At 43.9% G+C, this 288,358-nt stretch overlaps 1 protein-coding gene across 3 annotated transcripts; it reads left to right on the top strand.

Annotated features, from left to right (window-relative positions):
• The first annotated feature begins 71,000 nt into the window (after positions 1–71,000).
• SAMD11 (sterile alpha motif domain containing 11) lies at positions 71,001–256,779 on the top strand. Of its 3 annotated transcripts, none has more exons than XM_073585349.1 (14): positions 71,012–71,995; positions 73,702–73,793; positions 136,445–136,614; positions 172,416–172,466; positions 194,218–194,330; positions 211,828–211,920; positions 223,630–223,791; positions 232,541–232,691; positions 245,799–245,914; positions 246,079–246,157; positions 247,091–247,794; positions 251,743–251,867; positions 253,548–253,658; positions 255,339–256,779. In XM_073585349.1, exons 1-14 carry the CDS (start codon positions 71,419–71,421, stop codon positions 255,576–255,578), a joined length of 2,784 nt encoding a protein of 927 aa, XP_073441450.1. In that variant the 5' UTR covers positions 71,012–71,418; the 3' UTR covers positions 255,579–256,779. The 3 variants fall into 3 exon arrangements, with proteins under 3 accessions (XP_073441453.1, XP_073441450.1, XP_073441452.1); XM_073585351.1 differs by having other exon boundaries at positions 71,014–71,995; positions 73,702–73,742; XM_073585352.1 differs by lacking the exon at positions 251,743–251,867 and having other exon boundaries at positions 71,001–71,995; positions 255,339–255,476.
• The last annotated feature ends 31,579 nt before the right edge of the window (positions 256,780–288,358 follow it).

Raw genomic sequence — 288,358 nt, 5'->3', positions numbered from 1 at the left:
CTGTTCTCCCATTTCCCAGTCTTTTATAGTAGTGCACTTTTACAGTTCTCACCTGTTTGTTGATTTCTTTAGGACAAAGTATTACATAAAAAAAATTGAAAGTGAATATGTTATGGCTGCCATAATGTGGGCACTAAAATTAGTTATATGTGACTAGTATTGCTGTGACTCTACCTTCATCGGGTCATTTAGGAATAGACTCCATTGACAACTGTCTAATGTTTAACCCCTTAGTGACGGAGCCAAACTTTTTAAATCTGACCAGTGTCACTTTATATGGTAATAACTCTGGAACGCTTCAACAAATCCCAGTGATTTTGAGATTGTTTTTTCGTGACACATTGTACTTTATGATAACGATAAATTTAGGTCGATATGGTTTGTTTTTATTTATAAAAAATATCAGAAATTTGAGAAAAATGTTAACAAATTAGCAATTTTCAAACTTTGAGTGATTATCCCTTTAATCCAGATAGTCATACCACACTAAAACATTCATAAATAACATTTTCCACATGCCTGCTTTACATCAGCACCATTTGTAAAATGTTCTTTTATTTTGTTAGCATTTTAGGAGCTTTAAAAATGTAGCAGTAATTTTTCATTTTATCAAGGAAATTTACAAAAAATTTTTTTTTAGGGACCTATCCAGGTTTGAAGCGACTTTGGGGGTCCTATATTTTGGAAAACCCACAAAAGTTATGCCATTTTAAAAGCAGCACCACCTGACATATTGAAAACTGCTGTCAGGTAGTTTATTAACCCTTCAGGTCATTTTCAGGAATTAATGCAAAGTGGCATGACAAATGAAAAAGTGTATTTTTACCACCTAAATGCCGCTAACTTCTGAACAGGTTACAACAGCCGTCAGGCTCTAAGGCCGCTATTTGGTCATGAATTGCCATGGCAAACATCAGGACCACACAATCATGAGCTCAGGGTGCCGATGGGAATAAAGAGGAAGTCCCCACAGTCTGTTAACCATTTATATGATGTTGACACTATTAACAGCAGCATCTAAGGGGTTAAAATGGTTTGGACAGTGCAAACCCTGATCGTGGCTGATGCAGCAATTTGTCAGCTATAGTGTACAGCCGACAGCTGCTGGATTGTCACCTGTATGGGGATGCTGTTCTCTTATATCTCACGTCAGTTAAAAGACGTATTGGCGGCCATTAAGGGGTTAATGTGGAAGGTAAGGTGTTTGTCTGACAAAGGTAAAAGTAAAACAAAACCATGAAGAGTTGTGTGGAGGTTTAAGGTTCAAATTAAATCTCCGGATTCGGGGCTTTAGTGTAAAACAATTTCACATTGTAGTGAATTTCGTCCCATTTGGTCCTTTTATACAGTTGAAAGGAAAGGAGATTGGAGATACCAGAAAGATCATTAATCTCCACGGAGAATTGCTGTGCGGCGCGGTGCATCTTTATAAGCCAGATGATTGAACAGAAAAGAAACGTGCTACATTATTCCTGTCCCTGATCTGTCATTCTCGCTGAAGCTCGTGTGTACTGCACAGGGAGTTTTCCATAGAGATCAGTGATCTCTGTGTGAGCTTTCTTCTTTCCACCTTTTTCCTGTCAGCCACATAGAAAAAGAAAGTGATTGCATTAAATAATTATTCCATTCACTTTCCTGTGACCACAGTAAAAGTAGGTTTATTGAAAATACATGGAAAAGCGAAACATCGAATACCACTGTTATAGGTAAAAATCTGCTAACTCCCTGATGATCAGTGTTGTGGCTCACGGCTATAACTTTGTTATATACTCAGTTATAAGTTAATATTTAATTGACATTATTGTTTAAAATTAATAGGGCATAATTCAGCAGTGTTTATCAGACCAAATTAACCTTCATTTCAATTGCACCATTTTTTTATTAGTAAATCATGCTATCATATTATTTTCATACCTTTTCCTGGACAGTCTCCTCTTTCCATCAGCCACTCCTACTACAGCATCAAGTGCTCAGACAGAATGATATGACAATGACACACTGATATTTAGGTGGTGAGTATAAAATGAAACAGTCTTGTAGGCCGAGACACAGAAAACATAAATCTCCCCTATGCAACAGATTTACATTACAATGTGTAACGATGTAATGTGTCCTCCAGGGCTAAGAAAGCAGCTGCAGGCCTATTGTAAATGGGATACTAGCAACCTTCAAAAAACTTCTGAAAAACTAAAAAAAAAGTGTGACAAGTTTTCTGACGACATGCCAAACTAAGTCAATTGAGAATGCAGAGCAGGATGCTTTGATAAAAGTAGCTGGAATTCTTTATTACGCAGGTCACACAATAGTAACTTTTTGTATTAGATGAATTATTGTCCATCTGATAGCAGTCATTCTGATTTCTGGGGACATGAAGTGGAGGTTAGGAGGGACACATTTTGAAACTCTTCCTTTGGGTACTGAGAGGTTCTCCTGCCCCGCTACTGCTGGGCTACAACTATCTTCTCCTTTTGTTCTCATCTAGATCCAAGTCTGTTTATACATATTATATTTTTAAATGTTTTCAAATGAAAAAAAATCTAACAAATACAAATTTCCAATAAAACAGGATCTCTAGTAGCATGCCCAAAAGATCTCTTCAGTCAGGTCATTTTAAGCTTCACGTAGAGAACCAAGCTTTGACTTGTACATCAATAAAATAATTAAAATAAAAGTTTAAATGTTAGAAATATATTAATTGATATTATGTCAATCATTTGTGCTAAAACTGCTCATTGGTCCCTGTAACCATTATGATTCTCCAAGTCATTACGAGTTTGCAGATACCAAACATGTATAGTTCCTTTTTTATTTAAGTGGTGAAAAAAAAATCCAAAGTATGTTAGAAAAAAAATTGCGTCATTTTCCGAGACAGACGCACTCTCTGGTAAAAAAAAAGTTTGTATATGTATGGGGGTGTAAGGAGGCAAAGCTATTGATAGAATGGACGTTTGGCCAACCTTAATCTCAGGTATATGTGCACCTTAACTTGGTTGTACAGACTCATCATAAGTACTTCAATTAAAAAATTTGTTAATAAAAACAATTTTGTGTTTATAACATATTCATGTTCATAAAAGGTTGTAAGAAGACTCTGTAATATCAAGAGGTTCTTCTGTTTGTACAAGGTCCCTTTAAAATTGAATCTGGTTGAGTTGGATTTTAGAGATGTTTAAAATGACATTTTAGTAGCGCCAATGCAATGATCCGGAACTGATAAACGGGACAGGTATAAGTTATTGGCAGGATGCACAAGGGTCAAAGCACTTGTTATCTGAATGACACAGGGAAGCATTATTTGCCAAAGGTCAGTACAAATTTTCACGGATGGTCAGTAGTATTTGCTACACCTTTTAAATTTAGCTCCTGCCAGTAATTCTTTATTCTTCATAATTGCACAAGCCCTAAGCCTGCAAACTGGAAAAACGTTATATACAGTAAAGCTAAACGCAGCAAGACATTTTCACTACGTATATAGCTTGCTCACTTTTATCACATATCCTAAATCTGAGAATGCTATACTTTATTTTAGAATTTTTCCATTATAACCCTGTAGACAACTAAAAATCCAGAAATAATAGTGAAGGTTTACTAAATTATCGCTCAAATTGAGGCCAAAAAAATGGAACACATGCTGAGCACCATATTTATTGTTTTGGAATCTTTGTGCACCTCACAAGACATAAAAGTTGCAGATTTTATTAATGGTATGTTTTATAGGTTTATTGTAAAATAATAGCATAAAAAGACCCAACCAAGAAGTGGCACAAAACATAGAAATGTTCCTGATCTCTAGACTGTTCTGTCTACTTTTAAGTTGCCTACATTTATAACACTATTAATAAATCTCCCCCCATATGTAAAAGCTCACATCAATGAGAAACAATGGCACCTAATATTGTGTATACATCCTCATGCCATCAAAACAGTCTTAGTCCATCGAGGCATGGACTCCACAAGACCTTTCAATGTGCTCTGTGATATTTGGCACTGAGATGTAAGCAACGGATCCTTTACAATTCCGTAAACCCGTTCAATTTTCTCGATATCTGTGGAGTTTGGTGGCCAGATAAACACATCAACCCATTCTTAAACAATTTTTGCAATGTAGCAGGATGCATTATTCTGCTGAAACTGGCCACAACCATTTGGAAAAACTATTACCATAAAGGACGAGTTAATTCTCATATTTACCAGGACTTACATTTCTCCTGACATTAATAATGATTCTTCTGATTGCAACTGTTTTTGTGATTATTACATAACGGTGCAGAATCTAAAGGATCTTGTGGTTTTCACCCCTCACACAATCATGAATCCATGTACAAAACAGAAAACAAAAAGTGATTCATCAGACCAGTCCATGTTTTTACACCTTTTTATATTACTCCATGGACTATTTCTACTATTCATGTTCACATGGTAGACTTTCTGTGTGGACAGGGGTCAGCATAGACACTTTGACTGGTTTGTGACTACTCAACCTTATATACAGCAAGCTGTGTTTCTGAGTGTTCTGATACATTTGTATCCTAGCCAACATAAACTTTTTCAGCTGCCTGGATTGCCAGACAACTCTATTGTGGGATTAGATTACACACATCAATGAGCATTGGGTACCCATGACCTTGTTGCTGGTTCACCAGTTGAACCTCTGTAAGGTTATGTGCACACGTTGCGGATTAGCCTGCAGATTTTTCTGCAGAGAATCCGCATCTCTTGGCAGAAAACGCAGGCTAAAACACATGCTTTTTTCCTGTGGATTCCTTGCGTTTTTCCAGCAGATTTGATGCGGAATATAGTGCGGTCTGGCTGTGCGGATTTGTTCAAAATTTTGTCCCTTGTCCTGAGAGAGAGAGATTGAAGCGTCCTTAGCTCAAGGCCGGAGTTCAGGCTGCGAAGAGCATTGTGTCCTCTGGCATATAGGGGAAAATGAATGCGGGAAGGGAAGGTAACGGATTCCGGGTGTACTGCGAAACTGGACAAGAGATCCATGGAGCTAGCAGAGCCAGTAAACGTAGGGAGATTCCAGGAGGAACCTACTGCAATGCTGCAAATGTGTTATGTTGAATGAACAAAAAATTAGAAGTGCTGTACCTGCTACTGCATGTTACCATCTAATGAGCTGAATTGTCCAGTAAACTGTTGTGTGCTGAAACTAACTGTGTGTCCCCTGAGATATGTTCGGCGTTTCCTGAAGATGGAGGCAATGAAACAGCAGAGGCCTGTAGCCTACAAGGGAATGTCAGGTATCCCACACACATCCATACATGAGGTCTGTAACATGATTTTCTTGTAAAGTGCCAGGGTTTTATTGAGCAGTTACTCGTCCACGCCGACTGCCCTCAGTCACTTTACACCTGTTTAGACCATTTTTGTAGGCAATGCTGGAAACACCCTTAGGCCAGTTTCACACGTCCAGATAATTCTGGTACCGGTAAACACGGTACCGGAGCTATCCATGTCCGTGTGGACACGTGTTACCTCCGTGTGGCACATGTGAGCCTCATCAGCACCACACGGACGGCCGCCAGGAAGTAGCGCTACAGTAAGCGCTGTTGCCGGTGGCTGGTGCTGACCGCAGCTGACATTCTGCTCTCCTGCTCTGCCGGCAACAGCAAGTAGGAGAGCAGAATGAATGAAAACCCGACGTGGGGTTCCCCTCAGTTTATGAACCAACCAGACAAAACTTACAGCTGGGGGTTGCAGCCCTCAGCTGTCAGCTTCATCAAGGTTGGTTCTCAAGAATAGAGTGGTCCCCATGCTGTTGTTTTAATTACTTAAATAAATAATTTTTAAAAACGGCCTGGGGTCCCCCCTATTTTTGACAATCAACCTGACTAAAGCTGACTGCTGAGGGCTGATATTCTCAGGCTGGTAAGGGACCATTGATCTTGGCCCCCCACAGCCTAAAAACAGCAGCCCCCAGCTGCCCAGAAAAGGCGCATCTATTAGATGCACCTATTCTGGAGCTTTGCCCGGTTCTTCCCACTTGCCCTGTAGCGGTGGCAAGTGGGGTAATGAGTTAATGCCACCTTTCTATTGTAAGGTGATATTAAGCCCGGGTTAGTAATGGAGAAGTGTCAATAAGACACCTATTAATTACTAATCCTATAGTAATTAAAGGGTTAAATAAACACACACAATTAGAATAAAGTATTAGAATAAACACACATTGTTTAAATCTTTACTACACTGCTAATTCCTTTGCGACTCCCTTGATCTCCTGTAAAATGTTTAAAATAATAAAGCAACTATACACATTACCTGTCTGGCGCTCAGTCACGTCCTAAGGCATAAATCCATCTCGGGGGATTAATATGTTTACAGCCAGAGCGCTGCTAACACAGCCGATCCCAACTATAAATGACTGGGGAATAAATGGAAGCAGAGCGCAGACTCAGTAACTAGCGGTGACGTCACCGCTCATCGCTGAGTCTGCGCTCTGCTTCCATTCATTCTACTGTAGTTTACAGTCGGGAGCAGTTGTGTTAGTAGCGCTCCGGCTGTAAACGTATTAACCCCCCGAGATGGATATACGCTGTGGGACGTGACTGAGCGCTGGACAGGTAATGTATATTGTTGGTTTATTATTTTCACCTTTTTTACAGGAGAAGGAGGGAGTCGCAAAGGAATTAGCAGTGTAATAAAGATTTAAACAACGTGTGTGTTGTCTTCTTTCATTAAAATACTTTATTCTAATTGTGTGTGTTTATTTAACCCTTTAATTACTATAGGATTAGTAATGGATAGGTTTCTTATTGACACCTCTACATTACTAACCCGGGCTTATTGTCACCTTACAATAGAAAGGTGGCATTAACCCCTTATTACCCGACTTGCCACCACTACAGGGCAAGTGGGAAGAATCAGGCAAAGCTCCAGAATAGGCGCATCTAGTAGATGCGCCTTTTCTGGGCAGCTGGGGGCTGCTGTTTTTAGGCTGTGGGGGGGCCAAGATCAATGGTCCCTTACCAGCCTGAGAATATCAGCCCTCAGCTGTCGGCTTTAGTCAGGTTGGTTGTCAAAAATAGGGGGGACCCCACTCCGTTTTTTAAAATTATTTAAATAATTAAAAAAACAGCGTGGGGACCCCTCTATTCTTGAGAACCAACCTTGATAAAGCTGACAGCTGAGGGCTGCAGCCCCCAGCTGTAAGTTTCTTCTGGTTGGTTCACAAATAGAGGGGGACCCCACATCGGGTTTTCATTCATTCTCTCCCGCTTGTTGTTGCCGGCAGAGCAGGAGAGCAGAATGACAGTGGCGTTCAGCACCAGCCGCAGGGGAACAGCGCTTACAGTAGCCGCTTCTTCCCCGGCAGCCGTCCGTGAACACGGAGGACAGTGTGAACTCTTCTCCGTGTGCACGTGTGCAGTACGTGTTGCGGGCCGTGTGTCCGTGTTAAAACGGACATGTCAGCATATTTTGCACACGGATACACGGTCCGTGAAAACACACTGACATGTGCATAGATCTATTCATTTGAATGGGTCTACATGTGTCAGTGTCTCTGGTACGTGAGAAAACTGTCACTACACGTACCGGAGCCACTGACGTGTGAAAGAGGCATTAAAGGGACTCTGTCACAGTTTTCTCTGCTGCAGGTTGAGCAGAGCCCAGTTGTTGATCTATGTATAACCTTTCCCTCACCACACCTTTCTGTGTACATTGAATAGTGACACCTGCTGTGCTGGGGGTGGGATTAGACTACCCTGCACCTGCCAAGTTGTCCTGTAATGATAATCTTAGGCTGATAAAATGCTGATTGTATTGAAACTACAAAGACAGACCAGTAAGTAACATATCCCTGCAATCAAGGACTCTGCTCCTACAATATGGTGCTCTGAGATTGTTCAGTGGAATCTGGTGACAGATTCCCTTGAACCTGCCACTTTTGAGATTCTCTGACTTTGTTGAGTCTCGTTAACTTTGGTGTCTGGAGACAGAATTAATTTAGGAGTCAGTTCTTTGGTTGAAAATTACAATATTATATACTGTAGTTATATTGTCTGATTGCTATATTGGGCTAAATCATTACTTTTTTGGCCTATATGTGGTCTCCGGGTTTCGGCATATTCTAACTATGCCCCTTCTTTCACCTGTACGAGGCAATATTATTTTAGAATTGTTATATTTGAGCCTTTATGCAGCACTGTTAATAAGGTTCTGGGACACCTGGAACAGCATATCTCATTTATCATGGTATTGGTAGTAACAGCAGGGTATCAATATTAAAAGACTAGTAGTTGTGTTGTTTTAGAGTTGGGGATGTCTGCAGAATTAAGGGGACAAAAATGTAATTGGCTAAAAATACAGAGAACATTTCAGTTCTCAAAAATAGTTGTCATGGCGGTTGGGGCAGATGGCATAGCAAAGAATATGTGTGGAATAAGAGATTAAGGCTCTAGATTGAATAATTCTGCTTGTGATGGTATCTCACTAGTATTTTATTTTCTTGCATAGAGTGATCTCAATATAGTGGTGGTATTATTGGTTTTTACAATTTAGGGTAATTGGGTTGGGGCTAAAGCAATAGCAATAACTGAATCTTTAGAAAAAAAAATAGTTTGCTAGTCTAACAAGGAACATGCAACGTTTCTATGTAACTATAGATTGTGCTTAGAGAATCAACTCCATTGGTGGGTCCTAGGCAGACATTGCCTCCAGCAACATCACTTTTAAAAGTAATCTATTGCTAAATTTAATAAGCTTTAAGGAGATCTGTCACCAGGATATTACTATGTAGTCTGAGAGCAGCATGATGTAGGAGCAGAGTTCCTAATTCCAGCGATGTGTCACTTATGGTCTGCATGTCATCATTTTTATATAATCCATGTTTTCTTTGCTACAGATCTAGCAGTTCTCTGAATGCTGAACTGTGTATAACCCCGCCCACACCACTGATTGGCAGCTTTTCTTTTTGTATACACTGTCCATAGGCAGAAAAGAAAGCTGCCAATTAGTGGTGGGGGCGTGGTTGGACAGAGCAGGAGAACTATTAGGCATGAGGCCGCTAGTCTTCTAGTGATAACCTCCTGCTGATAAAACACTAATGTAACTATTCATTTTTGGATTCGTGACAGCTCTGGCTCTGCTTTAATTTAAACATTCTTTTTTGCTTTCGTGCCAGCAAGGGTTAATGTCAGTTTTCTTGCTGGAAGCTGCTTTGTTGCTAGGTCAGCTGATGTGTGTGGTGACCACTCCCACCATCCTTTAAATAGTCACATGGCGCATCAGCTGACTTTTGGTAATTGTTTTCGATGTAGACCAGCCAAGGAGTTTTGAACTCTCTGGTGCCAGCGGTTTATCTGCTACTTCTGTGGAGTTCGGTTTCCTGATTCCATGACCTCTGTTGTGTGGAGCTTGGCGGCGGTGGCAGGAGCTAAGATTCTTTTTCTCTTTCCTTGTCTGTCTCGTGCTTGTCACTACCCCCTATGTTTATACCATCTGCAGTGGTGATGCTAGCGTCCTTGCCGGCCAGTGCACTAGCCAGGGTATAGTGAGGTTACAGCTAGGGACTAGGCACATGATGACGGCGGGGGAAAGAACCCACATAGGGCATTAGGGGAGCTTAGGGATAGGCACAGGCTGTTTTAGGAGGTGCCCCATCCCTACTGTTAGGGCCTTCCTCTACCCTTTTCCATCCCAATGTTGGTGTTTGTTGTGCTGTCCGCTGGACCGACCCTTGTTGGCCGTGACAACTAATTTTAATGAAATTGGAGAAAGCAGCCCAGTAAGTAACACATTACTGAATTTAAGATATCTGCCTCTACATTATGATTCCAAGCATAAAAGAAAAAGCGGAGTAACTATAAACCACGAAATACAGTAAAAGCAAACAAGTTTTATTAATACATAATTAAAATTTCAAATACAGCTCTGGCAAAAATTAAGAGACCACTTTCAAATTTTCAGTTTCTCTGATTTTCCTCTTTAATAGGTATTTTTTTAGTAAAATGTAAATTGTTCTTTTAGTCTACAAATTTCTGACAAAATGTCTCCGAATTTCCAAACAATAAATTTTGTTTTGTTATTTTTTGGAAAAGGAAAAATGTTCAAAATTAAAAAAAAGAATAGAGCTTTCAGATCTCAAATAATGCAAAGAATACAAGTTCATAATCATTTAGAAACAACAATGCTAATATTTTAACTCAGGAAAAGTTCTGAAATCAATATTTTGTGGAATAACCATGATTTTTAAAAACAGCTTTCATGCGTCTTGGCATGCTTTCCACCAGTCTTTCTCACTGCTTTTGGCACAAAAATGTAAGCAGTTCTTCTTGGTTTGATAGCTTGTGACTATCCATCTTCCTCTTAATTACATTCCAGAGGTTTTCAATGGGGTTCAGGTCTGGAGAATGGGCTGCTCATGAAAGGATTTTGATGTGGTGGTCTCTTAATTTTTTCCTGAGCTGTATATCAATTGTAGAGGTCATACAGGTAGCAAAGAGGAAACAACCAAAGACAAGAGGGGCAAACCGTGATTTAGACAAGGTAAAGCAAGCAAAAAATGTCCAGTGTGGATCAATGATCCAGGACTCACTTTACAATCAAACTGGATGGGTATAAAGAAATTGCTTTGTGCACGAATAGTTAGGTGCCAAAGAGGATCACTATCTAATAAAGTCCCAAATGGCGTTACTTATCTCTCACTGGAGATCAAACAAAACATGTCACAAGGATGCCTACTGCCACTTACCCATGTCTGTTGTAAATTAGAGTGCCCCACGCAACCCCGACGCGCATTTTGCCACGGCTTTCTCAAGGGGAAATGTTTGTCATGTGCATACCGGATGGCGTTTATATCTGCAGAGTCCCAGGTGGAGCCACTCAGGCGGTGCATGTCGGGTGAATACCGTGCCGCTATCGCATAGTTGACCGTCGCCATCACAGTGTCACTCGCATGCGGGGTATTGAAATGACCCACTGATATCACTACCATGCACGCGACACGTCAATTGATGGGCGAACTGAGCGCCCGGGCATACGGCACACCGGACATACGCACAGCATGTCATCCATCTTGCTGAAGCTCAAATGGAGGCGGCCATGTTTAGTGTGTCATAATACAACGGAATGGTATGATCTAGTAGAGGAAAACAGGGAGAAAAGGAAAAAAGAAAAAGTTTAAAGACGGTATCAGGACCCCTGAGTATTTTTACTAATGTGAAAGGAGAAATAGGAAAATAAATGACAAAAAGTCCATAGTGGAACCAGTATAAAATCAAAATAGAAAATTAAGAGTGAGCAAAATGTATCGTAAATGATACATCAAATAGTCTAAAATAGACAGCTGAATCAGGAGATTACAATAATCTCAAAATCCAGACAAACTAATAATATTATGTGAATAAACTATTTCTATTTTAAATACAACATTATGATTGTCACAGATTAGAAAGCAAAAACCTGCTGACAAATTTGCTTTTAGTATGTTTTAACACTGATTCATACAACAGAATATTCTGGAGGAACGTAAGTCATGTGCCTCCCGAATTTCCAGCTTTGACCTGGTCGCAAGAAATTGTGTGGATGTATGAATACTCCATCATTTCTCCGGATCCGGGATACGTGCGAGTTAGATTCTACTGTGGAGCTGCCACAACTAGAGCTGCTAATTATCTATATTTCGATAATAGTCTTGACAGAACATAATTTGCTGCCCATCAGATTGGTTTGGTGAGTATTAGGTATATTTCCGTCTTATGTCCTCTTCTTTGCTGGTTTTATGTATTTTATTTCATGTTTTCCTTAGGAAGAAATTGAGATAAACCGGAGCTCGTAACCTGACATCGCTCTGCTCTATTATGGGAATGGCACTTCCACGAAAAGAGGGAAATTTCCATAATGACATTATATAAGGGATTTGCTCATAATGCAATTCCATAAAATTATAGTTAAAGCATCTTCAAAATAGAGATTCATTTTAAAAATGATGCAATTATTAGTATGATTGGATGCTGCCTACTTGTGGACAAATCAGTCTGTATTAAGTCCAGTCAGTTTTGTAGGCAGCTCAATATGAAAATTTCTCTGCCCTCATGGCTCATCTGTGTGCATAGGCTGTATTGCGATCTTTGCGGCACAGTAATAAGCAGTTGTGTAATTTGTTATGGTAAAGTATGTACACACCAGAAATACAGTATCCCCCTGGCTCAGACCAAGAATAGAAAAAGGTGAAAATGCACCAATTAAACTCTTTAAAAGTTGACCTTTTTTTTTTTCCAAGAAGTACTAGTGACGTTGGAAGGAAGCATGGATCACAAACCACTAGCATGCACGGCACTTAATATAATCTACCTTGTTTTGCCTAAAGTAATTTTCTGTTTCTCAGTGAATGAACATTAATCAAGATCAAGCATCCAATGTTTTAATTGACAGAACCAAATACATCATTTTTCCCTGATCCCACCCAACCACCCTAGCAAAACAATCCATCACATTACACATCCTCACACTTTTCCAAGTCGGTCTCCCTTCTGTATACCATCAATGAAAACAAACACTTGTAATGTACTTTTCTCACCGAGTCAATATTTATAGGAAACCAGGTAACCTTCCAGTTTGTTTTTGGAGGGTGGAAGTGAATGAGAGTGCTGGAGGAAACTCATAGACAAGATACAAACTGCAATCAGATTTTGTCTTTGGTCAGATTCAAACCCAGGACCCCAAAGCTGCAAAGAAACAATGATAGCCGAAGTGCTACCAAATATTCTAGTACTTACCACCTCCTGCTCAAAAACATTTCCCAGTTCTACTCATCCCTTAACCTTGAGTCTATCAAAATGCTGGTAAATGCTGAGATTACAACCAAATCCTCCTATGTGGCCTCCTCTGTAACACCCTTGTACCCCTCACACCATTCTCAGTTCTGCTGCCTGGTCCCTTGTCTGGCTACGCAATTCATTTCAACACACTGATAACCACATACAAGGCTGTCGATAACTCTCTCTCTGTATATCTCTTACCTTAAAGGGGCTGTCAGACCTCCATCTATCTGATAATGATGATTTAAAGGGAAACTGTCATCCCATTTGATCTATCCAACCTATTAATATGGGCAAGCATGTTATAGACTGCTGAACAAGTCATCCCTGTATGTGTGGTGCCCCCAGGAGTATGGTCGCCACATTGGCATTGCCTTCCTCCAGGGAGGGTGATGTCAGGCTTGGAAGCAATGAAGGGTCTCTCTGACAGTTAATCAATACACTCAACACAGTTCCCATTCCAGGCCAGCAGAGGGAGCTCTGAACCAAAACTGGGGGAAGAGCTGCTCTCTGGGGGCCAGGAAGGGGAAATTGGGTCAGTTAGTGTGAGGAGGCCGAAGTGTGTGAACGTGGAGAGGAGCTGGGGGATTGAGCAGAGAGTTGAGGCTCATTCCCAGCTGGGGAGCATGATCTGGAGACTGGTCTCCAAGGTTGTATGGATACTGACAGTCCTGCAACAGAAACCAGAGGAATAGGAAGCTGTAAATGCTCTATTCCCATCTAAGACTCGGAGGCACAACAGCGACATGTGAGCCAAAGGAGATAGAAGGCTACAGCTATCTGCCATACGAGGTAGATCCAAAAGGGAAGAAGAAGGAGGAAGGTCAGTGTAACACAGTACTGCATGTACCTCAATTAAGCGCTAGAGAGGAGACTACACAACCCATCTGATAGAGAGATTCCTAAGTTGCTTCCAGGCTAATCAGCTCCTGTGCCATCTGTAATCTGGACCCTGGACTGCACTTACAAAGTAAAGGTAAAGAAACTGCACCCTGTTGTGTCCTTGCCTACTTCCTGCAACCCCATCAGCACTGCTTCATTCCTGTGCCAGACACTGCACCCTCTTCCTCAACATCTATCCTCACTGCCCTGGGATTACTACCCTACCTGTGGAGGGCCACAACATCATAGCTGCACCACACCATCTGTCCCAGGGGATCTGTCTGCAGTGTTGGCTTAACATCTTCATTGCCGAACACCACAGGTGGCGTCACGAATCATTCACTCATAAACTTTATTCCATCACTTAATCCCTTTTACATGGGCGCACAGGGCCACGGACTGGGTCACCGCTGCTATGACATTCCCCTCTGAAGGACCGGCCCGGTACCGAGTACCCCACAGCTCTGGGAGGGCGACCCATATGCCTCATATCAGATGCCATTTGAGACAGAAAGAGACAGTGAGATCAGAGACTACTTGTGGACAAGTAGTAAGAGATGGTTGTCGACCACTTTGAAACTAATGGTCTAACCTTTCCTTAAAGTGAATCTGTCACCACATTTGTGCTATCTAACCTAATAATATGGGCATACAGATTATAGACTGCTAAAAAAAAAGTCATAAGTGTGTGCCTCATGATGATGCCTTGTTGTCGAAAAATTTGCTGTTATCACTATTTGTAAATGAGTACTTCCAGGCAATGGAGTGGATGTCGCCTGGAAGATAACGCTGCCTCCTCTCTTTATTATCCTAGCTTTCTTCTCCCACATCATCACTCTGTCCCTGTGACATCGGATGCGTGGCCAGAAATCCCCCGACTGCAATCACTATTCTTCAGGGTGGAGAAAAAAGTGCACTACCGACTTCCTTCCTCCTTTCCTATAGAGTAAAATGTAATTTTCTATGGCCCAGTTTAATAAACTCACTGGGATATCACTGGGAGCAGAAGTACCAGTAACTGCGCAGAAGCTATGTGAAGCCAATACCCACAGAAAAGCAGAACATCTCTTTCTGTATTTCCGCTTGTAAAACCTTCACAGGCACGGACCTCTCTCCTTCTATACTAGTCTGTCAATCAATAAGGTTATGTTTAATAGGATTGGTTTAATGTACAGTATGCTATATATTTAATCTCCTCCACATCTCTTTTGTAGGTTGCCATGCTTAACTCAATGATTGCTTGTAGAAAATACATAGTAATAACGGAACCCTGGCACATTCGTCCAGGATAAACAAAATTTGGGCATGTTGGATTTTAACATTCTCAATGCTTTTTTCCTAATCAATTGTCAACAACAGTTTCGGAACCACTTATCCCCACTTTCTATTGCAATAAATGTCCATGCATGCATGTTTACCAGGAAATTTATGCAAGCTTCCAATTGTTCATGGCCAGCCCTAGGAAGCAACGTGGCTCACCAGACAGAGACATGGAAGCAATATGGTAATGTCATGTGCACAACCCCATATCACAGGCCACGGACGGCTATAGGTCTACAATATAAACCAGAGTGGACTGTATTATCCTTTACTAGCAACACTAGAATAACTGTAGGGTCACATCAAGTGGTTGGAGCTCCGCCAGCACATATAAGGAAATGCATGTAAATTGATTACTTCTTGTTAATGGCCTCATGGTTGTGCAAAGAACGCACACGCATTAACAAGAAGTAATCATCTTACACGCATTTAGCTATAATCTATTTGATAGTCGATGTCACTGTCAGGAAGCAGTCACATTATGGCTGGACCTCGCTATCGTACTAGCCATGCATCAACCAGTTGATCTGACCCGGTCTATAATGACACATGTAATGGAGAACATTACCATAGAAAAATTAAAACAATCATGGACTATTCAGCAATAGAAGGCACAGGGTAGTACTGCGTATGACATGGGGTTCTGTAAAATGGATCATATTTTCATGGTCATGTGCTTAGTCCCTCCCTAAAAAATGCATAAAGACAGTAAACGGCACTTAAAAAGCAACAAAAACACAATAAACAGTGTGGATTGCTATTGAATTTTTTAATGTGATTACCTGTTAGATGGGAACATGGCTTAAAGTACCCTACGCCCCACATAATAGATTTTCATAACTTCAATCCTCACCAAATTCCACTTCTGAGACCCCCCTCCAATCCTGAGAACCAAGGCTCTGACGAGCCCAGTATAAACGGAGTGGTGGTCGATCATGGGTACTGCTGCTCCATTCATTTTTATTGGGACCGCTGGAGATAGCGGAGTGCTTCGGGCGGCTGGTCATTGGCACTTCCATAAGAATTAATGGCGCAGCAGGGCCCATGATCGACCTCCACTCCATTCACACAGGGCTCCTCATGGACTGGGTTTACTGTGGACTTTCTGCAACAAAATCCAAAATGGAAAAATCCTTAATAAATTTTGCATATTCCATTTTAAAAATGAGTAAAATTTGTTGTGAAAGTCAGCGACATAAATTGCCAGCCCATAAATCTCAAATCCACAGTGCCACTCAGTTTATGCTGTGGATTTTCTCCTCAAACTAGGAATGAAATTTTATAACGTTTCAACCACAACTGTGGTGTTGAAGACATGCACAGAAAATTAACAGTATTTCTGACTGTGGAAATGTACCTTTATGTTGGAGAAAATTGGCTTCTTTGCCTTCCCCAGGATCAACAATGCAGAACAGCTTCACTAAAAATAAGCTGAACTAGATGGACATAAGGTCTTCCTTCAGCCTCCAAAACTATGTTACTATGTTACTATGTTGTAATGTTTTCTTTTTTTTCTAAACAGGAGGCTCAAGTATAAGCCTAAGTTCAGAGTCGACATTCCGTATTTCCCGAATGCAAGGGCGGACCCCTGTGCAAGAAATGTGTTTGGGCCCGCCTCCTTTTATGGCTACCAATGTACAGATATATAGATATATTACATAATCTCCACTCATTGTGGATATTGCCGCCTCTTATTGTGACGCTAGTCACTTCTCACAGCCAAGCTGTGAGTCGGAGTGGTCAAGTAGTCCAAGGTCAGAAGCCAAGGGGGATAGGTCATAAACAAGGAAGAGACAAAAGCGTAGTCAGGTAACGTTCCAAGGTCCGAGTACCGGGAGGTTAGCGGGTCAGAACTGAAGGGGTTAAACAGGCGGATTGTCAGAACGAAGTCCAAAGTCAGGCAACAGATCAAGCAAACAGAACACAAAGCACAGGAGAACACAGAACACAAACCTCACAAGATGAATGTCCGTCTGGCTGTGGTCTGGGAGAAGCTGCTCAGTTAAGTAGGCATTGCAATTGCCCGGGATATTGAACACATGACAAAGTCGACACCTCCCAGCCACAGACTGGCTAGTTGAGTTGTCAATCAACACACTGACAGCTCAGCATGCCCCTGTACCAGATTGGATGGCCATGCTGTCCATCAAAGTACTGACAGCTTCAGCACGCCCCTGTACCAGATTGGACGGCCAAGCTGTCAGTAACTCCATCTCAGGCACCCTGAGGGGTGGAACCATGACAGTACCCCCTCTTGTAGGGGGGCTACCGGACCCCCAGGCTTCCCAGGAAATTTTAGATGGAAGGCCCTGACTAACCGATCAGCCTTCACATCTCGAGCAGGGACCCAGGATCTCTCCTTTGGTCTGTATCCCTTCCAGTGGATGAGGTACTGGAGGGAATTATGGACCCTCCGAGAATCCACCACCCTCTGAACCTCATACTCCAGGCCCCCGTCTACTGAAAGCGGAGGAGGTGGGGATGAAGGAGATAATGCAGAAGGGACATTCTCCTTTAATAGGGATTTATGGAATACATTAGGGATGCGAAGGGATGGAGGAAGCTTTAATCTAAGTGCCACAGGATTGACCACTTCTAGGATCTCATATGGACCAATAAACTTTGGAGCCAACTTCGTTTCACTTTAACGTTCCTAGACGACAACCAAACCTTATCCCCAATCTTAAAAACAGAACCCACCGAACGTCTTCTATCGGCCTTTCGCTTTTGGCGAATCTGAGCAGTCCCAATATTCTTCTGAACCTCCCTCCAGACATCCCCAAGTCTCTATACAGTGACCTCCACCTCAGGGCATTCAGAACTAATCCTAGAAAATTCACCAAATGGGTATGAAAACTATAAGAATGGCGAGGTTCCGGTAGATTGATTTACTCGACTGTTAAAAGCAAACTCAGCTACAGGTATAAACAAAGACCAGTCCTCCTGTTGTGCTGCCACAAAGCACCTTAAAATTTGTTCCAAAGATTGATTTGTCCTCTTAGTCTGACCATTGGTTTCAGGATGATAAGCAGATGAAAGTGATAAGTCTATCCCTAGTTTACTGCAAAAAGCTCTCCAAATTTTAGAGACAAGTTGTACTCCCCTAACAGATACAATGTTCAGAGAGATCCCATGTAGCCTTACAATATGAGAAATAAACAACCTGGAGAGTGTCTCTACATTAGGTAATCCTGACAAAGGAACAAAAATGAGCTTGTTTGTTGAATCGATCAACTTCTCCCATCAGACAGAGGGAAATCTGTAATGAAATCCATGGAAAAATGAGTCCAGGGTCTTTCAAGAATAGGCAATGGAGCCAATTCCCCAGCCGGCCAGTTTGACTGACTTTGGCGCGTGCACAGACTTCACAAGCAGATACAAAATCTTTAATATCATTATGCATGAACGGCCACCAAAAAAGTCTAGCAACAGCTTTCCTTGTGGCAGTAACCCCAGGATGACCACTTATAAAGAAATCATGAAATTCCTGTAATACCCGCAATCTTAGGTACACAGGCACAAATAATTTGTACTCCGGGGAAGTGGAAGGAGCCAATAACTGGACTTTATGAATCTCCTCTTCCAATTCCGAGGTTACGATAGACACCAAAATACCCTGAAGAGTAATGGAGGCTGGGAGTTCTGGAGGAGAAATGGAATCTAGACTACAAGATAAAGCATCAGCTTTCGCATTCTTAGACCTAGGCCTGAATGTAATAGAAAAATTAAATAGAGAGAAAAACAAGGACCATCTGGCCTGTCTAGGAGTTAAGCTTTTAGCCGATGTAAGCTAAATTCTTGTGATCCATGACCACCATAACAGGATGAACCGCCCCCTCCAAAAAATGCCTCCATTCCCCAAAGGCCAATTTGAAATCAAGTAACTCCCAATTACCCACATCATAATTTCTCTCTGCCAGTGAAATTTTTTAGAAAGAAAAGCACATGGACGCAGGTTAGTCAGAGTTTTGGGCCCCTGCGATAAGACTGCCCCCACTCTGCTCTCCGAAGCATCCGCCTCTATAATGAAGGGTTCTTGAAGATCAGAAGTTGGCCTGGGTCAACTCATAAAGTCCCATGGATTCCAGTACCACCTTTATGCTGACGACACTCAGATCTACCTCTCTGGCCCAGACGTCACCTCTCTGCTGCCCAGAATCCCAGAGTGTCTATCAGCCATATCTTCCTTCTCCTCTTGCTTCCTCATGCTCAATGTGGACAAATCTGAACTCATCATCTTTCCTCCATCTCACAGATCTTCCTTACCTGACCTATCTATCACAATGACATCACGCTTTCCCCAGTACCGGAAAACCGCTGCCTCAGAGTAACCCTTGACTCTGCCCTGTCCTTCAAACCGCACATCCAAGCTCTTTCTACCTCCTGTCGCCTCCAGCTCAAAAATATTTCCAGAATCCGTCCTTTTCTCAACCCTCAATCTACTAAAATGCTTGTGCATGCCCTCATCATCTCCCGCCTCGACTACTACAACATCCTTTTCTGTGGTCTCCCTGCTAACACCCTCACACCTCTTCAGTCCATCCTTAACTCTACTGCTTGACTAATTCATCTCTCTTCTCGCTAATCCTCCGCTTCTCCCCTCTGCAAATCTCTTCACTGGCTTCCATTCCCTCATCATATCCAGTTCAAATTACTAATACTGACCTACAAGGCCATCTATAACCTGTCTCGTCCATATGTCTCTGAACTAATCTCCCGATACCTTCCCTCACATAATCTCCGGTCATCCCAAGACCTCCTTCTCTCCTCCACACTTATTCGTTCCTCACCCAACCGCCTCCAAGACTTCTCCCGAATAGCCCCCATGCTCTGGAATTCCTTGCCCCAACATGTCCAACTGTCAACCACATTCGGATCCTTCAGACGGAACCTGAAAACCCACCTCTTCAAGAAAGCCTACAGCCTGCAATGACCCCGCTCCCTCCTCACCACTACCGGAGATTTCACCTCAACCAACACTGGAACTGCTGTAACCCATCAACCTACCGTCTCCTTCCCCACCGTCCTGTAGCATGTAAGCCCGAAAGGGCAGGGTCCGCTCCCCTCTGTATCAGTCTGTCATTGTAAGTTTGTTTACTGTAAGTGATATCTGTAATTTGTATGTAACTTCTTCTTATGTACAGCACCATGGAATCAATAGTGCTATATAAATAAATAATAATAATAATATTAATAATCAGACTGGATCAGAATGGGTGCTGACATAAAACATTCTTTTAATCTTTCAAAAATCTTGATAGCACCCGATGACCAAACTTTGAGATTCGCCCCCTTGCGTGTAAGGTCAATAAGTGGTTTAGCAATCTGTGAAAACCCTTTGATAAATTTTCTGTATTAGTTGGCGAATCCCAAAAAACACTGGAAAGCCTTTAGATCACGAGGTTGAACCAAATCAATTATGGCCTGCACCTTCCCAGGGTCAATATTAAACCTTTCTGCTGACAAGATAAACCCCAAGAGAGAGATTTCTGGCACAGAAAAAATACACATTTCTCTAATTTAGCAAACAGAGAGTTATCTCTTAGCCTCTGTAACACCACACGGACATGTTCCTGGTGAGTGTCCAAGTCTGGCGAGAAAATTAAAGTGTCATCGAGGTATATTACAATAAATCTTCCAATGAAAACAGACAAAATATCATTCATAAAATTTTGAAACACAGCAGGTGCATTAGATAATCCAATAGGCATGACAAGATTTTCAAAAAGACGCTCAGACGTTAAAAAGGCCGTTTTCCACTCATCACCCTTCTGGATGCGTATCAAATTGTAAGCCCCTCTAAAATCAAGCTTAGAAACCACCCTGGCCCCCAGAAGCTGATTGTATAGGTCGGGGATGAGTGGAAGTGGGTAAGTATTTTTAACCGTGATCTTGTTTAGTTCTCGGAAATCAAGGCAAGGATGGAGACCCCCATCTTTCTTTTTAACAAAGAAAAATCCAGCAGCTATAGGGGAGGAGGAAGAATGGATATGACCCTTCCGTAAACTTTTGTTAACATATTCTTTCATGGCGACTCGTTCAGGACCCGACAGATTGTATAAGCGAGCTTTTGGCAACTTGCCACTAGGAATAAGATCAATAGCACAATCATAGAGACGATGGGGAGGTAGTTTCTCCGCCTCTTTTTCCAAGAACACATCTAATAAGTCCTTCAGGTACCCTGGAAGACCCTCCAGACTAGTGGAGCATATTTGTACATTTTTTAGACACTTTTTGTAACACTTGGGGCTCCATTTCACAATCTCCTTCTGACACCAATCAATAACTGGATTGTGAAACTGTAGCCATGGAAACCCCGTCAACAATCCAGCAGGTAAATTATCTAACACAAAACAGGAGATGGATTCAGAGTGGAGAGTTCCCACTTGGTGAGTGAAATCTGTTGTGAGTTCATTTTCCCCTTCACCATTGAGGTCTGATGAACTCCCTCTTCTGGTGAAGGAAGGTAGTGAGGCTGATTACCAAGCATCTGAGCAGGATGATGATGACTGGGTGACTGGAATTGCTGACTGGATATAAGGCAGCCGACGCCCTTCTGCCTTGCTGGTGATTTCTCAGAGGGATTCTAGGAGACCAGTCTGATTCCTGCTCCTCAAAAGCTAAGTTTTCTGCTCTGCTTTTTGCATTTGTTTTTTGGTTTTGTTTTGCCTTGTTTCTCTGGATTTCTGCCATCTTCTGCTGGGGTGAGCTGAATTCCTTTTTGCTCTGTCTTCAGAAAATACCTGAGTACTGATATAGTCTTTTTGAAGCCTAGCGTCTTCAGGGCTTTTTCCCTATCAGTCTGTTGGCTCTTGTTTTGATAGGGTTTTGGCGGATTGCAGACAGCAGCTTTTCTATACTGTCCTATTTAGTTAGCTTGGGCCCCATCATTTGCTCAGCCTATCTTTCTATCTGTGTGAGTGTTTTTTCATCTTGCTTCACCGTCATTATATGTTGGGGGCTGCCTATTGCTTTGGGGTCTGCTGTGGGGCAGTTTAGATTTCCCTTTCTGTCTTTAGGCTACTTAGTTCGCCGGCTGTGATCGAGGGGTCTAGGGCACCGTAGGAACCCCCCACGGCTACTGCTAGTTGTTGTTGATAGGTTCAGGGGTCTGCAATCCGATAGCTGCCAACTTCTCTGGTTTTCTGGACTTAGCTAGTATTTCTGGTTTTGCCTCCTACGGTGACTCATTCATAACAGAAATCCACCGTTGCTCTCTCAACCAGATTGTGAGCTAACAGTGTCTTGTCAAAAGCAATGACTTGAATGGGTCTTTCCAACCTAACTGTCCCTAAGCCTAACTTCAGAACCAGTCCCAAATCAGTAAAGTTAGCAGCAGGCCCACAGTCAATGAACGCCAATGTTGATAACACCTGGTTCTCAAAGGAAATCATCGAATTTATCAGTACTTTATCAGAGGAAGAAAAAGGTACCTGGGAGTCTGGGTGACCTCCTCGGCCGTCACCCAGACTCAGATGTTCTCCTGATGGTTTGATAGCTTGAGGACGACTTGGGCAATTCTTAAGAAAATGTCCAGAGAGACCACAGTATAGACAAAGCCCAAGATATTGTCTCCGTCTTCTCTCTGCAACTTGAAGACAGGCAACTCTAATCTCGGGTAAATGGACCTGCTTCGGGAGAGTAGTACATGCGGCCTGCTGCTCACCATGTCTCTCCTGGATTCTGCAGTCCATTCGTATGGCCTGAGTCATGGCCTCCTTCAAAGAACAAGGGGTGTCATGGAGGACCAGAGCATCCTTGAGTTTCTCGGAAAGGCCTCTTTGGAACTGGCACCTGAAAGCAGCATCGTTCCATAGAACTTCTGTGGACCACTGCCGGAACTCAATACAGTAGTCCTCAGCTGTGCGACACCCCTGTGCCAGTTTCATGATCTTAGCCTCCGCGATCTGGATTCTGTTGGGTTTGTCATATATTAAACCTAAACTGTCAAAAAAGGCATCAACGGAAAACCGTTCTGGGGCTTGTGGCGATAAAGAAAATGCCCAGGTCTGAGGACCCCCTCGGAGTTGTCATGATCCAGGTTGGATATGACAGGTTTTGAATAAGTAACCTTTTTTTCCTTTGAGCTGGTTGTTTGGAGTTGGTTTTGCCTCCGGTGGCCATTAGGCTTATTACACAGTGGTGTCTTTTGTTCTAGTTTGCCCCCGGTGGTGGTGAGCGTAATTGCACAGGAATCTCTAACAGGTGTGAGACTCTGGCTCCTAACTATAAAGGTGTGTCAGGTGTTCTCACTCACTGTTGGTGATATTGGTGTTTTACAGCCGTCCTTGGTGAAGAAAGGAGCTAGAGAGAGTTCCTGGCAGCTCAGTCAGAATCCTGGAATGGCAGCTATGGTGTCAGTGAGGAGTTCTGGCAAAGCCTGGAGGAGTGGAAGCTATGGTGTCAGCGAGGAGTTCTTGTAAAGTATGGTGGAGTGGCAGCTATGGTGTCAGCGAGGAGTTCTTGCAAAGCTTGGTGGAGTGGCAGCTATGGTGTCAGCGAGGAGTTCTTGTAAAGCATGGTGGAGTGCCAGCTATGGTGTCAGCGAGGAGTTCTTGCAAAGTTTGGTGGAGTGGCAGCTATGGTGTCAGCGAGGAGTTCTTGCAAAGCTTGGTGGAGTGGCAGCTATGGTGTCGGCGAGGAGTTCTTGCAAAGCTTGGTGGAGTGGCAGCTATGGTGAAAGTTACACTCAGATGCTGGACTCTGTTGCTGGAAGAGAGCTGCACTCAGATGCGGATTCTGTTGCTGGAAAGCTGCACTCAGATGCGGGACTCTGTTGCTGGAAAGCTGCACTCAGGTGTTGGAGCCGGTTGGAGGAAAAGATGCACTCAGGTGTCAGACTCTGTTGCTTGGAGCATTAGCAACAGAGCAAAGCTAAGTGGTGTTTCCCTGTTTGTCACTTTCTTCAATGTGTGTTTTAGTGCTGTGGTGGGATTAGTTTCTGCACCGTCCACTTCACTAGTAAGGGATTGGTTCAGGGCGACCTAGGGATTTCAGGTATCCTGATCGGTGCCCGGTGCGGAACCGGCCTAGGGATCGTTAGGAGTGTAGAGACTCTGACTCAGGGGAGTGCAGAAGGTCTCCACGTCCTCGCAGGGCCACCATTGTAATTGTTTTCCTGGTTTTCCCCTTTATTCTGAAATTCGCCCTGCTGGAGGCAGTGTATCCAGACATACATGTACTACTGAGATTCGCCTGCTGGAGGCGGTTTATCCGGCTGCACGTTCTATTGTTTAAATTCGCCCTGCTGGAGGCAGTGTGTCTAGTCACACGTGACCATGACATTATCACCAACCTTACTTTTTTTTTTTCTGGTAGGCCTTTGGCCAAGTTCAGGCCAGTGAGTAATTGCTGCTGGACCTCACTGAGGTGAGTGAGGAGCTGCATGGTGTGTTGAAGCAGTTCCAGCAGCAGTTATCGGGGTCTGGGGCCTTCCCTCTGGCTCAACCAGAAAATCAAATTGCGGCTCTGGCAAAGAAGCCCCCAGAGTCGCTGGTGAGCGGGACTTGCTCATGCACACGGACACACCTAGGCAGGTGGGAGGAGTAGGTGTCCCCATGGTGCTCCCTGGTATTGCCCGAGGTGAAGGGGTACGTCCCTGTGATGGGCGGATTTGTGTTATAGTCCGCAGGGCTCACGCCAAACCTTCCATACCACCGAAGAAGCCGCCCCCTCCTGGTTGTGTGGAGGAAGGCGACCAGGGAGTGTATATATCCTCCATATCCCCATCCCCGTCTCCTCCAGTTGTGGCTGTAGGGGTGCTGCCAGGGAGTAGGGGCAAGTCTCAACCCTCGCCATTAGCCAACCCAGAGAGGCACAGGCCTCATAGTATGAGGGGTTGGAGGGTGGTGCTTCCCTTGGTGAATAGCGGGGGTGTGAGTGTGGTGACACAGGGGGACACCTCTGTTGTCAGTTCCAGTAAAAGTTCACAGTATTTGACAAAGTAATGAGTGGCAATAAACGTTCTGGTCCGGACCAGTGTGTGAACGAGCGTGTATGTGTGTCCACCAAATAACATCCAGTGGAAGTGTGTGCAGAGTCTTGTCAGCTTGTTTTACCTCCAAACATGCTCATACACAACGCGCTCCCCAGGACGGTGCTCTGGGGATGTACAACGCCGCCAGTACATACATTGCCAATACCAGCGGTGCCCATTTGTCCTTAACCTGAAGTACAGATAGTTGCAGAGGTGAACTCTGAATCTGGACTTCCCCTCTGTAGGTGGTTCCCTGATGAGGAGCAGTCTTGATGGTCCAGATTTCCCTCATTGAGGGAGAGTACTGTCATGATACAGGTTGGATATGATAGGTTTTGAATATGTAACCTTTTTTTCCTTTGAGCTGGTTGCTTTGAGTTGGTTTTGCCCCCGGTGGCCATTAGGCTTATTACACAGTGGTGTCTTTTGTTCTAGTTTGCCCCGGTGGTGGTGAGCATTATTGCACGGGAATCTCTATCAGGTGTGAGACTCTGGCTCCTAACTACAAAGGAGTGTCAGGTGTTCTCACTCACTGTTGGTGATATTGGTATTTTCCAGCCATCCTTGGTGAAGGAGCTAGAGAGAGTTCCTGGCAGCTCAGTCAGAATCCTAGAGTGGCAGCTATGGTGTCAGTGAGGAGTTCTTGCAAAGCTTGGTGGAGTGGCAGCTATGGTGTCAGCGAGGAGTTCTTGCAAAGCTTGGTGGAGTGGCAGCTATGGTAAAAGCTGCACTCAGATGCTGGACTCTGTTGCTGGAAGAGAGCTGCACTCAGATGCTGGACTCTGTTGCTGGAAAGCTGCACTCGGATGCTGGACTCTGTTGCTGGAAGAGAGCTGCACTCAGATGTTGGACTCTGTTGCTGGAAAGCTGCACTCGGATGCTGGACTCTGTTGCTGTAAAGCTGCACTCAGGTGTTGGAGCCGGTTGGAGGAAAAGATGCACTCAGGTGTCGGACTCTGTTGCTTGGAGCATTAGCAACAGAGCAAAGCTAAGTGGTGTTTCCCTGTGTGTCACTTTCCTCAATGTGTGTTTTAGTGCTGTGGTGGGATTAATTTCTGCACCGTCCACTTCACTAGTAAGGGACTGGTTCAGGGCGAGCTAGAGATTTCAGGTATCCTGATCGGCGCCCGGTTCGGAACCGGCCTAGCGATCGTTAGGAGTGTAGAGACTCTGACTCAGGGGAGAGCAGGAGGTCTCCACGTCCCCATTCCCTAACGCAGGGCCACCATTGTAATTGTTTTCCTGGTTTTCCACTTTATTCTGAAATTCGCCCTGATGGAGGCAGTGTATCCAGACATACGTGTACTACTGAAATTCGCCTGCTGGAGGCGGTGTATCCGGCTGCCCGTTCTATTATTTAAATTCGCCCTGCTGGAGGCGGTGTATCCAGGGTCATGCGTGTCATATAAATTCGCCCTGCTGGAGACAGTGTGTCCAGTCACACGTGACCATGACAGCAGTAAGGACATGATTATTCCCACCCGCTGGAACTCCTCCCCTGACGACCGGGGAAGCAGGGTGAAAAATAACTTACAGCTCTCCCTGAATACCCTAAACTGGTCTTTCTCTCCCAAAAATTTATCAGAGAAGGATATAACAGGGTTGGGAGAGACCAACTGTACATCAAAAGGTATTGATGTCACAGCCACTGCCGGCAGTGGGGGGCTATAGGAGGTTTTCATCAAGTTATTTATCTGACCCTGCAACTCAAATTGCAAAAACTCCAGACTTTGGCAATCCTTCACTAGATCCGGAGTCATCTGCATCAAATTCGTCACCTGGTCACAAAGCGTGTGAACAGGATCCATGCTGGCGAAAAAGAAAACGTAGCAGCCAGACGTAATGTGACACTAATCACTTCTCAAGGCCAAATCGTGAGTTGGAGTGGTCAAAAAGTCCAAGGTCAGAAGCCAGGACAGTACGTCATAAACAGAAGGAAGAGACAAAAGCATAGTCAGGTAACATTCTGAAGTCAGAGTACCAGGAGGTTAACAGATCAAAACTGAAGGGGTTAAACAGGTGGATGGTCAGAGCGAAGTCCAAAGTCAGGCAACAGATCAAGCAAACAGAACACAAGGCACAGGAGAGCACAGAGCACAAACCCCACAAAATGAACGTACGTCTGGCAGTGGTCTGAGACAAGCTGCTCAGTTAAGTAGGCATTGCAATTACCCGGGAACACCTGAGATAGCCGACCCCTCCCAGTCACAGATTGGCTAGTCGAGCTGTCAATTAATACACTGGCAAGCGCCTGTACCAGATTGGATAGCCATGCTATCTATCAAAGTACTGACAGCTTCAGCACACCCCTGTACCGGATTGGACGGCCGAGCTGTTAGTGACTGCATCCCACACACCCTGAGGGGTGGAACCGTGACACTTATTGCAGAGTGCCCTTTCTTGTTATATAAAGCATCATCCCTTATTACAGTGCCCTCTCTTGTTATGTGTAACGCCGTCTCTTATTACGCAGTGCCCTCTCTTGCTATGTGTAACGCCATCTCTTATTACACAGTGCCCTCTTGTTTGTGCATCATTGTTATTTATGGTGCCCTGGTCTTTATTTCATACTGTCCTCTTTGTTAGATATACACTGAAATGATTGCTGATGGAGCATGATAAAGCTTTTTTTCTGTTGGAGAAGGCTAACAACAGAGGACGCTACATAATAAAGGACGGCAACATGCATAACTAGAAAGGATGCTACGTAATAAGGGATGGTGTTATACATAATAAAAGAGGAAATTATGCAATTAAGGACATAGGAATGTATAAAAAGAGTGTACCATATACTAAGAGATGACAAAGTATTTAACAAGATTGTACACTATGAAATAAGGGACTATACTATACATAATAAGGCTACATTCCTGTATCCATGTGAAGTGTCAGTTGCTGCTCGATTACAGCACATACACCCCTTGAGAATGTCTTATTCTGATCCTCAAAATGGGACCAGAAATAAACGTGCTCTGAGTCTCACAGATCTCATTCTCGGATACGTGATTTTTATAGATATAAGAATGCATCCATGAAACTCTGAGTCCATATACTGTCCAATAAAAAATTTGTCAGCACACGGACACAAATGTAAGAATGTCGCCTAAGGGAGGATGTTTTACTAATAACAGAATTACTCCAAGTTACACAGTATAAAGAATAAATAATTACATCCAGTGACAGCTGACATCTCGTCTGATCAGAGCCGATTTCTGATGTTTCTTCTCCATCTGGTCAGACCTTCATGACATCTCCCAGCCACAACCCATTTTGGAAAACTGATCACTGCAACCCTGAAAATAACAAGGTATCATATATTGTATACATACATTTGTTTCCCCCATACTATGCCCCTGACTACAAATTTGTACCACAACTATTAATATATACTGCTCAAAAAAAAAAGGAAACGCTACAATAACATCCTAGATATTGCTGAATGATATGAGAGCAATGACAAAATGCAAAAGTGACCAAAACTACAGCCAAAAAGAATGAGAACAGGGGAAACCTGAAGAGGCTGTTTGGGATGTTGCCCAGAGATGATGAAGAACGGGGACTTGGTAGAGGACTCACCCGAATGATTATTATTGGCAAACTCGGCCCAAGGGAGGAGGTCAACCCAATCGTCCTGGTGGGCATTAGAAAAATGTCGGAGATATGTGGACAAGACTGTCACGTGGACCCGTCCTGTGTGACGCGACCAGCAGGCCGGTAACTAAAACAACAAGACGCGGCACGTGATACTGTCCTGTGTGACACGGCTCGCAGGCCGGTAACTAAAACAACAAGACAAGGGAAGGGAAACAGTTACAATGGTGGGCCCTGCGATAGGGAAAGGGGACGTGGAGACCTCCTGCACTCCCCTGAGTCAGTGTCCCTAAAGCTCCTAACGTTCCCTATGCTGGTTCCGCATCGGGCGCAGATCAGGAACCTGTTGCCCTAGCACACCCTACACCTATCCCTTGCTAGGAAGCTGGGTGGCGCAGGCACTGGCCCCACCGCTGTACTAATACACACTAAGGAAAAACACAAACGGGGAAACACAACTTAGCTTTACTCTGTTGCACTTGCTCCTGGCAACAGAGTCCACCACCAGAATGCAGCTCTCCTCCTGAATCGCTGCCACCAAGCTCTGTCAGAGCTACAAGGAAATCCCCTATGGCTCCTTCCACACCAGTGCTAAGACAGTGCTGCAAGGAATGCTCTCCAGCTCCTTCCTCCACCAAGGATGGTTGAAATGAACACTATCACCAACACTGATTGCAACACCTGTGACTTTTTTATAGCAGAGCCAGCAATCACACCTGCATTATAATCATGTGCACTTAACTAAAGAGACTAGAGTGCAATGACGCTCACCACCACCGGGGGGCAAACTTAGAACAAACGACACCACAGTCCAATAATCCTAATGGCCACCGGGGGCAAAAACCAAACTTAAGCACAGCTTAAGAAAAAAAAAGGCTACCTGTGCTTTTTATCAGTCCTGATCCAGCATGGATCATGACAAAGACCTGGTTAATCTGCTCCACCTGAAGTCCAGAGTCACATTTATAAGTTTGCAGAAAGCTCTCCAAAACTGGGAGGTTAATTGGACCCGATGTGTTGCGGGAAACCATGGAACTTGAAGACGTGATGGATAAAAATTCTTGCCAACTCGGGAGCTGAGGGCAAGCCAGGCAGTGGGACAAAGTGGGCCATTTTAGAGAAGCGATCCACAACCACCAGAATAGCTGTGCAACCCGTGGAGCGAGGAAGGGCAGTGACAAAGTCCATGGCAATATGCCAAGGAACTGAAGACACGGGAAGAGGATGCAGGGCCCCGGAGGGTAGTTGTCTCTGTGGCTTAATTGCGTTCCGAAGTAGAGAATGCCTTGGAGAAGAATCTGCAAGTGATCAGTCAACTGGACGATGACCTCTGGGAGAGCACAGCCTCGGCCCCCGTGCAGGAGGCATCCACCTCGAGAATGAATGGTCTGTTAGCGTCTGGGCGATGAAGTACCGGCGCTTGTGCGAAGGCTTGCTTCAGAATCAGGAAGGCGTCCTTGGCCTTCGCAGACCAGACAATGGGATTAGTTCCCCTGCGGACGCGAGACAGGAGGTGCATGGTCAACGAGGAGAAGTGGGGCACGAATTGCCTGTAATAGTTTGAGAAACCAAGGAATCTTTGGATGGCCTTCACCCCGATGAGTCACAGCCAGTTGAGGGTGGCAGACACGTTCTCGGGATGCGTCTTTAAACTGGAGTCAGAGATGATGTACCCCAAAAAAGGCAAGGATGTCTGCACGTCTATGGGAAGGCAGCTCCGGAGAAAAAATGAGAATGTCGTCGAGGTACACCACAACGCAGGAATACAAGAGATCCCGGAAGACGTCATTTATGAACTCCTGAAATACTGTGGGAGCATTGCAGTGGCCGAAGGGCATGACCAAATATTCGTAGTGCCCATCCTGTGTGTTGAATGCGGTCTTCCACTCATCTCCGGCATGGATACGGACCAAGTTATAGGCCCCACAGAGGTCAAGCTTACTAAAGATTTTCGCTCCTTGCAGACGATCAAAGAGCCCAGGGATGAGCAGAAGTGGGTACTTGTTCTTGATGGTAATCTCATTGAGCCCTCTGTAGTCAGTGCAAGGACGAAGTGAGCTGTCTTTCTTTTTGACAAAGAAGAATCCAGTGCCGGCGGGGCAAGAGGACTTTCAGATAAAGCCTTTGGCCAGATTCTCCTTAATATACTCTGACATGGCTTGCGACTCAGCTGGAGAGAGTGGATAGATTCTCCCCCTGGGGGGCATAGAGCAAAGAATGAATTAAATCGGGCAGTCATATTGCCGATGCATGGGAAGACTCTTCACCTCCATTTTGCAAAACACATCCGCGAAGGACCAACTGGACTGACTGGTAATCCGGCCGGAGCGAAGATGGGTCGAGAAAGTTTGACAGGGCGACAGACATCAATCATGGAAGTACTAACCTCAACAAAGAACGTTCCCCGAGCACCAGTCAAGGATAGACTTATGCGCCCTCAGCCAAGGTAGTCCAAGAAGAATTGCTTGGGATAATTTGGGCAGGACATAGAACGTGATTCTCTCGCCATACAGAGCCTCCACCTGCAACTCCACCTCCTCCATAACCCCCGTGACGGTCTCTTGTAAAGGCCTTCCATCCACAGAGGAAATCAGGTGAGGTTCCTTCAGAATCCTGACCGGAATCTGATGCTTCTTGGCCACCTCAAGACTAATGAAGTTACCTGCCGTGCCCGAATTCAAATACGCCAACTCCGAGTAGCGCCTATTCACAGAAATTATCTGGACAGACATGGTTAAATGTAGAGAGGAGTCACACACACCCAGGGAGGCCTCTCCTACCTGACCTAGGTGGGAGTTTCCCGGCCACACAGGGCAGGAACGGAGTAAGCACGAGGCACTACAACAATAAAAACAAAGCCCTTGTGAAACCCACTCTTTCCGACGCTGATCCACCATTTTGACCTGATCCACCTGCATGGGTTCAGTTGCGGGAACGGAAGAGGACACCGAAGACAGTGGGCTGAGAGATCTATTGGTGGACGAAACCTCCTCTCCCGATCGGACTCCCGGGAGCGCTCTTGGATGCGTAGGTCAATACATGTGGCCAGAGAGATTAAATACTCTAGGGAGGTTGGAGTATCCCAACTTGCCAGTTCGTCCTTAACTTGACCCGACAACCCACGCCAAAATGCTCCGACCAGTGCATCATTATTCCACCTCAGCTTCGAGGACAGAGTACGAAAACGAATAGCATATTGCCCGACCGTAAGGGAACCTTAGTGGAGATTACAGAGAGCCTCAGTGGCCGAGGTTACACGGCCTGGCTCGTCAAACCCTTTGCGGAAGGTCTCCAAAAAAAGATGACAATTGAGAGGTTATGGGATCATCACGCTCCCACAAAGGATTAACCCAGGCCAGAGCCTCGCCCTCCAAATGTGACACCACGAACGCCACTTTAGCTCGATCGTTGGGATATTGGTGCGGCAATAATTCAAAGTGTAGGCGGCATTGATTCAAAAAACCCGGACACAGCTTGGGGTCACCATTATACCAGGGTGGTTTACCAAGGTGGGGTGGAGGGTGTGGAATGGGATCAGGCTGCGCTTATACTGCCCACTGTTAAGATTTTTCTGCGTTACAGCAGCATTCTGATTATCTGATTACCGGTTTTACCAAAGAGAATCATAAAAAGCGCCCTCCTCTAAACTGCATTCAAACATATTAGCACGTAACTGAAGGTCTATACTGATCGAAACGTTTTCTGGTACTACAATAAATTGTCTCACTAAGCATTAAGTTGAGTGCCAGGTTTTCATTTATTACAAATGGTTTGGGAACCTAACTTGGCACCATTACAGTAGTGCACACGGTGTTTTCTCCTGTAAGTTAAGCTGACAGTCACTCTGCAGTAACGATGCTACACACACTGGGCAGTCTACTTGCCACACTCAGGGGTTTCAGCTTGCCACTGCGGTCACTGAGGCTGCGCACTCAGGTCACTGTCTCTGCACTGTCAGGGGGAAAGTCTCCTCTGGTCCTGAAGGCTCCTGATTCCACGCACTCAACTACAGCTCTCACTATGGCTCGTATCTCAGTCTCAGTGCTCTAAAAGGGAGTCCTTTCTCTCTGGGAGCGTGGTGCTGCAGCCTGCTTTCTCTCTGGCGCGCTCCCTCCAGTCTCTGGTATGCTCTGCCCTGTGCCCGACACGCTCTGCTTTCGCACCCTCTGCCTGCACACCTTCCGATCCACTCCTCCTTCCTCTTCCTCCCTGCCCCTAGCAGTCACATGGTCCAGTACGTCCAGGGCAGAATGTCTTCCTCCCAGCAACCCTGCTGTCTGGCTAAGTGGTTCCGAATAAGGAGAAGGGAAGGTAACCTCCTTTGGGCTCTTCCTCCTCTCCACCCCCTTACATTCTCCTATCTTAAAGCTCGCCATTCCACTGGCGAGGGGTCATCATACTCCACTATGTCCTCCTGAGGACCAACAGCTGCCCACATCCTTTCACACTCCCTTTGTCTTTCTGGCTCCAAGACCTTGAAGTAAGGCTGGTCGTAAAGACTCCAGTTTTTATTCTCATCTTCATCAGCTGCAGAAGGAATACCTCGGATGAACTCAGCTTTGTCTTCTTCTTTCTTTTTGCTTTGTCGCTAGCAGACGTTTGAGTAGATGATTCACCCTTCTCTTTGTCGCTATCGGCAACTTCAGGGGTTCCTCGGTTGGGCTTCTCGGTCTGGGAGCTTAGTACAGGTGACTCTTCTCCATAGCTCCCCCTCTCTTCGACAGGAGCACTCTCGTCAAAACTAGAACCAGTTGGATTTAGACCATGCAAGCCAGGACCTTCAGCATCCGCGCCGGGCTCTGCGGGCGTCACTTCCCAGGGCTTCTCGGCCACACTCCATGTCTCACACAGCTGTTCCATCTCCTCGGTCTGGTCAGGATCTTGTGAGCTGACAGCTGGCACACACTCCACCTCAGGGGAAGACACTAGCGGCTCTTCCTTCTCATTGACGAGAACCGTAGGAGCGTGCGTCTTGGACATTCTTGTCACCTCTTCTCCTTTGCTAGTAGCTTGTGGCGGCCCTGAAGGTGACTTACTTCGATGGGCCACTTGGGCAATCATCCCTTCCTCCTCTTCAGGTCAAACCTCACCGTCTAGACCTCTAGACCCAGGTTGGAGTTCTACTAATCCTGCCTCCATGCGTCGGGACAGTACAGACATTTGATCGTGAACAGTCGACATCCTCTCTAACTCTTCTCGGCGTCCCACACCGTGACAATGTCTTGCTCTGAGTGGAGCTCTCCTTCTCCTGTTGTACCATTCACTCCAGGGGTGACGCTCCCTCCAATTAGCAGGACCCTCAGAGGGGTGAGCGAATCTTTTCCACCGCTTTTCTCAGGTAGGGCAATTTCTGGACAGATGTCCCACTCTTCTGCACGCGCAGTACTCACATCTGCATCTATCTGGTGGGCGCTTTGGTCTGCATCGTCGACCTTGGCGAGAAGCATCTCTCATCTGCGGTTGCTCTTCACTCCAGGATACAGGGCTACGCTCTGGAGCTGCCACTGAAACCTTCTGCATTCTCCACACCTCTCCTCTATCTCCCTCCATCTGCTTCCACACGTTACCTCGGGGTATGCTGCTGGTCCCCAAAACAATAGTAAGGGCCTCCCCCAGACTCTCAATCTTCTCCCCAATTCTTCTTATCTTCTGCCGGGAATCCCGGGTCCATGTCGTCTCGTCTTCATTCGGGCTGGGTACTCCGCAGTTGTAGCATGTAGGCGGTCTTCTTTACCGAGCGGCACTAGTCTCACGTTGGGGGGCAGGCTCTACAGCAGGGGTCCTCTTATATTCAGCCACTTCCTCACTGACCTGCTTAATCTCCTTATTCAAGTCTTCTACCCATGGAGGGGCAGCTACCTCCCCGCTCCATACCTTCCCCACCAGCACTATCACTCTCTGCTCCTGCTCGCGCATGCGCGCCTCACTCTCAACCTGAGAGAAAGTCATGTCTGGCTTTACCCGCATGTGCTCTCGCAGGGCCTGCTTCATCAACACATCTCCCAAGCCCGTCACCAGTTGGTCTTTTAGCACAACGTCAATTGGCCCTACACCTATGCCGTCCTTCCGTACGATGGCAGTATGGAGATCCTGCAGGGCATTCATAAACTGTGTCATGGTCTCCCCCTCTCTTTGTACCCAGCGAAACAGTCGCATGCGCAGCTCCCCTATGTCAGTCGGGTCCCCATGCATCTTCTCAAGTATCCGTAATACTTTGTCCAGGGTATCTCTCGCCTGAGGGGGTCTGAGCATAACAGAGTCCCGTGCGTCCCCCTCTAGGGCCATCACAGCTGTTTCCGCCTCCAGGGCCGGTGTCATAGGATGCATCTTCATCATCCCTCTGATGCGCTCCGTCCAACTCCACAACATAACATTGCTCCCAGAGAACTTTGGCAAATTATCTAACATAGCTCCCAGGGTGATGCTAGACCTGGGGCCTCCCCCAACTGCTTAGTCTGTCTCCTACACGCCGTTATGCGACATCCTGCTGACTACACCAAGTGTAATAATGTGCAGGTACTAGTGATGTCGCCACGGATAAGAAACAGACCAAGGGTTAAAGGGTTTCTTTACAGGGGATAAATTCTCCATGCAGGGAGGAGCAGTGGGGGTTGAAAGTGATAGGGTATATGGTAAAACAGTACACAACAAAGCTAAGTGAAGCTATGAAACAGTTAAGCAGAATATAAATGGTTAATGGGAATTCTGGTAACTTATCAGTCCAATGAAGTTTTGATTGAAGGGTCCTTAACTCCAGCGTGGGCACCATCAAAAGCGGCACTTGAAGACTCTATAGTCTCTCCTCTGTCTCTTGGAAACAGGGAACTCCGGGGTTAAATCTCTGCAGTCTCTTCTCAGGGTAAACAGGAAGCAGGGAGACAGTGCTGAATGGAGTCTCTCCTGCTCTAAGTCTCTGTAAGTTAAGCTGACAGTTACTCTGCAGTAACGATGCTACACACACTGGGCAGTCTACTTGCCACACTCAGGGGTCTCGGCTTGCCACTGCGGTTACCGGGGCTGTGCGCTCGGGTCACTGTCTGCACTGTCAGGGGGAAAGTCTCCTCTGGTTCTGGAGGCGCCCGATTCCACGCACTCAACTACAGCTCTCACTATGGCTCGTATCTCAGCCTCAGTGCTCTGACAGGGAGTCCTCTCTCTCTGGGAGCGTGGTGCTGCAGACTGCTTTCTCTCTGGCGCGCTCCCCCCAGTCTCTGGCGCGCTCTGCCCTGTGCCCTGCACGCTCTGCTTTCGCACCCTCTGCCTGCACACCTTCCGGTCCACTCCCCCTTCCTCTTCCTCCCTGCCCTTAGCAGTCACATGGTCCAGTACATCCAAGGCAGAAAGTCTTCCTCCCGGCAACTCTGCTGCCTGGCTAAGTGGTTCCGGATAAGGAACAGGGAAGGTAACCTCCTTTGGGCTCTTCTTTCTCTTCACCCCCTTACACAGTTTTGATGGCAGTATATATTTGGTGTCTGACTTCTCAACCTTCTCCCTTGTATTTTTTTGTCTTTAGCAAACAAGAAAAAAAAATATATATGTATGGACATATAAAAGGACACTGGACAAGTCCCCCTAATAATTTCAAAACATAGATCAGACTCAAAAATTATTTCAGACCCCAAAGCAGACTCTAAAATAAATTTGGACCATAAACCCCTTAATTAATATTAGGTCCTGATAAAATGACTATGGTAAATTATTTTAAAGCACCAAACCAGACCAAATCCATACCCCAGACATGACCTCTACATTACTTTATACCCCCAACATTCATTTCAGACCTCAAATGAATTACTACACACACCAGACTCATAATAAATTCATACCCCAAATCTCCTAGAATACTTTAAACCCTGAAATAGTCAGAACCCTACCGACCTGATCCAAAATTAAATCGGATGACCACTTTCTCTTGTGAGTGCATTTTCTCACTGACTGCGCAGCTCTCCTGTTCATACAATTACTGTTGATGGAGGAGCATGTGACCAGACCAGTCCCATCAGCCTCCTCCAATAGAAAAGTAAATTTCCCACATGAGATAGTTTACAATTGGAGGAGGCTGGGTGGCTGGTCTGGTCACATGCGCCTCCATCAGCAGTAATTGTATAGACAGAAGAGCTGGTCAATATGTAAGGAATTCCACACTTACGAAAAGAAGTAGCTGACGCATTTAATTCCGGGTCAGGTTTGGAGTAATGTTCGGGTATTACTATTTAAGGAGTTTAAAGCAATCTAGGAAAAACAGTGAAATTAACTGAATTTCAGATCCCTGACCAGATATCTAAATTACTTCATACCCCGTTCATTGAAGCTGCGTTCCTACACTTTACTGTAAGCGGCCCGATAAACTGCGGTGACCTCACTGAGATCACCATGAGAAAAATGATTGTGCTTCCAAAGTGCTGTGATGCAAATATGATGTAAATATGATGTGCAGTGATGTCAACATGTTTATGCATATGAAAGTAGTGGTATAGGTTTATAGGTGTTTGCCCCCAATAAAAATTATACTTTTTTTTGTAGAGACTCAATGAGAAATCTAGTGTAGAAATCATATGCTAATTCGGCAGAAAGTACACTGGAGGTGGGTAGAAGCTATTCAGGTGCTTGAGACTACCCAGTGCACTTCCAGCATGATTTGCAAATACCCTCTATGCTAGATTTCTCATGACTGGTACAATATACACTGCTCAAAAAAATAAAGGGAACACTAAAATACCACATCCTAGATATCTCTGAATGAAATATTCCAGTTGCAAATTTTTATTCATTGCTTAGTGGAATGTGTTCAGAACAATAAAACATAACAATTATCAATGTAAATCAAAATGATTATCCCATGGATGTCTGGATTTGGATTGATACTCGAAATCAAAGTGGAAAATCAAATTACAGGCTTATCCAACTTCAGTGAAAATGCCTCATGACAAGGAAAAGATGCTCAGTATTTTGTGTGGCCTCCACGTGCCTGTATGACCTCGCTACTGTACAACGATGGTCTCCTAAGGGATCTCCTCCCAGACCTGGACTAAAGCATCCGCCAACTCCTGGACAGTCTGTTGTGACACGTGACGTTGGTGGATGGAGCGAAACATGATGTCCCAGATGTGCTCATTCGGATTCAGGTCTGGGGAACAGGTGGGCCAGTCCATAGCTTCAATGCCTTCATCTTGCAGGAACTGCTGACACACTCCAGCCACATGAGGTCTGGCATTGTTCTGCATCAGGAGGAACCCAGCGCCAACCGCACCAGCATATGGTCTCACAAGGGGTCTGAGGATCTCATCTTGGTACCTAATGGCAGTCAGGCTACCTCTGACAAGCACATGGAGAGCAGTGCGGGTCTCCAAAGAAATTCCACCCCACGCCATTACTGACCCACTGCCAAACCGGTCATGCTGCAGGATGTTGCAGGCAGCAGATCGCTCTCCATGGCGTCTCCAGACTCTGTCAAGTTTGTCACATGTGCTCAGTGTGAACCTGCTTTCATCTGTGAAGAGCACAGGGCGCCAGTGGCTAATTTGCCAATCCTGGTGTTCTGTGGCAAATGCCAAGCTTCCTGCATGGTGTTGGGCTGTGAACACAACCCCCATCTGTGGACGTCGGGCACTCAGACCATCCTCATGGAGTCAGTTTCTAACTGTTTGTGCACACACATGCACGTTTGTGGTCTGCTGGAGGTCATTTTGCAGGGCTCTGGCAGTGCTCCTCCTGTTCCTCCTTGCACAAAGGAGGAGGTAGCAGTCCTGCTTCTGGGTTGTTGCCCTCCTACAGCCCCCTCCACGTCTCCTGGTGTACTGGCCTGTCTCCTGGTAGCGCCTCCAGCCTCTGGACACTACACTGACAGACACAGCAAACTTTGCCACAGCTCGCATTGATGTGCCATCCTGGATGAGCTGCACTACCTGAGCCATTTGTGTGGGTTGTAGAGTCCGTCTCATGCTATCACAAGTGTGAAAGCACAACCAACATTCAAAAGTGACCAAAACATCAACCAGAAAGCATTGATACTGAGATGTGGTCTGTGGTCCCCACCTGCAGTACCACTCCTTTATTGAGGGTGTCTTGATAATTGCCAATAATTTCCATCTGTTGTCTATTCCATTTGCACAACAGCATGTGAAATTGATTGTCAGTCAGTGTTGCTTCCTAACTGGACACTTTGATTTCACAGAAGTTTGATTTACTTGGAGTTAGATTCTGATGTTTAAGGCTAAGTGCACACGTTGCAGAAAATTTCTGCACAAAAACCTGAATCCCTTCCCAGAAACCGCACCTATTTTTCTGTGGCGTTTTTTGCGCGTTTTTTGCGCGGTTTTGATGCGTTTTGATGCATTTTTTACCGCAGCGGTTTCTAAACGCATGGGAGAAGCCAAAACCGCGGAAAAATCCGCAAAATTAATGAGCATGCTGCGTTTTTTACCGCGATGCGTTTTTTTCGCGGTAAAAAACGCATCAATGTGCACAAAAAGTGCAAAATGCATAGAAATGACTGTGCAGCTTATTTTTAGCGGTTTTATAGTGGTTTTATAGTGAAAACCGCGGTAAAAACCGCTAAAAAAGCGCTGTGTGTGAACACAGCCTAAGTGTTCCCTTTATTTTTTTGAGCAGTGTATATATATATATATATATATATATATACATATATATATATTGTGGCATGGCTAAGGGTCGTATTGTCGATGGGAGATATGTGCCACAGAGATGGCTTATTTCTGTGATGTAGCCCGGAGTGTTTTCTTTAGTGCACGCAAGCACTAAGAGACGTCACCGTGCTTCTATAGGTGTTTATGGACCTGTGGTGATGTCACAGTCACGTGACTAGTCAGCTGGTGGGTTCGTGGGTTTGGCTATACCTTTATGATGTGGACTACTGCTTAACACAGGGCTGTATGTAGGAGGAGAGGCCTCCGCCGAGTACCAGGGCCAGAACCGAGGGGACCGTCTTCCAGGTTCCTGGGGTATCTGTTTCCAGGGAGCAGAGCAAGGGGATGGACTGCTGAGACTGACAGGGCAGTTGGGGGAGGAGTCCAGAGAAGAGGAACAGAGAGGGTCAGACTGTGTGAATCAGCAGAACGAGGGAGAAGGAGGTGGAGATTTGGGGAGGGCCAGAGAGCAAGAGCCACCAGCAGCTTTCCAGAGAGGAGGACAGTGACAGGAGGGAGACTCTCGGTGGACCGCAGGGAGACGGCACCGAGCTTACCGAGAAAAGAAGACTGCTGCCTCACTCCAGCTCTCGGCTGCAGCCTACTCGCAGCAGTCTGCGGCCGACGCCGCCTCACTCCAGCTCGCGGCTGCGGCCTCCTCGCTGCTGCCCGCAGCCACCGCCGCTTCACTCCTGACCACGGCGGTGACTCCTCCTTTGCCGCCCGCAGCTGCCACCGCCCCGCTCCAGTCCACAGTAGAGACTGGGCCTGTGCCCACTGCGGATCCTCCAGTGCGGCCTCAGACTCTGCCTGTGGCCTATCAACCGCCACTTATCACCGCCGCCGCCAGTCTCTGTGAGGGAGATGCGGCCTCCAACCTCCCACTCCCAGGCGGTATCCCGCTGCCTCCGCTGGGGGACATCCCGCCAAAGAACTCTCCGCGGGCCTGTTGTGCCTCTACTCCTCCTGGGTGTAGGAACGCCGGAAGACTATGCCAGATCTTCAGCGGCTGGGCCAGTGACTGCGACGCAGACACACCGTGGAACAGAACGCCGAGGGACGTCAGGACGGATAAGTGATACATAGTGACTAAGGACCCGTAGTCGGCCATTCCGCGGCCATATAGTGACTGGTCTTTGCCGGATTAGTCGTGTTCTCCCAATCCTTGTTTATGTGTATTGGCTCCCTGCGAGGACAACTACTGTTATTCTGTTGGTTGCGTAACAATAGCCCTAACGGCATTTATCTATAAAAGTTAACGTTTAAAGTCATTTCTGTCTCGCGTCTCGTCACTGCACCCTGCGTACCTGCTATTACCACATTTTGCGTAGTCGGCAGGATGCAGTCTCCGAGCGCGGACAGTGGCACTCCAGGCCAGAGCGGAGCCGTAGACACAGCAAGCAACCAGGGACCCCAGTCCAGCATTTCTCTGGGGGCTATGCTAAACAACCTGCCCAGGTTCTCAGGCTCCAACACCATGCTGTGGAACTAGGCAGAGCGAATGCGAGGCCTCTTCCGAATGCATCTGATGACCCCTGACCTGGAAGCCGAGGTAGCTCTCATGGCATTAGAAGGGGAGGCCCAAGATTCAGTAATGTTGAGGCCCCTGGGACACCGTAACACCTTTGCTAGGTTCATGCGGATACTGAAAGAGACCCATGGGGATCCGACAGATGTGGGAGAGTTTAGGACCCGTTTGTTCAGTCGAATGCAGGGAGAGGGGGAGACTATCACCCAGTATATGAATGTCCTCCAAGAGTTATACACGGTCATCGAGCGGAAGGATGGCGTAGGGGTAGGACACATCGACATTACCCTACGTGACTTGTTTGTGACTGGACTCCGAGACCCGTTGATAAAGCAGGCACTACGAGAGCAGGTCCGAGTGAACCCACATTTAGCTTTCACTGAGGTGAGGAGTTAGGCGCGTGTACGAGAGCAGGAGCATGGAATGACAGTCCCCGTGGGGAAGGTCCGGAGTGTGGAGGTCGCTGTGACTGCTGTCGGAGAGCCCCAATGGATAGAAGAGAAGAAACAAGAGCTGAAGAACATCAGGGGCGAGTTGGCCGAAGTGAAGAGAAGAACCGAGATCACGTCTGGGCGGCCTACTTTCAATCCCGGGCCCTGGGGGCCTCGCAATGCTCGGAGCGGCTGTCCCTCACACCCCCAGTGATATGAGTACTGGGAGCTGGGCCACTTCGCACGAGAGTGTCCATGGCGTGGGAGGCGCCCACCCTGGCCGCCGTTAAACTAGAGGGCTGCAGGCTGGTGGGACGCCGCTCAGAGACAGAAGCCACGACATGGGGTGGTGGAAGCCCGAAGATCTGGCCGCAAAGTGTCCGGTAGTATGGGCAGAAGTCGAGGGCCGTGCCGTGCGGTGCCTAGTGGACACGGGTTCACAAGTAACAACCATGCTTGCAACTTACTTTTGGCAGCTTTTGCCTGAGGCAGTGAGACCCCAGTGGGGACCCATGATAAAACTGGTAGCCGCCAATCAATTACCGGTCCCTGTCGCCGGGGTGGTTTGGGTGCAGATGACGCTGTGTGGCAAATCCCTCGGACGCCGGGGAGTGGTCCTGACTCATGGAGAAACCAATGACAAACATCCAGTTATCCTGGGCATGAACATCCTGCGGGAGTTTGGCAATTTACTCCTCAATGACCCATGCAAGAGACTCTGAACCAGTGGGGTTCCCGCACGGCCCAAGGGCAGGTCTTCCAGCAGTTGGTGCGTGAGGCACGAGTTCTCCAGGACTGCCAGGAGAGTGAGGCACTGGGCAAAATCATTGCGCCAGCGGGTCCCCCGTTCATACTGCCCCGGGCAGACAGTGGTGGCCCTGCCCATCGGGCCCCGGTGCCTTTGGAGGGCATGGAGATGCAGCATCCTGGCATACTGGTGACCCGCTCCCTGGCCACTGTGCAGAGAGGAACTGTCCTCGTGCGCTGTGTCAACCTAGAAGACCAAGACATCGTCTTAAGGCCCCGGGTCGAGATGGCCAAGCTGGTGAGGCCATTGCAAGAGGTGCTGCCAGCCCCTACAGTCCAATTGAAGGTGCAACCCGAGGACCCTTGGGCAGTGACCACTCGAACTCTGCAGGCTACCGAGTCCTCGACTCAGGAAAAGGGCCGAAACATCCTGGAAAGAATGTGGGCTGAACTCTCTGGCCTGGCTCCCGCCCAACTTCTCCAGGTAGAAACACTACTAGGACAGTATCACGGGGTATTCGCTAGCCGCGAGGATGATTTTGGATGCACCACAGCCATCACGCACGGAATTCCAATGGCAGGAACGGTCCCCATACAGGAACGATACAGACAAATTCCCCCACAACTATACCAGGAGGTAAAAACTTTACTGGCCCAAATGCTGCGGAAGGGGGTCATACGAGAGAGCCAGAGCCCCTGGGCGGCTCCCATCGTGTTGGTCCGCGAAAAGGATGGCACCCTGCGGTTCTGTGTGGACTATAGAAAGCTGAATGCCTGTACCATCAAGACTCGTACCCGTTGCCTCGTATAGAAGAATCCCTGTCCGCCTTGGGGAAGGCGAAGTACTTTTCAACGTTAGATCTGGCCAGCGGATATTGGCAGGTGCCGATGTCAGAAGAAGACAGGGCTAAGATGGCGTTCATTCTTCCTATGGGACTGCTCGAGTTCAATCGAATGCCGTTCGGGCTGGCCAATGCCCTGGGGACCTTTCAGCGGCTGATGGAGTGGTGTCTGGGGGATCTCAACTTCGAGGCCATGCCGATATACCTGGAAGAAATAATCATCTATGCCACCATGTTTGAGGACCACCTGCGGCGGTTGGGGCAGGTGCTCGGCTGGCTGCAGAAGTACGAGTTGAAGGTGAAGCCTCAGAAATGCCACCTGTTTCGCACCCAGATTGAGTATCTGGGGCAAATCGTCTCTGCCAAGGGTGTTAGACCATCCCTGGAAAAGGTTGCTGCCATTCAGGGATGGTCTACCCTTGAGACGATAAAAGACGTGCGGGCCTTCCTGGGGCTGTCTGGATACTATCGTCGTTTCGTAAAGAATTTTGCACGCCGGGCCCGAGCCCTGCAGGACCTGCTAAAGGGGGCTCCTGCCAGGGCGAATGGATGGAAAATCCAGTGGCAACAACTGCAAGAAGAGGCCTTCCAAGTCCTTAAGGCTGCGCTCTCGGGTGCCCCAGTGTTAGCTTATGCGGATTTCTCGCAACCGTTCATACTACACACCGACGGGAGCCTCCATGGGCTAGGGGCTGTATTGTCACAAGTTCAGGACGGCCGGGAGAGAGTGATCGCGTATGGTAGCAGATCACTTCATGACTCTGAACGAAACTCTGACAATTACAGCTCCTTTAAGATCGAGCTCCTCGCAGTAGTGTGGGCCATGACGGGGCGGTTCGCAGAGTACCTGGCGTGCTCCGAAGTGGTGGTGCGGACCGACAACAACCCGCTGGCCCCCCTGGAAAATGCCAAATTGGAGGCTCTGGAGCAGCGATGGGTGGCCCGGATGGCCAAGTTCAAGCTACAAGATCAACTACAAAAGAGGAGCAGAAAATGTGCACGTGAATGCCCTCTACAGGATCCGGCACACAATGCCAGGGAAAAGTCGAGATGACGAATTGGAAGGAGAAGAGACACCGTATGCCCTGACCGTCGCCGTGCTCACGGCTGCCACGCAAGAAGTACCCCCAAGGGGTGTGCTGGAGCAATCACGTGACAGATAGATCCAACAGCAGCAAGAAGATGAAGAAATTGGGCTCCTACGCCGATGGGTGACCACCGGCAGACTACCCATTGACGCCCAGAGACAGACTTCGTCTCATGATATGTTGCTGATGCTACGCCAATGGGAGAAACTAGTCATCAAGAAAGGACTGTTGTATCGTAAGACAGTATCACGGGCGACGTCTGCAACAACTTGGCAGGTAGTCATGCCCAGAGTCCAACTCAGTGAACTGGCACAGGAAGCCCACAAAAAGGGGGCTCACTTCAGAGTCCAGAAAACCATGCAATGGTTGCAGTAGATAGTTTACCATCCGCGCTTGTACGCTGCTGTGGAAGAAACTTGCCGGGCCTGCCACCTATGCGAACTAGCTAAACCACCCGCACAACGGGCCCCGGTGCAAACGATAGTGACATCAGCACCCCTCGAGCTCTTGATGGTGGACTATGTGACCATTGGCCCTGCATACCAGGGGTATGAGCATTGTCTCGTCATGGTGGATCACTTCACCAAATTTGCCGTGGTAACCCCCACCCGAGATCAAACTGCGGAGTCAGCCGCCTATGCAATCTGCAAGAACTTTATCCAAGTGTAATAATAATAATAATACATTTTATTTTTACAGCGCCGACATATTCCGCAGCACTTTACATTTCAGAGGGGATTTGTACAGACAATAGACATTACAACATAACAATAATCACATACAGTAGATTATTACAAATACCAAGAGGAAAGAGGGCCCTGCTCGCAAGCTTACAGTCTATGAGGAAAGAGGTAGACACGAAAGGTGGGTGGTAACAGTTGCCCTGATTGCATGGACCAGCCATAATGTTAAGTGTGTAACAGTACAGACACAGAGGGCTAATGGATGCATAAAGCATGTGGGAACATGATGCGGGAAATCTGGTTATGGTAAAACTTTTGGCTGTGCCACACAGGGATAGATTAGGTTAATGTGTTGAGGCGATAGGCCAGTCTGAATAAATGCGTTTTCAGGGCACACTTAAAATTGTGGGGATTGGGGACTAATCGTATTGACCTGGGAAGTGCATTCCAAAGAATTGGCGCGGCACGTGTAAAGTCTTGGAGACAGGAGTGGGAGGTTCTGACTATTGAGGATGCTAACCTCAGGTCATCAGCAGAACGGAGGGCGCGGGTAGGGTGGTATACTGAAACAAGGGAGGAAATGTAGGGTGGTGCTGAGCCATGGAGGGCTTTGTGGGTGAGGGTAATAAGTTTATACTGAATTCTGGAGTGGATGGGTAGCCAGTGTAATGACTGGCACAAGGTAGAGGCATCGGTGTAACGATTGGTGAGGAATATGATCCTGGCTGCAGCATTCAAGACAGATTGGAGAGGGGAGAGTTTGGTAAGAGGGAGACCGATTAGAAGAGAGTTACAATAGTCGAGACGAGAATGAATAAGAGAAACAGTAAGAGTTTTTGCAGAGTCAAAAGTAAGAAAAGGTCAGATTCTAGAAATGTTTTTGAGGTGCAGATGACAAGAGCGAGCCAGTGATCGAATGTGGGGGGGCAAAGGAAAGCTCGGAATCAAGTATGACCCCAAGACAGCGGGCCTGTTGCTGGGGAGTAATAGTGGAACCACCCACAGAAATAGCAATGTCGGGTATAGGTACATTAGTAGAGGGAGGAAACACCAGGAGTTCAGTCTTTGACAGGTTCAGTTTCAGATATAGTGAGGACATGATATTAGACACAGCGTTTAGACAATCGCCGGTGTTTTCTAGAAAGGCTGGCGTGATGTCAGGAGAAGAAGCGTATAATTGGGTGTCATCAGCATAGAGATGGTACTGGAAACCAAATCTACTGATTGTTTGACCAATAGGGGCAGTGTACAAGGAGAAGAGGAGGGGGGCCTAGAACCGATCCTTGGGAGACCCCAACAGTAAGGGGAAGGTGAGAGGAGGAGGAACCGGCAAAAGATACAGTAAAGGAGCGGTCGGAGAGATAGGAGGAGAACCATGAGAGAACGGTGTCCTTGAGGCCAATGGAACGGAGCATAGTGAGGAGGAGCTGATGATCCACAGTGTCGAATGCTGCAGAGAGATCCAAGAGAATTAGCATGGAGTAATGACCATTTGATTTAGCTGTTAGCAGATCATTAGAGACTTTAGTGAGGGCAGTTTCAGTGGAGTGTAAAGAGCGGAAACCGGATTGGAGAGGGTCGAGAACAGTTTTCTGAGAGATAGCGGATAAGACGGGAGTGGACCAGGCGTTCCTGGAGTTTAGAGATGAAGGGAAGATTAGAGACAGGTCTATAGTTAGCGGCACAGTTTTGGTCGAGGGATGGTTTTTTAAGTAGTGGATGTATGATGGCATGCTTAAATGAGGGAAAAATACCAGAAGAGAGAGAGAGGTTAAATATTTTAGTTAGGTGAGGGGTGACAGCAGGGGAAAGGGACTGGAGGAGATGTGACGTAAATGGGTCACTGGTGCAAGTAGTTGGGCGAGAAGATGCAAGGAACCTGCTTACTTCTTCTTTTGTGACTGGTTCAAAATCAGAGAGTGAGCTAGATGCAGTGGGGGAGGGAGGACAGTGCATGGTATGAGGTGATTGGGAGATAATTTCCTGTCGAATCTGGTCAATTTTTTCTTTGAAGTAATTGGCCAGATCGTCAGCTTGGAGCTCCGTGGTTGGGGCCTGAACTCTTGGATTGAGTAGAAAATTAAAAGTGTCAAAGAGACGTTTCGGGTTATTGGACAGTGAGGTGATGAGGGTGTTGAAATAGGCTGGTTTGGAGAGGTGAAGGGCAGTGTTGTATGTTCTAAGCATAAACTTAAAATAGATGAAATCTTCGTGTAGATTGGATTTTCTCCACAGACGTTCGGCGCACCTGGAGCACCGCTGCAGGAAACGTGTTTGCACCGTGTGCCAGGATTGTCGCCGTCTCCGTTGTGGTGTTCTATTTATAGGGGGTGCAAATTCATCCAGGGCACTTTGAAGTGTTTCATTGTAATGCTTCAATGCAGAATCAGGACATGAGAGGGAGGAGATAGGGGCCAATGAAGACTGTAAGTTCTTCATAAGTTTCTGGGTGTTAATGGCCTGTATGTTTCTATAAGTCTGGACAGTGGGGGTGACCTGAGCAGCCTGGCAGTTCTTGATAGAGAATGAAAGAAGATTGTGGTCAGAGAGTGGGAGAGGAGAGTTTGCAAAATCATCCACTGCACAAAGCCAAGAGAACACCAAGTCGAGGGAATTACCGTCTTCATGCGTTGGAGAATTAGTAAGCTGCGAAAGGCCAAATGAGGAGGTTAGAGATAAAAGGTGAGTAGCAGATGATGAGAGGGGAAGAGCAATGGGGATGTTGAAATCTCCCATGATGAGGGTAGGGATGTCACAGGAGAGAAAATGTGGAAGCCAAGTGGCAAAATGATCCAGGAACTGATGGGAGGGGCCGGGAGGACGATACACCACCGCCACTCGCATGGAGAAGGGGGTGTAGAGTCTGACGGCATGGACCTCAAAAGAAGGGAAGACAAGTGAGGGTACTTGAGGGATAACCTGAAAGGTACATTTTGGTGATAGGAGCAGACCAACGCCTACACCTGCTCTATTGTCTGATCTTGGGGTATGAGAGAAGTGTAGCCCCCCCGTATGAAAGAGCAGCAGCAGCGGTAGTGTCTGACTGCTGGATCCAGGTTTCAGTAAGAGCCAGGAGGTTAAGTGAATTAGAAAGGAAGAAGTCATGGATGAAGGAGAGTTTGTTACACACTGAGCGAGAATTCCAAAGTGCACAATTAAGAGAGACAGATGGCATGTAGGGAATATTAATAAGATTAGAGGGGTTTCTAAGTGTAGCAGTCGGGGGGTTTGACTTTCTATAACATGGGGGACCAGGGTTGGGAGCAATGTCTCCTGCGACTAGGAGAAGGAGGGTAGAAAGAGTGAGCAGATGGTTAAGTGATTTGTGAGAGCGTCTCTGATGTTGAATGGTGGGACTGACTGGATCTGTGCAATTTAACAATGTGAAAAGAGCGTGAGTGCTATATATAGGAGAGGAAAGGAACGAGGGGCCGATATGGATGGAGTGTAGAGAGTTAATGCCAGGGCGGTGGATGTGTGTGAATGCAGCGGCCAGAATAAAAATTATACAAATGCATATGGTATATATTTGTTGTACTCCTAATGTACAGGGAGTAGATGTATATAAATGTCTTACCTGTCTCCTGCCCTGCCCAACTGCCATGTTATAACTGCCCGTAGTACTTTGATACATGTACTTCGATTACATGTGCATAAATGCCACCCCTGCGTAAATGCTCCCCCTAGCTAGGTCTGAATATATAGCAGGTTAAGGCTAAGTTTTTTGTTTTTTTTTTGCTCTCTCTCTTCTCGTTAATCAATCACACTAAATTGAGACACCAGGACCCAATAAAGTGTTGTGGTCAAATAAACACATGTCCAGCACTACATGGATCATAAAGCACTTTGAAAATTTTCTTGACCTCACAACATAAGGGGACAAGCAGAGTAAGTTGAAAAAAAACTATGTACCAGATATAAGCTTGCATAGTTGAAAACACATAGATAGCATTCAGGATTAGCTGCTTGCTGACATTGAATGGAGACACAGGAGTGGATTCAGAGCAGAGATTGGAAAAGCTGGTTACCAGATATAAAGCTTGCATAGTTGAAAACACATAGATAGCATTCAGGATTAACTGCTTGCTGACATTGAATGGAGACACAGGAGTGGATTCAGAGCAGAGATTGGAAAAGCTGGTTACCAGATATAAGCTTGCATAGTTGAAAACACATAGATAGCATTCAAGATTAACTGCTTGCTGACATTGAATGGAGACACAGGAGTGGATTCAGAGCAGAGATTGGAAAAGCTGGTTACCAGATATAAGCTTGCTACGGCTGCCCTCAACGGATACATTCAGATCAGGGAGCATGCTTCCTGGGGAAAGTCATGGAGGAGCTACATCGTCTCTATGGTATCAATAAATCTCGGACCACACCATACCACCCACAGGGAAACGGGGCCTGCGAGGGCTTTAATTGGACACTAATTCAAATGTTGCGTACCCTGGAGAGTGACCGGAAGGCCCGCTGGCCTGCGTATGTCCCTGAACTAGTGTGGGTCTATAACAGCCGGGTGCACCGAGTTACCGGCTATACCCCCTACTCACTGCTATTCGGGCGAGAAGGCAAAGGGATCACGGAGGTAGAACTAAACCCGGAGGAACCCCAACCCTGGTCTGGAGTGTCATCATGGGTCCGAAACCACCGACACCGGCTACAGACCCTTCACCGCATCGTCTAGACAAAACTCCAAGACCTAGAGCACCCAAGGGGCACTCTACCTCCACCCACCGACTTTCAGACTGGGGATCAAGTACTCATACTAGACCAGCGCCGCCAGAACAAGCTAGAACCCCGGTGGGAAGAGAGTCCTTACCATACCGAGTATTGCGCCGAATAAGCCCCGATGGGCCTGTGTACGAGATACGACCTGAAAGGGACGGGGCACTTCCCACTCGTACTGTGCACCGTAATATGTTGCGGCCCTGTACATCCAACAATCCCGTGCAACCCGAACCCACTCCTCAGGCCCCCGAACCAATGCCCACGGTCTGGGACCTAGATGACAAAGAAGATAGCCTAGCGGTACAGGTGGGCCATCCAAGGCACAATATCTCAGCAAGTCACGCCAGCCCATCGGAATCGGCTAGTCCACCACGGGCCACCGCCCCAGAAAGCTCCACCACAGTCGAACTAAGACGCTCCGAGCGGTCAACAGCCGGCAAACCCCTCGAACGCTACAAACAGGATCAGTTCGTATGGCAACAGGAACTTTTGTCTCAAAAGGCCAACCCGAGTCTACCAAGACCCTCGCCAGAGGACTGACGAGCATACAGGATGGGGGAGTGTAGGAGGAGAAGCCTCCGCCGAGGACCCGGGCCGGAACCGAGGGGACCGTCTTCCAGGTTCCTGGGGTATCTGTTTCCAGGAAGCAGAGCTAGGGGATGGACTGCTGAGACTGACAGGGCCAGAGAGCAAGAGCCACGAGCAGCTTCCAGAGAGGAGGACAGCGACAGGAGGGTGACTCTCGGTGGACCGCAGAGAGACGGCGCCGAGCTTACCGACAAAAGAAGACTGCTGCGTCACTCCAGCTCGCGGCTGCGGCCTCCTCGCTGGTGCCCGCATCCACCGCCGCTTCACTCCTGACCACAGAGGTGACTCCTCCTTTGCCGCCCGCAGCTGCCACCGCCCCGCTCCAGTCCGCGGCAGAGACTGGGCCTGTGCCCACTGTGGATCCTCCAGTGCGGCCTCAGACTGTGCCTGTGGCCTATCAACCACCACTTATCACCGCCGCCGCCAGTCCCTGTGAGGGAGTTGCGGCTTCCACCCTCCCACTCCCAGGCGGTATCCCGCTGCCTCCGCTGGGGGACATTCCACCAAAGAACTCTCCACGGGCCTGTTGTGCCCCTACTCCTCCTGGGCATCGGAACGCCCGAAGACTATGCCAGATTTTCAGAGGCTGGGCCCAGTGGGTGCGACGCAGACACACAGTGGAAAAGAACGCCGAGGGACGTCAGGACGGATAAGTGATACATAGTGACTAAGGACCCGTAGTCGGCCATTCCGCGGCCATATAGTGACCAGTCTTTGCTGGATTAGTCTTATTATCCCAATCCTTGTTTATGTGTATTGGCTCCCTGCGAGGACAACTACTGTTATTCTGTTAGTTGCATAACAATAGCTCTAACGGCATTTATCTATAAAAGTTAACGTTTAAAGTCATTTCTGTCTCGCATCTCGTCACTGCTTCCTGCGTACCTGCTATTACCACATGTATGTGGGGAGGGATAAGCCTCCTGTGTGTGCTGAGGCTCCAGGACAGAGCCTGAAGTACTGGACATTTGGACTTTGTTTTGCCTTAGCTAAAGGCTATTTCTTTTGTTCTCTTTTGTTTGTGGCTGTGTGAAGCAATAAACCCCATGAACTTTAAAAGGAACGTGCCTCCTGTTTGCCACCCATTGCACCTGAGCAAGTACAATCCCTACAATTGGTGGAGAATGCGAGCAGTGTTCCCAGCAGAGACGTGAGAATGTTACTGCATGTCCTGGGTCAAGTTTGCAGCAAGCCAGCAAGCATTGACGGGAAAAATGGAGTATCTGCTAAAACACCTGGTCTAGTCACAGTCACAGCAACAAGAGACCAACAGGCTGTAGTTGCAACAGATACAACATAGCCAGCAGGAGCAACGGCAGCAGATGCAGCTTCTGGCAACCGCCATCCAGGGCAGGACAAGTGCCCCAACCCCAGGTCTAGCTGATGATGCCCACATCAGGAAGGCGGTAAGACGCGCATTGCAGAAAATGACCCCTGAGGATGATGTTGAGAGGGTGGCTGAGAGGGAAAAACTTCAGCCAGAGCAGTGTGCAGAGGTACTGGCACCATACCTGACGGGGGAGCTCCAGAAGGCGTACTATGACTTGACTTTGCAAGACGCCAAGGAGTATCCCAAACTAAAAGCTGAGATTCTCGCACTTTTGGGGGTGACAATGACTGTCAGGGCACAGCAAGTTCACCGCTGGGCCTATCACCGGGACAAACCGCCTCACTCCCAAATGTTCCACCTGTTGCACCTGGTCCAAAAATGGCTGCAGCCAGAGTCTTCTACGCCTGCGCAGATGATTGAACGTGTGGTGATGGATCGGCTTGTGCATTCCCTGCCGAGACCCCTACAGACTTGGGTTGCCCAGGGTGATCCCCAGAATGCCGATGAACTGGTCAAGAGATATCAGGGGATGGAAGGCTTCTTGGGGAAGCAGCCCATTCCGTATTGGAGGTTCCAGCAGGGGGCGGAGTCCCAAAAAGGGGTGGGGCCTCCAAGGTCTATAGGGGCGGGAGAGGTGGTGCCCAAGGTCCCCACGGGTGATATTTGCTGGAGGTGCCACGGCCAGGCCATATAGCTGCTCTTTGTCCCCAGACCACCGAGCAAATGGACTGCAGCATGGGATGCCGTAGTTCATACTATGCATATCCAGCCTGCAGTGTGAACTCTCCACCTAACGAGGGGCCTCCAGCATGTCCCGTGAAGGTGAATGATCGAGCTGTAATGGCCCTGCTGTACTCCAGGAGCTTGGTGACCCTTGTGAGGGCCACTTTTCCTCTCAACTTTCTCCCGGGGAAAAAGGTTGACGTTCGGTGCATACATGGTGATGCAAAGGACTACCCAATGGCCAGAGTGGACATTGAAATGGCGCATGGCACGGAGTCCCATGAAGTCGGCATCGTTCGGGACTTGTTGCATCCTATAATTATAGGCTGGGATTTCTGTTTGTTTTGGGATCTGTTGGGAAAGGGTTCTGAGGTCGCTAGGAAGAGTAGGGAAACAATGAGCCCTAATAAGGTATCACCACAACCAGAGGCACATGGATTTCCTTTTTGTGTCCTTGTAGAGGATTATGAGGAAGTGTCCCCTGTATCTGACATTCCGTAGTTAGGGGTGGCCGGTGAGAATTTTAGGACTGCCCAACATATCGACCCAACTCTGAGGGAAGCCTTCAACAATGTCACCGTCATTAATGGGGTTGCACAGGAGCAGAGGGCTGACACAAGATTTCCCTATTTTATGATGAGTGGGGAGTTGTTATATTGGGTCATGAAAGTAAGGGAGGAGTTGGTGGAGCAGTTGATAGTACCAGGCCCCTATAGACGAAAAGTGTTGGACATGGCCTATTCACATATCTTGGGGACACACCTGGGGGTGAAAAAACCGCAGAAATGGGTTGTGCAGAGGTTCTATTGGCCTGGGTGTCACCGGGAAATAGTGAACTATTGCAAGTCCTGCCCTACATGTCAGTTAACTGCCCCCACCTCTCACTTCCGGAGCCCCCTTGTACCATTGCCCATTATTGAGGTACCATTTGAGAGAATTGCCATGGACTTGGTCGGTCCCCTCGTTAAATCAGCCCGGGCCATCAGTATATATTAGTCATCCTGGACTATGCCACATGCTATCCTGAGGCAATTCCCCTGAGAAACTCCTCCACAAAGAGTATAGCCCGCGAGTTGGTCCATGTGTTTTCCCAGACAGGTTTGCCGAAGGAGATCCTGACCGACCAGGGGACACCTTTTATGAGCAAGGTGATGAGGGAGTTGTGCAAGGTCCAGCAAATCTTCCAGTTGAGTACTTCAGTGTACCATCCTCAGTCAGATGGCCTGGTTGAGAGATTTAACAAGACACTGAAGAGTATGCTAATAAAAGCCATCAAGAAAGACGGTAGATATTGGGACTGTCTCTTACCATATCTGCTGTTCTCCATTCGTGAAGTTCCACAGGCCTCCACAGGGTTCTCGCTCTTCGAGCTTCTGTATGGCCGACATCCATGAGGTCTCCTGGATATAGCCAAGGAAACCTGGGAAGTTGAAGTCACGCCCCACAGAAGCATCATTGAGCATGTGGCACTGATGCAGATGAGGGTTGCGAAGGTGATACCCATCGTGAAAGAACACCTCCGCCAGGCACAAGAGGCTCAGGCCAGGGTCTATAACCGGTCAGCAAGAGTGAGGCAGTTCAGTCCGGGAGACCGAGTTCTCGTGCTAATTCCGATGGTGGAAAGCAAGTTCTTCGCCAAATTGAAAGGGCCGTATGCGGTGGTGGAGAAGCTTGGTGAAGTAAATTATAAGATTTACCAACCAGGAAGATGGAAACCAAACAAGGTTTACCATGTCAACCTCATCAAGCCATGGCAAGACAGAGCCAGCGGTAACTCTGTGCTTGCTGGGCAACCCAGAAGGTGAGGTTTGTGCGGTTACTATAGCGGAGGCGCTATCAAAGGCCCAGAAACAGTAGTGCCGGGAGTTGCTCCAAAAGAACAGGGACCTGTTTTCAGAGTTGCCGGGGTGCACGAAGGTCATTGAACACGAGGTTCTGACAGAGCCACATGTGTGGATGAACGTGAAGCCTTATCGAATTCCTGAGGTCCATAGAGAAGTAGTCTCCAAGGTGGTGCAGCGTATGTTGAAGCTCGGCGTCATTGATGAATCCAAGAGTGATTGGTTCAGCCCGATTGTCCTGGTCCCCAAACCTGATGGTGAATGGAGATTCTGCAATGACTATCGGAAGCTGAATGAGGTCTCCAAGTTCGACACATATCCCATGCCACGCGTTGATGAGTTCATCGATAGACTTGGGCCCGCCAGGTACATCACCACCTTGGATTTGACAAAGGGATATTGGCAGATCCCCATGGCCCAGGAAGCCAAGGAGAAGATGGCATTTTCTACACCAGACGGATGCTTCCAATATGTCCGAATGCTGTTTGGTCTGCAGGGAGCTCCAGCGACCTTCCAGAGAGCTATGGTTAGAATCCTTGCACCTCATAAGTTATACACCACTGCGTACCTGGATGATATCGTCATCTTTAGCCCAGACTGGGAGAGTCACCTGGAAATGTCCAAGCAGTGTTTGATGCTCTAAGGGAGGCGGGGTTTACAATAAACCCGAAGAAGTGTGCCTTGGGTAAAGAAGAAGCCAAGTCCCTGGATATGTTGTGGGTCGAGGCAAAATAAAACCTCAAGTCAGTAAACTGGAGGCAATTCAAACATGGCCGAGAACTTTGTCCAAAAAGCAAGTTAGAACCTTCCTGGGGATCGTGGGATACTACAGGAGCTTCATCCCAAGCCATGGTGGCTGAGCCTCTAACCGATCTTCTTAAGGGGACAAAATCAGTAATGGTCAGATGGTCCAAAGAGGCAGAATCAGCCTTCCAAGAATTGAAAGGGGCTCTATGTAAGCAACCCGTTCTCATGGCCCCATGTTATGAATGGGTCACCGAGGAGGAAAACTAAACAAGCTAAGTCACAGAAAACCAGAGAGGTTGGTAACTATGCAGATTGCAGACCCCTGATCCTAACCACACAACTAGCAGCAGCCGTGGAGCGTTCCTACGATGAATCTAGACGCCTCTTCACAGCCGGAGGACTAAATAAGCCTAAAGCAAGAAAAGGGGAAAACTAACTGCCCCAGAGCAGACCCCAAAGGAATAGACAGCCCCCACACATGTATTGACGGTGAAACAAGATGAAAACACAAACACAGGCAGGAAAATAGGCTGAGCAAACGATGGGGCCCAAACTAACTAGAAAGGACAGGAAAGGAAAGACACTGTCTGCAATCTGCCCAAAAAACCCTACAAAAATAATGTCCAACACTTCTGATAACAAAATTAACCCTGAAGTCACTAGACTTCTCCCACTATATCAGCACTCTGAAATATTCTGAGACAGAGCAAAAAGAAGCCAATCTAATAAGGGACAAAAAGCAAATTGGCAAATACAGATAAATAAGAGTGGAAATTCAGCACTGACCACACAAAAAACTGAATAGACCAACAAAATCAAGTGTGAACATTAGCAGAAACACATCTTGAGATAACTGGAACAGAGCTGAAAACCAAGACCTGAAAAGCCAGAAGGAATCACCAGCACCAAAATAGGGCGTCGGCTGTCTTAAATCCAGTCCCAGAGATCCAATGGTTATCCTCATCATCGGGTGGCAGATCTCTACTAATTAAATCAATCTCACTACCTCCTGTTACCACCAGAGGGAGCCCGGAAGAACTCACAACTGGTAGACCAGAAAATGAGTTCACAACAGCCCCAGACTTTAAGAGTTTATTCTTCAGACAGACGCCTCAGATGTCAGGGTAGGAGCAGTCCTTTCCCCGGAGATACATGGGGAGGAGCATCCTGTTCTCTACCTGAGTAGGAAGCTATCTTCATGTGAAAGGAATTACTCAGTCGTAGAGAAGGAGTGCTTGGCCATAAAGTGGGCAGTGGATACCTTACGGTACTATCTGCTGGGATGTAGTTTAGGTTGATATCCGACTACGCCCCACTCAAATGGATGAGGGAAACAAAGGGTAAAAATGCAAGGGTCACCCGCTGGTTCTTAGCCTTGCAAGACTTCAGCTTCCATGTAGAACATAGGGCAGGGAAGCTACATAGTAGTACCGATGCCCTCTCAAGAATCCCTTGTCTAGTGGGGGAAAGTGCCAAGCCCCACAGCTTTAGGCAGAGGGGGGAGGTATGTGGCATGGCTAAGGGTCATATTGTCGATGGGAGATATGTGCCACAGAGATGGTTGGTCACTGTGATGTAGCCCGAAGTGTTTTCTTTAGTGCACGCAAGCACTAAGAGTCGTCACCGTACTTCTATAGGTGTTTAAGGACCTGTGGTGATGTCACAGTCACCTGACTGGTCAGCTGGTGGGTTCATGGGTGTGGCTACACCTTTATAATGTAGACTACTCCTTAACACGGGGCTGTATGTGGGGAGGGATAAGCCTCCTGTGTGTGCTGAGGCTCCAGGACTGAGCCTGAAGTACTGGACATTTGGACTTTGTTTTGCCTTAGCTAAAGGCTATTTCTTTTGTTCTCTTTTGTTTGTGGTTGTGTGAAATAATAAACCCCATGAACTTTAAAAGGAACGTGCCTCCTGATTGCCACCCGTTGCACCTGAGCGAATACAATCCCTACTATATATATATATATACACTCACTGGCCACTTTATTAGGTACACCATGCTAGTAAGGGGTTGGACCCCCTTTTGCCTTCAGAACTGCCTCAATTCTTCGTGGCAGAGATTCAACAAGGTGCTGGAAGCATTCCTCAGAGATTTTGGACCATATTGACATGATGGCATCACACAGTTGGCGCAGATTTGTCGGCTGCACATCCCTGATGCGAATCTCCCGTTCCACCACATCCCAAAGATGCTCTATTGGATTGAGATCTGGTGACTGAGGAGGCCATTTGAGTACAGTAAACTCATTGTCATGTTCAAGAAACCAATCTGAGATGATTCGAGCTTTATGACATGGCGCATTATCCTGCTGAAAGTAGCCATCAGATGTTGGGTACATTGTGGTCATAAAGGGATGGACATGGTCAGCAACAATACTCAGGTAGGCTGTGGCGTTGCAACGATGCTCAATTGGTACCAAGGGGCCCAAAGAGTGCCCAGAAAAAATTCCCCACACCATGACACCACCACCACCAGCCTGAACCGTTGATACAAGGCAGGATGGATCCATGCTTTCATGTTGTTTACGCCAAATTCTGACCCTACCATCCGAATGTCGCAGCAGAAATCGAGACTCATCAGACCAGGCAACGTTTTTCCAATCTTCTACTGTCCAATTTCGATGAGCTTGTGCAAATTTTAGCCTCAGTTTCCTGTTCTTAGCTGAGAGGAGTGGTACCCAGTGTGGTCTTCTGCTGCTGTAGCCCATCTGCCTCAAAGTTCGACGCACTGTGCGTTCAGAGATGCTCTTCTGCCTACCTTGGTTGTAACGGGTGGCAATTTGAGTCACTGTTGCCTTTCTATCAGCTCGAACCAGTCTGCCCATTCTCCTCTGACCTCTGGCATCAACATGGCATTTCCGGCCACAGAACTGCCGCTCACTGGATTTTTTTTCTTTTTCGGACCATTCTCTGTAAACCCTAGAGATGGTTGTGCGTGAAAATCCCAGTAGATCAGCAGTTTCTGAAATTCTCAGACCAGCCCTTCTGGCACCAACAATCATGTCACGTTCAAAGGCACTCAAATCACCTTTCTTCCCCATACTGATGCTCGGTTTGAACTGCAGGAGATTGTCTTGACCATGTCTACATGCCTAAATGCACTGAGTTGCCGCCATGTGATTGGCTGATTAGAAATTAAGTCTTAACACACAGTTGGACAGGTGTACCTAATAAAGTGGCCAGTGAGTGTATATATACAGTGGGGCAAAAAAGTATTTAGTCAGTCAGCAATAGTGCAAGTTCCACCACTTAAAAAGATGAGAGGCGTCTGTAATTTACATCATAGGTAGACCTCAACTATGGGAGACAAACTGAGAAAAAAAAATCCAGAAAATCACATTGTCTGTTTTTTTTTCATTTTATTTGCATATTATGGTGGAAAATAAGTATTTGGTCAGAAACAAGCAATCAAGATTTCTGGCTCTCACAGACCTGTAACTTCTTCTTTAAGAGTCTCCTCTTTCCTCCACTCATTACCTGTAGTAATGGCACCTGTTTAAACTTGTTATCAGTATAAAAAGACACCTGTGCACACCCTCAAACAGTCTGACTCCAAACTCCACTATGGTGAAGACCAAAGAGCTGTCAAAGGACACCAGAAACAAAATTGTAGCCCTGCACCAGGCTGGGAAGACTGAATCTGCAATAGCCAACCAGCTTGGAGTGAAGAAATCAACTGTGGGAGCAATAATTAGAAAATGGAAGACATACAAGACCACTGATAATCTCCCTCGATCTGGTGCTCCACGCAAAATCCCTCCCCGTGGGGTCAGAATGATCACAAGAACGGTGAGCAAAAATTACAGAACCACGCGGGGGACCTAGTGAATGAACTGCAGAGAGCTGGGACCAATGTAACAAGGCCTACCATAAGTAACACACTACGCTACCATGGACTCAGATCCTGCAGTGCCAGACGTGTCCCACTGCTTAAGCCTGTACATGTCCGGGCCCGTCTGAAGTTTGCTAGAGAGCATTTGGATGATCCAGAGGAGTTTTGGGAGAATGTCCTATGGTCTGATGAAACCAAACTGGAACTGTTTGGTAGAAACACAACTTGTCGTGTTTGGAGGAAAAAGAATACTGAGTTGCATCCATCAAACACCATACCTACTGTAAAGCATGGTGGTGGAAACATCTTGCTTTGGGGCTGTTTCTCTGCAAAGGGGCCAGGACGACTGATCCGGGTACATGAAAGAATGAATGGGGCCATGTATCGTGAGATTTTGAGTGCAAACCTCCTTCCATCAGCAAGGGCATTGAAGATGAAACGTGGCTGGGTCTTTCAACATGACAATGATCCAAAGCACACCGCCAGGGCAACGAAGGAGTGGCTTCGTAAGAAGCATTTCAAGGTCCTGGAGTGGCCTAGCCAGTCTCCAGATCTCAACCCTATAGAAAACCTTTGGAGGGAGTTGAAAGTCCGTGTTGCCAAGCGAAAAGCCAAAAACATCACTGCTCTAGAGGAGATCTGCATGGAGGAATGGGCCAACATACCAACAACAGTGTGTGGTAACCTTGTGAAGACTTACAGAAAACGTTTGACCTCTGTCATTGCCAACAAAGGATATATCACAAAGTATTGAGATGAAATTTTATTTCTGACCAAATACTTATTTTCCACCATAATATGCAAATAAAATGAAAAAAAAACAGACAATGTGATTTTTTGGATTTTTTTTTCTCAGTTTGTCTCCCATAGTTGAGGTCTACCTATGATGTAAATTACAGACGCCTCTCATCTTTTTAAGTGGTGGAACTTGCACTATTGCTGACTGACTAAATACTTTTTTGCCCCACTGTATATATATGATCCAGAAAAAATGAAAGCAGCACTCCAGTAGAATATGAAATGTGGTTTATTGGCCCATGTGGCCCATGTGTGAGGTTTCGGTCTCAAGTGTGGACCTTTCTGAAGCTTGAGAAAGGTCCACACTTGGGACCGAAACATCGCACATGGGCCAATAAACCACATTTGATATCTTCTACTGGAGTGCTGCCTTCATTTTTTCTGGATTCTAGTACGCGATTTGGTACATGCCTGGAAGGATTTTTTGCACCCCACCTATTTTTTTGGTGCTGTTTTTTGTTTTTGCTTATCTTTCTATAAAAAACCACAAAAAACTTCCTTCTCACCCCTCAATGGGGGTGGTCTGTGTTGTCCTTACTCATTCTCGAGTCCTCTACCAGAGGCCTGGGCGTTTGAGGGTTCTGCGCAGGATCTTAGTTGTTCCCAGTATTGCGCTTTTCTGGACAGAGAGCTCAGATGTTGCTCCTGGGATCTGTTGTAGCCATTCTTCCAACTTAGGGGTCACTGCTCCAAGTGCTCCTATCACCACTGGAATCACAGTTGCCTTCACCTTCCACATCATTTGCAGTTCTCCTTTGAGGCCCTGGTATTTCTCCAGCTTCTCATATTCCTTCTTTCTGATGTTGCTGTTACTTGGCACTACCACTTCTATTATCATTGCTGTCTTCTGATCTTTGTCTGCTATGACAATGTCTGGTTGGTTAGCCAACACCTGCTTATCTGTCTGGATCTTGAAGTCCCACAGGATTTTAGCCCTTTCATTTTCCACCACTTTTTCTGGGGTCTCCCACCTCTACTTAGGGGGCCTTAGCCCATATGCTGCACAGATGTTCCTGTATACAATTCCCGCTACTTGGTTGTGGCGTTCAGTATACGCTGTTCCTGCTTGCATTTTGCATCCTGCCACTATGTGCTGGACTGTTTCTGAGGTTTCTTTGCATAGTCTGCATCTTGGGTCTTGTCTCGTGTGGTAGATTCCTGCTTCTATGGATCTTGTACTTAGTGCTTGCTCTTGTGCCGCTATGATTAGTGCCTCTGTGCTGTCTCTGAGTCCAGCTTTCTACAGCCATTGGTAGGATTTCTCCATGTCAGCCACCTCCATTATCTGTCGATGGTACATCTCATGCAGCGGCTTGTCTTGCCATGGCGCTTCATGTTCCTGTTCTTCCTTCCAGATCTGTTGTTGATGCTGCCTTAAGCTTTCTCTCAGCATCTCATCTTCTGGCGCCATTCTTCTGATGTATTCCTGTATACTCCTTGTTTCATCCATGATGGTGGTTTGGATGCTTATCAAGCCTCGGCCACCCTCCTTTCTGTTGGTATACAATCTGTGGGTGCTAGACGTAGGGTGGAGACCTCCCTCTTTGTGAGGAGCTTTCGTGTCTTCACATCTGCAGCTTCCATCTCTTCTTTTGGCAAGCACACTATGCCAACAGGGTATCTGATAACTGGCAGGGCATATGTATTGATGACATGGATTTTATTTTTCCCATTGAGCTGGCTCTTCAGGACCTGTCTTACCCTTTGATGGTATTGGATGTTCCTGCTTTCCTTGCCTCCACATCATGGTTACCGTATCTCTGTGGGATGCCGAGGTACATCGGTCTTGACTACCTTGCCTCTCTTTATTACCAACCGGCCACACTTCTACAGTCCGAAGGACATCCCAATGTCTTCATTGTAGATCCTTGTCAGGTGGATCAGTGAATCGATGTCTCGTTCGTTTTTCGCATAAAGCTTGATATCATCCATGTAGAGGAGTTGGATGGTGGTGCTTCCACCCTTGAACTTGTATCCATAGCCAGACTCTGTAATTATCTGACTGAGGGGGTTCAAGCCTATGCAGAACAGCAATGGGGACTGTGCATCTCCTTGGTATATGCCTCATTTGATGGTCATTTGTGCTAGTTGTCTTGAGCTGACTTCCAATGTTGTTCTCCATAGCCCCATTGAGTTTCTGAGGAAGGTTCTTAATTTCCTGTTGACATTGTAGAGAGACAAGCATTCACAGATCCATGTGTGTGTGGCATTGAGTCATAGGTTTTTCTCTAGTCAATCCAGGCTGTGCTGAGATTGGTCTGTCTGGATCTTGAGTCTTGAGCAACTGCTCTATCTACTAGGAGCTGGTGCTTAGAGCCTCTGGTGTCGGTCCCAATGCCTTTCTGAGCTGGATTCATGTACTGGTTCATATGGTTCTGTAGCTTGGTGGCTATGATGCCTGACAGGAGTTTCCATGTTGTTGTAAGGCAGGTTATTGGGCGATAGTTGGATGGAACTGTTTCTTTATGAGGATCCTTCAAGATCAGCACTGTTCTACCTTTTGTTAGCCAAGCTGGATGGTGGCCTTCTTCTAGCAGTACATCTGCTTTGCCATGCGTTCATGTACCGCTGTCAACTTCTTTAGCCAGTAGGTGTGGATCATGTCTGGGCCAGGTGCTGTCCAGCTCTCCAAGAGGACATACAGTATATATATATATATATATATATATATATATATATATATATAAAAAAAAATAGGCAGCACTCAAATTAAATGTGAAAAAAAAATGGATACTTTACTGATCCTCAAGTGGCAACGTTTCAACGGTGACCCGTCTTTATCAAGCGGAAACGTTGCCACTTGAGGATCAGTAAAGTATCCACTTTTTTTTCACATTTAATTTGAGTGCTGCCTATTTTTTTACTTTTGTTAATTTGGCTGTTGGGACACTGCTGAATAGGTTTTGCACCAACTATTTAATTTTGGTAGTGCTGCCCTTTTTTTGATTTATATATATATATATATATATATATACATATATATATATATATATAAAACTACCCCCATTGGGGGGGGTGAGAAGGAAGGTTGTGTACAGTTCAGCTCAAAGTTTACATACCCCTGCAGAATTTTTGCTTTCTTGGCTTTTTTTCAGAGAATATGATTGATAACACCAAAACTTTTTCTCCACTCATGGTTAGTGGTTGGGTTAAGCCATTTATTGTCAAACTACTGTGTTATCTCTTTTTAAATCATAATGACAACCCAAAACATCCCAATGGCCCTGATCAAAAGTTTACATACCCTGGTGATTTTGGCCTGATAACATGCAGCGAAGTTGACACAAATGGGTTTGACTGGCTACTAAAGGTAACATCCTCACCTGTGACCTGTTTGCTTGTAATCAGTGTGTGCATAAAAGCTGAGTGAGTTTCTGGGATCCAGACAGATTTTTGCATGTTTCATCTAGCCACTGACGTTTCTGGATTGTGAATCATGGGGAAAGCAAAAGAATTGTCAATGGATCTACGGGAAAAGGTAGTTGAACTGTATAAAACAGGACAGGAAAACAAAAAGATATCCAAGGAACTGATGCCAGTCAACAGCGTTCAATCTGTGATTAACAAATGGGAAATCAGGGGCTCTGTAAAAACAAAACCACAGCTAGGTAGACCAAGAAAAATTTTGTCCACAACTGCCAGGAAAATTGTTCAGAATGCAAAGAAAAACCAACAAATAACATCAGCTAAAATAAGGGACTCTCTGAAAACTAGTGGTGTGGCTGTTTCAAGATGCACAATAAGAAGGCACTTGAATAAAAAATGGGCTGCATGGTCGAGTCACCAGAAGAAAGCCATTACTGCGCAAATGCCACAAAGAATCTCGCTTACAATATGCAAAACAACACAGAGACAAGCCTCAAAACTTCTGGGACAACAAAATTTGGAGTGATGAGACCAAGATTTAATTTTTTGGACACAGCCATAAACGTTACATTTGGAGAGATGTCAACAAGGCCTATGATGAAAGGACCACCATTCCTACTGTAAAGCATAGAGGTAGATCGCTGATGTTTTGGGGATGTGTGAGCTACAAAGGCAAAGCAAAAATTCTGCCGGGGTATGCAAAAGTTTGGGCACCCTTGGAGATTTGTGTGCTAAGATAACTTTTACCGAGGTTTCAAACTTTAATTAGCCTGTTAGGGTTATGGCTTGTTCGTTATCATAGTTAGGAAAGACCAGGTGATGCAAATTTCCCAGCTTTATAAAAACCCAGCCTCCTCTAAGCTTGTGCCAGAAACAGCCAGCCACGGGTTCTTCTAAGCAGCTGCCTATCATTCTGAAAACAAAAATGGTGGAGGCCCACAGAGCAGGAGAAGACTATAAGGAGATACCAAAGCATTTTCAAGTTGCCCTTTCCTCAGTTCGAAATGTAATTAAGAAATGGAAGTTACCAGGAACAGTGAAGATCAAGATAAGGTCTTGAAGACCAAGTAAAATTTCAGAGAGAGCTGCTCGTAGGATTGCTAGAGAGGCAAATCAGAACCCCCGCTTGACTGCAAAAGATCTTCAGAACCACTTAACAGAATTTGGAGTTGTGATATATTGTTCTACTGTTTAGAGAAAACTGCAAAAATATGGTCTTCATGGAAGAGTCATCAGAAGAAAACATCTCCTGCCTCCTTACCATAAAATTGAGCATCAGAAGTATGCAAAAGAACATCTAAACAAGCCTGATGCATCTTGGAAACAAGTCCTGTGGACCGATGAGGTTAAAATATAACTCTTCAGCCCCAATGATCAAAGGCGAAAAAAGTGCATAGAATTTCAGGAAAAGAACACCTCTCCAACCATTAAGCATGGGGGTGAATCAATCATGCTTTGGGTTTGTGTTGCAGCCAATAGCGAGGGTAACATTTCATGGGTAGAGGGAACAATGGATTCAATTAAATTTCAACCAATTCTTGATGGAAACATAACACCATCTGTAAAAAAGCTAAAGTTGAAAAGAGGATGGCTTCTACAAATGGATAATGATCCTAGACACGCGTCAAAATCCACAATAGATGACATCAAAAGGCGCAAGCTGAAGGTTTAACAATGGCCCTCACAGTCCCCTGATCTGAACATCATTGAAAATCTGTGGCTAGACCTCAAAACAGCAGAAGAAGCAAGATGACCCAGGAATCTCACAGAACTTGAAGAATTTTGCTAGGAAGAATAGCTGAAAATCCCTCAAAGAAAAATTGAAAGACTCTTGGCTGGCTACAAAAGCATTTATAAGCTGTGATACTTGCAAAAGGGGTGCTAATAGGTACTAACCATGCAGGGTGACAAAGTTTTGCAGCGGCCCATTTCTTTTTTGTAATTTTTAAAATAGAAGATAACTTTTTTGCCTAAAATACAAAGGAAATGTGTCATCTTTAACTTTAGGCCTTTTAGAGATCATTTCATCTTGAACTTACTTAAGTGTTCACAATACTAGTAATCTTGACCAGAGGTGCCATCATTTTTACATGCCACTGTAATAGATAGATCGCTAGCTAGCTAGCTAGAGAGATAGATTTGTAGATATAAGATAAGTAGCAAAAAACAGGGAAACAGCAGATGAAGTAAAGAAAAGTGAACTTTAATGCCCAATGGCGTGTCAACATTTCGGATGTGAAATCCTTTTTTCAAGCTTGTAAAAGGATTTCACATCCGAAACGTTGCCACGCCATTGGGCATTAGTGTTCACTTTTTTTTACTTCACGTGCTGTTTCCCTGTTTTTTGCTACTTATCCTGCTATGCCAAATGAACACTGGTTGGGAAAGCGTGCACTTCAATAAGGTATTGCTTTGGTGCTGTTCCTGCTTTTTCTTGTTAGATATAAGATAGATAGATGGATAAAAAAAACAGTTGAAGGCAGCACTCCAAGCAAGGCAAAAATAAACTGAAAACAAAAATAGACTTTATTGAGCCCAATTGGCAACGTTACGGTTCATAGAAGCTTCCTCAAGCCTTCAGAAAGGTTAACTTGAACCGAAACGTCGCCACGCCACATGAGCTAAATAAAGTCCACTTTCTTTTGGTAAATATTGGAGTGCTGCCTGCTTTTTCTACGATAGATAGATAGATAGATAGATAGATAGATAGATAGATAGATAGATAGATAGATAGATAGATAGATAGATAGATAGATGATAGAATAACCAGTCCAGACTTTCAAAGAAAAAAGACTTTTATTTATAATGCAATCCCCAAGTTGTGATGTTTTATCCTACAATATTGGTCTTTTTCAAACTTTGTGTAAAAAATAAACAGATACAGCATAAGAAAAAAAAGAAAGCATACATCAGAATACCTTATCCTATAACCATATAGTTCAATAGAATGCAGACCTAAGAAACTCCTAGGGTTCATATACATAGCACATTTTTACTTCAGAAATCTTATTGAATTTGTTGTCTGTGGACAATCTATTATATGTTCAAATCTAGGCACACAGAAGGATATAATGCTCATTGTAAATATATTAACATGGCCATACTTTCAATGAAAAAATGTTATATAAAAACACGACAAGCAAGCAAGAAAGATAATAGATTGATAGATAATAGACAGCCTGCAATGACGTCGCTAGGCTGTTTTCTCTAATGTGCGCACAGGACCTGTGATGAGGTCACAGGAGGGGAGGAGACAGGGGTCACATGATCAGGGGCCTCTGTGTCTGCAGGACTCTGCTGTGCTGGTTGTCATGGTGCTGGATGAGGTAAAGTTTATGTGGGGTCAGGATGGGTTCATAGTGTGGATGTAGCAGAGATGTGTGTGTACAATTTTGGATGGAGCAGAGCCATGTGTGTACGAGGTGTACGGAGTGGAGCCGTGTGTGTACGAGGTGTACGAAGAGGAGCCGTGTGTGTATGAGGTGTACGGAGCGAAGCCGTGTGTGTTTGAGGTGTACGGAGCGGAGCCGTGTGTGTGCGAAGTGTACAGAGCGTAGCCGTGTGTGTGCGAGGTGTACGGAGCGGAGCCGCGTGCGTACTTGGTGTACAGAGCGTAGCCATGTGTGTACGAAGTGTATGGAGCGTAGCCGTGTGTGTACGAGGTGTACGGAGCGGAGCCGTGTGTGTACGAGGTGTACAGAGCGGAGCCCTGTGTGTACGAGGTGTACGGAGTGGAGCAGTGTGTGTACGAAGAGGAGCCGTGTGTGTACGAGGTGTACGGAGCGGAGCCGTGTGTGTACGAGGTGTACGGAGTGGAGCAGTGTGTGTACGAAGAGGAGCCGTGTGTGTACGAGGTGTACGGAGCGGAGCCGTGTGTGTACGAGGTGTACGGAGTGGAGCAGTGTGTGTACGAAGAGGAGCCGTGTGTGTACGAGGTGTACGGAGCGGAGCCGTGTGTGTACGAGGTGTACGGAGCGGAGCTGCGCGTGTACGAGGTGTACGGAGCAGAGATGTGTGTGTATTTTGGCATGGGGGGGCATTTCAAAGTTTGCACTGGGTCCCATAACTTTGTAGTTATGCCACTGTACAGATAGATAATAGATATATAGATGATAGATAATAGATAATAGATAGATACATAGTAGACAGACAGATGATAGATAATAGATATATAATAGACAAATGATAGATAATAGATCTATAGATAGATAATAGATAGATAGATAGATAGATAGATAGATAGATAGATAGATAGATACAGTGCCTACAAGTAGTATTCAACCCCCTGCAGATTTAGCAGGTTTACACATTCGGAATTAACTTGGCATTGTGACATTTGGACTGTAGATCAGCCTGGAAGTGTGAAATGCACTGCAGCAAAAAAGAATGTTATTTCTTTGTTTAATTTTTTTTTAAATTGTGAAAAGTTTATTCAGAGGGTCATTTATTATTCAACCCCTCAAACCACCAGAATTCTGTTTGGTTCCCCTAAAGTATTAAGAAGTATTTCAGGCACAAAGAACAATGAGCTTCACATGTTTGGATTAACTATCTCTTTTTCCAGCCTTTTCTGACTATTTAAGACCCTCCCCAAACTTGTGAACAGCACTCATACATGGTCAACATGGGAAAGACAAAGGAGCATTCCAAGGCCATCAGAGACAAGATCGTGGAGGGTCACAAGGCTGGCAAGGGGTACAAAACCCTTTCCAAGGAGTTGGGCCTACCTGTCTCCACTGTTGGGAGCATCATCCGGAAGTGGAAGGCTTATGGAACTACTGTTAGCCTTCCACGACCTGGACAGCCTTTGAAAGTTTCCTCCCGTGCCGAGGCCAGGCTTGTCCGAAGAGTCAAGGCTAACCCAAGGACAACAAGGAAGGAGCTCCGGGAAGATCTCATGGCAGTGGGGACATTGGTTTCAGTCAATACCATAAGTAACGTACTCCACCGCAATGGTCTCCATTCCAGATGAGCCCGTAAGGTACCTTTAATAATAATAATAATAATATAATAATAAATTTTATTTCTATAGCGCCGACATATTCCGCAGCACTTTACATTTCAGAGGGGATTTGTACAGACAATAGACATTACAGCATAACAATAATCACATACAGTAGATTATAACAAAATACCAAGAGGAATGAGGGCCCTGCTCGCAAGCTTACAGTCTATGAGGGAAAAAGGGAGACACGAAAGGTGGGTGGTAACAGTTGCCCTGATTGTATGGACCAGCCATAATGTTAAGTGTGTAACAGTACAGACACAGAGGGCTGATGCATGCATAAAGCATGTGGGAACATGATGCGGGGAACCTGGTTATGGTAAAACTTTTGGCTGTGCCACACAGGGATAGATTAGGTTAATGTGTTGAGGCGATAGGCCTGTCTGAATAAATGCGTTTTCAGGGCACGCTTAAAATTGTGGGGACTGGGGACTAATCGTATTGACCTGGGAAATGCATTCCAAAGAATTGGCGCAGCACGTGTAAAGTCTTGGAGACGGGAGTGGGAGGTTCTGACTATTGAGGATGCTAACCTGAGGTCATCAGCAGAACGGAGGGTGCGGGTAGGGTGGTATACTGAAACAAGGGAGGAGATGTAAGGTGGTGCTGAGCTACGGAGGGCTTTGTGGGTGAGGGCAATAAGTTTGTACTGGATTCTGGAGTGGATGCGTAGCCAGTGTAATGACTGGCACAAGGTAGAGGCATCGGTGTAACGATTGGTGAGGAATATGATCCTGGCTGCAGCATTCAAGACAGATTGGAGAGGGGAGAGTTTGGTAAGAGGGAGACCGATTAGAAGAGAGTTACAATAGTCGAGACGAGAGTGAATAAGAGAAACAGTAAGAGTTTTTGCAGAGTCAAAAGTAAGAAAAGGTCAGATTCTAGAAATGTTTTTGAGGTGCAGATGACAAGAGCGAGCCAGTGATCGAATGTGGGGGGGCAAAGGAAAGCTCGGAATCAAGTATGACCCCAAGACAGCGGGCCTGTTGCTGGGGAGTAATAGTGGAACCACACACAGAAATGGCAATGTCGGGTATAGATACATTAGTAGAGGGAGGAAACACAAGGAGTTCAGTCTTTGACAGGTTCAGTTTCAGATATAGTGAGGACATGATGTTAGACACAGCGTTTAGACAATCGCCGGTGTTTTCTAGAAAGGCTGGCGTGATGTCAGGAGAAGAAGCGTATAATTGGGTGTCATCAGCATAGAGATGGTACTGGAAACCAAATCTACTGATTGTTTGATCAATAGGGGCAGTGTACAAGGAGAAGAGGAGGGGGCCTAGAACCGATCCTTGAGGAACCCCAACAGTAAGGGGAAGGTGAGAGGAGGAGGAACCGGCAAAAGATACAGTAAAGGAGCGGTCGGAGAGATAGGAGGAGAACCATGAGAGAACGGTTTCCTCGAGGCCAATGGAACGGAGCATAGTGAGGAGGAGTTGGTGATCCACAGTGTCGAATGCTGCAGAGAGATCCAAGAGAATTAGCATGGAGTAATGACCATTTGATTTAGCTGTTAGCAGATCATTAGAGACTTTAGTGAGGGCAGTTTCAGTAGAGTGTAAAGAGCGGAAACCAGATTGGAGAGGGTCGAGAAGAGAGTTATCAGAGAGATAGCGGATCAGACGGGAGTGGACCAGGCGTTCCAGGAGTTTAGAGATGAAGGGAAGATTAGAGACAGGTCTATAGTTAGCAGCACAGTTTTGGTCGAGGGATGTTTTTTAAGTAGTGGATGTATGATAGCATGCTTAAATGAGGAGGGAAAAATACCAGAAGAGACAGAGAGGTTAAATATTTTAGTTAGGTGAGGAGTGACAGCAGGGGAAAGGGACTGGAGCAGACGTGACGGAAATGGGTCACTGGTGCAAGTGGTTGGGCGAGAAGATGCAAGGAGCCTGCTTACTTCTTCTTCTGTGACTGGTTCAAAATCAGAGAGTGAGCTAGATGCAGTGGGGGAGGGAGGACAGTGCATGGTATGAGAGGATTTGGAGATAATTTCCTGTCGAATCTGGTCAATTTTTTCTTTGAAGTAATTGGCCAGATCGTCAGCTCGGAGCTCCGTGGTTGGGGCCTGTACTCTTGGGTTGAGTAGAGAATGAAAAGTGTCAAAGAGACGTTTCGGGTTATTGGACAGTGACGTGATGAGGGTGTTGAAATAGGCTTGTTTGGAGAGGTGAAGGGCAGTGTTGTATGTTCTAAGCATAAACTTAAAATGAACTTTACTTTCAAAGCGTCATGTCAAGGCTCGTCTACAGTTTGCTCATGATCACTTGGAGGACTCTGAGACAGACTGGTTCAAGGTTCTCTGGTCTGATGAGACCAAGATCGAGATCTTTGGTGCCAACCACACACGTGACGTTTGGAGACTGGATGGCACTGCATACGACCCCAAGAATACCATCCCTACAGTCAAGCATGGTGGTGGCAGCATCACGCTGTGGGGCTGTCTCTCAGCCAAGGGGCCTGGCCATCTGGTCCGCATCCATGGGAAGATGGATAGCACGGCCTACCTGGAGATTTTGGCCAAGAACCTCCGCTCCTCCATCAAGGATCTTAAGATGGGTCGTCATTTCATCTTCCAACAAGACAACGACCCAAAGCACACAGCCAACAAAACCAAGGCCTGGTTCAAGAGGCAAAAAATCAAGGTGTTGGAGTGGCCTCGTCAGTCTCCTGACCTTAACCCAATTGAAAACTTATGGAAGGAGCTCAAGATTAAAGTCCACATGAGACACCCAAAGAACCTAGATAACTTGGAGAAGATCTGCATGGAGGAGTGGGCCAAGATAACTCCAGAGACCTGTGCCGGCCTGATCAGGTCTTATAAAAGACGATTATTAGCTGTAATTGCAAACAAGGGTTATTCCACAAAATATTAAACCTAGGGGTTGAATAATAATTGACCCACACTTTTATGTTTAAAATTTATTAAAATTTAACTGAGCAACATAACTTTTTGGTTTGTAAGATTTATGCATCTGTTAATAAATCCTGCTCTTGTGTGAAGTTTGAAGGCTCTAACTTATTTACATCTTATCAAACCTGCTAAATCTGCAGGGGGTTGAATACTACTTGTAGGCACTGTATATAGATAATAGACAGACAGATGATAGATAGATAGATAATAAATTGGAGGGAAGGCACTGATGCGGCCATACCTCTACGTCTATAAGAGGCTGCTAACATGTTTCCTTTAAACTTTGTGTAAAAGTTGTAAAAGTTCATCGTGAGTGTGGCCCCGTCATGGTGACGTGTGCGATGTCTGTCTTTATACAGCCTTATTAATGTGGAGCCGCTTGTGCCCCGATGTGTCACGGTTCTTTTGCTCCAGGACTCGTCGCACACGTGGGTCTCTGCACAGCGCAGACTGGGAGCCGCCGAGCGTCGTCCGTCGCACACCCCCCTGACGCGCCGGCTTCCCCCCTCCGCTGCCGCCTGTGCCGCTGTTTAAATGGGCCAAGTTGGAGAAGCGGCGGAGAAGCGGAGTCTTGTTTGGTCAGGACAGTGTGTGAACTCCGCTGTGTGTGACACCTAGAACGTAGCGGGATCCCCCAGCAGAGCAGGCGCTAGCACAGTGCGCGCAGCCGGCCAGAGCGGCGCTGCCGAGGACGGAAGCAGGGGACAGACGGGCGCCAGCCACACTCACACTGTACTAAGTGATCAGTACTATATCACCCTGCTCATTTCTCCCCGGAGCAGGCAGGTGGAGGGACACAGAGCTGAGCGCACGCAAAACTTTCCTCCACTGCTGCCCACTGCGCTCCTAGGGTCAGACAGAGGGTGGAGGAGCCAGGAGGGGGCAAAGGTGCAAGCACTGGGCACATAGGGGCAGCCCGGAGAGGACGAGGCGCTGCGGGGAGCGCAGTTAGCACCACGGGGGAGGTCAATAAGGGATCAATAAGCGGCGTTTGGTGAGGCAGCATGATGTCTCCGGCGGCTCAGCCCTCCTCTCCAGCATGTCATGTCTCAGTCGGGCTGCCTGGCAGATCAGCAGAGGAGGCGCAGTGCGAGCAGCTGTGAGCCCGACACAAGGCAGGAGCCGCCGCAGCCCGGAGAGCGCAATCACGGGGCAAGCTGGGGACACCATGCCGGCCATCAAGAAGGAGAGACCGGATCGCGAGGAGCTGGCCCTGGCAGCCTTCAACCAACCCATGGACACTATCCCCGGCTATCTGACCGCTGCCATCCCAGTGGTGACCCCGCACCCTCCAGCCTACGAGCACCTCTTTGCCACCCATGCCCACCGCGCCTACCTGGGCTTCCATGAGCCCCACCACCCGCCTCTGCCTGATGACCTCATGCTGGAGAGGTTCTCCTCCATCCCGGACTTCCAGCCCCTCTTTGATCAGGGGGAGCCGTGCATAGAGGTGGAGTGCGGCGAGAACAAGGCGCTGCTCTACATCCAGAAGTTGTGCCAGGGCAGCAAGGGGCCCTCCATCCGCTACCGGGGAGAGTGGCTCACGCCCAACGAGTTCCAGTTTGTAAGCGGACGGGAGACGGCCAAAGACTGGAAGCGGAGCATCAGGCACAAAGGTACCGGGGGGAACTCGGCCCAAAGTTCGGGGAAAGTCTCTGCTTATCACATACCATGGGGGATGCCCTGTGTGGGTGGCTGCAGGGCAGGAAGGGGTTAACCTTTTTTTTGGGGGGGATCTCACCTGTACTGCTCTATATTCCTGTCCTGCATTGTTGATTGATGATAATGCTAAGCAGCCCTGATCTCATGGGATGGCTGGCAGAGTATGGATGAAGGCACAATCGCTTGGTACATTTTCTGCACCATACACGTCGTTATTATCGGTCGATCGTTGTCGGGGGTCGAGCTGTAAAAGCACAGAAGTGGATCGGACAGACCCCCAAGAGCTTACTCTCAATTTATGTCTGTGGTCCCTCTGGAGCTCTTCTGTTTAGTGAGACCCAGAGGAGACGGTGATTGCACCCCAAGAGCTTACTATCCACTTATATATGGGGCTATGGGACGGTGTGTTTCTATAAGAAGTGACCCATGTGTTGGGGGGATAATCTGCAAAGCATGTGATCATGACAGTCGGATAATATGGGGGTTAACCCTTTACACATTACTTGTCATTGCTAGTGTGGGATCATTCATTGATATCCCCCTAGCCCCCAATGTTCCTTCCTGGCAGTTTAATTAGATGGATGGGGAGGAAAGGAGGTGGTGGTGGGGGGGATAACATCCAAACGTGGTTATAGGAAGCATGCTCAGTGACACTCCCTGCCCTCCCATTCTCCCTCCCTCTTCCTTCCCTCTCCGGTGACCCCAGCTCTCCGGATGGGGAGTTGGCACTGAGGCGCAGGCTGCTGGGCTTGTGGAGGTAAATGGGGAGGGCAGACACATCCGCACACCCACCCTTCTTCCGCCCAGGGGCACAAAGTCATGATAAGGGGAGAAGCCATAAATTCCATAAGTGGGTCTTTACAGTCTGAACCCTGGAGAGATTAACATTTACATAAAGGGCATTTTTATTCCCACTCATTACCCTGATTCTCTCTATGAGGCCCCAGATCTGAGCGGGATCCACAAAACTGCCCATAGATTTAGAGTGGGACCTCGCAGAAAGGTCTATGGAGAGGGGCTGGAGAGTGAGTCCCCTAGTCAGTGCTAAGAAGAGGTCATTAACCCTTCCAGACTGGGAGGTGTGCCTGGTGGGCACTGCCAGCCCCTGTGGCAAATGTCTTCTACTATTCCACTTAGATTTTTTTCCTTATTGCTGTCTTTTTGTGCTGGTTACATTCGGAGTGTTACTGTTATTTTATGCCAGGATTGAGGTTATATTACTGTTACTTTGTGTAATGTTTACATGTTTATGTTACTTTCTGCAACTATGAGTCAATCTATAAACTAGTACATATGTGTGCCCTGGTAAAGTTTGGATTTCCATCAGTTTTTATCTCTTGATCATAGCTGTAATGTTTGTGTTGAAATTTGCACAATTATTGCGCCCTTTTGGTGGGGGTAGTGCGCCACTGCTGACAAAGTTTCTATCATGGCTACATGGTGATCACCCCATAGAACAATAGTAATGAAGTAATATTTTGTAACAATGCTCATTCTAGCGATCATTTAATTTTCAGTTTTCAGTCTGTTTGGGGGGTCAAAGTCTTTATGTGTAAACCGCGCCTATGATGGGACTGTCACCTTATCTGCTGCTGACCCTCTGCGCACCGCCCACAGCTCATCACCTTGTCTCTTCTCTCTTTTCATGTGCTGCTTCCAGGGAAAAGTCTGAAGACTCTTATGTCAAAAGGAATCTTACAGGTACATCCTCCAATCTGTGATTGCCCTGGGTGTCGAATTTCGTCTCCAGTGGTAAGATCATTGCTCAGACTCTGTTTAAGCTCCTTTTTCTCTGCTGCATCCTAGGCTGTTTTGATCAGAGTTGCTGATTGACACTGCTGTATTCACTGGCTGTGCCGTTGACAGATCAGGCATTTTGAGGTCTTCCTGATAATAAGTTTTGATGTTGCATGGAAGTTTTCACTTTTACTTTTTTTTATAGAAATGTTCAATCGGAAGGGGTTTTCTGGTTTTGCCTAAGTAAGGCTGAACTAATTGAACATTCATAATACCCACACTTCCTAACCTGAACTGGTTGATAAAGGGGGAAAACTGTTGCTGGAAAGTGTTGTTTTTTTTAGGCCAAAGTGGGAACGGGACCATGTTTTATTTCTCATGCTATTTGTCTGTGTAGGCAGTTCTTTTTTACAAAATATGCCAAAAACCATGCATACATGTACAGTATCTAGCATCCTTGGGCATATACAAATGTACAATGCCCTCATCCCCCACGTTGTTGCACACTACATGTGCTTTGCTATCTGAACCTTAAATATAATATAGAAAGTGGAATAACTATTTAATGGCAAGTAGTTTGGCATTTTTTACAGTGAGAATGTGGACCACTGTCCATGTGTGTTTTATGTCTGTGCCCCTTCATATGACTGAGGAGGTACGTCAACTATACACTCATATAAAGAGTGTCAGTGGTCCGGAGTTTCAGGTCTTATGTTATTCTTGCACTCCAGCCAAAAACATACATATTGGTTGTTTTGAGACATATATAGAAAGAAAACGCTTTGCAACATTATGAAGTACTGTACATAGAAGTGTTTGCAATTTATCAAAGGAAGTAGTTGTGGCATGTGTGACCTGTTCCACATATACCAAGATACTTTTTTATGTTTATGACTTTCAATTTGGCATTCTGCATTAGTGTGTATAGTTGATGGAGCAAAGTGATTACTGAAGACAATATTTCTGTGTTGGAATGAGACAAATAGGTTCTCTAAATTAAGTTCCATCGTTTTCTATGCAGAGCTTACTACTCTGTACAATGATGTTGGGTATTACATACAGAAGCGGAGGATATTGTTTACATTACAACCCAGATATTGTAAAACTAAAGCTTCCACAATGCCCCAACAGCATTGTCACACTATGGTTAGAGTTGTAGTTTCGCAACAATAGGGGAGATGCAAATCTGAGACTATGACTCTTGTCCATTGAGATTGAATATGTGGTTATATCCTTATGTTACTATCTGATAATTTTGGATAATAGGTAAATAATAAAAAAAAATCCTCATTGCTGGATTTTTTAGCCGTTCAGCAATAGAGTAGTATATTTGTAACTCATGTAACTTCATTAGCAGATTACAGACTACTCTTTTATGATGGTCATTCAAACTGGCAGACAAAGACAGAAAAGGGCCCCTGTGCAAGAACAATATATGGGTCCTTTGCAGTCTAGAAGCTCATCATAATGCACAATTCCACCTGCTGTGGAGGTGGAAATGGGTCCTGTTACCTCTAGGGCCCCTCTGAGGCTGCACAAGTTGCACCAATGATATGTCCGCCCCTGTTCATTCATCTACATTGGCAGAGTATAAGCTGCCCTAAATAGCTACTTGAAAATGGAAAGTTCTAAGTTGTTATATGCTAATTTGCTTGTGGATTGTTTAAAGGGTTATTTTCAATTTTTTTTTCTGCATAAAATTGCAACGTTGTTGTAAATACAAGCAACTTTGCAAATTACTTGTTATTAAAAATCTTCCTTGTTTACAAAAAATGTATGGATTTTTAATTCTATAGTTTACTGCTTGTTGCCCAGGTTATTGACTGCTGCTACAGGCTATCAGAATTTGCCGGGCTCCCAGGAAAGGAGTGTAGCACTTACATGCTCTCTGCGGCGGAGCTTGTAAGCTTTGCTTAGAAGTTGGCTGGATCCATTCCAGCTTCAGTGTCCCCAAGCTCCAGTGATGCTGCAGAGGGAAGCATAGGAGAGCGCGTAGTTCTGGCCAATGGTGCCACTATGCTAACTGAACAAAGTGTCAATCAGGAGCCTCCCCCTCCAGCAACAAGAAATAGGGAGATGGAAGGGTGTGATCCTACCTAAGGGTATGTGCAGACGTTCAGTATTAGGCCGGGGTCACACTTGTGAGTGTGATGCAAGAAACTCGCATCAATACCCAGCAGCTGCTGCCGGCACTCAGGATCGGAGTGTGCGGCTGCATGAATTTCTATGCAGCTGAACGCTCCGGACCCGAGTGCTGGTGGCGGTGCCAGGTATTGATGCCGGAGACTCTCGTGAATTCCTCACATCACACTCACAAGTGTGACCCCGACCTTAGGGTATGTGCAGAGTTTCAGTATTAGTCAGTGCTTTCTACGCAGCACATGTCCGCTCCATCCAAAGCGCTGCCAGCTTTTGAACGCAGGTGATTCCGCATGTGATCACTGAACAATGCGGAAATACCGCGTCCAATACATGGGTGAAATTTATCTCATGGAGACTCGCGTCTCCGCAAGATAGATAGACATGCTGCGGTCTAGAAAGACATGACGCATGTCTATCTTCCCAGGGAAGCGTGGGTGTCAGAGCACGCATAATGGACATGGGATTTCATGAAATCCCATCCACTATGCTGTAACATCTGGACGCTACGGGTTGGATGCAGCATTTACTGACCGTGGGAACATACCCTTAAAGGCTCCAAGGAAGCAATCCTTAGCATATGAACATGGTTTTATATGTGCTCCATAATAGGGTATAATGATATCATAGTGGCTTATACTGGATGATAAAAATGCACCAAATTTATCTGTCAGCTCCTGGTTGAATCAATTTTTGGCTAAAGTTTGACTCACTTTGTCACATTTTTTAGCCATACTCCTTCAAGCCACATCATAGCATTTACTTCTACAACTGAGCAACAAAAGGTATCTAAAACTAGATGCACCAATTTAGTTATGTAACCTGGTGCATCGAGTGCTGCACACTGACAGTAGCACATATGATCCCAGTTTTCCGCTTGGGCACCAAATAGTGCAAAGTTAGCCAAGTCCTAGGCTTGTGGCCCAGTCATGGTAAAATCACACTCGCACCATAACTTGAGCTTTTTCAATATCAAAAATTCAAGTAAAATGCCTTTTACCACAGACATTTCAATGTAGCCAGTACCACGTCTTTCCATAGATCTTTGGCATTTCGTGTACAGCTGTGTTTCTTTCTTAAAATAATGAAAAAGAAGCCTCTCTATACTTGTTCATGCCGGTCCTGTACCTAATAATGTGGAGCCAGTTGGTCCTGTGGATTTATCTGTGGCTTTTATCTTGAGGTATGAACTAACCGTAGCTGCCGACAGCCAGAGCTGGAGGTGATAAAAAACGTAACGAAAGGGAATTAATGGCGAGGAACAGTAAAATCAATGAAATCCTATAGGCAGACGGAAGAAATTAGTCAAAAAGACAATTTTGTGGGATGAAATGGCAGTTTCATTGATATCATTATTTTATTGCCTAACCTGAATGCATTTTATACTGTCGTATAATTTGAGATTTTAAAGGGCTCCTTTATGTGAGCTGAGGTGGACTTTTTTGTGATGTTTTATCAATGCTTTGGGCAAGATTAATCTTTTTTTTTCCAGGAGTCAATGTTGTTTAGCATGCTGAGATCTCTGCATGTTTTTCTTTTATAAGAAAGAATTGCAACAGTGTAGCTTGGAAAGACTCTCTGTAACATTGGATCCTTTTCATTGATGTGTGGATAGTATACACAGGTATCTAGTCCACCAATGCACCTGGAAACAATGAGATAAATGAGGCATAAGATGCCTTGTTCCTCAGTCAAACGCGTGGATCTGTAGTTGAGGAAAAGCATGTCCAGCTTAAGGGGTGAAAGCACCTTCAGCTTTTTTCTGTAGACGGTTGCGGAAAAAGGGTGCAAATGCCTTTGCATTTCAAGCGCCATTCACCCCTTAGTCATTGCTTAGCTTTAGTCTGGGTGTATGGCGCCTGTAACCACACATGAAGTTTTACTGACTTTTTACACCCTTCTCCCCTATGGATATTTGAATGGATTCTGAACTTCTTTTCATCCCATGTGCTGAACTTGTGAATACACATAGTAGACCGCAGGTGAGTCACAAGCACAAGATTTCATAGGCATATGGATTGGGGTAAAGCTGGCCTTTTTCTTCATACTTAATGGATGTGTAGTACAGTGCCTTGAGAAAGTATTCGTCCCCCCTGGAACTTTTCAAACTTTTTCCCACATATCAGTCTTCAAACATCAAGATACTAAATGTAAATTTTTGGTGACGAAAAGTGGGGTGTGCAATATTATTCGGCCCCTTTACTTTCAGTGCAGCAAACTCACTCCAGAAGTTCATTGTGGATCTCTGAATGATCCAATGTTGTCCTAAATGACTAATGATGATAAATATAATCCACCTGTGTGTAATCAAGTCTCCGTATAAATGCACCTGCTCTGTGATAGTTTCAGGGTTCTGTTTGATGCACAGAGAGCATCATGAAGACCAAGGAACACATCCGTGATACTGTTGTGGAGACGTTTAAAGCCGGATTTGGATACAAAGTGATTTCCAAAACATCCCCAGGAGCACTGTGCAAGAGATCATATTGAAATTGAAGGAGTATCATACCACTGCAAATCTACCAAGACCCGGCTGTCCCTCTAAACTTTCATGTCAAACAAGGAGGAGACTGATCAGAGATGCAGCCAAGAGGCCCATGATCACTCTGGATGAACTGCAGAGATCTACAGCTGAAGTGAGACAGTCTGTCCATAGGACAACAATCAGTCATACACTGCACAAATCTGGCCTTTATGGAAGAGTGGCAAGAAGAAAGCCATTTCTCAAAGATATCCATAAAAAGTGTTGTTTAAAGTTTGCAACAAGCCACCTGGGAGACACACCAAACATGTGGAAGAAGGTGCTCTGGTCAGATGAAACTAAAATCGAACTTTTTGTCAACAATGCCAAGCGATATGTATGGCGTAAAGGCAACACAGCTCATCACCCTGAACACATCATCCCCACTGTCAAACATGGTGGTGGCAGCATCATGGTTTGGGCCTGCTTTTCTTCAGCAGGGACAGGGAAGATGGTTACAATTGATGGGAAGATGGATGGAGCCAAATACAGGACCATTCTTGAAGAAAACCTGTTGGAGTCTGCAAAAGACCTGAGACTGGGACGGAGATTTGTCTTCCAACAAGACAATGATCCCAAACATAAAGCAAAATCTACAATGGAATGGTTCACAAATAAACGTATCCAGGTCTTAGAATGGCCAAGTCAAAGTCCAGACCTGAATCCAATCGAGAATCTATGGAAAGAGCTGAAAACTGCTGTTCACAAACGATCTCCATCCAACCTCACTGAGCTCGAGCTGTTTGCCAAGGAAGAATGGGCAAGAATTTCAGTCTCTCGATGTACAAAACTGATGAGACATACCCCAAGTGACTTGCAGCTGTAATCGCAGCAAGAGGTGGTGCAACAAAGTATTAAGTTAAAGGGGCTGAATAATATTGCATGCCTCACTTTTCAGTTTTTGAATTTCCACAAAAATTTAAAATAACCAATAAATTTCGTTCAACTTCACAATTGTGTTCCACTTGTTGTTGATTCTTCACCAAAACTTTACATTTGGTATCTTTATGTTTGAAGCATGATATGTGGGAAAAGGTTGAAAAGTTCCAGGGGGCCGAATACTTTCTCAAGGCACTGTATTCTCATTGAAAGTCTTTAGCAAGCAGCCAGATGTTACAACTTAATAAAGCAGATTTTTATGAATCCTGTTCACATACGCTTTTATTTTTTTCCTTGGGTTTTAGCCAAACTTATAGTGCCTACATGCAGTAATTAACGGGGTTTCTTAAGCCCCACTAAAGAACATTGAAAGTCCTTCCTCTGTCTATACAGAAGATGTGCAAGTCCACTTTTAATTGGATTATATGTCCACCCACTGGTGGATATAGACAGAGTAGAACCCCTGTGCAAGGACTGTATACAGCAACTTTCTAGGCCAGTAGTTCTTTGTAATGCACAATTTCACCTGCTTCGGAGGTGGTAGCGACCCCCCTACCTCTTGGGCCCCCTGGGCAGTCGCACCAATGATATGTCAGCACCTGTATCAACTATGAGGTCTAATAGTTAATTTATGACCATTAGAAGTAGAGCTTGAGGTTGCATTCACGTTTTGCTTTTTTTTCAGAACCACAATGTTTTTGCCCCAATATTTGAAAATTGCAGCAAAGTGGTGCATTTTTGCCATGACTGGCAAAACAACATAACACGGCCACAGCGTATGAATGCAGCCTTAGTGGCTCTCAAAATCTATACAGAAGGATTTATCCAGTAGAATAACAATTTTTTTAAAGGAGCCGCCAATATTTTTACAACCCCCCCCCCCCCCCCCTCAAAAAAAAAACAAAACGGAACTCTCCAAGTCCCAGCAGCAATTCTTCAGTGGTGCTACTGGTCCTTGTTTCCATGCGGCCCACACATGATCGCTACAGGCAATCGTTGGCTGCAGCAGTCCTGTGCCATACAACTGGCATCATGGTTCCCAATACTGAACGGTAATGTCAGCAGTACGGCACATATCCGTTGCAGAAGATGCATGTTGGACACATATAAGTTAAAAAAAAGTGCTAGTTCACGAGGGAAAAAGACTTGGTGACGATTGTAGGGTCAGATCATTAAGCAGTTTTCTCCAGAATTCTAATATAGCACCGACTGAAAAATCACAGCATTTTAGGAGAACTTGAAGTTGTGCAAGAAGTTTGCAACTTTTGTCTTTTTTTACTCCAGTTCCAAGCAGCTTTGCCAACTTTTTTAAAAGTGGTCGGAGTTCAGACAGGGTGTGGCCAAGTGCGCCCGACATAATCATTTACACCACAAAAGTGGCGTACGTACCATCATAAATACACACTAGTCCCTGCTTGGCGGACATTTCTGGCAATGGCACACAACAGTTGAAAGATGCGCCAAATTCATTAGAGATGCATGCCGCTTGATGAATTCAGCATATTTTACTCCGGTGCTGCTTTCATGTAGATCAGCGTACAAAATGTCATTCTTAATGAATCAAGGTCTTTGTCTTTCATTTTTGTTTTTTCATATTGGCAGCAGTAGGTTTTTTTTTACGTTTTAACATTGGATGAATGTTAGGCGAACCCATGATTTTCAGCGGTGTCAGCCAACTATCTAATGTTTAACTGGGCCTCTCGACTCTATAAACTAGTAGTAATGTCCCCTGAAGATCATTTTTAGCTTTGCTTCAGACGTTAGTTTTTCAGCTTTTTGACATTGATGATCATTCCTCAGGATGAGTCCTCAATATCAGATCATTGAGGGTCTGGCTTTCCCAGCGATCGGCTGTTTTCAGGTTCGATGCCAGTCCGGAGTGAACGTAGCCGGAACAGCAAAGGGCTGTTCCCTTTAAAGGGTTTGTCTTAAATTCATGTATTTGGGACTTAAAACCAGGACCGAACCTTTCCTATTTCATTCCTTTGTTTCAGTAACTAATAATCTGTGTTGGACAAAAGTTGAAATAAAATTGAAAATGAACTCTGTGTCCTTTTAGCTTTTAATAACAGGATTTTAAAATATTGAGTAACTTTCTTCTATAGCAGTGCCAGAAACCACTTTGATGCTTGTTAAGGTGAAGATGTCTGGTCTTTTCCTAGAGTAATAGAACCTGGAACTTGTGTGGATAGGTTGTCAGGATGTGGCCGGCCTAGTGATCGTATTGGGGCTCAGTATACCTTCATCACTATTTGTATATTAAAGGAATTTGTGTAGGATTTGGATGAGCGGCTCTCCTCTCCATAGGTTTTGTCTGGTATTGCAGTTCAAATCTATTGAAGTAAATTTGTCAGAGCTGGAATACCCAGCACAACCTGTGGACAGGCATGGCACTGTTTTTTATATAAAGGAGCCAGCTTGCAATGCCACAAATCCTGTACATAATCCCGGCCCCATCCCTGCACTTTTTTTGGGTGAAAATTTAGTCATTGTTGTACTGAAGTGCCAAAGGACCACTAGTAACCAACTCCAGTGCCCCACTTTTCACCTGCATGCAAATGTGAGGGTGGTGGCCCCACTCTTGCACAGGGGCCAACCGGAGGATTCTCCTGTTCTTTTGTGGGCCAGTCCAGTCCTGAATGTTCATGTGCATCTCTCTCTATTCACTTCTATGGGAGTTCCATACAAAGTCGAGCCTGCTTGTTCCCATAGAAGTGAGTTAAGACACTTCACATGTGCTGCCAACACTCAATAAAACCGGGCTCCATTCTCAAAATAGATAGGCGTCCTCAGATTTAAAACCCACATGTATCAGACATTATTTCTTCTCCTGTGGATTTGCCATAAATGATTAAGATGGGAATACCATTTTAAATTATTGTTTCCCACCAATGAAGATCTGCTCAATTGGCTAAAACTTAAAAATGTAAAATTACTTAAAGGGGTTGTGCCAAGTTTGAAAGCTGTGCCCTATCCATGGGATTTTAATGTGGCACAGGGCAGTAGCCATGGGCGAGGTACTTGTCTGCCATACCCTGACAAGCTACATGAAAATGGGGAGTCCTGGCTGGGTGTATCGACTTTAGGTGTGGTGGTGATACATCCTTGTAGACCACATGGTGCCGTTGCAATCAGCCGGCCAGGACCACTGACAGATGTTACAGAGTTCAATGAGAGAGAACATAGATGATAAATAAACTTATTTTTACTGAACAATAACTTTTGAGGAACTATGTACAGTAGGTAGTAGGTGTTATCTTCAGGAACGTTTCCGTTATGACATGGAACATCATCACACACTTTGGCATCCCTTTCCTGGAGTCACTGTAGATTTCTACTTAGCTCTTCTGCCTCAACAAAGCCCATCACACACTATTCCGGGATAGACCTCGTCTCCACTAACTGCACTAAAGTCCAGCAGCCAAGAGTCTTATACTTCCATCAGCGGTTCCGAATCCTCCACTTAGGGGAATTATCTATCCCGATATGGCCACTGTTTAGCTTTCCGCTTTATTGACCACTTCCCTAGGCATTCCCTCTTAGTCTTGCTTATCCTTCCTTTTCCGGCCCATTTCGCTAGGCTTCCAGCCCCAGGCCCGATACGTCTTCTTTCTGTCTCTTCTCACTCTCAACCGACTCCGGACACTAATAACTTCCTTCTTGTTGTCTCTTCTCCCATAGGAGCTTAATAACTGCTTTGTTCGTCTCCTTTTTGCCACACAAGCACCCAGTGTGTAGAGTTCTTCTACTCAGCCAAACTTGTGGTCTACTACTACTGCAAGTTGGTCCCTATCTCATATTCTTCCCGGAAACTATGTGTTGTGCCTTCACTTAGCTATTCCCCCCCCTGACTAGTCCCAGCTATTAACTCGGCAACGATCTCTGTCAACTAACCTAGTGCTCGGTAGAACACAACTCTATCTCTATCAACGTAGAACAGTAAACATTCCAAACACTATAATACATTACATCATTTCACATATCAAGAAGGGTAAGTGTTGGCACCACCTCCACTTCCTTACAGTTTCCCCTTCTTTAACAATGGCCACCTTTTGCCATCTGGAATCTGCAAAACACCAAAGCAAATTCAACCCAACACCACATGTAATGCATTTTAACTTTAAACAATTCTAGATCATCTTTTCCTTGTTTTGTCCACGCCCCGGCCTGCTATATGAAAATGAGGGTTCTGCCTGGGTATGTGGACTTTAGTTGTGATAGAGATACGCCCTTGCAGACCGCCTGATGGCGTTGTATTCGGCCGGCCAGGACCAGATGTTACAGATTTCAAGTGAGGGAGAGCATAGGTCTTAAATAAACATATTTTTACTGCACAATATATTTTGAGAAACTATGTACAGCAGGTAGTAAGAATTCATCTTCAGGAACGTTTCTGTTATGAAATGGAGCATCATCACACACTTTCTCCTCCCTTTCCTGGAGTCACTCTCTCTTTCTACTTCACTTAGCTCTTCTGCCTCTACATAGCCCAGAACACTCTATTCCAGGAATCTCCTCGTCCCCACTAACAGCACTGCAGTCCAACAAGCAAGAGTCTTATACTTCCACCTGTGGTTTTGCGTCCTTCTCCTTAGGGAGTTTTCTATGCCAATATGGCCACTACTTAGAATCTGCAAAAACTCTAGTGCATGCCCTCATCATCTCCTGCCTTGACTACTGCAACCTCCTGCTCTGTGGCCTCCCATCTAACACTCTTGCGCCCCTCCAATCTATCCTAAACTCTGCTGCCCGACTAAACACCTATCCCACACTATTCCCTGTCCTCTCCTCTCTGTCAATCCCTTCACTGGCTCCCCATTATCCAGAGACTCCAGTTCAAAACCCTAACCATGGTATACAAAGCCATCCACAACCTGTCTCCTCCATACCTCTGTGGCCTCATCTCCCAGTACCTACCAGCACGCATCCTCTGATCCTCACAAGATCTTTTTCTCTACTCTCCTCTTATCCCCTCTTCCCACAATCTCATACAAGCTTTCTCCCGCGCACCCCCCTCCTCTGGAACTCTCTACCCCAACATATCAGACTCGTCTACCATAGAAACCTTCAAAAGGAACCTGAAGACCTACCTCTTTCTTCCTACAAGCCTACCACCTGCATTAACCACCGATCCACCAAACCAATGCATGACCAGCTCTGCCCTCACCTATTGTATCCTCACCCAGCCCTTGTAGATTGTGAGCCCTCACGGGTAGGGTCCTCCACCTCCTGTACTAGTTGTGACTTGTATTTATTAAGATTATTGTACTTGTTTTTTATTATGTATACCCCGTTTCACATGTAAAGCGCCATGGAGTAAATGGCGCTATAATAATAATAGTTATACTTGAATTACCACCTCACTAGGCAATCCCATTGCGTCTTGCTTATCCTTCCTTTTTTGTCACATTACTCTCCTGACAGGCAACTCTGTACCGTCCAGCTAGGCATCCTGTCCCAAGCCCGATACTTCTTCCTTCTTTCTCTTCTTACTCTGGACCGACTCCGGACATTAAACACTTCTTTCTCGCTGTCGCTTCTCCTGTAGGAGCTTACTACCTGCCTTGGTCGTCTCCCTCTTGTCACATAAGCAACCACTGCATGCTTTTCTGTTACTCAGCCAAACCTGTGCTCTGCTACTACTGTAGGCTTGTCGCAATCTGCCATTCTTCCCGGAAACTCACTGATGTTCCCTCTTAGAACTTAGCTCCTACCCCTTGGACTAGTCCCAGCTTTTATCTCCAACTATCCCTGTCAACTACTGGGCAGAACACAACTCTATCACTATCAATGCAGAACAGTAAACATTCCAACGACATTACCGTATATCATTTCACATATAATGAAGGGGAAGTGTGGGCACCACCTTCGCTTCCTTACAGGATAGTGGATGACTTCCTGATCGCTTTGGGCCCCTCCACCGATCCCAAAAACAGGGCTTTAAAGAACCCTGTGTGAATGGATTGCAGGTCGAACACGTGAACCACCGATCCATTCATTCTTAATAGGAGTGCTGAACACCTTACAAAGCACTGCGCTAGGCTATCTTTGGCTGTCCCTTTGAGAATGAATGGAGAATGATTGCTTTACTCGACCTCCAGTCCATTCAGACCATGGTCTTTAGAACTTGGTGATCTATGGGGGTCCCAGCGATCAGGAAATTATCCCTTATCCTATGGATAAGTGGTAGCTTCTCATTTTGCATACATTTTAAAGAGGTTGTCCACTACTTTATCATTAATGGCCTATCTTTACCATAGTTCATTAATGTCTGATTGGTCGGGGACCAACACTCAGTACCCTAAGCCAATAAACTGTTCTATGTGTCGACGGGGGAGGCCGCCGGTCTGAACTGCTCAATTGCGGAGCTGACCCATCTTCTGATAGTGGCCACGGCAGGGTACTGCATATCTGCCTCTTATTCAGATCAATAGCCTGCCATGGCCAGTCTCAGAAGACGGAGCAGCTCTGCAATTAAGTAGTTCCGGTTGGCTGTCCGCGATGACACCCGATTATAGCTGATTGGCGGGGGTGCCGATTGTCGGACCCTGACCGATCAGACATTGATTACCTATCCTAAGGATAGGTCATCAATGATAAAATAGTTAAAAGTCTCTTTAAAGGGGATGAATACTTACTTTATTCCAGTAACAGCACCCCTCATGTCCATAGGCTGAATCTGGTATTACAACTCAAGATTATTATTTTTTTTGGAAGAAAGGAGCCATATTTTCTAATGAAGCAAGGTGCCTTTGGGTCTGTATAAATGAACAGTGTTTTCAAGGCTGCAGATAATTTTGCATGAAGGAATTCATTCATACTCCAGCAGTTCTTTGTCCACGTGCACTCCCTTCCTAGTGAGTATCCTATACATATCACACCACCATAGAATGGGTCAGCCGAAAGCTTCATCGGCTGACAAGTCATTCTGCAAGACTTCTGTCTATCTTCATACCATCACACTGGGGACCTTCGCTCTGTCTCATAGAAACTTTGTAACATAAAAGATCACTTTATTGTATCAAAATTCATCCCATATCAGCTGCTCCTCCATTAGTGATTCCTGGGGCTACTCCAAACTTGAATATAGCTATACTCCAAAAGGCTCATGCAGACGACCGTATTTTCGATAAGAGTGCGTTTCGACAAAACATCAGATCGCATTCGGACCAATGTTATTTTATGAGGCCGTGCACATGTCCGTCGCATAACATACATTATTTCTATAGCACCAACTTATTTTGCAGAATGTTAACAATTAATAAAAATACAAATTTATATATTTTTTATTTTAAAACATTTTCTGTCCATCAAAGCAAAAAGTATAATTTAATTAATTAATGCTCTTATTAAAACGTTTCTTGTGAAGAGTCGGGCGTCGCCTGTTTACTTACTAATTCTAGAAAATCTATTGGGTTGTCATTGATTATCCAGAGACGGATCCTTTTTATCAATGTATTGGATAATTTACTCTAAAATCCCCCATTTTCAGTTGCAGGTTCATGTCAGTCGTTTACGCATCTTCACGCTGTGCTATTGATCCATATGAAAATCAATCAAAAATCTATTCAAAGTGGACCCTAGAGGCCTTTTTGCCCTCCAGCATCATCCTTATTTTTTTAGGTATCGGTAGTAAGTGCCATGCTGTGAAAGTAGAGGCCATTGTACAAAATGTAGAAACAGGGCAAAATTCATCTTAAAAATTATGATACAAGAAAGATGTATATCTGTGTACTGTGTTAGCCAGTAGATAGAAAAATAGAGAGTCCTCAGTGGTTGATACCTTTTAATGGCTAACTGAAAAGATGGCAACAAATTGCAAGCTTTCGAGACCTGAGTAGTCCCGAAAGCTTGCAATGTGTTGCCATCTTTTCAGTTAGCCATTAAAAGGTATCAACCACTGAGGACTCTCTATTTTTCTTAAAAATTAAGCACAAACTTGCAACAAGGTACCTATATTGAGGTCTCCAGTCGGAGTCTCTGCAACAGTCTCCAATTTGGACATTACATTTTTCTGGACTGCTATGAAAAATTCAAAGTTTCAAAAATTGTTTTTTTTTTTCTTTCGTCTGAGGAAACCACATCGACACAGTCTTCCTCTTGAGTATTTATCTCCTAACCCCTCCTCCCTTCCCTTTCTCCTCAGTTGGCCACTGTGTGGTTGCTCAGTGCCGTTCTTATCTAGGCGACCCCCTGCCTATAACTGAAGGCTTGATTCTCCAGCTGCGCCCATAACACGTCCTTCCCCCCCCCTCGCCATGCGGTCAGACCTCACAGCTGTCAGATAAACCGTCTCTCTGTGCTGTCGAGGGAGGGGGATCTCCAGAGGGGCTGTCAAGAGTTGCACACAGATATTCAACTAACAATTCCCCTTTGAAAGGTCTCAGGAAATGGGCAGGACTCGTCTCCTTGTGTCTGTTGACTGCGGTTTCAGTGTCAGGGGCACACTGGGCCCACTTCGCTATTGGCGGCTGACATGGTGCCCAGCGGGTGAGGGGACACAGGAGGGAAGCCCAAGCTCCTTTCATAAGCACCTTGTTCCCCTGCCAGGGACCTCCCACCATCTCCCTCTAAGCACGACCAAGAAACTGTCAGCTTTATGTGCTGGAGTGTGGAAATTGCTTCCCTGCCAAATCCCTGAGATGAATAGGGAGCTTTCTTATTAATAATTGCTATTAGAGGAACGTGTAAGTCCTAGGCTCCGGATGGCATGGGTCCAATCACGACGCTTGTACTCGTCCCTGTTTTTATTCTCGTATACTGACATTCACCTTCCGTGGGAAGGGTTAACGTTTGCGAGGAGGTAGCCCACCCCTGTCGCATCCAATTTGTAGTGTCAGGGAGGCTAGAGGGGGTTTAATTAATGTCTGCGCTCTGGTTTGAGGCTGCGTTCATGTGGGCCTTTTGGGTTTTCTGTGATTAGGAGAATTGATTTGAAGAGGAAATTACTTGGCGAGGGCGAAGGTGGGGAGGAAGGAGGGTGGATGATAGTGTCGGAGGAGCTGAGAGATAATTGAAGGGGAAAAGAAGGGGAAGAGGGAGGAGGAGAACGGCTTTTGGCAATGGAAATAAGGATCTATGTGCGAAAATGATAAATGGGGGTTATAGCAAGGGTGAGAATGGATTTACCTTTTGGGTTGGCAGTTGTGTTGGGCGCCTGACCATGTGTGGCATAGAATCAGGCTTATATCCCACTAGTAGTCTCTATAAGGAGGCATGAGCAACCCGCAGCACTCCACCTGTTGTGGCACTTACCGAAGAAAGTTTGAGGAGGTTGTCGTGTCAAGGTGTGTTTATATCCCTGCATGTTGACGTCTAGGCGAGGGGGATGCCCTGTGGCTACTAATGGGACAGGTGTTTCTCTAAGATTCCCAAATTCTTTCTAAGCACGTAAAAGTAATATTTTGAATAATATTCATCCACAAAAACATCTGCTCAGAGCAAGAATGTCTTATTTGTCACAGCACTTAGACAGCACTTTAGTTTATGTCTACACCCTAAAACTCTAGAATCACCATAGGGTTATTCTCAGTGGCGTAACTTGAAGCTAGTGGGCCCCAATATAAAAGCTCCAATGGGGCCACCAACTACTGCAAGCCTTTAATAACAATGGTCTTTTCATATGGCCAAAGCCACCTTTTTGGCTACCTGTGCTCCAGGGCAAGTGCAATTGCAACCCTTGCACCTATTATAGTTACGCCCATGGTTATTTGAAATACTTTGGTTATTTTCTGCCATGGTAAGAAGTTAAATTGGTATTGTTGTAATTAAAAAAAAAAAACAGCGATCCCCAAAAAAGGGACTTTCTCCAGAAATCCTAAAGGCAGTGAATGGAGCATTTGGCCTCCGATCCACTCAAAACCCCTTTTCTTGAGATTGCTTGAGTCCTTCTTGGGATCACTGGGTGTACAAGTGGTCAGATCCCCAGCCATCAGAACATTATCCCATATCTTACAGATAGGACATACCGTACATTACAGCTTAGATTTTTAGGCCCAGTCGGGACAGTGATGATGATGTCTTTACAGAATTAATAGCGCTATATAAGCAAGTGAAATAACTTGTGGAAATACCTTGCAAAATACTACTTGGAAGACGGGTCCCTTGAAATTATGTAGATCGCAGTGATCAGCTGTAATCTGTAGGGAAACTCTTCAGTAAGTCTTCAAGATTTCTGCAGCAGTGCCTCCGTAGGAGAAATGTAGCATTACACAGTGCCCAGTCTAATCTATGGGTTGCTGGGTGAGAGACGCTTTTTCTTTTTCCATCTTGAGGCAAGAGTTGAGGATCCCAAACTTGTGACCCCTCACTGTTAACTCTTAATTTCCCAATAGTTTTTCAGCATTTCCTTAACAGTTTTATAAATTAACAATAATTTTATACAATCTTTATTTAAAGCCGTTTCTATGTGAGATTTCTTTTCCGAAAAATGATTCTTATTCATTATGACTATCATCCCTTCCAGTGGAGATGTCACCCTGCTCTCCTGGCCTACTGAAAAACAAATTAGCCTAGTGCTAATTTGCCCCTGGACCCAGCCATATTTTAGGTTTTGTAGTGGTGTTGTTTGCTTGTTTTGTTCTTGTTGGTTTTTTTTATCATGAATCTTTACATGACTTTATACTTGTTAGCACTGTATACATGAACCTCATCTCCGGTTCCAAATGAGATTGGTTAATTACGCTGCTATCGGCGCTCGCTCACCCCCGTCTGTCTACAGTTATTATGTTCTCACTTGAAGACACAAGTTAGGGCTTCAGTGCAGCTTTCAATAGACCAGGATCTCTCAGATTGAAAATGAACCCAATAGGTGGTACCCAGGACGCTGCCATCGCTCTGTTTCCAGGGTAACGATAGTCAGTATTTGGAGACGGGAAAGGGCAGGCGTCCCTTCTCCCCTCTGTCTAGAGCTCCATTGATGGAACGATAGTCGATGGACATAGATAATTGAGGGTCACTGAGCTCTGCCTGACAGGCTGTCTTTAAGGCTGTTAAAGCATAAGCTCCCATTACATTTTGTGCAGAGAAAAGTAGAATACACATGGAATAAAATGTGTTCAGGCCAGGGCATCTCAAGATACTCATCGGATAATCAGTTAGTTCAGTATCCGAAGTCGGTTGTGGCAATATATCAAAAGTCATTGACCTTAAAGGGGACCTATCACCAGGTAAAAACTGTCCTCTTTCTGCTCTTGTATTATTCTGGCCGCTCTGCTCAGTATTCTGTTGTTGTTTTCTTTGTTAATTTGCCATACAGTTCCGGAGATATGGGTCTTTTTTTCTTTTTATGGCCTTTATGAAGGGGGCGTGGCTCACTGGGTAATTATGCAGAGCAACCTAAATCCACGCCCCCAGAGCACTAAATAAAAAGGCTCATATCTTTGGAACCATATGGCGGATTTTCAAAAAAACAGAAAGTTGAATACTCAGGAAAGCAGTGGGAATAAAGTAAGAGCAACACCTGTCCACTTTTCACCTAGGGACAGATTCTCTTTAATGTATTAAAACTGCTTTGCCTCTGGCAACTAAGTGAAATTCAGATTGTGTTTCCTAAACTACAGTCAGAAAATGTCATGCAGACCCTTAGTGCCTGAATGGACAAAGGGACACTTTTATGCTATACGGGCTCTTTCAGAAATCCATGTTCTATCCATATTTTTCATGTATAAAACGTGTGCCCTTTTTAGTCTGGACCTTCTCACATGTCCATGTATTTTTGCCAACTAAGTATCCACAAAAAACTGATGCCTGTGTGTTTTTGAGCCAAATCATGGATTAAATGCGCCCATTCAAATCAATGGATCAATGTAAAACCAAAACGAACAACACATGGATACAGTTCGTGAGTCATCCAAGTGCGGTCTGTCTTTTTTTTTTATTCTACTGTGCTTTTATTTTTTTTTCCATTCAAGAAAAACTGATGAAATAATGGTAAAGGCAGACCCTAAATGGATGATGACGCTGATAAAAAGCAGTCCATTTTTTGTTCATGTGCGAAAATATAAAAAAAAATCTTAGCAAAGAAAAAAAAGCACGGTCACTTTACTTTGAATCATTTGCTTACTAGTTTTACACCATTCACAATACAGACTCCAGCTCGCAGGTGAGGACTGTACCAGAACAGAGAACACTTTTTCAGCCATAGGGGTCAATTTATCTGTAAAGTTTGCATGAGATGTAGATGCCTCCATGTGCTGTACAGATGCTTTAGCCCTGGAGTAGTTACGGGCGTTCCTTCTGTTCTCCACCTGCAGTCTGTCACTACTCATATGTTTAATGCCTCTGGGGAATTGATTTAGAGGCGTTGGGTCCCAGAATCCTTGTTGACTTCCGTGGTGGGGAAAGAAGCCAAGATTCTGTGCACCTGGATGTGCTATTCCTCCACTCCCTGCGTGTGTATGAGTGTATGTGTATATATATATATATATATATATATATATATATATGTGTGTGTGTGTATATATATATATATATATATATTTATTGGGACCCAATATATTTACACTGCTCAAAAAAATAAAAAAATAAAGGGGACAGGGGACACTAAAATACCACATCCTAGCTGTCACTGAATGAAATATTCCAGTTATAAATCTTTATTTATTACATAGTGGAATGCATTGAGAATGATAAAACATAAAAATGATCAATGTAAATCAAAATGAATAATCCATGGAGGTCTGGATTTGGAATGATACTCAAAATCAAAGTGGAAAATCAAATTACTGGCTGTTCCAACTTCAGTGGAAATGCCTCAAGACAAGGAAATGATGCTCAGTAGTGTGTGTGGCCTCCACATGCCTGTACGACCTCCTTTCAATGCCTGTGCATGGTCCTGATGAGGCAGCAGATGTTCTCCTGAGGGATCTCCTCCCAGACTTGGATTAAAGCAACAGACAACTCCTGGACAGTCTGTGGTGCACAGTGGCATTGGTGGATGGAACGAGTCATGATGTCCCAGATGTGCTCGATTGGATTCAGGTCTGGGGAAAGGGCAGGCCAGTCCATAGCATCAATGCCTTCATCCTGCAGGAACTGCTGACACACTTCAGCCACATGAGCTTTAGCATTGTCATGCATCAGAAGGAACCCAGAGCCCAATGCACCTGCATGTGGTTTCAAAATGGGTCTGAGGATCTCATCCTGGTACCTAATGCAGCCAGGGTACCTCTGGCTAGCACATGGAGGGCTGTCGTGCCCTTCAAAGAAATGCCTCCTCACACCATTACTGACCCACTGCCAAACCAGTCATGCTGGAGGATGTTGCAGGCAGCAGAACATTCTCCGCAGTGTCTTCAGACTCTGTCATGTCTATCACAAGTGCTCAGTGTGAACCTGCTCTCATCTGTGAAGAGTACAGGGCCTCAATGTCAAACCTGCCAAACACTGTGTTCTCTGGCAAATGCCAATCGTCCTGCACAGTGTTGGGCTGTGAGCATAACCCCCATCTGTGGATGTCGGGCACTCAGACCATCCTCATGGAGTCGGTTTCTAATGATTTGTGCAGACACATGCACATTTGTGGCCTGCTGGAGGTCATGTTGCGGGCTCTGGCAGTGCTCCTCCTGTTCCTCCTTGCACAAAGGCTGAGGTAGCAGTCCTGCTGCTGGTTGGTTGCCCTCCTATGACCCCCTCCACGTCTCTTAGTGTACTAACCTTTCTCCTGGTAGCGCCTCCAGCCTCTGGACATTACGCTGACAGACACAGCAAACCTGCTTGCCACAGCTCGCATTGATGTGCCATCCTGGATGAGCTGCACTACCTGAGCCACTTGTGTGGGTTGTAGAGTCCGTCTCATGCTACCACGAGTGTGAAAGCACAACCAACATTCAAATGTGACCAAAACATCAGCCAGAAAGCTTTGGTACTGAGATGTGGTCTGTGGTTCCCACCTGCTGAACCAATCCTTTATTGAGGGTGGGTGTCTTGATAATTGCCAATAATTTCCATCTGTTGTCTATTCCATTTGCACAACAGCATGTGAAATTGATTGTCAATCAGTGTTGCTTCCTAAGTGGACAGTTTGATTTCACAGAAGTTTGATTTACTTGGAGTTATATTCTGTTGTTTAAGTGTTCCCTTTATTTTTTTGAGCAGTGCATATTCAGGCTGTCCGTTGAGGAAACAACATGGAGTAGGTCCCCTCCTGTATGGCCAAATAAAAGCTTTTTTGTCAGGGCTTTATCTCTGGACATACACCTCCCTAATGGCAGAGTAGTGGAGACTTCTTATGAATAAGCCGTTACTCTACTGTAGGGGTCCCCAACCTGTAGCTCGAGAGCGACATGTGCCTCGTGAGCCTGTGATGTGTGGCTCACGACTGTCTGCCGGCTTGGTGCATTAGCATCAGGTTTAACAAGCAGATATTAAGAGCAGATATCTAGGTGGTAACTTGTGTGTAGCCCTGCTCAGAAGAGCAGATCTGAATGGGGGTAAGATAGGAAATCCTGGAGCTTGGCATACTGCCTTGGCGTGATTTCAGTGGAAAAGCTCTGGCTGTCATTACACTGGTAATGGGGGACTCTAAGGCCATGTGCACACGATGCGGATTCTGCTGCGGATCCGCAGCGTTTCAGGCCCTGCGGGTCCATAGCAGATTTAGGTGCATTGTACAGTACCATTGTTTTCAATGGTCAAGTGAATAACGCTGTGCACATGCTGCGGATTTTTCCGCGCGGATTTGCTGCGGGTTCAAATCCGCAGCGTGTTAATTCTTTGTGCGGATTCCGCTGCGGTTTCACACCTTTTCCATTGTAGAGGTGTGAAACCGCAGGGCTAAACCGCAGGCTAATCCGCAGGTAAACCGCAGGTCTTTTGACCTGAGAATTTACCTGCGGATTTTTCCAAATCCGCAGGACCAAAAACTACGTGTACACATAGCTTATGTGTTACTGCTGTGAGTGGTGAGTGGGGCAGGAGCTGGATGCGGCTGGTGACTTTCTTTCATAGCTGAATGTGGCTCTCCAGGTCACAAAGGTTGGGGACCTCTGGTCCACTGGATGCAGTGCATAGTTACTTTGTGAATTTTTTCTCCAGTTTCCCTAAAAAGAGCATTTGAGGATCTGATCTTTAGGATATACCCCACCAGGCTTTCCAAAAATGTTGGCGCTAGCCTTTTAAAGGAGTTGCCCAAGACTTCAATATAGATAATCTATAAGTTACTGGAAGCTGAGCTGCATTATTCAAAAACAGCCATTATACGGAGTCCAGAACTTTGATGTATCAGCTCTGGACACTAATCTTCCCACCTCAGGACTTGAAAACAGCTGATTTAGGGGGTCCCCAACACTTACACCCCACCCAATCAGATACTGATAACCTACCCTTATGATAGGCCCTCAATGTGAAAGTCCTAATCAACACCTTTAAGTGTTGTTTTTGATAGCTGGATACTTGTGACTGTCTTAACATTTAGTCCAGTAGGCCTTATATGAAACATTGTCCATCTGTAGCCTTAAAAGAGGATGCCTCAGATCTCCGGACATGTCTGCTTCGGGACATAGGAGCAAAATATAAAACTTCTGGAATATCGATTCTTATAACTCAGTTCAGTACAATTTCTTCATTATTCCTACTACAAATGTACAAATAAATTGACATCTGGGTGTGGCCTTTTGGAGTGTGTCCCTACAGATTGTCATGGTCATACTTTGTTGGGACACAACCCTAATTGTCCACACATAAATTTGCAGTGAGAATAATGGAGGAACTGTGAAACGCAGAGTTCTATTGTTTGTATATGTAATTGTAAAGTGCTGCAGTATATGTCGGTGCCATATAAATAAATACAATTATTATTCAATATTAATGGTGTTCCAGAATTTTTTTTTTCATGAACTAATTCTTTGTCAAGTGTTAAAATATGTGACTATATTGTTAAATGATAGATGATAAGGGCTCATGCACTGTGCCGTAGTTTCGGTCCTTGTTGGATTCGACAAAACATTGAATCGCACTTGGACTTATGCAAAAATCTTTGCATACCCGAGTTTAGTCTGACATTTGGATCGCACTGGGCCATGCAAATCAATGAGTCCGTTGAAAACATAAGACTGCACTTGTATGACACATGAGTGCAGCCTGATTTTCACGGACTAATAGAATGGAGAAAATTGAGAATTTTTTCTCCTTCTCCTATTCCAATAGAATTGAATCACACTATGTTGCACTCTCGGATCAGAGTTTGATCAGAGTGTCATTAGCATAATCGACCTGCGAGAATCTACGGTCGTGTGACCCTGCCCTAAACAGATCTGTGTAGTTTTGAAAGCTGTTTGTTGCTTTGTTTTCAGATAGCCATTAAAAGGTATCAATCCCTGAGGACTGTCCATTTTGATTTTTGTTTTAATGTAGAATGTCAGCAGGGGCAATCAGTCCTCATTAAATGCCAAACAGGGTTATGATGGGCAACATGATCCTAAACTTTTAATCAACGTGTTGAGCTTATGGAAAGAAAATGGCTGTATTGAAGGTGGACATTACAGAGGCATGTAAAAGTGTGAGCACCTCTGGTCAAAATTAATGTTATTCTGAACGGTGACAGGACAATTGTGTACAAGATAATTGTGTACGGACTATTGTGTACAGACAATTGTGTACAGGCCAATTGTGTACAATGACAATTGTGTACAAGGCAATTGTGTACAAGGCGATTGCCCTGTACACAATTGTCCTTGTACACAATTGTCCTTGGACACAATTGGCCTGTACACAATTTTCTGTACACAATTGTCCGTACACAATTGTCTTGTACACAATTGTCATGGAACCGTTTAGGATTATTATCTATTTGTAGAAGCCATCCTCTATTCAACTTCAGCTTTTTTACTGATGGTGTTATGTTTGCATCAAGAATTAGTTGAAATGTAATTGAATCCATTCTTCCTTCTACCCATGAAATGTTCCCCATGCAATGGCATGTAACACAACCCCAAAGCAAAATTGATCCATCCCCATGCTTAATGATTGGCGATAGGTTCTTTTCCTGAAAATCTGTACCCTTTTTTCTCCACACATAGCTTGGGCTAAAGAGTAATTTTAACCTCATCAGCCTACCGGACTTGTTTCCAAAAGGCATCAGGCTTGTTTAGATGTTATTTTGCATACTTCTGACTCTAAATATTATGGTGAGAAAGCAGGAGAGGTTTTCTTCTGATGATTCTGCCATGAAGACTATATTAGTGTCTCTGAACAAATAATAATAATAATTTTATTTCTATAGTGCCAACGTATTCTGCAGCACTTTACATTTTAGAGGGCACCTGTACAGACAATAGACGTTACAGCATAACAATAAACACATAGAGCAACAGCTATCAAGAGGAGTGAGGGCCCTGCTTGCAAGCTTACAATCTATGAGGAAATAGGGAAGACATGAAAGGTGGATGGTAAAAATTGCTTTCATTGTTTGGACCAACCATAATGAAGAACAGTAGAACAATGTAAAACAAATAGCTCCAGAGTCTGCTAAATCTTTCTGAAGGTCTTTTGCAGTCAAGCGGGGGTTCTGATTTGCCTTTTCTAGCAAGCCTATGAGCAGCTCTCATTCAAGTTTTGCTTTGGCTTCCATACCTTATCTTGACCTCCACTGTTCCTGTTAACTGCAATTTCTTAATTACCATATTTTCCGCTTTGTAAGACGCACTTTTTTCCCCCCAAACTTGGGGGGAAAATGGTGGTGTGTCTTACAAAGAGGATATACCTTATCGGGTGTAGGCCGCAGGGGTGTCCGGGCGTCTACCTGTGTCCGTCGGCGCTGTGGGTGTCGCCGGGTGCCCAGCCGTGTCTCCACGTGCCCAGCGGTGTCTCCGGTTCCCATCCCGGGGCTCTGCCGACATTTTGCGACTGGCCAGAGCCCCGGGCTCCCTCTCGGTTCCCTCTGTATTGGCTGGCTCCGGCAATATGGCGGCCACCGCCAGGGACACCCACAGCGCCGACGGACACCCGGAGACACCCGGACACCCCTGCGGCCTACACCCGGTAAGTGTCGGCAGAGCCCTAGGCTGCTGCACAGACCCCCCTGGCAGCAGCACAAGCCCCCCTGATAGCAGCACAGACCCCTGGCGGCAAGACAAGCCCCCCTGGATAGCAGCACGAGCCCCCATGGTAGCAGTACAAACCCCTGGCAGCAGCACAAGCCCCCCTGATAGCAGCACAGACCCCTGGCAGTAGGACAAGCCCCCCTGATAGCAGCACAGACCCCTGGCAGCAGGACAAGCCCCCCTGATGGCAGCACGGGACCCCATGGTAGCAGCACAGACCCCTGGCAGCAGCACAAGCCCCCCTGATAGCAGCACGAGCCCCCCCTGATAGCATCACGAGCACCCCTGGCAGCGCGCTGCACATCGGAGCACCCTCTCATCCCTTCCTGCGGCATGCAGTATCACCCCACTCCTGCCTCCTCCAGCAGCGACCCTGGGACCCCGCTTCACCGCAGCCACCACCCCCGGTAAGCAATAAGACACTTGGATTATAAGAGGCACCACCATTTTATTAAAAAAAGTTTTTTCCTATTTTTCTCCTCAAAATTTGTGGTGCGTCTTATAATCCGGAGCGTCTTATAAAGCGAAAAATACGGTACATTTCAAACTGAGGAAAGAGAAACTTGAAAAAGTTTTGCTATCTTCTTATAGCCTTCTCCTGCTTTATGAGCCTCCATCATTTTCAGAGTGCTAGGAAGCTGCTTAGAAGAACCCATGGCTTCAATTTTTTGGCAAAAGCTTAGAGGAGGATGGGTTTTTATAAAGATGGGACATTTACATCACCTTGCCTTTCCTAACGATGACAGTGAACAAGTCATAACCCTAACAGGCTAATTAAGGTCTGAAACCTTGGTCAAAGTTATTTGAGCACACAAATCTCCAAGGGTGATCAAACTTTTGCAGTTGGCCCATTTTCCTTTTTGTAATTTTTAAAATGTTGAAGGCTGGGTTCCAACTGCGTTATGGCCATGCGTTTAACGCATCCGTTACTTAGCGGCACTAAAGCTATGTAACGGATGCGTTAACTCATTCATTCGCTGCCATTATAGTAACGCATCCTAATGCGTGCCAAATTCGGCATGCGTTAGCGATAATACGTTACTTCGTGACGCACCCGAGAACGTGGTATACCGCGTTTTCTGGTGCGTTAGGTCTAATGCACAGCGAACGGACGCGTTCGCTGTGCATAGACCTGTATGGCTAGCGCATGGTAACACATGGTAATGAAATGCTACCATGCGTTACCACATACATTAGCGCTAGGGGCAAAAAAGATGTAAAAAATGACATCAATGTTAGCAGATCCATTTAACGGATCCCCCTAACGTAATGTGAACCTAGCCTAAGATCAAAATATATATATTTTTGCCTAAAATACAAAGGAAATGTGTCATCTTTAACTTTAGGCTTTTTAGAGATCATTTAATCTTCAGCTTGCTTAACTGTTCGCAATGACAGTGATTTTGACCAGTGGTGCCCAAACTTTTACATGCCACTGTATAGCCTTTTCGCTTCTAGGTTTCTTGCACCTTTTTACAATGTTCTTCATTCTGTAAACTTAGCCCCGTATGTTTACCCTTTGCTGCTTCCTACATCCAAGCTTAGATATGGTGCCAGGTGGATTCCCGATGAGCAGCGCTGCTCGTATTTCACTGGCGGTGTTATTATGTAGGTCATGCCTCTCCTGTTATAGCTCTGTAAATCTAGTTCATTCAGTATACGTGCAACGTATATGAAAGGAGAAACCTGGAGAGCAAGGACCCTGGACAATGAGCAAAAGGGAAAAGAGTTCAGAAACAACAGTTTGCCTCGTGACATTTTAACCCATTTCCACAAATTCTTCTCACTGGCCGCTAAACAATGTCGTACTGTGGTCCTGCTGCTGACCCGTGCCATGTAATGTCAGCCACAACCCAGCATTGTCACATTCCAACTTTAATATTATCAGTGGGCGGCTTCTCGGTCACATCTATCTGACAATTAAAGTTAGGGCGATACAAAATGCACTTTATAGCCTTGGGGGATTCAAATTTTTACAATCAGTCTAATAATCCTGATTAGAATATGGAACGTTTTACAATTTGAATATTTTGACACACAATGGACCTGTTCTAGAGAAGTAACTGATTGCATTACTTTGGCCTGTGATGCATTGCCTAGTCTCTAGGGAGTCCTTCTCCGCCAGGAGAAACTTTACCCCTGAGAGCAACACTAATGCTAACCAAGAATTCATTCATTCTATAGCCCACCCATGCACAATATATATCTGCCGAATGATCGTTAGCTCCATGGTTATTTCCCCCTATTCCGGAAGAACAAAACGATAGTCTTTCATAAGTGGGATATGTCAGATCGTATCTCCCCTGTCATCATCTGTCGGTGGACAATTGGGAGGCTGCTGCACACTTGTTGGCCGATCCAATGGGTATCTGCAGGTTCAGCGGACATTACTCTCATGTACATGAGTGCCTTTAAAGGGGTCGTCTATCTTTTGGAGACATTTTTTTTTACTTAAATGCATGGAATTTGCTCTAAAAATGTTTTTTTTTTTGCATTTTGGTTTAATTAAAAATTTTGCGCCATTTGCCTTCTCTAGTCTCGGTGTTGCGGTGGCCATTGCTGGCTGCAGAGTGTTGACTGAAAATCCATCAGTCAAGCCCACCGTGATGGTCTGACAGCGAGTTTGCAACTCTTTTGTCTGTCTTTTCCTGAGCTCCTCAGGAAATTTGGAAACAAGGAGACTGTACAAGCTGAATAGTGCACAATTTTTAAGGAAAGGCGATTGCAAAAATTGTCCTTATATCCCAAATACATGCATTTAAGGAAAGCAAATTGTCCACCGAACAAGGGGGAAACTGAACTGGAGCCTGGGGGACCCAAACCTTATCTTTAGCCCATATTAGTACAGGTCCATAATATTTAGGGGCCCTGTTAACTATTTTGCTTCTGGGTTCACCAGTTCCAAGTTGTGCCACAAACTGTAAACTTGCTGCAGACAGAAGTCGGATTATGAAGCTTGACAGGTCACCTCTTGGCCTCTCCAAGCCATAATCTTAGTTACTCACGTAGCTATTTGCAAAAATATTGACAAATTGAAGCATTAGTTTTTCTTTGTTTGCTCAGTTTTCTGTTTGTTCTTCAGATTTAATGCTTTGATGACACTTTTCTAAGCAAATTTGTTTGTGTGTGTCTTGTGCACACCTCTAGTTCCTCTTCTGTCTTTGATAATTACTGCATGATTATATGTGGATATTCGTATACTATTACCTTTCATAAAGACCAGTGCTTTTATTGTCTCGGAGTGACATTAGCAACGTACTGTAGTAGAGCTGCACTAATCCCTAATAATCCAGTCGCAACATGATTTGACAATATATTCTAATTACATCTAATTATGGTCACAATATTCCGGTCTCTATACCTGCAGCAAAGTAAATATGAAAAAAAAGACAAAATAGATTTTTCTGTGTGGACTTTGGCTTAAATCTCAGCACTTTTATTGGCGTCATTGCCCTCGCCCTCGCCTGATGGCAGACCCTATACTGTAAGGATATAGAGCAATTGTAATAACTTGGTTGCGTTCATGCTCATGCCCAATTACCGTATCATTTTAATTATTTTTGTGATTTTTGTGTATATTTCAATGCAATAAATTAATAACATCTTTTTTACAGTTCTAACAGTTTATGAGCTTACCTGACTTTATGCTTGGCAGTCCAGTTCTCCTTTGAACTATTTATATATTGACTTTTGGGCCATTTTTATATGGACATGTGTATTTCAGTTTTAGATCTTAATTTATTTCATTAGTTTTCAGACTCCCTAATTTGCTGCCTGACCCAAAATTTGCTGCCTGACCCAAGTTTCAGATTTTTCTGTGGCGAGAGTGTTTCTTCAGTAATATAGGTTGGATGTAAGCCCTGATCCTGACTTCATTAGCTCATATATAAACACAGCTTTTATCCTTCACTTATTTCTTCTCCATGTGCAGCCTTATCTGTAGGATGTTTTTTATACCATCTCTGAGATTAGATGCTTTCTTCCCTCCCTATATTGTGGCGATCTGAGAACGACATCTTCCATTCTTCCATCTCTAAAGTCTCATTCAGTCGTCAGTGTTTTTCACTTACACAAAAAAAGTACGTGTGTTATCATTGTTTTGGATCAGTGTTTCATCAGTGTTTTTTGCATAAAAATTACAAAAGTTCTCCTATCCTTTGCCATGTTAAACATGGACAGCACACAGGTAGCACACAGAGGCCATCCGGGAGCTGTACGCGTTTTTCATGAACTTAAAGACTTGTAATGATACTTTTTATCTGTGCTGCTTGAAAAAAATAGTTTTTTATTATTGTTATTATTATTATAGCGCCATTTATTCCATGGCGCTTTACATGTGAGGAGCGGTATACATAATACATACAAGTACAGTAATCTTAAACAATACAAGTCACGACTGGTACAGTCCGCCCGCGAAGGCTCACAATCTACAAGGGATGGGTGAGGACACAGTAGGTGAGGGTAGAGCTGGTCGTGCAGCGGTTTGGTGGATCGGTGGTTACTGCAGGTTGTAGGCTTGTCGGAAGAGGTAGGTCTTCATGTTCTTTTTGAAGGTTTCGATGGTAGGCGAGAGTCTGATATGTTGTGGTAGAGTGTTCCAGAGTAAGAGGGATGCGCAGGTGAAATCTTGTATGTGATTGTGGGAAGAGGAGATAAGAGGGGATTAGAGAAGGAGATCTTGTGAGGATCGGAGGTTGCGTGCAGGTAAGTCCTGGGAGAAAAGGTCACAGATGTATGGAGGACTCAGGTTGTGGATGGCTTTGTATGTCATGGTTAGGGTTTTGAACTGGAGTCTTTAGGAAATGGGGAGCCAGTGCAGGGATTGACAGAGGGGAGAGGCCGGGGAATAGCAGGGGGACAGGTGGATTAGTCGGGCAGCAGAGTTTAGAATAGATTGGAGGGGTGCGAGAGTGTTAGAGGGGAGGCCACAGAGCAGGAGGTTGCAGTAGTTGAGGCGGAATATGATGATGGCATGGACTAGGGTTTTTGAAGATTCTTGGTTAAGGAATGTACGTATCCGTGAAATGTTTTTGAGTTGAAGTCGGCAGTAAATGGAAAGAGTTTGGATATGTGGTTTGAAAGAGATATCAGTGTCAAGGATAACCCACAAGGCAGCAAGATTGTGGGACTGGAGAGAGTGGGCAGCCGTTTACTTTAATGGATAGGTCCGTTGGGGGGGTCGCGTGAGATGGGGGAAAGATGATGAATGTTTCCGTGAGTTCTGTACGGACCATGAAAAAACACGGACATGTGAATAGCACCATAGACTATAATTGATACATGTATTAGTATTATTATTTATTTATATAGCACTATTGATTCCATGGTGCTGTACATGAGAAGGGGTTACATACAAATTACAGATATCAATTACAGTAAACAAACTTACAATGACAGACTGATACAGAGGGGAGAGGACCTTATCCTTTTGAGCTTACATTCTACAGGATGGTGGAGAAGGAGACAGTAGGTTGGTGGGTTGCAGCAGTTCCGGTGTTGGTTGAGGTGATATCTCCGGTAGTGGTGAGGAGGTAGGGGGGGTCATTGCAGGCTGTAAGCTTTCTTGAAGAGTTGGGTTTTCTGGTTCCGTCTGAAGGATCCGAATGTGGTTGATAGTCGGACATGTTGGGTCAAAAATTCCAGAGGATGGGGGCTATTCGGGAGAAGTCTTGGAGGCGGTTGGGAGAGGAGCAAATAAGTGTGGAGGAGAGAAGGAGGTCTTGGGATGACCGGAGATTATGTGAGGGAAGATATCGGGAGATTAGTTCAGAGACATATGGGGGAGACAGGTTATAGATGGCCTTGTAGGTCAATATTAGTAATTTGAACTGGATACGCTGAGGGAATGGGAGCCAGTGAAGAGATTTGCAGAGGGGAGAAGCGGAGGAGTAGCGAGGAGAAAGATGAATTATTCGGGCAGCAGAGTTAAGGATGGAGTGGAGAGGTGCGAGGATGTTAGCAGGGAGACTACAGAAAAGGATGTTGCAGTAGTCGAGGCGGGAGATGATGAGGGCGTGCCCAAGCATTTTAGTAGATTGAGGGTTAAGGAAAGGACGGATTCTGGAAATATTTTTGAGACAGAGGCGACAGGAGGTAGAAAGAGCTTGGATGTGCGGTTTGAAGGACAGGGCAGAGTCAAGGGTTAGTCCAAGGCAGCGGACTTCCGTTACTGGAAGCGTGATGTCATTAATTGTGATAGATAGGTCAGGTAAGGAAGATCTGTGAGATGGAGGAAAGATGATGAGTTCAGATTTGTCCACTTTGCAACACGGATGAGGAAAAACAGTCAGAACTGAGCAGGAACTCTCTAAATTGGAAACTTTTTTTTGCAAAGCACCCAGCTAGATGAAAAAGCTGCTTATGTTTAAATTTAGGAATCAAGTAAACAATAAAAAAGATTCTGTTCAAAGGACATACATAGCCATTAACTTTTAATTAATGGTCAGCAAAGGATCCAAAAAAATCTTTCTTGCTAAAATCCAAAATCAGTAGCTCTCCACTGTACCATTCAGTATGTTCCAAAGATCAGCTAGGGAGAAACATTTAACTAATGTGTTTCAACCCTGGGGGTCTTCAGTCCTACTAGTACCCCTTAATTATTTGGTATGAATGGACTACGGTAGATATAAAGGACTTCTAAAGAATGTATTAAACACAAATATATATTAAGCACAAGCTGATGATTGGCCGATCGTTCGTTCCTGATCAAACATTTCACTGATCAAACATATGATCACATCTTGTCTGATTCTGCACATCATCCCCCTTGTGAAAATAGGGGATGTTCTGAGGACTGTAATGAAACTGTATGGGGACTGATGATAACTCTTTACATATTGGTTAAGATTGCTACATGTAAATGTAAGTAAAGGGGTGCCGATTGGCTTGCCAGATTGTAAATGGACTCTTTGAGTGTCGTCTTACTGTACTATGATACTCTCGCATGAGAGAATTGTATCACAGGTGTGGAGAAGATGGAGAACTTAATTTCTCCATCTTCTCCATTGTCTGTGGATTTTGGTCTGCACTCTGATGACATCCGAGTGCGATCCAATGTTACTCAAGCACCCATAGGTTTTTATGGGTGCGCTTGATCCGATTATCAGCATGCTGCCATTGTTTTGTCATGCCGGATCAGCATAAACAAATTGCAGATCTGTACTGCCCCATAGTATAATATTGGGCCGAGTGCTACTTGATAAAATATCACAAGGCTCTCGACCGTGTTGTACGCTCATGTGAGTGAACCCTAAAAGCCAAAGTATCCTTTCATGACTATATAAAACAGTATTAAAAACTATATATAAAATTTGCTTGCATGAATGCAAAACTGAGAACATGACATGAGTTTTTTTCTTCTGGTATTGAATAACTGTAGCCCGTTTTCTGTATGGTGAGGTCACCTATACTGGTATTTGGGATATTCTACTCTCCATGGAATGTAACACAGGCATGGGAAAACAATGAGCAAAAAAAACCCCTCCATCCTAGCAAACCTTCAACATATCACCTTGTTCCTGGTACGTCCAAGTGGAGAAAAAAATGAGGAATTCGGTAATGAACCCTAGTAGAGAGATGAATGCCAGACCTAGATTCAGCAGAGCTGCTAAGTTATCAGGACCTTAGGAAAAATAAACCAGACTGAAAAGAGATATTAATTAAAGCAATATGCAAAAGTTGTATACACAATCATATAGATACACTATTGATAAATGTCAGTTCTGCTGATGGATAATTATCAAGAGTGAATTCCTTGTGTTTGTAAAATGGCAATGGCATCACCTGGCAGACAACTGAGCTTTGATACTAATAGTGGTTCAAGATTATTAAAAATGTATTTTGAAGATGAGGTTGGAGCTCCATCTTCATCAGCAGCTGCGCAGGCAGTGCCTCAACAGGGGTGTTTTTTATGTTAGGCCAGTAAAATGTGCAAATGTATTAAGAGGTGTTTTTCATTTATATGGCACATCTTTCGGCTGCCGTACGCCAGAGGTAGAAATGTACTCCAGTTGCAGAGTTGCAGACCGGAATATATTTCTGTGCTACTTTTCTACACTTTTGTCCACCTTACGTCCCCCTACTGAGTCATGGCCACTTTTTAACAAGTTGTTGTAGTTGGTTTAAAGGTGCTAAAAGTAGCAAAAGTTTTGCACAAATACATGCTATGTAAAAATATGCACCGCAATATTGGCTCATTCTTGGCGATAGGGTTACACAATATGCCAAGCCTCTTTTTACCGAGATAGCACCCCATTGTTGGACAAGGCACAGAATTCCACTACTAGGACAACCCCTTTCTTGGATCAAAATGTTTGGTCCCATAAAATATTAAAGCCTATTCTCGCCTCTTGTGCCAGCGTCATTCCCGCGGCACTCGCTCTCCCGGGGCTAACGTGTGGTTGTTGTGACACGTGATGCCGGTGACCAATCAGCGCTGGCGTCACTGTCTCCGCCTTCGGACAAATCGAACATGAGGAGGAAGTCCATGCTGCAACTGATCTTGGATTTTCTCTTCATGTTCAATTAGACAGGAGTCAGGGGACAGGGATGCCAGTGCTGATTGGGCGCCAGGGTCACATGGCTCAACCACATCACGGGAGCCTCGGTTAGGGCGGGTGTCGACACCGCAGGAACGGCGCCGGCATGGGAGGCGAGTATAATTTTTATTATTTTATCAGGGCCAAGCAAGGGGTATGACAAAAAGTTGTCCACTTCTTTAATGTCTTTCCTCCCTCTCTCCCTAGAAAGTTATTTTGTCCCAGGACCATCAATATGCAACTTTTCTGTTACTATGTGAATGGTAAAAAGTTCTGTAATATTTTTAAGTTGCAGAAAAATCACATCTAGCGCCCATCAAAAATCAGTTGTCACAATGTCATCTCCTTCTACCTGAAACATATTTATTATATACCTCAGTACTCAGCCTTCCAAGAATTCAGAGTGTAATTTGCTAAACTATAATATAGCCATATCTGGCCACTGTTCATTTCTGAGATCAATGTGTAAAACGTTTTCATCTAAGAAACTTTTTACAAATACGATACCAAATACCAGAAACCACAGTTTAGTCACCAACAAGTTAATGTTACAGAGTGAAATGAATATTACAGAAAACTCTGTATAAAAATTTGTAAAGAAACAAGTTATATGAGGTGTGGATCTCATTTATACCAGCGTCCATACGTATTCCACTACTAGACGCTTTCCTAATCTCCTAACGTTGGGGCTTCTGCTGTGGCAACAGCGTTTCCAACAGTGAAGTGGTGAATACCTAATTCAGGAGGACATCTGGGATATTTCCTCTGTCTTTCGAGAATTTGATCATTTCCTGAACTTTCATGGCTACAGCTTGGAAATCCATCAGAGTATTTTCAATCCTCTCCCTCCCCATGGGCCAGGAAAACCTTTCAACACGAGTAATGTGCCATTATCATCCCGAGGCATCGTGCTCCTCTCTGCTCATGTCTAAATGTCACATTGTCTCACTTGTGTATTCTGTGAAAATAATACATTCTTAGGTCCTAAATCTGAATCAGATTCTTGTCTGTGTCTCGGAGTTTAACCCTTTGAACCACACAGAAAGGGGTATCTCAGAACATGGGTGCATTTCCTCAAAATTTTGATAGTCTACTTGGCAGAGACTGCTACAAGATGTTGTGCTAAATGTAAGGCAAGGCGCACCAACTGATTGTTGTTTTCTCTTTCCCCACATATACAGTTGAGTGACAAAGTATTTGCCCCCTTCCTGATTTCCTATTCTTTTGCATGTTTGTCACATTTAAATGTTTCAGATCACCAAACAAATTTAAATATTAGACAAAGATAACACAAGTAAATACAAAATGCAGTTTTTAAATGAAGGCCTTTATTATTAAGGGGAAAAGAAGTCCAAGGGAAAGTGATTGTCCTCCTAAACCTAATATCTGGTTGGGCCACCGTTAGCAGCAGCAACTGCAATCAAGCGTTTTGCAATAACTCTGAAGGCATTTTGGCCCACTCATCTTTGCAGAATTGTTGTAATTCAGCCACATTGGAGGGTTTCTGAGCATGAACTGCATATTTAAGGTGATGCCACAGCATCTCAATCAGATTTAATCCAGGACTTTGACTAGACCCCTCCAAAGTCTAAATTTTGTTTTTCTTAAGCCATTCAGAAGTGTACTTGCTGGTGTGTTTTGAATCATTGTCCTGCTGCCTAACCAAAGTGCACTTCAGCTTGCGGTCACGAACCGATGACCTGACATTCTCCTACAGGATTTTTTGGTAGACAGCAGAATTGATGTTTCCATTTACCACAGCAAGTTGTCCAGGTGCTGAAACAGAAAAACAGCTAAGACTATTAGACTACCAACACCATATTTTACCGTTGGTGTGATTTTCCTTTTCTGAAATGTTGTTTTACTTCTACGCCAGATATAATGGGACATACACCTTCCAAAAAGTTCAACTTTTGTTTCGTCAGTCCACAGAGTATTCTCCCAAAAGTCTTAGGGATTATCAGGATGTTTTCTGGCAAAACTGAGATGAGTTTTTATATTCTTATTTCTCAGCAGTGGTTTTTGTCTTTTAATTCTGCCATGCAGGCCATTTTTACCCAGTCTCTTTCTTATGGTGGAGGTCAGACCTGCAGTTCTTTGGATGTAGTTGGGTCTTTTGTGACCTCTGATGAATGGTCGCTGCGCTCTTGGGGTAATTTTAGTCGGCCGGCCACTCCTGGGAAGGTTCACCATTGTTCCATGTTTTTGCCATTTGTGGATAATGGCTCTCACTGTGGTTTGCTAGAGTCCCAAAGTTTTAGAAGCAACTTTATAACATTTTCCAGACTGATAGATCTCAATTACTTTGTTTCTCATTTGTTCCAGAATTTCTTCGGATCGCCGCTTAATGTCTAGCTTTTGAGGATCTTTTGGTCTACATCACTTTGTCAGGCAGGTCCTGTTTATGTGATTTCTTGATTAAGAACAGGTCTTGCAGTAATCAGGCCTGGGTGTGGCTAGGGAATTTGAACTTCACTTCTCAAAGATGTGATAAACTACAGTTAACTTATTTTTTAAGGGGGAGTGAGGGGCAATCACTTTTTTACACAGAGTCCTGTAGGTTTGGATTTCTTTTTTCCCTTAATAATAAAGGCCTTCATTCAAAAACTTCATTTTTTGTTAAATTGTGTTATCTTTGTCTAATATTTTACATTTGTTTGGTGATCTGAAACATTTAAGTGTGACAAACATGCAAAGGAATAGAAAATCAGGAAGAGGGCAAACACTTTTTCACACAACTGTAAATGATACCATTGGACATGAAGCCATTCCGTGTTTTCAGATTTAGTGCAAAGCTTTGGTTATTACAGTGTCAGATTTTGTTTTTGTGATTACATCCTAAAGCCTTATTCATCAGTGGTTTTCCAATACGAGAAAATCAGTCCAAGTATCCACAGTGATTTTGATAAGATTTTCATCAGTGTCATTACGGGTTTCATCAGTTTTTCACTAATGAGGAAAGAAAAAGTTTCTCAACCTACTCTTTTCTATCAGTCCATGAAAAACGGGCACCACACGAATGGCATCCAGGTGTTTATCATTGATTTTTTTTCACTGACCTATAGATTTTAATTGAAAATTTTGATCAGGCACTTGGATCAATATCAGACATGTCCCCACAATTTTACATGGACCACTTGGTCCGCAAAAAAATCACGGACATGTGACCAGCACCATAGACTTTCATAGGTACAAGTTCTATCCAAGAAAAACATGGATAGCATTCATACGTGAAAATCTGACTTAAGCCCTAAGTCGTGATCTACTTTTAGAACCTCTGAAGATTTGACGATATATTTTACCTCCGTCGGGGAAATACAGTATTACGTAGCAGCCGATCAAATGAATGGCCAAGAACATAATAAATGAATTGGGCAAGTCCGCCACAGCCATGATCAAAGAGGGTGTTCACAAGCAACAGGACTCCCTCAATGGCATCCATGTGCCAAGTAGGGCATATAGATAGTGGTTTGTGCTTCCTTTATATTTCTCACTACTTTTGAATTAATTTTTTTTGCTTTGTCTGAAGAAAAAAATGGATTGAAAAATGGTTATTAATAAATAAAAAATAAATGCAGACTCACTTACCGTACTCGATTGGACATTGAGCATGGAAAAACACCTCTGCCTGGCAGGTAGTGGCTTTGCATCTAAGGCCGGGGTCCACACTTGCAACTGCAATGCAAGAATCGCACAAGTCTCTCACATCAATACCCGGCACTGCCACCGGCACTCGGGACCGAAGTGTGCGGCTGCATGTATTTCTATGCAGCTGAGCTCTCTTGTCCCGAGTACTGGCGGCAGTGCCGGGTATTGATGTGAGAGACTCGCGCAAGTTTCCCCCATTGCAGTTGCAAGTGTGATCCCGGCCTAACTCTTATTGTGCAGGGGTCCTATTCTAATTTCTAAAATCCTTGGGCATCTTACAGTTGTCTTGAACAATCCCTTTAAAGAGGTTCTCGCCCTCTTTAAAGCAGGGTTCCCCAACTCCAGTCCTCAAGGCCCACCAACAGATCATGTTTTCAGGATTTCCTTTGTATTGCACAGATGATGCAATTATCACCTGAGCAATTCTAAGGAAATCCTGAAAACATGATCTATTGGTGGGCCTAGAGGACTGGAGTTCGGGAACCCTGCTTTAAAAGACTACCTCCTCCATTTGGTGCTGAGCCACTGATTCTGGAACCATAACCATTTTTATTTTTCTTCTGTGCCCCTCCATTCCAAAGTTTCCCCCCCCCCCCCCCCCTCCCGGTAATAATGATGCAAAGTTTCCTCTCAACTATCTGGGCATATACCACAGAATTTCTCTGTAGGCTTTTGCGTTGTCTCCTCTGATGCTGGCCAATCAAATCATGGTCACGCCCTCTGAGAAGTTCTTCAGTATACACCAAGTAGTTTAAAGGGAAAATTTGCCTCATTTTTACTGGGGGCAAAAATTTGGAATGGAGGGGCTCAGAAGAAAAAGCAAAACTGTTCCAAAATCAGTGGACCAGCACCAATTGCAGGAGGTACTGAGTTTAAATGAAAAAAAAAAAAATCAGTGAACGATCCCCTTTCACTCAAAATGTCCTAATGTCGAAAATTTCTTAACTAGATGACCCCTTTAAATAATTTTTTTTTTTCTGATTGCGGAAAATATTTATGCCTTATATTTGAAGCGCTCATAAGTGTGATCACCCCCAGCTGTGGGCCTGACGTAGATGTACTCGCAGCCTCTCTTTCCGATCTGCCAGTAACCTCAATATTTTTTCTGCAGGCTCTAGCTCTTTGTGGTTATAATACTGTCGCCAGGAAGAGAATCTCCGGAGCCTGACTATCTGCCGCCTTTTTTTTCTTTTTCACTTGTGTAAACCTATTTGACTTGAGAATGTGGACAGCAAACGCCCGTCACTTTACTCTTTGTCATATGCCCTTATAGAGAAGACCACATGAGTAGGCTCCTGCGAACAGGGAAATACCACAGGCATCGAGGAGGTACTAACCACTTTCTTTTCTCATAAACATCTGCTTTTTCCATACTGAAGGTGTTTTGGTTTTTTTTTTGTAACCCGTTCAGCAAAAGAGATTTGATTGATCGTTTTGCAGCCCATGCGTTATCCTAGGAGTAAAAATGTGGGCCATCACATAAATACACAGGTGAGAGGAGAAAGAGAGAAAAAAAGCTGAGTTATGAAGTGAGCTCAAGTTGGCCCAATTTATTACTGTCCCTGCAGTGGTGACCTTCACAAGTTGCTCCAGGTCCTTCTTTCACGTCATTTATCATTAGCCGAAAACAAACTGCTCGGTCTCCTATCGCAGCGTGTTTTCCTGTGCTGATACCTGTCGTCTCCCAGCAATTCATGGACGTTATGCGAAAACATGCAAAGTTTATTCTCCAGTGCATAAATGAGTGCACCTCCTCTGCAACGTAAATTTTTAATCATAGTCCCACTAAATACAAGAACAATTTTAAAATTTGGACATGATGGTGAGTTTCATGGAACATTTTTTTAACCCATAGCATGAAAGTAAGGTTAATAATATAACATTACAAAATCTTCAGTTGTACTCCAATTAGTTGTTGCAGAAATGAACGCACCCCACATAAAAAATTATTACATCTAGAATTTTGTGTGACCTCCATGATTTTTAAGGACAGCACCAAGTCTTCTAGGCATGGAATTAACAAGTTGTTGATATATTGCAACATCTTTTTCCATTTTTCAAGAGCAACGTCTTTTGGAGCCTTGATGCTGGCTGGAGAGTGATGACAACTTTTTCTCTTCAGAATTTCCCATAGATGTTCAGTTGGGTTCAGATCAGGAAATGTTTGGTCACTAAATCACTTTCACCCTGCTCTTCTTCAGAAATGCAACAGATGTGTGTTTTGAGTAATTGTTATGTTGGAAAAATGCATGTCTACCAATCGCATAGAGTGGTGGTTGCATCTTCTTTCAATATAGAGCAGTACGTCTGTGAATACATGATACCATCAACATCATGAATGAAATATAGGTTTCTGATACCAGGGGCACTCATGCAGCCACACAGAAGAACACCGCCACCACCATATTTACTATAGGCACCATACATTTAGAAAAAGTGCATGTCTACCAAGAGCATGGAGTGATGGTAGTAGCTTCATTAAATATGGAGCAGTACATCTGTAAATTCATCATACCATCAATGAAATGTGCCTCCCCGACACCAGCAACGCTCAAATAACCCCACAATAGGACATTGCCACCACCATGCTTTTTTAATTCATATTTATCACCAATGGTTTTTTAAGGTTAGGTCACTTACTCATTTTTGGGTCCTGGCAGTTGTCATCATCTTATTTTTCTCTACAGCTTAACGTTTTTTTGTTTAAGATTGTGTAGCGGAGCCAGGTAAAACAGGGTTAAATCCTACCACTGCAAGATTTGATGAGATGCACCTACCAAGCTTTTTACTAGAACCAGTGCTTGTGCTCACTAGGTGCGTCAGTCTGCTGCTGGTGAGCGACCTGCCAAAATATGAGAGAGAGACGTGCTAGGGTCTCTCTCTGAATGGAGATTGCATGGGTCACCTAGGAAAGCTGAGCAGTCTGTGTGTTGGAGTTGCAGAGAACTGTGTGGAAGCTGCAGCCTGTTCAGAGTGAACTGTGTCCAGAGTTGAACACTTCTGTTTGTTGCTGGAAGCTGCTGGAGCTCTTAGTCTGAAGGGGATACCGAGACTATTGGGATCGTGTCTATTCTGTATATAATTTTTGTTTCTAGAGAAAGGACTGTAATCTGTTCGGGTGAGCCCGCACTAACATACAGTGGAAAAATAAGTATTTGATCCCTTGCTGATTTTTTAAAGTTTGCCCACTGACAAAGACATGAACAGTCTAGAATTTTAAGGGTAGGTTAATTTATCATTGACAGAATATCAAAAATAAAATCCAGAAGATCAGTGTATAAATTATATAAATTTATTTGCATTTTGCAGTGAGAAATAAGTATTTGATCCCCCTGGCAAACAAGACTTAATACTTGGTGGAAAAACCCTTGTTAGGCCACTCCATGTCCTTAATGTGTTTCTTTTTGAGCCACTCCTTTGTTGCCTTGGCTGTATATTTTGGGTCATTGACTTGCTGGAAGACCAAGCCACAACCCATTTTTAATGTCCTGACGGAGGAAAGGAGGTTGTCACTTAGGATTTTAAAGTACAGTCTCCATCCATTCTCCCATTGATGCGGTGAAGTAGTCCTTTACCCTTAGCAGAGAAACACCCCCTAAACATAATTTTTCGACCTCCTTGCTTGACAGTTGGCGTGGGGTTCTTTGGGTCATGGGCAGCATTTCTCTTCCTCCAAATATGGTGATTTGAGTTAATGTGAAAGACCTCAATTTTTGTCTCATCTGAACGCAGCACCTTCTCCCAATCACTCACAGAATCATCCAGGTGTTCATTGGCAAACTTCAGACGGGCCTGCAAATGTGCCTTCTTCAGCAGGGGGACCTTGCGGGCACTGCAGGATTTTAAACCTTTACGGCGTAATGGATTACCAATGGTTTTCTTGGTGACTGTGGTCTCAGCTGCCTTGAGATCATTAACAAGTTCCCCCCATGTAGTTTTAGGCTGACCTCTCACTTTCCTCATGATCAAAGATACCCCACAAGGTGAGATTTTGCATGGTGCCCCAGATCGATGTCGATTGATAGTCATTTTGTATTTCTTTCATTTTCTTACTATTGCACCAACAGTTATCTCCTTCTCACCCCGCGTCTTACTTATGGTTTTGTAGCCCATTACAGCTTTGTGTAGGTCTGTGATCTTTTCCTTGACATCCTTATAGAGCTGTTTGGTCTTGCCCATGTTGTAGAGGTTAGAGTCTGACTGATTAACTGAGTCTGTGGACAGGAATCTTTTATAAAAGTGACTATGTAAGACAGCTGTCTTTAATGCAGGTAACGAGTTGATTAGGAGCATCTACCTGGTCTTTAGGAGCCCGAACTCTTAATGGTTGGTAGGGGATCAAATACTTATTTCTTACTGCAAAATGGAAATAAATGTATATAATTTATACAATGTGATTTTCTGGATTTTATGTTTGATATTCTATCTCTCAATGTTAAAATTAACTTACCCTTAAAATTCTAGACTTTTCATGTCTTTGTCAGTGGGTAAACTTACAAAATCAGCAAGGAATCAAATAATTATTTCCCCCACTATATATGTCTACTGAATTAACTGTTTATTTGCTGTGTTGCCATGTTGCTCAGAAGAGACTGTTTTGGGTTTTGAATCCCTTAGCTTAGAGTTTAATGAAAGCAATAAAACTTCACCTGTTAGGGCCAGACTGCATTGCCTGTGTGAGCTCTACCTAATACCTACCTGAGAAAGTGAATCCATACAATTGTTTACCTACAGTCTGGTCTAGGACATGGCTTCCTGGATTTTTCTTCTGCTCTTCACATTAGCTTTCCTAGTTGTAGACCTTTTTTTAGGTGTTTTTGTGTGACATATAGTGTACGGTCATGTGGCAGACTTTGTGGCAGAAATTTTTTCAAAATTATTTCTCATGGGATTGTTAAGAAACACCTTTAAAACTTTGTATATCACCAGCCCACAGTCTACAGTTTTAGGCATCTCCAAAATTTGTTTTCTTCGTTTGTAATACACATGAGAAGGAAGTAGATTGATGGTTGGACGATGAACAACGATCGTTTTGCAGATGTAGCTTTCATATCTTTGTCCTTATTGGCCATTACAGTCGTTTATACTGGCCAACCCTTTTAAATGCATATTTGACAAGTCGTCCAAAGCCGCTGATTTTACTGGGATCAGCCTACCCTGTCATGTGTATAGGGACCCCTCGACTGACTCCTTGGGGGCAAATCAGGATTAAGTGGTTGTAATTCAATTGTCCCTTCCTTTTGATTGGCGGAGAACAAACCTGTAACAGATGATTCGAGAGAGACTTTCTCATGGAGAACACAAGATACTCTTGGCTGAGCCGAGCATTCCTGTGTAGTTGGGAGAGAAAGCTATTTGTACTGGGGGGCCTTAAAGGATTATTGCCATCTTCATAACTGGATAATTTTGCACAGTGCTTGTAAAAAACAATGACTTTTGCAATTTACATCTTAATAATATTTGCAGCCGTTCTTGAGATATCAACACTTTTGTTTACAGCTTGTTGTCTCGAGACCGACCACCACTGCTTTCTGGTTTATAAGAACTGCACTGACGCTGGCTTGGATTGGGAAGTAACAACGCGCTTCAGCGATCCGGGATGGCTTACAAGCTCAATACAAAAGAGCATATACGGTAAGTAATGCACATGTTATGCTGCTTAGCAGTGGTGGTCGGTCTCCAAGGCAACGAGCTGTAAATAAACACAAAAAAAAAGAAAAACGCAAATAACTCAAGAATGGCTAAAATTTTTAGTAAGCGGTAAATTGCAAAATTGCTTGTTTTTCAAGCACTGTCTGATAATACCCATTTATGATGATGGCAATAATAATAAGTCTGGCCAAAAATAGCTGTGTATTTTAATTTGGAGAGGGTGATGAAGCTTATTTCCTGAGGAACAATTATTTTTTCCCGTTGAAATCCAGACAGTCGAACTACCCCAATAAATATTTGTATCTCAGTGAATAATGCCAAATTCGGCCGGTTTGGCCAACATTTATCTGATGTGTATGACCAACTTTACCTAACGCACCACATAAGAGTAGAATTACAGGTCCGTGGATTCAGCTAAAGCTTAGTTGTATTGATAACCTGTTGTGATTAGAAAGTGCCATATAAACATCATATAAATGGTCATAAGATTATGGTAGGACCTTTTCGAATGGTGGAAAAACACGGGTAATATGATAGTTTTTTTCTTTTTCTTTTTTTTTAAGCAATGAAGTCTGATGAAAGTGGCCCTTGCACATAATGTAGGCAGTGTGCTCCTAAGATCCCCCATCAACGGTCCAGAAGTGAATTTGTCATCACTGCAGTGCTATTGTCATTACTGTTTACAGCAGGTTAAAGGTGGAAGGGGCGAGCCAACGGGGGTCAGTGTGTGGCATCTGTACGTAATTAAAGACTGTAGACCCTTTCTGAGAAATGGTGGAAAAACTAATGGGCGAGTGATTTATTTTTTTTTTTAGAACCACAGCCAAAAGCTTCTTTTTGTTCTAAAGTTTGTAGGAGATGACCCACCCTTCATGTGCTTCGAGATTTGACATGGGACCAGCATTGTTCAGAAATATTTCAGCTTTCTTCTTTCTATGTAGCTGAAATTTACTTCAAAACAGTCACAGGCAGAAGGAAAATCCAGTCATCAGGTCAAATAGCAAAATAAGATCAATTTTATTAATATATATTAAAAAATTGTACAGACAAACAGACATACAGTAGGGTTGGAAGATGAAACATAGCTATTACAACCACATGCAGGAGGCAGGTATGCATAAACATTATATTGATAAAATTATAACACATCACTCCTCAAAACATGCACAATGGCAGACATTTGCAGGGCACCCGAACAGGTATACATGCCAAAGAAAAGCCTAACCATAGTCACACAACGGGCTCATAGCGCGGATAGCGCACCATAGTAATGGAACTGTATACAAGTACCTGATAGGGAGTGAAGCAACCTTGCCGGACAGTGCCACCCGCGGGCGTGTATACCTGTCTGTACAATTTTTTAATATATATTAATAAAATTGATCTTATTTTGCTATTTGACCTGATGACTGGATTTTCCTTCTGCCTGTGCTTGTAGTCTTACAGTTGGTCGTTTATTGTCCGTACTCATGGAGGTTGTGTGGGACTTTGTTTCTACTCTGTATAAATCTGCTTAATCTTCTCTCCAGTTATGTACACCATGACTCAGATCAGATCCCTCCAAGGCGGATTGGCCTAGCTGTGGATCTGTCACCATATTGCAATATTATACAGCTCTTGATGAGGCTGGTGTACTCACTGTGAAAATCCACGTTGGAATGATTGTTTAATACTTTGAGTCTCTTCCCATCTAGCCTATTAACAGATTCTCAGTGTCCCCCCTCCCTTCTGCTGCGGAGATCTCACACTGCTCAGAACAAGCTGCAGCGGTCAGTCAGGTTGGGTGGGCAGAGTCTGGATACACTTTGACTAGCTGTCAACCTCTTTAACCGGACGAACGAAAGGAGCCTGCTGGGAAAATAACCATAAATGATCATTATTTGCCCAAGAAAATCAATTTGTCTTCCAACTGACCAAATAAAATAATGTAATTTGCAGGAAAATCCCAAAGGTGTGTTAGGCAAGGCTTCGATCCCTTTACAGGATAGAGGGGAGAGGGCAAAGATGTGTGAGGGTAGCAGCGACAAGCAGAAACCAAATTATGACATTTCTGTAAATTTACATGACAGTTATAAATGGCATCGTCAATATTACTCAGGCTGTCATGTTCTATGCTTTAATCTTGGGTAGGTGGAAATATGGGTCATTGATTCACTTATATTTTAGTTTTTTTTTTTAGGGATCCATGGCTTTACTGGTAAGGAATGTGTCATTAAAAACTAGGTAGAATTGTTCTTCAGGAATCTGGGATAGATATGAATGGAATGGAGCTGAAATAGCGGCCACATTGGTTGTACAACTTCATAGTAAACTCCTGACTATAATTTTTTTGGGGGGGTTACGCTTTAAGAATCAATAAAACCAGCAAGATGCAAAAAAAAAAAAGTAGAAATCATATAATCTGGCGCAAGGCATGTCTGATTTTTGTGTTTTTTTGGCACAAATTGAGCTTGGTGTTGATGCATTTTGCATAATAAATCTCCTCTAATATGTCCGTTTTGCTGATACTGTTTCTTTAATTATATGGCGGTCTCTTTCGAAGAGGAAGCCCCTTCTACAGATAGGAGAAGGGCATCCTGATTTTACAGGTTGCCGGGTCAATTTTTCCAACAGCCCTGCGAGCATGCACATTGGCAGGGGAACCATTACGGATGCTTGCTACTTGCCCTGTAAATAAAAAAGTGTTAAATCGGCATGTTCCGAAGTCATTACCGTCACTCTTGTGATGTACTGTGATTCGGATAAGCTATTTAGTGCTTCTAAATTTATAGTGGAGAAGCCGGAGATATTCCTGCCACAAAGATTTATTACTTTAACTGCATAGGTGCCGCTCTGGGCGTTTGTGTATCACTTTTGCTTTGGTTCTGAAGATGGTTATTTTCAGCCATTGTGTCTCTATCTTCCCTTCAACAGCGACTTGCACTTTTGTTGATGGCACTTTGTCCTCGGTTGATAATGCTTTATTTAAACGACATGACTGTAATGTATCAGGATTATTATTATTTTTATTTATAAAGCTCCATTGATTCCATGGTGCTGCACATGAGAAGGGGTTACATACAAATTACAGATATCACTTACAGGAAACAGACTAACAATCACAGACTGATACAGAGGGGAGAGAGGACCCTGCCCTTATGGGCTTACATTCTATAGGATGGTGGGGAAGGAGACAGTAGGTTGGGGGTTGCGGTGAGGCAGTAGCTCCGGTAGTAGTGAGGAGACAGCGAGGTCATTCCAAGCTGTAAGCTTTCCTTAAGAGGTGGGTTTTCAGGTTCCATCTGAAGGATACGAATGTGGTTGCTAATCAGATGTGTTGGGGCACAGAATTCCAGAGGATGGGGGATATTCGGGAGAAGTCTTGGAGGCAGTTGGGTGAGGAGCGAATAAGTGTAGAGGAGAGAAGGAGGTCTTGGGAGGACCAGAGATTACGTGAGGGAAGATATCGGGAGATTAGTTCGTACATAGATATATGGAGGAGACAGGTTATGGATAGCTTTGTAGGTCAGTATTAGTACCGTAATTTGAACTGGATACGCTGAGGGAATGGGAGCCAGTGAAGAGATGTGCAGAGGGGAGAAGCGGAGGAGTAGCGAGGAGAGAGATGAATTAGCCGGGCAGCAGAGTTAAGGATGGACTGGAGAGGTACGAGGGTATTAGCAGGGAGGCCACAGAAAAGGATTTTGCAGTAGTCGAGGCGGGAGATGATGAGGGCATGCACAAGCAATTTAGTAGATTATTGAACTTACAAGTGTATTTGCCATCACAAGACACTTTGCAGATGGGTACTTTGGAATATGCCCCATGCCCTGTGATACATTGTTAGAATTTTTGGTTTCTAAATTGAAATTTTAAAAATTAGTTGGAGAGAAAGAGAATTATATTTTGCATATTGTTTGATCCTAGAAGCTACCAAAGATGCCAATGCAATTTCCTGCAATAAAGGGTCTTAAGGGTGGGTTCACACTCGACAAACTGGCCTTTAGCGTCCAAGGTAAATACATCCTAACCCCTACGTTTACCGGTATTGTCGGCATGTAGCAGGCTCTGAGAGTGATCACAAAACCAGAAATTATCTGGCTGTGACATGGTTGTTGTGCCTTTAGGCTTCGCTCCTTAAAGAAGTTGTCATAAGATAGTTCATAACTTGCGGCTTGCTCAGGGTCCCACTTCCGCAGTCGCCATCAATCCTAGCAACTAAGCACTGCAGGACCCAGTCTTAATGATGGGGTCTGTGGATTGCCAAGTAACTTTAGTCTTCAATACGTTATCACCTATCCTATGGTTAGTTGTTAATAACTCACCAGCTTGCATTGGGAAAAGTTGATCAGCAGGGGTGCCGGATGTCGCATTCCTACTGATCAGATAATGACACCTTTCCCTAAAGCCCTCCGTCACACATAGCGATCTCGCTAGCAAGATCGCTGCTGAGTCACAAGTTTTGTGACGCAACAGCGATCTCACCAGCGAGATCGCTGTGTGTGACACTTACCAGCGACCGGCCCCCCTGCCGGGTATCGCTGATCGTCCTGGAATGGCCAGGACTTTTTTTTGATCGCCGGTCTCCCGCTGGCCAGCACGCATCGCTGCATGTGACAGGCGGGAGACCAGCGATCAGCGAGCTGCCGCTGGTAACTAAGGTAAACATCGGGTTTCTAAGCGGCGCGCAGCCCTTAGAAACCCGATGTGTACCTTAGTTACCAGCGCGCTGGTGCAGGGAGCTGGTAACCAAGGTACACATCGGGTTTCTAAGTGCCGCGCGCCCTTTTGCAGTGGATTGTGCGGGTTTTACGAATTGCTTTGCAGGTGATTTATGGTCATTTTTAAGAGAGGTTAGTCACTTTACGGATGGTCTTCTCCTAAACTTTGGTCCATCACTCGGCATTATAAGTGCCATCCATGTTTTATAAGGAACTGGAGTGTTTAATGTGAACTAATAATTTTTTCTTTTTATTAACGTATTATTTGTAGACTGTAGGTAGTTGTCGTCTACTAAATTTCTTTAAGATGCAATATGCAAGAAAAAAAAATCACCGGTCTGGTTTGGAGTCGAAAATTCTTCATTTTCTTACCAGGGGCCACAGATCCTCTCCGATATTGCTTTCCCTCCCGTATCGGAATACCACACAGTGAAAACGAATATCTCCTTGTTTTTAATGTCCTATGAAAATTCTTAGCAGCGGCTTTTACAAGGAGGAAACCATTATTTATTATCTGTGAGACTTAAGCGCAGGGTGGTTTATGGTGCAGGGGGTGGCGCAGGGATCACAGTCTGGATGGCAGGATTTCCGTCACATATGGAAAAGGTTATGGGCTTTGGTCTCCCAGTAATGGGTCGCACAGGGTTTTTCTTTTAATCTAACCCCGGGGCAGCATTTCCTAAGTAAATGCAGGGTACCTCTCATGATTTTCACAGCTCCACACCGGTCATCGCAGACCTAGGGAAAAAAGGTTACAACTTCTATCGAAATACTAACTCATAGGCTCCATGACACTGGGGTCTTAATATATGCAGGATGGGAAAAGTTGATCTGTTCGATCTGGTGGTGACTGCACTGATTATGAAGGTTAAATTAAAAATATATACTGTATATGCAGGATGGGGAAAGTTGATCTGTTAGATCTGGTGGTGACTATACTAATACCGAAGGTTAAAATAAAAAAATATACAGCTCTGGCAAAAATTAAGAGACAACTGCAAAGTTTTATAAAAATCAGCTTCTCTACATGTCTGACAGCCATTCCTTTCCAGTGTCAGTTGAATTGCAACCAGAGTACACCTCATTCTACTTAATGTGCTTCTGATTAGGTGATCACCTGAACCAAATCTTATTTAATGAAGGAAACTATAAAAAACACTGCTGTGTTGTTCACAAACCTCTTGCAATAGGACAAGCTGGATGGCAAAACAAGTGCTAGTAATATTCCAAGAGTAAAAGGAATGAAAATATAACTTTTAACCATGCCAAAGGAGTTGAAAAGAAAAGTCTAGAGTTGAGGAAAAGAAGGGCTCAATTCTGACTTTACTAGCAAAGGGAGTGTCATGTGCCTCCATCCTTAAAATTTCTAAGACGGCAGTCCATTACAACAAAGCTACAGACCGGCATAGGGCGAAAATGACTCTCCACTGACCGGGAATGAATGTCGCTCAGCAAACGCAGGATGACATCAAGTGACCTACAAAAGAAATGGCAAATGGCAGCTGGGGTGAAGTGCACGGCAAGAACAGTTCGTAACAGGCTCCTAGAGGCAGGGCTCAAGTCATGTAAAGGTAGAAAAAAGCCTTTCATCAATGAGAAGCAAAGGAGAGCCATGTTGAAGTTTGCCAAAGACCATAAGCATTGGACCATAGAGGACTGGAGTAAGGTAATCTTTTCTGATGAGTCTAATTTTCAGCTTTGCCCAACACCTGGTTGTGTAATGGTTAGACGGAGACTTGGAGAGGCATACAAGCCACAGTGTCTTGCACCCACTGTGAAATTTGGTGGAGGATCGGTGATGATCTGGGGATGCTTCAGCAAGGCTTGAATTGGGCAGGTTAATATTTGCGAAGGACGTATGAATCAAGCCACACACAAGGTTATCCTGGAAAAACATTTTTCTGCTCAGACAAAGTTCCCCAACTCTGAGAACTGTTTTTTTTCCAGCAGGACAATGCACCATACCACACAGCTAGAACAATCAATGTGTGGATGAAGTACCACCACATCAAAGCCCTGTTATGGCCAGCCCAATCTCCAGACTTGAACCCCATTGAAAACCTCTGGGTTGTAATCAAGAGGAAGATTAAATTTGTGTACCAGGAGTGGCATAAGGTCACCCAAAAGCAGTGTGAAAGACTGGTGAAAAGCATGCCAAGACGCATGAAAGCTGTGATTAAAAATCATGGTTATTCCACAAAATATTGATTTCTGAACTCTTCCTGAGTTAAAACATTAGTATTGTTGTTTCTAAATAATTATTAACTTGTTTTCTTAGCATTATTTGAGGTATGCAAGCACTACTTTTTCTTCTTATTTTGAGCATTTCTCATTATTTTGAAAATAAGACATGTTGTCAGGAGTTTATAGAATAAAAGAGCAATTTACATTTGACTCAAAAATATACCTATAAAGAGAAAACTCAGACAAACTGAAAATTTTGCAGTGGTCTCTTAATTTTTGCCAGAGCTGTATATGCAGGATGGGGAAAGTTGATCTTTTAGATCTGGTGGTGACTGCACTGATATTGGAGGTTAAAATAAAAATATATATACACACGTGGTCAAAATTGTTGGTACCCCTCGTTTAGTGACAGAAAAACCCACAATGGTGACAGAAATAACTTGAATCTGACAAAAGTAATAATAAATAAAAAATTTATGAAAATGAACAAATGAAAGTCAGACATTGCTTTTCAACCATGCTTCCACAGAATTTAAAAAAAAAATAAAACTCATGAAATAGGCCTGGAGAAAAATGATGGTACCCTTAACTTAATATTTTGTTGCACAACCTTTTGAGGCAATCGCTGCAATCAAACGATTCCTGCAACTGTCAATGAGACTTCTGCACCTCTCGACAGGTATTTTGGCCCACTCAAGAGCAAACTGCTCCAGTTGTCTTGTGTTTGAAGGTTGCCTTTTCCAGACGGCATGTTTCAGCTCTCTCCAAAGATGCTCAATAGGATTTAGGTCAGGGCTCATAGAAGGCCACTTCAAAATAGTCCAATATTTTCCTCTTAGCCAGTCATCTGGTGGTGACTGCTCTGATAACGAAGGTTGAAAAAAAAATAAAAAAATAATTAATAATAATAATAATAATAATAATATATATATATATATATATATATATATATATATATATATATATGCAGGATGGGGAAAGTTGATCTTTTAGATCTGGTGGTGACTGCACTGATGATAAAGGTTAATATAAAAAAAATCTAAGTATATACAAGCAGGATGGGGAAAGTTGATCAGTTAGATCTGATGCTGACTGCACTGATAACGAAGGTTAAAATAAATATATATATATATGCAGAATGGGGAAGTTGATCTGTTAGATCTGGTGGTGACTGCACTGATAACGAAGGTAAAGTAAAATATATATATATATATATATATATGTGTGTACAGTTAGGTCCATATATATTTGGACAGAGACAACAATTTTCTAATTTTGGTTCTAGACATTACCACAGTGAATTTTAAACAAAACAATTCAGATGCAGGTGAAGTTCAGACTTTTAGCTTTTATTTGAGGGTATCCACATTAAAATTGGATGAAGGGTTTAGGAGTTTCAGCTCCTTAACATGTGCCACCCTGTTTTTAAAGGGACTAAAAGTAATTGGACAATTGACTCCAAGGCTATTTCATGGACAGGTGTGGGCAATCCCTTTTTTTTATCTCATTCTCAATTAAGCAGATAAAAGGCCTGGAGTTGATCTGAGGTGTGGTGCTTGCATTTGGAAGGTTTTGCTGTGAAGGAAACATGCGGTCAAAGGAGCTCTCCATGCAGGTGAAACAAGCCATCCTTAAGCTGCAAGAACAGTAAAAAAAAATCCGAGAAATTGCTACAACATTAGGAGTAGCAAAATCTACAGTTTGGTTCATCCCGAGAAAGAAAGAAAGCACTGGTGAACTCATCAATGCAAAAAGACCTGGGCGCCCACGGAAGACAACAGTGGTGGATGATCGCAGAATAGTCTCCATGGTGAAGACAAACCCCTTCACAACAGCCAACCAAGTGAACAACACTCTCCAGGAGGTAGGCGTATCAATATCCAAATCTACCATAAAGAGAAGACTGCATGAAAGTACAGTGGGGCAAAAAAGTATTTAGTCAGTCGGCAATAGTGCAAGTTCCACCACTTAAAAAGATGAGAGGCGTCTGTAATTTACATCATAGGTAGACCTCAACTATGGGAGACAAACTGAGAAAAAAAAATCCAGAAAATCACATTGTCTGGTTTTTTTTCATTTTATTTGCATATTATGGTGGAAAATAGGTATTTGGTCAGAAACAAGCAATCAAGATTTCTGGCTCTCACAGACCTGTAACTTCTTCTTTAAGAGTCTCCTCTTTCCTCCACTCATTACCTGTAGTAATGGCACCTGTTTAAACTTGTTATCAGTATAAAAAGACACCTGTGCACACCCTCAAACAGTCTGACTCCAAACTCCACTATGTTGAAGACCAAAGAGCTGTCAAAGGACACCAGAAACAAAATTGTAGCCCTGCACCAGGCTGGGAAGACTGAATCTGCAATAGCCAACCAGCTTGGAGTGAAGAAATCAACTGTGGGAGCAATAATTAGAAAATGGAAGACATACAAGACCACTGATAATCTCCCTCGATCTGGTGCTCCACGCAAAATCCCACCCCGTGGGGTCAGAATGATCACAAGAACGGTGAGCAAAAATTCCAGAACCACGCGGGGGGACCTAGTGAATGAACTGCAGAGAGCTGGGACCAATGTAACAAGGCCTACCATAAGTAACACACTACGCCACCATGGACTCAGATCCTGCAGTGCCAGACGTGTCCCACTGCTTAAGCCTGTACATGTCCGGGCCCGTCTGAAGTTTGCTAGAGAGCATTTGGATGATCCAGAGGAGTTTTGGGAGAATTCCTATGGTCTGATGAAACCAAACTGGAACTGTTTGGTAGAAACACAACTTGTCGTGTTTGGAGGAAAAAGAATACTGAGTTGCATCCATCAAACACCATACCTACTGTAAAGCATGGTGGTGGAAACATCATGCTTTGGGGCTGTTTCTCTGCAAAGGGGCCAGGACGACTGATCCGGGTACATGAAAGAATGAATGGGGCCATGTATCGTGAGATTTTGAGTGCAAACTTCCTTCCATCAGCAAGGGCAATGCAGATGAAACGTGGCTGGGTCTTTCAACATGACAATGATCCAAAGCACACCGCCAGGGCAACGAAGGAGTGGCTTCGTAAGAAGCATTTCAAGGTCCTGGAGTGGCCTAGCCAGTCTCCAGAACTCAACCCTATAGAAAACCTTTGGAGGGAGTTGAAAGTCTGTGTTGCCAAGCGAAGAGCCAAAAACATCACTGCTCTAGAGGAGATCTGCATGGAGGAATGGTCCAACATACCAACAACAGTGTGTGGCAACCTTGTGAAGACTTACAGAAAACGTTTGACCTCTGTCATTGCCAACAAAGGATATATCACAAAGTATTGAGATGAAATTTTGTTTCTGACCAAATACTTATTTTCCACCATAATATGCAAATAAAATGAAAAAAAACAGACAATGTGATTTTCTGGATTTTTTTTTCTCAGTTTGTCTCCCATAGTTGAGGTCTACCTATGATGTAAATTACAGACGCCTCTCATCTTTTTAAGTGGTGGAACTTGCACTATTGCTGACTGACTAAATACTTTTTTGCCCCACTGTAAATACAGAGGGTTCACTGCACGATGCCAACCACTCATAAGCATCAAGAATAAAAAGGCTAGACTGGACTTTGCTAAAAAACATATAAAATAGCCAGCACTGTTCTGGAAGAACATTCTTTGGACAGATGAAACCAAGATCAACCTCTACCAGAATGATGGAAAAAGAAAAGTATGGCGAAGCCGTGGTACAGCTCATGATCCAAAGCATACCACATCATCTGTAAAACATGGCAGAGGCAGTGTGATTGCTTGGGCATGCATGGCTGCCCGTGACACTGGGTCACTAGTGTTTATTGATGATGTGACACAGGACAGAAGCAGCCGAATTTATTCTGAGGTATTCAGAGCCATACTGTGTGCTCAGATCCAGCCAAATGCAGCCAAACTGATTGGTCGTCGTTTCATACCACAGATGGACAATGACCCAAAACATAAAGCCAAAGCAACCCAGGAGTTTATTAAAGCAAAGAAGTGGAATATTCTTGAATGGCCAAGTCAGTCACCTGAGCTCAACCCAATTGAGCATGCATTTCACTTGTTAAAGACTAAACTTCAGACAGAAAGGCCCACAAACAAACAACAACTGAAAACCACCGCAGTGAAGGCCTGGCAGAGCATCAAAAAGGAGGAAACACAGCGTCTGGTGATGTTCATGAGTTCAAGACTTCAGGCAGTCATTGCCAACAAAGGGTTTTCAACCCAGTACTAGAAATGAACATTTTATTTACAATTATTTAATCTGTCCAATTACTTTTGGTCCCTTTAAAAACAGGGTGGCACATGTTAAGGAGCTGAAACTCCTAAACTCTTCATCCAATTTTAATGTGGATACCCTCAAATGAAAGCTGAAAGTCTGAACTTCAACTGCATCTGAATTGTTTTGTTTAAAATTCATTGTGGTAATGTCTAGAACCAAAATTAGAAAAATGTTGTCTCTGTCCAAATATATATGGACCTAACTGTATATAAGCAGGATGTGGAAAGTTGTTCTTTTAGATCTGGTGGTGACTGCCCTGACAATGAAGTTTAAAATAAAAAAAATAAATATCACGCTTACTATCTTGATTCCTTTCATCTGTTCTGCTGAGGATTATGGTTAGGATTAGACCTCTCGTTAGAGCTCGAGATGCATCTTGAATAGAGTTGCCCTTTAATTTTGCATATATTGTCTTAGGTCAGCATATTACTATTAAATGATGCCGGTAAACGACGTAACGCTGTAATGACTCTCTTAATCTTATAAACATGAAAAAAAAAGAGTAGATGCCGGGGCTTAATGAGACGCTGCAATTAGAGAGTGTAATCATGATGGATCTCATGAATGACTGATCAAAATATAAAGCGGCAGCAGCAGCAGCACGGGTAGGCTGAGGATAGACGGAGCGCTTTCATTACAGCACAATGGTGGCTCCGTTGTGATTACTGCTTCCACAAACTAATGACCTTTAATGACCATCCACAGAGACATCTCTCCCAGACACCTAAAGTGGTGTGACGCCTTTCTGTTCCCAGACCTTCATGACCTTGGCACTAGATGGGTCACCATGGGCGGATGCACACTGAAGAAGGCCCACCCCACACCTCATTCAAGAACAGTATATGGACCCCTTTACAGTCCAATAGTTCATCATAATCCACCCCTTCCACCCCTTTATGAGTCTTTGACAGAGGCTGCTTTTTCTTTTGGAGGTAGACCCCTTATCTCTTGGGCCCTTGTGAGGTTGACAAGGTTGCACCAATGGTGCTTGTCTCTGCTATGAACATGGTTTTTTATATCTCTCCATAGACTTCATGGACCAATTGTTTGATCGGTAGGCAAATAAATAGGCCACATTTGTCCATCCTTTTTTTTTTCCGAAATCATCCAAAAAATTACCCGCTATACCATTCTCTCATCAAACCATGAGCTGTGGTGGAAAAACTCTCATCAGTCTCACCGCAGGCATCTCCAGCATGGAAGGAGTTAACATGGAAGCAGTGCTTTGCTTGTTATTTTTCCTTTCTCTGCTTCCGCACGCTCTTCACAGCTTGCTGCCGATGAGGGACGCGCAGCACTGGGATCAATTAAAGCCTGACGAGCCCTGACTGGGGAACCTTTCCATTTCAGCCCATCTCCAGATGTCACAGCTGGGGATGCAGCTGTTCTGACCTCCTCCTGCAACCCAGGGAGGTAGAAGCTGAGGGCCTTCATAATAAATGTGTGTGTGTGCCTTGTGCGTATGTTATATACATCATACAAAGAGCTATCGCACGGCGTATAATAACTGTACAGAAAAGAATATGCATAAAACACGTCAAAAATTGTGCCAAATCTGGATGGAAAATCCACAGCGTATCCACCCCGTGTGAACATACCCTAGATGATTACATCAGTCATAAAGACATAGACTGAGCTCAGTGATTAGTTGCAGCGGTGACGTGCACTGATGACGTGACGTTACTGCTGCAGCCAAAATGTCTATACTGGAACAGTGACAGATATGCGTCGCTTGACTCAGGGAGGGCGAGCACCTGCTGTGTTTGGTTTCCTAAGTATTTTACAGAGTTTAAGGTCCACTTTCCTGAAAACACCTTGAGGGCTTGCTCACATCTACATATAAAAAATTGTGTCACATGTTTGTTATTCCATATGTCATATGAGTGCTATGTGAGATTCCGATTTTTTTTTTTGCATAACATCTGTATGCAGTTCGTTTTTAACATCATCTTTTACATACGATAATGCTCTATGTAACTTAAAGCTAGTTTGCAAAACTAATAAAGCAATCTTATATATAGATATAAATAGATAATAGAAATATATTAGATAGCTAGATAGATATCCTGCAGATACTGTATATGATTTCACAAGCCCCCTACGTATTATAAACTTGCCCTCTTTAGTGCCTTTCATGTGTAGTTTATTCTACAGCTTTTTAGGCTTGCTTAACCAAATAAAATAAATAAATAAATAAATGAAACCAGCAAAGGTAAAGCAGACAGCTGTGATCTGATATTATCAGGCTGGAAAGGTCCCTCATTATTGTGCCCTTCCTGCCTAAAAATACCAGACCGCAGAAGTGGCGCATCACATTAGATGAACCGATTCTGGTGCTTTGCCTCACACATCTCGATTGCTCTGGTGCGGTGGGTAGTTAGGTGCATTAGATGCAGGGACATGGAGCTTGGGGTTGATGCCAGCTGTGATTTGACAAAAATCACAGCTGGCATCAAGCCCTGGTGTTAGTAATGGAGAGGTGTCTATCAGCCATCTCCACTACTAACCCAGTAATAAAAAAAACCCACATATACACACAGAAAAATAATTTATTTGAATGAACAGTCCCCGAAATTTCGCTGGTTCGCCAATTTATTTAAAAAAAAACAACTCATCAAAGTCTGGTGTAGTCCAGGGAATCCGACATAGTCCAGGGAATCCGACGTAGTCCAGGGAATCCAAAGTAGTCCAGGGAATCCAAAGTAGTCCAGGGAATCTGAAGTAGTCCAGGGAATCCGAAGTAGTCCACAAATGGAAAAAAAACATAAAAAGAGAGAAGCAAAATCACACTGTCCCTCATTCACCAATTAGAAAATAAGGGTCCCACGTAGGTCTGACATAGTTCAGCGCTTCCCAAATTCCATCAATAAAAGTTTATGGAGACTTGTTCTGAGTTTCCATAGACTATTAGCAACAGCCACTCTCTGTTCATGCTGCGCTTCATGAGACCTGGCGGCTCCGAAGAGCGGTGATGTCATTAACTATACTGCTCATCAGAGTTGCAGGGTCTCCCAGAGGGCAGTGTGCAATGCGATTTTTTTCTCGCATCGCACTTGTCCGATTTATGCTTAATTTCATTTTCCTGCCTTGTCTTTCTGTTTTCGCTGGTTCTCCAAATGGAGCACAATTTTTGGTTCAAGTTTAAATGTGGCCTTTTTTTCTGGCCCTTTTAAGGTAAAATGTTGCACAATTCTTTTAATAAACTTTAAACTGTTGCTCAAGATTTCAACTGCGCAAAAAAAAAATGATTTTGTATTGCAACAAATTAACATTTCGAAAAGTTCCTAGTTACAAAATTGGCCAACTAACAGCTGAATAATGAAAACCACTGTTGCACAAACCGAAAACGATTTTTAAAACTGGCGGAAAAATGGTGCAAAAGCCATGAAGAATTTGAGACAAGAATGATGTGCTCTACTCAGATTTTGGTCCAAATCCATCAAAGTCGTTTTGCTGGCTATGTCTGTATAGTTTTCCTTCCTGGATTTCATTAATTCTAGATTATCTGTGTTAGAAAATATATGGAATTTCCTGGCAATTGCTGGGACTTCATGATAGAAATGTTTCATAGAAAATGGGCCAATTGCTTTACTACCTATCTGCCATTTATAAAAATCAAAATGCTTCACCAACCTCTTGTTCCCTCTTTCCTAATTGATGCAGACATTTCACAAATCAATTCGCCCATTGTATTCTATCGACTGCTAAATCTGCAAATCAGGAGGATCGATTCACCATCACTAAAAACGAGTGCTGATCAGACGTGATAATGATACGTGTGCGCCAGATGATTGAAAGATGCATTACAATGACATCTGCCCGCTGATTATATGAGCGAGCGTGCGGCCTTCAGATCGGAAGGCATTTGTAAAGTGTGTCGGATCCCTCTGTTTTCAGCATTTTTATCCAGAGGTTATCTGTGAAGGCTGACACTGAGAGGAAGAGATAAAGCGGCCACACGCAGAAGATAGCAGCTGCAGAAAGATAGTTTTGGGCAGAAAGCTATCTTCTCCAACTCCCTGAACTGGAATGGTATTTCAATAGGGGATAAGCGGTTGCCAGCAGCGCCATTTATCTTTCGGAGAAACAAAATCCAAACTTGATTTCTCTGATCGGAGACCAAAATTGTCCCCCAACATACATGAGAGCTTGTGTGGGCGGATCCGCTCCTACAAACAACGGGTTGGGGAGTTGGAATATTTTTTTCCTTGAATGAAATGGTCCATGGGTCTCATCAGATTATGTATTCGCAAATGCCAACATAACCAGCGCAATTAATGGCTGCTCACTGGTCCATCATTTTCATGACCGGTGCAGCCAATCGCTGGCCTCATTGGACATGTTCCGGTCATGCAAATGTCACCACTGAGGTTGATAATGATCTTGTACATTTTGAGAAGTGATGTCATGGCTGCAGTACCAGGGAATTGAATAGGTAATTAATGGTTATAGATTCCCGGGATCTTGTTCTTGCATCCACATTGGTGCCAAGTGTCCTGCAAACTTTCTTGGCTGCCACTGGAATGACAACAACCTGGGTGCCTTTTGTGATTAATAACCCTCACCCCATGATGTCTTATGTTGGGTGATGTTGCAGAGGGGTCCTGAAATGAGAAGGATGATGGCATTTGAGGAAGTTTGCACTAATCCAGTCTCGCTTCTGATCCTCTGAAACTTTTTGCTCAACTTTATTATGTGAACTAATTTCCAACCAAGTTTGTTCTTTTTTTTTTACATCAAGGAGAATGCCTTTAAGGTGGCCATACACATCAGATGTATATTGGCTGAGCACTCTGATTGGGCAAAATTGATCTCTACCATTTTGTTGGCAGACGCTGGGGAAAAAAGAAGGATCAGACTTATTGGATTCACAGCATGTCCAATCCTTTGTTTGTAATGGAAGAGTATGGCAACATCATATATTATTAGGACCCCCATGCTTGCTCGACCAAGTCCGTGTATCCATGAATGTGATGAGCGGTCATTAGTAATAACGGTCAGTCGGACGAAATGACAGGCACCAGAGGTGTATGGACATCTTTATCTACTGCCTGGAGGACAGCCTGAAGGAGGGTTAGTGCATGGCGCATTGGACACCGTAGCGGGAATCTCCGTGTCATGCAGCGCCCCCTCAAGATAGCCAATAGAAATACATTTTTCAAAGTACTCTTTAAAGTAACTGAGTTGCAGAAATATTTTTGGCTCTAAATAATAATCCGGTGATACATAATTTTGGTTATGTGGTATGGGGAAACTTCGCAGTGTTTTTTTTCGCTCTTTCTGTCTGTGTAGATTTTTCTTTTATGTAAATGCTCATTAAAAGACATTGAGGAAGACTATGACATCCTCTGAAGTCTTAGGGGGAGGGCGAAAGGTCAGACAGGAGCTGTGACAGCTGGGAAATGGTGCCTGCTCTCCTCCTGCAGATAGTCACCTTCTCTCCCAGTGTCGCAGTTAAATGCCTGCATATCCTTTCTTGTTATTAATCACGAGTCCCTGGATGTTCCCTGACGACTGCTAACTGCCCCTCCGCACCTTAATGGCTATAAAGAGTTTTTATGATGCAGTCGCTATCTTTTCTCTCTGACGCACATTCAATCACAATGAATCCTTTCCTGTGTCCTCTCCAAGTAGACTTTATCTTTTCTTTTTTTTTTTTTCCCTCTGTCTGGCAGGATGTACAGGTTTTTCTAAAATTATTTTCTGGCTACCATAACTTATAACATGCCAATTTACATTATGCATTGAAGGTCAGTGTCAATAGAAAAGAAAGTGCATATCTTTAGATGGTCGTGTCCACTGCTCGCAAAGTGATGTTAAAAAAAGAGCTATATATATATATGTGTATATGAACAACGACAAAGCAAAGTCCAGCAATAACGTGAGCAATCCAGGATGCTGTTAAAAAATGTTTTCTTTTTATTCATAAATCCATTAAAATGCAATGGTCCAAGCAGTTCAAAACAGCAATAACGCAGGAAAGTCGTGCAGATAGGACTACGCGTTTCAGCGGTAGAACCCGCCTTCTTCACGGTCCAGAATCTGGCATCCTGGATTGCTCACGTTATTGCTGGACTTTGCTTTGTCCTTGTTCACATTTGTATGGATGGACTCCTACATCCAGATCCGGGCACAACGGAGTTAACCAGGTCAGCTGAGGTTCCAGGTGGTTCACAGGAGTGAGCTGGTCTACATTGTTGGATATATATTTGTATCCATTAGGCTACATTCCCACAATGAGTTTTTGGTGACTTTTTTCTTAGGCTGCATATTTAAAATAAAAAAAATGCAAGTGACCTATTGTACTTAATAGGTTCAGAAAATCTGCAACATCAAAGTCTCACCAAAATCTCATTGTGGGAACGTAGCCTTATTCATTCAGACTTGCTGATTGCTTGTTCCTTGATCAGCTGAGGTGATGATCCATCTTGAGAACACTATGAGATTTTGGTGAGTTTTTGATGTTGCAGATTTTCTGCGCCAAATAGGTTACATGCATTTTTTCCAAAGTATGCAGCATCAAAAATTCACCAAAAACTCATCATGATCACACAGCCTTAGCCTATGTTCACATGTTGCATTCCCCCCCTCCCCACTGGCAAAACCTTCACTCTTGCCATAAAGAAAGACCTTCAGAAAAGCAGATTTTTATCTGTGTTTTTAATTGTCTCTTGTGCATGCTGATAAAGTTTAGTGCCCCTCAAAAAAAAGGATATGCAACTCCCTTAGGCTGGATTCACATCGCGTTATGGCCCTGCGTTTAGCGCATCCGTTACACAGCGGCACTAACGCAATGTAGCGGATGCGTTAACGCACCCATTGGCCGCCATTATAGTAACGCATCCTAACGCATGCCAAAATCGGCATGCGTTAGCGATGATGCGTTACTTTGTGACGCACCCTCGAACGCGGTCTACCGCGTTTTAGGGTGCGTTAGGTCTAACGCACAGCGAACAGACGCGTTCGCTGTGCATAGACCTGTATGGCTAACGCATGGTAACACATGGTAACAAAACGCTACCATGCGTTAGCGCATACGTTAGCGCTAGGAGTTAAAAAGATGTAAAAAATGTCTTCAGTGTTAGTGCATCCATTTAACGGATCCGTTAAACAGATGCCCCTAACGCAATGTGAGCCTAGCATTAAGGTTTTGGCACCAAAAATGCAGCAAAACCTGACACCTGCATTTTTTGCTGTGTTTTTGCTTTTTATAGGTGAAAAAACGCTGAAAGAAGTGACATGTTGCAGTCTGCAAAAACACAGCAGTTTTCAAAATCAGTCAGGAGAAAAAAAAAGACAATGTGTGTGCATGAGATTTCTGAAATCTCATAGACTTTTCGGGTAATGTATGGCCAGTTTCACACGTCCAGATGTTTCCGGTACCTGAAAAACCAGTACTGGAGATATCTATGTCCATGTGTCTGTGTGGCAACCGTGCGCCGCCCGTGTGCCGAATCAGTACCACACGTACCAGGCATCTGGGAAACAACGGTACAGTTAGCACTGTTCCCCCGCGCCGGGTGCTGAAGATGGCTCTCATCATTCTATCCTGATCTGCCGGCGATCAGTGCAATCATGGGAGAATGTTGAGAGTTGTATTCAACTGAAAACAGCGACTATCAGCCTACACCTGCAGCCGCTAATAACAGTGAGAGCAGGCGGTGGCTGATGGGAGTATTCATCAGCTGCCGCCTGCGCTATAAGTAAATAAATTTAAAAAAACGCGTGGGTTCCCCTGTATTTTTGATATCCAGCCAGGCAAAACTGACGGCTGAGGGCTACAACTCTCAGCTGTCAGGTCAGCAAGGCTGGTTACCATGAATATAGGGTCCCCGTGCTGTTTTTTTTAATTATTTGAATAAATTAAAAAAAAAAGGTGTGAGGTCTCCCCCATTTTTGACAACCTGCCTTGCTAAAACAAACAGCTGGGGGCTGGTTTTATCAGGCTGGTAAGGAGCCTTGGATATTGCCCCCTCCCCACAGCTTAAAAATAGCAGCCAGCAGCTGCCCAGAGAAGGCACATCTATTGCCGTGTAGCAGTGGCAAGTGTGGTTCATATTTGTGGGGTTGATGTCACCTTTGTATTGTCAGGTGACATCAGGCCCACGGATTAGTAATAGAGAGACATCTATAAGACACCTATCTATTACTAATCCTATAGTTATATTGTAAATAAAGACGCAGTCAGAATAAAGTCCTTTTTCTGAAATCAAAACAATACACACTTTTCCATTTTCATTTAAAAATAACAAACACAGTTATATTCACCTAACACCCATTCCATTGAGGCCAATGCCTCCTGTACAATATCCCTCACCTGTCTGACGTTCTGTCCCATGCTGTAATCCATGTCTGGGGATAAATTGTTTTCACCCTGGACGGTGCTAAGATGCGACAGTCCATTCTGAGAACTACCGATGAATGATTTGCAGCAGCTGCAATGTCAGTGAGCAGTGGTAACCTCATCAAAGTTACTGCCGGTCGCTGATGTGCATTTCCAGCTGCACTGCGGTGATCTCAGCACCGTGAGAAAAAGTCACTAAGTTCACAGCAGTTCAACTCAGTGAGTTCACCGCAGATCACCAAGTGTGCACCGAGCGCCTTTGCTTGGTTTGAACACTCATTTTATGCTGACCGACCCCCTCTAAGACACCCACTCTTTAATGTATGCATTATTTATATTGGTGCAGGCACTCCATATCTTTAAAGATGTGGAATCCTATGTCCTAATTAATACACACAGCATACAGATACAGGAATGCCTGCAGCAGTCGTGCCTGATGCCTGCTTGCAATACTTCTATATATTCAGTCTAAGCAGACAATTACTGGCTGCAACCAGTCCCTGGGGAGTGTATCACTGCATAGTGTGTGCCAATATTATACTAATTTTTTCTCAACTTGAAGAGTACATGTGCTTTTATACAAAACCTGTAGAAAAGAATGTTTTGATGTTGCCCTCATACCCAACAATAAATATAAACTGGTTTTAGTGCACATGTCCTAGAACAGTCCCGATTATTCTTCTCTGTAATCTACCATTCACTTTATGGTTATAGTTATCATTCTTACAGCACTATAGTTATCAGAACGGAAAGCCTGTTGCTCTGCTCTGCATTTATGCAATTTCACAGACAGGAGAGCAGAAAGTAAAAGACCAATCCTGTAATCTTTCATGGCTTCTCTGCTGCCAGAGACAGATTGCACTCGACAACAGGCAGGGGACAAAGATTTAAGCCCCTGTCACACACAGCGATCTCGCTAGCGAGATCGCTGCTGCGTCACAAGTTTTGTGACGCAACAGCGATCTCACCAGCGAGATCGCTGTGTGTGACACCTATCAGCGACCGCCCCCCCTGCCGGGTATCACTGATCATGCTCGAATGGCCTGGACTTTTTTTGATCGTTGGTCTCCCGCTGGCCAGCACGCATCGCTGCGTGTGGCAGGCGGGAGAGCAGCGATCAGCGAGCTTCCAGCTCTTATCCAAGGTAAACAGCGAGTTTCTAAGCGCCGCGTGGTGCTTAAAAACCCTCTGTGTACCTTAGATACCAGCACGCTGGTGCAGGGAGCTGGTAACCGTGCGGCACTTAGAAACCCGATGTTTACCTTGGTTATCAGCTCCCTGCATCAGTGCGCTGGTATCTAAGGTACACAGCGAAGCGTGCGCTCGTCGTCGCTGGTGCTGATCGCTGGTGAAGCTGCCTGTGTGACAGCTCACCAGCGATCATGTAGCGACTCACCAGCGATCCTGACAAGTTCATATCTTTGTCGGGATCGCTGGTGAGTCGCTATGTGTGACGGGGCCCTAAGACAGAAGGGAGGCACTTAGTGATTGTCACTATGTAGTGATTTTTCAAGGGTCAAAACAACATAACTTGGCATACAGTAATTTACAGATCGTCTGAAACCGTATAAATGAACAAGACACGCTTGTTTTATTTTTCAATAGTTTTTGTAAAACATTCTTCGTATTCTAATATGTTTTGCTTGAGTTTAAGATCATGTATTAAACATGTAAAAGATCAGATGATGAAAACCTGCTCGTCAGAATACTTCAGCGTTTGTCTTTTCTCCTCCTTGCACAGAATCGGGGACGACTAGCTGAGAAAAGAACTATCCCACTTCCACCTAGCAGAATTCCGAAAAAGGAACCCTGTTCTGTGTTCTCCCCAGGGGAGGAGAGTCCCAAAGGCAATGGAGAAATCCAGACTGTAAAGCTGGAAGAGGATCTGCACATTAGTATCATGAAAAGAAGGTACATGTCCTAACGAGATGCGGCGTTTAACAAGCTTCCAGTGCCCCTGGGGTAGAGGCTTTGAACAGCCGTCATGTGTGGGCTCATTTTGGCTGATTCCTCTCTCATGCTGGCAACATTTTCACAGAAACAGGATCAGTTTGTGCCTTTCGGACAGCACCTGCTGCATTCACTGATCCCGTCCCAGCAGGAGACAGGGCAGCCCTGCTCTCCTAATCTTGTGAAGTCTGAGGGTGGGAGAATGTGTCTGCTCCGGAGATACAAGTCTCGCCCCTATTCCCATATTATCACCCGGCCACAGCCGATTAGGCTATTTGCTATTAATCTTTCTCCGGTTGCAGGGTTTGCCATGATTTAGTGAAACCTTGATAAATTGCTTTTCTCCGTGTCTGAAATAAAGTTCATTTGTCGGTGCTCGTATAGAACCATTTTCTTCCTCAGTGATATGCAGTAATCATTCATACCAGTCTTAGTGCCCGTTGGGGCTCACGGCATAATGTCCCAATCTTGAAGTCCATATGATAAAGTTATTTGACTTAAACCCTGTACCAATCATATATTTTGGGCATGTGAGAAAAAGCTGATGAGCCCAGATATCGCCATTTCAAATCAGGGACCTAGTTTTGCAAGTCACCAATGCTGACCATTTAGCCTCCATGCTGCCCAAAGTTTGCCCTTAAGGCCCCTATATAAATTGGTTCAGTTGGGCCACAGCTGTCAATCCCGACCTTCCCACACATGAACATTCATGCCAAAAAAGGGCCCCTGTGCAACAAGATTTGTGCCCTTTGCAGCCCAAGAACTGTGACACTTTTTTAACTCGCACTTTCTCCACTGCACCAATGTTCCTAAATTGGGTGGTCGGATGGAAGAAGGCCTTTTGTGTGTATGGTAAATCACAGGGGACCATATTCGACCAGTCAGCAATTTTAGAACTGTTAGGTAATCAGGAATTACCTGCCACCCACTTTTTCATTAACATTTGCTTTGTTTGGATCAGTCTTTTAAAAGAAGTGATTGAACTGGGTTAAATGAAACATGAGTGATGACTTAAAAATGCGCCGTTCATGTCTACAGCTTGTTATAGGTATTGCAGAAGCAGAGCACCATTTATTTTGATGGAGCTGTGCTGCAATACCTGACATAAGCTGAGAACAGGTGGTGGCGCTGTTGTCGGAAGAAATCGTTCACTCTAATTCCACATGCACTAGATATAAATCTAAGACTCTGAAACAACATTGAGACTATGACAAAACTGTGTCACATGATTATGTCTACCTGCCCGTATTCGACTTGCTTTTCATTTACTTGAGGATTTAATGGCATTATTGAGACGGGCCTGCTCTCGTCCGTCCACGGATCTGGTGACGTCATCCGGGACTGTCTGCTCGCCTTCAGTGCGGTAGCAGTGACCCTTGAGATTTATTGAATAATGATAGTGGAACGATCCTTCCTGGCGCCAGCCGGATGATTCACACTTAACACAGGGAGATGTCAATGGACACTGACACACCTGAGAGTCACAGGATGTATGACTGTGTGACGCGGGGGTCGGCGTCGTAAAACATCGTAAAAGGGAAAAGCTGAATCTGAATCTATAATTGAACGGGAGACCTTAATACGTATCAGGCTTCTAGATTGTGCCCATCCACTGCACCAATGTTCCTAAAGTGAGTGGTCGGATGGAAGAACACGTTAGGGATACGGTAAATCACGGGGGTCTTATTAGTGGAGTCACCACTTCATACTAATAGGTTAGTGTGTATTAACTGCATCTCACATTTTAAAGGGGTTGTCCACTTTTGGGGACAATTTTTTGTTTATTTAACTTTAATAACAGGGGCCAAACTAATTTTTGAAATCATGTCTCAAAGTTTTTTGCATCATTTGACTTCTATAGGCTCTGTAATAAACTGCTGCTGGTCGCAGAGAAAGTCAACTGAGAACCCATCAGTGAGCTCGCTGTGATGATTTAGGAGAGTTTGTAACTCTAAGGCCGGGGTCACACTAACCGACGCAAAATACGGTCAGTATTTTACATGCGTAATACGGATGAATGGCCCCTAAACAGTGCTCCGTATGTCATCCGTAATCAAGGTGTGGTCGCGTATTTTGCACATGTAAGCATCCGTATGTAATCCGTATGTAATCCGTATGGCGAGATTTTCTCGCAGGCTTGCAAAATGGACATATAATGGAGCCCTATGACAGGGTTTCTTACAGAAACCAAAGAATAGATATATACACATAGAATATATATATATATATATATATATATATATATATATGCATTCTATGTGTCTATATCTATTCTTTGGTTTCTTTATTAAACCTGTCAGTGTGAGTTTACTGTATAGCGCACTGAATTGCCGGCTTTTCTAAAAGACACCGGGTGCGTATTTCTCGCAAGTCACATGTGTATTCCGTGTGTAATCCGTATTTTTTGCGCACCCATAGACTTGCATTGGCGTACTACGCCCATAGTACGCTGACAGTCCCAGCATGCTGCGATTGGCACGGACCGTAGAATACGGATGAGAAATATACGGCTGGTGCGAGAGACCCCATAGAGAATCATTGGTCCATGTCTAATGCGTGCTTTTAGCGCCTCGCACTCGGCCGTATTCCTCGCCAGTGTGACCCCGGCCTTAACCATTTTTTTCTCATTTCCCCTCAGATTAGCTATGACCACAGACCACATTAAAGTAGAGTCTGTGAAAGTCAAGCAATTCAAATATTTAATTAAACTGAATTTTTACCCCAAATACATGTATTTAAGTAACAACAAATAAATGCTCCCAGAGGAGGACTACACCTTCAGATCGTTTAAACCAGTGGTCCCCAACCTTTTTTGCACCAGGGACCGGCTTGAACCAAGACCATTCTTCCATGGTCCGGCAGGGCGGGGCTGGAGGTGTGACAGGGGCGGGGCTTTGGTCATAAGGGGGCGGGGCTATGGACGCGGTTGTAGTTTAGCAGTGCATACTTATCATTTAATTATAACATTTTTAATGTGACTCAACTCACCATAGGTTTTGAATGAGTGGGAGCACCTTGCTTGTTTCTCTGTTTCAGTGGGAGCACCGGCTACTTCTACTGATGACCGTCACTGCTAATGATGATTGGAACCTACAAGGAAATGGAGCATTGAGCACTTAAGAAAAATTGTACTGGAGTACTGTATACATGCTGATTAATTTCTAATCATCAGAAAATGTATGTGTGGTCCCCCCCCCCCTCATCCTGTCCAGCTCTGTGTGGCTCCCCCTGTTGTATGCATGGCTCCCCTGTCCCATCCTGTATACATGGCTCTGCTCCCACTCTCCCATCCTGTATACATGGCTCCCCTGTCCCATCCTGTATACATGGCTCCGCTCACATCCTCCCATCCTGTATGCATGGCTCTGCTCCCACTCTTCTATCCTGTATACATGGCTCCCCTGTCCCATCCTGTATACATGGCTCCGCTCCCACTCTCCCTCCCTTGTATACATGGCTCCTCTCCCACTCTCCCGGCCTCCCTTGTATATATGGCTCTGCTCCCACTCTCCCTCCCTTGTATGTATGGCTCCGCTCCCACTCTCCCGGCCTCCCTTGTATATATGGCTCTGCTTCCACTCTCCCTCACTTGTATATATGGCTCCGCTCCCACTCTCCCGGCCTCCCTTTTATATATGGCTCCGCTCCCAGTCTCCCGGCCTCCCTTGTATATGGCTCCGCTCCCACTCTCCCTCCCTTGTATATATGGCTCTGTTTCCACTCTCCCGGCCTCCCTTGTATATATGGCTCTGCTTCCACTCTCCCTCCCTTGTATATATGGCTCCGCTCCCAGTCTCCCGGCCTCCCTTGTATATATGGCTCCGCTCCCAGTCTCCCGGCCTCCCTTGTATATATGGCTCCGCTCCCAGTCTCCCGGCCTCCCCTGTATATATGGCTCCGCTCCCAGTCTCCCGGCCTCCCTTGTATATATGGCTCTGCTCCCAGTCTCCCGGCCTCCCTTGTATATATGGCTCCGCTCCCAGTCTCCCGGCCTCCCTTGTATATATGGCTCCGCTCCCAGTCTCCCGGCCTCCCTTGTATATATGGCTCCGCTCCCAGTCTCCCGGCCTCCCTTGTATATACGGCTCCGCTCCCAGTCTCCCGGGCTCCCTTGTATATACGGCTCCGCTCCCAGTCTCCCGGCCTCCCTTATATATATGGCCCCACTCGGCTCCCCCATCCTCCCCCATCATACTTACCCTCACATCGCTGACCTTCCTTCCCGTCGCTGAACTTCCCTCCCTGCATCTCGCGGCGCTTCAGCTCCTGTGCGGAGCGGTCACGTGCTACCGCTCATTAAGGTCCATGAATATGGACACCACGCCTATGGGAGAGGAGTGGCGTCCATATTCATGACCTTAAATGAGCGGTACACTTGACCGCTCAGCGCTGGATGAAGCCGCCACGGGATGCAGGGTGAGTATCAGCTGCTGTACCGCCGCCGGCTCCCCTTCTGTCCGCGGACCGGCAAGGGCACTGCAACGGCCCGGTGCTGGGCCGCGGACCGGTGGATGGGGACCCCTGGTTTAAACATTAAAGGGAATCTGCCAGCAAGTTTTTGCTATGTAATCTGACAGCAGCATGATGTAGGGGCAGAGACCCTGATTCCAGTGCTGTATCACTTAGTTTACTGGGTGCAGCAGTTGTGATAGAATCACTGTATTGTCTGCTGCAGATCTAGTAGAGCTCGGATTGCTGAGCTGAGTGTAACCCCGCCCACATCACTGATTGGAAGCTTTCTCAGAAAGCAGCCAATCAATAGTGGGGGTGTGGCTGGACTAGGAGGCACATGACATATAATAATAATCTCCTGCTGATAAAACACTGATTTTATTTAAACAGCAAAACACAGCCTTGTAAGTGACACAACACTGGAATCAGGGTCTATGTGCCTACATCATGCTGCTTTCAAATTACATGGCAAAAACTATCTTACATATTCCCTTTAGCTTCGATTGGATCAAGTCTCATGAAAGGGTTTGAACTGGGTTACAAAAAATATGACTTTTTGATGTCTTAGAAAACAAAACAGCGCCATTCTTGTCTACTGGTAGTTTTTGGTATTGCAGTTCAGTCCCATTTAGTTCAGTAGACCAAGGCTGCAATACCAGACATAACAGCTGGTGGCACTCAACTGAAAGGCAGCAGCCATGTTTTTCTAATCTCCTTTAATCTCCCGTCTTATCTCTGTTTACATTAATTCATCATCATTAAAATATTATAGGAATCTTTTTTTACTTACCACTTTTTTTTTTACCAACTTGTGTCATCAGTCCGTGCTCGGTCTCAAGTTGGAGCTGCTAAACGATGACTTGGCCCAGTTGTGAAAACCTTGTAATTAAATCACATCAAAGTCACTTGAAACTAAATAGAAAAGAATTTAATTGAGTTGAATGTTATGATTTGAAATTTGCATGAGATTTCACCTCGAGAGAGACTGGAATGTAATTTAATTGCATCGCAGCCAAATCTCCTTTTATTAAATCTTGCTATTAGTATAGGCGCTGGTTATCTCAGACTGCCCTGCCCCTGCAATGTGGGAGGCAGAAAAGTCTAGGCCGACTGGATTTTATGTGAAAAAATCCCCTGAAATCGGGCTTTGTATCAGAGCTATCCACGTAGAATTTGTATTAACTGTTTTGTGCATCTCTCCTGTTTCCCCCATGTCCTGCCCCAGTGTTGTAGTTTCCTGTACAATGGGTGGCTGGGAGGTTTTTGGGATTTTTTTTGCAGGGAAATTCTGTGAAATCAGTCCTCCTTATTCCATGAACAGCTCCATAGACTATAATAGATGCTTGTTCTATCCGCGAAAAATCCGGTTAGACGACATACGTGAAAAACTGACGTCTATTGTTTATCAATATGATGCATCCTATTTGCATCCTTCTTTAGTCTGTGTCCAGTTTTACCATCCGTGTTATCTGTTTAGCTCATTAAAAATTGTAAAAAAAAAAAAAAAAAATTAATTTTTTTTTTTACAAACTCCTCCTTCAGTTAATGGCAAAGTAAATGGGTCCGCCCAAAAACGAAAAAATACAGCACAAGGATGCCATCCGTACTGTGTCTGTGTGCTGTCCGTTTTTGGAGGACGCCATTGAAGAAGTGAAAAGAACTATAAGACTATAATGTGTCTGTGTGCTAGCCATAACCAAAAAAATGGAGATCACACGTACGTGAAAAACAGCCATGTGATGGGGCCTATAGGTCGGGTCACTGATTGTACAATGGAAAGGTAAAGCCTCATTCAGACATCCGATTTTCGTGTACGAATGCTATCTATGGTTTTCACAGATAGCACTTGTGTCTGTAATAGTCTATGGGGTCATTCACATGTCCATCATTTTTCCCGGAATGTTTTAGGGGTCCGCTGAAAATATTGGAGATATGTCTAATTTTGATCCAAGGGATGAATTAAAATTGGAAATGCAAGTCTATGGGTCTGTGAAAAAAATCGGATCACACTCGGATCACATCTGAGTGCGGACCGATTTTCTCTGACTGTGAGAAAATAGAAAGTGGAGAAACTTTTTTTTCTCCATGTATGAGAAAAACGGATGACACTCAGACCAAACTCTGATCAAAATAATCGGTCTGTTTTTCTCGTACGTGAGAAAAACTGACTTCTGAATGATGCATAGTTCATTGCTCAGCGTCAAAAGAACTGGAGGTGGTTATCCTTCAACCTAACGTTCCACTAATACACTTTAGGCCCCCTTTACACGTCTGTATAAAACTGGTACCAGAAAAAAACAGTAACGGTGTCATCAGTGTTTTGGATCAGTGTGTCATCAGTGTGTCATCTGTGTGCCATCTGTGTGTCATCTGTGTGCCATCAGTGTGCCATCTGTGTGCCATCAGTATGTCATCTGTGTTCCATCAGTGTGTCATCTGTGTGCCATCAGTATGTCATCTGTGTGCCATCAGTGTGTCATCTGTGTGTCGTCTGTGTGTCACCAGTGTGCCATCAGTATGCCATCAGTATGTCATCTGTGTGTCATCTGTGTGCAATCAGTGTGTCATCTGTGTGCCATCAGTATGTCATCTGTGTGCCATCAGTATGTCATCTGTGTGCCATCAGTGTGTCATCTGTGTGCCATCTGTTTGTCGTCTGTGTGTCACCAGTGTGCCATCAGTATGCCATCAGTATGTCATCTGTGTGCCATCAGTATGTCATCTGTGTGCCATCAGTGTGTCATCTGTGTGCCATCAGTATGTCATCTGTGTGCCATCAGTGTGTCATCTGTGTGCCATCAGTATGTCAACTGTGTGCCATCAGTGTGTCATCTGTGTGTCATCTGTGTGCCGTCTGTGTGTCACCAGTGTGCCATCAGTATGCCATCAGTGTGCCATCAGTGTGCCATCAGTGTGTCATCTGTGTGCCATCTGTGTGCCATCAGTGTGTCATCTGTGTGCCATCAGTATGTCATCTGTGTGCCATCAGTATGTCATCTGTGTGTCATCTGTGTGCCATCAGTGTGTCATCTGTGTGCCATCAGTGTGTCGTCTGTGTGCCATCAGTGTGTCATCTGTGTGCCATCAGTATGCCATCAGTGTGTCATCTGTGTGCCATCAGTATGTCATCTGTGTGCCATCAGTATGTCATCTGTGTGTCATCTGTGTGCCATCAGTGTGTCATCTGTGTGCCATCAGTGTGTCGTCTGTGTGCCATCAGTGTGCCATCAGTGTGTCATCTGTGTGCCATCTGTGTGTCATCTGTGTGTCACCAGTGTGCCATCAGTGTGTCATCAGTATGCCATCAGTGTGCCATAAGTGTTTTTCCGGTATGTATAAAGAAAGAATGAAATTAAAAAGCTTCTCCTATACTTTTCAATGTTAAACACGTACGGCACATGGACGGCAGATGGATGTGCTGTACTTGTTTTTCACGGACCCATTGACTTGTATTGGCCTTTGCCATCCGTGTTGCCGGAAAACACATGGACATGTGAAGACCACCATAAGTTACAATGTGTACATGAGTTATCCGTGAGAAAAACAGATGCCACACGTACTGCCGTCACAGATGTGAAGGGCGCCTTAGATTGCTGTTGGAGAAACAGACCCCCATACTCGTACAGTTGGCTTTGTCAAATATACATGTGTTGTCAATGACAAGAGGGGAAATCTCCTGTGAGAATAACAGATTGGGCATGTTGAAATCCAACATGCCTGATACTTCTTTCCCTGGAGATCCGCTATTTGGGAAGAGCCATGACGCTGTCATTCAGATTAGATCAAGACTTAGCAACCTGCGGTACCCTAACTACAACTCCCCAGATGCCCTGACAGATTGTGTTTCTCAGGGGGGTGCTGAGAGTTGTAGTTCCTGAACAGCTGGAGTGACGATGATTACGAGTTTGGGTGACTTGATCTTCTGATTTGGTTTCCTGTCTTATTAGTATGCTGGTTTATCATTATTGGGGGCGCAATTGAAATATAAGATATATTTGTATGTGTAATATTTAGTCAGTTGCCTAAATAATAAAAAACTAAACTAAAAGCTTCACGTCCTCATTAAATCAATTAACGCCAACGGAATTGAAGAGTTCCTTTCCACAAAGCCACAGTTTGGGGACGGCAGGTGCGCTTTAAGAGCAACGCTTTCCCATTAAACATCAAAGTAGGATGGGCGATATATTACATTTGGACATTTTAACTGCTTGTGAAGCAATGTAGTAGCTGCCTTTGGGGCTGAAGCTTGGCAGCAGCAATGCGGAGGGGAAGACCACACATAGAGATGATTACCAAGTAAATTGTGCTCGATGGGTGGATGCTGTAAATTAATTGATGATATGCTAACAAGCCAGGTATTAAAGGTTCCTTCCCTTGTGCTCCAGGTCCCTGTACTCACTCAGCACCGTAACCTCCAGCACAATATACCGGAATATACTGGAACATGTTCTCCCCAAACCTCCGGTTTATTTTAGAAACCATACATTTTGGAATCACCAACGTAACTTGACGTGTTTTCGGGAAATTCTTTGCTTTCGCAACAAGAGTCAAGCGGAGAGAACCACACACAAAACACTCGATGTTTCCTGACAGACTCGAGGTGGAAAGCCTATATGTGCTTGTCTATTAAATATAAGGTACTTTATCCTGGCGTGGTTCGTGGCGTGAGAACTATACAAATCTCCGCGGAGAAAGTTCTGATGTCATCACCGTAAGAGTAATGAGGTCGCCAGATTCCTGATAGCGCCTAGTGCATAATACACATCTTGGGACACAACTTGACACATGACGGATGTGTCCCCGGCAGCGTTCGCGGCTCTCCAGGCTGTTGTTTCATTATACGAGTTGTTGTGTGGGTCACATCTATAAGGGACTCGGCCACTGAAACATCAGAAAATGAAGTGTGCAATATCATACATGTTTTAGGGGATCATTTAGAAAAATCGGTGTGGTCCTTTTTTTTTGACGAAAGTCATGTGTGAGAATAGCATTTAAAGAGAAGCTTTGATCAGAAAATTGTTTAACTAAGACTAGTGTTACATATTGTATATCACAAAAGTGAGTACACCCCTCATATTTTTGTAAATATTTTATTATATCTTTTCATGGGACAATACTGAAGCTATGACCCTTTGATACAATGTAGTCAGTGTATAGCTTGTATAACAGTGTAAATTTGGTGCCCTCTAAATAACTTAACACACAGCCATTAATGTCTAAACTACACTGGCGGCAAAAGTGAGTACACCCCTAAGTGAAAATGGCCAAATTGTGCCCAATTAGCCATTTTCCCTCTCCAGTGTCATGTGTTTCATTAGTATTACAAGGTCTCAGGTGTGAATATGGAGCAGATGTGTAGAATTTGGTGTTATTGCTCTTAGACTATCATACTGCTCACTTGGAAGTTCAAAATGGCAGCTCATGGCAAAGAACTCTCTGAGGATCCGAAAAAAAGAATTGTTGCTCTACATAAGGCCGGGATCACACATACGAGGAATATGGCCGAGTCTCGCATGTTAATACCCGGCACTGCCGCCGGCATTGAGAAGCGGAGCGTGCACCTGCATAGCAATACATGGAGTCACACGCTCCACTCCTCAGTGCTGGCGGCAGTAGCGGGTATTAACATGGAAGACTCGGCCGTATTCCTCGCATGTGTGATCCTGGCCTAAAAATAGCCGAGGCTATAAGAAGATTGCCAACACCCTGGCACTAAGCTGCAGAACGGTGGTCAAGAGCATACAGTGGTTTAACAAGACAGGTTCCACTCAGAATTGGCCTCACCATGGACGTCCAAAGAAGTTGAGTGGACGTGCTCAGCATCGTATCCAGAAGTTGCTTTGTCACAATAGACGGATGAGGCTGCCAGCATTGCTGCAGAGGATAAAGTGGAGAGGGGTCCGTCTGTCAATGCTCAGATCATACGCCTCATACTGCAACACATTGGTCTGCATGGCTGTCGTCCCAGAAGGAAGCCTCTTCTAAAGAGCCACATCTAAAGAAATACCACAAACAGTTTGCTGAAGATGAGCAGACTAAGTACGTGGATTACTGGAACCTCGTCCTGTGGTTTGATGAGACCAAGATAAACTTATTTGATTCAGATGGTGTCAAGCGTGTGTGAAGACATCCAGGTAAGGAGTGCAAGGACAAGTGTGTCCTGCCTACAGTCAAGCATGGTGGTGGGAGTGTCATTGTTTGGGGCTGCATGAGTGCTGCCGGCTATAGGGAGCTACAGTTCATTGAGGGAACCATGAATGCCAACATGTACTGTGACATACAGAAGCAGAGCATGGTCCCCTCCCTTCAGACACTGGGCCGCAGGGCAGTATTCCAACATGATAACGACTCAAAACACGCATTTAAGACCACCCTTGCCTTGCTAAAGAAACTGAAAGTAAAGGGGCTGGACTTGCCAAGCATGTCTCCAGACCAAAACCCTATTGAGCATCGGTGGGGCATCCTCAAACGGAAAAGGAGGAGCACAAGGTCTCCAACATTCACCAGCTCCGTGATGTCGTCATGGAGGAGTGGAAGAGGATTACAGTGGCATCCGGAGAAGCTGTAGTGAACTCCATGTACAAGAGGGTTAAAGCAATGCTGGAAAATAATGGTGGCCACACAAAATATTAACAGTTGGGACACAATTTAGCCATTTTCACTTAGGGGTGTACTCACTTTTGCCGGCAGCAGTTTAGACATTAATGGTGTATTGAGTCATTTAGCAGGCACACCAAATTTACACTGTTATACAAGCAGTATAATGACTACTTTACATTGTATGAAAGTGTCATATCTTCAGTGTTGTTCAATGGAAAGATACAATAAAATATTTACAAAAATGTGAGGGGTGTAATCACTTTTTTGATTGATATACTGTATGTATATATTTTTTTCAATATTTTTTCCCATATCACAATCTGTATTAGAAGTTAAGAAGAAAAAAGGAAATCTTGCAATTTTCACATCAACCACTGGGGCTTTTTAGACTCTAGCTTCTTGCTGTTTCAGGAAACAACACATGTACTTTACAAAACCTAAGACAGAAACAAATTGAACATATATCCTGCTGTAAGTAAATAAGTAAAAGCAATAGTGCATATAAATATAATAGGGTACTTAGTAAACATTGTTTTTGATTAAAAAGAAAGCATAAAAGCTGCCCCACCAGCGTCCAGGTGTACCCAAATCAGGATGCTCCTAACCACTAGTGGTTAGGACTGTCCTGATTTGGGTAGACACTGACACTGGTGGAATGAATTTTACGTTTTTTTCATGACATTATATGTTTTTCTGTCTTAGGTTTTGTCTGTTTAATGGCCAGTGTGAACACGCACCTATTTTGCATGCATACCAACTTATACTACAGTTCATTTTTTTCGGTTAAATACATGTACATTAGCCACAGTGAACAGACTCTGACACTATCTTTTGAAATTAAGCAGCTAATGTGCGGGTGCAAAAGTGATTGTGAGGAGAAGGGAAGCAGGGACAGCTGTGACATTGTCTATTTTTACTGGTGGATCCTGTTATCAGCTGTGTATAGAGATGTTACCCGTCATTGTGGTCCTGCCTCTGATGATAAGGACCCTGCTGAAAACGCTTTCTGAAAGGACAAGTAGATGGGTCTTAGACCTCTGTAGGCGATTGTCAAAGTTCTAAAATTACATTTATTGAAATATAAAAATCATTATTTTTTACAAAAAATATTGTCCAAATTTTTTTTTTAGAAATAGATGTAACATTAAAAAAACAAATTTCAGCAATAGGTCTTTTTCTGATGACAGATTCCCGTTAAAATGTAAACCATGTATACTTGTCTAGTTGAAAGGTGTTTTTTTTATACTATGTTGAGGATTTAATTATATTCCATGTGTTTTGTTCCAATGAGAGTTGTAGTCACAGGAGTACTGGCATGTCTGCTGCTGACTATCATAGAGTATCAGGGTAACATGGACACCGTCTGGCTAGCCTTTTGGTCTGGGCTAATGCCAGCATGTCATCTGATCTCCCTCCTCATTGCCAGACAGAACAGATGGCCTTTACTGGAGCTACAGTCACATCTGCCCCTTCTCTTTAACCTTTTGCTAGCCTTCATTCCTGTCCCCACCCTGCATTAATATGATCCCCCCCTTGGACTGGAGCTTTGAGTGTCTGAGATGCCACTTTGCTGCCTCTTGAAACATAAAGGAGACGGAGGAATATCGAAACCAATTAAAGGACGTGGGGGGTCACATCTTGGCGGGGTAGCACATGTTCATAAGAAACGTCTGTGTTTGGGGCAAATTCTTAATAGCTTCTCTTTAATATAGTGAAAAGGCATCTACAAGATTTGGCATTTTGGTGTAAAGTTATGTTCTGTGGATTTACCCTACAGTTCTAGCGCAGAAGACAATCTTCCATATCGAGAGGTGAGCAACGCCAGTGACGTCTTTCAATATCTGTTTGCTTTCATTCGCAAGTGGTAGGCATAGCATACCTGCCCTATTCGCAGACCCAATGAGACTCATATTCTTCCCTGGAGTAGGACAGGTGTGTGATATCTGCAGCTTGCGCATATTCATTAAATTAGGAGATTTGCACGATACCTGGCAAATACTGGAAGACGTGACGTCAGCAGCCCAGCTCATTTCCTGATGTGGAAATGAGTAGATGATCCATATTACCCTACTCAGTGACTATCTAAGGGTAGCCCATGTGCTTAAAATAAAAAGGCATTACTCACCTATTTAAAACACGCCACCACTCCAGCGCCACTAATTAGTGGTCCAATCAGTGGTGACACGTATCACTGTACAGGCAACATTTTAAATAGCTAATTTTTATTTTATATTTCTATAATCTGTATTTATTTTCCATTTAATAAGTTCTGTGTAGTTTTTCTCAACTAAGTACCCCAAATACCCAGTGCTTCTTGACTAAGTACCGTAAGTACCCAGTGCTTCTTGACTAAGTACCCTGAGTACCCTGTGCTTCTTGACTAAGTACCCTAAGTAACCTGTGTTGCTAAGATTATGATTGTTCCCTGTGTAGAAAGTTAGGAACAAGATGTAAAGACATTGCATGTACCCTCTTGGGATGTGACTTGTACTCCCTCGGCTAGGCTCTTGAAGGCCCCCATAGATTGGACACATGGATACAATATGGTTTTAACCACGTTCTGGAAAAAAAATGTAATTACTTTTTCATGGAAATGATAATGTTATCTGTATTCCCCAAATTCTAGGTACTGTGTAAGTAGTCGTTCTCCCATCTGGTCCTATATCTGCTGTTCTGCAGTTCTTGTCTATACTAGTAAGATCATCTGACGACATCTTACTTGTCATCTGTTAACAACCTCACTCAAGGGTGTGGAGTATAAAAAATGTGCGTCCATGCCTAAGTGCAGAAAGCCTTAATTTTCTTTGGCCGTTGAGGAAGTGAATAGAATAATGCTGATTAATGACTTGGGGTTGTCAGGAGCAGCCGATAATGAAGGGATTTATTTACCTATTATCAGACTGTCAGTCCCATGTCAGGCTGCAGGCTGTGCACATGGTACTGTGCCGTCACCTATTTTATCCTTGTTATTTTTTTATTTTAATGATACTTTTTTTTTTATCTGCTTTTAGATCTATAGATTGAATTCTGGTTTTGTTAGAATGGGGGATGGGTTGGATATTCTATCTGATCACTATACATATCTTTGTGATAGTCATGGGTAAGTGGGGCACATCTGAAAGGCTTCAGATGCAATGAGAAGGAGACATTGGCTCATTTCTTGTAGAAAAAAGGATAGTTTTCAAGCATGCGTTAAAATCTCCCTGTCTAATATATTGATAGTTTATGTGTATTTTATCATTGAGTGAAGAACATTTTCTGTTCTATAGGTGATGCCATTTTTTTCTTAATTGTTGCAGCTTTTTACACCCCCGCCGACCTTTGTGAGCAACTCTAAAACAATAGCAGTAGGAGGCCACTGTGCGGAATAGATAGGTGTTCTATGAAGGGAGAATCTTCATGTAGGCAGCACAAGCTTGCCACCTGCTGCCCCTGCTTGATTAGGTTAGAGCGATTTTAGGAGCTGCAATGTGGGCTTCAGCATCTTAAAGGAGAACTATCATATAAAAAAGACCTATTGTTTAAGGAAGCACTCCACCTCCCATCAAACTTTTTATCATCTTCATATATTGCAGCCATCACATTATATAGCAACTAGATGGAGGTCTGATGCTATCGCATCAGGAGGGCGGTAATGTAACGATGGGGGCAGGCTTTGCAGCGTTGAGAATCTCTTCCCCCATGTGCTCACCCACCTATCCACTCTCTCTTTCTCCATGTGCTGACTTCTCCCATCTGTGCTCTCTTCTTTTACCTGTCTACCCCATGTGATATCCGCCTTGTCTGCTGTCTCTCTCGTTCCTGTGCTGTGTTCTCCCCTCATGTGCTGTCCTGTTTGATCTGTCTCCCCCATGTGCTCTGTCTCTCACCCCTGTGCCTGACCATATACAGAACATACAGCTCCTGGGCAGGGGAGGAAGCAAAAGTCAATGCTGACATTACAGCAGGAGATCGCAGAGGATACATTTTGTGAGGTAAAATATTGTTTAAAAACTGTCAGTGAAATATTTTACCTTACAAAATTTTACCTTACAAAATGAATCCTCTGTGATCCCCTGCTGTAATGTCAGTTTTGTCTTTTGCTTCCTCCCCTGCCCAGGAGATGTGGTATGCTCTGTACATGGTCTGACACAGACAATTTTTAAAATGAACTTTCGTTCGTGGGAAAACCCCTTTAATGTGACCGGCTTCCTCTGCCTGTATACACGTTGCGCATCAGCCGAATGATTCACTGCGCCTGCACGAAATTCGCGCAGGTGCAGTGCGCCAGTGTTCCGCTGGTGGTATCGCGCAAGAGGCTGCATGAGTGTGAGAGTGGGTGATCATGTGAGTGTGTTTGTGTGTGTGTGGTGTGTACGGCGTATAGAGTGTGTGTATGTGGTGCAACGGAGTTCCGCTGGTGGTACCGCTCAATAGGTTGGTACCAGCAGCAGTTTCCATATTGAGACACCCATCACATGGGTGTTTCAATGTGGCGGTCGGTGAACTTCCTCAGCTTGGAATCCTGTGATACGGTGACATCTGGACAGAATAGGAAATTAAAACATTACAAGGCAAATAGATGTGTACTTACAATTGCTCATTTTGTCTTTCTACCCAGTTTATTCTCTTTTCTCTGCTCTATGTAGAAACAGGAAGTCTCTTGTTATACCCCTCTTCAACTTTTGACCCAGCTGCTCTGCTCCTCCACCTGACATAGACTTTTTTTTATACTCATACTTTTTGCCCTTTCAGGAATCATTTTTAGTACGCTCATTATCATGAGAGGCAGGATGATATTGGCAGATAATTCTTCTACACATAACTGGAAAACAAACAATCAACCAATCACAATAGGCAATGCCACAGCTTAAGCCCCCGTCACACATAGCGATCTCGCTAGCGAGGTCACTGCTGAGTCACAAGTTTTGTGACGCAACAGCGATCTCACCAGTGAGATCGCTGTGTATGACACTGACCAGCGACCGACCCCCCTGCCGGTTACCGCTGATCGTCCTGGAATGGCCAGGACATTTTTTTGATCGCTGGTCTCCCGCTGTCCAGCACGCATCGCTGCGTGTGTCAGGCGGGAGACCAGCGATCAGCGCGCTGGTTACTAAGGTAAACGCAGGGTTTCTAAGCATCGGGCGGTGCTTAGAAACCCGATGTGTACCTTAGTTACCAGTGTGCTGATGCAGGGAGCTGGTTACCAAGGTACACATCGGGTTTCTAAGTGACGCACGCCCCTTAGAAACCCGATGTGTACCTTAGTTACCAGCTCCCTTCATCAGCACGCTTGTAACTAAGGCTACTTTCACACATCAGTTTTTTGCCATCAGGCAGGATCCGGCTATTTTTAGAAAAAACGGATCCGGCATAAATTTTGGAGAACTGTAGAAACGGATCCGTTTTTCTGCCGGATCCGTCTAGCAGGTTATATCTGTTTCCTGGGGGCTGGCCAATTGGATCTGAGCATGCGCAGACTTAAGAAAACCGATCCAGTGGCTGGATCCGTCTTTTTCTGGATCCGGCGCCCATAGATTTTCATTGTGGCAAAAAGCTGGAAGCGTCGGATCCAGCGCTTCCGGCTTTTTCGCCGGAGACAAAAAACGTTACAGTAGCCGTTTTTTCCAGACGCCGGAATGAGACAAGTAGCCGGATCCGGCAAAAAACGGATGAAACGCAATGCCATCCAGCGCTAATGTAAGTCAATGGGGAAAAACTGGATCCGGCATTGCATTTCGCCGGATCCGGTTTTACAAAAAAAAGCCGGATCGCGCCTGACGGCGAAAAACTGATGTGTGAAAGAGGCCTAAAGTACACAGCGACGCCGCGTGCTCGGCGTCGCTGGTGCTGATCGCTGGTGAAGCTGTCTGTCTGTTTGACAGCTCACCAGCGATCATGTAGCGACTCACCAGCGATCCTGACAAGTTGATATCGTTGTCGGGATCGCTGGTGAGTCGCTATGTTTGACGGGGCCCTTACCCTCCTTTCACAATTACCTTTCCACACACTGATTAGACACTTCAATAAAAAAGATAGTATCTGTGTCTGACAATTGAAGCTAATGTACATGTGTTGTTTCTTGAAACAACAAGACTTTAGAGTCTAATAAAGCCCCAGTGGCCGGTGTGAATAATGTAAGATTTCTATTTTTTATATAGATTGTGATATATAATTATAAAAAACAAACATATTGCCAAAAATAAAAGAAAAACTTGAGCTTTTCTTTTTATTGAAATCCAGTCTAATATGCATGGGTAGCCGTAATTTAGCCACTGTAAATGATCCTGTTTCCAACCTAGTGAACATTGACCAAATGATCGGACCCAAAGAGTGGTCGTAAATGGCTGCACATCCAGTTAGAAGAATGTCTCAAGTGGGGTACCACCTGGGCCCTGTATTGTTCAACATCTTAATCAACGATTTAGATGAAGGAATTGAGGGTAAACTGATTAAATTTGCTGATGACACAAAGCTAGGAGGGATAGCTAATACTAGTGAAGAGAGAGAGGATTCAAAAAGATATAAATAAACTGGAGCAGTGGGCAGCAACTAACAGAATGGTTTTTAACAGGGAAAAATGCAAAGTACTACATCTGGGCAATAAAAATGAAAAAAGCATATACAGAATGGGAGGAATAGGGCTAAGCAACAGCTCATGTAAAAAAGACTTGGGTATACTAATAGATCACACACTGAATATAAGTCAACAGTGTGATGCAGCAGCAAAAAAGGCAAATGCAATTCTAGGATGTATTAACAGAAGCATACAGTCAAGATCACGTGAAGTAATTATTGCCCTCTACTTCTCTTTGGTCAGACCTCAACTGGAATACTGTGTCCAGTTTTGGGCGCCACATTTTAAAAAAGACATCAACAAACTGGAGTGTTGTGAGTTCATTTTCCCCTTCACCATTGAGGTCTGATGAACTCCCTCTTCTGGTGAAGGAAGGTAGTGAGGCTGATTACCAAGCACCTGAGCAGGATGATGATGACTGGGTGACTGGAATTGCTGACTGGATATAAGGCAGCCAACGCCCTTCTGCCTTGCTGGTGATTTCTCTGAGGGATTCTAGGAGACCAGTCTAATTCCTGCTACTCAAAAGCTAAGTTTTCTGCTCTGCTTTTTGCATTTGTGTTTTGGTTTGTTTTGCCTTGTTTTTCTGGATTTCTGCCATTCCCTGCTGGGGTGAGCTGAATTCCTTTTTGCTCTGTCTTCAGAAAATACCTGAGTACTGATATAGTCTTTTTGAAGCCTAGCGTCTTCAGGGCTTTTTTCCCTATCAGTCTGTTGGCTCTTGTTTTGATAGGGTTTTGGCGGATTGCAGACAGCAGCTTTTCTATCCTGTTCTATTTAGTTAGCTTGGGCGCCATCATTTGCTCAGCCTATCTTTCTATCTGTGTTAGTGGTTTTTCATCTTGCTTCACCGTCATTATATGTTGGGGGCTGCCTATTGCTTTGGGCTCTGCTCTGGGGCAGTTTAGATTTCCCTTTCTGTCTTTAGGCTATTTAGTTCTCCGGTTGTGATCGAGGGGTCTAGGGCACCGTAGGAACCCCCCACGGCTACTGCTAGTTGTTGTTGATAGGTTCAGGGGTCTGCAATCCGATAGCTGCCAACTTCTCTGGTTTTCTGGACTTAGCTAGTATTTCTGTTTTTGCCTCCTACGGTGACTCATTCATAACAGAATCACCAGCCATACCGCAGATCCTAGGGTACTCAATAGCAGGAAAGAATTGTAAAGAAAAAAAAAAAAAAGAGTGTGTATATTTTTTCCTCTATATCTCTGAGGCCGTAGGGGGAATTTTTTTTTTCTCTCAATGGAGATAAAGCAATTGTCTGATCGTGTGGAGCAGCTCGCTGCGGAAGTGCGGGGAATTTCCGCCTACCTTGCTCATTCACATGCTGCTGAACCAAAGATCCCTACTCCTGATGTGTTTTTTTGGGGATCGGTCTAAATTTTTGAATTTCAAAAATAATTGTAAATTATTTTTTGCCTTGAAGCCTAACTCGTCAGGGAGCTCCGCGCAGCAGGTTAAAATTGTCATCTCTTTGCTGCGTGGCGATCCCCAAGATTGGGTGTTTTCTTTGAAACCAGATGATCCTATTCTGACTAATGTGAATGCATTTTTTCAAGCCTTGGGGTTGTTGTATGACGAACTTAATGCTATTGATCAAGCTGAAAAGACCCTGTTGGCATTGAGCCAGGGTCAAGATTCTGCAGAATTGTACTGTCAAAAATTCCGAAAGTGGGCGGTCCTTACTACCTGGAATGATAATACCTTGGCAGCTCTCTTTCGGAAGGGTTTGTCAGAAGCCATAAAAGATACTATGGTGGGATTTCCTGTTGCCTCTGGTCTTGACGATTCTATGTCATTAGCCATTCAGGTTGATCGGCGTTTGCGTGAACGCAGGACTGCACGAGAGGTGTTGCCACCTGTTGAACAAGTGTCTGAACCTATGCAATGTGATAGAGTTTTGTCCAGGGAGCAACGTCAGGAGTTCAGAAGGCGTAATAAGCTGTGTTTTTTTTGTAGAGATGCCTCGCATATTGTTTCTGTCTGTCCTAAACGAGAGAAACGTTTTGCACACACGTTTTCTGTGGGTGGTGTTCAACCTAAGTTTCTTCTGGCAATTACTCTGATCTGCTCCCTGTCCACATTTTCCGCCAAGGCTTTTGTGGATTCGGGAGCAGCACTGAACCTAATGGACTTGGATTTTGCTAAACGTTGTGGATTTCCGATGACACCTCTGCGGACGCCTATCCCTTTGAGGGGGATTGATGCTACTCCTTTGGCGAAAAATAAACCTCAGTTTTGGACCCAGGTGATAATGCGGGTCGCCCCAGACCATCAAGAAAATTGCAGATTTTTGGTGTTGCATAATTTGCATGATACCATTGTTCTGGGGTTTCCCTGGTTGCAAATTCATAATCCAGTTTTGGATTGGAAATCTGTGTCTGGGGTGAGTTGGGGTTGTCGGTGTGCCCTTAGTGAGGCTCCGGTTTTTTCCACCTCTCCTCAGTCGCATGATGTTCCTGACTATTTGGCGGACTTTTATGATGTATTTAGTGAGAATGAGTCTGGGTCTTTGCCTCCTCATAGGAGTTATGACTGTGCAATTGAACTGAGCCCGGGGTGTAAATTTCCCAAGGGTCGGCTCTTCAATTTATCTGTACCCGAGCACGAGACTATGCGATCCTATACTAAGGAGGCGTTGGAGAAGGGTCATATTAGACCATCCTCTTCACCCTTAGGTGCCGTTTTTTTTTTCGTGGCCAAAAAGGATGGTTCATTAAGGCCTTGTATTGATTATCGTGCCCTCAACAAAATTACTGTTAAATATCAGTATCCGTTACCCCTGATTTCGGATCTATTCTCCAGAGCTAAAGGTGCTTGCTGGTTTACCAAGCTTGACCTCAGGGGGGCGTATAATCTTATCCGCATTAAGCATGGGGATGAATGGAAGACAGCATTTAATACTCCGGAGGGACATTTTGAGTGCCTGGTGATGCCTTTTGGGCTCACTAATGCCCCTTCTGTCTTCCAGTGCTTCATGAATGACATTTTCCGAGACTTTGTGGATAAATTTTTGATTATCTATCTGGATGATATTTTATTCTTCTCCAAGGATTGGGATTCTCATGTGGAACATGTTCGGACTGTGTTCCTGATCTCGAGGGAGAATTCCCTGTATGTCAAAGGATCGAAATGCCTTTTTGGGGTACAGAGGATTTCATTTTTGGGATTTATTTTGTCTCCGTCAACTATTGAAATGGACCCGGCCAATGTACAGGCCATTTATGATTGGGTTCAGCCCACTTCTTTGAAGGCCCTACAGAAGTTTTTGGGTTTTGCTAATTTTTATCGGAAATTTATAGCAAAATTTTCTAGTATTGCCAAGCCATTGACTGATCTGACTAAGAAGGGTGCTGATGTGTTGAATTGGTCTCCGGAGGCTGTTTCTTCCTTTCAGGAGCTGAAGTGAAGATTCACTTCTGCCCCGGTTTTGCGGCAACGTGATGTCTCACTCCCGTTCCAGGTAGAGGTGGACGCTTCTGAGATTGGTGCAGGAGCTGTTTTGTCCCAAAAGGATCCTGTAACATCTAAAATGAATCCCTGTGCTTTCTTTTCCCGAATGTTCTCTCCATCTGAACGTAACTATGATGTGGGGAATCGGGAACTGTTAGCCATGAAATGGACATTTGAGGAGTGGAGACATTGGTTGGAGGGAGCTAAACATCAAGTCGTGGTCCTCACTGACCACAAGATTTTGATTTACCTGGAGTCAGCCAAACGCTTGAACCCTAGACAGGCTAGGTGGGCCTTGTTTTTACACGTTTTGATTTTGTGGTCTCTTTTCTTCCTGGCACTACGAATGTCAAGGCTGACGCTCTCTCTAGGAGCTTCTTTGCTGATTCTCCTGTGGTGACCAAGCCTGCTACCATCTTAGGCGAAGGGGTAGTTCTTTCTGCCATCTCGCCCGATTTGAGATGTGCTCTGGAAGAGTTCCAGGAGGACAAACCTGAGCGTTGTCCCAGTGGAAAGTTGTATGTTCCTGACCAGTGGAAGAAGAGAGTGATGTCTGAAGTTCATTGCTCTGCATTGGCTGGTCATCCAGGTATTTTTGGTACTAGAGATCTGGTGAGTCGGTCTTTTTGGTGGCCCGCCTTGTCTCGTGATGTCAGGAATTTTGTGCAGTCCTGTGGGACTTGCTCCCGGTCTAAACCTTGTTCTCGCTCTAGTGGGTTGTTGATGCCTTTGCCGGTCCCCAGGAGGACATGGACCCATATTTCAATGGATTTCATCTCTGATATGCCTGTCTCTCAGAGAATGACTGTTATTTGGGTGATTTGTGATAGGTTCTCTAAGATGGTTCATCTTGTTCCACTCCCTAAGTTGCCATCTTCCTCTGAGTTGGTACCCCTGTTTTTGCAACAGGTGGTTCGCTTGCACGGGATTCCTGAGAACATTGTATCTGACAGAGGAGTTCAGTTTGTGTTTAGATTTTGGAGGACTTTCTGTTCCAAGCTGGGAATTCAGTTGTCCTTCTCCTCTGCTTTTCACCCTCAGACCAATGGGCAGACGGAGAGAACAAACCAGACCTTGGAGTCGTATTTGAGATGTTTTATTTCCGCTGATCAGGATGATTGGGTTTTATTTTTGCCCTTGGCCAATTTGCTTTAAATAATAGAGCTAGTTCTGCCACTTTGATGTCGTCTTTTTTTTTGTAACTTTGGGTTTCATCCTCGATTTTCTTCAGGGCAGGAGGAGCCTTCTGCCTGCCGAGGTGTTGACACTGTGGTGTAGAGAATGCACCAGATCTGGGACCAAGTGGTGGATAAGTTATCTCTCTCCCAGGAAAATGCCCAGCGGTTTTCCAACCGACATGGGACCATTGGTCCCCAGTTTAAGGTTGGTGATATGGTTTGGTTATCATCAAAAAATATTGCTATGAAGGTGGCTTCTCCTAAGTTTAAGCCTAGATTTATTGGACCTTACAAGATTTTGGAGATTATTAATCCGGTCTTTTTTCGTTTGGCTCTTCCTGTCACATTTAAAATCCATAATGTGTTTCATAAGTCCTTGTTGAAGAGGTTTGTTGAACCAGTTGTTCCTGGGGTGGCACCTCCGGACCCTTTATTGGTTGAAGGTAACATGGAATATGAGGTAGAGAAGATACTGGATTCCCGTCTGGCTAGACGGAGACTCCAGTATTTGGTTAAGTGGAAGGGTTATGGTCAGGAGGATAATTCCTGGGTCTCTGCCTCTGATATTCATGCCAAAAGATTGGTGCATGCCTTTCATCGGGCTCACCCTGATCGCCCTGGTGGCGTGGATGAGGGTTCGGTGACCCCTCCTCAAGGGGAGGTACTGTTGTGAGTTCATTTTCCCCTTCACCATTGAGGTTTGATGAACTCCCTCTTCTGGTGAAGGAAGGTAGTGAGGATGATTACCAAGCACCTGAGCAGGATGATGATGACTGGGTGACTGGAATTGCTGACTGGATATAAGGCAGCCGACGCCCTCCTGCCTTGCTGGTGATTTCTCTGAGGGATTCTAGGAGACCAGTCTGATTCCTGCTCCTCAAAAGCTAAGTTTTCTGCTCTGCTTTTTGCATTTGTGTTTTGGTTTGTTTTGCCTTGTTTTTCTGGATTTCTGCCATTCCCTGCTGGGGTGAGCTGAATTCCTTTTTGCTCTGTCTTCAGAAAATACCTGAGTACTGATATAGTCTTTTTGAAGCCTAGCGTCTTCAGGGCTTTTTTCCCTATCAGTCTGTTGGCTCTTGTTTTGATAGGGTTTTGGCGGATTGCAGACAGCAGCTTTTCTATCCGGTCCTATTTAGTTAGCTTGGGCCCCATCATTTGCTCAGCCTATCTTTCTATCTGTGTGAGTGTTTTTTCATCTTGCTTCACCGTCATTATATGTTGGGGGCTGCCTATTGCTTTGGGGTCTGCTCTTGGGCAGTTTAGATTTCCCTTTCTGTCTTTAGGCTATTTAGTTCTCTGGCTGTGATCGAGGGGTCTAGGGCACCGTAGGAACCCCCCACGTCTACTGCTAGTTGTTGTTGATAGGTTCAGGGGTCTGCAATCCGATAGCTGCCAACTTCTCTGGTTTTCTGGACTTAGCTAGTATTTCTGTTTTTGCCTCCTACGGTGACTCATTCATAACACTGGAGCAAGTTCAGAAAACAGCGACCAGAATGGTGACCGGTCTGCAAACCCTGTCTTATGAGGAAAGGTTGCAGGATTTGGGAATGTTTAGCTTGCAGAAGAGAAGACTGAGAGGAGACTTAATAGCTGTCTACAAATATCTCAAGGGCTGTCACATTGTAGAAGGATCATCTTTATTCTCATTTGCACAAGGAAAGACTAGAAGCAATGGGATGAAACAGAATGGGAGGAGACACAGATTAGATATTAGAAAAAACTTTTAGACAGTTAGTGATCAATGAGTGGAACAGGCTGCCACGAGAGGTGGTGAGTTCTCCTTCAATAGAAGTCTTCAAACAGAGGTTGGACAGACATCTGACTGTGATGATTTAGCGAATCCTGCTTTGAGCAGGGGGTTTGACTAGATCGCCCAGGAGGTCCCTTCCAACTCTACGATTCTATGATTCTATGATTGACCATGTGAGATGATCAACAATTTAATTTTGAAGTTCCTGTGACACAGTTCCCGTTTGGTTTCTCTTTTCTTTGTGCTTGGTAACCATGTAAGTGGATTGCCGCTCAAAAAATAAAAATATATTGGACATGGCCTAGGATTAATTTCTGTAAAAGTGGTTTTGGTATTGGACCCCAATGTGTTGTCAAGTAATTTCTATACTGGTGATGATTCCCATATCACTCTTGGTTACAGTTTAGTAAAAAGATTCCAAAGACCCTTGTCCAGTGGCAATGTTGGTGGTTTGTTGCCGCCAGGTCAGATCCTTGTGAACTAAATCCTACCTGCCAGTATGCATGGTGATTCTTCTGATCTTGAGCGGCGTCATGTGTCACTCTGCAACATTGATGTTGGACTAGGCCTACTGATCAAAAGAGGCGCTGGGGATGCCGCAGACATGAGGACGTTAACATAGATCTAAATAAGGAAAAGGAACAGCATCCGGTCTGGGTAAAAAACTGTATCAAAAATTTATTCTGCCAGTACAAAATACAGGTATTTTGTACTGGCAGAATACATTTTTGATACAATTTTTCATCCAGACCGGATGCTGTTCCTTTTCCTTGTTTGGACTATTGATCATTTGGGTCCATGAACCTTTGAACTGGCATCCACCCCTCCGTTGTGCTGTCAGCTGCTTTTTGCTGGTTAACATAGATCTAGTCTGGCGGCCAGAGACTGTCGATGTGGCTGCTACTATGACTCTTTTTACTCATCCCTATCATTGGTTCTTGAGTACCATATTTTTCAAAATGTAAGACGCACCCCAGTTTTTGACAATAGAAAATAGAAACATATTTCCTATTAAGTAAAACTTCCCTGGTGGGGAAACGAAGAAGAAGGGTCAATATCACAAATGCTATTACCCCACGGTAGAATAGGGATGTAATAGATCTCCTGCTAGTGTTTCTGTACAGCATGTGTATTTTTATACACATAAATCTTTGCAGCGTACATTATGTACACTCTCTGCAGCGCACACATATACACAACACTGCTTCCCGTACAGTTCATGTACACCCAACTCAGCTACATACACCCATCTCTGTTACACACACCCATCTCTGCTACACACTGGTCTGATACACACACAGCTCTGTTACATGCACACACACAACTCTGTTAGATTAGCACTCACAGCTCAGCTACATTAGCATGCACAGCTCTGCTACCTACACCCACCTCTGCTGCACACACAGCTCTGCTACATACACACCTCTGATACACACACAACTATGCTAGATCAACATCCACATCTCAGCTACATTAACACACACAGCTCTGCTACATACATACAGCATTCATACATCCACCTCTGCTACACACCCACAGCTCTGCTACATGCACACACTTCTGATACACACAGCTCTGCTACATGCGCGCACACAACTCTGCTAGATCAACATCCACAGCTCAACTGCATTAACACACAAGGCTCAGCTACACACACAGAGCTTTGCTACATACACAGAGCTTTGCTACATAAGCACAGCTCTCCTGCACACACAATTCTGCTGCATGTGCACACAAACACACAACTCTGCTAGATCAATTCACACAGCTCAGCTGCATTAACACACACAGCTCTGCTACATACACAGAGCTTGGCTGTACATATAGCTCTGCTACATGCACACACACAACTTTGTTATATCAACACACAGCTCTGCTATATCAGCACTCACACAGCTCAGCTACAATAACACACACAGCTCTGCTACAACAAACTCAGTTCAGTTATACCATCAAAACACACAGCTCAACTACAATACACACACTGTATACAGTGTAGCATTTTGAAGTTCATTCCAGGCATGTGAATGATCATCTTTCCAGGATCTCCAGCATTTGTGCAGTTTTAGTGATGTGCTGGCCTTAGTAGCTTTCTCTCCTGCCCTGCATCGATCAGCTAAATCGGTGTGGGGCTTCAGGAGACAAAACTACACCTCTTCATAGTTCTCTCAGTGATCGGGAAGGACGTTATGTTATCGTTCTCTTTGATCATAGGAAGGTGCCTGCATTTTATAGCTAAAAAAGTACATCTTAAAGTACAAAAAAATCTGAGAAGTTCAAAATTGTCAAGTATCCTAGACTGGGGCATTATACTGACTCTGTAATAACCGAGTGACTGGAGCACTCATGCCCATCTTAGCGCTATAGTAGTAACTCCCTCTGTGCGGCCTTCCCCCCCCCCCCCCGCTCCTTTCTATCTTTTATTACTCTGATCTTTCTGGCACCGTTCGGTCTTTGTTTCATAAAAAGCGACATCCCCCCACAGAGCACCCCATGACCCCTCTCTGGAGTGAAGCCTGTCACCTCACTAAAATAGAAATGACTGAACGTCTACATTATTGACATTCTGCGGCGCAGGACAACATGAATGCCAGGTACGGATGAGGTGAAAAGGTTATTACACATCAAGGCTTTGACACAAATCCCCGTTAACGCCTTGTGGATCGAAACAGCAAGATCTTAACCCCTATTTTAGAATGCTGTATTGTCACCCCCCCCCCCCCACCCCGCAAGGATCAGCTGCTATTTATTTTTAACACTTTAAAGCCAGGATCCTATTTCTAAAAGTATACCGCCACCCTAGTAAATACTGCTAGATGCAACGGCTATACGGTTGTAGACGTGCAACGCGCAGTGAAGTTTTACAATGTGTCACGGTGACGTTTAGTTTTTTTGGAGCAGAAATAGCTGCTGGACAGCTGCCATCGCTCCGGAAGCTCTGCCCGATCTGGAGGGGTTTTTTTTGGGGTAGGAAATGGTTGCTATCTGCCGAGTGAGAGCAGATGCCCTCTTTCCTGAGTTTGAAAAGAAGAAGGAAGCAAGACTCCTATACAACCGCTTGTGGAGGAAGCAGGTGAGAGGTGCCAGCTATGGGAGCGGGCTAGCCACATCATATTCTAAAGGCAGCTGGTTTCATCTATATCCTCAATGTGAAACCGAACGTTTTTGGACAAGGTATTTGGGATACTTGACTAGTTATTGGTATTTGGTAAGTATATATTTGGCCATCCTCTACAGTAACATGATTTATTATGCTGTGCATATATAGCACCATCATATTTCACAGCGCTTTACAGGCATTATCACTCCTGTCCCCATTGGGGCTCACAATCTACATTGCTAATTTACAGTACTTATTGTATTAATCGGGGCCTTAAGTTCATATATTTAAATAATTAAAATTTTGGGACTTTCCTAAATTGCGATGAAACTAAATATGCAGCAAAGTATCAATTTGTATTTTGAAGCTGTATTTGGATTTGATACATTTCCACCCGCTCCAACTTCACCCGCAACTGTTTCGAACTCCACAGCCCTGTTTATGTTATGGCTTTTTCAGGCATTACTCCAAGTCACAGTTAGAGAGACGACCATCATACATGCCTACAGACTGAGCAAAGGTGACATTTTGCATCTGTTTTGTATTTTTCTCGAAAACTAATTGCTTTACCATAGCCATTTCCAGCGGTCACCTGACGTTAATATTTCGGAGCTTGCAAAGCCTAAAGCTCAAAAACAGATGCACCCTGAGATAAACAGAGCCCGGCTGCAAAACTGTGGACATCCCATTCCTGGGAGCTAAATAGAATCATAATTATCAGGACAGACTTTGAGATGCAGTGTTTATTGAGTGGGGAAAAGAAATCACAGTCTCCATCACCACCAGATGCCATAGATCAGTTTATGATGATCGAGAATCTGCTGATGACCAGGTTATTGCAGACCCATCTATATTAGTGGAGCCTGGGGAGACCTGCTGGAAGGTGAGTAATTGCATAAAGGGTCATTTTTTTGGTAAATTAGAATACGTTACTTTACATGATAGGAAATGACTATTACTATGCATCTGCCAAGGTACCGTAGCTCTGTAAGGGGAGCTCTGATTTAAAGTAAACCTCCATCTTTAAGTGACATTATACAGTCGGCAAATGTAAACGTTAATCATTTGTAATGTACTTTATTTGTTTTTCATTTATTCTTCCTTTTTTTATTTTTGTGCTTTTCTGTTCTCTAGAAACCATCAACATGCAGGTTATTGTTATGTCTCAGTTCAGTACTTAAGGGCTTTAGTGGCTTTTCCTAGATATTCATGGACTTTAAAGTTGTATTTAGAGTTTATTACATTTATCTGGTCTGATTTAATTTACACCGTCACAGCTTTATGTACTGGATGGAGGCACACAGGAATATTAAGATCAGACAACAGCAGTTCTCCTACTTGGTGATGGTTTACTGGTAGCAACGAGAGGATTTGGGCTTTAAAGTTGACTTTTTTTTTAATGTTTATTTTCTTACTCTGACTAATGAAATAATGGCTGTGCATGGTCAATAGGCCAATATGTCACCCGCCGTGATGTAACACGGGAATTGAACGGGAAGTTGGAGAAGCACCTAAAGCCGATCCCGTATAAAAACAGCAGCCGAGATCACGGCTTGGAATGGAAGGCTCATAGTCATGTCTGAATTCAGTAGCTGTCCACCGGAATAATTGGGTAGATATTTGGTTAACGTGTAGGACTCCCATTTTTAGTATGTTGCACGCTGTTAATATGACGACCGGATGAAAGCCGCCGACGTAAGAAAAAGCCCATTAGCTCAATCAGGACGCTGTTTACAAGGTTGTATCTCATTGTGCAGAAAAGCAAACACTCGCCTGTCTCCTACCGAACGGGACAAGTACAGAATGTACCAGCGAACATCTCTATATATAGCGCGCAGACCCGCTGCTCCACACAGCGTCCCAATGTGAGGAAATTGATAGATGGAAAGTGACGGTGCCTGCTGCAATGCAATTTTATTCTCATCACATCCACCTCAGCAATCCCAGGAGGTGGATTTTTCCTTATGCCCACCTGGAGTTGAATCGCCATAAATCACACACATATATATATATATATATATATATATATATATATATATCCTTTTGCTGGATCCCAATTTCCTCATATTTCTATTTGTTGGGGCCTACTCCCTGCCTGGATCCGTGCAAAGCATAGGGTGAACACCGATTATTGCATCAAGAGGAACTCCCTTATGGTGTGCTGGCTATATGTTTTTCACATTGTTTGAATATATATATATATATATATATATATATATACACTCACTGGCCACTTTATTAGGTACACCATGCTAGTAAGGGGTTGGACCCCCTTTTGCCTTCAGAACTGCCTCAATTCTTCGTGGCAGAGATTCAACAAGGTGCTGGAAGCATTCCTCAGAGATTTTGGACCATATTGACATGATGGCATCACACAGTTGGCGCAGATTTGTCGGCTGCACATCCCTGATGCGAATCTCCCGTTCCACCACATCCCAAAGATGCTCTATTGGATTGAGATCTGGTGACTGAGGAGGCCATTTGAGTACAGTAAACTCATTGTCATGTTCAAGGAACCAATCTGAGATGATTCGAGCTTTATGACATGGCGCATTATCCTGCTGAAAGTAGCCATCAGATGTTGGGTACATTGTGGTCATAAAGGGATGGACATGGTCAGCAACAAAACTCAGGTAGGCTGTGGCGTTGCAACGATGCTCAATTGGTACCAAGGGGCCCAAAGAGTGCCCAGAAAAAATTCCCCACACCATGACACCACCACCACCAGCCTGAACCGTTGATACAAGGCAGGATGGATCCATGCTTTCATGTTGTTTACGCCAAATTCTGACCCTACCATCCGAATGTCGCAGCAGAAATCGAGACTCATCAGACCAGGCAACGTTTTTCCAATCTTCTACTGTCCAATTTCGATGAGCTTGTGCAAATTGTAGCCTCAGTTTCCTGTTCTTAGCTGAGAGGAGTGGTACCCAGTGTGGTCTTCTGCTGCTGTAGCCCATCTGCCTCAAAGTTCAACGCACTGTGCGTTCAGAGATGCTCTTCTGCCTACCTTGGTTGTAACGGGTGGCAATTTGAGTCACTGTTGCCTTTCTATCAGCTCGAACCAGTCTGCCCATTCTCCTCTGACCTCTGGCATCAACATGGCATTTCCGGCCACAGAACTGCCGCTCACTGGATTTTTTTTCTTTTTCGGACCATTCTCTGTAAACCCTAGAGATGGTTGTGCGTGAAAATCCCAGTAGATCAGCAGTTTCTGAAATTCTCAGACCAGCCCTTCTGGCACCAACAATCATGCCACGTTCAAAGGCACTCAAATCACCTTTCTTCCCCATACTGATGCTCGGTTTGAACTGCAGGAGATTGTCTTGACCATGTCTACATGCCTAAATGCACTGAGTTGCCGCCATGTGATTGGCTGATTAGAAATTAAGTCTTAACACACAGTTGGACAGGTGTACCTAATAAAGTGGCCAGTGAGTGTATATATATACATACATATACAGTACAGACCAAAAGTTTTCATTCAAAGAGTTGTCTTTATTTTCATGACTATGAAAATTGTAGATTCACTCTAAAGGCATCAAAATTTACACATGTGGAATTATATAATTAACAAAAAAGTGTGAAAAAACTGAAAATATGTCTTATATTCTAGGTTCTTCAAAATAGCCACCTTTTGCTTTGATTACTGCTTTGCACACTCTTGGCATTCTCTTGATGAGCTTCAAGAGGTAGTAACCGGAAATGGTCTTCCAATAGTCTTGAAGGAGTTCCCAGAGATGCTTAGCACTTGTTGGCCCTTTTGCCTTTACTCTGCGGTCCAGCTCACCCCAAACCATCTCGATTGGGTTCAGGTCTGGTGACTGTGGAGGCCAGGTCATCTGGCGTAGCACCCCATCACTCTCCTTCTTGGTCAAATAGCCCTTACACAGCCTGGAGGTGTGTTTGGGGTCATTGTCCTGTTGAAAAATAAATGATGGTCCAACTAAACGCAAACCGGATGGAATAGCATGCCGCTGCAAGATGCTGTGGTAGCCATGCTGGTTCAGTATGCCTTCAATTTTGAATAAATCCCCAACAGTGTCACCAGCAAAGCACCCCCACACCATCAAACCTCCTCCTCCATGCTTCACGGTGGGAACCAGGCATGTAGAGTCCATCCGTTCACCTTTTCTGCATCGCACAAAGACACGGTGGTTGGAACCAAAGATCTCCAAATTTGGACTCATCAGACTAAAGCACAGATTTCCACTGGTCTAATGTCCATTCCTTGTGTTCTTTAGCCCAAACAAGTCTCTTCTGCTTGTTGCCTGTCCTTAGCAGTGGTTTCCTAGCAGCTATTTTACCATGAAGGCCTGCTGCACAAAGTCTCCTCTTAACAGTTGTTGTAGAGACGTGTCTGCTGCTAGAACTCTGTGTGGCATTGACCTGGTCTCTAATCTGAGCTGCTGTTAACCTGCGATTTCTGAGGCTGGTGACTCGAATGAACTTATCCTCTGCAGCAGAGGTTACTTTTGGTCTTCCTTTCCTGGGGCGGTCCTCATGTGAGCCAGTTTCTTTGTTGCGCTTGATGGTTTTTGCCACTCCCAACCCCATTTAGAAGGCAAGAAATCCCACTTATTAAACCTGACAGGGCACACCTGTGAAGTGAAAACCATTTCCGGATACTACCTCTTGAAGCTCATCAAGAGAATGCCAAGAGTGTGCAAAGCAGTAATCAAAGCAAAAGGTGGCTACTTTGAAGAATCTAGAATATAAGACATATTTTCAGTTGTTTCACACTTTTTTGTTAATTATATAATTCCACATGTGTTAATTCATAGTTTTGATGCCTTCAGAGTGAATCTACAATTTTCATAGTCATGAAAATAAAGAAAACTCTTTGAATGAGAAGGTGTGTCCAAACTTTTGGTCTGTACTGTATATATATGTACTTCCATAGCATGCGGTTGTCCGGCTCAGAGAAGCGGCTTCTCATATGTACTCAGCCTATTTTCACACGTGGCAGATTTTTTTTTTTTTTTTTGCAGAAAGTTTTCCAACTGAAAATTAGCTTTAGGCAGCTTGCAGATTAGAAATAGTAATAGTAAGCTATGTTTTGGGGGTTTTTTTTCGGTTTGAAGATTCATCTCCTCCCTGCACCTGAAACCCTTTTTCCTAATCCTACTTGCCTTCCGCTTGCTACTTATTCCGTCTGACCGTCTCTCATTAAGGTATGACAGAGGTCTGGATTTTCCTTCTCTGCTCTGGTTCACGCTTGGCTGCTTTCTGGAAGAAAGGTCTGTAAGCCGGGCATGGTGACACAAAAAACAAGAGGGCATTAAAGTGAGCCGCAGTGCCTTTAATGTCGCTTTGTAGTTTTGCCGCTGGCAGACGCCTCACTTCTGTGATGAAATATTGAGACAGGTGCCACTTACCTGATGAAAAGTATTTTTAACTATGTGTTGTGAGAGATTGTGTAACTTCGTCTGACAACAAAAAATACCTCCATCTTCATTCTGTATTATATAAATGAATAAATATATATTTTTAATATTTCTTTTTTATTAGGTATTCTGTTGTACGGTACCCTGTTAACATAGTTGTTTCTCTATTTTTCCTCTATGTTTGTTGTCTGCCATCAATTTTTAAAGATGTTTTCTAATTTCAGAAAGCCCCGGTTTCCCATCTGCAGATTTCCAACTACTCTGTACTCACCCTCCCCAGGTCAAGCGTTGAGTCTCTGCCGCTGCTCCCTGAGCCTCTTATTGTCGGCAACACTGACATCACGCCAATAGCGCTGCAGCCAATATGGTAGGTCAGATTCTCTCCCGTCAACTCAGGCAGAGCTCAGTGATTGGCTGCAGCTCTCTGGACATAACGTCAGCTTTGCCGACAATAACAGACACTTGGAGCAGCGGCGGAGACTCAGTGTCAGACCCGGAGAGGATAAATAAAGTGAGGGTTATTTATTTATTTTTTGTAAACTCAAAATGCAGTTGGAGTGGGGTTTTCTGAAACCAGAAAATCCCTTTAAGGCCGGGTTACACTTGCGAGTGCAATGCGAGTTTCTCGCATTACACTCGCAAGTGTGACCCCGGTCTAAAGGGGATAATCCGATGTGGAAGTGAGCAGGGCTGATGATGTCACATCTATAGATATCTTCCAGCTCGGAAGAATGAGGATTTCTGCACATAGCCCATTGATTAATATCTGTAGAAGTGATGTCAGCAGCCCTGCTTAGCTCCCATGTGGAAGTGAGTGAGCTGGATTACCCCTTTTGAGTAATTTACTCCCCAAAAATAAGGAATCCTCTAAAACGCTTTACTTTTAAGTGGGGTTGTCTAAGATGATTTAAAAAAATATACATATATTTTTTTGTTTTCACAAAACAATGCCGCTCTATTATCTCGCAATAGCAATCTATCCACATCTTCCTCCTATACATCCCTTTTCCCCCAGAAATCGCACGTTTTACATCTGGCCTGTAGGTGGGGAAACGGGGTAAGGCCCAAACAGTTAAACACTTATCAACTTGGTGATAACTTTTGATTTAGGGTCCCGTTATACTAAACGACGCACCAGCGATCCCGACAACGATACGACATGGTCAGGATCGCTGGTGCGTCGCTACATGATCGCTGGTGAGCTGTCAAAACAGGCAGACTCACCAGCGATCAGGACCAGCGTGCGTGTCGCTTAGCGATGCGTGCTGGCCAGCGGGAGACCAGCGATAAAAAATGGCCCAGGACATTCCTGCACGATCAGCAATACCCGGCGGGGGGGGTCAGTCGCTGATGCGTGCTACACATAGCAAGATCGCTGGCGAGATCGCTGTTGCGTCACAAAACCAGTGACGCATCAGCGATCTCGCTTAGTGTGAAGTACCCCTTAGAGGTAACCCCTTCAAGCTGTTTTTCCGTTGCGGGACTGTCAACTACTAGACAACCCTTTATTCATGTAGCTGAAAAGGGAGGTCCTGGTCTTGGTTACTTGGGGGCCCTTGGCTGCCCAGTCCAACACTGCCTCCCGGACCCCTTTAAGGGACTTCATAGGGGAATGTCTCCAGCTCAGGATCTAACTAGATTTACTGAAGGGTTCGTGTAACTTTCCTCACCACTATACAATAGTCTGCCTCTCTGTGCTGTATAGACCATTTCAAGCCTATTTCTTGATGACATCAATAACCCAAAGAAAAATAAATATGTAATAATACGGTGGAAAAGGTGAGGGAATGAGAACAATTGCACAACATATGCTAGTCCTGGATACTTTTGATGTGGCTTTGCATTTATTTTATCTTTTGACCTTTAAAGTTTGGTACTTATTTGGGATAATTTGGTTCTATGGATTTTGGATTTATTTAGTCGTATGTGATCTTTTTCTATATTTCCGGTAGTCTTGGCACTTTTAAGAGATTCCCAAAGTGTTCGAATCGTACCCAAGCAGCAAGTTCACTTCTAGTTTAATCAATCGCCTAAACCCTAGCATAAGGATCAGGACTAAGATCTTCAGATCAATATACAATCCTTTGGAGGAAGTCGTTCTGAGATCTATCAATCAATTTGTGAAAAAACCCTTATGTTTTAGCTTTTTGATGGTAGCACAGGTATTGGCTATTTTATAAGGCTCTTGTGCACAGGACTGGCACGCGGTGTGGATGTAAAAGGGAGATCTACAAAAATAGCAAATTCATCTCTAGTAGAGGTTCTGGTGCCCTACAAATTCTAACTCTTCTTCAGATCTTGTCTCTTTTATTGTCCTGGCAAAAATGTGTATGGAACAAAGACATAACACCTTTTTCTATCAAAGCACGTTCATCTAGTATCTGCTGTACTAATGGATATTTTTTTAGAGGGCAATCTATAAGTTAACATGTATATGTGACAGGAAAAAAATAAATTAATACAAAATCTATCATCACTGGTGAAGGCATATACAATATTAGATTCATGTCTGCACTGATGACATCATTGATGAATGCCTGCAGTGATTACATCACTAATTACATCCCTGAAGAAGCCCTGCACTCATGGTATCACTGATGAATGGCAATCCTTGTGACATCATTAATGAATGCCTGCAGTGATGACATCCCTGAAGAAGTCCAGCATTCATGATATCACTGATGAATGGCCAACCTTGTGACATCATTGATGAATGCCTGCAGTGATGACATCACTAATGACATCACTGAAGAAGTCATTCACTCATGATATCACTGATAAATGGCAATCCTTGTGACATCATTGATGAATGCCTGCACTCATGACATCACTGAAGAAAAATTGGGCTTATCCAAATAAAAGTATTTTTACCTCTTTGTTACTATAGACGGAATAGTTAAAATAAAAAAATGATGGACACTGACAAATCTAATAATTGGAGTTGCTTTTTTCCCCTATAGACCCCCTACCTCCACCTTTGCTCTCCAATGAAAAGCCACATTGGTGATTCTCCAGCTTCGAAATACACTTTCAAATCAATAGGGCACCGATGTGCAGTACCCCGCCGTGACCATTAGGAAGTTGACAGAGCTCCATAGTTGAGCACTGGGAGCAGCTGATCGTCGGGGAAGCCATGTGTCACCCCCACTGATCAGATATTGATGACCTATTTTATGAATAAAAGTCCAGGACAACCCCCTTTAAGTTTGTTTTATTCTTGACTTGACTGTATGTGATTTGTCTTCTTGTCTAGATATTAATTACTATATTCATTTATCAACAGGATACGGGCGCATTGGGATTTAAACATCTCCTTTCAAGACTCCTCTTGCAGGTACCACATTTACTTTCCTGTTTTACATTATGTAGGATGTTGTTGGTCCCAGGAGTGCACTATTGTATAGATACCATTCATGTTGCATGTATCAATACTGGTTGTATAGGATGTACCATAGCTTAAAAGTATATAGATTTTTTTTTTCTACTGTTTGACAGTATTGAGGGATGGTTATGATGTGACATCTGCACATACACATCCATTTAAACCTTTGACATGGAAAATATGATTTTTACATATGTCAATGTTAATAACATTGCACCGAGCTTCACCCTGCAATCTTCCTTCATTTTCAGACTTCCTGATATGCAGTTTGCAGCCTGATCCAAGTTTTGGATTTTTCTTCTGTGCAAGTGTCGCTCCCTGTAATATAGACTGGATGTGAGGTCTGTTTGTATTCAGAGTGGCGCTGTCTTCATTAACGTGGCAAAACCTGAGATGGTGCCTATAAATAACATAAGGTACTTAGTTAACACTGCTTTTTGATTAAAAAAAAGCGTAAAAGCCACTATCCCATCACCAACAAGGTGGACCCAATCAGGTTTTGTCTATTTAATGGCCAGCGTGAACATGCTCCTACAAGTTGTACATATACCAACTTATATTCCAGTTCATTTCTTTCGGTTTTGTCTTCATTACCTTGTATAACAGCACAGCTTCTATCCTGCACTGATTTCTATAATCAGGTGCTTTCCTCCTATTTTATCTGTTTTATCTCCCCTCCCTGAGACAGTAGATACTTTTTCTCTTTTCCACAGAGTGATCATCTGTGTACATCCATTTACATCTATTACTCAGAGAAAGATGAGGGAAAGCAGGAAGAGCCTACAGAACTTTTAATGGATTTTTTTAGCACTGATCTTGCAGCAGCAAAATAATAGACATTTTTTAATGAGGACTATTTAGAGAGTTGCTTAACTTTGCATTTCGGAAGCAAATCAACAATTGAAAAAAAAAATCTGTGCAAAGAAGTTTATAGACTTTAAAGAGTCTCTTCCTTCCAGATGAATAAAAATAAAAAGTTCTGTCCATCATTTCTTGTTGTCCTGTTCAGTAATTTTTTCAATTATCTTAATTTCCAGCATGAAGGGTCATCACCCAACTTTTTAAATGGCACATTTGGTAAAAACTTCCTTCCTCTGTGTCAGTCTTTGCTGTAGTTCTTGCATTCTGTTCATGGAGCAGGAGCTCACGGTGAACTGTGCTCTATAGGTGAAGGCTGGAGAAAAGTCATATACATATAAAAAAATGCCAAGATTGAGTTAGGAAGCATTTCTTGTTGTTACAGGCCCAGCAGTCTTTGCTGTGCTATGCAGAACTGATGGATTCACAGGGTTACTTATCACCGCTGCTCCAGAAGTCTGCATTATACGAGAGGCGCCTGACGCCGAGGCCAATTTCACACCATTCTAATCTGTCCACCTCTTGTGTGAATCAGCGGGGGCACAGCGGCCTTTTTATGTTTAAGAGGGCGTCTCGTGAATTACTTTCTGAGAACTGAGCGCCTCAGTATCTCGGCTACATTGGCTTCTAATATTTCAGTCGGGTCCTTCAAGAAGCTCATTAATCAAAAATTAGCTCTTTTTTTTTTCAATGAAAGAGAACAGTCTCCCAAAAGAGGAGGGACCTAGTGTGGTATTATAGTCAACCATGAGAAAAATAAAAGCCAAATCTACCCCGGAATAAATGTGACTTTGGCTTTGCTGTAAAATTTTAGGGTTAACTGCAATTGCACCTGAGTTAGATGTTAGGCTATGTTCACACTTTGCATTTTTGCTGAGTTTTTTTCCTGACTGGTTTGGAAAACTGCTGCGTTTTTTAAAGAAGCAGCATGTCGCTTCTTTCAATGTTTTTACAGCGTTTTTTCACCCATAGAAAGCAATGAGAAAGTGCAAAATTGCAGCAAAAAATGTAGGTATCAGGTTTTGCTGAGTTTTTGGTGCAAAAACCTAAGGAAGTTGCATCATGTTTTTTGGGGGGGCACTAAACTTTATCAGCATGCACAAAAGACAACAAAAATGCAGCAAAAACTCATCAAAACCTGATTTTTGTAAGCAGCTTCTTTACTTTTTTTTTTTTTTTTACCAAGAGCTCAATTGTGCTGTAAAAAATTACAAAGCACATACTCACTCACTGATTTCACACCGCATCTGGGTGCCTACTGATCTTTTTTCTTTCTCCTCATGGTTGGCACATGACCAGTGCTGATGCAGGAACCCTAGCATTGTAATGGAGGAGCATCAGAGGACATTGTTTTTTTATTAGGGTGGACAACTTTAAGTTCTCCCTGTTGCTCCTGGTATCATTAAGTAGTATTGACTTAAAGGGGGTGTCTCATCATGTTAAATTGGGTTAAAGGGGGTGTCTCATCATGTTAAATTGCTTGTAAAAAAAGGCATTTTTCAACTTCTTTTTAAAAACATTTTCCTTTTCCAAGACTAGAGAAATTTTTAATATTTTTGTTTATTGTCTAGGTAACTGGCCACTGCTGCAGCTTATAGGCAAGGAGCGCAGTGCTTAGGAGCTCTTTCCAATGCAGTTTGTAAGCGCTGCTCTGCAGCTTGCTGTATCACTGGATCTGGCCAGAGTCAGTGCCCCTTTTGCAGAGTCAAAACTTCCTCTATTTGCAGAGGAAATTTGGAGAGCGCACAGTGTGGGCCAGCGGTAAAACAATGTAGTTGATTGAATGGTCCATTATTTAGGAGTGCAGCGGCAATCAAGAAGCATGGAAGAGCGGTGTGCTCCTGAGGCTAGAAGATGCGACAACCCCTTTAATTACGTTTAACTTTTGAAGAACAGCAGAGGACCGTACAGTCTTATAGAAGATGAGTAGTGACTCGGTGGTTAGCACCGTTGCTTTGCATTGCTGGGGTCCTGGGTTCAAATCCCACCAAGGATGATATGTGCAAGGAGTTAGTATGTTCTCTCCATGTCTGTGTGGATTTCCTCCCACACTTCAAAGATTGTAGCAGAGATTATAATGTATGTAAAGCGCTGTGGAATATGTTGGCGCTATATAAGCATAATAATAACTATTTGGTAAGACCCCTTTTTAATGCAATTTTAGTTGGTTGTCTCCAGAATATTTTGCTGTATATTGCTCCTGTAAAGCGTTAAACAGATTCTTATTCCTTTAGGTGCTTTACAGTAAATCCTGACCCTAATCCTCCCCTTTTATCCCCACGGGGGTCATCCTGCCCTAACAAGCTGTGCACTGACGAAAGGGGCTTACACAGCTTTCCCTTACTGTATGGGACTAGTGTCAGCTATGCGTGTCCCTCCCACAGCTGTCATATCCATAAAACCGATCCCTTCAGCCTGTGCTGACTCAGATTGCTGTGTCTTACCAGGTCTTTTACGGGGGTGTCACCTTCTCTTATCGCCCAGCACAGGGTTATGGATAGAAGGAAAGTAGTAGAGCGCTGGTAATGCTGTGCTTGTGCCCTCTACCTGCCAGTAGTAGATGGCTGCTCCGCTCTCCCACCGGTGGATTCATTAACTACTGCCCCAGTACTAGGACCTGAAATGCGGTCCTCATGGATGAGCCTTGATGTATGGGCTGTGGACACAAATACTTAGTCTGGATTGCTGCAGTTTTCCAAAGTTTTGTTAACTTTGCTAATTTGTTTCAAATTTTCAAATCCACCTAAAAGTGTCCAAAGAGGCAGAAAATCATATTTGGTGCAAGTCCATGTGCCCATTTTTCAGAACTATAGAGCACCCAAATCTCATCAGCTCCGTTTAAAGATTTCCATTACTGTAAATCTCTTACACGACAGTTTAAACAAAGAGCCACTCAGATCCGTGGAGATTTTCCTCAGAAAGAAGTGTCAAAGATTTCCCGGAACAGAGGTTTGGGTGGTCTACAAGAGAGCCGCATCTGCTTCATTCTGGAAATTGGTAATGCTTCTTTCTCTGGGATTTCCCTACTGACTTGTATCTGTTGCAATACTGGGGCTATGTTTGGTGACGTCCTTGTATATAAATTTTATAATTGCCAATTTTTTTTTTTCACAAATAATGATTGTAATTGGGTTCCTCATTCAAAAATTTGATGTGGATTTACTGCACCAATATCTCTCGTAGCGCTGCACTAATTTTTATTAATGCTTATTGACTAAAGCATCTTCTATTTAGGCTCTTTTTGACATTTTCAGATGTTTTAATCCCTCTTTACAAGCATCTTATCTCAGCATCACAACCCCAGATAAAGAAAATGCACCCATCCTTTAATTTTCCAGCAGATCCTAATATCCTATAAATATAAACGCGCGCGCGTGCAAAATGCTCCCGGAGATAACGATCACGCAACACATGCTGGCGGGGATCATCAGCTTCTTGCGGACGCTCTTGGGGATAATCAGACTCTCTGACTTCCTCCCAGAGCTGTCGGATCTCCCGCCCCTTGGTAGCATTTATCGGATTTTATTTTCGGAGGTGGGAGGCGGCAGGGTCAGGGTGATTGGTTTCCTTATTGATCTGCGCGGCTCAGTATAATCCCTGCAGCTGCTGGGAGCTCGTTAAAGGATGGAGAGCGGCTGAGAGGGCTTTTACTCTTTATTTATATGTCTCCTCTGCTCATATTTTATGTAGGGGGAAGCGTCTTTTTAAACTTGGTACTTTTATAGAAGCCACAGTAACTCTTTCCCTACCTGATTACTTATATGAACGGTTGCTGGGGTCAGATGAGTGCAGAAGAAACGCTGGGGTCATCATAACCCAAAATGACCCATATTGATTGAGCTCGATCTATATATTAATCTATTTATAAATCCATAATGCCCCAACATAAATTATCATTGATATTTATGTGCACCAGGTTATCACCCTTTGGATGGGTTCAGAAAAACAAATGTAAAATCGTCTGTTTTTCATCCTTATGTCAACCCTACGTCTGTTTTCTTTTACATCCATATGCATCCTTTTCCACATCAACAATTTATAAAATGCCAAATACAGTTTGCAATGTTAAAGGGGTCGTCCGCTGCTTTTATATTGATGACCTTTCTACAGGATATCGGTTTGGTGGGGTGTGGCACCTCCACCGATCAGCTGTTCCTAGTGCTGGCCGGATGTTATCAGTTGCCAACTCTGTCAACAGTATAGTGGTACAGATCCACCCCCCATTCATTATAGTAGGGGCGGCTGTACAGTACCCGGCCAGTTGATGATGCTTTGCTATGCAGCTTCACAACTGATTACTAGCCGGCATCAGAAACAGCAATCGATGTGACGGCCAGGTGTCGCACCCCCACTGATCTGATATTGACGACCTATCCAAAGGACAAGATAAAGATACTGGATCCGCCATGTCATACAGATGCTGACAATATGACATATGCTTTTTTTTATATACCCATTGAGTTTAATGGGCAAGTCAGATCCAACCAAAAAAACAGATCATACTAGTGGTAGTGCACACTGCAATGTTTTTTTTTGTTTGTTTTTATCCTTTGGTCAATGTGCACAAACTCATATGAACTACAGCATTGTCTTGCATTGCTTCTTGTGCTGTCCACATGCCATCCATTTTGCATATGGACAACACAAGGACATATAATACGCTCAACTGAACAAGCCCATTTTCTGGTAAATGGTGGAAAGTAGTAATGCAAACTGGTAATCTTACAGGCATCAAGTCAGCAACAGATGAAGATAAAAATCAGTAGAGTTAACCCCTTAACGACCGCCGATACGCCTTTTAAAAGCGGCAGTTAAGGGTACTTATTCCTCAGTGCCGCTTTTTAACGGCAATGAGAAATAAGGATATAGCGCCCCCTCAGCTTCGGAAAATCTCCGGGGTCTCGGCTACCGGAGTAACTGAGAGCCCAGAGAAGATTATTTTGATCGGTTTTTACCGCCCCCGACCAGTGTTGCAATTGCCGTTATTCACGGAATAATGGTGACCATAAAAAAAGTCCGATTTCTCATTTATTTCTCTCTCCTCTGATATAATGTAGCATACCAGAGGAGAAAGAAATGGGGTCCCCCAAGACCTCCCGATACCTCTGGTGTCCCCTGGTCCCTCCGGCTCTGTCCCCTGGCCCTCTATGTCTTCTTCCAGGAAGAAAATGGTGGGTGCATGCGCCGTGCACCCGCCGATATCTGCCATCCGGCACCTGGCAACAATAGGAGATTTTTCCTATTGGTTCATTTTGATCACTATGATAGAACCTATCACAGTGATCATAATAAAAAAAATAGTAAATAAAGCCCCCCTTTATTACCCTCTTAGTTAGGTAAAAATAATAAAATAAAAAAAAAATTCTTAACATTTTTCCATTAGGGTTAGAGTTGGGGCTAGAGTTAGGGTTGGGGTTAGAGCTAGGGTTAGGGTTGAGATAAGGTTAGGGTGGAGGCTAGGGAAAGAGCTGGGATTAGGGTTGGGGCTAGGGTTGTGGAGTTGGGGTTAGGGTAGTGTTGGAGTTAGGGTTGTGGCTAGGGTTGGGATTAGGGTTAGGGCTGTGTTAGGATTGGAGTTAGAATTGGTGGGTTTCCACTGTTTACGTACATCAGGGGGTCTCCAAATGCGACATGGCGCTCGCCATTGATTCCAGCTAATTTGGGGTTCAAAAAGTCAAATGGTGCTCCCTTCCTTCTGAGCCCTGCTATGCGTCCAAACACTGGCTTTCCCCCACATACTGGGTATCGGTGTACTCAGGAGAAATTGCACAACAAATTTTGTGGTCCATTTTCTCTTGTTACCCTTGTGAAAATAAAAATGTTTGGGTCTAAAGTAAGTTTTTTGTTGGTCAACTTTTAACCCTTATAATGTCCTAACAAAAAAAAATTGTTTCCAAAATTGTGCTGATGTAAAGTAGACCAACACCACTCTCTGATTTAAGGACAAAAAAAAATAAAATTGAAAAATGTTCAAAATTTTTGCCAAATTTCAGTTTTTTTTTTCATAAATAAACGCAAGTCATATCGAAGAAATTTTACCACTAACATGAAGTACAATATGTCACAAAAAACATTCTCAAAATAAGTGTGATCCGTTGCAGCGTTCCAGAGTTATAACCTCATAAAGTGACAGTGGTCCGAATTGTAAAATTTGGCCTGGTCATTAAGTACAATATTGGTTCTGTCACTAAGGGGTTAAGGTGTTCGACTCAGATGACTGATGTACTGCTGCCAAAATTTGGGGTTTAACCTGTATTTGGTGTCTTTTTTTTCATCTTATGTCTTGCCCTCTGTAAATCTATTACTTTCCGGAGTGTGCAGGTTTTTCTCAGCATGACAGTGGTTGTTTTTGGCTGCTCACCCATCTGGGATAGTTCTGTTTCCATCACCTTGACAAAATTGATGTCTCCTTACTTCTGCTCCCCTTTTCAAAGCATGCAGAAACACAGTAAGAAAGACAAGCTGCAGCTGCATCCCCCTCCTCCCTGTTACAGTAAGAAAGACAAGCTGCAGCTGCATCCCCCTCCTCCCTGTTACTATATTACTGCTATTATAGATCCACACACAGCAGATGTTGCCTCAAATCTGTACTGAACTGGAAGCAAACTCTGCATGTAATTCATAAAGATGTTGATGTGGATTTATGGTAGATTTCACCTCTGCTACTTTGAAAAGCAGGTGAACTCTGCTGCGAAAAATCACAACAAATATTTGCATGCTGCAGGCAGCACATTGGCTCAGTGGTTAGCACTGTCGCCTTGCAGCTCTGGGGTCCTGGGTTCAAATCCCACCAAGGACAACATCCATAAGGAGTTTGTATGTTCTCCCCGTGTTTGCGTGGGCTTCCTCCAGGTTCTCCATTTTTTTTCCACACTCCAAAGACATACAACTGATGGGGAATGTAGATTGTGAGCCCCAATGGGGACCGTGATGATATCTGTAAAGCGCTGTGGAATATGATGGCGCTAAATAAGTGAGTAAAATAAATGCGGCAGATTTTAAAGTCGACAACGTGTGGATGAGATGTGTACTGTAATGCATTATCTGTGCAAATCTGCTTTAGTTCTGTACTGTGTGAACTTACCTCTAGAGAGAGACTGTCGGCAGAGGGAGGGTTGCTGGACAGAGAGGTAAATGCTTCTTACCCATTTAATATCATATAGTCATATGTATTATTAATATAAAGAATAAAATAGGCATTTTATTTGATGCCTTTACCAATGGATGCCTTGATTAGGAGCTGGCCCCGCTTTGTCTTATAGCGGCAATGTACAGTAGTCCCTTTATTTGACACCTTAGGGCTTTTTTTTCTTATAAGGAGATGATAATGTCACAGGATGTCGTTATGTCAGATGCTGTTATGTTCTGCATTTTAGCTCTTCTGATGGAGAAGGAATGCACGAGCGTTAGAGGAGCACTGACACATCTTTATCATACTGGAGTGGATCATACAAGGATTCTCTCAACGTTCCTTTAATTAATTCATCTGAGGATAGCAATTACCCTTTAAGAAGCCAATGCTGCTTCCAGCTGAATCTTGGTGACTGCTGTGATCTAGAAATGAAATATTGAGAGGAAATAACATTTTTTTGGCGCTACGGTTACTGGCAATGACGTCTGTAGCTTTGGCCCGGTGTTGCTTCTATATCCCATAAAGTGGCTATAATGGTTTTTGCCACAGTAAACACGATGTCAGGAATCGGAAGAAACACCTTATTAATAACGTACTTAAAATGAGGCCTAAAATTTTATTTTTTTTTATTTTGCTCCACTGCAATAGTTAACTGGATTTGAGACAGACCATTGCTCTAATAACATAGAGAAAAATATCAGATATCTTAAAAATAATATATAAAATAAACAAACAGAAAGTTTATATTGTTTCCTATGATTTGTCTGTAACAGGCGTGTATTGAAAAATCGCAACTCGCTCTGTAATGAAACGCTGTAACAAAATGTTCAGATGGGAAATTAGATGCAGAAAATTGATGGATCTAAATTGTCTTTTCCAGTGGGATTTTGAACAGCGGCTCTCTTCTGTTTGTGCCTAGATTATCCTTATACACTGTGTCCATCCTAATAAAGAACTGTAAAAGCTAAGACATCAAATCCTCTGCCGGGTCTGCCACACAGAAAACAAAAAAAGCATATACTTGTTGAATTAGGAGGAGCCGCCATGATCTTGCTCCTTCTCTGACGCGAAATGCGTCAGTGTTGGCATGCTTGGATGTGGATGACATGTTCCAGATGGCCACACGTACGTGGAGATTTCATTTTCTTAGCTGAGTATAGTGATCTGTGTTGTATTATTGAAGACATGTTAGCCCTCTACTTGCATTACCTATAAAATGTAATTCCCTCAAAATTCCTCCTGTGCAAAGGTGGAACTGAATATAGATCTGGGTACTACTGCTCCCCTCTTCAGTTGGCTGTGTCCCATTATTGGGCAGTGGCAGGACATGTCTGATTGACAGAACTATGGTGTTACCCAGTTATGAATGGATTCAGACATATCCAGGAGGAGTAACTGAAGAACACATTAATGCAAACTTTTGACAACTGGAATTCGAGCAAAATAATTTCCTAAAACAGATATGTCAGGAGAGCCGATTGGTCCTCTTTATAATGTGACCACTTGTCTCTTTCATATTGTGAATATAGTCATTTTATTTCAATCTGCATATATTATCAAATAGATATCTCATAACTAATAAGTCTGGTGTACTTACTATGAAAATCCTTGTCAGAATGAATATATAATGCTTAATCAAGTTTTACAATCAATCTCCAACCACCTAGCCTGATTGACCGCTCCTCAGTGTCCATCCTCCCTGCTGCTGGCTAGATCTCATACTGCTCAGTACAAACTGCAGCTGTCAGGCTGGGTGGGTGGAAACTGAATATTATTGAACTCGTGAGCTCACTCCTTAGCAGGAATCATAAATACTCAGTTTAATATCAGAAACATATAGTCACTCCGAAAAGGATTTTCAAAGTAAGTACATCGGCCTTATCAGGTCTATGAAATAATGTAGGTAGTTTGTATTGTGAAATCCCGTGACCAATCCACTCTAATGTGGATATCTATCCTACTTGTTGGGATTGTAGGACTGTGGAAGGAAATTTGAAAGATCTCAATTGGAAAATGATAATGTATTGAAAAGTTATAGAACTCTTCAGTGATTACTCATAAGTTACCGAAATTTGGGGAAAAGCTTTAAGCCATAGAAAAGGCGCCCATTTTCCTGCTCTATAAGCTCTGGTCCCCCCTGTATTACTATTGATGGTGCACCAGTACATTACTATTGATGGTGCACCGTTGTTACATATGTCTCCCATGCAGATTCAGGATTGCACCTTTTCTCCTGCAGCCATGCACAGTTTGGCCATGGTCATTGGTTGTCCCCCACCCCAGAGATGCTGTTAATCACCCTGAGGATTGCAGCGCTGGCATCTTTCCGCAGGCTCCAGCTCCTCTAATAGGATTGGCAGGGTCAGTGTTTCTTGAACAGCTTAAGGCATTTGGTTAATTGATTCCAAATCACCTTGATTACAAATATGCTAATTGCGTTTTGTGCCCCCCTGCTGTGACCTCCTTCCCACCTCTGTCGCTTCCCCTAACCCCCTCCCTCTCCGGGTCAGCGAGAGGGTACCCTCCTGTCCGGTTTCCTTTTAAAAGTTTATTCCTTCCACGTCTTGCTCTCAGAAATATCCATGAATAATTCAGAGCAGAATATGCTGAGGGTGACAGAAAGTAATGCCAGTTGACCATTTCACTGCTAGGAGACTCTACTGGTTTCGCTGGCCGCCTTGGCCGCCTTCTATCCAAGAGTGACGTGCTTAGAAAATGTCAAAGACGGATGATGAGAGTGGGACCGATGGAGGAGTGGAGTGTTTATGTACTGCACAGAATATTCTGACCACGGTACAAGTTTAGCATGACCTTGCGTCCTGGGGTGATGGTTTAGCATCTAAAATTAAGCACCATTTTTGCTAAGAATTTGGTCTCCTATAACAGAAATGGGGGTTTTCGAAATTAGAAAAAATATGGTCTCCTTCTGTCATGAAATAACTTTGGGCCATCTCTAAACATTGCAATGAGGCCCCATTTAGTTACATAGGACCAGTGTCGGACTGGAGTGCCAAGGACCCACCAGTAACACTGACTTTGGGGGGGAGCACTTTTCACCTGCATACAAATCTTACATTACCCTCGTTCACAAATGTACCTACAGTTGTGGCCAAAAGTATTGACACCCCTGCAATTCTGTCAGATAATACTCATTTTCTTCCTGAAAATGATTGCAAACACAAATTCTTTGGTATTATTATCTTCATTTAATTTGTCTTAAATGAAAAAAACACAAAAAGAATTGTCCTAAAGCCGAATTGGATATAATTCCACACCAAACATAAAAAAGAGGGTGGACAAATGTATTGGCACTGTTCGAAAAATCATGTGATGCTTCTCTAATTTGTGTAATTAACAGCACCTGTAACTTACCTGTGGCACCTAACAGGTGTTGGCAATAACTAAATCACACTTGCAGCCAGTTGTCATGGATTAAAGGTGACTCAACCTCTGTCCTGTGTCCTTGTGTGTACCACATTGAGCATGGAGAAAAGAAAGAAGACCAAAGAACTGTCTGAGGACTTGAGAAACCAAATTGTGAGGACGCATGAGCAATCTCAAGGCTACAAGTCCATCTCCAAAGACCTGAATGTTCCTGTGTCTACCGTGCGCAGTGTCATCAAGAAGTTTAAAGCCCATGGCACTGTGGCTAACCTCCCTAGATGTGGACGGAAAAGAAAAATTGACAAGAGATTTCAACGCAAGATTGTGTGGATGTTGGATAAAGAACCTCGACTAACATCCAAACAAGTTCAAGCTGCCCTGCAGTCCGAGGGTACAACAGTGTCAACCCGTACTATCCGTCGGCGTCTGAATGAAAAGGGACTGTATGGTAGGAGACCCTGGAAGACCCCACTTCTTACCCCAAGACATAAAAAAGCCAGGCTGGAGTTTGCCAAAACTTACCTGAAAAAGCCTAAAACGTTTTGGAAGAATGTTCTCTGGTCAGATGAGACAAAAGTAGAGCTTTTTGGGCAGAGGCATCAACATAGAGTTTACAGGAGAAAAAAAGAGGCATTCAAAGAAAAGAACACTGTCCCTAGAGTCAAACATGGCGGAGGTTCCCTGATGTTTTGGGGTTGCTTTGCTGCCTCTGGCACTGGACTGCTTGACCGTGTGCATGGCATTATGAAGTCTGAAGACTACCAACAAATTTTGCAGCATAATGTAGGGCCCAGTGTGAGAAAGCTGGGTCTCCCTCAGAGGTCATGGGTCTTCCAGCAGGACAATGACCCAAAACACACTTCAAAAAGCACTAGAAAATGGTTTGCGAGAAAGCACTGGAGACTTGTAAGGTGGCCAGCAATGAGTCCAGACCTGAATCCCATAGAACACCTGTGGAGAGATCTAAAAATGGCAGTTTGGAGAAGGCACCCTTCAAATATCAGGGACCTGGAGCAGTTTGCCAAAGAAGAATGGTCTAAAATTCCAGCAGAGCATTGTAAGAAACTCATTGATGGTTACCGGAAGCGGTTGGTCACAGTTATTTTGGCTAAAGGTTGTGCAACCAAGTATTAGGCTGAGGGTGCCAATACTTTTGTCTGGCCCATTTTTGGAGTTTTGTGTGAAATGATCAATGTTTTGCTTTTTGCTTCATTCTCTTTTGTGTTTTTTCATTTAAGACAAATTAAAAGAAGATAATAATACCAAAGAATTTGTGTTTGCAATCATTTTCAGGAAGAAACTGAGTATTATCTGACAGAATTGCAGGGGTGTCAATACTTTTGGCCACAACTGTATATCTCTCTATAATACATAGTAACATAGTTATTAAAGACTTTAAGTCCATCTAGTTCATCCCATATCCTATCCTAACCTGCCCTACCATGTTGATCCAGAGGAAGGCAAAAAAAAAACATGTGGCAATCTGTAAGCTTCACATTGGGGAAAAAAATTCCTTCTCGACTCCACATACGGCAATCAGACTAGCTCCTTGGATCAACACAACACTAAGGAAACTAGTGTATATACCCTGTAATATTATGCTTTTCAAGAAAGGCATCCAGTCCGTTCTTAAATTTTAGTAGGGAATCACTCATTACAACATCATATGGCAGAGAGTTCCATAGTCTCACTGCTCTTACAGTAAAGAACCTGCGTCTGTGATTAAGCTTAAACCTGATAAACTGCGTAGTTTGGTTAATGAATGATGAGATGCTGCTTTTTTTCTGTACAGAGTGAATCAAGTGAATTATGCCAAGTACTGCCCATACAGAGGGGTTGGGAGCCCAGATCTTGCACTGTGGCCCACCAGGGGATTCCGCTGTTATCCTATGGGCTAGTCCAAGCCTGCATAGGATTGATCTGCAATGTCAGACCCAGCCCATTAATAGGTGTTGTGTTTCAGGGAAAAGAGGGACCTTAACTCAGACAACCCCTCCAACCATTATACACAACTGTAACTTGCCGCTTTCTTATTCTTTAAGCCGCTTCTCCTAGATGCTTTCTTTAGGTCGTAGAAAAGAAGAACAGTGCAATATTTGACCCCCATAATTAAATTACATGCAGAACTTTTGGATCTCGGTGCATACTGATCTGAACAAGAGCTTTATTTATGCCGGGGTAAGAGCTGGCACGCCAAAGTTTTTCCTGAAAACTATCCAGCCCTGTCCAGGTCAACATGACGCAACACTAGTCTGGCCTAAAGAAACCATCCCAGCTATATCTGGTAGGCACTGGTTTACATTTACTTTCAGGAAGCCATTGATGTTAAGTCCCCCCATACACTAAATAGTTGTCGGCTGATCATTTCGTCCGCAGCCATCTCTCTCGGCCAAGTGGTCCTGTGTTCTTCATGAGAGAGATGCTACCGGACATCTCTTGGTGCAATCCGTAATCAGTCATTCTGGAACTGTATCACCCCAGCAATCATCTGTCGGTGAACCCCCCCCATTCATATAAGTGTCAGTCGATCCCATTAATTTTGGTAGGTGTGCCCTACTTCTGTCTGATTTGTATGGGGGTCTTCAGAGTGGCTATGTGATCTGCCATGGCACAGACACACATGGTACCCCCCCCAAAAAGTGAAAATTTAGCATGCATCCATTGATCAGTGTTCACATTGTGTCCCTTGTATGTCTATAAACTCTTTTATGTTTCAGCTGTTCACATACAACGGCGTTACAAAAGGCGTTCAGTTTTCAGTCGTTCGTTAGTTGGTAAATAAAAAGCATGGTCAAAAATAAATACAAAACAACAAAAACAAGCATAGAATCCCCTACTATTCTTCTGCTGCTCCTCCCTGACGCAGCACGAGTCTCCTCTTCACCTCTTTTGCTGGAGTCTCAGTGAATTACTGCGGAACTATATTCCAAAAATGTGATTCCAATGTAAACATTGTGCCATCGAAAAACACGTTGCCAAAGTGCATTAGTTTACATAAAAATCCTGTGTACGTTTTAACAACTCGTTTACCCTGCATATAACAAGTGCATCTAGCCCAGTAAGGCTAGTTTCACACTTGCTTTTTTTTGCAGCGCGTTTTTCCCGCAAAAAAACGCATTGAAAAAACGCATACAAAAGCATACAACTGCTGCGTTTTTTTCAAGCATTTTTATGAGCATGCATGAAAAAAACGCAGCGTTTTTATGCGTTTGTATGCGTTTTTAGTGCGTTTTTACCGCGTTTGCGTTTTTTTCCAACATTAGGTGGCCCCTCACACTAACCCAAACCATGACTTTACTAACCCTGACCCTAACCCTAACCCTTAACCAAACCATACTTAACCCTAACCCAAACCCTAAACCCTAACTAACCCTGACCCTAACCCTGACCCTAACCCTTAACCAAACCATACTTAACCCTAACTAACCCTAACCCTGACCCTAACCCTTAACCAAACCATACTTAACCCTAACTAACCTTAACCCTAACCCTTAACCAAACCATACTTAACCCTAACTAACCTTAACCCTAACCCTGACCCTAACCCTTAACCAAACCATACTTAACCCTAACTAACCTTAACCCTAACCCTGACCCTAACCCTTAACCAAACCATACTTAACCCTAACTAACCTTAACCCTAACCCTGACCCTAACCCTTAACCAAACCATACTTAACCCTAACTAACCCTGACCCTAACCCTTAACCAAACCATACTTAACCCTAACTAACCTTAACCCTAACCCTAACCCTGACCCTAACCCTTAACCAAACCATACTTAACCCTAACCCTGACCCTAACCCTTAACCAAACCATACTTAACCCTAACCCAAACCCTAACTAACCTTAACCCTAACCCTAACCCTGACCCTAACCCTTAACCAAACCATACTTAACCCTAACCCTGACCCTTAACCAAACCATACTTAACCCTAACCCTGACCCTGACCCTTAACCAAACCATACTTAACCCTAACCCCAACCCTGACCCTAACCCTAACCCCCCTTAACTAACCCTAACTCTAACCCAAACCCCTAAATTCCATGGTTAACAAAAAAAAACGCATGTGCAAAAAAACGCATACATGAGCATGCCAGTGCGCATGTATGCGCATCCATAGGCTATAATGGCCATTTTTAGCGCAAAACGTGCGCATATGTGCGCATGCGCTTTTTTGCAGGGCCAAAAAATGCAACATGCTGCGTCTGGAAAATACAAACGCACACCCCAAAAAAACGCAGCGCATGAAAATCGCATACATGCGCTTACCAGCGCGCAGGTATGCGCACCCATGTTAAATATAGGGGAAAAAACGCATGCGCACATATGCGTTTTTTTCCAGCGCAAAAAAACGCAAATGTGAAACCAGCCTAATCATGATAAAAACGGAAAAAGTTTCACCAGCGCTATCCAGGTGAGGCATTTCCACTCATCCAAGAACCGATCTAACCTTCATACAACCCCGCCTGTTTCCCAGCTGCATCTGCGCTAATGCTCTTCCGAGCATTATTAAAGCCTCGTTCCCGCCACCTTGTCGTCCCCTCCAGCCGCTAGTGATTTCTCTAAGCGTATTTCCATTGTTTTTATTAGCCTAAGGTGTAAGAACTTGAGATTTGTAGAAATGTGGAATTAGGTGTCAGTAAAACTTCTCTGCTCCTTTCCATATAACTTTTAACTTTAAAGGGGATCTGTTGCCAGGATTTTGCTACCCCATCTGAGAGCTGCATTGTATAGAGTCAGAGACCCTGATTCCAGCAATGTGTCACTTACTGGGCTGCTTGCTGTAGTTTTGATAAAAATAACTGTGTTATCTGCTACAGATCTACAACTTCCTTCAATATCCACACCCCACTACCTGTTTGCACTGTGCATAGGCATAAATCTCCCAATCAGTGATGTGGGCACTCAAAACAGCACTCTGTATAGTGGTAATCCAAGACCATGGACCTCAACAGTGTACTTGTGATTATATAAAACTCGTATTCTCTGTAACAAATATTTCACTGGGTACGTTCTTATGTCATGGGGTGAGTTTTAGAGGGATGGTCCGCCTTCACAACTATTTTCTTTCATTATTTCTGTGCATCAAATGAAAATGAAAACATCTTAATTTTTGCAAACCTATATGTTCCAAAACAAGTTATGCCATGGTCCTACTATCCTATTCCTTTAGTCTTACTATCCCCCCCTATTTAATACTAGCATACATTGGCAGAAAGTAGAGACCGATGCATGGAAATTTCACAGCAGAATCCGACTACACTGAGCTTGTTTGTAGTCTGTTACCAAGGAAACGCATCACTGTACAGAGGAGCTGTGGGTCCACAGCATTTGTACATAGAAACATTAGTAAAAGTGGCTAATTTCTTCATTTTAGATCTATTTAAAAAATAAAATACTTTAGGCCAGGGACCTTTTCAGTGGCACTTTGTAGTTTTCACTTAGAAAAAAATAAAATCCCTGTCGACAGGTGCTTTTAAGAGGGTCACTAGTTATTTTTTTTTTTCAAGGTTTTGATTACTATCTGAATGACACACTTTTTTTTATATATATCCATGTAATTAAATTGTATGAGGGCAGGTTTATTTGAACCCCTCAAACGCAGGCCTATAATAGTGTATTTACAGTCTCGGAGAGAACTGGCATCTCCACCATTTAGGATTGGGGAGGCTAATTAGTTTGACCTTGTGTTGCCAAGACTTCTTTTTATTATTATTTTTTTTTTTAATAATTCCAAGGCTCGCCTGTGCATTAGAGGTTAAAATTAAACAGCCCTCTGAAGACCTTTCAATCCTAAGTGGAAAATATAAGGTGGACTATGGGAAGGAAGAGGAGATCCGGAGATTTTATCGTTAAGTGAAGAGCATTAAAGATAGGATTTACAGCTGTGCCTCCTCTTATTTATTTATTACATCCCCCCCTCGCTCGCTGAATTCTAATGAGCTAATTAGCAGATTCCCGTGGGACGTGAGTTTGTGAGCGGGAAACGGGAGGGAGCGGGGGGATAAGAAGGAAAGGAGAGGGGGGCGTTAGAGGGGGACAGCGGAAAGGTGACGGGAGCTCATTAGGAGGTATCAGCCTCTTCTAGCCGCCTACGGCAGGGTCTAGGAAGGGGTTCATCAGGCGGGAAGCGGGATTATGGCGCTAACAAGGCTGTGGAAGGCGCCGGTAGCTCGGAAAGCCATGCTCAACCATCCCTTCTTAACCCACCTGCTGCCAAGACAAGAAACGCTCAACTGTGCTTATCTTCAGTACTGGGGAACTTGTTTTTTGTCATTTTTCCAAGCTTTTTTTTCCAAAAAGTGTTACATAGATAATGAACAAATATCGCTCTGTTAATATGGTGGGTACAATATGCCTCAGGCCCAGATATGATAGAATTGCTGTCCATTTTGGACAACATTTGCAAAATTATTTCTTCTCATGTCTATGGCAGGAGTGGCTTCATAAACCTGCCGGACTAGTCTGGGGGAAGCAATGATTGTCCAGGTTGAAGGGTTTTTTTTAAGATGGAGCTCCCTTTTTTTCTATAACTTGGATGTTAATGTATGGCTATTTTGGGGGTTGAGCCTTGTATTATTATCTCACATCTGTGGCAAAAATTACATTAATTGCCGTGTGTATGAGATAGAGACTGGATGTCCATCTCTTTAAAATAATGGAATCTGTCAGCAAGTTTCTGCTATGTAGTATTAACAGCCATATGATGTAGGGACAGAGAGCCTGATTCCAGTTTTGAAGGAATCAGTTTTCTATGCTGCAGATCTATCAGAGCTCAGAATGCTGAGCTGTGTATGACCCCCGCCCACACCACTGATTGGCTGCTTTCTGTATATTGACAGAGAGCTGCCAATCAGTGGTGGGAGTGTGATTGGACCAGGAGGCACAAGCTACCTAGTCCTGTAGTGATAATCTCCTGCTGATAAAACACTGATTATATTGAAACAACAAAACCTAGTAAGTGACATCGCTGGAATAAGGGTATCTGCCCCTATATCATGGTGCTCTCAGATTACACAGCAAAAGCCTGCTGACAGATTGTCTTTAAGTGGTATTGCCATACATAGCACTCCCAAAAAAGGCAGAACTTCTGTTCCAATGTTTCACAGACCAGTGATACCCAAAGCTTTTGGCCACTTCATACCTCATGGGCGAGCATACAGCATTTGCAAGAAAAGCACTGACTTACAAGTCTATTCTCTTGAAGATCCTGCTTGATCCAAATAAAGAAACGCGTTGGTGACGAGACTATTGGAGCACTCTTCATGGCGATTACTCATCCCCTAAGTACATAGTAGTATACGGAAAATGCTGTAAAACAGCTGTTACGAGCTCACCAGCCATATTCCCCAATGCCTCATGGTGAGAGGAAGATGCAATGCTACGAGTTAGAACAGTTTCATCTGTTTGAAACGCGTCAGCATCTTCCTGGACCTTCTGCATGTTGTGAAAAGAGTTGTTTTTTTTCTTCATCAAACTTTTTGGATGAGTGCTGTAGACTACTATTGATTTGATTTTAGAAAATGCCGCATGAGATGCTCCATCCTCTAGTCCTTGTTGATCGTGTGTCTCTTTCAGCTATTCTATTGCTAGCAGCTGAATGTCTCGTATCGATCTATTCATAAAAGTTACATTTTGGGGTCTTTTTCCTAAGTAAACAATGAAGCTTAAGAGTTATTTTTTTCCCAGTAACGGGGATGGTTCTATTGGCAAAAATGTCCTATTGTAAACCATAATGAAAATTTCCTTGTGGTTTATATGTTAGGATTGGCATTTTTTGTTGCAGCTAAGATACTTTATAAATTTTAGGAATCGCAAATATATATAATATTGACCTGGTAAACATATCGTATATGATGATAAAGTAGACTTTTCACTTGCCATTAATATGTATTTTTTTTAACCTGGTGTAAATGCCACTGTTTTCCTGAATCCGGCAATATTTTTCTTGTGCTCTTGCGCCTCTCCATTCCTGAGATATGATAGCCTCCTCTTCCCTGTATATAAATCAAGCCTTTTTTTAGCCAACTGGGCGTATTCCTCCAGAAAACGCCCACAGAGGAGATGAAGATCATGCCCATTTGACTACTTGGACAAGATTTATGTACAGGGAAGAAAAGGTCATATCTCAGGAACGGAGAGGCGCAGAAACAAAAGAAAAACAACACCGGATTCAGGAGAAAAGTGGCGTTTACATCAGGTTACAAAAAATACATATTTATGGCAAGTGATAGGACCTCTTTAAATATGTAGGGAGCCAATGAAGGAAGTATAAATAATATACAAAATGTGTATCTGTAAGACTTCCAAAAACAACTGCATGCATTCAACAAAGGGGATCTATATTTTATGTTTCCAAACAGGTAAGCTGGTACGCATGATGGGCTTATCAGTGTACGTAGGAGAGACAGGCCCACAGGCACCATTGAAAAATGAATGAGGCGATCATCTCTGGTCATGACAGCCAGCTGTGAGGTGCAGACCAATGTGTCTGGCAGCGATACAAGGCTAGGGATAACTCTATTTGTGCCGAGGCTTCATTACCCTACCCATAAGGATACATTGCAGCCCCCCTCCCTCCCATCTTCGTGCTGATGGTAACATTAATCTCCATTTGTCCTCTGGACCAGTCTTCCCCTCTGCGATCTGTGAGATTAGGCACACAGAGAACTGGTAATCGCCTCCTAAACTGCTTACAAACCAGCAATATTTACATAATGCGCTGCATCGGGAGAGGATCACACCCAAGGGGGATTACCGTATGCATGAACACCGTTTGCAGACATTACCTCCCACCCCACTTATTAATTACCTCGATGCAAGTACACTTGGCTATTTAAAAAAAAACTCTGTATCGTGGGTGTTGATCTAAGTTTTGGGAAGGGTTCTAGAAAAAAAGTTTTTTTTTTCATTTTTTATCCAGTCTAGCCAAAATGCTGTTAATATGGAGACAGCCTGATCCAATTAGGGGGTCTTATAAACAGATTAGCTCTGCTTCAGTCACAGGGGGCTGCTGGCCATGGTGCTGGAAGGCTTTTATGTGCCAATAGGTGGGAGCTTAGTGGGTATATATATGGTTTAAAGTGCACTGTCAAGCCAATAGCTCATGCTGAAGAGGAGCTTGAGTGCAACTTGACGTCGTCCTTTCCTGCCTTCCACCATCCCGTGCAGACAATGTGCTGTGTGTTGCAGGGACAAAGATGGGGGTCTCAGATCATGTGAGTAGATATGTAATCTTAGATTTGGCGCAGTGTACAGATTATTAGGAATTATTGGCTTAGCTGAATTATGAACCTGAGAAGTTGTGCTCAGCACCAGGCAGAAGACGTACCGGGTGTCTCTGCCCGCTCAGTCCTCGCAGAAGAAGAATGTAGCGTCTTTTACCATAAACACTTGGCAGCTACAAAGTCATTTCAGGACTTTAAACTACGGAGGGGATAAGATGGCACTCCCAGCATCCCTTATCATGAAATATTAGATCTGTAATTACAGGAAGGGGAATGATTCTCCTTGTCATGCTTGATAACCCACGGAAATAATAATGATTTAGCGGCCTCCATCCAGTGATCTCAGAGCAATCGGTAGGAGTAGTTCTTTGCCGGTTTTAATTGGTGCTCATTAGATATACGATACTTCACGACTTCACCCAAGCTGGAAAATGGGAGATAGTGGGTCATCTAGGGGTGTCAGTATGGATGGTAAGAGTTTAGCTAGTATTTAGGTGGACTGGTACCTTACATATACAGTATGTCTGAGATGTATTATATACTGTGTGCAGCATTATTTTTTTGCACTTTATGTTGTATTTTTGTCTGTCCCTGTTTGGGCTCACATGCTATTCTTCGTACATCTATAGGTTTATCTTTGGGTTATGTGCATAGAAACTGGAAGGCCTGTAGGAAACCCACATGAATATATGGAGGGAAACTAATTATACTGAATAACGCAAGTCCTAAATGTTGGTGAGAAGGCCTTTTGGTTGATAAATCAAGCTTCATTCCCAATGTGTAGCAGTAGCTCCTACAGTAGTATACACAGGGGCCGACATACTGTACCATTAGTGCAACCTGTGCAGCCGCACAGGGGCCCAAGAAGTAAGGGGGCCCAACTCTAGCTTCAAAGTAGGTGCAATTCTCCATTGTGGTGAGCTATTGGACTGCAAAGGGCCCACATATTCTTCTTGCACAGGGGTTTCTCCTGTATGTGTCTTCACCTGCATGTACAGGGTTCGATTATCTTACTAGTGACAGTCAAGAATGGTGTTCTTCTCTATAAGTACAGTACTTCAGTCTTTTATTTTACATTGTCCATTATCTTTACTTACAGCCGTGACAACGACCTTTCCAGCATCATCACCAACCTTCACCAGAGCCATCAACTCGTTATGCCCGAGAATCAGAGTAAAAGAAACAGTCATCAGCTCACGTTTTCATCTACAGGTCAGTATCAGCAGTTGTATTAATGATTCTGGCTAATAGTACCAAAAGGGGTATCTACCCATCCATGGGGGAAGGGACAGACAATGAAATCAAATGACATTGATATGACAAGGCAATAGTGTCCTGTCTTCTGTTCCTCCTCCACTTTTGGACCTCTTTAAAGCTTTAAGTTTGTAATTTTACGAGTAAAAACCTCCTGGTTTTGGCTTTATTGGTTCCTCTGCACGGTGATGGTGGTAGGAGGTGTGAGCACAATATAGATTTAATAGGATCCAAAATACCGATGGACCCTCTCCTTGATGGGTGTCTTGCATTTTTATGAACCATGTGAGATTACTAGCACTACATACAAACTTAGGCCAAAATATTGTCCAATACTGGTGTTAACGCATGGCCTAGATGTGACGGGCTTTAAGTTATGAGTCCATACCTTTCCCGAAAGCTATTCAAGTCCCCCATATACATGAACGAAATTCTCAGCTGAGTGTTCTCTGTGAGAGAGCCACTGCTGGACATTTCGGGAAGTGGCTTATCTCCCTGCTGAAGAAAACGATCGGGCAATTAAATTCCATCCTCTCAATCCTTGAGTTAGCCAACATAATCTGTTGGGGACATAAGGATCACATTAGACATTCAGCAGATCCATTGAATTTGGCAGGTTTGGTAGACCATCATCAGGTCTTAGTACATGGACGTGGAGCTCAAGATAATTACTTGCTTTAATATTGCATGCTAACAATTGAATAGGAAATGTGCTTTGCCAGAAACCATTTTGATATTGATGGGACATAAAGTAAATTCTAATATGGGGAAGACTTTTATTTTGAGAAGCCAATGGCACAGGCAGGAAAAGGAGAGATTGCAAAACATTATTAGCACTGACCTTTACATCCGTGGGACAATGATGTCTTGTAATGAATGGAAGCTCTAGGTCTGTAGGTATTAATTGTCTAAGTTTTAAAAAAAACATGCATCCCTGGATTCTTTCCCTCCTGAATGGAAGGTCATATTTCCTCCGTGAGGTTCGGTGTTGTACATGATGATCCTCGATGCGTAAGATCACGTCCTCAGCCAGTGTCAAGACCGCTCGACCTCATTTAAGTTGCTGAGGCTGCAGCTATGGTGTGATAGATTGATATAATTAACATGCAGACTGACTCAATATTATCCAGAGAGCTGAGAAATGTATGGGGAAAATCTATTCTGTGTGCTCTTGTACCCTGAAATATATTCATCTGTCAATATCGCTCAATGCTCCGCTAGATGGAAATGATATAGCTTGAAATTATAGAACGGAATTTTCTTTTTTTTATTAATTAGCTAATATTGCTCTATTCTATGTAATGACATCTCGTGGAGAAGGTTATAGCAAAGTGCCCCCTTCCCAAGCTCGTTCTGGTTCAGTTTCATGCCCACCTATCCATCATGATGAGTCTTTGGAGGAAGGATCGTTGACATGCCTCTGTCCTGCCCTTCTCTCCATTGTTTGCGAATATTAAAGGGGCTTGTTCCTTCTGGGACAATTGTTGCATATCTTATTGATATTCCATAAATGTTGCAGATTGGAACACCCTTTTAATCTGCAGCCTTCCCTTTCTTGTATCATACCATTCTCATTTTGCTAGTGCTTCCCAGTTGTGACCTTGTTGATTTTTGCAACTATTTATCTATCTTAGCAAGTCATCCAGTTTTATGGGCTTGATGTTTGAGAATGTCTTTGGTGTATGTTCTTTTATATAGTTTCCTTATTTTGGGAAAATGCTAAAAGTACAATAAAAAAGCTAATGGAGGTCTAAACTAGGTGGACCCACCATACACAGCTATGGTATGACGCCAATGACCATGGTGTAAGCTGATTTCACACATCCGAAATTTACGGTCCATGTATGTACTGTGAAATATGGACTTGGTACAGGTCTCCTGACCAGAACTCAACAGCCTCACAGGGTTCAGAGTGGGGGTCAGGAGGCCTGTAGCCAGTCCATACATACTTGGACAGTGATGCCAATCTTAGTATATACATTAGCAAAAAAATAATCTATCATGTAGCCGTTCTTCGGTATTCTTGGGATCCATAAGTTGGACCTTCAGCCAAATATCAGAACTTCCAAGTGATATTGATTTCTTGAATGTAGCATCTGTGCGAAGTCGTTCTGTTCAATAATGGTTTGTCTGATAAAGAAGGGATTGTTGGTCATATTCAAAATTTTTGTGGTGCCCCTACTCGGCACCACAGTCCTCTCTGATGTGCCCAGCTACCCCCTTCTCCCCTTTTTCTCCCTACACATTATCATGTGTTCACCCAAGAGCTATTCCTCCAGACTATACCATACACATACACACTCGAATTGGCCAAGTTCCATGTATTCTCAATTGGGAGAGGGGATTAGGTCGTTGTTGGACACTTTTTGGCAGTGGCTTGCCTGCCGTGGGAACAAATAGGGTATGGTGAATTCCAACATGCCTAATCCTACTTTTCCACATCTGCCTTAAGATGAAACACATTTTTACACATTAGGTGGATGAATGGTCCTGTTTCAGCCAACGGTTACTGTATTTGTGGCCAGACTGAAGGGTTATATATATATATATATATATATATATATATATATATACTTATAAAATGACAAAAAGGAGTAATACTCCCCATATCACACTTCCCACTGTTCTCTATGAACCATTTTGGCATGTCGACACCATTGAGGTTACATATCAAAACAACACATCATCATTGCGGCCTGCTTAGCAGATCGCCGAGGTACGGCAGAACCCTTGGCAAGGGGGATTGGCAATACTTTTTTTTTCCTTTTTATGTCCTTGTTATTTTTGTGCAAAACAAATTCACGTGACTTGAACCTCCCTTTAATTCTGCAGGCATCAACAATGCCACTCCACATTTTCTCATCGAGCCTTGTTGGATACGGTAGTAGACGGGTTAACAAGTGCTCATTTTTGCAGTGCTGACAGTAACATTGTACGTGTGTTCTTGCATGCAGCTACATTTTATTATTATTTTTTTTCCTCTATTTATCGGTTCTCTCCGGACGGCTGCACAAAGTCGCACAGAGGTCTTAAACCCAGATATCCATGTGACATCAGGGCTATGAGATGAGGGCATGAAAGCTGCGAGTTTTAGTGGGGGGGAGGGTGGAAGGCCAGAGGGAGGCAGGGGAAGCGGCGCACGCTGATAACATCTAATTGCTATATTGATCTGTCTTGGAGCCAGTGTGAGCGCCGGAGGGTGATTGAGATGTGTATCCCCTTCCTATTCAGATGCCATGGACTGGCTGATATTATTCATTTACCTCTGACACTGCCGTAACAATATGAGAACAAAGGACGAAACCGCCAGTCATCTGTTCTGCGGAGCTTACGCTTCAACATGGTTGCAAAGTGATTTTGTGAATGTATAAAGATTTCTTTAAAGATGCCCATTGTGCAACTCATCCATCTGCGCATCGTGGAAACTGAGTAACAGAACATAATAGGGATATTTTTCTGTAATTTGATGAACACTGATACATATTAATCTAAACATTTCTGACGATTGACATATAGCTTATCTGCAATCAGCTCTTTTTCTAAATGTTCTGTAAAAGGCTACGACACCAGGTCCTTGGGAATTATAGGTATTATCTGGGCGGCTGTAATTCTGGATTTGTCTGATGTGTCCTCTGGTGTCGGCTCCGGTATTGGAGTATAATAAGCGGTGAAGGTCTTGTTGCTTCATGAAACTACCATTTGCAAATTATAATGTCCACTCTGTGATTGAGCTTTTGGGTTTATCCTGACCAAAGAAGCAGATTTTCGTGTGTCGGAAAAAATTGTATCAGGATCACATTATAGATTGTGGGCACGAGTGGTAATATCCAAATATCTGCAGGTCTGTAGGCAGAATATGTGACTGCAAACCAATAGGGGAAGTCACGATAAGATAGATGTTGGCCAAGTGAGGGTTCGGCTGGCCGCCATCTTCCCAGGCTTCCCCATACACAGCGCTCGCTCAGCTCCTATGGTCTCTGTGAGAAAACCGCTGCCAAACTTTTTTGGCAGCAGCTTATCTCCCGCTGAACACAGGGATCGTACAGTGAAATTCAGCAGGACGTTTCCCTCTCTCCCTAGATGTCATCTGTCAGGGCAGAATTGGGATGCCCCCATTCATATTGGGCTGACAGTTGATGTCAGCAGGTCTGGTCGGCTTTAGTTTAAGGCCGGATTCACACATCCTTGTTTCATGGTCCAAGTACCAACCACAATGCATAGTCCGGCCGCAGGTCTCCTGACCTGAACTCCGTAGTCTCATATACTGTAAGAGGGGACTCTCGGCCGGTCTGTGTTAGGGCCAGGAGACTCATGACCCATCAGTGCATCACAGTCCATACAAAAAACTGCGTGACGTGTATGGTGACCTTTAGAGCCTGTGTACATGTTGCAGATTTGTCACGTTTTTCTCTGTACAGATTTGTCACAAAATCTAAAGGATGCCAGTATGAGATTCCTGAACTCTTGTGCACATGTTGCTTGTTTGTGACTTGCAGATTTCAGTCTGCAGCATGCCAGTTCTTTCACCGCTTTTGCTGCAGATTTCACCCATACTAATGAATGAGGAAAAATTAGCACCAAAAACACATGTAAAAAATAAATGCCTTAAAATGCCCCTATTTTATCCTGCCACAAAATGGAGCAGAAATTTTGGATGCAAATACTTAACCCTAAAGAAGGAAAACTGAGCTCTCTGAAACCAGTTGGAATATCAGTCCAGGTTAGGAGAGGCACCAGTGCTGGGCTTTGCAGTAAGGCATCATGATCCTGAATAGACCCCTTCCACAGCAGTATCGGGACATTGCAGGGGTTGTTAAAGATTAGAATACACATGGCTGCTTTAGTCTATAAACAGCCCCTCATCTGCCCATGGATGTGTCTGGTATTGCAGCTTAGCTCCTTTGAGGATGAGATGCAATACTACACACAGCCTGTAGATAGATGTGGCGCTATTTGCAGAGAAGAATTGCCTTTTTTTTTTTCTTAAAGGAACTTGTGCAGATAACCAGGCGGTGCATAAAGCTGCTAACAAGTGATGAAGTCGGAGGATGCTACAGTGGAAGCGCATTGTTTCTACATGAGCCATTTTGACTATATTCTGTGCCTCCCTCTGGAGCACCAGGGAAATGTTGTGTGAGCAGAAAGTAGCTGTTATCTGTAGGAAGGATGAGATTAGCAGGTGATAAGGCTGGAGGTGCAGTGCTGGCTGCAGCTCAGAGGTTTTATCTGGAGAGAGGGATGAGCTGAGCACAAGGCTCACTTTAATGTTAATTGGAGAAGACATACAAAGGGATGAGGCAGCCCAGGCTCCTGACAAAGGCAGCCCGAAAGCTGCAGGTTTGCACATTAAACACAGATTTAGAAGCCTCTTTAAGCAGCTCGAGGTGTCTCTGTAAACAAGCACAATCCTGGCCATCCACTTTAGGTAATTCGCCCTGCCCAGAGGGGGAGACAGCCCGCACCTGCCCTCCTCCCTGCCACACATGCCCTTTCTCTTATGGCCCTCTGTATGCAGACACCTGTCTCTTTAACCCCGGCTCCTCTGCTACCAACACGGCAGTTATTTGGCAATTCTGGTAATATGTTGTCTTGAAATGTGTGCGATTCTCTTTATTCACTTGTCTTTTTTTTTGTGCATGTATATAATACCATTAGAGATATTTGGGGATTTATCAAATTATTTTTTTTCTCATTGTTCAATTTTTTATTTATTTGCCAATTGTTTATTATTATTTTTTTAGAATGTTTTATAAATGCATTCTTGTACAAAATAGCTATAAAGTCAATGTGCCTAAAGTTTTGGAATACTTTGTCATACTGTTACTTTTGTATCTAGTGTGTGGTTTTGATCAATATTTCAAGCGTCTTTATATTATGGGCTTGTTGTTGCTTTGTTTTATCTTTTCTTTTTTTTTTTTTTTTCACTGAAAGAGTTAATAGGCAGGCAGGATATCCTGGTCTCACCTGTTATTAGACATAGTGGCACAGAGTGTTTGTTTGCTTAGTGTTGCATTAGGCTGCTCATGATAACCTGAAGCCCAAGGACAAGGCACAGAGGGAGGGCGAGGAGACCCTGTTACCACCATGTGCTGCACGTACATCGCAAAGACACAGTTTTTATTGAACAGCTTAGTAGGATTTTATATTTTTTTTTACAAATCTCATATAGGTAGTTTTATATTACCCTAAAAATAAAAAAAGGGCAGAATTTTACCCCAAATGACGCCTTGTTTCCTTTTAACAATGGCCTTTTTTTTTTTTTTTTAATTTTCCATCACTGGGTCAACAAAACTAAACTCTCCTTGGTGATATCGATATCTGTTTAAAGTTCATAGTAATGTATCTAGTACAGCCGCAGGGAGATAACAGGAAAGAAACATTTCTACTAATGCAAAGTACATTCTTCTTTATTTTCTTCTGGACTTGTTGTTGGCTTGCCTTATGTTGTATTCTATAAAACGTGTTGGACTCTGTTCACACGTCCAGAAATTCTTTCCTTTTTAACATTTTTTTTTTTTATCCGATTTGGGATGTCAAATCCAGTACATGATCCAATGATCCATCCATTTGAATGGGGACGTAAATGTCCTAAAATGTCTTCCGTTTGACCGCAGTCTTTCTAGCTGGATCACAAGACAAAATAATGGATAGCAACTGGATCCCTCCTTTTATTTCTTAACATTGTAGTCTATGGGATACTGACCATAACAATTTTTATTCCTTTAGCACCAACATATTACATTTTAGAGGAGATTTGTACAGACAGTAAAGATATTACAGAAAAACAACTCAAATCAACAGATCTCAAAAGGAGTGAGAATCCTGCTTGCAAACTATGATCTAGCAGATCGTCATCCGTAAATGGATCCATTTTTGAGCATGAGAGGTGGCAAAACTGGATCCATTATACATGGAACTAAAAATCGGAAACCATATATTTTTTGCCCCATTTGTGATACATCTAGTTCTTTTTTAATACTGGATCTATTGCACACAGATGACAAGTGGAAATGTGAACAGCGCCCAATACAGTACTGTGACCCACATGTATTGTTGGTAGTTGGGTATCCGGCCATTGGTCTACAGATGTGGCAGCTGGCAGGCTTGCAGTTTCATGTTCCGGTTTGATTGCCAGCTCTTCAGCTTGATGAGGACGTGTATGGATGGGCAGCTCATATCTGTGTGCAATCAGCGTGACAGGAATCCAGGATTCACCTGGCTCCTACGTGTGCAGCTGCGCGGCAATGCCGTGAAAACCTCAGCTCTCCGCCGCACACAAGAAAGTGAAGCCGAGTCTCGCTGACAGGGGGAAGTTGGCTGTGAAAAATTAAGACACGGTGATGGTAAAAGGAGACGGTCGCTGCAGGAAGAGTGAAAAGCCGAAAATAGGATGTCTATGGTGCGTGCACCTAAAGTTTCTTTAGGACAAAGTCATTGAACAACTTAAGAGACAAGGTGGTGTGTGGCGAGCCAGCCAGTCATAATAAGATGAATGTTTCCCAGATTTTGCAAGATTAGACGGTTGCAGCCGATAATCTAATCCCTCCATGATGGGTTGATGGCAGATATGTGCGTGGGAACCCGTTTTGTGGTTTGCACAACTTTCAAGGTGTTGCTTCTGTAGACTGTACATTCTTGCCTCTTTGAAGCCGTCTTCAGGTTGGTAACCGAATGATACCTTGCCTGTGGAGCTCTATGGCCACATTGCTGCTTCGTTCTTGACCTTTTCTCTTGCCTCCTTGCCATGCTTCATCTTGCAATCCACAAGGCTTCACCTCGGATGAGCTTTGCGGTCAGCACTGCAGCTGTCTAGAAATGAGAATAGTATATTCTGACCTTCCACGATACAAAGCCTGTCTTTCCTCATGCATGACGGCCATGATTTCCTTGTTCCCCACAAACATCACCTGTTTTTCAAATTTCTCACTAACGGTTTAATACTAGGACAAGGCTTAAAAAGTGAAGTGGAATAGGTTTCAAACTAGTTATGGACCCTAATTTATAAAAAAAAAAAAAAACCTAGTGCTTTTATATCGACTGATTCCCCATTGTACAGCTCACTAGCGATCATTTAGCGATGCGCCAGCGATCCTGACTGGGTCGGATCGCTGGTCGGATCACTGGTGCATCGCTAAATGTAAAGGGGCCTTAAGTCTATAGCCCCCGTTACACATGACGATGTCCCAACGGTCCCACCAGCGATCCGACATGGATGGGATCGCTGGGGCATCGTTGGGCAGATCGCTGGTGAGCTGTCACATAGACAGCCCCTCCAGCGATCAGGACCAGCGAGCAAGCTGGTTTCTAATGTGGACATCGGGTGTCCAGGGGCCGCGGCTCTTGGATGCCCGATGTTTACCTTGGAAACCGGCGTACACGCTGGTTTCCAGGGTGAACATCGGGTATCTAGGAGCCACGTGGCCCCTGGATGCCCGCTGTTTGCCTTGGAAACCAGCGTGTATGACGGTTTCCAAGGTAAACAGCGGGTATCCAAGAGCCGCAGCTCCTGGATACCCGATGTTTACATTAGAAACCAGCGTCGCTGATCGCTGGTCTCTCGCTGTGATGCGTGCTGGCCAGCGGGAGACCAGCGATCAAAAAATGGCCCAGGCCGATCGAGCACGATCGGCGATACCCGGCAGGGGGGCCGGTCGCTGATCCCCGTCACACACAGCGATCTCGCTGGCGAGATCGCTGTGGTGTCACAAAATCAGCGATCTCGCTAGTGAGATCGCTGTGTGTGACGGGCCTTAAGTCACATCTGTCAGCGACATCCCTGGGGGTGATAAAAGGATCAGGCATGGTATCCAGACTGGTTGCAGGTCTCCTGATCTGAACTCAACAGCCACACAGGAATATAGGAGTCTTTTGAATTTGGGGACAACTAGTCTGGGAGTTGCTATCCATACCAGAACTGTGAATTTCTAATGTTTAAAACCAGACTTAGAAGGAGGGTCATGAATCCCCCCGACAATACAAGAGATGGTGCAAATCGTTTTTTTGATCCTGTAATACTGTTCGGGAATTTAGATTGTGAGCCCCATCGTGGACAGCGATGATAATGTGTGCAAACTGTAAAGCGCTGCGGAATATGTTAGCGCTATATAAAAATAAAGATTATTATTATTATAGTGTTCTCCATCACTATAATGTCATTACTTTCTAAGCGCTTATTCACATGGCCATATAGTGGCTGCATTTTATATCCGTATTATGGCTGCAAGACCCGACCTGCCAGCTCGTCCCATATATGAATGAACAGCCCCATATATACATATATATCTGATGGTTCAGATCATGAAACCCACAGTCGGGATGAAATTGTTCCTTGAAGTACAGCCAAGAAATATGTAATGTGACTGAGCCCTAAGTGTAATGTCGCCCTTTCCACCCCAGTAATATAATGTATGAGGCTGAGACCAGCATTTGCCACAAGTTTAATGTAGGTGACATTAATTACACATTAGTTTGGAAGTTCTCAGAACCGGAGATGTGTGGGATTTTTTTTTCATATTTGGCAAACACTTTAGTTGCCTGCGAATTGGTTGGGGTCAAGGTAGGTCCTGAGACCCCCGCCGATTGCTCAGTAGACCTCCGAACAGTGCATAGCTGAGAATACAGGAGCGTGCACACAGCGGAGTGCAGATTCAATAGAAAGTGTGGGCTCTTTAGTCTAACGAATCTCATATCTGCTGAGTGTGCGCTCCTGTATACTGCGCTGTGCACTGTTTGGGGGTCTCAGAACCAGAACCACCACTGAATTGCAGGCATTGTTAGTACCTGACAAATATGGAAAAACTTCCTGAAACTTTTAATTACTTTTTGAAACTATTTTCCACCACTTTGATGTTGATGACGTATCCTGGGGATGGGTCATCAATGTCGGATCAGTGAGTGTCCAACACCCGGCACCCCACCATCATTTTGCAGCGCCACTGTAAATAGCGTATGGAGTAGTACACCGGCGCTGTCACACTGCTTAGTGGCCACTACTGGGTACTGACTAATCTGATCTGAAATCCACAATAACCAAAGGGCTCCAACTATGACAATATTTTATGGCCCAGCACTGTTTATTCATTCTGATGCCCGGATGTAAATAGTGAATGGCGCTGAGCTGCAGTTCTCCGAGCGGCCACAACTCAGTGAGTGGCGCTGTTCTGTTCCAGTTCTGATCAACTGTGGCAGAGAATAGACGCGCAATCATGAAACAAAATCATGTGGCCAGTGACCACTGCTGGTGGGCAGCATTTCAGTCATGTGTGGTTAGCCCAGCCATGTGTTCTCTCCCTAATGTAAGAAAAGCAAAACTAGATACTAGGCAATATTATCTAAGTATCTTCCCTCCCAGGAAAGGTCCAACTCTTGTCTTGCCTGTATGTGATTTTAATGGAACTGCAATACCAAACACAGCCCGCAGGCAAGAGTGGTGCTGTTTCTTAGGGAAAAAAAAGTACACATTTTTCTAATCTTGAACATCTCCCAAGACAATCAGCAGCAAAACTGGGCACAGAAATTAATATTAGTCGTTTTCTGGTAGAAAACATGACATTGAACATGGTATCCATCCACAAAATGGAAACTTTACGTTTTTGTTTTTCTTATCAAGATACCCAATGGTAGTACAGCCATGGTGCATTACTGCTGAGAGGCCATTGTGGAGACTAGTGTGGATTTACTGTGCCTAACTGGAACGAGAGCAAAAATATTTCATGCTTTGATCAGATGATCCTGATGGTAATGAATTATGGCGACTGTCGGCAGATTGGCAGCAGCATCATTACATGACATTAGACAATTCGGAATTTTGTACGGATGTAATAATTATCCCGTCAATAATGACTCCGCTCTACAAGATCCCCCTATTAGCCACATTCATTATTCCTTCCACATACAATTTCTGTTTGGCTTTTTATTTTTCCCCGTCTCCTTCAATTCCCATATCCTTTTTTTTTTTTTTTCCCTTGATCTAAACTCCGCCGCCTCTCCTCTTCCTCTCACTGCCTGCTTCTTTTTACAACCGTGTTTCCTTTCCTTGTGCTCTCTATGGAGCTTTCTGTGCTATTAAGGAGCAACCTGCAGGGCAAACACAGCTGCGGCAGCAAGCATTAGAAGGCGGCAGCGGCACATCGTGCCTGTGCCCAGCTAATGAGGCAGCACTTAACCACACTGACTTTAGAGAGCTATGCCACTGAGCCCATCACTGTGTTAAGCGCCCCAAAGTGCAAACTCCGGAGCTTGGCATGAGCCACAAATCAGTGGGGCCAACGCGTCTCCTGTCCGCGACACATCTGACGGCACAGACTTCTTAATTCCTTTCTCTTATTCCCTTAATCTGTCATCTTCATCAGGCTCTGGAAGTGGCAGCCAGCAAACCAGGGCTCCCGCACAATCAATCTCCACATTACAGCTGACAGAATGGTGCTAATAACTTATTGATCTAATGTTTGCCGAGCCCCACTGGGGTTGAAGAGCCGCCACTGATTGGCTCCAAGAGCCGAGACTCTGCCCAGAGCGAAGCAGAAAGCTTTCAAACTGTCTTCTTCGTGAGGACCAGGGAAGCGGAGAGGAGGGGTGGAAAAGTAACGCGTGGAGGATAGGAAAAAATAATGATAATTGTAGAAATGGGGAGCAGGGGACTTACCCTGGGCAAGGTGCAAAAAGACTTAAAAGTGGCAGAAACCATAGGAGAAAAATTAATTTAAATGGCCTGTCTAAGCTTATGCTAGTGATGAACTATCAGCAGGACAGGTCATCAATATGAGATTGGTGGGAATGCAACGTCCGGCACCCAATTGTCTCCGCTGGCAGCCGGATGTGAATGGAATTGGAACTGCACAGCTCCATTTACTGTGTTGTGGCCATTGCAAAAACTGCAGCTCAGCTCCGTTCATGGTACACAGCTGATCACCAGGATGGGACGGTATGCATCACCAGGATGACATGGTATGCATCACCAGGATGGGGTTCATGGTACACAGCTGATCACCAGGATGCGATGGTACGCATCACCAGGATGCGATGGTACGCATCACCAGGATGCGATGGTATGCATCACCAGGATGGGGTTCATGGTACACAGCTGATCACCAGGATGACATGGTACGCATCACCAGGATGCGATGGTACGCATCACCAGGATGCGATAGTATAGATCGCCAGGATGGGGGATTGTATTCATGACCAGGATGGGTATGGTATTTATGACCAGGATGGGATTGTATAGATCACCAGGATGTGATGGTATACACGAGCAGGATGGGATGGTATACATCACCAGGATGATTATAGACAGCGAGCTAGGTAATAAAATGTTGCTCATGGTTGGAGCCCCATTGTTTGTATCTACAGTATGGATTTAAAATCTTGTGGGAGAAGGGAATGGGTGGTGTGCAAATAAAGAGCTATGGATTTAGAGTTTTGGGGAGCAGTCACACCAAACTATTGCAGTTCACAGGCAAAGTCAGATTTGGGGCATAACCTACATATTTCAAGCAAATGCATAGAGATGAGTAACCTATAAAGGCTGTATACGAGACTAGAACAGATTGACCAGTGCTGACCTCCACTATGCTACTCAAATAACTGGATGCAGACAATTTTTTTTCAAGGGAGTTAATACCTTAAATTGGTAATATCAATAGCCCCAATAGAAATGACTCTATAGATGACCAGATTGGTAACTTATTCCATTGCATTTCTACATTTTCTTTTTCTGGCAGCTTAGAGTAGGCATAGTACTAATTTAATTTTTTTACGGTTTACACATATAATGATGATAATAACACATAAGAAAATCTTGTCTGCCACATAAATTGCAATAACCAATTTTCGCCATTTTATATCCCAACTCTGGAGTAGGCAGATCTCTTCGAGAGGTTTATCCCTAATTGAACGCTTTCCCATATCTGCAATCTGTGCACCAACCTTTGGCTTCTCTCGCAGGCAGCCATAAGGCTTACGCAGTAACAAACACCAAGCAGATCTGCACGACAGCTTCTCGTAGGGTTCATTGTAAGCATTATTCATCTGTGGATGGCACAGGCAAGAGAAATGCAGAGGGAACCATAGATCTAATAGAGCAGAATTTAGTTTTTTAAGATCGAAAAAAAATTATAGATATATTTGGTAAATACAATTTCTTTAAATTCTGAAACTGCAGATTTTTCTTGTGTGTGTTTTTGGGTAATATTGGCAGTGATGAGCAATGTAACCACAGTTCCAATTCCTTTCCAAAATGGACATGGGATCATGGTATAATTAGACAAATCTACCATTAATATATGAAAGCTGCATGGTAGCCCCTATGGTTAGCACTAAGAAATAACGGAATAGAGCTTTCACACTAGACTATTCTGCCTTTTGACCCAAGGTTCAAGGTGAAGCATTGTGGTCGTCTTATCTATGTGTCATGAAATGAGATGAATTGACCTCATGGATGACATTCTTCAGTGTCCATATCCATTTACTCCATCTCCCCATCAGCGACATTTCTATTCTGCTATAATGTGAGTAAATGTGATCTATCAGCTGCCCTCTAATCCTATATTGCCAGCCAGCCTCTCGAACATGCTCATGTGGCAATGCAAGGGCCAAATTAGTAAATCAGTGTAGAGATCTGGGACAGTGCTTGTGCCGGCTGAGCCAGAGCCTACCCCTATCCCACACACATCTGCTCTTCTACAAGCCAAAAAACACAAGCTGTTAGGAGACTATATCCTGAGCACAAAATGGGAATGTGCGCACATCAAGGTGTGCCGAGCTCGTGTGCAGCAAGACCGTGAATGCAAAATTATATCTTTAATCATGTCTTCTGTTTTGGCGTACATACTTGGATGAATCGTGTCACTAGTTCCTATTAAGTTATAGGGTGCTTTCTGTAATATTTTTAGTCCTGCCGCCATTTTTGAATCTTTTAAGATCTAATTTGATCACCTGGTACTCCTGCATAGGCGTAGTAAGAAAAAATTCCTGCTCCTCCTCTGCCTCTGTCCGGATTGTACATTGCTCCCTAACATCACACTCCAGTTTAGTAGTATTACACTAAGGTAGGAACCCCCACATAAGAGCCCTCATTTACCATGAGAGCAAGGTATGCAAACTCAACCAACGGCTCTGTAAATGGACTTTTCAAGGTTTCAGGTGTCCATGCACCTGAGATGGCTGTCTCTCCAGGACTTCCCTCATACAAATGCACACTCTACACAGCTGAGCGTGTATATGTTTTCAACTTGGCAGTAGCATAAGCCACTTCCAGGTACTTCTACTAGAAGCACCACATCTGCAGTGGGAACAATCCCAATCTTTTCTCCCCCAAGATCAACTGTCATGGGAGAGGTGGTCCCACTGACAACAGTCTAATGAGCATGACCAGGTTTTAAGATGGACGTTGGCCAAACCTGCCAATTTTGGCAGGATCAAAGAGTCCTACCTCAAAAGTATCAGGGAAGACAACCGTTTGGTTGTTGGAATCTCAATGCCTAATTGTTTTGTTTTCTGGGGAGAAAAGACACCTGGTAGTGGTTTTCTCTTCTCTCCACCTGAATGTTGGCTAACCTAAAGCTCCCCCACACACACTAGTCTAATGTCAGCTGAACCTGCTGATATTGATAGGTCAGGCTGACAGTCTAATGTGCATGGGGGCCCCGGACAATTGATTGTCGTGTACATAAGGATTCAGCTTGTCCGATTGGACTGCCATTCATATTGTTATCTCTGAGATTGCTTCTGCTAAACATGTCTGTTGGTGGCCTATCTCATAGACAACACAGGACAGAATCGTTCCTGTAAATGGAAGAGATTGCTAAGATGACAGTCTGTTGAGCCATCAGTCAAAGCATTCTTTAGCTGTCTGCTATCTCATGTGTGTGGCTGACTTAAATTGTTCATGTGTTTGGGGAATTCGGGAGAAATGGCATTCAGCTATATCGTGTGTGGCCATCTTTGGTTGGCCATAGACATTGTTTCTCTGTAGATCCACCACATTAACCACCAAAAACATCTGATTCTCTTATAATTCCACCAAATTTGACTAGATCTGCCAATGGTCCCCAGATAAATATCTTGTGCTTATGGTTTACTTTATTACAGTAGAGTTAGTGATCGCTAGTGAGCTGCCAAACAGGCAGATCTCACCAGCGACATAGCAGCGGTTGGCGGTCGTTACTTACCTGTCAGACGAGGCGATCCTGATGTCCTCCCGCCCGCGTCCACTTGTCGCCACAGCAGGAAGCCCAGCAGGAAGTGGCCGATGAGAAAAGGCCCAGGACGTTCTCGCGCGATCAGCGATAATCAGCGGGGGAACCGGTCGGAGGTAAGTATCACACATAGCGATATCGCTAGCAATATCGCTGCAGCGTCACAAAACTAGTGACGTTATAGCGATATTGCTAGCGATATCGCTTAGTGTAACGGGCCCTTTACACTAGAAGGAGCCATTTATTATTTAAAAGCCTTCAGCTCGTTCTTGAGCCATGTTGACTTAATGGATGAATGATCTGTAGGAAGATTGATCTTGTGTAAGCCTAGATAAGGTCCACCAGGGTCTTCTCCACTGTTATTTTGAATTGTAACAAGCCATCGGGTTGCTGGTCTTCCTCTTTGCCTTTTTAATTCAGCTACATATATGAAACCTCCATTGGACAATGGATCTGGCTTTTGGACTTTTGTACTGGGGTTTCCAGTTTATTTCTTTGTGTGTTTGCCCACAGTGAGCTCTGGTTGACACGTCTATTTTATGATACTAATTGTTCCCATTGACACCATCTTTGCCTGGAAATTATTACTGTTCTCCGCAATTGTACTGTGTCTCTGACAGGTCAATCCCGGTGAAGAGTTGGCGCCATTTTTTGTTTTTTAGAACAATCTTTAGTGTTTTATTGGTATTTATTGTGAGGCTCGTGACATTATACGAATATCTCGCAGACATTGCTCAGATTAATGGCATCTTTTACAGCGGCAGAACCTGCGACCGTATTGCGAAGGTGGCGAGCAGTCTCTGTTTATGTTTGTCAGGAGCGGGTGACTGTGCCTGTGTGTGGGTAGCTTCTGGATCGCTTTACCAAGCCTGTAGGTTCCTGCCCTTCCTTGTCTGTAGTGTTCCTGGCAGGAGCACATGCTGAAGGTTGAATGGCGATTTGCCAGTGTTTGTGTTTGCAGAATTCGTGACCGAGCACACTGTCTGTGACTTTGTACAAACTTTGCCTGTGCTTGTTTGTTTGCCCTTTATGCCGCAGCAGAACTTTTATGAGACGCATGCTGTAGACATGGCCAAATATAGCTCGCCATCTGCTTTTTTTGCTTTTAACGTTTAACTCAAGAGTCCGGTAATGATACAAGTTATGGGTTTGCGAATGGGAAATGTCAATATGGCTGTAATCTGAAAAGGCCGAAAAGGTGCTGGGTGGTAAAAAATGACCCAAAGGATTATTGTGCATATATATGGTTAATTTTTCAAATGACCCCTAAACAATAAGCACAATTGCGGTAAATTTTTCCATTTTGGAAAAAGGAAAAAAAAACCCCACTTCATTTCTGCAGACACAAGAACACGTTCTAATTGGCGAGCGCCATGCAACGCTCATACACAGCAGTCCATTTCTCCGAAGGTAGCGTGTTCCTGTAAGATGCTGCATCTCTTCTGTAACAAGCTCTTGATAGATGAGAATTTGAAGCTTCCAATGACAGCCTGCCTCTTCCTTCCTGCCGTGTGCAGCAGTATCAGGCTCCCAGCCTCCCCCCAGCCACATAATAGGAGGGTATTGATCGGAAATCTGTGCAGGGGGACGCTGTAATTGTATATTAGATATTTGCGTTGGCTCGCAGAGCTTCACTAATGCAAAAGAGTCTGACGTTTCCGTAACATCCGCGAGCAGAAGGGCAGAGAAGTGGAAGAGACAGGCAGGCAGAGGAGACGAGACAGTTGCAAAGCCAACGAGACAGCCGAGGAAAGAGGCAGGGAATACTTAGTCCATGCAGCTGAGGGCTGTTGTAGAAGCATTTGGATAAGAGGCTGAGAAGAATCTCACGCTTCTTTTGTAGGGTTTGGAAACACACAGGGGACAGATGATGAATCTCAGTAAGAATAACTTGCATTTAATATTTTTATGGCTCCAAATCATTTCATTGATTCCCTCCTGGTGCGTGCACAGGCTGTCGCACCACCCGGGGGGTTACTGAAATCACTGTTGTCCACTGCCATCTTAGTGGGCTTCCCGGTAATGGGTTGACCTCCTCTTTCCTTATTTAGACTTTTTTTGTTTTTTTTTTTCTTGATTTTTTTCCTTTTTTTTTTTTTTTATTATATACCCTCGATTTTCTTAACCTCTTGACGTCCAACCTACCTTTGTCCCATCCATGTAAAATCTAATCCCTTTGTACATATTTATTGGACTTTTATTGGACTCATAATTTTACGTTGCTGATCTTTTTTTTTTTTTTCTTTTTATTCTTCTAGATGACTTTTTAGGCAAGAAGCGAGAATGCTCTCCCAACAGTAACAGCGAGTGCCCACTGGAAAGCAAGAAAGCCAGAAGCGAATCTCCGAAGGGTAAGTGGCACCCGTGCTCTTCCTTAAAGCTTGATTGCAGATGGGGTGGGGGGGTGAGAAGGCAGAGTGGGGGGGTCCGTATAGCTTGCAGAGGGCGGGGATGGAGGGAGGGAGAGTTGTCAAGGTGATGTGTTTGTGGAGTGTCAAAGTGTAACCGGGAAGGAGGAGGAAAAGGGCTACGGAGTGGATAAAATGCCTCATTAGCCCACCCTTTCATTGCTATCAGGGACATCACTCCTGTGTGCCCTAATGATTTGCTCTGCATGCAGATGGGTGTTAATGAGGCGGCTAAAACTTTACATGATGTCAGCCTAGACATTAAGCCGTGATCCAATCCAAGGGTAGTGTCAGAGTGAAAAGGCTCTTGGCAGCTGCTGAATGTCTATGGGGCGAATTCTCAATAGCTTTTGCAACCCTTCCATCTTATTTTACATTTTTATTATAATTCCCATTTATATCGAGGACTTGTAACTTTCTTTAGGCTTGGACTAGATTTAAGTTTGAGAATTGGGTATAATTTTTATTTTGTTATTAAAAACGGAGAAGAGGGACCATATATATCATTACTCTATTTGTTTTCATTAGAGTTTATTTGGAAAAAAGTGAGCCATGAACTTTTTTGAGGCTTGTGGCCAATTCATAACTCCAGATTATCACTTTTGTATTGATTATTGGATGTTCTTTTAATTTCCACTTTTTTTCTGCTAAATCCACAAATACTTTTTCAAATGAAAAGGGATGTTGGGGGCGCTGTAAGTGCATTTTGTACCCTTTTATGCAAGGGTCTTTTTTAAGAAAGACGTCAGTGTCATCATCTCCTTGGGGTATATGCTGTGTAGAAGAGAACTTTTTGGATTGGATGTTTGTGCTAGTTTACAATTGTATACAGTGGGTACGGAAATTATTCAGACCCCTTTACATTTTTCACTCTATGTTTAAATGCAGCCATTTGGTAAATTCAAAAAAAGTTCATTTTTTTTCCTCATTAATGTACACTCTGCATCCCAAAACAGAAATGTAGATTTTTTTTTGCAAATTTAATAAAGAAAAACTGAACTATCACATGGTCTTAAGTATTCAGACCCTTTGCTCAGACACTCATATTTAAGTCACATGCTGTCCATTTCCTTGTGATTCTCCTTGAGATGGTTCTACTTCAGGTATGTGCACACGCTGCGGATTTGCTGCGGTTCTGCTGCGGTTTTGGCCCTGCAGAACTGCAGCAGTTCCGCAGACATGGTACTTTACCATGTTAGCCTGTGGGTTTTCAAAACCGCAGTGCTCACGCTGCGGTTTTTTACCTGCGGAAAAGCTGCGTTTTTTTTTCCGCAGCATGTCAATTGTTTCTGCGGATTCTGCTGCGGTTTCACACCTTTAACATAGTAGAGGTGTGAAACCGCAGGGCAAAACCACGGGCCAAACCGCAGCAAAACCGCAGGTCACTTTACCTGCGGTTTTACCTGCGTTTCCGCGGGGAAAAAACCGCAGCAGAATCCGCAGCGTGTGCACTCACCCTAAGACCTCACAGCTCACAGTGCATGTCAGACCAAATGAGAATCATGAGGTCAAAAGAACTGGCCAAGGAGCTCAGAGGCAGAATTGTGGCAAGGCACAGATCTGGCCAAGCTAACAAAAGAATTTCTGCTGTACTCAAGGTTCCTAAGAGCACAGTGGCCTCCATAATCCTTAAATGGAAGAAGTTTGAGACCACCAGAAGTCTTCCTAGACCTGGCTGTTCAGCCAAACTGAGCAATCGTGGGAGAAGAGCCTTGGTGAGAGAGGTAAAGAACCACCCCAAGATCACTGTGGCTGAGCTCAACAAATGTAGTAGGGAGATGGGAGTAAGTTCCACAAAGTCAACTATCACTGTAGCCCTCCACCACTCAGGCCTTTATGGCTGAGTCGCCCAACTGAAGCCTCTCCTCAGTGCCAGACATATGAAAGCCCGCATACAGTTTGCTAAAAAAACACATGAAGGACTCCCAGACTATGAGAAATAAGAGGATTACGAGGATAGAACTTTCTGGTGATAATTCTAAGCGGTATGTGTGGAGAAAACCAGGCACTGTTCATCACCTGCCCAATACAATCCCAACAGTGAAACATGGTGGTGGCAGCATCATTCTATGGAGCATTTTTCAGCTGCACGGACAGGACAGCTGGTTGCAATTGAAGGAAACATGAATGCGGCCAAGTACACAGATATCCTGGATGAAAACCTCTTCCAGAGTGCTCTGGACCTCAGACTTGGTCAAAGGTTCACCTTCCAACAAGACAATGACACTATGCACACAGCTAAAATAACAAAGGAGTGGCTTCAGAACAACTTGGTGACCATTCTTGACTGGCCTAGCCATAGCCCTGACCTAAACCCAATTGAGCCTCTCTGAGGACACCTGAAAATGGCTGTCCACCCGCATTCACCATCCAGCCTGACGGAACTGGAGAGGATCTGCAAGGAAGAATGGCAGAGGATCCCCAAATCAAGGTGTGAAAAACTTGTTGCATCATTCCCAAGAAGACTCATCGCAGTACTAGCTCAAAAGGATGCTTCTACTCAATACTGAGCAAAGGGTCTGAATACTTGTGACCATGTGATATTTCAGTTTTTCTTTTTTTATTAAATTTGCAAAAAGTTCTACATTTCTGGTTTTTTTCAGTCAAGATGGGGTGCAAAGTGTACATTAATGTGAAAAAAATGAACTTTTTCAATTTAGCAAATGGCTGCAATGATGCAAAGAGTGAAAAATTTAAAGGGGTCTGAATACTTTCCATACCCACAGTATCTATAGCAATAGGATAATGCCTGATGATTGTATATGGTTCTAAAAGTAGTATCTGCTCGCTTCCTAAAATAATGGGAGTTATATTGGAAATGCTGAAGATAATTATACCTGAAGCCCCCTCTACATGTTCATACAAAATGGTATGAACTTCTTACAGAAAAAAAAAAAATTTTATTAATCCAGAGTTTGATTCAGTTCTATCTGGTGTTTGAGTGTTTGTGACAAAATTGGCATCTTCTGCAACTTCAAGAACAGCCGAAAACTGATAACCCCAGTCTTGGGGTCCTGAGAGACCCTACTGACATGTCATGACTCCTTTATGGGCTTGTATCCCCCCCTGCTTCCCTCCCAAAAAAAGTTATTACGTATTCATAGGTTGGTGGATAAATAGCTGATCACTAGGGGTCCGACCACCAGGTCCCTCAGCGATCCTTATTGGAGCGGAGATGCACATGCTCAGCCTACATTGCATTGACTATTGGACATCGCTCAGCTATATCTGACAGTCCCATTGACAAAGAATGGAGAAGCGGAGACCGAGCATGCACACTTGCACTCTGTTCTGGATGGGAGCTGTTCTTCTGGTTCCAGAGGATCCCTGGTGGTCCTAGCTGTCAAGCCCTCAGCAACCAGCAAATTATCCCTTATTCTATGCTTTGAGTGTAACTTGTTTTTTATGGAAGCCATGAGAATAATATCAAAAGAGCCTTATAGAGATAGGATTTTAGAGGACTTGAGTCATTATGGAACGGAAGCCATAATAATAATGTCAAAAGAGCCTTATAGAGATAGGATTTTAGAGGACTTGAGTCATTATGGAACTACAAGTATCATGATATCTTTATTAAAGGGTTTGTATCAAAAACAATTATCACATAGGATAGGGAATAAATGTATGAACCGTATGGTGTTAGACCAATGGGAACTCCAGAAAATCACAAGAGTAGTGATTCCAAAGTCCCTGTGTGAATGAAGCGGTAGTGAGCATGTGCGACCACCACACTATTCTACAAGTTTCTAGATCAGCAGTGAGCATGTGTGACCACCACACTATTCTACAGGTTTCCAGATCAGTAGTGAGCATGTGCGTCCACCACACTATTCTACAGGTCTCCAGATCAGTAGTGAGCATGTGCGTCCACCACACTATTCTACAAGTCTCTAGATCAATAGTGAGCATGTGCGTCCACCACACTATTCTACAGGTCTGTAGATCAGTAGTGAGCATGTGCGACCACCACACTATTCTACAGGTGTGTAGATCAGTAGTGAGCATGTGCGACCACCACACTATTCTACAGGTGTGTAGATCAGTAGTGAGCATGTGCGACCACCACACTATTCTACAGGTCTCTAAATAGGTAGTAAGCATGTGCGTACACCACACTATTCTACAGGTGTGTAGATCAGTAGTGAGCATGTGCGACCACCACACTATTCTACAGGTGTGTAGATCAGTAGTGAGCATGTGCGACCGCCACATTATTCTACAGGTGTGTAGATCAGTAGTGAGCATGTGTGACCACCACACTATCCTACAGGTGTGTAGATCAGTAGTGAGCATGTGCGTACACCACACTATTCTACAGGTGTGTAGATCAGTAGTGAGCATGTGCGTGCACCACACTATTCTACAGGTGTGTAGATCAGTAGTGAGCATGTGCGACCACCACACTATTCTACAGGTGTGTAGATCAGTAGTGAGCATGTGCGACCGCCACATTATTCTACAGGTGTGTAGATCAGTAGTGAGCATGTGTGACCACCACACTATCCTACAGGTGTGTAGATCAGTAGTGAGCATGTGCGACCACCACACTATTCTACAGGTGTGTAGATCAGTAGTGAGCATGTGCGTACACCACACTATTCTACAGGTGTGTAGATCAGTAGTGAGCATGTGCGACCACCACACTATTCTTCAGGTCTCTAGGTAGTGAGCATGTGCGTCCACCACACTATTGTACAGGTCTTCATATCATTAACACAGTCTCATAAAATTATAGTAGTAAAAAGCGTCTAATCTTTAACATAACTATGCACATCCTCAGGTGGTGTAATGAGGACAGACGATATATTGCAATTTTGGAGATTAAAAATCAAATCTTTATTATGGTTAGGACATTTATGAAAAGAACAAAAAAATGTTTACAAATTCAAACTATGGAACATGAAGACGCACTCTGGCACGGAAATAAATTATATGCACAGTTGTAACTATAATAACTCTAGTAGAAAAAAAACAATGAAAAGGCTTGTAAATTGCACTAAGTGTATAGCAGGATATGTGATGTATTTGTGCTATATTAGTATACAAAGATATGACCTATAATGAGATCCACAATATAAATCTAAAGTGCAAATGTAATAAAGTGGATCACTGGATTGCCATTGTAAACATCACAAAAAATGTGCAGAGTTGGATAGGTGACTAATGGAAATCCATGAGTAAAACATGGTGCAATATAAGAATTAAGTGGAGTTTGACCAGAGTTCAAGAGTGGTACTTACAAAGTGGCATGTGCATGATTCCTGACTGCTGTGTGCGCCTACCCCCACAGCGCTGTTTCGCTAAAGCACCCGTCACACACAGCGAGATCGCTATCGAGATTGCTGCTGAGTCACAAGTTTTGTGGCGCAACAGAGATCTCACCAGCGATATCGCTGTGTGTGACACCTATCAGCGACCGACCCCCCCCTGCTGGGTATCGCTGATCGTGCTCAAAAGCCTTGGACTTTTTTTTGATCGTTGGTCTTCCGCTGGCCAGCATGCATCGCTGCGTGTGGCAGGCAAGAGAGCAACGGTCAGCGAGCTCCCAGCTCGTATCCAAGGTAAACAGCGGGTTTCTAAGCCCTGCACGGAGCTTAGAAACCCTCTGTGCACCTTAGATACCAGCGCGCTGGTGCAGGGAGCTGGTAACCAAGGTAAACAGTGGGTTTCTAAGCGCCGCGTGGTGCCTGTTTGGCAGCTCACCAGCGATCATGTAGCGACACACCAGCGATCCTGACAAGTTCATATCGTTGTCGGGATCGCTGGTGAGTCACTATGTGTGACAGGGCCTTAATGAGCTTCTTCCAAAGGGGGCCAGGTCTGTAGATTAGTTGTAAGCATTTACGACCACCACACTATTCTACAGGTCTTTAGATCAGTAGTGAGCATGTGCGTCCACCACACTATTCTACAGGTCTCCAGATCAGCAGTGAGCATGTGTGACCACCACACTATTCTACAGGTCTTTAGATCAGTAGTGAGCATGTGCATCCACCACACTATTCTACAGGTCTCTAGTTCAGTAGTGAGCATGTGCGACCACCACACTATTCTACAGGTCTCTAGATAGGTAGTGAGCATGTGTGACCACCACACTATTCTACAGGTCTTTAGATCAGTAGTGAGCATGTGCAACCACCACACTATTCTACAGGTCTCCAGATCAGTAGTGAGCATGTACGACCACCACACTATTCTACAGGTCTCTAGATAGGTAGTGGGCATGTGTGACCACCACACTATTCTACAGGTCTGTAGATCAGTAGTGAGCATGTGCATCCACCACAATATTCTACAGGTCTGTAGATCAGTAGTGAGCATGTGCGACCACCACACTATTCTACAGGTCTCCAGATCAGTAGTGAGCATGTGCGACCACCACACTATTCTACAGGTCTCTAGATAGGTAGTGAGCATGTGTGACCACCACACTATTCTACTGGTCTGTAGATCAGTAGTGAGCATGTGCATCCACCACACTATTCTACAGGTCTCTAGATCAATAGTAAGCATGTGTGACCACCACACTATTCTACAGGTCTCCAGATCAGTAGTGAGCATGTGCGACCACCACACTATTCTACAGGTCTCTAGATGGGTAGTGAGCATGTGTGACCACCACACTATTATACAGGTCTGTAGATCAGTAATGAGCATGTGCATCCACCACAATATTCTACAGGTCTGTAGATCAGTAGTGAGCATGTGCGACCACCACACTATTCTACAGATCTTCAGATCAGTAGTGAGCATGGGCGTCCACCACACTGTTCTACAGGTCTCTAGATCAATAGTGAGCATGTGTGACCACCACACTATTCTACAGGTCTGTAGATCAGTAGTGAGCATGTGCATCCACCACAATATTCTACAGGTCTGTAGATCAGTAGTGAGCATGTGCGACCACCACACCATTCTACAGGTCTTTAGATCAATAGTGAGCATGTGTGACCACCACACTATTCTACAGGTGTGTAGATCAGTAGTGAGCCTGTGTGACCACCACACTATTTTACAGGTTTGTACGTGACCATAGACAATGATTGCAACAGTGGTCACGCATGTGCACTCCATAAACAGGGTACTCTGGCACTTCTATTGTGACTGCCCATTTAGGTCCAACCCCCACCAATTCCTGTCTACCATGGTTAATCATTTACTGGTACTTGATTTTTTTTTCTTATGGAACCTCGGCGTTGGGATTTGAGGAAACGCATGCTCGCCTAACCGCTCACAGTGGATAATTACACTCCGCTCTGAGCAGTAGAAAAAATGTGGTTGAAAAAAAAAAACATAGCAATTAATTCTCTGAGCTTCTCTTCACGCTACCAAACAAAATTAATCAGAAATAATTAGTGTTTTTATTTTTGGAGTCTCTGTAGATTCCTTCTTTTGTATTGAGGTCTCCTTGAATCATTCTCATTATAAGACAGTCCTGACACAATGAACCCAGTTGGAGACCTTAAGGGAAAATACCCTCTTTGGCGTTAACCCCTTTAGTGCTGGGCTATTACTGGGTGACTTTGGTCTCCAGATAATTTTAGAGCGTTCTCTCAATGTGGAAATAAATGACAGAAGCACTGGCCGGAATATCAACATTCAGAAGCCAATTCCACCTATTTCTACTGGCCAGACAGTAAGAACAAAGATGCAAAAAGTTTGGCTCCATTGGAAAATTTCTAGGTGCGCTGGTGACCTGGGACTTGTCCAGCATTGCTTTAAGTTCAGATTAGGCCATTGCTTTGGGGAATAAGATTTCCCGGATAATGATAGGGGAAGCATTACAATAATTCTGATGAGCATCACTCTTTAAATTGAAAAAAAAAAAAAAAAAAAACCTTGTGTCCTCCGCCATTGATTTGAAAAGAATGATAACTGCAGTAAAGACTGACACAACCGACAAAGGCAACGTAAATGTGCATAAATTACTAGACGTGACATAAAGATGGCTCAGGAACTTGTATTTGCAGGGGGTTTTTTTAAGTTTAATTTAGGGGGAGATTCTTTTTTTCCTACTAACCTTTAAAGGATCCTCTTGGAGAGGTCTCCAGCACTCAATAACCTATTGTAAGATAAGTAGTTTGGCCGCCGTCCACTCTATGACCCATTCAACCTTTCCTGCTGCCGGGAAGACCGTGGTGCACTTGCTAATTGGCTGAAGCTTCTCCTTCAGTCACCAGATAATTATTGTTCTCGCGAGTCAGTGGGGAAGGAAGACAGACAGACAGATGCTGCTGTCTGGGCCATCCACCGCCTTTCTGGTGCCTTTCGGAGATTTGGCTGGATCAATGTCCAGTCTTTGGCCATATTAGCCGGTAATGACCAGAACAGACACCGGAAAGCTGCAGTGAGCGCGGTATTAGAGGGGGCTGAGGGCATTTAAAGCTCCAGATCAGGTTTTGTCTGGACTACTTGATAATTACAGATCAATGTCTTGGCGTTTTCTCTTTTTTTTTTTTTTTTCCCCCTTTAATCCAAAGAGTAGATTATGGTGTCAACCTGTGTACTACAAGGCACATCTCGGATCCTGGATCAGCAACTGTGTAATCTCCCCAAATAACGTTTAATGACTAATCACACGTGGCTGGAGAATTTTTGTGTATAGTATGTGATGCCACCTACTGATCGCTTCTCTCATCTCCAGTGTATAATAATATTAATAATAATATTAATTCTTTTCCTTGATAGGGTCTTTAGAACTTGGTTCTCCATCTTTCTCTGCCAATCAGAAGTAAAGAGCAGCTTGCAAAGAATCACCTTAAGTATTTAGGATGAGTTTTTGGTGATTTTGTTTTTTACGCTGTGTATTTTTGAAAAAATGCAAGTGACCTATTTTACTTAAAGGGTACAAAAAATCTGCAACATCAAAAACTCACAAAAAAGCTCATTGTGGGAACGTAGTCTGAAAGGTTTTTAGTAAACTTTTTTTCTCTCCTTATGCGTCAGAACTTTTTGCAGCAGTCATCTGGAGGATTCCAGGACCATATTGATTAAGTCTGATACCTTTGGCAAGAGAATAGCAATAGTCTCTACTTTCTGTCACTTTACAATCCCTTCGATTTACCACCTCTTTGAGATACTAAGTGATGCCATCTCTTGGCATCACAGACTTGGCCCTATCTTGGATCTCATCATACCTAACAGACCGGGCATTCAGCGTCTCCCACTCACAAACCACCACCTCACCGCGCCCCCTATCTGTTGGAGTCCCGCAAGGTTCAGTTCTAGGACCACTGCTCTTCTCCATTTACATCTTCGGCCTGGGACGGCTCATAGAGTCCCATAGCTTTCAGTATCATCTCTATGCCGACGACACACAGATCTACATCTCTGGACCAGATATCACCTCCCTACTAACCAGAGTCCCACAATGTCTGTCCGCTATTTCATCCTTCTTCTCCGCTAGATTTCTAAAACTTAATATGGACAAAGCAGAATTCATCATCATTCCCCCATCTCACTCGACCAACCCAATAGACCTATCCGTTAAAGTAAATGGCTGCTCACTCTCCACAGACCCACAAGCTCGCTGCCTCGGGGTAATCCTTAACACTGATCTCTCCTTCAAACCACATTTCCAAGCCCTTTCCACTTCCTGATGACTTCAACTCAAAAATATTTCACAGATCTGTATATTCCTCAACCAAGAATCTGCAAAAACCCTAGTCTATACATCCTCATCATCTCCCGCCTTGACTACTGCAACCTCCTTCTCTGTGGCCTCCCCTCTAACACTCTCACATCCCTCCAATCTATTCTAAACTCTGCTGCCCGACTATCCGCCTGTATTTTTTGAGCACGTCGAAGTCACTCAGTTAGCACCCGAGCATGCTCAGATAACACCTTATCACAGCACATTCACTCATCCCTACTCTCCACTAATGTTGTCAAAGGGAATAAAATCAGAAAATGACCTATTGTTTTCATCCATTTTTTTATGCTTTTTTTAACGAAAATGTTTGTTTATACAAAAACCCCAAAAACAACAGAAATCCTGCAATTTTCACACTGGCCCCTAGGTCTAATGCTGGACTCGTACTTTCTAGGTTTTTTTTCTTTAGCAATCACATGGGCTATGCCTCTGACTCGCTGTCTTGTATAGAAGAATCTTCTAGGCATGCTCTGATCTGGGCAAAGGTCATTATAGGAAGTAGGAGTCTAGTATTTGACTTAGTTACCAGTGTAAAAATTTCAAGATTTCATTTTTTTTTTTTTTTAGACTAAATATAGTAACACCAAACAAATGTATTTTTTCAAATATACATTTACCATAAAATCTAAACAATAGTTAATTTTCTGATGACACATTCCCTTTAAAATATGTCACTGGCCTCCAGTATCTGTCTCTTCTGTGTACTGGGAAGAGTTCATCTTTGAAGGAAAGTTGTCGAAAAATTGTCGCTTTTTTTTTTCTGGTCGATTTCTGCATCTGCAGATCACTTTATAAAGGCAATGAACACGGTGTCCTTCAGACTCGCTTGCTTCTATTCATTGCACAGTCCTCGCAGAAGGTCTCGCACACCCACTAAAGCATTTTATGCTTTTTAGAGGATCGTCGCCTCATCTGTTCGTGTGTTTCGTGCCCTGGAAGCGTCACACTCCCATCTTTATGAATGTAATTGCGTTTTCCTTCCCCCAAGGCTGGCTCTGCCTATTTCCAGAAAGGTCACTTGAGTCGTGCGTGTGCAGGTGACGGCATACTATAAATATACGCACAGGGGCGTCGGGAGATAAATTTTTGATTAGTCTATGTACCCAGGTGTGCATCTACATTGCGAGGTGCAGGTGTGAGGCTGGGGAATATTGTGTTATGTCCCATATCGGGGATGGACTTATTATTATTAATTACATTTTAGGAGCCAGTTAGACCAAACCGGGAGCTTGTTTTATTCTCTTTTAGCAGCCTGACAATAAAAGCTTCCTTAGAAGTTTTTTTTTTTTTTTTTTTTTAAAGTTTAAAAGAAGCAGAGGTTTAAATGTAAAAAAAAAAAAAAAAAAAATTTGGCATCCCCAACACATTTTTAGACTTGAGATTAATGCTTAAGCTCTTGGACATTCTCAGTTTTTTAAGGAATAACTTTTCAATCACTGGGACCCCCACAGATCTGAAGTACCCTGTGTGAATGGAGAACTGGTCGATCATGTGCACATTCTTAATCGGACCGCTGGAAATAGTGACATTTCGGTCAGCCGGTCTTCAGCACTCCCATAAGAATGATCAAACACTGCTACGTTCACACAAGGTTCTTCAGAGACCTTGTGATCGGTGGGGGTCCCAAAAGGTCAGTCATGTTACTCCTCTTCCACATCCTTGCTGTCCTCTGCCTGGCTGTCAGACAACTGACTGCAGCAGGATCCTCTCCCCATGGCCTCTCTGCACTAGTGCAAAAAAGTTTTAAGCCCTAGCTCATGAATTTCTAAGCCCAAAAAAATCTGGAAAAGATCAGCAGTAGGTTAACAGCTGTTTTCGCTAAATGATTTCTTACCGGACTGTTTGTTTCAGGAACATGCAGAAAATCCTACAAGAAAATTTCTAAATTTAATCTCCCTTTAGGACACACACGTTTTACCTTGTGTTGGTAACTGTTGCGATGTCATCAGCAATTTTATATGCCTGAAAAAGTTTTTAACTTTTTTTTTTTTCTTCTGCAGAAAACTCCCAGACTCCTTTGCTGGAGGAGCCTTTGGCTCAGATGACCCCCGAGGAGCACTACAGACGTATGATGTCAGCACTTAATGAGCATGGCAGTTTTGAGGAGCAGCAGCAACGGTTGTACCAACTGGCCAACACCATGGCCGTACCTACGCACAGTGGTAAGAATGGGCCAATGTCTTCTTTTGTGCAAATTGCCAACCGCTGCGACAAATGTACTGATCAGTGAGACAGGAGCTAAAATGCTGAAACCACAAACCCACGGATGCGCTGTATGATATCACCTCTGCGCTCGTGAACATGTGCGGATATTGGTACAGAAGAGCGTGTCCATAAGCGTGCTGATGGCTCCAGTGATATCCGTAAAGACACAGTCACTTAAAGTAACTCCAGCTGGTTTCACCGGGATGAGACTGAGATTCGGAGCGCAGATTTTAATAAATCAAGGCCACAGCTCCGACTAACCCGTTAGAGCTTTGATTTATTAAAATCATTACTCTCAATCGTGACGGAGAGTCAAGGGGTGGCCTTGATTTATTAAAACGCACCAGCCAGAAGGTGGGGGAAGGGATTCACATCCTCAGAAAGTGACTGATTTCCTGAGCTTAAAAGCCGCTCACTTTATCAGCCATAGAGGGGGCTTTAAATAATAATATGTCCCATTTGCTACATATATACATTATATATAAGCATTTAGATAAATTAATCTACTTCTATTTGAATGCAATTAGAACTATTATCTCAACTTGTAAAAAGAAGAAACTTTGCAGTTTCCTAACCAAAGAGCATGCGCTTGCAAGCTTTTTTTTAATTTTCTTTAGAGCTTGTAAGTGCAGATCTGATGTTGCCAGGATCTATGTGCTTGTGCTCCTCCGATACTGCCTTTTAATAGGCGCCTGGTAAAGTGTATGGTAGAGCATGCCGCTGGTACTAATGGTCAGGAGCACATCGCTCCCCAGCCTTCAGGAAGGCAGGGAAGCTGTGTGCTGCTGAATATAGATTAGAAAAATTTTTTTTTTTTTTTTTTTAATAGTGGACAGATTTGCAGAATAAAATGAAGCAAAGTTGAGTGAAGTTTTAGTGCAAGTGATACATACCCCTGTACCGCAGAAGAAATGCAATATACTTGCGCCCTAGGGGAAGAAGATAAAGGGATTTTACTTGCAGCGTCATGTATTCCGTGTAATCCATATTGCAGCTGCTTTTTTGACCTTTTCTATAGATCCAGAAAGGTATTATACAGATCACTGGGTGGATCATGGCTAGAGCTTGATCTTTGCATGTAGTAAGTGGAGAGGAATTCCCCTGGGGTCTATTCATTAAAATTTTTTTTTTCTCTTTTAGCTTGGTTAGGTTTGATGATTTGTGTCTGTATCGCTTTGTCAATCTAGGAAAAATAGTAAAAAAAAATAATTAATTAATTAATTTCCAAGCACCAAAATTTGTGTTTATTTTCAGAAAATGAGAAATGGTAAAAATAACAAAAAAAAATGCAGTTTTTGGAGACCTCAAATAATGCTAAAACAAGTTCATAATCATTTAGAAAATACAATACCAATGTTTTAACTTGGCAAGAGTTCAGAAATCAATATTTTGTGGAACAATCACAGCTTTCATGCGTCTTGGCATGCTTTCCACCAGTCTTTCACACTGCTTGTTGGGTGACCTTATACCATTCCTGGTACAAAAATCTACACAGTTCTACTTTGTTTGATGGCTTGTGACTATCCATCTTCCTCTTGATTACATTCCAGAGGTTTTCAATGGGGTTCAGGTCTGGAGATTGGGCTGGCCATGACAGGGATTTGATGTGGTGGTCCTTCATCCACACATTGACCTAGCTGTGTGGCATGGCGCATTGTCCTGCTGGAAAAACCATTCCTCAGAGTTGGGGAACATTGCCTGAGCAGAAGGAGTCAACTGTTTTTCCAGGATAACCTTGTATGTGGCTTGATTCATACGTCCTTTGCAAAGATTCACCTGCCCAATTCCAGCCTTGTTGAAGCATCCCCAGATCATCACCGATCCTCCACCAAATTTCACAGTGGGTGCAAGACACTGTGGCTTGTACGCCTCTCCAGGTCTCCGTCTAACCATTGGACGATCAGGTGTTGGGCAAAGCTGAAAATTAGACTCGTCAGAGAGAATTACCTTACTCCAGTCGTCTATGGTCCAATTCTTATGGTCTTTGGCAAACTTCAGCCTGGCTCTCCTTTGCTTCTTATTGATGAAAGGCTTTTTTTCTAGCTTTACATGACTTGAGCCCTGCCTCTAGGAGCCTGATACGAACTGTTCTTGCCGTGTACTTCACCCCCAGCTGCCATTTGCCATTCCTTTTGTAGGTCACTTGTTGTCATCCTGCGGTTGCTGAGTAACATTCAAATAAGATGACGGTCATCCCGGTCAGTGGAGAGTCGTTTTCGCCCTCTGCCTGTCTGTAGCTTTGTTGTCCCCAATGTCTACTGCTTGACCTTGTTGTAATGGACTGATGTTTTAGAAATTTTAAGGATGGAGGCAACATGATGCTCACTGTATACCTCTGCTAATAAAGCCAGAATTGAGCCCTTCTTTTCCTCACTCAAGACTTTTCTTTTCAACTCCTTTGGCATGGTTAAAAGGTATTTTTTCATTCCTATCACTTTTGGGATATTCCTAGCACTTGTTTTGCCATCTAGCTTGCCCTATTGCAAGAGGATTGTGAACACCACAGCAGGGTTTCTTATACTTTCCTTCGTTAAATAAGATTTGGTTCAGGTGATCACCTAATCAGAAGCACATTAAGTAGAATGAGGTGTACTCTGGTTGGAATTCAACTGACGCTGGAATGGAATGGCTGTCAGATATGTAGAGAAGCTGATTTTTATAAAACTGTGCAGTGGTCTCTTAATTTTTCCCAGAGCTGTATATATTATTCACATATTTTGGAGCCGGATGTCTTGTTGTATCAGCTCCTAGAAGGAGGCAGTTTATCATTTTATTAGGGTGCCACAATATCTCTAAGGCCGGTTTGATTAGCACCATGTTCATGCATATTGTGTCAGATGACAGACGCCTGGCGACACTCTGCATAGGGACTGAGTGCATTTTAGTACATACCTCTATATTGTGACTGCCATCTATAATTAAGGAATGGGTGAGTGCAGTATAAATTACTTTTTGGGGTGAGGCAGTGTTTGCAGCGCGCCCTCTGGTCTCTCTTCCCGGCAATCGTGATACCAATGCAGGTCCATGAAGATTTTTATCTCTGCTTTCTCCTGTCTAATAATCCTGCCTTCTGATCCTGGCTTTACCCGCAGCCTCTTGGGCTTAAAGTGTCACTGCATGTGATGTTTCCAGCTGTCAGAGACGGTGGTCTGCCTTCTGCACATTCACAGAGGCAGTGGGGGGGACGGAGTCAGGGCACCACATGTGGGACCGTCACCGATCACAAGCGAGATAAGCGACATGTCAACAGAAATTACAGGAATGCTGAAAGGATTTTATTACTAAGCTGTGTCCGGTGATTCGCTATAGAGAAAATATCACACATTAAACATGATCTTATTCTACTGGGGACCATCACTGTCTATTACTCATACGTGGCGTTTTTTGGAAAAATTTCACTTTTTTTGGTGTATTTTCTCGCCATCAAAAAATGCTGTAAATGTGAAAAGGAAAACAAAATGTAGTTTAGCTTTTTTTTCTTGTGTATTCCTACTGACTAGTCTATGAGACCTAAAAATACATAACAAACATTTCCTGCAGGAATTTCATCCTGCGATGTAGCCAGTTTTCTGGTATTTAAAAGTCGTGATTCATTTTTTTTCCTTCTTAAAGGGGTTGTCCGGCCTTAGTGTACAAGTATGTAGTCACCGTAGACATGTACTCCAAGGCCAGACAGCCCTTTTTGAAGTCTTTTTTTTTTGTCCTGTGGTATTCACTGACTTTTTGTGCGCCAAATTAATCGAAATGGCACACGCAATCTTTAACCAGTTTTGTGACTTTTTAAGTGGAATAAAGAGCAAGTTCTGCTAAAATGTTGTAAAGTTTGACTACAGTTTCAGGCGAACATATAAAATCACTAAATTTTGTTACTTTTTGAAAAATCGCAAATGATGAATCAGGCGAAAACATTTGCAGAAAAAAAAATAGACGAACATATTTAAAAAAAAAAAGTTAAGACTTTAAAAAAGGAGAAGACAAAAACGCAAAACACTGAAAATTCTGGCACAAACGCAATAATGAATCAGGTTTATAGTGTCTTACATCAGCCCTGCCAAGTTTCTAAAATGTCGTGCTTTTTTGGCACCGTCAATCATGGACGGACATATTTACTAAAAGTAAAATGTGGCGGAAATCTACTGCTGATCATCGCTGGCAGATCTGACAGCTGCGGCAAATTCTGCGCGTGACCCTTACTAAATTTGGCCGTTCTTAGGCCATGTGCACACGATGCAGATTTGCAGCGGCTCCGCAGCGGATTTTACCGCGCAGAAACGTTGCATATCCGCATTGTGATGTACAGTACCTTTAAAATGAATGAAAAAAAAAAAACGCTGTGCAGACGCTGCGGATTTTTCCGCGCGGTTTTCCTGCGGTACAAAATCCGCAGCATGTTGCTTCTTTTGTGCGGTTTTCTATCTCCCCTGTTACCAAATCCGCAGGGGGAAGACCGCAATGGAAAACCGCACAAAATCCGCATGAAAACCGCCTGAAAAATGGAAGAAATCCGCAGGAAAAATGCAGGTCATTTGACCTGCGGTTTTCTTCCATTCTACACGGAAAAATCCGCAGGGCTCAAAACTCCGTCTGCACTCAGCCTAACTCCAGCTGATTTCTCTGCCATAAGAAATACCAGTCTTGATGAATCGGCCCAACCTAAAAGATACCAGTTTCCGGAAACGTTGGGTGACCGTCAGTGTGATGCCCCACAAAGTTGTCATCCATTTGTATTTTTCAGTAAAATTGTATTTATTTAAGCAGCGATACGATTACTCCGAGTATCATCGCCAGAACTTTAGTATTCATCGACCGTTGTTTCAAGAAAAAGTGGTTGAAACGTTGAGAATCGCGGTGGAATTTTCTTTAATGATTTTTGATTTTGTGTTTAGATTACATGCAGTCCCATTCAAGCTTCATTTTACTCCCTCCAATGTTTGATGTCTTGGAGAACGCTCATCCCGGGCAGCGTCGTACATGCTGTTATCTTGCATTATGTGGACCACATCCTCCCCCTGCGTCTTCCTTCTTGTCATTTTTCGCGCGCAGTCTCTCTCTGGCTGTGCCCTCAGTGACAGTCCTGTCACTCTGCTCTGACAGGGGAAACTGTGGCTGCACTCGTCGCAGGTCATGCTGAAGAGAACAGAAGACGTGGCGTGGATCAGGAGTGACTTTTAAGGGGACATTTAAAGGGATTGTCCACCTTCTGTTGACCTTTTTTTCTTCCTAAGTGTATTTATTTTTGTCATTGGGTATTATTACAAATGTTGCACTGTTTGCCCATTATAGTTTCTGTGTATTGCTGGTTGCAGAATGAGTAAACTGAGAATCTCATCAGTGAACTTGTTGGTCGGGATTGAAGCTCTTTTATCTGTGTTTTTTCGGTGCTCCTCACAGCTAATTCATGACCACAGATCCCAACAAAGTTGAATGTTTTGTAAACAAAAGGTGCAAAATCTTTAGAGGAGTTTCAAACCCGCACCGATCAGATATTGAAGACCTATCAAAAGGGTTCATGCAATCCTGTCTTTTTGAGCCGGGGCGATTAAAAAAATCACACCTTGCCCGAATTTGATCCAAACTCCCATTCAGCTATGTAAATCAATGAGTGCATGGAAAAAATCCAGCTGCACTCTGATGACATCTGAGTGCAGTCCGATTTCCACAGACTGGCACAATGGAGAAGATAGAGAAATTTTGTTCTCCATCTTCTCCTCATTTGAGAAGATCAAATCACACGATAATCAGGGTGCTGTGATTAGTATAATTGGCCCAATTCTCTCGGATGAGAGAATATACACCCATCTGCCCTGCTCTAAGGATAGATCAATATTAAAGTTCCAAAGAACCCCTTTTAAAGAAACCAAACTGACATTTTTTTAATTAATTTTTTTTTTTTTTTTGCTAAATTAAATGGATTAAGTACGGTAACTCCAAAGAAAAAAATCACCAAAATCTGGCACAGAGGGGGCTGGTTTTTGCACACTGGTAGTAGATGTATGAAATATACCAGAGGCATCTGACTACATTTTCAGGCTATATTCGGTGGTGGTTGCTAGAAAATGGGATTTGGCGCTTTAAGATTCTGCAACATCCAAATGTAAATTTGATTATTATCTCTTGGTGGTCAGACAATTTTAGCTCGCAGACTATTCAGGCTGCTTCTTCTACGTTCGCTAATGCCCCTTCCCCCCCTCCTATCTCTGTGGCTTGCGTTCCTAAAAGCCGCCAGCTCTGACAGGCTATGACACCCCCGTGACTGCCAAGCGCTGCAGCTGGGAAGCCCCCCCAGGCTGAACTGCCATATCTCATCTACACCGTGCATCTCACAGATCGCTCAGGATCCAGCTACACAGTTGGTAACCTCGAGCCTCAGACTCCACGATCTGTGGCAGGCAGACAGAGCCCAATTCAAAGCACTACCTCCAGGCGACATGATCAGCACCCCTAAGAAGGCAATTAACCGAGCCGTGTTAATTGTGTCTGGGCCATCTACGCCTCTAATGATCATTGATTGCGCGGCTTCTCCTTTGTCGTTACTACACATAGTCCGGGATGCATTGTGCCGGAGCTGATGAATGAGGCTAGCCATTGATCTGTCATAAATGTATGTCTGTATTAGCATGAACTTTAATATTGTGTCCGTCTGAAGTAGGTTATGTTCACACATGCCTGAATCGGCTGCAAATTCCTACAGATTGTGTCCAGATCCAGACAGAAAATCTGCACCATATGAACATACCCTTAGATGGTCTCTATCGTTTCAATAGTAAAGTGACTGTAAGGATGCATTACCGTTTACAGGTTTTCAGTCGCCAGATAAACAAGCAAAACACTTGATTTTCGGGCAAATTGATTTTTTTTTTTATGCCCTTGCTTAAAATGGCTATGCGATACTTTTATATCAATGACCTATTCTCAAGGATAGGTCATCAATACCACATCGGTGGTGGTGTGACACCTGGCCCACGCTCCTATTATCTTTATCCGATGCCAGCAGTGGCCGGATGTGATCAGTCGCGGTACGGAACGGCACAGCTGCGACAACTGCGGGGTACTGCAGATCGCCTCCTATTCATTGGCCACTATACAGTTGTCGAAGCTGTGCTGTTCCGCTCCACAGCTGATCACGTCCATCTGCCGCCAGCATCGGGAACAGCTAATAAGTAGTGGTACTTGGTATCGAAACCTCATTGATGTCCTCTCCTAAGAATACACCCTCAAGTACTGGACAAATCCTTTAATATGCATCAGTCTCGGCAGCACATGAGCCTGTGTTTAATAGGAAATTTGCTGCCGAGAACATGATTTTCTTTGTGCACGGAATAATCTGTTAGCTGTTATTCTGTGTGGTCGGCTATTAAATTTTGCGCCAATTTGTAAACCGGTCCGCAAGTGTAACTATACCTCAAGAAACTTTGGAATATATCTAAACGGAGAAATATGCATCTATTTCCAAACTCTTCCCCTCCCCCCTGAACTCATCATTCTCCCTGATATACAGCTAAAATTTGTCTTATTCAAGACCATATAGGCTGCCAGCACATTGAGGTATCCGAATACTGTTGTCTATTGAAATCTATAGAGAAGGGATGGGGGAAGAGAATATTGAAAGACAGAGAGATGGTACTGCTTTTTAGTAAGTGTTTTATCCCACCCCTTTGCTGGATTCACAGCCACATTGCTCAGTACTGCTGTATAATGTCCTATATGCTGCTTCTGAACATATGATGAATAGCGGCAGGAGAGTAGGAATCCTTCATTTCTCTGCTGCTGGTCTCTACCTACTAGCTCAGAGACAACTGAATAGATAGAGGCTGCAGGATTCTGTTCATATAATGGGCAGGAATAGTGTTATTCCTCAGTTACTTGCATCTATTCAGAAATGTCAAGTACTCTTTAAAAAGGCCATTTGTAGCAGCCTGATTGAATGTTTAGGGTTTTTTTTTTAGCAATTGAGAATGGCACGAAGAGTGAGTTGTAATATTTGTCTAGTCAGATTATGACACACAGCAGGTTTTATTCACATTTCTTCCTGCTTTGCCTGGAAGATCACTTTTATTTAATGGGATCACACTTTTTTTTTTCCATTGGCAAAACTGGGATTTGATCCCGAAGAGAGAAGCGGTAATCCTGGCCTTATGAACTTAGATGAGAGTCAAGAACTCAGGGTGCTTTGCGTTGGGGAAAATGACTTTGTGTCCAGATCTTGCCGCCGATAGCCACGTGTCACCAACAATGTTCAGAAGACATCATATTCCTTATTAACGTAGAACAATGTGTCCTGTAATATAGTGAAATAATTTTCTGGAGCTAAAATACCCTTTTTTTTTTTTTTTTTTTAAACTTGAGAAAGGAAATTTGGTCCATCCCTCCGCCCCTCTCGCAGCCCCCCACTCTGGTGGTGACTCAGTGAGCTCTGTATGTTTTCGAGTTAGGTTCAATGGCAGAAAAAACATGTGGTTTTGATTGTTGCGTTGTGAGAGAAGCGGAGAAAGAAACCGCTAAAGAAAAGGAAGATAGAGAAGTAAAGAGATGGAGAGAGCGTGTGATGAGGAGCTGGATGGTCTCTGCGAGCAGCCAGGTAATGGCGGAGGAATGTGAGGAAGAAGGATGGATGGCTTAGGAGATCTGTCACGAGGCGACTTGAGAATAGTTTGCAGCACTGCAGGGTGTTTCAGCTTGACACCGTTTCCGCTCTTCTTTTGGCAGATCTTCTCCGGGCCCGACAAGAGGTGGCAGCTGCTGTGGTGCGAAACCCGGGAGCAATGGAAGCTCACATACCCACCTCCAGTAACAACTCGAGCCAGAGAAGGAAGCAAGGCCTGCCCCAGCATCGGGACACCTCCCACTTCACCGACAGGTAGAGTACGACCCACACCGGCGACACCGCGCATCTGATGTCTCATTTAACCATTTGTAAAGGAATGTAAGAATATATATATTTTTTTTTTCCGTTTTCAAATATATTTATTGAATTTTTATAAATTATAAGGAAAACAGGGGTAACAGGAAAAGGGGGACAAGGGAAGAAATAAAAAATAGAGAACTCCACATTGAAGTTAGAATTTATAACTTTCAAACCAGACTCCATATATATAGCACAACAATCTACTAACTTACATATAAGCCGAGTTCCAAACTGCCCATTTTAGATGGTACTTATGTAAGACATTGTTATTGAATGCGAATCGTTCTTCTATCAGGCTATGTGAACGCAGAGTGTCAAGAATAATTGGAAATGAGGGCACTTCTGTCTTTTTCCACCACATAGCGATTTGATCTTCATTACAGTAAATATGTGCATCATTACGTATCTGATGGATGTATCTACCCCCTCCATATCCAAGGATAAAATTACCATCTGGGGAGACATCTCGATAGAGTTGGGTGACAGTAATTTAACGTGTTTTTTAGTTTCTATCCATAAATTTTGCAATTTGGGGCAGCTCCAAAAGAGATGAAATAGGTTCCCCGGAAAAGTACATCCTCTCCAACATAGGGAAGATATCCCATCACCTATAGTTGGTGTGTAATACCATCAGACTAGTATCTTATAATAGGATTCCTGCAGTAAGAATATATTTTTAAAGGGGTCGGCCGGTATTATAAAACCTTGTCATTTCTATCGTTCTGTAAAAGATCTGTCTCACACGTAGCATCTGGGAGTGGACGCTACCCTATAGGTCAACGTCCGACCCTATAACAAGTCCAGGGATAAATGCCAAAACAGAAACTGGTAGTTTCTGCATTTTGCATACTTTTCTCCCATAGACAACCCCAGCTTAATCAATTGAGGTCCCCAATTAAAATAAGAACAATAAATACTCCCCTCCCGCAGCTGCTCCATTCCAGCATTGCCGGTGCCGCTGTTCCCGGAGAGTGGCATGACTTGTTGTGTTATGTGCTATTGAGCCACTCATCAGCTGCAGCATTTCTGTTTTGTACGCCCTGACGGAATATTGATGAGATGCAGATAAGGAGCAGAGGACACAAGTCACGTCACTCTATGTGAGCAACTGGCCGCTGCAGGAGGTATTTTTATTTTAATTAGGATGCTGAATTCATTAAAAAGGGGTTGTCCAGTAGTAGATAACCCTTTTAAGCAGAAATAATATTTTACTATGTTGCTTCAAGAGTGTCGTGCTCAGCCAGCCAAACTGTACTCTACACTGATGAGTAGTAAAGATCCTGAAACAGGCCTTCTGTGGAAGAGTTTCCGGCTTGGCATTTATCCCTGGTCATGCTGCAAGGTTTGTTAAAGGGTTGTACACTGACTTATTATAAGGTAACTACCTCTTTAATGTGGTAGAGAGTTTCTTCCGTTCTGTGAGCGCTAATATGCATACTTTTTCCCATGAAGCATTGCGTATAAGACTCCATACTCAGCTGGACCTGTACTTTCCTCCATGTTGCTTTCTTTCACAAACAGTGATTCCACCTTTCTGTAGGTTGGAACCAGTATTGCAGCTCTGCACTATTGAAAGAAAAGGAGGTCTAGCTGCAATACCACATACAACTGGTGGCCAAGTGTGGCACTGTTTAAAAAATCTTTTTTTTTTTTTTTTTTCAAATCTAAATGGGCAAGACCTTTTTAAGGTGGTGGTCTGTATCGAGTGAAGCTGATATGAAAAGGTATTTTTTGGATTCTCTGGGGTATGGCGGATGGGAGGCAGTGTTTATGGACACAACATATATAAAAGTGATCGATCTATATACACCTAGGGCAAAGATGAAGTTTGTCCTGTATTAAATACCCTGGCCAAACCACATACCCTTCCAGCCCCCTTCCCAAATCTCCCATGTAGACCCAGATTAAAGGGTCACATACATCCGTCTAACGTTCCGTCTTAGTGCATTAAAGCCCAGAAATCTGGAATTACAGTAAACAGCAGGAATCCTTATTAGCGTTTTCTTCTTGAGCAGATTTTGTGCTTGTGGCTTTTGTCGCACCTAATATCTAAAATAAAGGTTGTTATATAGTAGGCGAGCGGTGGTTCAGGCTCATTTCCTGCTAGCGGCTCATCCAGCATTTGTGTCACAACTTGTACCAGCTTTGTGGGACCCGGTGCCTGATGAATAACATTAGAGACTGAAAGGTTCGTTATGTGCGAAAGTGAGTAGGAAACGATGTGTGGGCAATCACAGCAGCCTTGACGCACGGCACACCAAGAGTGGGATTGTGCAAACTTCCACTTATAGGCGTCTCGCACGGCACCTCCTCAGGCACGTGTATGATGAGAATTAGGTCATCAGAACAGGATCTAGATAGAAAAGACTGGATTTACACAGAAAATAGAAGCTTGAAGGGAGTTAGCAAAAAATGACTGTTCAAAACAAGCATAGGCTTTTGGTGCACCCTTGTCATAGCCAAACAGTTCAGTGCACCTTCCCACTTACTTGTTTTCCATCTATCTCCACCCTTCTCTTCCTTGATTGACACATCTGGCCATTACAGGAGCCAGAGATGGAAAATACGTAGGTGGGAAGATGCACTGGCCTCAATAAGGGTGCACCGAGCGACTATGCTTGGTTTGAAAAGTCCCATTAAAGGGGTTGTTATTACCAAGAAGACCCTTCCATTAGCTTATTAAAACAGGCCCGACTTTTCCAAACTCTTGGCGATCGGCATTAGTTCCAGTACAATATTCAGTAACAATGTACCAATACCCCTTCCTCCATCAATTTATATGGGTTTTATCACCTGTCAATAGTTTTCCACTGTGAACATTTATAGCGAGATTACAGATTATATGTGTTGGTTGCCCTTTTCTTCATTTCTAGCTCTGACGATTGCATCTACGAAAATGGTCCATGCCCACAGACGCCACATGGAGGCCAACTCGGCCCTTACAGATCTGACCGTATTACGGCATGTGATGAAAGTTGGCAAAAATGTTTTTTACTTATTTTGGTTGAATCGGTCACAGAAAAAGTCTTAGTTACGGTACTTACCGGTAATGGGATTTTTCGGAGCCTATGACAGCACCAATCATGATATAAGGGTGCTGTCATGGGAGACCAAATAAAGTTTGAGTTACTTACCGGTAATGGGATTTTTCGGAGCCCATGACAGCACCCTTATATCGTGGTGCTGTTTTGGAACACTGAATAAAATTGTGTGCCCCAAGAGGAACTTGGTGCAACAATATGGCCATATTGCGTATTTGTACTACAGAGATGTGCAATATGGCCTCATCCAGTATTTGGACGGGTTCTCCCCACCATTAAGATTCATCACCTATGCACAGTTTTCTATGGTTTGGATATGGAGATACCTGTGCAGCGAATAAGAGATCGGGTCGTATACTTTTGGGCATCTCGTAAGACGATAATGGATCTACTGACGCAACCACTTTTTATTTCCATTTTTCCATAATTGTCCCTTTTGGCTCTATTGCCCTTTTTCCCCTTTGTTTCCTTCAATGTAGTCTCCGTTGTTACACAGGGATTGTTAGTTTCTAGGCGAGATTGGATGGTTTTAAGATGTTAATCTTGCTCCTTGGAAAGATGACGAGGCTTCTAGCTCTGGAAGGATGTGTAGGATCAGCCTCGGCAGTAGGATTGCATTAAGGATGACAGTGTTGTGGGAACGCGAGTGAGCGAAGGGGTTTGCACTTTGGCTAACCCTTCCCATCATGGGGAAAGCTGCAGACACAGACACGCCAGTTGTGGGGATTGCATGGTTCCTGTCCAGCATAACTCCAGGAAACCCTCCCAACCTCTGTGTGGCCTGGAAGTCTTCCAGGGAAGTCAGAGGAATAGATGAAGAAAGCATGTTTGGGTGGGTGAAAGAGCAGGAGAGAAGGGAGCAAGTGTGTCTGAGGAGTAATATCTGGCTCTGACCTGTACTTTCCATCTGGAAGGGAGCGAGACCTTCTCTATGCTCCAGACTTGAAGAGGGGAATGCGATGGTTGTTTATCACCAGATAAAGGATCATTGTCTGCGCAGGGCTGGATCTTCAGTGGTTGATGCTGGCAGAGGACTAGTAAATAGCAGTGGATTCCAGTAAGAAGGCGGGAGAGTCCTGGGGCTTTCTATAGGATCAGTGTTTGGCAAACAAAAACTGTGGTTGTGTTTTTTTTTGTTTTTTTTGTCTGGTGTAGACTTGGCGGGTGGGATTATCCAGTTCCCGGAGGGGCCTGGTGCCAGACCATTTCACCCCGAACGAAATAGCAAGACAAGCCGAAAACTCTTGTGACTGTCATTATGAAGCCTGTCTTAGACGATGTTCAACATGTCCAGTAATCTGTTAGAACGGATCTCGCAGCAATCCGTTGACCTAAAAGTTGTGCAGACATCTGCTAAAAAAAACTGATTCCAACAGGATCCATTATTTTTTTTTTTTTTTTTAACATTGAAGATCCGGTAAATGACCAGCAAGTAAAGAAAACTATCATTTTCTGACAGATGACTAAGTTTCAAATGGAGGGAACCATTTGGCAATTTAACGGATCCGTTTTTTCCATAGACTTCAATGTTTAAAAATGAATCCAGTTGGAATTATTTTTTTTAGCCGGATTGCTGCTGGATCCGTTCTGACGGTTGATTGCTGGAAATATGAATATAGCCTTAATTGATCTACCATGGTATATGGTTAAAAAAGATCTTTTACCAAAGTCCTTCTCAATAATAGTTGGGAGAGATCTTGCCATGTGCCGCACTCCGAAATACTCATAGATGTCATATCACCAGCACCAATTTCCCTCCCAACAGCTCAGACGGCCATTAATCTCAGGCCAGTCCTACTACTGCAGACCTGCCTGGCTCCTTTGCTCGGCCATATAGCAGGACCTGTCTACTATTTCCTGCATTGTTCTGGTCGGTGAAAAGAAACAATAGCATATGCTGCAATTTTTTTTTTTACTTCCATGGATGGCATGGATTTTTTTTCGATCATCCATTTGTGCGCACCTGTACACAGGTAACTAATGAATGAACACCGGATCCATTCATCTGAACAAGCCCTTATTTTCTCAATGATGGCGGTATTAGGTAAAAACTAACATTTATTTAAATTATAAAAACATGTCTCTTTTCCTTCGCAACAATGTGCACAAACATCTATTTCTAATTGTTGTTTTGCGCTTCTCCTGCAAAGGATGTGAGTACCAGGTCAATGCTTTACGGTTCCTTTCATCTATCAATTGCATGTGAATCTGTACACTAGGTGGCAGTGTTGTACCAGACCTTATGTATTGCTTTCTGGAGCAGATGAAGAAAAATCAATGTTTGGGATTTATGCAAGTTATGAGCTAGTCTATTATTGTCGAATCTACGCGGTTATCTGTGTGGTTGGAAGGGGTTAAAATAAAAATGAAGCCAGCTAGCCTGGAGCACATAGCTGGAGCTGACAGAATCTCACCCCCTCTTCCTCCATTCCCAGTTCCCTCCCTCAGGCAGGGTGCGTGAGTGGAAGGTAGATTTATGGCAGGCGGAGATGGAGGGAATTGCGAGGAGTTGGAGAAGGCTTGGCTTGGGTTTAAGATTCCATCCTATCTTCCTGTGTGGGAACACCAGGGGAGGACAAATTGGCCAGGCTCAGTCATGGCATCCAGGAAAGTCTTATCGCCATTCTTGTACCACGGCTCATATGTCCAGCATGTATGATATTCTGCGGTGCGGCCATTATAGGATCGGAATCAGACTTCCAGATTAGGGATCATCCGGTTATTGTTATTTGTACGCCATTCTGTCGTGGATCCGTTAGTGCCGGACTACAAAGCTGCAAATGTGATGGAGACACATATTCTAGATTACATCTGGAACTATTAGCTCATAAGCAACCGTCATTATGGTGCTACAGTTCCAAAAATCCGGAGTGGTGACTTTTGTATAGGATTATGGGGTCATGGAATATCTAGGGTAAAGCTGGGTGCCAGCCTCAGTGGTAGGTATGATGCCCATGTCACCCAGCCTTCCCAGAAGCAGAAGAGGGCAGGACAGCATGACTGCGATGCAATAAGGTTGTGCCGGGTGAACATTTCTCAACTCAAATTTATATAAATCTCTGCAATAAAATTCACCAAATTCTTTATTATATGGTAAAAGTAATTGTATATCCCCCTCTAATAAAGCATTAAGCCAAGGCTGTACAAGTATGTTTTATTCCAGAAACGGCGCCACTCTTGTACGGAGGATGTGACTGGTATTGCAATTAAAGCTCATTTCAAGGATTATTCCAACAGCACCACTCTCGTACGGTGGATGTAACTGGTATTGCAATTAATGCTCATTTCAAGGGTATTTTCAAAAATATTAAGTCATCGTGTATCCTGTGCTCCCCTTTCTCCATCAGCCCCCCTGTAGCCAATGAATTGAGGGTGCCCACATTTGCTGCATTCAAATTGGGAGCTCTGCAGACCCCTGATTCATGAATTCGAGAGCCCCGATCTCAGAATCTCTTGGGACCCCCATCAATTAGTAAGCTAAGAATCGGGGATAACTTTAATATTTTTGGGAATACAAATTGGAATAACAAACACAGCTCAAGAACAGGAGTGGACAAGAGCCTTGTACAGCCCCTTTAGTGATGTTTGGTGGTATTCTGTATAGATAATAAATGATTCCTTTACCCTCTTTTTTTTTTTAACCCTCCTACATTGGATACCAGAATCCGTGTAGGGACAGGACAGGGTTAAAAAAAAAGGCAGTGACTCGTTTTAACCGTATAATGTGCAACCCTGTAATGACTTTAACTATTGATTATTTGAAGGCCATTAGCGCTTATTGTTAAAGAAAAGTCAATACTTTTAAAGCCTCGCCAACCATTTGTCTCCTGTTAAAGGACATATCAAATTTAGCAGCGTGCAGCGTAAATCCCTTAATGCCGAGCATGGCTGTGGGAGCAGAAAGAGGAGAAACAGACACAGGATCCGAGGGCTGGAGATCAGCCATTCCAGTGTCAGAACCAAATCCGGTCTGTAGCCCCTTGGATTCCCGGGCTGATCTGCCATCTCTGCTGAAACCTATTTCACACTCTGGTATTAAACCAGAAAACCGTATCTGCATCACATTACTATAGGCAACTGCGTTAAAGGGACACTAAACCCAAAATCCAACTTATCGTTCAAATTGTAATGCAGGGTATTGTTCCCTGTTATCAGCCATGCAGCCCTGGGAGTGATAGGCTGAAATACTGTATTCATTAATGGGGTGCACTGGGGCAGTTCAGTCCTGGTAGGTGGGTATCAGTAATGGCGGGTTGTAGGGAACTTCATGGTGGCTTTCTTCTATACCATCTGCTGGTTGTGTGCGGTATTGCAGCTCATTCCTATTTACAATACCAGATGCAACCTAAGGAGAGGGGTGGCGCTGTTTATAGAAGTGAGCAGACATGTTTTTCTAATGCAGGTCTAAAGATGGTCAATAATTTTTCCTACACTCACTTAATTCTCAAAAACATTAGACATATCCATCAAGATGGCAGAGTAGATAAGTAGTTCAGTACTTGGCCATCCTAATGCGGCAGCCATGGCATCTATGGGACCCTTTCTGTTCACATCGTAGGGCACGGCCTACATTGTCACAAACGCCAATGTACATCCTCAGACGTTGTGCTCCCCTCAGGCGTTGTAGCCTCTCTCAGGTGTTGTGGCCCCCTCAGGTGTTGTAGTCCCCCTCAAGCGTTGTAGCCTCCCTCAGGTGTTGTAGCCTCCTTCTGGCATTGTAGTCCCCCTCAGGTGTTGTAGCCTCCCTCAGGCGTTGTAGTCCCACTCAGGCGTTGTAGCCTCCCTCAGGCGTTGTAGCCTCCTTCAGGCGTTGTAGTCCCCCTCAGGCGTTGTAGCCTCCCTCAGGCGTTGTAGCCTCCTTCAGGCGTTGTAGTCCCCCTCAGGTGTTGTAGCCTCCCTCAGGCGTTGTAGCCTCCCTCAGGTGTTGTAGCCTCTCTTAGATGTTGTAGCCTCCCTCAGGCGTTGTAGTCCCACTCAGGCGTTGTAGCCTCCCTCAGGCGTTGTAGCCTCCCTCAGGCGTTGTGCTTCCCTTTGGAATAGTGAATTCCTTCCATTGTCTTGCCCCCTATCCAGTAACAGGCATGACTAAACAATGGCGGAATAGACTTTTTACCAATCTGACAGGAGAGGACGGCTGAGGGCCACATTTCTACTGGTGATATAAGGGAGAAATGCTCATTAATAATGGACGGGAATGTAATGTGGATGTTTATTTATGGTAATTTATGCAATAATTCTATTTTCCACAGTCCTTGGTTGTAAAGCGGACAATAATGAGTCACCATTACTCAATCAGTGACTGACAGAGGGGGCTGCGTGCCCTCTATAATTACGGAAATAGAGGGAAGTATGTAAACCCTGCCTGCAAATACTGAGGGGTGACCGCTAGTCTCCGAATTCACCGCCTCCCCCCCCCCCCTCCAGGGGTCCATCAGGGACTGTTTCTATGGCAATGGTGCACATGGACCGAAGAAGGGTTAAGGTAACAGTATAATGCTCATTAACGCCTCTTGGCTTTTAGTTTGAGGTGTCCTGAGTGTGCATGAGGGACCCGTGTATGTGTGCAGAGGGCACAGGGTCGTCCATTCACTTCCATATAATCCTCACAACTCGTGGCCCCAGTGAGAGATTTACAACATGAGAGGTTCAGTCTCTGCCGCCATGATGCAAATGTGATCAGTCGATGCCTGTCAGATGGCAATAATCCAGTCTGGGCTGGTCAGGCCGGTCATAAAGCCTAGTGGAAAGTCTGCATGCCCATGGACAACTAAGCTTTCCAGTGATCGTATGTTCATTAATCTCTGGGTACCGGGCCAATATTTACAGCAGGAAGGCTGGTTCCAGTGACATAGGAATCATGGAGTCCCATAGCAGATATTTTAATTGACTCCCCCCTCCCCCCACAAAAAAATATATATCTGTTGGGGTCACAGTAGAGCATATCTCAACTTTGCAGCCTTTACAAAGTAATTTTACTCCTGCTGACGTCCTAGATTGCTTCTATAAAGTATGATGCCAACAAAATTGCCCCCAAACACAGTATGATAACCTCCATGGTGAATTCCTCCACATGCATAGTATAATGACCCTACTGTACTCCACCTCAACTCCCAAAGTAAAGTATGGTGACCTCAACACCGTATGATCCCTCATCTGTGACTCTCACACAGCCCTACATGCAGTATTACAGGCCTACATACAGTATAATGGCCCCCCACCTCTCTACACTGTACAATATAATGGCCCCCACACAAACCTTCATACTGTATAATTGCTTGCATACAGTAGAATAGCCTCCACATAGCCCTCCAATTATTATAATGGCCCCACAAAGCCTTCCATATAGAATGGGCCCCATATAGTCCTCCATATACTATAATGCTCCCCCATAATCCTTCATATAGTATTCTGCACTCCTCATGGTCCTCCATATAGTATAATGCACTCCCCGTGGTCTTCCATATGGTATAATGCTCTCCCCATGGTCCTCCATACAATATAATGCACTCCTCATGGTCCTCCATAGATTATATTGCAGCCTCCTCTATCATCACCGGTTGCGATGACTGACTGGCGGAGGGGGGTCCATAGCAGTCATGTGGCATGTGGCCATTGACAGTACACTACTGGCTTGGGCATACATCATTAAAGGAGTATTCCCTTCTCCAATATCCAATCACAATAGGTACAAGGACTAATAATAATAATATTGGCAAATACCTCCAATTAGAAATATAATATATTTCTTCTGATTAGCTATGTCGCTTATCCCATGTGCAGGGCATTGCAGTAGCTTTAGGTATCCGTGGTTACAACCACTCATATAATGAGTTGTAAGTAGTGATGAGCGAGTATACTCATTGCTCTGGTTTTCCTGAGCATGCTCGGATGTCCTCCAAGCATTTTGGCGTGCTCGGAGATTTACTTTTTGTCGACGCAGCTGCATGATTTGCGACTGCTTGACAGCCTGAATACATGTGGAAATTCCGTAACAAACAGGCAACCCCGCATGTATTCAAGCTGTCCAGCAGCCGCTATGTCGACACAAACTAAATCTCCGAGCATGCCAAAATACTCGGAGAACACCCGAGCATGCTCGGGAAAACCCAAGCAACGAGTATACTCGCTCATCACTAGTTGTTAGTGTTCGTAACCATGGATACCTAGGCTACTGCAATGTTCTGTACATGGGGTAAGCGACATAGCTAATCAAAAGAACTATACTACATTCCTAATTGGAGGTATTTGCTAATTTTTTTTATTATTACACCTACTACATATTGGGATAGGATTTTGGAAATGGGAATACCCCTTTAAAGAAAAGGTGACAGCTAGAGATGAAGCAAATTGATTCACAGGACCCGGTCAGTATGGCCTTCAGACTGGGGCCCTGTAAACTACCTTCCATCTCCTGGAATTCGCAGATCTTCTTTTGAATAGTTGGTCTGGTACAATGTCGTTGTGTGTCGTTGCACGTGACACTGCGCCCGGCTGGCAAGTCAAAACAAGAGCCACACATGCCATCAGGTAGGAGGTTCACATGCCGTCTTTTCCAGCTGCTACAGAATACTGTCCGGGTCCTGGGAGACTGTTCACACTCTAGTGGCAATACGAGTTGTTTTTTCTGGAAACTTTTTTTTTTAATTCTATTTTCTTATCTGAGTCTTTTACATCATGATCATCCAGAGATGTGCTTTGCAACAGCCGCAGGACTGCATGGACTGGAGATTGACTTCTATAGGCATGCTCTGTGATCTGTGCAGAGGACATTATGCAAGGAAGGAGGAGGAAGTGAGCTGTGACATCACCCATTATCTATATGTAGATGGTCCATTTCATTTTTATTCAGCCCGTGATGATAATGAGATGTGATCTCTACATAACAGGAAGTATTAGTTGTAGCCCAATATTGGACTTAAGGGTCAATGTAAAAATGTGCAAGATTTCAGGATACAGGTTGCTAGACTTGTAGACTATGAAAACACAGCACGGCTCTGTCATGAATGTTGTTTATTTGTGCTCCGAACATCCCGTACTTGTGGTTTCCTGCTGAATTGATGGGGACGGGAGCTGGAACATTATCATCAATGAATGCTGTGTAGTAGGCAGAGACTAAGCAAGCAGCGAGAGGGTTAAACGCTGCCCGATTTCCCACATTGCATCCTATATAAAAGCCGCCTCACGTCTGGCAGCCTCGTCTCCCCATGATTACAGCTAATTACATCGACCGGACACCTCCTCGCCCCCGCCATGCAGCTTTAATTGACCGTTATTCATCTGCAGGCTGTCCGGGTGGCAGAGCACTTGGCAGCCCAGCGACAGAGGCCTCGGCTAATTGTCGGGCCTGGGGGATTAGGCCAGGTGATTACACACTTCACGGTGTAATTACATAAGCATCGCTTGGCTGCTGCCCCGGCTCGGAGCCGAAGGTCACTTTCTGCGTTACCTGAGATTAATTGGAGCTGCCAGTAGAGTGCGAGGCGCTGGCGGAGCGCTGATACGATTAGCAGGACGTTTCGGCAGCGAGGAATCGATGGCCGCTCTTCCCAGACAACAGGAGCAGCGCAATTAGTTTAGTGCTGAGTGAGGGGAGCGCTTAGGGGGGGGGGGTAAAAATATATGGGGGCTTGTCGGCGGAAATAGGCTGGGGGTCAGCCGTAGCTTATAAACTGCTGGAATATTAGGGTATTGTATAGTCTGACCACCAAATTCAAATTTTTTTTTTTCCCTAGTGATTTATTCCCTCCATCATGTATTTACAGAGACTAATAATGCTTTATAGTCTAGTGTATTACTGCTCCATATAACCTTTGGAGTTCTGCTTTATTAGAGCCTACGGAGGCAAACCTGCATGTTGGCGGATACGGTGCCATCGGGCAAATTCTCGGATTTTGCAGAAATTTGTGAGAAATTGTTTCATCTCTTCCTGCTGTAGTTTTAAGGTTACGAGGCCAATGCCACATCCATTCATGGTCAGGCCGAATATTTGGGAAGAGTACGTAACACTTTTGGCCAACAATGGACATTGCCAGCTGGTGCATGGCATAAGCCGACCGAACTTAACAAGCCCCTGTGTAATTACTCTTTTTGTGCCAGATCTAAAAGTGAACCTCACCACATGGCTAGGAACGGTGGCGAAACATGAGAAGGGAAACTGGGACGTTATCCCCTTAATATTTTGTGATGAGAGGACGGAGACGTTACCTGATACCCAAGTGTGACGGCGCTGGTTATTGTGTGCGCTGTGTCAAGGAGAGAGGACAGAAATGGAGAGAAATAAGCTCTTTGAATTGGGTCCCTTCCAAGATTAGAGAGGTTAATCTTAATGATAGTGGGTGGTGAGAGAGCCATCTATCTCTGGCAGCTCGGAGTCATTAATGTTTTATTGCCTTATTACATTGCCAATGTGACTGTGTCGCCATGCCATGCTGTCGCACTCCTGTCTCCGTGTGAATGATGGGAGCAGTACCCAGATGTTGGAATAAGCTGCTCAGCTGTAAGAAAGGTTTGGCTACTGGAGTATCGCTAATGTTGGATCACTCCTGGTACCATCCGTCTTTGCCATGTCCTGAATTCATTAGATCTCCTCCATGTAGGGGGATGGGGGCACTAACTTTTAGTGAACTCTGCTCTTAAACTTTTTATTGTGCAGAAATTCGCACAAAATAATCTCACACCTGTAGAAAAGTCAGGCTCGCACAAGAGAGCGACTTCCATTAAAATCTTCCAGCGATTTACTGACACAATTATCACAGTTATTACTTTCCAGTTATAATTGATATTGATGTTACCGTCAAGCTTGATTATGGAAAGACAAATACTTGATTCCATTTACTGGTTTAATGGCCGTCTGTTCTGCCGGTATCGGTTTATTAAAATTCTAATGGCTCATAATGGTGTAAAAAGATTCCCCCTTTTTTTCCCTCCTCTCTTTGCCTGAATTCATTATGTATGAATATATCACTATGTGAAGTATGCCTTTACTAAGAATGGAGTTTTATTTTTAATTATTTCTTAGGGAGATGGCTCACCCGCCTCCTCTGCTGTCACCCCAAAACGCCCCTCACATTGCCTTGGGACCACACTTGAGACCGCCATTTCTTGGGGTGCCATCCGCACTATGTCAGAGTCCAGGTATGTAGCACCATATTTGGTCCAGAATTCTGGCCTCAATCATCTAAGAAAATGCATTTACTTCTGGACCTCTCCTTTAAGGCAGCAGCATACGTGCAGATTTATCTTGAGAGGAGGCAAGATATTGACCAGGTATTTGACTAGACTCCTTTCTATTTCTGCAGGTTACAGTTTCTTGCAGCCAGCCCAAGCGGAAATGTTTGCACGGCAGCAGGAAATTCTACGGAAGCAGAATCTGGCCAGGTGAATATATTATTTCCTTCCAGACAAACGCTGCATTTTATTGACCCTTTTGGCATCTGGTTCTAGGAATGTTCCGACGGGCTCCTATTCACCCCTTGAAAGCCAAGAGCGGCTTTATGACCAGGGATAAAAATTTTTACAAGGTTGCCAACTTGATTTTCTTGCATGGTTTATCAGTAAAATCAAGAACTATTAACATTTTTTTAGAAACACATTGGAAAACCATAATAAATCATGAAGATATTACGTGGTGAATGTCTACGTCCCCATAATTCTCCTATGGAGATCTAAGCTGCATTCATGAAGAACAGCAAAAATGAGGACAAGTACATGTGTCTGTTCGGTTGGCAACCCTTAGCAGAATGTGCTATTCCTTACAGATAAAGTATATTGCGTAGTATACAATATGGTCCTGATTGATCAGGACTGAGGCGTGGTGGAGCGTGAGGCGCCCTATTCATTAAGAAGATACGTCGCGAAGTGTCAGGTACTGAAGTAAAATTTGTTGCCTGTGGTCCTGTCCCAGCTTCGCCCACTTTATCTGGCTTTTGTTTCATAAGTTGCTAAATTTTTGCAAAATCCTTGTTGCGCAAGGATTTTGTGACTTTTCAAAAGTTTTCTGGCGTAAAATCCTTGATGAATCCGGTCCCTATGTGTTAACATGAGAGCATTTGGGTGGTGTTTGGCGGGTAAAGGGTTTCTGTTGGGAGATCCTCTGAGTGGAATGGTTATATCACTGATTTTTGACTATCCCGCCCCCCCCCCCCCCCCTTACGAGAACATGTTGGCATCAACTAATCACTTCAGTGACCATTGCTCCCTGCAAGACATTGCTAATTAGACTCATTTTATATGACCTGTATTAAACAAAATAGGGTTTATATCTTATGTATTTTTTCTTTAATTCAACTTGTCTTCTTATTTTTCCCAAAGACTTGAAATGTCGGCAGAAATCATACGGCAAAAGGAGCTGGAGAATCTGCACAGACAGCGACTTCTAGCTGGTGATCCACTGACTCTTCACCCAGGTTTAGCCCCCGACCACCCGGCACTGCGCAACATGCATGAGCTCCCCGAAGGTCACCCATTAAGAGAGGAACTTTCCAGAAGGAACGCCATGCTTGTCTTAAGGCACAATAACACCCCACTGCTGTCTTTAAATCATCAGGGGGTCCCTAGCGTGCCTCCTCCCAAGGAATCTCAAAGTGCAAGGAGGGCAAGTCGAAAGTCTGCTCATCACCGGATGGAGCCCCAAGGAAACCACGGTGAAACTAAGGAACTCTTGGATCAACGTATAAGGGAGGGGGTATCTGACGGAAACGATGAGGAGATGAAAGATTCAGAGAGTGAGGCAGAGGAGAAGACAGACAGTCTGAGAGCTGAACGTGGTGCTTCATCCTCATCCCATGAACTGCAAGAGGGTAAAGATCTTCTCAAGGGAGGAGAATCTCTAAAAGAGTCAAGTGACTCACACAGCCACCAAAGTCTGTCATGTGCGCCATCAGAGTCACCGACTCATCTTCTGGGACCAGGAATCAACAAAGGAGATGCTAAATATTTGCCCTCCAGCTCAGTGCCTCCACCTCAGCCCTTTCCCTTTGGCTTCCCCTATGCCGTCAACCCTTATTTCCACACAGGTAGGTAACAACGCAACACTGCTGTTTGACAATGCAATTACTTTATTTTTCACAATCCCTTTCCTCTGAAAATAAGCTGACATGAAGGTATCCTGCAGACGATACCCCTCAGAACAGCAGTCAGCACATGTTCAATTCCCCTTTGGTGCCACCACTGGAGGAAATAAGTGTTACGTAGCTCTAAGGTTTTCTAGCAGGGGATTTTCTGATCCACACAATCCCTTTAGCTATATTAAGATACACTCACACTAAAGAAATGGGTGACATCCAATATCGGACATGTATGCTCGTCTCTCTCGCTTGGATAGGAAGTATAGGGAGTGTGACTGCTGTAAGTCTCCGATGCCGCTCATCTCTTGAGAACGGATTGCGTATATGGAAAAATATCTAGAGCAGTAAAGGAGTTAATATCTGTATTGACAGATCCCCTGTACAGCATAGGGACCCCGGACTCCCTCCACCTTTCCTCCCCTCTTAGTCTGTCCAGGCTCGCGCCAGCTGTAATTGAGTGAGACAGCTGTGCCGGGACTGGATTTAGCAATATTGATTTTGCAATACATTAGGAGAATGGAATTCCTATCACTGTTCCAAAGGCTTCCTGTTAAAGCGACACCTCCCCCTCCGCTAGACCTCATCAGCCCCAATACCTTTATCCTACAACTCCCATCCAAGCCCAAGCATCTCACATGGAAAACAAATGGGGTGAAGTTTTCCCCTATGCTTCCTCTTTTTCTTCTTTAAAAACCCTTTGTTTTTTGTACACATAAAGTTAAGTATTATTGTTATATATCCTACATCAAGGCTCTAATATATCGGTTGTAATAATTTCTCCTTTACTGGCCACTAGGGGCGCTGTAGCATCAGCAAGTCTTGTAAAGTAGATACAACTGGCATAGCGCCCCTAGTGGTCAGTAGAACATAAAATATGACAGCTGGTACGCCAAGCACATGTTATGTGTAACAATAACTTGTAATAAGTTTTGACTAAGTTGTAAGCAGTGAGGTTCCAGGTGCTGAGACCCTGACATGAGACCAAAGTCAACCGGAGTCAGTTTTCAAACTTTCTGCACCTTTTATTTTAGACATTGGAGGGGGGTTTCAGCACCTGGATTCCCCACTGATTTAAGGTTCTAGCACATCTCAGGGTGCAGGGACACTTAACTTTCTTTCGGTGTACTGCAACTAAAAGGGAAATGCCTGGATTGATCAGAGAGATTACTGTAACCCAAAAACTGAGTTAATTCAATGTAATTCAATATTCCTAGACTAGATGTATTGTTTGTGTATAAGGGAACCTATAGATGATAAGTTATGTCTTTATTCTGAGTTTATGAAATGTCAACTTTTGCGTAATTTTCACAAGTAACCACATACATCAATGTATGAATCTCCACCGATTTAATTAATATAAATAAATCCAACAAAGTTTTTATATCTTTAGTGGAGACGAAGCTACAAATCCCTAGCATAGAGTTGAGTGATAAAATTCTGGCTGCCTGCAGCCACCACTAGGTGGCGCTTATTGTAGACAGTATATGCATTGACCTCAATAATAAATTCATATACAGTAAGCGCCCCCTAGTGGCGACGGCAGGCAGACTGTATCTTTAGAAGTATGCAGAGGATTTGGAGCTCCGGTCGCAATATTGATATGTGATAAAGATCATTTAGCATTGAGTGTTGGACATAAATTTGACCTTGCGAATAGGCAGATAATTCCGTTTGCTCGAGGTATGATACATTTATAAAACATAAAATAATTGATAAAATGTGCCACCACGTGGCGCTCCAGCTATTTCTATACTACAACTACACCATGAACTGACATCTGCAGGTATGATGAGGGTTGTAGTCTTTTACAACAGCTGGAGATCTGTGGATGGAGACCACTGCTCTAAGGCAATGATTTATCTAACTTGTAAGTAATGTGGATGTGCTCAGATGGCTTCACACAGTATTGCAATGAAGAAAAAAAAGTCTTTCTAACAAAAAACTTTTCTAACAAGTTGAAAAGCTAAAAAAAAAAAAGAAAAAAAAATCCCCCAAAACTATTTTCTCTTGTAAAGAATAGTATTTAGCCTATATGTATCCGATACAGGGGGCAGGTGATCGCTGCAAGGACTAAATATCTATTTGGCTTCTGCTGAATTTGAGCGAGATTGTCACCATCTAGTCTCGGGATTACATTTTTGTTCTTGCGTTGTCCTTCATTTTCACATGCATCTTTCGATAGACTTTGAAAGGGTTACAGGCCGGTTGCAGGAAGATGGAAGCTGCCAGCTCTGTCATGATTTTAGAGACCCTGTGAGCCCTATAAAGTTGGGGCCGGGGGCAGGCTGTGCAGCTGTGCATCCTGTCACTGTGCTGTAATACCCCACTGACCTCTGCGCTCCGTGTGTCTGCGCGCCTCCGAGATGTGAGAAGAGGGGAGGGCAGCGGTGGTTTATCAGTGCCAGTCCTGGCCTCCATCCTGTCTGCCTCTGACTCTTTGTGACTGACCTTGTCTTCCCTCTAGTGTGTGAGATATGGGACTGCCAGCAACCGCCCCACACACCCCGGGGACAGCTCAGGAAGCTGAAATCCTCTCCATCGATCCCTGGCCCTGAGTAGAATTAACACAACCTGGCATGAGCTGTGCGCTCACCACAACCTCTGCCTCCCGCTCCCAGCAGAGACCAGGGGGGTTATATACACAGACGGCGAAAACAGTAGGGGGAATGTACTAAAATATCATTTTTGTAGGAAAAGCTGCATAGAAATCCATATTCGACCATGTCCCCACGTAGCATATGTACTCCATTCCTTGTACACAATTAACCGTCCAAGCAAAGCGCATGTGATTTCATAATATCTTATGTCCAATGTGCATTTATAAACACTGTTGAACTGTATGATTTTGTGGGTGCGTTTATTTTCCTCTATAGGCTTTTTTGGGGAGCATGTAAGATGCACACTTCCAAGATGAAATGCCGTATGACCCTGCAATTATCAAAGACGATTGTTGCATATATTTGGGGTTGACACCTGCAGAAATCACGTAGATAAAAAGCAGCTGGAAAAATAAAAGCAAGATTTATGCTACGTGTGAACATGGCCATGATGGAGAAGCAGAGTTGTATTTGGTACAGGTCGCCTTGTTACCTGTGTGTCGCAACTACATTTAGTGCAAATTTACCTCCCACATATTGCACACACACACAGAAAATGCATTTAACGCTATAGACACTTGCAGACACAGTAGTAGGCAGTAATTGCACTTGTTGCAGCAGTGCAGGCAATTACAGGTAGGATTGTTAATCCCATCCCGTGCCCGGGTCTCAGAGTAGCTGACAGCTCTGCCGTCTTTTTGCTTCCAGACATAGTGGCAACTTCTGGCCGCCAAGAGCCTAAGGAAGTGGCTAATTGGGAAGTTGTTCCCAGCTCTAGCCATCCGCCTCCTTACGAGACGCGGCGCTTGGAAAGCCAGCGGCAGGGTCTGACCTCAGGCTGTGCGCGGAATAATTGAGCTCAATTTATTTTTGTTCCAGTCCAGACCACGAAAAGCTCGCTGACCTCCCCGTGTCGCACCTTCCCCATCATACACACGCACACACACTCTCTTTCTACCAGGGGCCTTTAGGTCTCTTGCTACAATTTGAGTTCTCTTCTCACTTGGAGAGATCTACCAACAAAGCATTATGGGAGCGCAGAGTCTGGACCCTGCGTGGTGTTGACAGGTCATTAAAGATGGATGTTAGGCTACAGAATATGTTCATCTTGCTGCCTCCTTGTTTTCTTCATGGGATTTTAATGATTAATGCCTCTTTTCCTTCCTCCCCCACCTCTGCTTTTCCTCATGCAACCTCCTCATCCTTCTTCACCTTGTCCTTCTATCTTCCTCCCCCACCCTCCATCCATCACTTTTTTTTTGTTTTGTTTTCCCTCTGCTCATCCCCTTCCCCTCGTCAGGTGCCATGGGGGGGCTCTTCCTGGATGGAGAGGAGAGTGTGGTGCTGGAGGACCTCAGCAAGTGGACAGTGGAGGACGTCTGCAGCTTTGTAGGCAGTCTGTCTGGCTGTGCTGAATACACACAGGTAAACCCATGTGACTCCGCTTTTGTATATGGCTCCACTCTAGTGTTCCCCTTCTGCCCTGTCTCCTGCTATAAAGCTCTATTCATGCCCTTGTGACTGGCTTCTCGCTGGTATGCCTCTTATTCCTCATTAGAGGATGTTTCTGGACCTGGAAGCTTTATTGCTCATTAGAGGGTAAAGGATGCCCTCTAACCGTCCCTTTTACTGCCCCCCTCCCTCTATTCCTTCTTTCTTCATTCTGCTCTCCACCATAGTTTAAGAGGGGAGGTTTTGGGCTGCTCTGTTTTTTTCTTTTTTCCTTTTCCCCTGTGCTAATCCCCTCATGACATGCTTCATTAAAACCACCTGCACCGTCATACCCTCCCTTCCCTCCCTGCAGCTGGGCCAAAAGAGTAAGACAGGCTACAAGTCAGAGTCGGAGAGGAAGCGGGAGAGGCGGCGGGGGTCAGGACTGCACACAAGAGCGCAGCCTGTGCATACAAAACAAGCTGAATGAGTGTGCAGGGGGAAACCAGAGAGAATACATCGGGGCTCACGCGCAAAGGATTTAAAGCCACTACTATACAAAAGAGCGGAAATAAAGTAATGAACTTGGGAAATTATTGACATACTCTACACTTTGTTGCCCTTGTACCCAAGATAAACAACCAACCTGGCCTCCCTTAGACGTTTCCTGCCCAGATACATCCATATTTCCATGTTTCGGCTGTATGGCGGACCAACGGGGACCGGGCTTCTGCCGAATGCGATCACTTATTTATACCTTAGTTGCAGTTTATTGACAAACAAAACATTTGTGCAAAATAAACAAAGTTACAGATTGTTCTAATATTACTGTCCCATGGATGCAATGTTAGAAGAAGAGGCTCCAAGAAAACCATGTGAAGAAACTGATATTGCCACAGTTTACCGCCTCCCGAGATCTAACAACATCCTCTATCCCTAACCCATTACCCCATGTCCAACAAGCATCACACCGTGTGAATATATTAGTAAAACACAAAACATCATCACGTGGAAAAGCAAATGAACTTGCAAAACATGATTACAAATATCCTACAGGTCAAAAAAAAGAAAATGTATCAGGGGCCTCCTGGGTTTATCATGAAGGTGGCTACTTTCTGCCACTCCCGTGCGAAGAAAAAATATATATAATAAATATATTATATTATATATAAAAATTTGTTCAACCAATGATCCTTAAGCTTTGTGCAGACGAGCGGAAATTTTGTCATCTGAGAAAATCGTCTCAATTATGCTAGTCTCATTCTGATGAGATTCTCTCAGATGAGAGTAAAAAATGTCTCCATACAATGTGTAGGAATTGGGCTGCATTTCGATGTCTTTTGTTTTCCACGGACTCATTGACTATTGCTTGAGTGCAATCTGAATATTGGATCAAAGTCGGGCATGCAGTGATTTTTTTTTTTTTTTTTTTTTTTACCTTGGATGGACTCAGTCCAAGAAAAATAAAAAACTGGGCATGTGCACAGCCACATAGTGCGATCCAACGTTTTACCGGATCGCACTCAGACCTATAATACGGCCAAGAGGTGGTGACATTGCAGATTGTGCCGACTTCTGGTCGTACCATAAGGCACTTAAACCAATGTGATCATTTGTAGAACTGACTTATTGGGAACGGATCCTTTACTAATGGCGATCTTGCTCTCTATGCAGGTTTTCCGGGAGCACTGTATAGATGGGGAGACTTTGCCTCTATTGACAGAAGAACACTTACTGAATAACATGGGTCTGAAGCTTGGGCCAGCACTAAAGATCCGAGCACAGGTATGTTTCACAGTAGAATATTTGCTCAGGAGTATGATCTAGCTCTATTTATTAGATTTATTCAGATTTCCACTTCTGCAGAATGTTTTCTGCGACCCCCTGGTGATGTATGGGGGACTCTGCAGCGCTGCACAGAGAAGCTGCGGCCGGTAGGACACACGTACGCAATAATAGGATTGCGCCGTGGCCTGCAGGCCTTATAATAAAGTGGTAACTGCAGTTTATAGCTCTCCCTTCAGCCCTGGCTGTTTATGACGGGTATAATAAAAAGGTTCTTTGGCCAATTGTTCCCCATGGATCAATTTCGTTAGAAATGTGCTGCAGTTTAACAGGTCAGGGAGGGGCTGCTTATTGGATTTGGGGTGGTGGGTAGGGGGTGATCACAGTAAATGGTTGTACACTTTGGAAAGGATGTTGTTTTGCAGTATTGAAATGCACACACTGTAATTCCACAACATGAATTGTGTAGGCTTACTAGAGGAGAAGATGGAGCATTCTGGAGCTTGGTCTTAGAATTCTGCATTGTGATGTCCCTCAGTTAATCCTCCTAGAAATGTTTTGTATGATTTCCCATGCTAGATGGACATTTCCTTAAACGCTATGGCACTGTGTGAATGTATAGACACATACCTTTGTTGATAAGTGGAAGTGTAGCGTCTAGTTGTCATTAATTTCCAAGAGGGAGAGCACAATTTAGACTTCTAGGAAAAGATTCCCTAGATTTTTATTTTTAAGAAAGGCAAGTAATTACTAAAATTAACATGTCAGAAAAACTGTCAGGGTCTTTACTATTTGACAACACAGAGGAAGCTGCTTAGTTAGTGAATGGTTAAAAGCCTCATCAGACAAGTCCCAGCACTTAAAATAACTTGTACTGATAGGTTACACTTTTGTTGCTTCTTTACAGTCCTTTATTACCATGTAGCGTTGCACAAAGATTTGCTAAACCCTAGTCCAGTAGTCACCAGACCAGAGCCCTGCGAACCTCCTCCTGCCGATGCCTCTTCGGCTTTGTAGGCTTAGCACAATGTTTTGCCGGAATGATAATTTGAGTGTAACTGGAAGAGGCACCAATGATGCCGGAAGGTAGGATGATGGTCACCGATCACTACCAACGTGATCACTGGTCCATTGTTTTGCAAAACCAGTAAGTCAGTTTCCCCAGTTTCAGGTCAGGCGGATAGCCAGCTCCATTCCACCTTTGTACTTTATGGATGGACTAATCGGCAACACAAGGGAATCAAGTAGCTCATCTCAGTTTCATCCAGGCGAAGCTCTGCTCACATTTCTTTTTTGGTTTCTATTCGAAGTAGAGATAAACAAATAAATGTGCAAGACACCAGTTCAACGGGCAGATAAGTCCTCCATGGCCTCCGGTCAGAGATGAGCGAATCTTTCAATATTCGGTTCGGATTACAATAGCCGTATTTGCAAGATTTGCCGAACACTATTGGAATCAGTGAGAGTAGAGATGAGCGAATATGTTCGGAAACGATCGTCAAACATAAAATCGACACGAATATGGTACAAATGTGACAAATTCGGGTTCAGTGATCGTTTTCCGAACATATTCGCTCATCTCTATTCATGGTGTTTATTGGACCTGCTCTCCCAAATAGCTGTTATTATCAGGACAAACATGTTGGCGATCTTCTCATAATGCTTCATTTACTTTTTCAGGTTGCCAAAAGAATTGGACGAGTCCTCTACATGGCAAGTTTTCCCGTGGCATTCCCCCTACAGCACCCGAGCCTCAGACCATCAGACAGAGAGCTGACAAGCAACGAAATCAGACCGCCTTCTACTGGCAGCGCTGGATCCCCTTTCCCCAGTGCACTCCTTCCCCCCAGCCGCATTTCACCGAAACACGAGAACGGCAATGCAACATACTTAAATGAACCTGCTAAATCTCTTTCCTAACTGTGCCCTGTCGTATAGCTGGATATTTTAACGTCTGCGTTGCGGAAGCCGGAGCTTTGGACCAGAAGGGATATTCTTCTTCTGGGTAGCTGCTATCCCTTCAGCTGCTTGAGAGACTAAATAACCGAGAGGGTTTGCATACAGTGTAAAGAATAATAATAATAATAAAAAAAGCAAATAATGAAAGAAAGCCCTCCACCTCCAACAGGTGAAACAGATAGATATATGTATGTATATATTTTTATTTTCCATTGACACCTTTGTAAAGCGATCAAAAAGAGAGAGATTGGTGGACGACCCTATTCCAGCAATAACTGGAAATCTGCATAAGATTAAAGGAGAAGGACAAGCCTAACACAACTATGGGGGAATGGAGGAAGCGAGACAAGCGTGGTCCTGCCTAGGAGGAGGCATCGTACCCATGTGCAGGATAAAGGCATATTGTAAGACAAAGCCAACAACCTGGTCTCTTGTACTCGGCTTTCAATCTGTTTATCTTTGTCTGCCTTGCCACGCTTTCCTATGCATCTCCAGCAACTCAATATTGTACCAAAGAATAACCGTGCTGCCATGCTGCCGGACAGCGTCGGTACATTGCTGGAATTGGGTTCTCTTTTAGTCTATACTGCACCTTTTAGTTGATAGCCCACCCTTGATATCCTGAAATAGATTAGTGTCCCACGTGGTCTGCCTTGTTTTATTTTGCTTCAGCGAAGGACCGGCACAAGGGGCATCAACCTATTCTTCATCTGCTTTGGACAATCCTCAAACGGCCCCCTTTCGGCAGCAGGTCTCATAATGGACAGCAACAACGTGGCAGGCCCTGAATGAATGGCTGTCATGGACTCTGGGGTGGGACATCTGAACTACTGCAAATGGACAGAAACACAATGTCGCCCTACAGCTGAGTCATGGGGTACCCTGTGATATAGGCTGTTATGGTACGTGCCCGTGTGTGAGGTTTTTTTTATCATTATTTCTAAGGGTTTTTTTGTTTTGATTACATGTTTTTGCGTCATCTATTCGTGCTCATCCACAGATTATGTTCATTTCTATTGGAAAAAATGAGTTGTAGATCAGCGGTACAGTTAGCAAATTGTTTTTTTGTTTGTTTGTTTTTTTTTGTTATTAAACTCAGACCTTAACAGATCACCAGAGTATGCTGCATAGCAGCAACTTCAATAAATGAAAAGTTATATAAGTCACTTGTGTGCTGGAAGTTTTTATAGAGATCGTCCCATACTAAATCGTTAATGTGCTAATGATGCCGACCAAATATCACGCAAAGACAAGCCGGAAAAACAGAGCTTTCGACAACATATGAAGGTCAGTTGCATAAGAACACTCATGCCTGATGATCGGATCATGGAAATAGGCCGATGACTGAGCGTAAGGCCGGGGTCACACCAACGTATTTTCTCTCCTCAGGTCAATTATGCCAATCGCAGTTTGATCAGATGTGGATAATATGGGGAAAAAATAAAAAGGTGTCTCCATCTTCTCCATCCTGTCAGTCTGAGAACATCATACCGTAATTGCATGTCATCTGAGTTTGGTCTGATCGTTTCCACGGACTCATTGACTTGCATGGCCTGAGTGCCATCTGAATATCGGATACAAATCATGCATGCTGTGATTTTTTTTCAATGTCTGTCCAAGGAAAAAATCGTACATGTGCATGGCCTCTTAGAATAATATTGGTTCGAGGGCGATCCAGTGTTTTGCCAGATTTCATTCGGACCGAAAACATGGACGTCTGCAAGAGCGCAAACATTAATTCATTGGATGATGAACTGTTGCGGGAAGCACGTCGGCAGGTGAACATGGGATGCTGCGTGGGGACAGAATGATCATTTTAACAATCATTCTGTCACTGTATAAAAGGGCCTTCAAAAGAGCACCAATCATCTTGTTTATAGTCGACCAGCGCTCATTTATCAGCTGAGACCTGTCTATATGTATATTTATGCTCACTGAAAGAACTAAGGAGTGTTACAGTCCCCACAACCGAGATGGCAGTCGGGCAAGTGACGCTTTGGCTGAAAATCCCAGGCCTCTCCCATACACAGGAGAACTCGTTCGGTGGATCACTCATATGTTCTCTATGAGCGAGCCACCAACAGACATTTCTGGTGGCGGCTTATCTCTGGGAGATCAACATAGAAAATCAGACCTGCTTGATTGACATCTTCCCTGACTGTCAAGTGGCCGGCGTCCCCATACGCACACAGTGTCAGCTGAACCATTCGATATCGGTGGGAGTTTCCAGCAGCCATGTTACAGCTCCATACAAGCTTATTGTGGTACCAATATATGCCAAATTGGACCTTGATTTTTCAAGGAGGCACTAAAGTATTTTTCTCTAAGAAAGGAAGGATATCTCCATAATCTGGCGCTGAATGAAGGTGTCTCCATCACAGCACCTGCCTTCAGATCGGCACATCTCCACAGTACCACCAGGCACAGAGAGGAGCCTCAGCGATCTACAAGATCTAAAGCCCCTGCTGTGCCCACCTGGGAGTAGCAACCTCTGTACTGTCCATATATCAGTCCCCATACTTTATTCATAATTTACCACGATCCAACATTGCCGCCTTTCAGAGATACATGCGTCCGTCTATCAGGATCTGCTTCCTGTGCTGCTAACAGATCGATGCAGGCTGGGAACACAATGACTGCCGTTATTAGACTGCAGCTTTGTGCTTTTTCTCCGGCAGCCTCTGCTGGGACAAGCGGAGCCGGATGCAATCAGTATAACCACCAGGCTGATTAATGCTTTCAGTGCTGGCGGAAACACCCGGTCAATGGGGAGGAATTCTTATTAGTTGCTCTAGCGATGAGGCATAGTCACAATCATGTGCCAGAATTAAAAGTAAGAGGTTAAAATTAAAATAAGATTATGCCATATAAAAATTTAACTAATGGCTGCAACAATATCCAAAAAATAAAATCAAAGAATTTTCCAGGCCTTGATCAAGACTTAGAAAGATCGTTTTTTTTTTTTTGGGTACCGTTGCACTTACTGTTTTGAGAGGTTGTCTCAGTATCTCCCCCCCATTTACCTAATCTGGATTCAGTTGCAATACCAGAAACCACCCATGGACAGGTGGGGCGCTGTTCCTGGTAAACAAGCAGATCTATTTTTTCTAATTCAACCTGCAGTACATCAGAGCAGAACGAAGACAAAGGATCTAATTCACCATTTGCAACAATATTTTTTTTAAGTCCATTTATTTTGCTTTTGTTTTTGCTCTAAAAGGGCACAGAAAAAGTAAAAACAAAAAGTTGAATACTCTGCTAAAATATCTTAATTTGAGCAAAAATTCCAGGCATATAGAAAATTACAACTGGAGAATGTTTGCGCCAAAATATTGCGACTATTTAAAAAAAAAAAAAAGGTGCAATGGATTACTCAGCTGGGTATAGCTGAAGACCCCAAATCCCATCCACAATGACACACACTAAGGCTAGTTTCACACTAGCGTATTTTCCATGCAACGCACGGCGCCGCTAAGCCCGGCTCCCTGCCCACCCCATCTGGTCATCGCCGCCTACTATCGCACACGGCCGCATGCGATCTGCGCACCCTATCTTTAGCATAGGGTGCGTTGGCCGTGCGCTAGTAGGATTTTAGCGTGCGCTGCTCATTTTTGAAGGTGTGCCGAGCGCGCCAAAATGCAACATGGTGCGTCCGGCGCACCTTCAAAAGTGTGCAGCGCACGCTAAAATCCTACTAGCGCACGGTCTGCGCACCCTATGCTATAGATAGGGTGCGCAGATCGCATGCAGCCGTGTGCGACAGTAGGCGGAGATGACCAGATGGGGCGGGCAGGGGGCACGGCTTAGCGGCGCCGTGCGCTGCATGGAAAATACGCTAGTGTGAAACTAGACTAAGGCCCTTAGAAAGAGCCGGTATACCGACGAAACGCGCGTCAAGGACACATGCCTGTCATGAACTGGTGGGTGTGAGGTTGCCCCCCAGTGGTCAGGGATTTATTATATCCGACCAATTTTCACTAATTTACTATGCATTAGTGGTCGTGGGTCCTATAACCACCCACAACTTTTGTTTCCACCTTCAGTTTCGGAACTTGCAGCTCTCTGGCGCCCCCCTTACCATCAGGTCAGTCAGAGAACTACACCTAGGATAAGTAGTCGCCAGAAAGGCTGCCTTGCCGTGTACTGCCTATTGGGCACTCTGCAGTGAGGGCGGTATGTATGTCCCCAGAGTGGTTAATACATACATAAAACCTCCGTTCCGTCACTGCGAGAGTATCCCATATACCCCAGAACACTGTGCTGCCACCAGCTCCTCATTCTGCATAAAAATCAATTTTGGGTCAGGAGCCAACCCACATGGTAGCATATTTAGCTCGGAGGTTGTTGTACGTTATAGAGCAAGGAGAAATAAAACTAGTAAATTTATAGATTTACTCCAGAAAGGATAGGCAGTGTTCACAAAAATATAAAAGATGTTACAAAAAGATGCAGTATATACAGACAGTTACAAAAAGAGACAAGATACAGTATATACAGACAATTACAAAATAAAGTGGATTAAAACAAAAACTTACACTTATGATTCGATGGCACACTGTGTGGAGGAGGGGGGAGGGGCAAATGGTCTATCAGCACAGCTTCCTAGCTGGCAGCCCGGGCAAATGGCACCCCACTGAGTCAGCATCAGAGCTTTATAGCTTTCCTTCGCTGACCTCATTGGGTGGGTGGAGCTAGGGAATCTACTCCCCTTTTGAAAATTACTAACAAAATTATTATAAGTGCCATAACTCTGGCTGCGAGGCTCCCAGAGTGTCGACAGGAGTATCATTTTTCTTATTACGAAATTACCTTTCTTTTGATACCAAACATCGTATATCTATGTGGTTCTGGGAAGCAGATACCCTTTACTTGATTTCTGGTGGGTGCAAAAGCCCAAACCCGCCGCTTTGAATAGCTTTAACAATGTAGATTCCAAAAGTTTCCTGCATCTATGGTTATTATATTCGAGTTGGAATGAACAAAGGAGACTTGTGCTTCAAACAGAGCCTGATTTATCTGGTCATAAGCCACATTCCCAAGGGAGGGGGGAAAGTGGGATCGAATGACCCACAGGCAGAGAGGCTGCAGCTATGTGCCATTCCAACAGGGAGAAAGAGGGAAGGGGAAAGAGGGGGCTGCAGCTTGAGTGGCTCAGTGCTAGAACATATGAACCAACTTGAGGTAGGGGCAACAGGGGATCTGTATGTGTAACTAGAACAATAAGAAATATTTCATATTTCCGAGACAATGCTCAATAGATATTAACTGTGCGAAGCAGGTAGCCTTGCCAAATATCAATATAATAGACATATATAGCCTTGAGCGCCACTATAGCTTATACTACTGCTGATCGCACACTGCTATGTTGGCGTCACACAAGGATTTAGCGTGTGTTTCAATCTGCCCATAGCAGTCTTGGGCGCCAGCATAATTGGTATCACTGCTGATTGCATACTGCCATTACGGGATCACAAGTGGATTTAGCGTGTGTGTCAATCTGCCCAGAACAGCTGGTGCGTATATCACCTACTCTTATATCGGTGATCCACACTTATCTCAGCGCATGATTTATCGTGCCGCTAGCAGCTGATGTGTGCTGCCTCTCGCAGCTGATGATTGCGCGGTGAGCAAGGAGCGGCTAACATATATTACTGCCGCCGCAATACACAGTATAGGCCGCGCTTAGGTAGCGATCACCACACAATGTGGCATATTTTTGTATGTAACATGTGTGACACATACAGTACTTGCTGGCAAGAAAATCACAATACCTATAATAATTCTTAAGCCGTGATTACTTATCATACGGCGCTATACTATGCAGTAAATTATTTCATCAAATTCTCATGTGGTTATAACTAATCACATGAAAGGAGCCAGTCTATGCTAACATACACATGTTTGGCATATGTTTTTTACAGTTGATATTTTCACATTCAGGAGATATAATTGACCAATAATTTATAGCGACAATGGTCAAAACCCCTTTAAAATTAAAAAGGTAACTCTCACACAGTTGTGCCTATTGGAATTAGTGGGTCACTCACGGCATCAGTGACCCAATGTAGATCCAAGGGATGTATGTAAATGGTTTTACAATAATTTTAATCAATGGAATAAAGGTTAAATTTTAGTTACACGTTATCTTTTCTTTTGCTCTATTGTACTCAGAATTGGCTGGTGGTGTACACCTATGTATGACTTTGTCTTATGAGGATGGACTAATTATAAAAGGACTCCAAGGGTGTCCATCAGTGTGCTTACCTCCCAACTTTCAATAAGAAAGATGAACACACACAATTTTTATTTTACAGTAAGCCAGTACCCCTTCCTCGCTCAGTCCTTTATATGTTCACATGTGAAGTGCCATGGTATAAATGGCGTTATAATAATAAACAATAGTAATAATAATGTGCCCACACAAACATATTGCTCTTACTTAAGCCCATTATGGTTTCCACACAATGTGGTAACCTTTTCTTATCCCCTCCATAGCGTCCAACATAGTCTGATGCCCCCACAGTACATATCTCCCCACAATATGATGCCCCACACCTCCGCTACCTCAGAAAAAACACACCTACTGCTGCTACATTAACACACACACCTTGTCCTCATCCTACGCCTTTTACATGACTTTAGAATTTCACATGACCAAAAGATCTTGTGAGGACCTTCAATGGGGGAAGAACTTGTCATCTCCTGCCCCACCATTATAATCAGCTGTATCTGTGTACTGAGGATATACCACCAAACTCCAAAAACATGGGACAGCTTAGATCTGGGATAAGTTGTAGGTAAACAAAAAAAACACTTGCGTATGGTGCCACCTCTGTTCTATGAATGTCTGCATGAGAATAAAGGGGGTTTTACACATAGCGATATCGCTATAACGTCACCGATTTTGTGATGTGCTAACGATATCGCTATGTGTGATACTTACCTCCGACCGGCTCCCCCGCTGTCCATCGCTGGTCGCGCGAGAATGTCCGGCTCCATTTCTCGTCGTCAGCTTCCTGCTGTGATGACGAGCGACGCGTGGAGGCGGGCGGGAGGACGTCAGGATCGCTGTGTGTGAAAGGTGAGTATCGTGCGCTGCGTCGCTGCTGCATCGCTGTGAGATCTTTCTGTGTGAAAGCTCACTAGCGATCATTTAGCGATGCACCAGCGATCCTGACCGCGTCGGATCGCTGGTCGGATCGCTGGTGCATCGCTAAATGTAAAAGGGCCTTAAGAAAACATGAAAATTAGATAAGTATAAAGCGTAGGTCTCCTTTATGCCTATGGAGGCACTTTTTAGGATGGCTAAGGGTCAGCATAAGCACTCTGTTCCAATCCGACCGAAGAGCTACTGTATGGATTAAAATTGGTCAGATGGACTAGCCTTCACTTCCAATGGCATCACTGAGCCCTGGACACATATACAAGTGCTTCTCAGTAAGTTAGAATATCATCAAAAAGTTAATTTATTTCAGTTCTTCAATACAAAAACTGAAACTCATATAGAGTCATTACAAACAGTGATCAATTTTAAGTATTTATTTCTGTTCATGTTGATGATTATGGCTTGCAGCCAATGAAAACCCAAAAGTCATTATCTCAGTAAATTAGAATAATTAACAAAACACCTGCAAAGGCTTTCTACGTGTTTAAAAAAGGTCCCTTACTCTGTTTCAGTAGGCTCCACAATCATGGGGAAGACTACTGACTTGACAGATGTCCAGAAGGCAGTCATTGACACACTCCACAAGGAGGGTAAGCCACAAAAGGTCAATGCCTTAGAAGCTGGCTGATCACAGAGTGCTGTATCCAAGCACATTAATGGAAAGTTTAGTGGAAGGAAAAAGTGTGGTAGAAAAAGATGCACAAGTAACCGGGATAACCGCAGCCTTGAAAGGAGTGTTAAAAAAAGGCCATTCAAAAGTTTGAGGCAGATTCACAAGGAGTGGACTGCTGCTTGGGTCATTGCTTCAAGAGCCACCACACAGATGTATCCAGGACATGGGCTACAAGTGTCGCATTCCTTGTGTCAAGCCACTCATGACCAATAGACAATGCCAGAAGCTTCTTACCTAGGCCAAGTAGAAAAAGAACTAGACTGTTGCTCAGTGGTCCAAGGTGTTGTTTTCAGATGAAAGTAAATTTTGCCTTTCATTTGGAAATCAAGGTTCCAGAGTCTGGAGGAAGAGTGGAGAGACACACAATCCAAGCCATGTCATCTGCTGATGTAGGTCCACTGTGTTTTATCAAGACCAAAGTGAGCACAGCCGTCTACCAGGAAATTTTAGAGCACTTCATGCTTCCCTCTGCCGACAAGCTTTTTGGAGATGGAAATTTCATTCTCCAGCAGGACTTGGCACCTGTCCACACTGCCAAAAGTGCCAATACCTGATTTAAAAACAACAGTATCACTGTGCTTGATTGGCCAGCAAACTCGCCCGACCTTAACCCCATAGAGAATCTATGGGGTATTGTCAAGAGGAAAACGAGAGACACCAGACCCAGCAATACAGACGAGCTGAAGGCTGCTATCAAAGCAACCTGGGCTTCCATAACACCTCAGCAGTGCCACAGGCTGATTGCCTCCATGCAACACAGCATTGATACAGTAATTGATGCAAAAGGAGCCCCGACCAAGTATTGAGTGCATTTACTGAATATGCATTTCAGTAGACCAACATTTTGGATATTAAAATCATTTTTCAAGCAGGCATTATACAGTATTCTAATTTACTGAGATAATGACTTTTGGGTTTTCATTGGCTGTAAGCCATAATTGTTATGATTATTATTTATTTATTTATATAGCACCATTGATTCCATGGTGCTGTACATGAGCAGGGGTTACATACAAATTACAGATATCACTTACAGTAAACAAACTAACAATGACAGACTGATACAGAGGGGAGAGAAGACCCTGCCCTTTCGGGCTTACATGCTACAGAATGGTGGGGAAGGAGACAGTAGGTTGGTGGGTTGCAGCAGTTCTGGTGTTGGTTGAGGTGATATCACCGGTAGTGGTGAGAGAGAAGGAGGTAGCGGGGTCATTGCAGGCTGTAGGTTTTCTTGAAGAGGAGGGTTTTCAGGTTCCGTCTGAAGGATTCTAATGTGGTTGATAGTCGGACTTGTTGGGGCAAAGAATTCCAGAGAATAGGGGCTATTCGGGAGCAGTCTTGGAGGCGGTTGGGTGAGGAGTGAATAAGTGTGGAGGAGAGAAGGAGGTCTTGGGAGGACCGGAGATGACGTGAGGGAAGGTATCGGGAGATTAGTTCAGAGACATATGGGGGAAACAGGTTATAGATGCCCTTGTAGGTCAGTATTAGTAATTTGAACTGGATACGCTGAGGGAATGGGAGCCAGTGAAGAGATTTGAAGAGGGGAGAAGCGGAGGAGTAGCGAGGAGAGAGATGAATTAGTCGGGCGGCAGAGTTAAGGATGGACTGGAGAGGTGCGAGGGTGTTAGCAGGGAGACCACAGAAAAGGATGTTGCAGTAGTCAAGGCGGGAGATGATGAGGGCATGCACAAGCATTTTAGTAGACTGAGGGTTGAGGAAAGGACGGATTCTGGAAATATTTTTGAGCTGGAGGCAACAGGAAGTAGAAAGAGCTTGGATGTGCGGTTTGAAGGACAGGGCAGAGTCAAAGGTTACTCCGAGGCAGCGGACTTCCGGTACTGGGGAAAGTGTGATGTCATTAATTTTTATAGCTAGGTTGGGTAAGGAAGATCTGAGAGATGAAGGAAAGATGATCAGTTCAGATTTGTCCACATTGAGCTTGAGGAAGCGAAAGGAGAAGGAGGATAAGCCATAATCAACATTAACAGAAATAAACACTTGAAATTGACCACTCTGCTTGTACTGACTCTATATAATATAAGAGTTTCACAGCCAAACCAGATCTTCTCCCACTTTGCACTGATGAGGGGCAGTACCCCGAAACACAGTGTCTGCAAATGGAGATTCTGGCTTGGCTTTTATCCTAAGTCATGTAACTAGGCTCGTTAAAGGGTCAACATTGACTTTTAGGATTGCTACCTCCAATAGGTGGCACTAGAGTTCTAGTCCTCTTCCTCTCTGAAGAGACAATTTGCATAATTAGCACTTTTTTATTGGAGAACTGAAATAAATTAACTTTTTGGAGATATTCTAATTTAGTGAGAAGTACTTGTATATATGATTCTGCCACCAGTTCTCCAACCTTGGACCACTTTTAGAAGCTGCTAACCCATGTATATAGAAAACACACGAGACCTGCTCAAACCCAGTGAAGTCACCATCACAATGGTCCTCTTGACTATTTTTCCAGCTTACAACTCATGAACTTTAACAAAGGAGTAACACTTTGTGTTGAATATAGCTTGAGAGCTGCAATAGAACCAAGGCCTATAAGGTTAGGCCAGTTTTACACATCCAACATTCAAAGTCCGCATTTGGACTAGCCACCTGTCTGACACAAACTAAGACACTTGTCAGAGATGCTGGAATCCATGTCTTTCAGTAAGCAATATATTAATATTACATTTAGGATTTACATTTGCCCTTTTCCAGAAGATGCTGCCAACCGGAGATGTGTGGATCTACCACTTGGGAGGGAACAGGTCACGATTAAAAAAGGCAGCCGAAATCTATGGTTAGAGATCTTCCCATGTCGTCTCAGGTGAACAACAGATATATGACAAATGCAATAAAATTCTCCATCTCCGGAGATGGACTTGTGACCCTAGGTTAATAATTCCAGCAGCAGAGATAATGGATGAATCAGATTTTAATCCAACTGCATATTAGGGATTCCGAACATCACGCCGCACAGCCGGGCACTTTAGCACGCTCCACGCAGCTTCCTATTACCAGGTAATTTATAATTCACCAATGCTTCAGGCATGGCAGCCATCCTTTCTAGATATATTATATATTCCGAGGACCTTGCATAGCTTGAAACAAAGAAATGTTCATGCTTCAAGAGCTTGCAATCAAATTCCTTTACTTCTTCAGAAATTTCAATTAGACATCAACTACAATGTCTGCAGATTGTGGAGGGAGCAGCAGTCCACATACACATTAGATTGTTGGCAACTTCATACTAATGTACACGACATCTGTAAGACGAGTTGGGTTTTACCTAAAATTGGCTAAAATTTTACAATCTACATAAGCTGCCCTCACTAATGTTTCTAGCGAGGTACAAACTGCTAAATCAATGGTCACTACTCCCTTCTCCTTGATCTTTTTGCAGCATGTGACACCATGGACCACTGACTCCTCACTATGCTCCACTCCATTGGCCTCATGGACACCATTCTCCCTTGGTTCTCACATCTCTCAGACAGTTCCCTCACTGTATCTTTTGCTGGCTTCTCTTTCTCTTATGGTTGGGTTGCCTGGGGTTCAGTTGTAGCTCTTCTCATTTCTTTATACACCTCCCCTATTGGACAAACCATCGGCAGAATGGTTTCCAGTACCATCTTTATGCTGGTTACACCTAATTATACACATCATCTCCTGACATTACCCTCCTTTAATACAATATACCATGAATTGTCTGCCCACTGTCTCTAGCATCATCTCCTGACATTACCCCCCTTTAATACAATATACCATGAATTGTCTGCCCACTGTCTCTAGCATCATGTCCTCCCTCTCTCTGAAACTGAATCTTTCCCAAACTGAACGTCTCTGGTTTCTTCCTTCTAATAATCTGCCTAGACCTGATACTACCATTTTCATGCATTGTTCTATCATAACTCCCAAGCCACAAACTCACTGTCTTGGGATTATTTTTGACCAAGATGTGTCCTCCACTCCCTACATCTGATCACTCATTCACGCAACCATAACCTTAAAAAAAATTTCCAGAATCTGAACTTTTCTCACCTTTCAAACTGTGAACACTCTTTACGTGACTAATTCGGTCTTCCTTTTAAGAGCCTATTCCCTCTCTAATCTATCCTGAATGCAGCAGCCAGCATAATATTTCTGTTCAGCCACTACACTGGTGCCTCCACCCTGTGCCAGTCATTGTATTGGTTACCTGTCTGCTACAACGCACAAATAAACTTATTCTCACTCAGAAAATGCTCTACAGTGCTGAACCGCCCTATATCTCCTCCCTCATCTTTCTACCACCCTACCTCTGCTGTCCATTATGCTAAAAATCTAAGACAGGCTTATCACTACGTAACCTCACTACTAACGCTTCTTCCCTCCGAATTTGTCGTTTTGTAGTATGTGTTCTCATATACTCAGCAGCACATTATATCTAGACATAAGAGACCGGTGACTGATTTATGCAGCTTTACGTTAATATTCTTATCTATTGCTTTTTACTTCTTGTGTCTTTCCCACTTTCTATGTAGATTCTCAGCTCTTTCATGCACAGCCTGCACTTTTGTTTGCCTTGGTGAACTTTGTGTTTCTCCGTACAGATACTGTGTATAATACATGTACCTCTGATTTAGAAAGTGCTATGGAATATGTTGGCATTTTATAAATAAATTATCCCTGATGGGCGAGGGCAGTGAAGTGGGTAAATGGTTAATTCCCAGTTGTCCAGTGGATACTGGTAGTGAATCTTATAAAAAAAACAAAAAAACAAACAAACACAGTGTCTGCCCATTGAGGTTTGATGCCCATGAACAGAAATTGATTAGGGGTTTAGAGCAGATCTAGTTTCAAGTGGAAAAAGTAACCCTGGTCCCGCCAGCACATACACAGTGAACCAGCGCCCTCCGGGCAGTTGGTGTTCAGCAAGACATGGCGCACTGGGAGTATCGGCAACAACTGTTCCTTCCTTTTATTAGGTGCAGGGACCATGACTTGTCAGTCTGGAGATCCGATCCGCGATTTAGTGGAAGCTGCTGAGTTTTAATGAGATTCATTAATCAAAAAATAGTTCAAAAATTACTACTGCAATCGGGAGATAATGAGATGTAAAGAGAAAACTACACAGAAACTGCGGAGCATCAATAACTACATATTAATGCGGAAGAGCCAATGCTATTTACTGGGGTGTAAGAGGGGCGCTAAGAGATTCTTCGCTCCAGACCACACAGGGTCACAATTACGACTTTATTGGGAGACAACAAATTCTACTTAACCTTAGGCCAAATTCACACATCTGATTTTTTTTTTCCTTCTCTGCAAAAAAACGGATTTTCATCAATATGTTGGATCCATTTTTCATCCGCCTTTGGTCCTTGTGTCCGTTTTTATCAACAGACTTTCCATTTTCAGGTTTCTCATGTGACTACTTGCAGTCAGTGAAAAACAGAACACAGACGGGGTCCATGTGCTGACTGTTTTTATGGATTCATCCACATAGATGGGCAAGTTTGGTCACTAAATCTGCCAAAAATAGGACTTTTTTTTTAATTGTTGTTTTTAATTGTTTTTAAATTTGGATCCCTTGGTCAGCAAAAGAAAATTGAAGTGCACTAACGGCCTTTGGCTTGATCTCGAGCCGTGGTGACTTGATGGATGAACGAGCATAAGGAATATCGATCTTGTGTAAGCCTAGATAGGTCCACCAGGGTCTTCTCAGGCCCATAGAATAATGTGTCTGTGAGCAGTCAGCAGAAAATAAGATAATATGGCTGGGCGCACAAGACGACCTTGGTAGCAGCCAAAGTTCGTTAGGTGTCGCTGCTACAATGTAGCGCCATACAAGTAAATGGAGTCATATTGCAACCCCCGTGGGTACTGCGACCGCAACACGCAAGCAAGCCTCAAGATGTCTAACCGCGGCTGTTTTTTTGCGTCCTGGCAATGCTATGTAGCAGCGACACATACATGGGCGTACCAAGGATCAAAAATTGGGGGGGGGGCAAGCCATGGTCGTTCAGGTTGTAAAATTTTAGAACAAAAAAGGTGAATGAAACGAAGCGAAAATGAACAAATGACCGCCATACACAACACAACCCCTATACCAAGACCAATAATACCACATACAGGGAAGAAATACCACCACACCATTGATCTTTAGGGAAAAAAAATGCAGAATATTAAACAGATAGATAAAAATCCAGAGAAATTGGAGGCTGCACACCGTTTGTAGTGGAAAAAAAAAAGAGCTATTTAATAAGGCCAAAAGACGACATTTCAGTCCAAACAACAGGAACCTTTCTCAAGCCTTGAGAAAGGTTCCTGTTTGGACCAAAATGTCGCCTTTTGGCCTTATTAAATAGCTCTTTTTTTTCCACTACAAACGGTGTGCAGCCTCCAATTTCTCTGGATTTCTATAATTGAGGTTTGGTATTTGCCTGGGGGGCTCTGCACCCAGACTCTTTCTTTGTGCTGCTATAATTTTCTTCTTTTTAGATAGATAGATTTTAGCATGGAATGCAAACAGATTCCAACCTGAAATATGCCCCATCATTGTCCCCTTCCTTTAGTAATATGCCCCATCATTATAATAATCTTTATTTTTATATAGCGCTAACATATTCCGCAGCGCTTTACAGTTTGCACACGTTATCATCACTGTCCCCGATGGGGCTCACAATCTAAATTCCCCATCAGTATGTCTTTGGAATTGTCCCCTTCTTTTAGTAATGTGCCCCATCAGGATTCCCTTCTTGTAGTAATGTCCCATAATGATCCCCTCCATGTAGAAATGTCCCATCATGATCCCCTTCATGTAGAAATGTGCCCCATCCTGATCACCTTAATGTAGAAATTGCCCATTCCACCACGTCCATCATTTCCTCCTCCCCTATCACCCCATCATTGCCTTTTCCACCATCATTGTCCTTTCCACTACCACCATCATTGCCTTTTTCCCACCACCCCATCATTGCCCATTCCACCACCTCCATCAGTTCCTCCTCACCACCCCATTATTGCCATTTCGATCACCACCATCATTGCCTTCTCCGTCACCCCATCATTGCCTTCTCCCCCCACCCCTATAATAGCCCTCTCCATCACCCCATCATTGACTTCCCCATCCCTCCCATCATCCCCATCATTGCCTTCTCCATTACTCCCATCATCCCCATCTCCGTCACTTCCATCACACACACCTCTCCGCTGCTCTGAGCTCTCTGGCGCTGGCAGCTTTGTCCCGCTCTTCCTCCTCTCCTCCCGCGCTTCCTCTCACTGGCACACAGTGGCGTGGAGCTGAATGCCGTTGTCATCCAGCCATGCCGTTGAATGCTGTGAGAAAGGATGGACCAGGTTAGGGCCAGCAATGCCGCATGCCGGCAGAAAGGGCTCTGCATGCCCTCTCTGGCACACATGCAGGTTCGCCATCGCTGTGCTGGGGGGGGGGCAGCTGCCCCATGGTGGGTACACCCATGGATACATAGCTAATTTTTGTTTCACGAAATATGCCATGGCCAAAATTGCTGTAAAGCCCTAAAATAAGCTGCTGCCAGACATTAACAACAGTAGCTTATCTACTGTGAAATCCAAGGTATTGGGCATTAAAATTCGATGTGCCCGATCCATATCTCCAGGCATTATCTGTCATGGAGTCAGGACTGGTGGTCCCATACACAGATAGTGGCCCGGACTCCCTAACATCAGTTGGTTGAGAAATTTTCTCTCCGAGGTTTGTGAGGGTTAGGGTATGTTCACAGGCAGCAAATTTTTTTTTTTTGCAGAAATCTTTTGAGACTGAAAATAAATGCCAATCATCTGAATGGTTTTGTCAGGAAGCATGTGTAGTTTGCAGAAATCCGAGACCGTATTGGAAATTGCAACAAACCTGCTGGGTGTGAACATACCCTTATTCCTTCCTAAAAAAAAAATCCTCAAAAGCATTCCACTAGATGCATAGTTGCCCATAATGACATCAGTCCATGGATTTACAATGCCGGAGCCTGTAAGCGCCCAATGCTTCAAATAAATAACCAGCACAGCATTCTCCACAATCCATATGATCGCACTCACACGCAGCCTCATGTATACAGACAGCCAAGAAATTCCATGGCGATCATTCGACTGCAGCGTGACGTGTCCCAGACTCATCAGTGGTGAGAGATTATTTCATTACCATAGACACACATACCTAATATAAGTACTCGCTCACCTACAACCCTAATATGATTGCACGCTGTCCCCCATCTCCCAGGTTGTCAACTTGGGTTTTTTCGGTTTAATGGACAACTTATGCATTGGAAAACCATAATGAAGACTATAGGTGATGCACAACGTACAGTGGGGAAAAAAAGTATTTCGGCAGCCACCAATTGTGCAAGTTCTCCCACTTAAAAAGATGAGAAAGGCCTGTAGATGACATCATAGGTAGACCACAACTATGAGAGTCAAAATGAGAAAACAAATCCAGAAAATCACCTTGTCTGATTTGGAAAGATTTATTTTGCAAATTATGGCTCCCCAATCCATCACTGATTGTGGAAACTTCACACTAGACCTTAAGCAGCTTGGATTGTCTGTCTCCACTCTTCCTCCTTACTCTAGACCTTGGAAATCCAGGTGCCAGTGTGAAGCATCCACAATCAGTGATGGTTTGGGGAGCCATGTCATCTGCTGGTGTAGGTCCATTGTGTTTTATCAAAACCAAAGTCAGCGCAGCTGTCTACCAGGAAATTTTAGAGCACTTCATGCTTCCCTCTGCCGACAAGTTTTTTGGAGATGGAAATTTCATTCTCCAGTGGGACTCTCCACACTATCAAAAGTATAATTTCCTGGTTTAAAAACAACAGTATCACTTTGCTTGTTTGGCCATCAAACTCACCTGACCTTATCCCCATAATCTATGGGGTATTGTCAAGAAGAAGATGAGAGACACCAGACCCAACAATGCAGACGAGCTGAAGGCTGCTATCAAAGCAACCTGGGCTTCCATAACACCTCAGCACTGCCACAGACTGATCACCTCCTTGCCACGCCGCACTGATGCAGTAATTGTTGCCAAAGGAGCCCCGACCAAGTATTGAGTGCATTTACTGAATATACTGTACATTTCAGTAGACCAACATTCCGGATTTTACAATAATTTTTCAAGCTGGTGTTATAACGTATTCTAATTTACTGAGATAATGACTTTTGGGTTTTCATTGGCTGTAAGCCATAATCATCAACATTAACAGAAATAAACACTTGAAATAGATCACTCTGTTTGTAATGACTATATAAGTTTCACTTTTTGTATTGCAGAACTGAAATAAATTAACGTTTTGATGATATTCTAATTTTGTGAGATGCACCTGTGTGTTCTCACCATGTTTCTGTAGGTTTCCTCTGGGTTCTCCAGTTCCTTCCACATTCCAAAGACATACTGATAGGTAATCTAGATTGTGAGCCCCAGAGGGGACAGTGATGATATCTGTACAGTGCTGCAGAACATGATGGCGCTATATACTATAAATAATATACCTTACAGCAGTGATTTTCAACCTTTTTTGAGCCGCGGCACACTTTTTATACGTAAAAAATCCCGGGGCACACCACCAACCAAAATGGCACAAAATGACACTAAAACAGTACATATTATACATATAGTTAATAATATAGATTCTAAATGTATTTTTACTCACTCAGTATTCCCATATATATATACAGTCCCATGTAAAGTCATACATACAGTCCCACGTATATGAGCCACATAATTATCAGCATATACCATATATATATATATATATATATATATATATATATATATATATATATATATATATATATATATATATATATATATATATATATATATATATATACATACACTCACTGGCCACTTTATTAGGTACACCTGTCCAACTGTGTGTTAAGACTTAATTTCTAATCTGCCAATCACATGGCGGCAACTCAGTGCATTTAGGCATGTAGACATGGTCAAGACAATCTCCTGCAGTTCAAACCGAGCATCAGTATGGGGAAGAAAGGTGATTTGAGTGCCTTTGAACGTGGCATGATTGTTGGTGCCAGAAGGGCTGGTCTGAGTATTTCAGAAACTGCTGATCTACTGGGATTTTCACGCACAACCATCTCTAGGGTTTACAGAGAATGGTCCGAAAAAGAAAAAAAATCCAGTGAGCGGCAGTTCTGTGGCCGGAAATGCCTTGTTGATGCCAGAGGTCAGAGGAGAATGGTCAGACTGGTTTGAGCTGATAGAAAGGCAACAGTGACTCAAATTGCCACCCGTTACAACCAAGGTAGGCAGAAGAGCATCTCTGAACGCACAGTGCGTCGAACTTTGAGGCAGATGGGCTACAGCAGCAGAAGACCACACTGGGTACCACTCCTCTCAGCTAAGAACAGGAAACTGAGGCTACAATTTGCACAAGCTCATCGAAATTGGACAGTAGAAGATTGGAAAAACGTTGCCTGGTCTGATGAGTCTCGATTTCTGCTGCGACATTCGGATGGTAGGGTCAGAATTTGGCGTAAACAACATGAAAGCATGGATCCATCCTGCCTTGTATCAACGGTTCAGGCTGGTGGTGGTGGTGTCATGGTGTGGGGAATTTTTTCTTGGCACTCTTTGGGCCCCTTGGTACCAATTGAGCATCGTTGCAACGCCACAGCCTACCTGAGTATTGTTGCTGACCATGTCCATCCCTTTATGACCACAATGTACCCAACATCTGATGGCTACTTTCAGCAGGATAATGCGCCATGTCATAAAGCTCGAATCATCTCAGATTGGTTTCTTGAACATGACAATGAGTTCACTGTACTCAAATGGCCTCCTCAGTCACCAGATCTCAATCCAATAGAGCATCTTTGGGATGTGGTGGAACGGGAGATTCGCATCAGGGATGTGCAGCCGACAAATCTGCGCCAACTGTGTGATGCCATCATGTCAATATGGTCCAAAATCTCTGAGGAATGCTTCCAGCACCTTGTTGAATCTCTGCCACGAAGAATTGAGGCAGTTCTGAAGGCAAAAGGGGGTCCAACCCGTTACTAGCATGGTGTACCTAATAAAGTGGCCAGTGAGTGTATATATATATATATATATATATATATATATATATATATATATAGTATATGAGCTGGCGCTTGTACTCCAGCCTCATGGCCATAGTATTTCTCATTGTACCCCTTTATATTGCAGTATATGAGCCACATAATTATCCCTTTCTTTTAGTAATATGCCCCATCATTATCCCCTTCTTTTAGTAATATGCCCCATCATTACCACCTTCTTGTAGTAATATGCCCCATCATAATCCCCTTCATGTAGAAATTGCCCATACCACTACCTCCATCATTTCCTTCTCCCCACCACCCCATTATTGCCCTTTCGACAACCCCATCATTGCCCTCTCCCCACCACCGCCTTCTTATCACCCCCATCACCGCCTTCTCCATTGCCCTCTCCCCATCACCGCCTTCTCCATGACTCCCATCATTGCTTCTCATCACATCCATCAACTCACCTACACACGCACACAAACACACACCTCTCACCTAGACACACACACACACACACACACACACACACACACACACACACACACACACACACACACACCCACCCCTCACCTCTCCTCACCGGCAGCTTCCTCTCACTGGCACAGCAGCCGCGGGGCTGAATGATGATGTCATCCAGCCGCGCCGCTGACTGCTGTGTCAGGGAGGAAGCGACACAGGAACACGAGACTGCTGCCTCTCCGACCCGCCGCCCTGCTTGCCTCCACATGGCTAATTTGCATTGCATGTAAATTAGCCATGCGGACACGCGGCACACCCGACCATGTGTCGCGGCACACTAGTGTGCCGCGGAACACTGGTTGAAAACCACTGCCTTACAGTGATGTTCCCTGTTGTGGAGGCAAAAGGCAACGGTGGCATCAATGTCACCATCATTGTTGTTAATTTCCGAATTTCGCATACAGGTTGGGTAGTCAGAGTTGTGTGGAAATACTGATGCAAAGACAACAGATTCTGGATTTTAGGTACCAGCAGCTGGGCCCTGCTTCCACCCCAACTACCTTCAATCTGCCCCAATCATTTTACAGTGGCTTGTGAAAGTATTCACCCCCTTGGCTTTTTCCCCATTTTGTTACATTATAAACGGTGTTTAAACATTTTTGCAATCCATCAGCACTAAATAGTCTAAGTTGAAATGGAAAAAATAGACAGATTAAATTTATGGAATCAAATAACTGAAAATTGGCATGTGTATATGTATTCACCCCTTTAGCGATGAAGCCCCTAAAAATTTGTGGTGCAAGCAATTCCCTTTATAAGTGCCATATTTAGTGACAGTCCAAGTGTCACATGTCTGTCACTATATTACACTTAACCTTTTCTGAAAGGTCAGAGAGGCTATGTAGGGGGTATGATATATTATGGTAATGCCCTTGCCTTTCTCTTTCGCCCCAGTGCCGTATATTATCAGTGTATGTATATTTGTTAATACATTATGGTACTGCTACACGATTAAGTCTACATGATGGTAATGCAACATTTATGTATATTACAGTCTCTTGCTAAATGTATATGTATAATATTATACCATTGTAATTCTGCTATGTATAGTGTATAGGGTGAGTGTAGTTACTGGATTGGCCACTAGATGGGGGCATTATAGTATAGAGAGCTTTCAGCTAGTGAATAATATAGTAAAGGGTTAACTATAAGAGGGGCTGCTGTGTGGTAAGCTAGGAACGTTTCCTTAGGTAGGCAGAAGGGCCCGGACGCCCGAATAGCCTACATGGGCTCTAGACCCAGGACACCACAGCAGTCACAGCGTTAAAAAAGAGAAGCTTAGCCATTTGGAGTCTATAGGACAGAAGTATGGTGTCAAGCAGCAGGATTGCAGCAGTTCATAGCTGGAGAAAGGAAGCGGTGCGAGAAGGTGCGAGGAGGCCAGTGCTAATATACACCGGAGTGCTCGGCCATGACTACAGTCCTGGACCTTCCTCACAGCTGCAAAACCATTAACAAGAGGAACCACTAATCAAACACCATGAAGACCAAGGAGATCTCCAAACAAAATCATGAAGATCAAAGCGATTTCCAAACAAACCAGGGACGAAGTTGTTGAGAAGTACAAGTCAGGGTTGGGTTATCAAAAAAATATGCCAATCTCTAATGATCCCCCAGAGCACCATCAAATCCTTTATCATTGAATGGGAAGAACATGGTATCATAACAATCCTGCCAAGACAGGGCTGTCCACCAAAACTCTCAGCCTGGGAAAGCAGAGCATTAATCAGAGAGGGAACACAGAGACCAAAAGTAGCACTGAAGGAACCACAAGAAGCTGTATACTCCATAGAGTTGGACTTTATGGAATAATTGGCAGAAAAATATCAGATGAGAACAAAATTGAACTTTTTGTCCACCAAGGTAAATGCTATGTCTGGCGCCAAACCAACACAGCTCATCACCCGCACAGTGATGGCAGCATCGTGCTGTGGGGATGTTTTCATGCAGCAAGGTAAGGGAAAATGGTCTGAGCTGAGGGGAAGATGGATGGTGAATAGGGATATTCTTCAGCAAAACCTATTTCAGTCTACTAATGATTTGAGACTGGGCAGAGGTTCACCTTCCAATAAGACAATGACCCAAAGCATTCGGCTAAAGCAACAATTCAAGGGGAAATGTGTAAATGTTTTGGAATGGATTAGTTAAAGTCAAGATCTTAATCCAGTTGAGAATCTGTGGTCAGACTTGAAGATTGCTGTTCACCAGAGGAAACATTGTAACGTGATGAGCTGGAGAACTCTTGCCTTGAGGAATGGGCAAAAATCCCAATGGCAAGATGTGCAAAGCTCAGAGATACAGATGTGCGAAGCTCAGAGACTTGCAGCTGTAATTGCCATTAAAGGAGGCACTACAAAGTACTAACTTTAGGGGGTGAATGGTTATGCACACTAAAGTTTTTAGTAATTTTGTCCTCTTTGTTATTGCTTCACAATAAAAAGAACAAATGTTCACAGTTCTAGGTATGTTCTTTACAAGAACTGATGCATGCCCTCAAAACAAAAAAAAAAGTGAAATTCCAGGTTGTGAGGTAGAAAAATATGAAAAATGCCAAGGGGGTGAATACTATTTCAAGCCACAGTAAGTACTTGTTTCCAGTGGCACAATGGGCCCATGCAGGAGGAGGGCCCGCCGACACCAGTGCCTATATAAGCTGGATGTGTGGGGGATATTATTTTAGAAAAGGGTCAGGACGGTGGACATTATTAAAAAAAGGGGCATAGGTAGGAAGTGGGACATTATTACAGAAAGGGACCCAGGATGGGGGGCATGATTACAGAAAGGGGCCAGGACGGGGACATTATTACAGCAAAGGGCCAAGACAAGGGGCATTAGTGCAGAAAGAGGCCCAGAAAGATGGACATGGTTACAAAAAGGGGCCCAGGACATGGGACACGATTACAGAAGGGAATCAGGACAGGAAGGTGTCAGGATGGGAACATCAATACATGGAGGGTGAACATGTATATCTTTGTAGGATCTAGAACTCTACAAAGGCCATGCATCTGACCTACATGGAGGTGGAGGCATACGCCCAAACATTGCACCGGGGTCCATCGGACTCTAGTTGCTCCACTGGTTGTTTCTATACATTCAAGTCTGTTCTATCCATAATTCAGCTCCTACATCTGGTGATTTTTTTTTCCCTTACTAAAATAGAGGAGGGGGTCATTCTGATTTATCAGTGAAGTTTAGGAAGTGTTTTGATAGGCGTGGAGCCTGGCACGTCCTTGGCTTATTTTGGTAGGCGAGGAACTAAAGCAGGGTAATGGTTAACCGTATATCCGCAAAGCCTCACAATCCCTACAGGATGAAGCCCTGGAGGCATTTTGCATGCTCAATAAGCGTGGCGAGCGCCACTGTGCAGGTTACTCTTTTCTGCTGTGAAGTCGTGCTTTGTAGTGACATCAAAGGTTTTACTTTTTGGTCTCCCCTTTGAGTGTAAAGCCGCCACCAGGCTTGTTTTTTCCAAGAACTTCCTGATAACCCTTTGCCTGCTGACAAAACCAGGCAGAACAGCCTGACCCGACAGGAGCAGGTGGATCAGTTAACTGGGTTGCCTTGCATCCACTTCAGAAGGCGAGTAAGGAAATGGTTGATAGGACCCCATCCCGCTGGCATAGTGTCGGGGTTCTTTACCCTCCGAGTGGAGACAGACAGGCTGACAGCATGGATTTAGTCTGGCAAGATGATAACTACTTATGGGATCATAAAGCCAGTCAAGGCGAAGCTGCTTTATTCCCGGCAAGATCAGAATTTACTGAGCATTTCCATCGGAAATCAAGTCCTTGAGCTGTCCTCTCCTGTCAAGCATTTTCAACCAGAAAATTTCCAGATTGTTCATCGACACAGCTTGTTTGAAGCCCCATAGGGAACGAATGATTGCTTATACAGTATGTCCTTATATAGTTTGCAAAATGTCTGCAGCATATCTCTCGGTGCTGCCAAGTTTGTAGCGTTTTCGGTTGCGCAGATGAGATCTGCTGAAGGATGAGTGAACGTTGGCTGCTCGCTGCCACGTTTACGTGTCGATAATCGGGAATGAGAGCAGTATTTGGCTGATTATCAACCGATGTCAAAAGGGTTTTTGGTTTTACCCGTTTCTGGGCAAGATAGGAGTCAACCGATATGGCTGCCCTTACATCCATCATAAAAGGTCCCATCCAGCTTTCTCATATTCCTGATCAGAATTCTAAAGCTCAAAAAGTCAGCGATTACCAACGGTCCGCCCCCAGAGTAGAGTTGTGATAAAATCTTATAACTCTCCCCAACTATATACGACAGTAGTAAAAAATGGGGAAAACCCTCCATATAGTCTGGCAGTCACATAGCTTTCCTTAATGCAAGTATACAGTGGCTGGCGAAAGTTTTCACGCTAATTGGCTTTTTACTTATTTTGTTACATTACAACCTGTGTTTAAATATTTTTGTAATCCGATTTGAGTGTGACGCATCAGCACTAAATAGTCTAAATTAAAGTGAAAAAAAATATAGGCATCAATTAAATTTATTGATCAGATAACCAACAATACATATGCACAAGTCAATTTTTTAACAATCAGGCTATGTGCACATGGCGCGAATTTGCTGCGGGTTACAATCCACAGCATGTCAATTCTTTGTGCGGATTCTACTGCAGTTTCACACCTTCACCATTGTAGAGGTGTGAAACCGCAGGGCTAAACCGCAGGCTAATCCGCAGGTAAACCGCAGGTATTTTGACCTGCGGATTTTCCCAAATCCGCGGGAACAAATCCGCAGCACCTAAAACTACGTGTGCACATAGCCTAATAATCAAAGGGAAAATAATACTGTAGTGAACATATAATCCCTTAAAAAATACTTCAATTCTAATGTGTAAAACAAAACCCCGTGGAGGTGTATAGTTGTGTATTACTGCATATCGCAAAAGAGATTAAAAAAAAAATCTGACAGCCAGAAAATCCTGTGTTTCACAAGTCTCAACCTACTACTGTGTCTATCTACCAGTGAAGGCTGGCACCCTAAGATATGAGAACGGCGCCCCCCGCTCCTCCCTTATTTTCCTGGTCACTAAAGTAAAATAGGAAAGGAAATGTAAAAAGAAGAATTGATACAGTATTAGCTTTGAGTCTGCAGTGTTGACAATGATATTGAATAGAGACTTCAATCAACCCTTCCTCTTGAACCCGATATAGTAAAAGAGAAAGGGTGAAAAAACATGGAGTATGCATATGCATATAAATGCTGACTCACTATCAAAAACACAATATGGATATTCATGCATCCATCAGATTAAAAAAAAAAAAAAGACTTCTAGTGTTGTTGAATTGCCTCGAAGCGTTTCGCCATATTTGTGTTCATCAGGAGGTCAGGGATATAGATGATCTAGAAAGAGGGCACTTTATTAAGCTCACATTTGCTCCTTCTGGTGTGCCTGGTATGCACCAAACAAGGGTATAAATATGCCTCCATAATTAGGACTCAAAATGTGTGCATACCCCTGCTAAAATAAAATGCATGCATTGCCGGCCTCCTGTCTCCCAATAATCTACTGTAAGGAAGAGATACTACATCCTAAATATGCACTCAGATTCTCGACTGAGGACTGTTCAAAATAACCCACTAATTTTGGGTTTGACTAAAGACATATGGGAGACTCCGCATATGTCTGGAGGAAGGTGCTGTAGTCTTATAAGAGCAAAAGTGAACTTTTTGGCCACCAAGGTAAATGCTATGTCTGACGCCAAACCAAAACAGCTTATTTCAAGAACACCATCCACACACTGAATCATGGTGGTGGCAGCATCATGCTGTGGGGAGGTTTTTCGGTAGCAGGGACAGGGAAAATGGTCGGGGTCGAGGGGAAGATGTATGGTGCAAAATACAGGGATATTCTCGAGCAAAAACTGTTTCAGTCTATCAGGGATTTGAGACTGGGACGAAGGTTCACCTTCCAACAAGACAATGACCCAAAGCATACAGCTAAAGCAACACTCGAGTGGTTTAAGGAGAAACATGTAAATGATTTGGAGTGACCTAGTCAAAGTCCAGACCTTAATCCAATTGAGAAATTGTGGTCAGACTTGAAGATTGCTGTTCACCAGGGAAAACCATCTAACTTGAAGTTTCGTCATGATGAATGTGCAAAAATCCCAGTGGCAAGGTGTGGAAAGCTCATAGAGACTTATCCAAAGAGACTTTCATCTGTAATTGCTGCAAAAGGAGGCTCTACAAAGTATTGACTTTAGGGGGTGAATAATTATGTACACTAAAAAGTTCTGTCCTATTTGTTGTTTGCTTCATAATAAAAAGAAAACCAAGTGTTCACAGTTGTAGGCATGTTCTTTACACGAGCTGATGCAACCCCCCCCCCCAAACAAAAAAAAAAAAAATTCCACATTGTGAGGTAGCAAGACAAAACAAAAAATTTAAACCAATCACTTTTTTATAAGCAGTAAATTACAAATGTCCAGCCGTTCTTGAGATATTACCACTTTTCTTTTGTTTACAGGACGTTGCCAAAGTTACCGACCACTGTTGCTGTCTAGATTGTAAACACTGCACTGAAGTTGGCTGGGTTTATTAGGTAACAGTGTGCTTCAGCTTCAAAGCCAAGCTTACATGCTCAATAGAGTTCGTGAGCAATCAGCATTTCCTGTGGTTTCCAAAGCAACAAGTTGTAAAGAAAACAACATTGTAAATATTTCAGGAACGGCAGAAAATTTTAATAAGAAATAATTGACAAAATTGCTCATATTTACAAGCACCATCCAACAATACCCATTTCTGGAGATGGGAATTACTCTCTAAATTGTTAGTATATCTGTACGTCTAATCGGCTCATTATAGTCAGTAATCTGAACCATTGCAGATCTATTACACAGTAAAGAAGTGTGGAACTATTGACTACTTAATATTTACACACTTCTGTACTGCGCAATATATCTACAGTGCCTATTTAGGCTGCCATGACCTGTGGACTCAGGTCATGTGACCCTGATGACACCACAGATTCTTCTGCACTTCTATTCTGCTGCCTGCTTATGATTGGTTAGAAAGATACAGGAAGCAGAAGTACACTCCCTCCAATGAAAACTATATGATAACACCCACTTGGACTTAAAAATCAACACACTAGGTGCCAAATATTTAATGGCTAATATCTACACAACAGAAAGGTGAAATAAAAAAAAACAAACCCTTTTATTCTGCTCTTCAGTCACTATTACATCCTGTGTCAACTTCAACATGAAAAATTTGGTGGAAGGTCTCCTTTAAAGGACCTGATTTGCTCCAGTACTAACAAAAAAGAGTGACTATTTACTAGAGTGACGTTCTCTACAGACAGACCGTCTGAGGTCAACCCTTAATGCCCTGTGCTGCTGACTGACAGCCACTGACTGCTGGCTAAGCTGGACACAGACTTGTAACAAAGGGGGTAGTGCGTTACAATTTGTGATGGTGATTAGCGGACAGGATGGGATCCTAGGAATCGCGGGGCCTATTGTAACATTTCCTTTATATTAGGGACAAAACAGAATAGTTGGCAGCGCCTCAGACACGGGCTGATCTGCATTGTCCCTCCTGACAGTAGGCCAAGAGCCCTCACTTCACTATTCAGCAGAGGGTATTCTGCAGGACAGGTGCTGCCATTATGTCCACTATCAATGGGAAATGTCGGCTTCACACGGCCACTGGTGGATCAAACATTTGCATCAATACACTGCAACTGTGGTCTCCAATCTTTTCAGAGGAACGACAACTCCTAGCAGGTCCTAGAGCTGGGGGGGAACACTCTGGACAATTTAGAATGGATTTTTACCACTATTTATATTTATGGCTTAATAGGAATGTTTCATTGAGTAAGACCTACAAGCTCCAATCACGTTTTTATGTAAATGTTTATTTTTCTTTTAAAACAATAAGGAAAATAATAAATCTAACATTTTGGAATTTTCGATCTGGCCACTAGTCCTAATATGAGATTCATACTTCCTGGTGGGTACAACATCATGAGCAGCAATATAGAAATTCAGACCATATTTGTTTGTATAGAAGTGTTATCTGGTATGCTCTAATCTGAGCAAAATCATTGTGAATGGAGGAGGAGGTGAGCTGTAACCTCCTATTGTGAATGGTGGATCCTGTATTACCAGTCATTGTACAGGAGGTGAGCTGTGACATCTATTGTGGATGGTGGATCCTGTGTTATCTACTGTATATAGAGGTGTTATCAGTCATTGTATAGGAGGTGAGCTGTGACATCACCACTTGTGAATGATGAATCCTGCATTATCTACTGTATGTAGAGGTGTTATCTATCATTGGGAGGAGGTAAATATCCCCAAATCATTTAAAGGGGTTGACCACTACGAGGGCAACCTCTTGATCAAAAGGTTTGTCCCCGATAAAATATAACCTATACTCACCTCCCGTGCCAGTGCCGTTTCTACGGTGTCGGCACTTGTTCTTTCTAGGTCTCGTGCGGTTGTTGCAGCACGTGAGGCAGGCAACAGCGCTGGCGTCACTGTCCCCACCTTTGGACAAATCGAACATAAAGAGGAAGTCCGGGCTACAGCTGATCTCAGACTTCCTCTTGATGTTCGTTTTGTCCGAAGGTGGAGACAGTGACGCCAACGCTGATTGGGAACTGGGGTCACGTGTCACAACAACCTCATGGGAGTCCCAGGGACAGAGTGCCGACACTGAGGGAATGGAACCGGCACCGGGGGAGAGTATAAGCTTTATTATCTTATGGGGGCCAAGTATGGGCTATAAGAAGTAGTGGACAACCTGTCACCTCGTTTTGCCGCCCTTTTGGGGCTGATCTACAGCATTATATGAATAATAGAGAATATATAAGCCCCCAGTCTGACATGAAAGAGAAGAAAAATAAGTTTTATTATACTCACCCGGGGGGGGGGCGCGGTCCGGTCCGATGGGCATTGCAGGTCCTGGTTCGGCGCCTCCCATCTTCATGCAATGTCGTCATCCTGCTAGCTTCGTGCCGCGCTCCTGTGCAGGCGTACTGATCTGCACTGTTGAGGGCACAGTAAAGTACTAGTGCGCAGGCGCTGGGCCTCTCTGACCTTTCCCAGCGCCTGCCGGTGATTGGAGGAATGCAGTAGTTTCTGCATAGTCGAGTGGCCAGGAGATCTTCTGGGCAGGAAAATCTTAGAAAGAGGCTGTGGCTCTGAACCTGCACCGTCAGCTTAATCATCAAGATTGTTACGGGTCTCGGTTGTCAGACCCGGAGGAATCCATAAGTGATGACATATCTTATCAATAGCTCAATTTTATAGGTGAATAGCATTTAAAGGGGTTGACAGCTACGCTACTACCAGTCTCCCAAGTCTCATGTGATCTCTAGTTATCACTGCATCCAATACAAAAGTGTGAGTCATCGCTGAAGAGGATAGACCTCCATTCCCCTTCTTGACAGATTAACTCCTGGGATTATGGTGTAGGGTGGCAGCCGGACCCCTCTAGTTTTGATTCCAGGTGCAAGAACAGCTCAGAGTTGCATTGATTTGGTGGTAGAACCAGTGGTTCAGCCATTTCTCCAAAGTGTCCAGAAACAGTTTTTTCAACAGGACACGTTGCTCCTCGTTGTCCTGTGAGAAACGTGCGGAGCCTAAGGGTATGTGCACACGTTGCGGATTTGCAGTGGATTTGGCCATGCGGATCCGCAGCAGTTTTCCAAGGGATGTACAGTAGTACCATGTTATCCTGTAAAAAAACAAAAAGCGCTGTGCACATGCTGCGGAAAAATCCGCGCGGAAACGCAGCAGTTTATTTTCCACATCATGTCAATTCTTTGTGCGGATTCCGCAGCGTTTTTACACCTATTCCATTATAGGAATCTGCAGTAAATTTGCAGGTAAAACACAGATTCCACACGGAAAAATCCGCAACGTGTGCACATACCCTTGATGTGCTACCATGGCTGCAGCATCTCCAGGCTTGTCTCCCATCGAGCACATATAGGATGTCGTTGGTCAGAAATTTCTAAGGCGCTGCCGGCAGAGGATGTTGATGATTTGCCCAAGTGCATTCAGTGCAGCAGAACCTTCCTCAGACAACTATTAATAACCTCAATGATAGCAGCTGAAGCTCTAAGTGATGGGATTTCTATGCCAATATGTGATATTGAATAAAGAGATGTTTTGAAGATGCAGTTTCCATATTTTTTAGCATTTGTAGATCAGTAACATATCTATCCATCCTGTGATTTCCATAAATATAACTTTTACTTTTCAGTGTTGCAAATTTCAATGTTGAGAAGTTTGTGTCAGTAGGAAGTAAAGGACAATTTTTTTTTTTTTTTTTTTATGAGTACAATTACGGGATCAGACTACACAGGGTTTTGTTTGGAGTCTGTAAACAGACACATAAGTGCCAAATACATAAAATGATAGTTATGTATTGGTTATTAAATAACCTATCATGTCTTTTTTCATTCAATGAAACTAAAAACATTGCTATTGAGAGCATATATAAATCATTTAAATGCTCTGTTCACAATTGCTATTTTAATTTATTATATGCTTACTGAACACAAATGTTAGGCACATTTCTAAATGGTCAACATTAAAATTTTGGGAATTGTACAAAGATCTCTATATAGTGGAAAGGGGAGAATGCATGTACAGTCTCAGGGACTGCAGAAAAACATGATGCAGAAAAGCACATTGCGAAAATAAAAGCAGGATAGAAGCTGTGCTGATACATGAGCCAATGAAAATAGTAGCACCATGGATCCACACAGGCCTCACATCCAGCCTTTATTATTGGCGTAGTAGCCCACCAGGAATACAGATGTTAACCCCTTCACTGACGTAGCCCACCTGGAACACAGATGCTAACCCCTTCACTGCCCTAATCCAGCTGGAATACAGATGCTAACCCCTTCACTGTCTCAGCCCACCAGGAATACAGATGCTAACCCCTTCACTGTTCTAACCCACCAGGAATACAGAATGCTAACCGCCTTCACTGCTCTAGCCCACCAGGAATACAGAATGCTAACCGCCTTCACTGCTCTAGCCCACCAGGGAAAAAGACATGAACCTCTTAATTGTGTAGTGTACCAGGGATACAGATTAAACCCCTTCACAGCCCTAGACTACCAGATACAAGCCAGTCACTGACCAAGGGTACAAGAAATAGACAGTGAACCCTTTTTTGCCCCAAACCTCCAGTATACAGTAAATAACGCATACACTGCTTTACCCAAAAAGGGATATTAGATACTAACCCATCCTAAACTTCACGGGATGCAAATTTAGGACCTTCACTGCCCTAGACTACCACTTAGACACCATTCACTTCCCTGCCCCAGTTGCCCCTTATACCGGCATGTCTTCAGATTTTGAAGTGGAAGTTCTGTGGATTGCAAAATATAAAATCCGCACCCTAAATTGACATGCAGGAGATGTGAAATCCTCAGCGGTATCCAATGCAGACTGCAGATCTTCTCTGCAGCAATTTACAATCTCACTGGTGCTGAAATACGCAGTGGATTTTGTGCTGGGAAAATCTGCAGAGTATCTGATAAGTGTGGACATAACCCAACTAATCCAGACCACTAAGAATACAGACATGAAACAATTATGGGCTCTGCTCCAACCAAGGTGACGACATTAACCCATCACTGTCTGAAGATTCTAAAAAAAAAAAAAAAAAAAAAAAAAAATTGCCCTCACTGCCCTAGACCACCAGGAGTATGGCTAATTTATGGGCTTAGAGGGGTACCTTGCTTGTTCCGTTATTGACCCAATCTATAAGGAACACAGTGAAATATGTTAACAGATACAGTAATAACTAACTTTTCTCCAAGATCTGAGCACACTTATAATTAAAATACATTGAGTATATCCAATCCTCATTGTGCCAAAACGTTTTCTTTGGATCCATACTGGCAAAGATAATCGAATTTTCGGCCGCATGAAATTTCCAGTCTCAACGGCCAAATTCTCCCAAGATATGACTGGAAGAAATGTTATGAAGCCAGGCAGGACAGGGTTAATGCACACAGCTCTGGTTGGGATACTCTTGAAGTTGTGCAGAACAAAAAAGGAATTTTTAATGTTTTCTTAAAACCGCTGTGCCACGTTTTATAGCTGGGGACTACAGACCGTAAGCATTGCCGTACAGCAGCACAGCGCCCAGATCTGGCGCAAATGGGACACAATGGAAAACCACATTGTAAAATCTAATATTTTACATGCAGGAAGCCTTATATACTAACTATGTAGTTTGATAAATTTGTCCTGACCAAGAAATGCCGCCCGCACTGGACCTTAATTAGTGATGAGCGAACATCCTCGGATAAGGTGTTATCTGAGCATGCACGAGTGCCGAGTGTCCTTGGCGAGAGCGTATACTATCTTCACGTCCCCGTGGCTGCATGTGCTGCGCCTGTTGAACAGCCACGAGACATGCAGCCGCGGGGACTCAAACATATTTTTTGAGCACGCCGAAGACACTCAGTTAGCACTAGAGCATGCTCAGATAAGGTATTATCTGAGTACGTTCGCTCATCACTATAACTAATCCATTCCATGCGTTTATTCCAAAGATGTGTGTAGGTAACGTAGTCCTTCCTGTTAGTGTGTGCCGTGCCATGCATCCATATGGATTTTTTGCTTCCTGTTTTGCCCAAAACCATTTTCTAAGGCTAGTTTCACATTTGCGTTTCAGGGCGCAGCGACGGCCCCCCTGCCGCGCCCCTCCGATAGCTCCGCCTCCGGGCGCATGACGCTGCATGCGTCCCCTATCTTTATCACTGAGGACGCAGGCCGTGCGCAGTATGCGTTTGGCGGCGCCTGCGTCCTTTTGACAGTGCGCCGAGCGCAACCAAATTGCAACAGGTTGCGTTTGGCGCTGGTCAGCGCACCGCCAAAACGCATACTGCGCACGGCCTGCGTCCTCAGTGATAAAGATAGGGGACGCATGCAGCGTCATGCACCCGGAGGCGGTGCTATCGGAGGGGCGCGGCAGGGGGCAGGGCTTAGCGTCGGCCGTGCGCAGGCCGTCGCTGCGCCCTGAAACGCAAATGTGAAACTAGCCTAAGACATCCCAAATATCTTCAGGCATCAATGTCATCCAGCAGGTGTTTGCTCGAGATCTCTGAGCTGCTGTAAAGATTTGGCGGTGCCACTGGTTATACTGGAGAAGGACTGGGGCTATACATGAATAATCACCATCAGCATCTGTGAACCCTGGCGGCTGAGTGAGGACTACTTCTGATGGAGGGCAGCACCGAACCTGTGGCTGTCAAGTCATTGTTAGATCTGGACGTATGTTGGACACCGCCAAGGTCTTCTACTTAACGCAGCTTGGCTGCCCAAGTGATAA

The sequence above is a fragment of the Dendrobates tinctorius genome, unplaced genomic scaffold, assembly GCF_039654945.1.
Source record: "Dendrobates tinctorius isolate UK_male_01 unplaced genomic scaffold, ASM3965494v1 ptg000086l, whole genome shotgun sequence".
NCBI classification, from domain to species: domain Eukaryota; kingdom Metazoa; phylum Chordata; class Amphibia; order Anura; family Dendrobatidae; genus Dendrobates; species Dendrobates tinctorius.
The sequence above is the reverse complement of the archived record's forward strand: the minus strand, read 5'-3'. Positions and strand labels throughout refer to the sequence as shown.

Bases quoted from the DNA above. Each gene is read 5' to 3' on its own strand.
- SAMD11 (XM_073585349.1), top strand. From the start codon at position 71,419: ATGTCATGTCTCAGTCGGGCTGCCTGGCAGATCAGCAGAGGAGGCGCA. The intron at 245,915-246,078 runs GTATGTAGCACC...CTATTTCTGCAG, and splicing joins CGCACTATGTCAGAGTCCAG to GTTACAGTTTCTTGCAGCCA. The intron at 247,795-251,742 runs GTAGGTAACAAC...TCCCCTCGTCAG, and splicing joins CAACCCTTATTTCCACACAG to GTGCCATGGGGGGGCTCTTC.